This window comes from Lichenostomus cassidix, chromosome 10, assembly GCF_008360975.1.
Source record: "Lichenostomus cassidix isolate B80296 chromosome 10, HeHo_3.0, whole genome shotgun sequence".
Taxonomy (NCBI): Eukaryota; Metazoa; Chordata; class Aves; order Passeriformes; family Meliphagidae; genus Lichenostomus; species Lichenostomus cassidix.
In genome coordinates, this window is record NC_139491.1 from 2,737,835 (window position 1) to 2,940,564 (window position 202,730).

Consider the following 202,730-nt stretch of genomic DNA (forward strand, 5'->3'; position numbering starts at 1 on the left):
AAGATTAATGTGAATAAAAATTATAATCACACCTGTATCTGCAAGGAACTGCTGTCCTTGCACAATCTGAGTGCAGGTGTGAAATGCCAGCACTAACAAATCTCATCTGCTGTGTTTCATGCAGTTCTGTACTATTCTGACTCAAAACTCCAGGAGCTGGGCTGTTCTGATTGGTTTTGGTTTTCTTTTTTTGGGTTTTGTGTCTTATTCCCATCGCTAGGAGGTGACTTTGCATTCCAGAGCTCTGTGAAGGTGGATGGCATCCAGCCTGACAGTCTCCTGTACGTTTTACCAGCAGCCCTGTTGTTACTGGCTGCATTTAAACGCTTTTAATGCTGCTCTTTCTGCCCCCTGCTCAAGCAGGCAGCTCCCTCCTTGGCCAGTTGTGTCCTTGCAAGCCTGGCTGCACATCAGCACACATCTCTGCATCAGATCCACCTTCTGGATGAATTTTGCCACCTTTTCAGGGATCAGTTTAGCCACGAGTCAGGCTCGGCGTATTTCTGTCCACGCTATAGCTGAACAGTGAAACTATGCAATTCCAGCTGTAAAAAAAACTGGTCTAGACTTGGATGGGCTGAAGCCTTGGGTGTTTCTTTTTTTTTTTTTTTTTCTCCCTCCTTTGTGGAATGAAAGCTTGGCTTTTGGAACAGCTCTGCAACCACAAAGGAAAAGCACACGGCTGCTGGCTGGGTGGTGTCCTGGCCCAGCTGCACCATTGTAGCTGATTTTGTGAGAGCTTCCAAGCCAGCTGTTCCATGCCTGACACACACCCTGCCCACATTCCCAGCTCCAGAGCCAGCGACTTCAAAAACTTCTGTTGTTTTTTTTATGAAAAACCGATGTCTTCAATGGAATAGGTCCCCTCAGCTCAGCTTTGGTGGGGAAATATACATTTTTTTGCTGCAGGTTTCTGTTGCAAGGTGCTGGTAGGGAGGCAGCTGCTGTTCTCTTGTATTTATTGCTGTGACTGTATTTTGGAGTGTACACCTGCTAAAAAGCACTTTCAGCATAGAGAAAGATCTCCACTGGTAAATTTATAATTTCACTCCTCCCTCTGTGTGTACCACAGATTCTTTCTGTGTGCTGCTTACTGAGCTGAGCTTCTGAGCTGGTTCTGTGGGTAACAGTCTTGGAGGGAGGCAGGGAGAAGAACTTAGAAAATTTTATTTAAAGAGAATGGAAGAGAGATGGATACCCTGAAATACCTGGTATTTAAGTCTAATTCTAGTACTCTGCATGAAAATGGGGAGTTGGGGTTAGGTTGGTCTAAAAGATGCACTTATGAAAAAATAACTGACCGGGTTGTAAAGATTTACTTTGTCACTGGAGGGGGCAACACTCCCTGTGAATTCCATTTCTTAGGTAATATAATTACCACTTTTTTTAGCTGTTCTGCTTTTCAGGTTATGACATCTTGACGCTTGCTTTTCAAATACAAATTCTGGGTTTTCCAGCGCTTTGTCTGCACCGCGTTAAAAACGCATCAATCCCCTCCAGGGTGCAAAGCTCGAGTGCCTTGTTACATCCCGCAGCGCTGCTCCTGTCACCCGGCTGATGAGACCTGGAGGCTGAGCAGCTCCTGAGAGGCTGGTGGGGAGCAGGAGGGTTTTCCATGGCTTTTCCACATCCTGAATGTGGCTCAGGGAAGGCGAGGCTGCTGCACTGCGGGGCCGAGCCGGGCGATGGCAATGTCGGGCTGGCTTTCGGAGCGAGCCAGCCGGGACAGTTCTTCAGTCCCTCCAACGGGCACTTCTGAGTCATTCCGCTGAGAAATGGTTGGGATTGGGCCGTGGCAGGACCAGAATAGGATGGGGAGGGGAAAAAAAAGTGGGTGCTGGAACTGAGAAAGGAGTTTCCGCATCATTCGGGAAAATGCAATGGTGCTGGAAATACTGTGACAGAGACAAATGCTACTGGTTGCCCAGTGAGATTTTTTCCACCATGAGTCTGTTGCATTGAATATATGAAGTATGCTCATTTTCCAGTGCCTGGGCAGTTTTTGAAGTGTAAGTTGGAGTGCTGGAACATTTGTAATTAAAGTTTCTGGAGCAGTCGGGGAGTAGTTTTCTGCTGTGACGATTATTTTAAAGAATATATATTGTGGGAGATATATCCTGCAAGTATTGGGGTGGGCTCACTGGACATCAAAACCAGTGGGAAAAAGAAGTGGTTATAATGCAAGATAGTCCCTCTTTCCTTTACAGGGCAAAGTCTCCTGTGTGGAAGAAACTTTTGTCATTTGGTGTTAAGGTTCTTTATTCCAAACGGATGACATTTATTCTGTATGCACACACATACACACACACCGGCTAGCTCAAGGACTTGGCTTTTTCATTGTTTAAAAATAGGATTACTGTTTTGTTAATCTGATTACGAATCTAAACCATGTGGGTCTGTCAAGTGGGCTCTGCCGGCTGGTCCCAGTGCTAATCTCACTGGAGGGAGTGGGATGGGAGTGTGGAGATGAGCACACACCATGTACATCCTCTGCACAGGAATACTTCCTCCAGCCATCCCACGAGGAATTGAAAACATGCTGCATAAAAATGTGTTTGTGCTTGTATGCTGTGCTATAAAATAAAAATATCATTGTAGCCATGATATATAGTGACAACTGTTGAGACCAAGCGCTGTATTAACAGGGAATGGTACTTAAATGTGATTATGCAGTATGACCTTTCCCTGCCATCCAGATTAAAAATACACTCTAGGCAGGTAACAGCATTATAATTCCAGTGGAAGAACTAAGCTATGCTTTTAAATTTTTCCCTAAATCTGCTTTTTTCCCTTTTTTTCCAGCAGTTGCTCTATGCAAGAACAGGGGAGTGGGCAGGAGCAGTAAAAGGGGCATGTGCCTGCCTAGCACTTCGGATAAATGATCTAAAGGGAGGCACTTGGATGTGCTGTGGGAGGTAGGGTGAGCCTTGCAGCATTCCCTGCAAGGTGCAGGTGGCACCCCCTCTTTGCAGCTGGACATCTCAGCCTTACAGCTGGGGGTGTGACCTCGTGTGGTGGCAGCAATGTGAAGTCTGACTGTGTCTCCTCTCCAGGTCAGATCCTGGAAAGCTTCCCTTCCTTCTCCTGCCCCTTCCCCATGTGCCCTCTGCTCAGCCCCTGCCTGCAGCGAGCTCCAGGCCAAAATTGCTCTGGAGGTGCAGTATGGTGGGAACATGCCACAGGAGAGCTCTGGGCTGAGGAGATCTAAAGGGAGTGTGCTGCACTGCTTCATCATTTCCATGTGTGCTGAAGTCGCACGGAGTTCTCAGTTCTGATGACTAACTTCTTTTCTTTGTGGGAAGAAGCCAACTGACAGCTCCTCAGCCCCAGCCCCAACCTTTCTCTTTTTTATTGCCTTTTAACCACGCTAGCTCTGCCTTTTCCAGTAATTCATAGGCCACAGTGGCTTTCCCTTGAATCAGGAGATTTTTACAGCTGATTTGGAGCAGGCGGAGAGTAATCCCATTCCTGCTCATGGACTTGCCACATGTGCCTCTCTTGGAAAGGAGTGGTGTTGGATTTTTTTTTATTTTTTTGTAGCTTGAATGTCCCTTGGTGTCCTGTATTTCAGGACCTGATGATCAGGCTTGTGGGGAGAGGAGAGAAGCAGAGTTTGATGAAGAAGCTTTTGAAAGTGCAGTAAAAGATTCACGTGTGCAGAGTGGCACAGGCTGAGGACAACCCCAGACTTCATGGAAAGGGATCAGTGCACCATTAGTTAGAAATAATTGAGAAGCATTGTAAATCCTGGGAAATGGAAAGGAATTACAGTGGTGGCAGGGGAGGGGATGGAAAGGACTTTACCTGGCTTTACCTGCCTTATGTGTATTCCAGTTCAGACTGTTCTTCCTTTCCCTCTCTTTCACAATCTAAGTCTTATCTTCCTCTTCAGACAAACACACATCTCATTCAATTCATCTTGTGTTCTGCCCATGGGTGACAGAAAGGAGACCTCCTGCTCTTCTTTCCTGTTCACTGTTTGTATTTCTTATCTAGTGTCTATTTATATTCAATTTTATTGTTGTTTAATACCATAAATCACTGTGGTACTTTCCTTGTATTATTTGTGCTCCTGACATCACAAGTTCCTCAGTGCTGACCTCGGTATGATGATTGCACCATCACAAGAGCAATAAACCCCAAACAAAAGCATTTTTTTCAAGACATATCATTGGGCTCAGTAGACAGGCAGATTGTGTCACTACCTGCTCAATCCCATAGGCACGACTGTTACTTGTGATCAATCATAAAAACTCTGTCATGAATGTCTCTCTTTGGCTTATTAATGTAGAAAATTAATGTGGTGCGACATCCTCTTTTGCAATGGTTCTTGCTCAAGAGGTTGCTGCTGTTACACCGAGACTTTCTTCTTCCCATCTCATTGTGGATGACATCATGATATAAATAAAATTCAAAATGGAACAGACTGGCAATTGGAAAAGCCAAAGTGGGCAGGAAATGGAAAAAACCACAATGATAAGCAGGAGGTCAGTGGGTTGTACTTGATAAATTTCTTCTGTTAAGACTGGAGTGTTTTTTTCTGTGAAGGGTTTGGGGCTGCAGCATTTGAAACTGAAACTGTAGATGAAATGCATATGGAGAGTCAGTGTGGACAAAGGAAAAAGAAATCTTCACCCAAAACAGAAAAAGTCTTCACTGTGTTGAGCAGTCACTATAGCCTGCGGTTGGAAACAGATGGACCTATTTCTGGTCAGTTTAATTAGCAAGGGGGGGAAAAAACACAGAGTGCCAGTGCCTTTGCTCCCTAGCACCAGAGTATGTGCTGCACAAGTGCACCAGTGCCAGGCAAATGGGGCTGGAAGGCTGCTCCTCCCTGCCTGGATCCCCTTGGTTTCTGAGTGTGCTGAAGGGCAGAGCTGGGGCTTGGGCAGCAGGGAGCTGACCTGTCTGTGTCCCAGTGCCTTCCCATCCTGGTCTGAAGAGCTGAGGTCCAAGTCCTGCCACCTCAGACAGGCTTCTGTCCTGGGGTCTTGGCACAGGTACTGGGATGCCTGTCCTGGGGTGATGTCCAGGGTCTCAGTCCCTGTCCTGTGGAGCTGAGTGTCCACATCCTTTTGGCCTCCTGTCCCTCTCGATTTGAGCAGCTGGGCTGAGGTTCTGGTGTCCCAGCTCGGGAGTCCCAGTGAGCTTCTGGGCCAGGTTACCTGTCCCCTGTGTGGGATGCTTGGTTAAGGTGTCACAGAACCACGGACCGGTTTGGGCAGGAAGGGCCTTTACAGTTCACCTCATGCCAACCCCCTGCCACGGGCAGGACACCTTCCCACGGAGCAGGCTGGTCCAACCCCGTCCAACCTGGCCTGGAGCACGGCCAGGGCTGGGGCGGGACGTCCTGCGGTGCCGCTCCGGGGTGTCGCTGCGGGAGCTGGCTCCCGTACCGGGGTCACATCCCGGCTCTCGGTGCCCTGTGCCCAGGGCCGTGTGGCGGAGCTCCGGCGGGGCGCGGGCCGCACCGGGGGCTGCACGGCGGCGGCTCGGCGGCGGCCGGGCGGGGCCAGGGGCAGCGCGGCGGGGCCGCACACGGCGCCTGTGCCGAGGGGCAGGGCCGGGGAGGCGGGCGGCCCCCCGCTCCCCTCCCTCCGCTTCCCGTCCCTGCCCCTTCCCCCATGGCGGCGCTGGGCGCCTCGGCGCGGCTGGCGGCGGCGGCGGCGCTGTGAGCAGCGGGCCGGGCGGGCATGGCGGGCCGCGGCCGCCGCGCCTGGCTCAGCGTCCTGCTGGGGCTGGTGCTGGGCTTCGTGCTCGCATCGCGCCTCGTCCTGCCCCGCGCCTCCGAGCTGGCGGCGGCGGCGCGGCCCCACCGAGCCCGCCCGCAGGGCTGCCGCCCGCCGCCCGCCGCCGCCGCCGCCGCCCCGCCGCGCCGCCCCGGCCCGCCGGCACAGAGCTTCCTCTTCGTGGGGGTCATGACGGCGCAGAAGTACCTGCGGAGCCGCGCCGTGGCCGCGCACCGGTGAGCGGGCGGGGGCGGCGGGATGGGTCGGTGGGCTGCGCTGGCGGGGCGCGGCTCCGCTGGGCTGCGTTGGGCTGCGGTCTGGCACGGGCTGGGGTCGGTTCGGGTGGGCTCGACTCGGCTCGGCTCGGTTCGGCCACGTTCGGCTGAGCTGGGCTTGGCTCGATTCGGTTCCATTCAGCTGAGCTGGGCTTGGCTCGATTCGGTCCCATTCAGTTGAGCGTGGCTTGGCTCGGTTCGGTCCCATTCAGCCGAACCGGGCTCGGCTCGGTCCGGTTGCGCTCAGCAGGACTCGGCCCTGTCGGCCGGTGCCCCCGGGGTGAGAACGGCCGGCCCGGGATGCCCTTGCAGCCGGGCTGCCCCGCCAGCCCCGGGCAGCGCTCGCCCTTGCCCGGGCAGGTGTGATGGAGCCTCGGGGCACGCTCAGCCCGGCGCTGCTCGCTCCTCGCCGGGCGCACTGCGAGCCCCGGGGCGCTGCGGGAGGAGCGATGCCCCGAGCGCGTCTCTGCTGCCTGGGCAGCTCGGCGGGGACGCGAGGGGTCGGGTGGGTCGCGCTGCCGCTCCCGCACGGTCTGGCTCAGCCAGGAACCACCTGGCAGGTGTCCCCAGCGGCTTTGCCTGGAGGCCAGGCAGCCACCCCGATGTGAGGGGACACTGACTGCCGGTCTCCGGCGGGGACACGGGCATCAAAGTGTGTCCCTCAGTGCCTCTGCCTTGGGCGCAGCTGCGCCACGCTGGTGCGGTCCTTGGCTGCTGCCTGTGGAGAGGGCTGACAGCCTGATGGTAACAGAAATAAAGTTTGGAGACCGCTGTAATGCCCTAGATAGGGAAGGAAAGACCGCTGCGCCAAGCCGAAAGCATGTGCTTGGGAATGAGACCCAGAAAAGGCGTCTGGGAACAAAGAGTAAAACCCATCTTTGCTCCCCGCAGCCGCTGAGGCTGGACCAGGTAGCGAGACAGCTCAGATGGGGACAGTCAGCCTGGGTGAAGCTCTGTACTTCAGGCTAGTTGAGCTAATGCAGGAGCCAGGGTCTCAGAGCAGTGTGTTTGTTACCTGAGCACACCTAATTTTGGAGCAGGGACAGCCTGCTGCTTTGCACCGTGTGCCGCTCGCCACGGTCCCCAGGTGTAGCTGGGTATGGCAGTGAGTGCCACAGGCTAGCGGGAATTGTGTCCAAAGCCTCGGCAGCATCGGGATAATCCTCTCTTCTGTGAGAGACGTGTCTGTGGCTCTGGTGGAACTCTCTGCTCTGCTGGAATATGCTCATTGCTGTGGCGTGTGCGCCTGCAGGCAGTGCTGGGAGGCTGCGCGGGAAGGCTGCTCGGGAAATCTGAAAGAGTTAAGAGCTAAAATGTCAGCTCGGGTGTACCCCGGCTCCGGCTGAGCCAGCACCCTCGGAGGAGCAGTCAGGAGCTCTGGGGCAGATCTTTAATAAAACATCCCCTTTAGGCTTGTGCTGGATAAAAACCTTCTCCATGTTCTGCCTGCTCTGGCTGAAAAGTGCTTGGCTCTATTGGCCAGTAAGAGTAGGATGGCGAAACTATGTGTTATGGACCATCATACCATCGTTCCCAGCTCAGCTCTGGCTTCAGGAAATCTCTTGATATCAACATCAAATGCAGTAAAATTGCTTAATTTGGGTAATCTGAGGCATATTGTCCATCAGCGATGGTTTTAATGGAAACTTAATTCCTTCTTCCAGCAGCAGACCTGTAATTAAGTTGCAGAGAACAGATGACTGATGCTTTGAAATGGGTTAAAGAATCTGTTTCTTCAGGGTTATGTTCTTCACCATGTGGGATGGAGCACTTTGGATTGCAAATCTCACAGGCTGTGTAATTTAGATTTACATGCAGAGAGGCTGCAGTCGTGTTGGGACATCACGTAACAGGTTTTATGGCAGAATAGTTTGTCTGCCATCCATCAGATTTTATGTCAAGAAGTCAGAAAAGGGAAATTTATCACTGTGTTGTTCAGAGTGTTATTTGGGGAGGAATTCACTTTACTGGTGTGGGAAGGATTTTCATCCCTTGTTTTGCCTGTGCATGCTGAACAGTTGTGCTGTGGCAGAGCTGGGTTTAGAGAACAAGATCTGCAACATCTGCTCCCGCAAAACAATGGCTAAAGATGCAACTTAACAAATCCAGCTAATGGAATCGGGTTCCTTCAGCCCTTAGATGGAGATCTGAGTATCGCTTTTTACTGCACTGCTATTTTGGTTTAACCTCTAGAGATGATGTCTGGTCTTGGAAGAGAGGGATAAAAAGATTCTTAGTAGGGCTAAATGCGTTTTTCTCACCTCTATTGGTGAAAGAAATGAGCTAATGTCCTGGTGACAGGAAAACGTCTTCGGGGGAAGATGGGGAGGGGGGAAGAGGAAGACAAACCTGAAATCTTAAATGGCTTTTGATTGCCATGAAGTACTCAAGCAGACAATTGCTGGGATTACTACATTGACAAAGCATCCTGGTGAGCTGAATCGCTGGCACAGCCAGTGAAATGGGAAGCTGCTAGCAAGGCATTCCCGGGGTGGCAGCGTGTGCAGAGCCTTGATACCACGCTGAAAGGAATTAGGGATTCAGAGGCTGAATACCTCCAAATTGCTGTGGCTCAAAGGCCATTTACAGACACAGCTAAAAGGGACCCGAGCGGAAAGCATTTGCTGATCCCGGCTGCTGTGAATCCAGATAGGGTCTAACAAGAGGGGAAGCAATCCACTTCCTGAGCATCAATCATGAGCAAAATGACCACTGCAAGGCAAAACAGGCCTGCTGGATTTTCGGGAGCCGCCGGCTCTTTGTAACAGTCGTGCTTTTGTAGGCTGCGAGGCAGAGGACAAACTTCATATCCGCAGGTTTTGGGAGGGCAGGTTTGCAGCCTGAGCAGTTATTGCATCTGACAGCCAGGTTAGCAGAGCTTCCTTTTCAGGAGCGAAGTGCAGCAGCAGGAGCCACGGTGTCACTTCAAAGGACAAGGAACAGCCAGGAAAAGAGCTGGGCAGGAAGGAGTTAAAGGGATGGCTGGGGTTCAGGGAAAGTGCAACAATACGTGCTAATGGTTTTGCAGTTGAGGGGAGTTGTCCTAAAAGAGCTGCAGGAAGGAGAGGATGGGAATAAGCAGTCTCCCAGAAGATTTAAGTCTGCTGTCTCAGGAACAGAAATATCAGGCAGTTAACCCATTTTTTTTTTCCCCCGTTTGCGTAGCAACTAGATTTCCTGGGAAACGTGGCAGGAGAGTGGTGTGAATGCAGTTAATGGCGAGATGTCAGCGGCTGGCCTTTGGCAGCAGCTCTGCAGGAGCACAGCCACACATTTGTGGGTTTGGGACAATCCCCACGGCAGAGTCAAGTGCCACATGAGTGATGCCTGGGGCTGGTGCTGAGCCATCCCTGTGCTGGGACAGAAGGATGTCCTTCGGAGGCTCCTTTTCTGCCTCTCTGTTGGTGGTGGCTTACAGGAGCTGTGTGCACTGGAATCCAAATACCTGAGTGCTCGGAAGAGCTTAAGTGAAAGGCAGCCGGAAGGATTTGGGCTGGGAGGGAGTTGGTCTTATCTGTCTAAGCCTGCACTTACACACTGCTGTGCTGCTCTTAAATTCGGAGCACAGCTGGAGGCTGTGGGGTGGTTTGGTCCATTCTGGGTGCTGGTGAGGTGATGTGATGGATTGTGGAGCTCCTGCCTCTTGTGAAGTGACTTGGAATGTTGTGCCAACACAATACATGTTTAATTCGTGTATGAATCGTAGCCCAGTATTGCAATAGTGACAACTCGATGTCCTGCTCTGGTACCTTCCACCAGAAACATAATGTACTTGGGCTTTCCAACCTAAAATTTGGGAGAATGTTCAAGGAAGGGTATGAAAGAAATGCAGTGAGAGCAGCTGTCATTGATACAGGGGGGATAAGTAAAACAAAGTCACCTACACCCCCCAAAATAGCCATATGGCCCAAACCTCTGAGACACTTGGGCTTCAATTTCAGCCTGATCCACTGACTGTCAGTGTCCCTGTGGGTGATGGATCCATTTCTGTCCCTGTGTCCACAAGGAAGAGGGTGGATATGCATGGACAGAAAACTGGCATCCCTTAAAATTGGAGGAGTTTAGCTCAAAGGACTCAAAGAGCTGTGGAAGCAGCTTGGGTTCTCCATTAAAGCTATCCTGCAAAACCTTGGAAGGAACTCTTCCTCAAAATCCGAATTCTGTAATGTAGTTTTTAATGACAGAAATGAGGAAATGTAAAACCCCAGGATTTTTTGGTGACCTCTTGTGCTGGTTGACTGCAGTACCTTGTGCAGGAGCAGTGTGCTGAAATCCACACTCAGTTCTCCTAAACTGTGGTTCATTGCTTCCCCTGTAGCAAGTGTTGGAAGAATGGGACCTTGAAGAACAGTTATGCAAAACCAGCTTTAATTCAACATGGAATTTAGCTGCATTCAAGACATCAGTCTTTTATGTCTGTTGCCTTGCTGAGTTCTTCACAAATTATGATTTTCTTCAGCATAATTATACAAGATGAGTGTTTCTCAAAACTTTAAATGATTTCTCTGATCTCTTCTGGGGGAACTTCCTGAGCTGCAGACAAAAATCAAATACATTTTTTTGTCATAGTCTTCAGCTTGGGTCTCTACAAAGGGAGCACTGTCTGCATAACACCACTGGCTGTGCTTCTGCCGAGTCTGCAGAGCTGATAACAAAGCAAGATAATACAAATAAATAATAAATACTGGAAACTGAAGATAAAACTGTCCAGTTCTGTGCTGCTCCTGCTGCAAGCTGTGCTTTTTAAGCTTCTTTTTAAATGGGGAAATAACTTCTGGGAACATTTCATGAATGCAGTTGTGGTCACTTTTTAGAAAATACAGGGTTTTTTTAGCCCAGTCAGTGTGCACAAGGTTTTATGTATTTTATGAGTAGCTGGGGGCCAGCTGGGATGAGATCTTTTCACCCAGTTTGCTTGTGACTTGCTCAGCCTAGGGTCCATGTGGGATATCCAGTGTGCAAAACTGGCTGAGGGAGGGAGGGATGGCAAAATTGATTTGGTAGCCACCAATACTGGAGCATTACTGGACTCATGTCCTCTGCTAGGAGCTTTCTTCTGAGGAAGCATTACTCATTTTGTTTGTGTTTGTTTGATTTTCACTTTGATTTCCTTGTCAGCCTTCTAGTTTGGTGGAGTTCTGTGTGCTGAGGAAAACCAGGTCACCCAGCATCAGGCAGGTTTTTTACCTCCTGGGGAGGGTAACAGAGAGCCTTGCTGTCCTGGTTCGTGCACATCCTCCTGCTGAAGCAGCAGATTCAGATTACACGGAGGAGATAAGGTTGGGATCTGTCAGGGTTTTTAAATGACCAGTTCAGTACAGTATCGGTTGTATTCACAAGCTGATATTTCTCTCTGGACAGAGTTGAAATGGCTTAGAGTGAGGCCATCAGTGATTGATCACTGCAGCCCAGGTGGTCCCTGCAGGTCCAGATACAGGAGACTGGTGGCAGAAATATTGTGTCAACGTGTCCTTTAGACAGCTGAGGGTGACAGGGCAGTGGAGAGGAAGGAGGGTGTCAAGTGTCAATAAAAATATTTTTCTATTTTTTTTTTTATTATCAAATTCTTTTGCAGGTACAGCCTGCAGGTCTTACATTGGAGAAACCTTGACCAGGAAGGTGATGTCAGCTGGTGGGAGAGGGTGTTGGTGGGACCACTCAGGTGGGGAGGTGTTGAGACAAGAGCTCTGTGCTCAGGAGATGAAGGGTCAGATTGCTGCCCATAAGAACAGACAGGCTAACCTACAGTGGAGGTGGGAGGACTGGCAAGAAATGTTGGTTTTCCATACTATACTACAGAGTTGCTGGTGATTGAGCCAGGTCTGATTATTTGCAGCATTGGATAAAAAAAGTTAAAGGCAGCTTTGATCAGAATTCATCCCTGCATTTATCAGTCCTCACTTTTGCTGCTAACCAGGGTTAGAAAAAGGTTCTTGCAGTTCATCTCCCCCTCTGTGGTTTGGTTTCTTCGGCCGAGTGCAACGATGTGTTTCCTGAGCAAACTGTTCTCTCCGCATTCTGTCCCCAAAAAGGGACCACAGCGAGCTGTGCCTTCGACGTGAGGAGCAGCCCGTGGTGACTGCATTGTCCCAGCCTCTGCCCCAGCCGTGCTGGTGGTGACACAGACACTCAGGCTGTTTGTCCCTGTGGTGTTTGGTCCCTTTGGGTTCAAACAATCGCTCAAAGCCGCGGTCACAAATGACACGTCGAGTTGTCTCATCTTAGGGATCGTGTTGTTGCAGGAGGTGAACAAAGGCTCAGTCAGGCTGTGCTGGTGCATGGTTGATGTGGTTGACATGAGATCTCAAGGCTGGAGGAGTGTTGTGGTGCTGGCCCAGGTCACACACGGGTCGTGGGGATGTGGGTGTTGTTAGGGCATGGTCCCTGATGTGCTCCTCATATATGCAGCAATATATCTCTGTTTTACCCTTGTTTTAATGTGAAACCTAAATATGGCCCATCTGGAAAGATGGGCTCAAACTGGCTTTGAGATGAGGGGTTTTGTGCAATAAGAATCAAGCATGCCAGGGTTTATGGATGTATATGCTTTTTTTTTTGTTCTCTTTCTGTTGAATGGGAGCTCTTCTCTGGACAATACTGAGTGGGTCCTGAGGTGAGGGTACTTAGCTGGAGAGCAGGGAATAAATTTAAACTGGGAATCAACAGAAGATTTCCTTCCTCCTTTCAGATGCCTTCCAGAAAGGAGCTAAAGCTTGGTGTGATAGAAGACATCCTGTGCTGTCCATAGTCTGTAGTCATTGCAAAGGCAGGTCTTTCACGATATAAAGAGCAAGTCTGAAAATTAATTGTTTGCTTTTGAATAAAAAAGTAAATAAACGGAATTTTCCATAAGACTTTAGCTTATTACTTCAGCTGGTGGTTGTCTGCAAAGTGTCCTGGGTCCACCCAAAGCTGTGTCTCAGTGGATGAAATGAGCTGCATTTCTCAGTAACTCCTTCTGTCCTTTCTTGCTGTGACACTCAAATTTAAATGCATCTTTAATGAAGAAAGGTCTTTTAAACTTAGACTGGGAGTTGATATGGGAAGAGCTGTGGATGATTTGTATGTGGAGTGTGGGTGTCAGAAAATAAACAGCAGAACTTCCTTAATAGTCAGTGAAAGTTCAAGATATGACCATGTCTTCTTTTAAAACGGGCAGTTCTCAGTGCTTTAACAGGATATGATTTATAACCTGTAGTACTGTGTTAATTGTGTCACTGATGATTAAAGACATCGTCACCTTTGTTGTGAAGTCAATGGGAATGTTTCCATTTGCTTTACTCAGTGCTCTTCTGGGAAGCTGGGATCGAAACTTTTGCTCTGAAACTCTACCCATGGCAGTAAGAAATCCAGAAGACAAAGCTTTTAAAGTAATTGGGTGATATTCATTACACACAGTGGAATTAGTGAGAAACTGTTAAGGTGTCAAAGTTGATGTTTAGGTAGTCTCATTAAATACCTCTGCATTTTCTGATGGAATTCAAGGAATAATTCTCCTGAAATATTTTTACGTTTTAGGCTTTACATGATAGCTAATTCTGGAGATTTCAAATTTCAGATGGTCTGTGCTGCCCAAAATCAGCTCAGGTTTTGGCATGAAGCCTGCACTGAGAGGCATCTGGTCAGAGTGACAGTGATGCATTGAGGGAATACTGTGTCCTTCACCTTGAGAGTGTTTTCACATCAGCTTTAGGTTATATGCTGAGTATAGCCGACAAATAAAACTATAAAATATTCTCCCCCCTATACAAAAAGCAACAAAACCTGTTGGTTTACCAACTAAAATAGTTTCCTGTGAGTTTCTGTGAGGGATGTGCAATCTCTGCTCCTTTCTCAGATAGAATCTCAGAAAATGGTGCTGCAAGCTTAAAATTAATAATTTTTAGGGCAAGGCTGTAGCAGTTACGTGACTGAAAATCCTCCCTGGAGGAGGCTGTGTTCTGCCTTGAGGAATCATCCTACAGCTCTTCCTGCACTGTCAGTGACCCAGTTTGCCCACGCAGATGGGTTGGATTTGTCAGAGAGAAGCACGGAAGGTGTGGAGCAGATGTCGTCGCTGTGCTGCTCTGCACAGGAAAGGCTCCTCTTCTGTGCTGTTCCTCTCCATTAAAACCTGGAATGAAGTGTCTGGAAAGCTGCTGGAGGTGCAGGTGTTGGTAGCACCACGTTGTTGTGGGAATTACAAGTTTTACAGGCATCTCTTAGAGCGTTGGTGGTATGGACAAAGCTGCTTGAGGTTACTTCTGCTCCATGCTCTGTGCTTTGCTTCTCCACACACCATCTGGAGAAGTTGCTGTTTGGTTCGTTTCCCATGGGATGCCGTTTCCTTAAAAGTTCATGTGAATTTACTCTCTGGAAGTCTGTATTTCTGAGTGCACATTTGAGCTTTTGGGAGAGCTTAGAGGGAACAGAAGGTGGATATGATGCTGAAAAACTTGCAGGGAAGCTTTGGAAATAGTAAATTCAGTTGTATGTGAATTGTTGGCCCATATTGGCTCCCCTCTCTATTTTGTGACCAAAATAGAGTGTGCTTAAGAAATCCTGCTTGCCACTAGTGAACTGCTACTACTGAATTATTTTTCTATCATGTGGAGGTGCAGAAATTATACTCAGATGTTTGTCATATCAGAATTTTGTGTGTGTTGTACCAGTTGCTGTGTGCGCCACGTGAATGTTCTCATTTGTCTGGTAAAAAGTGACCTTTCAAGGTGTTCAAATAGGAGAATTTGTAAAGCAGATGAGCCATAGTCTGTGGTAGCACTCTCTGCCTGCCCTGGTTTGCATATTTAATTATTCCTTCTTGTCTTTTTCAATCTAGAACATGGTCCAAAACCATTCCTGGCAAGGTTGAGTTCTTCTCCAGCGAGGGCTCAGACACCTCCATCCCCATCCCCATCGTGCCGCTCCCAGGTGTCGATGACTCCTACCCCCCCCAGAAGAAATCCTTCATGATGCTCAAATACATGCATGACCACTACTTGGACAAATACGAATGGTTTATGAGAGCCGACGACGACGTTTACATCAAAGGGGACAAACTGGAGAACTTCCTGAGGAGCCTGAACAGCAGCGAGCCTCTCTTCCTGGGGCAGACCGGCTTGGGCACCACGGAGGAGATGGGGAAGCTGGCGCTAGAGCCTGGTGAGAACTTCTGCATGGGGGGGCCAGGAGTGATCATGAGCCGCGAGGTGCTGCGCAGGATGGTGCCGCACATCGGCGAGTGCCTGCGGGAGATGTACACCACCCACGAGGACGTGGAGGTGGGCAGGTGCGTCAGGAGGTTCGCCGGCGTGCAGTGCGTCTGGTCCTACGAGGTAAGGGTGAGGGGCTTGGGGAACGGGGAGGTGTTTTTTGGGGGAGGTGTAGAAGGGAGGGTTGCTGTTGTACTCAGCGGTTTGTCCAGGCTTCGCCTCTGTCAGCAGCTTGAGCATCCAGCTGTGGTTTCTGGGCTTTTTGTTTCCTGCGAGTGTCACCCATGGGAAGACCCTCAGAAGTATGGAAATGCAGCAGGAAGGAGGGAAATGGAGGAACATTCATCATTTGTAACAGATATGTTTATTTAGACAGAAAGGGAATAAGCTTGAATCAAAATGGCCCCGAGTGCCTGCAGTCCTGACTGTCCAAGCCTCTTTTATCTTCTTTAGCCCAGTACGTCATGGTGTCAGCATGGAAAATGGATGACACAATTACCGTGTTTCTCACTGCAGCTGAAATGTGTGAGGCTGACAGATGTTTGCCCTGACAGTGACAGTTTTTCCCCAAACTGGAGATGTCTCCTGGTGGCTGGCACTGTCACCCTCCCAGCAGCCCAAACCCACTGCTGCTCGGGGCACTCGCTGGCAGCTCCATCCTGCAGGCGCCTGCTCAGCAGGTCCTTGACGTCAGCAGAGACAAGCCACCACTCTCACACTGAAACTCGTGGTCTGCCCACACTGATGTGCCTGCAAATTTGGCATTTTGGGGGGAAAAAAACTGGAGAGCCTGGTTGTGGCAGAGTTTCCTGCTGCTGTTTGCTGGGAGGGTGACAGGGGCTTCTCCTGCCCGGGTTTGCTGGGCTCCTTGAAACGAGTCCTGGGTGTTTACAGACTGTCTGGTTGAAAACACCTGCTGGGCTGGAGCTGCAGTTTTACCAGGGCAAATGCTGGTGGGTCTGCCTTAGAAATCCAGCTGAAATTGAAAGCAGAACAGAGGTTGAACAATTTGTCTCTGTACAAACATTTACGACCTGACGCAACTACGGCTTTGTCCTTTTATGAGATGTGGTGAATGGAGGTTCTTCTGCCTGTGACAGGAGCTGTGCTCGCAGACAGTGACAGATACTGCTGCTGAGCCTCTCTTTCACTGGCAGAGACTTGTGTTTAACTTCTGATACTGAATTTCTGCCCCCAGAAGCTGTTGCTTTGTTTCAGTTCACAGTTCAGCGCCAGGAAAACCTCTGAGGAAGGGGAAAGAGGTTTCCAGCTGCAGTAATTAATTAATATCTTTTGTGCCTAGAGAATTTTTTGGACTAACAGTGTCTCTCCATGTTCCCTGCTTTCAGACCTGGAACTACTTTGTCTTGCCAGCACTGTGGTTTATCCATTTGTAAAGAGTCAGTAACTTTTTCCACAGTTTTTAGCAGGATAAAATTTTTACTCTAGACATTCAGAGTTGAAATAACTTCTGCTGTGAATGGCTGTACTACCTGGCATTTAAAAAGTTACTGAAGGTCAGCATTTTGGTCCTACTGAAACTGGCAAAGAGCTTCTAAATTCAATATGACCAAATGCTGGATTGAAATAGCCAACGATAGCACACAACTGCACTGGGAATGCTGTCTGGCAGAAATAGATGGGGCTTTCTCATAATCAGTTTTGTTTGATCAGCTTGTGTTGCTGTCACTAATGCTGGATTCTCCTAAGTGCAATGAATTACTTAAAATTGGTTTGTGTGAAGTATACAAACTGTAGGATGTGCAGAAGTAACATGTGAGTGTGAGATGTTGAAACTCAGCTGTTTGGGAGAGAGGGAAGAGTTTCTGTGATGAAAGCACACAGCTTCTGAAGAAGTAGCTCCACTCTCATTTAGTTGTGGCTTTTCAATTTAAATACCTGTCACCTTTTTTATCTGGTCCTCTCATTGCCCAGATGAAATGTGCCTGGTAGTTTATTCCAGATAAAGCAATAGCTGTGTGGAATAACACAGCTGTGGGAGCAGCTGTGTTGGGAAAGCTTGGTGTAAAAGCAACATTTTCCATGTCTTGTACATTCATGAACATCAAGTAACAGGTCACTGTACGTGAATTGCAAAGTGTTGTGTTTCACTGAGCTTCTGATGGAGCAGAAGCTCTATCTGTGCCTGCTCTGCTGGGCACAGCCACTGCATCCTTCACAGCTCCTGTTGCAAGGAAAGCCACGACAGCACAAGGCTCAGCAAACAGAGCAGCGTTGGCCTTGGAAATCTCAAACCTCAGACTTCTCCTTTGCAGCCTGCACTTGCTATTCTGGAGAGGCTCAAGTGGCAGCACAAATGAGGAGCTCAGGTCTGTGCAGTCACCCCCAGCTCGCTGGTTTTCCTTCTCAGCATCTTGGCTGTGGAGTGCCCTGCTGGTCCTCCCTGTGGGTGGCTTTTTCCCTGCTCTGTTCTTGTGGTGGGCTCCCTGCCCAGAACCGTTTTACTCATCTCTGTGACTGTCACTGCCCCCTTTCTCTGATTTTAGGATCCCACAATGTCTTTACTGTGCTGCTCATCTTCCCTGGCCCTGGCTCTGGTGCTGTGCCCAAATGCATCCCCAGGCCTGGCTCTGTGTGGTTTTTCTGCTCACAGCAGTCTGTCTCAAAACCCCTTTTTTCCCCCCTTCCTGTGTCTCTGTCACTCACTCTGCTGCTCTCTGCAGTGCCTCTCAGACCACTTCATTAGAGTGGCACCGGTTATTGCCCATTTCAAGACTTGCATGGATTTGTTCACACTCTTCCTGCCATCAGGAGCTTTTCAGCAGGCACAGTAGAGGAATTGACACCACCATTCTTTGGACTTCCTGCGTCATCTCATCCCAGAAAAGCAGCAGCAGCAGCCTGGGCAAGGTTGAGGGCAACTGTAGCTCTCTGGCCCACCATCTGACCCACCCAGTGAGCTTCATCTGACCCACCCAGGCTGCTGCTTTGGGAGCAGTTTGCAGCCCACGATGGATTTTAAGCTCCTGTGACCATAGGCTCATAGCTGTTGCCTTGTTTGACACAGGTCGAGTGAGTCACAGATGAGACGTGGCTGTTAAATCTAAGTTCTTTAGGGCAAGGATTATCATCATTGTAAAAACAAAACCCAGACTGTCGCTGCTGTTTGACAAATAGCTGTAAAACTCAGCACTCTACAGGGTGGAGCAGCCAAAGCCAGCGAATTTGTGCAGGAAATGATACAAAAGCAGTCATGAAAAGAATGGGGCTGTGAAATCTCTGAAGCCTACAGAAGGGAGCTTGAAGGTTTATGAAGAAATATAGAGTGTAGTGCTTCTTCTTGAAGAGAGCTAAAGGGTTGGAGTGAACTTGCTCAGAAGTGGTTCTGCATTTCCAGTGAATATTGATACTTTAGACTTCTGGCACATTGCTGGATGTTTTCCTCAGAGAAAGGCTACATACTTTTCCTTCATTCTCCTCTTTCCTCCCACCAGTAGTTCTCCCAGTCCATCTTGCATGGATCACAGGAACATGGAAGTTCTGTTTTTTCCTGCAATGCCATGTGGTGCCATGTGTGGCCTTGGGTTTCAGTCTGAGAACACATTCTGGTTTTGATGACAAGCTTTTTCGTTTGTGATTTAAACCATCCCAAAGCGTTGCTGATCTCAGTTTTGTGTCTAGTACTTCCTTTAAATGTACCTGAATTACAAAGTCACTGCTGTGTAGTGTGGTGTCCTGGCTTCAAAGTTTGGACATTTTTTGAAGTCAGAGCATGGGAACTTGGCAAACCGTGACAGCACAGACACCTTATCTCACTGTGTGTGCAGCCCACTGCATCTTTTCATTCAAGAAACCTATGATATGAATTGTGTGAGAGGGAGGATACAAGCATGCCCAGAGTTTTAGGGTGGATGTTTATAAATAATTTTTCCTCCAGCACTAAATTTTATCTTTGAAATGCCTCAGAGATGTCTTTTTGAGTTCAGGTTAAGATGTGAGTAGGTGGCCATGCATTCTGGGGATGGATGGAGATTGAGCTTCCTGAAGGTAATGAGGAATGGCATTTTGTCAAAGGACAGACAGGTAAGACTACAGAAGAGCATTATCTGGGGCTCAGGGTGAGACTGAAATACATGACTGATGTGACAGGGAGTCTGTGACAACCGTGGGGGAGGATCTGTGGTGTGACCACTGTGGTCTAATTTTAGTGTTTGCTGAGGAGGAGGGCAGAGAGGTCAAAGGAGAGAGGAAAGGCTGCACACTGTGAAACCAAGGTTTAGGGGTTTGGAGAGTTAGGAGGGTTTGGAATAGGAGACAGATCTCAGGTCTGCACCCAGGTCCTGACCTGGCTCTTTCACTTCAGAAAATAACTGAATATTTGAGAACCAGATAGTTCAAGGAGGGAGAACTTGACATTACCGAGTAATTTCTTCCTGACTTCTGAATGCAGGTTGGTCAAGGTTTATTCTCTGTTTCAAAAATGAAGAGCAAGTGCTGTAATGAAACTTGAGTTTGGATCCCACTCACTTTCTGCAGAACATCCTTTTCAGAGGGGAGGGCTGGGGGTTTGTGACACAGAGAGACATTTCCAGGCTGTAGAGACTGTTTGGGACTGACCTAGTTTTTGTGAGCACATGGTTAATCTGTCCTTAGTTAGCTGGATGACTTGACCTAATGCCTAAGCTGAGGGTTGCTGAAATGAGGACTTTGGTGTCATGCAGATTCTTCAGAAGCTTCAGCCCTGAATCCAGCAAACAGAAGTATTACTTTCCCCCCATTATTGTTTTCTTGGAGTGCAGTGGTTATGTTATAAATTAGGATCTGTGCAGCCTGTTGAGTTGAGGGAGCCATCAGGATTAGTTGTTATCTTGAGGACAAGTCAGGAAAGGCTAATCCTTCATAGCATGACAGGACAAAGGACTCTAACAAAATAGCTCATCATGCCAGTTTCTTAATTAAGGCACTCAGAAGATAGTTGAGGATTTGAGTCTGTTCTGTTGAACAGCAGTGGGGATGGGGAGAGGGAGGTGAGTCTGAGACTAGAAGCTTTCTATTATATATTTTTCTTTTGAACTGATGGGAAAGCCATGCTGCTTCTGCAGGGTAAAATCTTATTTTACATCTTGCTGGAGCTGTGAGATTCTGGTACTTGTGCTGTGATCAGCAGCCTCCTGTAAGGGAATCCCACCTGACTGGAGACCTTGGAAGGGCACTGTTAAATTCCAAATCTAATCAATGTCAAACCCAGTAATACCTTTGTAGTCAGTTATCTCCTGTGGGTCAATGATATCTGACCAAACTTTGAGCTGGCAAGTTTCCTTTTCCATTTTCTTTAGTGCTTATTTCTGTGTGTAAAAGATGGTGAGGGAATAAACCATTTCATGGATACCTCTGTATGAAAACAGAATCCCTGTAAGTGTCCTATGTGACTAGACAGTGATAAAAATAGATTAAAAATTGTCTTTGACTGAAGGGGGCATAAAACAGTGTCAGCTGGGGCTCTCAGTATGGAAGTTTTTAACTGGTCTGTATGTAGAGGAATGCCTAGGGGAGGGAGGGTTAATTGTGTTAATTTGGAGAGAATATTTGCATTTCTCCCCTCAGTTTATTAAAGCCAACTTCTGTAAGCAGCTCAAAGCAGCAGCAGAATGGATGTGTCAGAGCCTGTAAGCATGGGAGAGAAAAGCCAGGCTTGTTTGGTGGTGGGAAATAGAAATGGAGTGCTGATGTGGGGAAGGGGCTTAATGTAAACTTGGCTGAGGTCACCAACAGGAGCATGGGAACACACAGCTCAAATGCTTTAGTGCTGCCTGTCTTGTACTTGGAGTATGGTGTTTTGAGAAATACTCATTTTTTTCAATAAAAAATTGAATTATTACAAAGGAGAAACAAAAGTTGGATTTTTTAAAATGGATGGATATGATGGGTCTTGGTGTAATACCTATTTGTTACTTAAAAAACAAACCAAACCCAACTCCTCTGTGATCTCTACAGTCACATTTTCCCAGTTCACACTGTTTGCAGTCACTGGTCTGCTGCCTGTGCTGGGAGAGTTCCTGAAAGGAGCTGTTCACACGAGCTGACTCCTGACCCCAACCAGGAACTGCCAGTTCATCTTCTGCTTCTCCCAAATTCAGTGTCCTTGATGAACTTTATGGTTCCCTGCTGCTGACAAGGCAGAAAATGGCATTTGGTGTTGCTCTGTTCCTTTTTTCATAGTTTGCATCTGCAATTACCAATGAGAATTGCACATCTTGAGTCACCCTGTGCTGTCTCTGAGTGTACCTCACAGGTCAGGAGGGAAATTGGCTTTTTAGGCTGTGGGGGAGAGCCACTGGTCCATGGAGAGGCAGGGAAGATGCAAGATGACAACCTGCAGCAGTTTAACCCTGCTCTGGCTGTGCCTGCTGGCCCTGGGCATGGGGAGAGTCTGTCATCTGACTACACAAAGGATTAATTGCCCTGCATTTGTCTAACCTCATTTCCTGCAGACACCTCCCAGCTCCAGAGCTGCTGTTTTGTATTCTAAACCCATCTGATTTGAAGCAGAGAACTCGATTCTGCTTTGCTGGACTGTTATACCATCTTAATTGATCTGTAGAATGCTTAAAACATTTTCGCACTAATTTCCTGTGTTAAAAGCTTATCTGGACTCCTGGTGGTGTGAACTTTTCATGGTTATCAGCTGGAGACCTCTGAAAATCTTGCCAGAAATCCCAGTTGCCTGAAGGGTGGGGATTATCTTCCTGCATGCCTAGGCCAAAATGACCTTTATGTGTCACAAAGAAGTTGGGAACTTAATTGGAAAACTTTGGGGGAACTAACTGGTTTTGTTGTCTTAAATTTTAAAGTTTCAGCTGAAAGTGTATTTGGGAGTCCTTGCAAACTGTAAGTTGAATTCTGGTTATTTCTGGTTAGTTTTTTTACATGAAAGTAAACTTCTGCTGGTACCCTCAGTGAGAACAAGTTAGTGGTTTTTTCAGTTGTGTCTTGAGGAAGTCAAAAGTGCTGCTACAATAATGAAACAAAAGTAAAAGTTGTGACAGATTTTTATGGGGGGACTCTGAGAACCTGTTGAACTTCATGCCAGTTACTTGCAACTTGTGTGGTAACGGTGACCTCAGGAAAAGAACCAATGCCTGCATATAATTTATATTGCTATTATGGACCATTTTTAAAAGGCTCTTTGAGTAAGTAATGTCTCTTTATCCATTTATTTCTTGTCCACACTTCAGTGTTGTGCCCTGGTGTGAAGTACTGTGGTAAGAGGAGGGCTGCTACAGCAAGCTCCCTTTTTCAGGTGAGCATGGAAACAGGTTTTCCTTTTCACAGAGAGCTTTTCAGCCTGTGTGATGCCATTTTTACCTGAGCTGCTGGCAGGGACTCGTTCAGTGATCAGCTTCAGTGCTTAGTGAGCTGATGTCCTGGGAACATTGCTACCAACAGCTTCATTTGTGTCTGTGCTGGTTTTCAGCTGAGAGCACACAGATGGGAGCCCTGAGTGTTTGCACAGAGCTGTGAGATGAGGCTCCTGCAGCCACTGCTTTGGATTCATTAGCTTAGAAAGAGGTTTAGGAAAAGGAAAGGCATGACATGCTCTTGTGTAATGAAGAGAGCACAGGTAGGGTCATGCCCACTGGATCTAAGTTCCATCCAAGTCTCTGGGTTTAATCCTTCCTACTGAATGGCTTTAGGGAGCTCCAGCTGAGTGCTGTATTTTAGTTCTTGGAAGCAGTCTTCAGAAGCATCCGGTGCTCTTTGTGGATTAAGCACAGGTTCTTACACAGAGGCTGGGATTAGCAATGAAATAAATGGGAACCCATAGTTTGGACTCAGCTAGCAGTTCATTAGAAAGCAGAACTGGGTAGTAGAAAGCTGCCTGCAGTTCCTGAAGTGCCTCTGTCACCTTCTTTCAGCTGCAAAGAAAAGCATGTTATCAGAAAAATAAAGGAGGACATTACCAGAATGCTCCTGCACCTCTGAGGAGGCAGCCAGCCCTTGGATGCTGTGTCCTCGCCTGCTGTCCTCGTGGCTGTGCTCAGCCATGTGTCAGAGTGTCCCCTGAAAGGCAGGCACAAGTCTGCTCATGCAAACTTGGTGCCTCTCTTGTTCATGGTTGCCACTTCAGATTGGTGCAGCTGGTTGGAAAAGAGCTCCGAGAGCAGCAGCAGGGTGTTAATGAAGGTTCCTCTGCTCATGAGCCTTCAATGGGTGTAATTACTTGGCAGTAACTTCTTTAAACCTTATTTGAATTAAAGCTACATGTTTTGGCTGGTTATGTCACCACTGTATTAGTGAGGAATGCAGGAGAGAGTGGTAGTTTGCATTAACTGAGCTGCCTTAATCCTTTGTAACCATACTTTTTATTGTGGGTTACTGTCTTACAGAGAGAGAAAACACTTGCCCAGGGGACAGCAGAGTTCAGTCCTCAGCATCTCTGCATAAGGGCAATGCTCTTTGTCCTCAAAAGGACAAAGTTTTACCAGATGGGTTGTTGAGAATTAACATTATGTGTAATTCTGCATAGATATTCAATGGGGAACTGTCTGTATCTAAGGTCTGAGTTTTTTATAAAACTTTTTTCTATACTTCCCCTCAGTGTAGGGGTGCAGAGTGAGTTAAATGCCTGACCCAATTTTTTTTAATGGTTTCCTACAGTCTTCAGACCAGATGCTTGAAAAAAAGTCTTGTCTAACATGAGTGACTCAGAACATACACCTCTCACATTCATTGTCCAGGTCAGCAAAAATATTGTGCCCTTGCATGTGTATCTTTCCTGTCCTGACAAAAGAAAAATTTGCTTAACCTTATCACAGATGATTTGTCAAGAAACCTTACCCTCACCTTACCTTACCTTGTTTGTTTAACCTTATCAAAGATTTGTTAACTGGCATACTTGTTTTTATATCCTTTTCTTCTTGAAGACACTTCCTAATGTCTTTGGCCAAGGGGAACTTTATATAAAAAAATGCAAACAGCCAACAACTGTGAGACAATAGCAGTTTTAATCTTCATAAAGCAGCAGGGCTTTTGTTTCCCTGGGAATGTTTGCTAACTGAGCCTTTTCCAGGTTTTGGACAGAGAAATTTTTCTTTGACTTTTTCAAATACTGCTTTTTTTCCCCCCCCTTCTCTGCCTCCCTGGAGTGGAACCATGCACTACAGTCACTGTGAGAGCCTCTTGCAGTTGCACTTTTGCTTGCTGTGTTTTACTGAGCCCAACTGGAAGTCGCTTCTGATCCTGTGGAATAATGTGTTTGGCTGAATCCTGAAGTTTGCTGCTGCTGTGTTGTGCTTGTACTGAGGAAAAACCATCCACATGGTTCCTTATCTTCCCTAGGCCAAAAATAACACCCTGGCCTTGAAGAATTAGCCTAATTTCAGAGCTGGAAACTAGGGTGAAGATGAAAAGTGTGTTTCGAAATATATAAAATAGCAGCTGGGTGCTTAAGCATGAGGATGGATAGCCTTTGTCTGGGGCTCTGGATGCTGGATCACGAGCAGTTGTGATGATCTTTGCATGGACTGTTCCAAATCTCTGCTTTAAACCAGGTTTTACCACTGGAGCTGCAAGAGGAGGATGGAAGGTGAGGGCAAAGTCATCTTCCCTGTGGCTGCAGAGTGATCCCTGGCGTGGGTCACTGCTCCATCCCACGGCTCTGCCTTGTGCCATCTGCCCTGGGCTGCTGGGGAGGTGTGAAATGTGTAACCCCGTTTATCCTGCGAGGTGGCCAGCCTGTCTCCTGGACAGAAAATGCCTTGTTTCTGTTCAGCCAGCACAAAGGCTCTTTTATAGCTGCTTGGCCATACATCTGTCGAGGTGCCTCAGACTGTTAGCACTGGTTGTTGTTTGAGGTATGCAGCTCCCAGGCTGTGATGTACAGTGATATGTTGTTTATATGTTGCCTCCCTTTCCTTTTGAGGACAGGGAGCTGGGCTGTGTCCTGCCCTGAACAAAGCTGGTGTTAGTTATGGCATGGAGAGCTAGCCTGGAGATTTTCTCTTTAAAAGCAGACTGGAATCCTTCTGTTTCACACTTCGGATTAAACATTTGAATTTGGCAGCGGCTGTAGGACAATAGAACTTTCTCTGGGGAGAAGTGTGTTGAATTTCTGCTCTGGAGACAGACCTGGCTTGAAAGACATTGTGTGCACCATAACAGAGGCACCCCAGTCCTTCACCAGGCACTTAACTGGAAAAAATCCCTGACTTAGTCAAATTTTTGAACTTTATTGCAGCCTTTGGATTAATTTCCCTAACTTTTCCCCTCCTCCACTGATATTTTTTTCTCCTGCACGTGTCCTCATGCTTGTTCCACAGACACTTTGCTGAAACCAGTCCTTCCCAGAAATGCACACTCATCTTCTGAAATGTAGGGGAGGGAGTGTGAGGAGCTCTGTAAACTGACAAAGTCCTGGTCATTTGGGAATCTCTGAGTTTGTCTCCAGACATCTTGAGGTTTGCCATCTCCTGTCTCCTGTATTTGGTTTCCTAAGTTGGTTTTTTTAACCCCACAAAGCTATCTGACAGCTCTTCAGTTCCATTCCCAAATAGCTTTCTGATGCTGTCACCGCTGGCTTCTTGACTCAAAGTAGAGCTTGGGTGGAAAAAACAACTTTCCATCAAATTACCATGAGATATCCTCATGGGACAGAGGAAGAGCACGAGAGGGATGTGCTGTTTCACGTTAAGCTCTTTCACTCTGACGTTAATCTTCCCTTCTGCTCCATTAGAGTGGATAAATAGATCTGGGAGCTGAGTGTGGCAAAAGGTGACTGGGGTGGGTCCATGGCACCTTCCACCCCTCAGTCCCTGTCCCTTGAGAGCAGCAGCTCTGCCCTGCCCAGCCTTGGTGTTGACACCAGCTCTGCCCTGGAACATGCTGCCTGTGCTTGCTCCCTTCTCTGGGGACTGTTTCTTCTTCAAGATCTGTTTTGGCTTTGAAGATGCATTTAGGCTTTTTGTGGCCTCTTTCACAAGAGGGTGAGAAGTTACTTTTCAGCTTAATTTTAGACTGGCTGTCATTCTCAAGCCAGCCTGAAGTGTGGTTTTGACCTTGCTCGTGGGGAAACTTGGAGGAACCTGATTTCCCAGCACATTGAGGGAACTGTTACCCCGGGTCTAGAATTTTGTGCTTTACCATCAAAGGGCTTTTCAAACCTTTCCCATGCTCCTTCCACCCTGTGGAACAACAGCTCTCCCTGCATGGCACGGGGTTATCCCCAGGGCACAGGAGGAGGTACAGTCAGGGCAAGGTGTAGAGTGTAAGAGGTCCTGACTCTGTGTCCTGCAGCCAAACCACACCTTCCCTCCCCTCTTTCACCAGTCACTGCAATTAAAATTCCACCGTCAGGGCTGAAGTGAGGTGAGGCAGGAGCAGACTTGTTTCCAGGAGGGAGAGGGAGAGCTGAATTTTCTGCTGGAATTGGCCTTTTCCTAGAGAGGGCTTAGGAAATATCCCATCCCCACCTGTTTAGGGGCAGAAAAGTCACAGGCAGGAATTGCAAACATAATCAGCATGGTGTGCTCCAGTTCCCAGAGGGCATTGAAGAAGGAATGAATTGAGCTGGGAGTGAAGAGCCCTGCAGACAAACCTGCAGTTCTCCATCAGCCCTTCTGAGCTGTGCCCCAGGGCAATCACTGCAGATGATTTATTAATAAAACTGAGAGAACCCAGCTTGCAGAGGGTGCAGATGAGACTCTTCACTTGCACCAGGGAGCAAAGTGGAGCAATGGGAAAAAACCTCTTGGAGGTGAAAGGTGGTGAAGGCAAGAGAGCCAGAGTTAAACCTAGGGGGGTCTTATTAATGTGCTGGAGTCCCAGTAATTTCAAATATTCTAAACAGAGGTCCCGTGAGCAGAGATACGAGGGAACCAGATTCCTTAGGCATTTGCAATACCAGGCAGGCTAAAGTAAGTGTTCTTGTGCAACCTCTGCTGAGTGCTTACGGAGCACATGTTGCTCTGTTTGCAGCTGCTGCTCTAAGTGAAGCAGTTTCATGTCTGGGTAAATCAGGGAGCTGTTTTATATGTGCTCACCTTTGCAGAGGACCTACTGAGGGACAGAATTTGATGTGGGAAGTGCTGAGGGTGGAGGAAAAGCAGTCACCTGCAGCTGCTGAAGGAACTGGTTCCTTAAGGAGTGTCAGGATGATGTGAACCTTAAATGTGTTTAACCTTCGCTGCAGTTTCTCTGAGAGTAGGGAGGCTGGGTGTGTGGGAGGGGTGGGCAGAGAAGGACTGAGACAGGCCTTCAGAAAGGAAATTAGTCTAAAATAAATGCAGGTAAACACTAAAAGGTTACAAGGTGCAAACTAAAGAACAACCTGCTGTTTTCCCTGGCTCTCGCTGGGACACAGCTCTAATCCTTAAAGCCGGAAATCATATCTGATGGGCTACAATAATCTTATTTTTCCTAGATGTACATCTCCCCTATGCCTGTCTCCCCTAGGCAAGGTGGAATACCTGCCAAGACAGCAACATGCTCTGAGCCTCAGCTGCTTTCACATGCCAGCAAAACCATCCTGGGTGGAAGTGACAAGCGTGCTGCTGATGGGATGTGTTCTGGTGTGGCATCCGAGTTAAATCTGAGTGGGAGCACTCCTGCACCTGACTGATGGCCAACACAGGAAAAACACTGAGCTGCCTGCATTGTAGCTGCTGTGATTTCATGCCTAGTTGCCATGCAAAACAGTCAACTCTTTACCCAAAAACGAGGTCTGAAAGTGACTTCTTAGAGTATGTTTTCTTCCTGTCCAAGCAGAGAGCGTGCAGTGAAGAACAGTGGCTTGGATTTTGTTTTCTTTGGTGGCCAATATAACGTCACTGGTTGTCTTTGTGTCTGCCTCTCTTTGTGTGGTGGGACAAAAAAGCCGTGTCCAGTTTGGGAATGCTGCCAGTTTTATCAATATGATGATTATATTCAGAAGAAAGGAGCTGCAGTGGTTCTTGTGGTGCCTCGATGGTAAATAATAGTAAAATATGGCTGTCTCTTAATATTCTGGTTAGACTCCCCCGGTTGCCACACACTGAAAAGCACCCCTTTTCATGTAGCTGCATGCTCATGCACTCTGTGGTCAGCTAAAGTAAATGTGTGTGCTGGAATGGAGCAGAATCACTGTAAAATATTCCAGACCCTGTTCCTGAGCATTGTCACTTGGATGATGCTATTGCAGGGCTGTTTCGGTTTTTTTTTTGTAAATTTATTTTTAAATCTTCAAGTGTTTGGTAGAGCTGCTGCAGTCCTTTCTAGAGGCTTTGGGGATAAAACCATAGCTATAACTTTGCAGCTTGGAAATATCTGCCCAGACTCAGTCCTGCACCTCACATCAGACAATAATGAGCCCTGAAAGCTAAACGGAGCCCATTGATATGGTGATGATCAGTACTTTTTTCTTTCTGATTAATATTCAACCTGTGTCTTCTATAACGTTTCAAACAAGCCTTGGGATTGTCCATTCTCCCCAGATCCAGTTGCCCGGTGGATTTGAGCGTGTCCTGCCAGGGAGGCTGCTGGCACTGTGTCCTGCTGGGGCACTATCCCTGCTGGCCTGTGCTGCTGTGGTTATGTGGATGATCCAATTTGGGCTGTTTTTCATTCCCTGAGAGTGGTCCTGGGCTGAAGGTGACGGGCTGAAGCGTGGAGAGAGTTCCTTGCACGTTTGATCCTCTGCAGCGTGGAGTCTGTAATCCCATAAGGGCTGCTGTGTCCCTGCTGGGAGTCTGGGAGCTGTGCAGGGAGTGTGGAGGACTCTGTGCTCCAGCCCTGGCCAAGGAACACTCATGTGCCAAGATTTGAGATTTAAAAGAGGAGCAGTGAGTGGCAGGACAACGTGGGGAGCACTAAGTGAGCAAGAGCAGAACCACATATTCTGAGTGGTGTTTTAACCTGAAGCAAATTCAATTTGCACTAACAGCTTGGGAAAGGGAGAATTTATTGTCTGTGCTTTGGGAGAGCTTCCTGGCTGCTTTGCCAGCTTCCATCTGCCCTGTTTTCCTTGTCACCTGCAACGTGGAGTGGCCACATTGGTTCTCCCATGGCATCAAGAGCTCACTGGCCACCAAAGGGGGCAAGCCAAGGGGCCAGCAGTCTCTCAGAGGCTGGGGATGAGCTGTCCTGTGGCTCTTGGACATGAGATGATGTTTGAACCAGGCATGTGGCATTGGGAAGGCCAGCAGCTTCCATCTCATGGCAGCTTTAGGCAGGTGTCCTCTGGACTTTGGGAGTGGGGGCTCAGATGTGCAGGTTAACCAGGCTGGGGTGGAAAATCTCCTGGGTGTAGCTGCTGGAAATGTAGCTCCAGCCTCCTGAAAGGGCAGCAGCAAGGATCCAAATCAGGTGGCCAAACACACCTTCCCTCCTGCCCCAGCACTTCTGCTGAAGTCAAGGCTGAGAGCTCTGCTTTCCATGCCAGGGTAGCCAGGGAAGCTCATAGCCATGTAGTGTCAGTGGAAATAGGAAATTCATAGGATCTGAAGGGGAATTAAACCACAAGGGCATTCAGAGAGTGCTGGGGCACTCTCAGCTCTGGATTGTACACTTCAAACCAGAGCTGCTGCTGGGTAAATCCCTCCTTGCCCAAACCACAGCAAATTTAACAGGATAATAGTTTGGAGAGATGATAGATCATTCTGTTGGTTTCTCTGTCTCCTGTTTGTGGGGAAATGCTGGAACAAACAGGGATTTGCACATGTAAATATATCTAAATATATCTGTATATGTGCACCTCTGCTCACAGTCAGTGATGGGGAGATGCTCTCCCAGCAGTTCCACATCTCCCCATGAGCTTTCAGGAGCTGGAGCTGTTGGAAGGAGCAGGGAAATGAGGAGGGAGAGGAGTGAAACACCATGTGAGGCTCATGCAGGCTTTATTTCTCACTCTGCAATGAAGATGACCTTGCTGGCTTGATTGCTTTAGGTTTGCTGCAAATCTCATCCACTCAGCGAGCTGCTGGCAATGTCTCCAGGTAACAGTGATAAAACCCCAAGTGATTATGATATTATTTCATTTCAAACTGAATGAAATGCATCAGGGATCTGCAACAGAGCAGTTATTTGACAGGGTGTGCAGGCAGAGGCGAGGGCTGGGGAGTGGCTCAGGCTTCCCAGCATTCTTCATAGGCACAGCTCAGGATGTGAGCTTTTTTCTTCTGGAAAAAAAAAAAAAGATTTCTAGGAAATGCAAGATGAAGTGGTCTTTGTTTGGACTGGCCACACAATCCCCTCACGAGCAAACACTTTATCATGCCAGTTAGGCTGTGATGAGTGATGTATTACAGTAGCAGGCTTGTTGCTCAGTGGAACTGCTGCTGCCTTTATGGCCACAGAAAACCAGGCAGAGAGCTTGCTTGGAGCAGTTCACTGCTAAAATTGCTGTTAAAGCCCTTTCAGGGGAAATCCTCCTGGCAGAAGGCTTTCACATTTGTTAATGAGTCTCATTTCTCTACCTCATGAAAGACAAATCATTCAAAAAACAAAGAATCAAGTCCAGGTAAGTTTATATTTAATGAGATAATGTTATAATGAAAGAGAATATTATACAGAAATGTCTTAGTAGTGCCTTTTGTAGTTGTAAAATACAGTGAGGATATTTTTTTTCTTGTATTCCCTCTCCTCCCCAGCAAAATTTAACTGAGCATGTCTGGACAATGAATGATCTTTTGTAGGGATGAACACACAATCTCAGAGGTTAAATTTGCCCTGAAAGATGTTTGCACTCACATAAAGCTCTTTTATGTGTGACATTTCCTGCAATATACCAATCCAGCTTTAAAAAATGGATGTTTGACAAAGACTTAACTTCACATAAGCGAGGCTGGAGTTCCCTTTTAAAAATGTCAATGTCACTCAACAAAGCCCTTAACACCTTCCTGAGATTGCTGCCAGTCCCCTCCCTGACCTGCTGTGGGGTATCCAGGGCTTCAGTGGGTTCAGCTGGGCAGTTCTTGCTGCTGTGAGTTTGGGAACTGCCTGTGATAAAGGTGATGCATCTTTCTGTGCTCCCCAGAGGTGCATCCAACACCTTTGGGTACCACAGAGGTACCATTTGTAACTCACTGCAGAAGCCTCTCAGTTGGGCAGAACTTCCCCTGGGCAGACACTCAACACAAGCCTCTTCTCAGGACATCTCTCCAGGAGAGATGCATTTTGTTTTTTTAAAAAAAATTATTTTATCTGTTCAAGACCATCACCCTTAGGACTTCATGTGCATGGAGCAGACCCTTTGCTTCCTGTGAGCAGCTGTGTGTCCACTTGCTGCCACAAGTCACTGCTCTCCATGTATTTAATTACCTTTTTTCTCTGTTTTTCACAGTTTTGCCTTTAGAGATAGGCTTTGGCCACTGCTTTTAAAATTAGGCAAATTTCCATCTTGATCAGAAGAGGCTGACCACTGAAGCTGCCTTGCTTTTAATGCTATTCAGGATGTGTCTTTTTTTTATCTCTTTTTTTCCCCTTTCCCTTCTTCAGTCGAGTCTACAAAGAATACTCTGTTTTATGTGCTTTATATGTATGATTTCTCCTTAAAGGACAACTCATTTCCTCTACTTTAGAGGTATTTTCTTAAATCTGTCACTTCCTGTCTCTTTCTTTGCTGTCTAATTTGCCAGTTTTTACATTTTTTCCTAACTATTCTGCTCATTAAATTCTCAAATCCTTTGGGAATTGCGTTTTGCCCAGGCGAGTGAAACTTCTTTTTTATTCTCTGGCAAGAAATATTTGACGATTAATTTAATTGCTAAATTGGCTTCTAAGCAGAAGCAGGCTTGGAAAACTGAAGGGGAATTAATCACTCCTGGTTAACAGAAGGGACTTGGAAAGGTGAAGGCTTCACCAAAGACGTCAGAGAAAACTGAGGTGCATGGGAGCTAACAAGCTTTCAGTATTTTATCTTACTTTTTAATTTTTTTTTTAATTTCTTGCTGGCTTTCACTGCTTTTTGCCTGCTTGAAGAACAGACTGTTCCCTTCCCAAGGAGGCAGGAAAAGCTCAGATCCATGTGCTCATGGGATGTACCAAGGACTTCATCCTTCACCTGTCCTGCAGCAAAAGAGGTCTCTAACAGCCTCATGCTGACAAATGTTTCTCTTGAACTTCCCACAGACACTCCCAGTCGGTTTGGATTGAACTGTTTTTAATGTATAAACAATTGGAAATTAATCCTGCTCCAGTAAAATGCTCAGTTCAAAACAGCAAACGTTGTACCCAATGACATTTGAGATTATTTTGTGAAAAATACATTTATACTGAAAGGGAAACACACGTGAGTTGCAGGAGGTGCTGCTGAATAAGACCTGGCATAAGGTTGAATTTTCCTCTGATGTCAAAGGGTGTAACTTGATCAGCAAGGTTATGCTGATGTACATCAGCTGAAGATTAGAAATCTTGTATGTGGTTACATACAAGTACTGCAATAAAATGCTGAGGTCTTAAGGATAGGGGTTTTTTTCAGTGTTTTATTAAAACAAATTGAATCCCTGTTGAAAAAGTTTCTGCCTGCAAGAGTACAGGTCTTGAGTGAGCTTGACTTCATGGGACGCCAAAGGCATTATTACAACTTCTGTAATTACCCAAAATAGCTGTTCTGTGCATAAGATTGGCATGACATGAAAGCTTAGTGTCTTGGACTTTTGCAGGACTAGGCTCCAGTAATGACTCTTCCATTATTGAGATGGGAATCTCCCTTTGAAATGCACAAAATCCTTTATAAATACTGGGGGTGGGGTGTCAAGCTGTAAAATGTCTGATTTTTGTTAACCATGTCAGATCTCCTGTTGGTAGGAAATAACAACAGGGCCTTGCACATACTGTGTCTTGGTGAAAAAAATGAGAATTTAGGGAGAAAATTTGTGTTTGGAGAGGTAGGAGAAGCAGTTTCATTAAGGGTTGTTATCTGTTTTGCCTGCTGTCTTTATTGGCAGAGGGAGGGATTAGCACTGTTGTGGCAGTATTAGGATATTAGATTTGATGTTTGAAAATTAAATTACGTGGAGGAAAGAAATGAGAAATTACAGATGTGAAAAATCTTCCTACATAGATAAAACCACTGAAGTTATTCCATCATTTAAAAGTGACATTTCTTGTAAAATGCACATAAAATACTAAGTTCTCCAAGATGCCTGTATCTTGAATAAACACTTTCTGACAACCCCTAGATAAAGACATTGAGGTTTTCTGCATTGCTTGCCATGCGTTGATTCAGACATGCAAATGATGACTCAAGAATTTGATTTCCATAGTGCAGGAAGTATTTTCTGAAAAACAAGCAACCCCAAATGGTATCAGCATTGGACCTACGCTTCGAAAATCCTTTTTCACTGGTTAAACTGGTGCCAGTCAAAAACCTTCTACTGAATGTTAATTATTTTTGCTTTTGTTTTTGAGTAAATGTTAACAGTCTGAGAACTGCAGTCTGTTGATCATTTTCCCATGATTTATGTAGTAGTTGAGCTGAGCAAATATAAATCTGATTAGTTTTGAGCATTTCTGTTTGGTTAGGTTTATCAGAGGTTATAAGGTAGATGAAAGCACAGCTGTGGTTTAGGCAGTTGTTCTGCACAACTGGATGATTTGGTACTTAGGTGAAAAAATGAACAGTGTGTCATGCACATTGGCACAGAAATTGAGATCTAAAATGCCAGAGTTGTAAATATGCATTAATGATGCACAGATTTCTGACATACCCTCGTGCTGAAGGGCTGGTGAAGTGTTGGGCAGCTGGTAAAGGCTTCAACCTACACATGGGAAAAGGAGCAGGAAAATAGGCAGTAAACCTGAAATCTCCTAAGTGGAATGGGGAAGGGTGTTTGTATAATAGAAAAGAGTGATTGTACTTGAGATGACATCTCTAAACTTTACTTTTCCCCTCCCTTGAAATCCCTAGGGAGAATCCAGGACTTCCTCCTTGCTCATCCTGTGGTTGTGTTCTAGACATTTCTCAGCCATTTTTCAGTGACATTTCATTAATCCCTTGGGAGTTCTGGTTTTTCCCTTTAAGGTGTAGCCAAACAGTGCCTCGCCTTGGAGTCAGAGAAGAATACCTTAGTTACACTGTTAACTGGTCCCTTCACATTCAGGTTATTTTACAAATCTTTGTAATATTTTCTTGGATTGTACCTTGGCTCCTTTCAAACCAATGGCATTACTCTTTCCTGTGCACAGTCTGATGTGTATTTAGTTAGTTTATTTGGGTCATCTTCTCCACAGACTTAATTTCTGGTGCTTTTCAGTCTTTCCCTGCAACCAGATGCCTTGTGGACCATTTTATTTTTTGCTGTAGTGGATTTGCACTGCTTCACCACTGTGCTTTGCTCTGAGAAGCAGCATTCAGTTTACTTCAACCTGTTTTCCTCCTCTTATTGCCACCCAGAGGGTCTTGTGAGCTCGTTTAACAGCCTTCAGCCTCTCCTCTCTACCTGTTAATATTTTTCTTTGGATTCCTACCATCCTCTGGAGCATTGCCTCTTACTAATTGAGAGCTAATGCTAAGTAGGACAAACATTGTAAAGAGCAGCTTTTCCATGAAGAGCCTCTTTAATTGCTGGCAGGAGAGGGTAATATCTGTAGTGTTTCCTCTCCCTTTCCTAATGCAGGTTCAAGTATTGCCCTTCCTGCTGTATGTGAAAGCACTTTAATAAAGGTTGTTGCTTTGTACTTGATGGTAATGATTAATGAAGCTTCATGACACAGGATTATTTCTGGTATCAGGAAAAGAAATGGGCATCTGACTGTGTGTATTTCAGTAATGTCAACCTTAAGCTTATGCAGGAGTTTCTGAGATGCTGGTGATTTTCTGTTTGGTTTGAGAGAAAACATTACTTGGAGACAACTGACCAAAGGGACCCTCCTGTCTTAGGAAATCCTCAGAAATGGCATCTCAGTGGCTTCAGTTCTTACCTGGCCACCAGGCTTTGGCAGGTTTCTCAAGCAGTGTTGGGATGATTGCCCAAAGCCAGTGCTCAGTCCTGTGAGCAGGTGCTGTCTCCTGGTTTTCACCAATGGATCTTGTGCCTTCCTCCTCCTCCTCCTCCTCCTCCATGTCCTGGAAACGTGAACTGTTCAGTGGAAAACTTCCCAGGCCAGAGTGAGATGTTAAATATTTTTGTCAGCTGAACTTTCAATTTATACATGGGGCTGGGTTGCTTTTAATGAGAATGCCTCGTCTTGTTTCTCTCCTCTTCCCTCTCTTTAATTCTGCTTTGTCCTTTACAGCACTCCAAAGGGCACTGCAGCAGAAAGGGAACACCTAACAATGAAGCCAAGAGCTTTTTATATTTGAGTTAATATCCTTTCTTAAAGAGGTTTGGCCTGGGGCTAGGCGTGTGCAGGTGGGAAAGGTGGAAAGACACATCTGCTTTTTCTACTGATGTCTAAAGGTTTAAGAACAGTTGTGGAGTTGATTGTTCTTCTGGTGATCAATAATAGTGACAGATCAGGGTTTCTGGCTCTCAGAATTTTTGTCAGATTTGTGTTTCTCCTCCCTCCCGAAGGAGAACTTTCCATGCTTTGAATAGAGAGTCACATGGCTGGTTAATTTGTGCCTAACTGCATTGATGGGTTTTGGACTGGTTAATGACTGCATGGATGGGTTTGACAGGTTAATCTGTGCCTAACTACAGGGATAGGTTTTGGACTGGTTAATCTGTGCCTAACTGCATTGATGGGTTTTGGATGGTTAATTTGTGCCTAACTATGTTGATGGGCTTTGGACTGGTTAATTTGTGCCTAACTACATTCCTGGGTTTTGACCCATGTGTTTGCCTGGAAAATCCCAGCTGGCCTCAGCACTGAGGCTTGGGTTGCTCCTGAACCTGAGCAGCCTTTCTACTCATCCCACAGTGGGGATGGACCTGACCTGCTGAGCCAATCCAACCTCAAATGGTGGCTCATTAAAGTCTAGATACCCCTGCAGCCCTGGCCTGGCCAGGGGAGTAGGGCATTTCCAGCCTGGCACTTTCACCCAGGCTCCCTGAACTCCTCATTTGTTCAAAAAGGGATTTCATGAGCATGAGTCTGTATCAGTATTTAGTTTTCAACCAGCAGCTTTAATTAGGCTTTTGACAGAGACAAAGGCACTCTTGTAGTAGTTTATTAACTTCCCATGAGTTTTGTAGGCACTTGGATGTCACTTATCTCAGGAGGTGAGGAGTGTGGCTTGGTGGAGTCCTTTTTACCTCTGATATTCAAATCATCTCATCTTGCCTTTGAAGCTGGAGGTAGAAGTTAGGTTGGTGTTCATTCCAGCACTGCACTGCTCATTCTGTTTGTGTTGTGGGTTTTTCTTCTGTTTCTCCTGTGTGAAAAGGGGAGGATTTCGTAGCTCATCATAGCTGTTAAACTAAGGTTGTGGAAGTGAATATGAAAATGAAAGGATTTTTTAGGTGAGAAACAATTTTGAAAAGTGAACAGCTTAGGACTTGTCTCCTAAAAACTTGTTGTTAATAATGATTTTTTTTAGTTGGAGCATGGTATTTTTATAGTATTACCTTGAATATATTCTCCTTTTTCCTTTGCCTGCAGCTTTTAAAATTAGTCTTATTACGTTAATTATGGAAACTTAAATAGCAAAAAACCCACTTAAATTTTACTAATATTTGCAATTCCGTACACTTCTCAAAATGCTGGAGTTTTTAAGGGCAGAATGGAGTTACTCCTTGTCCTTAATCCTTTTTTCTACTCGGGATTATGGCTCCCACAACAGAATCAGACATGAAAAAAGGGATTTTTGCAGCAGGGCTTTGCCTTTGCTGTATCTTGAGCACAAAGATAAGCATGTTTATGCTTGAACATGACGACACTATGAAAAATAATTGTTGATCTGATTAACTCCATTGAGAGGGAGTTTGCCTTCCTGTGCTTCCTGGGTGTTCATCTGCCTGGGGCAGAAGGCTGTGCCACAAGAGCTGCTGCTTCATTTCCACTCTGCAGCCACTCAGAGCACCCAACAAGTTTGGACAGCAGACAAAAGACAGGCCTGCAAGAGTCCCTCCTGCATGTCAGACTTGGACAAGTTTGTGTGTTTAAAGAAGCTGGAAGTAATAAAGGCTGAGCAGAAGAGGCTTCTCAGTACCTTTAGGAAGAGCCATGTGTGGTTTTTTTGCTGCTGCTTGATTATTTTGTTGGTTTTGTTATTGTTGTCTGTCTTGGCTGATTTTTTTTTTTCCTTTTCCCCCCATGAAAAACTGGATTTTTATTTTCACCTCTTTTTCTTTCAATCCAGGCATTCAGGAAACCTGAAATTGAAATTGGCTTGTATTGATGGCTAGATAGAGCTGAGAAGCAGACAACTGGAATTTCTCTCTCAGAAAGCAAGTATTCAGTTAAATAAGTAAATCCCCCTATGACAGTTTAATCCTAAACTGAGCACAGAGCCTCATGCAATGAAACAAATGTCCACAATATTAGGGAGGACTCTCAGAAGCCTCGTTTAACTGCTGGAAATAAAGACATGTTAACGTGCTGCTCGTTCCATAAACATTTCCCAGTTGTAAGCCATAATGGGCAAACACATTACCTTCCACCACAGTGGTGATTAAAAATGGCAGGATTGCCAAAGCATCAGCATACAGAACTCTCTCAGAATGTTCACCCATGTCAGCTGCTGTCTTTCCTCTGTCCTTAGCTTTTGGCACAGCTGAAATGCAGAGCTTGGGGCAGCAAAGCCTGGTGCTGTGTCTCTGTAGGGTCAAGCTCAGGGAAATCACTTATTCCCTACCTGGACTCTGAATTTTGAAAGGGTCTGTGCTTAACAGATTCAGTCTGCAAGCCCACCACATTAAAGGATAGGTGTGATGGAAGGATCTGTATGTCCTTGATTTGATTTCATCTGGTTTTTGGCAGTCTGTAGCCCAATTTCCTCTGCGTGTTCCTTCCAGGTGGATGTGTTTGTACCTCACCTCTTGCCTTGTGCTCTCTGCTCTGCCTGTGCTTGCCTGTTGTGTCACCTCAGTTTTGGCTTGTTAAACCTGGAGGTCACAGAGAGGTTGCTTTTCTCGTTGGATTTGTTGTTGTTGTTTGTATTTTCTTGGCTGCTTTTGTCTTTTCATATTGTTAGCAAGCCTCATGGCTTCTCCTTTGGGGTAAGATGATGCCTTTGGCCATCCCAGGACTATAAATTATAAACAGAACTGTCTTTAACTTGCAGATTCTGAGCAAATCTTCCTTGGAGTAGCACTGGAGGTGGTGATTAGAGCCGAGGTTGGTTGTCTGTTGAGTGTGAAGTTCTCACAGCTGTCTGGCAGAGCTGTTTGCTTGCTGCAAAGCCTCCTTGTACAGTTGGCTCAGCTTCCATGGTAATAAAGTATCTTTTGACAAGTTATTTTTCTTTTTTTCCTTTCCTTTTAATTTTTTTAAAATTATTTTTATTTCACCCTTTCCTGACTCTGTCATATGGTTCAGGTTCTGCCTCCCTGACAATAAAATAAGTTTTTTCCCTCTGGCATTTCTGACTGTTCTCCAAACCTCTTGCTCTCCCATGGGCAGGGACACTGTTCTTGGTTAGACACAGCTCTGCCCAATCTGTAATACCACTTAAACAGGCTGTCATCTGGCTTATTAAATGCATGGGAAAGCAGTTTCTTATACCTGTCCAGTTTCCATTTCCAAGTTCCATTCCATGGAATGGACATTTCCCATAAGTCACACAGGAATTTTATGACAAAACCTTACTTACCTAGAGCCTATTTTGGACAATGAATCTTGTCTTTTAGTTTCCCTCTTTGTAAGGGATTGTTCATAAAATGCTGAAATTGCTCATTTAAATTCATCGCAGAAGTTCTGCATGCTGGAGAAATTTCAGTTTATTCCAGACACTTATCAGGAGGAGACTCTGGAAACAGAAATGTGAGTAATTGGATACGTGCACAGAGATCCCTGCAGGGTGTGTGTTTCAAACTCTCTTGTCTCTGCTGTTAATAACAGCCCAAAAGGCCTCAGGCATCTATTTAAGGCTTTTTTTACTAAGGGGTGCAGCGAAAAATATATATAATTTAATACAGTATTAAAATGCAAGTCACATGCAAAATTGACCTTTCTTATTTAAGGTACAGCCTGTAAGTCCTCCTATTTGGTCTTGGTTTTTGTTCATATTTTTTAAGGGAGGGATGGAGGCAGCTGATGATTAAAATACCTCAATCTCTTTAATTCAAGCTTGTCTTCCAACCATTTGGCAGTGTTGAGTCTCCCTGCAGGTTGTCTTTACCTGGCACAGGATCCCAGAGCTGCTGGAAGGGCTCTCCCAGCAGAGAGGAGCCTCAGAGGTGTTCTCAGAGCTCCATGTGCTGCAGCTCTTGCAGGGCTGGGCTGAGCTCAGGCTGGGTGTTGTGGCACAGGCTGAATGCCCAGCACTGCCTAACTCCAGCCAGCCTCTCCAGGTCCCAGCTTGGAATCCCAGCTGGCAGCTTGGCAGGGACATCAAACCCTTCTGAGAAGTGCAGGGTGTGGGGCGAGACAGGGATGGGCACAGCTCTGGGTTTCCTTCCCTGTCCCTCTCTGGTCTCTGCTCCTTCAGCAGGGAAATCAGAGCCAGCTGTCACACTGCTGCTGCTTTCCTGCTGCTCGAGCTGTCCAGCCATGCCTCACTCTTGGAGAAGATCCCTGGGTAGCATCATTGCTTTTTTTGGGTAGGGTGCCCAAATTCTGGGAGTATCTGTATTCCTGCCTGTCGAGCACGTCCTCAGTGTCTGCAATGTGAAACCCTCCTGGCATAAATCAAACCATGAAGATCCACATTGGTGGCACCTTTTAGAGACCTTCCAGTACCTAAAGAAAGTACTTTTCAGTGCCTGCAAGAAGGCTGGAGAGGGGCTTGTGACAAGGGCATGCAGTGATGGGACAAGGGGACTTTAAGCTGAAGGAGGGCAGAGCTGGTTAGATTTTCAAAATAAATTTTTTACTGTGAGGATGGGGAGGCCCTGGTAGAGGTTGTCCAGAGAAGCAATATTTTTAGTCTTTTTAGTATCTTTTTTGGTCTGGTATGGATATTCTAACACATATACTGAGTCTTTGTTATTATCTTCTTTATCTTCTGGTTTCTGTAAAATGTCCTCTCCCAGGCTTTGTTAATTGAAGCATATCAGAGTTAGTTTATCAAAACTTAAAAGTTTCAGTAATTTTCCCAAGCTGTATTCCCCCAATAGCAGTTTATGACATAATGACACAATTTGCTAAATGCTGGCTAAAAGTGATTTAAGACTTTTAACACGCTGCTTATCATTAATTAAAACGATTAATTAAAAAGTGTAATAAAACCATTAAAAAATGAGAAATCTTTTATTTTACCCAAGAAAGCCTTCAAAATCTGGTGGAATAGACATCCTCCTGGTGTTCCCTGAGTGGTGCTGGGCAGACCAGCACGTTCACAGCTTGGGTTTTGGATTTTAGACATCTCATGCAGGATGTGCTGGTCAAGGACATCAGGCTGCCATTACATCGTGGGGTGGAGAAGAAAAGGTTGGCAAAGGATGACACTGTACACTTTCCATACATGGATTTAGGTTTTCTCATTGTTTAAAGGAAGGATTTGCAAACCTTTTGCTGTGTTCAGACACGCTGTCCAAAGGTACATTCATCATTTAACGATTTAGTGGTGAAGCCTTGACATTTTAAGTGTACAAGTGAAGGGAATTTAGAGAAGGACCAAGTTTTCTAATTTTTTTTAATATTATTTAGTCTGAACAGGAAGGTTTTCAGGCCAACAGCCCATCTTCAGGCTGGAAAAGAAGACTTAGATGTTGAAAGCTTGTCAGTCTCTTTGCTTTCCCAACCCCTCGGGCTCCTTGTTTGTATCTGTTGCTCTAATAAAAGGTATTACATCTCCTGAAAAATGTTTCCTCGCTAAACATTTAAACACACTGGTTTGGATTTGTCAAAACTGTCTGGATGAATTAGGCAGGTTTCCATAACACTCCTGAACGGCCTTTAAATCATGAAGATGGATTTTGGGAATGCTATCCAACTTTTTTTTAAGTGGGTGGTAAAGTAGTATGGACAGTGCAGAGGCCTTTAATGTTTCAGTTGTTGAAAAGTCGGTTTGAAGTCTAGGTAGTGTCTATTTAAACATTAGTCCTGCAGCTTTTCTTTTTCTTTCTTTGCTTTTCTCCCTGCTAATCCAGACAGGCTCTTTGGTTCCTGGAGCCTCTGCAGCATCATCATCTCATTTACCTGCAGCTCTCATCATGCATTTCTGCAGGAATCTTTGTTTTATTTAGTGCTGTTGTCGAGTGAACTCATCAAACTCTTTATTTTTCACAAGAAACTGCACATCCCTGTCTTTGGGAAGCACTGAAATGTGTCCTTAGCCAGCAGCTCCTGATGTGACACAGCCACAGTTACTCTCCTGCTTTAGGAGGTGATGTGCCCTGATGAGCATTTGCTGGCAGCAGGTTTGGTAATCACTCCAGAACAGACACATCAGTAAAACAGCTCCCAGAATACTGTGAGGGATGGGAGTCCAGCTTGCACCCAGGCTGGGGCTGCTCTGGCTTTGTTCTTCGTGGGGTGAAGGGCTGTGCTGTGCAGGGCAGAGCATTCCCTCCTCCAAAATGTGAAATGTTCAGGTTCTGGGCTTTTGGGTTTTTTGTGTTACCTGGGGAAACTTATTTTTTCTCAAATACTTACTGCAGGTGAACCTAGAAGTGCTGCTTTAAGGATCATGAAGCCTCTAACATTCTTGTTTCAAATTCTGACCTTTAAAACAAAAAGCAGTTGCTCACACTCACAACACTCAGGGAAGGAGGAATATGGCAAGGTTGGTGCAGCCCTGGGTTTGTTCCCTTCCATAACTGTGCTGCAGGAGGATTAAAGGCACTGTGAGGAGCTGCTTCTTGCTCCTGCTGCACTGCTTTTTTTGTATTAACAAGCAATCTTTGTCAAAATGACAGTGTACCAGAATCCATGGTGCATGAGACAGCTCAGCTGATCTTTTTTTTTTTTTTTTTAAAATTACATTTTTTTAACCTCCTGAATAATGAAGAGCTGTATTAGCTGGGGTCAAGCTACCTGGTGTTTGTGAAAATCTGACTTTTCAAGCACTCAGTGCTCTGCTTTTCAGTGGCATTGCTGACATTACTACCTTTTAAAATTATTCCGGGTCTTTGGCAGCCCATTGACAGATCTCACTTTTTTCCTTGAGTTCCAGGCTCACAGATAATGGTTCCTGTGGGTGTCTGCAGTGCAGGGTGGTGTGAAAGCAGGGCCTGAGTGGGAAGGTGTGAGAAACACTTGCTGGAAGCTTTCTTCCCAAAGCAAAGCTGTACCTGGGACCTGAGCCGAGGCATTTCAAGTCAGTCTGGGTGTTGCTATCCCACCAGAAGGCAAAAACACCCCATGACTGCAGCAAGTTGCAGTATTTGAAGAAGCTGGAGGCATCTGATTTTCCTCATGCTGCTCATACACGCCTCTGTAGAAGTTCCCAGCACTAGGTTTGTCCTTGAAAAGGCATTGGCAAGTGTTGGGTTTAGTTGTAATTCTTCAGTGCTCAGCTGATGTGTTGAGTCCCCAAACCCTAAAGGAGCACCATTTAAACTGTCAGGAGCATTTCTGTTGCTCAGTGTCTCTGTCCCATTGACTTCCCATTCCACACAGGCTTGCAAGGTAAATATGTGGGGTTTATAAACTTAGCCAGTGTATGTGAGGAGAACAGAAAGTTAGTAGACTGAATTCAGTGGTGCTGAATATCTGTCTGAAGGTAGAAAATAGCAGCTCTCCAAAAAGGTGCTCCTTCCTCTGAGACAGAGCAGGGAGATTTTTCATGGGAATGTCAGAACAGAGTCCTTTGGTCTGTGCAGTCTTTCCTCTGAAATCATCTTGTGTTCTTTGGGGGAGAACAGAGAACTTAATCTTCACTTTCTGAACCTCTTGACCCAGAGGAATTTGTCCTCTCCCCTGCCTGCAGGGACCACTGGTGATGCCCTCAGGCTGGGGACTCTCCCCCGGAGCTTGGTGGCAGTTCCCTGCTGCAGAGGCAGTTTCTCTTTCTGCTTGGATGGCTTTTTTATTTTTTGAGTCCCTGAACTTCACAGGGAGGAGTGACTGTAGGAGTTCAGTGGAAATGGCAAATTTAATGGTTTCTAAAACTAGCAAGCATCTTATTTCTTCACATCCTACCCTCTGTGGAGGTTTCCTGCTGGTGCTGCTGATGACATTTATAGCTGTTGCTAACAGGGAAAGGGCAAAAAAAAAGAGGCTTGTTATTTTTGCTGTCATAGATGTACTCAGGACATCAGCTTTAGGAAATTGGAACTGGAGAACTCTCTTATTGGCTATTACTCTTCCTGTCCTTCCCATGCATGCTCCCCCAAACCTCTTTGCAGTATTCTGCAACACGGGGCTTTGAAGAATTTGATTATTCACTTTAACCACAGCAACTGATTTGCATGCACTTACCTCCATAAGAGCTAAAAATCTGATTTTTTTCCTTGAGCGAGCTGCTTTCACATCTCAAAGCCACCATACAGCTCCAGAATTCAGATTGTTTCAAACATGCCAGGAAAAATGAAACATTCACCTTCTGCTGTAAATTGGAGGGAGTAAGGTCTTCTGCTCCCTGGCCTGGTCTTTCACATCCAAATGGCTGCTAAATGGATTTTTCCACTTCTGAACTGTCTGTGCAGGGAGCTCTGTGCTCTTTCCCCACTTGGGAGATTTTCCAAATGTTTAAAATGGTTTGAGAATGAATCTAGAAGAAGCCTTGTAGCAGACCGGTAGAGCAGGGAATAAATGTGTAATGTTTAGAAATGCAGCATTTGGTGCACAGTGTTTTTTTAACAAAAACAACACAAAAGACTGAGGAAAATTGGCAGGGAAAAGGAGACTGAAGATCACAGTTCCTGCATGGAGTGGTGTTGAAATCCGCAAGCTCTCTTGAAATAATGAGTTTTTAAGGGAGACTTGCTCTAGACCTTGATTTTTCTGGTTTCTGTGCATCTTATGCATTTTTATTACATTTGCCGTGTCGCAGCACTTAGGTAGGGTTTTGTTCTGTTGAAAGCAGTCATAGAATTGTGGGTTGGGTTGGAAGAGGCTTTAAAGATCCTCTCACTCCAGCCCTCTGCCATGGCAGGGACACCTCCCACTGTCCCAGGCTGCTCCAAGCCTTTCCAGCCTGTCCTGGGACACTCCAGGGATCTAGGGACAGCCACAGCTTCTCTGGACACCCTGTGCCAGGGCAGATCTCCACCCTCCCAGGGAACAATTCCTTCCCAATATCCCCTCTTCTTCTGGGGCTGCTTGAGGTTTGCCCAGCTTTTGCTTCAGAAGGGGCTGCTCAGGCTTGCTGGGAAGTGATGATCTGGAGGGGATATTTGATATTTTTTAATCTTTTTAAGATAACAGTTTAACGTTTGGTCTGACACCTTCCTCCTTTCTTACGTCTTGGTATGGTGCCAAACTTTGTCTTTACTAAGAACAACGCTGCAGAATTTGGAAAGAACTCTTCTTCTCATCCTGTTGCTTCATAATTTGCATGGTTTGGTTAAGAAAACCATGTTTTGTTGTGTTGCTGGTGTGTGTTTCCAAGAAACTGTATGGAAACATCCAGAAACACTGGTAAAATCTAGGTAGGCTTGGCTACTTACTTGAGAAGATGTTGTGGGGAAGAAAGTGATTCTGGTTTTGAGCTCACCCTGTCACCCTTAGGTGATTTCCTTAGGGGTCTCAAGCTTGCTTTTTTTTTTTTTTTTTCTTCTCCTCAAGTTAGAATTAGAGCATTGCATGGGCAAACTGCTACTTTCCCTCCATCATGTCTTCCAGAGTCCTTGCTTTGTTCATGCTTTAAATATTAATATAAGGATTAATTCCTATGGTAACACCATGAAAGTCCTCCTTGGTAATTACTAAAGGTAACACTTCTGGTTTTCTCACTGAGCTGCTCCTGAACCTTTCCCTAATCCCCTTCGCCTCAGACTGAAGGTTGCTACTGAGACCCTACCAGGATGAAAAGGGAGGGGGGGAAGTAGTGACCCAGCTTTAAAATTTGCCAGTTTTCAGCCCAAATAATTCCATCACAACAAAGGAGGAATGATCTCTTTTGCTGTGCGGTTGCAGAAGAGTAAAATTCTGACTTTGAGCTTTAAATGGATCTGCTGGCATGCACTTACAAGATGTAAAGGCTTTGACAGAGGCAGCTTTTATTGAAAGGAAAAGAAGAAATGTGGTAGTTTGCTTGGCTTCCCTTCCCAATTAGGTTTTGGTAAAATTAACTTGATTTCCCCCCTTCCCTTTTAATTTTGTTACACAGAGCAAGAAATTAAATAACAGGCGTGTGCAATTCAGTTCCACCTTTGGGAGAGCAGCTTTTGCCTTTGCTGTATTGGTCATCTGATGCTCTGCACTCTGGGTGAAGGAGCTGAGCATCCCTTAAGTCGTGGCAGCTTATGATTTTAACTCTTCTGTGTTCAGAAGCTGAGATGTCTCAGGAGAGAAATGCTGCTGTGCTGTTCTGCATCTCTGGCACCTTTGTCACAGGGGCCAGCACGGTGCTGTGCCCTGTGTGTGTCCTACTTGCTGGTGCAGCAGAAGGACTTGAATTTTTAATCATGATAATATAATTTGTCTTGCTTGCAGTGATCAAAAGGTTGTAATCATCTTCTCCGGGAGAGAGAATGCAAATTTGAAGTGAGACAATTTTAAGGTTGTTTGAGGGTTTTTTTTAATGTGCTGTCTCAAGCTTTGATTTGACTGGTCTGTTCTTTGTTACCTTCCAGTTGCCTTTTAAGCCTGCAAACAGTAATTGCTGTGCTACCACTGTCATTACATGTTTTTTTACAGTGTTATTTCCTCGTGTGCTCTTCCCTCAGTGGTTCAAAGTGCATTTAATTACGCCAATTACAATGTTAGGCTGATTTTTTGATTCATATCTGAGCTGAACTTTGTACCCACCCCAAGAAAAGGACCTTTCAGGTGTCACTCTGGTGGCATTTTCTGACAGCTCAATGGGCTGGGTGAGGCTCTGGGCAGACCTGGGGGTTTGCATGGGTTTGGTGAGTCAGCTGTTTGCATGGGGATTTTCTGGCTGTGGGAGTGCAGATACAGAGTGGGGTGGGGGGAATTGATGTAAAAGGAGTTTTTTACCTTCACAGAGGTTGTACAGGTTTTAGGGGACATTGCAGCATTGCATTCAGGGACATGGTGTCCTTGTGGGAAGAGAATTCCATGTGGGATGTCACTATATCCTCAGCAAAGATGGGAAGCAGCATCCTGGGGTGCTTTGGGCAGAGCATTGCCAGCAGGTCTGATGGAGGTGACCTTTCTCTCTGCTCAGCCCTGGTGAGGCACATCTGGAGTGCTGGGTACAAGTGACACACCTTGAGAAAGGTGTGAGAGGCTTGGAGCCTCTGGTGTTTGGGGAGAGGTGGAGAGAGGTGAGGCTGCTCAGCCCAGAGTAAGGAGGTTCAGGGGAATCTCAAATACCTGTCAGAGTGGTAAAGAAGATGGATCCAGCCTCTTTCAGTGGTCCTCAGGGATTAGGGGAGAGGCAGTGGGTCCAAACTGGGATTCAGGAATAAACATAGGATAGAACTTTGTTGCTGCCAGGATGGTCAGCCATGGCAACCAGGTATCCAGAGAGGCTGTGCAGTCTCCATCCCTGGGGACAGTCAGCCCCAGCTGGCAGGGTCTTGAGTGACCAACCTGCACCAACTGCCCTCCTTTGGGCAGAGAGGTGGGACCTGATCATTTCTAGAGGTCTCTTCCAGCCTGACTCATTCTGTTACACTTACTGAAGCTTCTTAAACGGCTTTTGGCTTTTGGATGGAGTTTGCTGTTGGGTAAACCAGTGCAAAACGCAACCCTTTTGCAATCCTTGTGCAACTGGCAGTTGCCTGGTGGATGTGCCAACCCAACTCCAGCTGCAATTGCTCACATGTATCCAAGAGAAGGAGTCCAAGCTGCTTGCTCATAAAACATTTGAGTCTTGGGGCTGTTGGCTGCAAATTGGGCAAGGCATTCAAGTTGGGGTTGTGTGTGGTAAACCTCTATCTGTGTAATACAAGGGTAGGGAACCTTTTCATTGCTACTGGCCCAGTAAATGTTTTCAGCACATTTAACAGGCCACATCTTGACACGCACTTGTTACTGTCTGTATTGTGCTATGCATAATAAACTAGAACAAATAATATGGCTGAGAGCCATATGTTCCTTGCCATTGGCTTACTTAGGGCAGTGATTTTCAGAAGAGATTGAAACCTTTGCCTTCCTTGTATGTGTTGTCTTGCTCAGTCATCCCTGCTCGTGCCAAGTAGAACTCCTCTTGTTCTTGGGGCTTGTGATCTTCAGGTATAGGCTGAGGTGTTAAAAGTTACAGGTCTGTCACTTTTTTAGCCCCATAACACACAGTTTTTCCCCACCAGGCTGAGCATTTGCATGTCCTGCACTGACACACCTCATCCATGTCAGCAGAAGGACACTGAATGTTTGCAGGGGAGAGACCCAAAACCTGCCATCATTAATTTTAGCCATTGCCTCAAATGCATTCATATGCAACTAGAGCAGTATCTAGGAGGTCATCCTGCCATCCAGGCAAAATTACAGCCTGCAGTAAATAGGGCTGATTGTGGGAACTGCCTTTCTTCTAAGGAGACATCAGGATAGCAAACAGCTTGATGGGTGACTTTCCTTTTTGGCCTCCTGCAGTGCTTTGAAAGCCTGGGTGGCCACTTGCACTGTCAGCATCTTCCTTTTCTTTTTTAGTAAAAAAGGAGTAAAAAGAACTTTAAACAGCTGTTGGTCCAAGGAGCCATAAATGAGAACAAAGCACTTGCATGGAGATGTGGTGGTGCCTGGCCCTGGTGCATGGGAGCCTTCAGAGTGACCTCCTGAGGACCCTGGGGTGAGCATGGAGTGAAAACACATCCCTTTGGGGCACACATGCAGCACACTATGGAGCAGCATGCTCACTGCCCCTGTGGGGAGCTGCACCTCTGCTGGGCTGACACTGGCATTTTGCCTTCAGTGCTCGAGCATTCCCAGCAGTGTCCCCTCCCTGGAAGGCAGGATGGGTGCCAGGATGCCAGGGATACAGAGCTGCAGCTCCCAGCACTGCCTGCTCTGAGCTGAGCTGCTCTGAGCGCGTAGGAGAAGCTGCAGGGAAGAGCAGACAGGCATCTCCGCTTGCTGGAGGAGGGAGAGAGGTGTTCTCCCCACCTCCATCCCTTCTCCAATCCTTCCTCCCCAGCTGTTTTGGGAGGGCTGATCCATGCCTACCTCTGGGCTTGCAGGATGTCAGCTGGCAGGGTTGAGCTGGGATGTGGTGCAGGATGAAGCTGAACCATCCTGGTAAGGGATGCAGTAACTTTGGCTCTGCTTTCTCCCCCTGCAGCTTCGCTTGACACATGAATTATTAACCATTTAAAAGGAAAATCCAACCCTCCCCACCTTCCCTGTTTTGGTTTAGTTTAGTTTCACCTTTCTCAGCAGGTGAAGTAGCTGTGAGAGCAAAGAGGCTGAGGTGGTGCTGGTCCTGGCTGTGCTCCTCAGTCTAAAGGCTTTCAGCAACCATAGAAAGAAGATATGAGATAGATCAGCAGCTCTTTACATCCCCTTAAGGTGAACAGCTGTTCTGAAAGAAGTCCAGTTCTTTCTTTTCTTAAATTAATGCAGAAAATAAGGAAGACCAGGGCTTTGCTTGCCAAATCTGATCATTGCAGTGGTTTTCCAGGATGCCATGCTTTGTCTTCTGTTGATTAAATGTCTATTTATAGGGGAAAAAACCCATTATGAATTAAACTGCCCTGCTTTTTCTCTGATTACATAAATGCCAATACGTATCTAGTCTAAAAGTAAAAATGTTCCAAACTGAATTGTTTATAACCCTTAGGCTTTAAATATATTTAATACCCTTACAGTTAGTTTTAACCAAGAAACAGCAGTGGTTCAGGGCAAGACATTTGCTGGTATTGTCATGTTACTTTTGCATCTTTAGTGGCTGCCCACCAATAAACTTAACATCACCTACACTTTCAAGGCAGGAAAGTGCTGTTACCCAGATTTTCATGCATGTATCTGTGTGCATATCTATCACTTTTTAAATAAGGAAAGCAGATGACAGGAGAAATGCTTCAATCTGGTGTCACAGATATCATTATGGATTTAATGGGTGTGTGGATGAGGGAAATTCATACCACCTCTGCTTGATAATGGTGAGATACATCTAAAATAGTATCCCCTTAGATCAGAAAGGTCATGGAGAAACTGCAGAGGGTTCAGCAGAAGATGGCCAGAGACCCAAGAGTCACAGATGCTCTCCTAGGAGGAGGTGAGGGAGCTGTGGAGTCATCTGAGAGCCACCTCCAGCTCTTTGAGGGGCAAATGTGGATGTGATGGCATCCAGCTCTTTGGCAGTACCTGACAGACAAAGAGCAGAGGCCACATTATGAAGCTCATGGGGCTCAAAGCTGTGCCAGTAGCCCCACTTCCACCAGGAGCCTTCAGAGGTCCTTTGTGATCAGAGCTTCATGAACCTTGTGAAGAGCTCACTCAGACCTCTGGGTAAAATGTGCAACAGCTGTCTACCACTGTGGTCTTGAAGCAAACAAAACCTGACCTGGTGAGCGTGAATGTGGCTTTGTTCTGATGTCTTCAGAGTGACTAATGCCGTGAGGAGGTGGGAGGGAGGGACAGGGAACATCTGGGTTGTCACTGCATGGCCAAATCGCCTACAACTCCAGCGTTTGGTTTGGCCACTTGCACCTCTTTAGTGTGACTCTGGTTGTGGTGGATCTGATGGTGCATTTTGTTAAAGACTGAATTGTGGTGAGCCTTCCGGGGGTAGGTAGGGTGGAGTTTTCCATCCTGATCTGGAATAATGTCATGCAGGAGCCATTGTGTAAGGGACTGAAGCAATATGTTCTCTGGGCTTGTCTACAGTGGGGACAGCTTTGGGATGTTGTTGTCTGGACTGAATTTTTAGGCAGGAGGTGGTGAGGAAGTGAAACAGATCTTGTTGTCATGCAGCATGGACACTCCTCTGCAGTCCTGGCAAGAATTCCTGCCTTGTGAGTGATGTTCAGTTTGACCCTCTGTACTGCTGCTGGGCAAAGACTCCTTTGTCAGTCAGGTTAACACCTGGCAGGATTTTAGGGTGACAGCCATGCACATTTCTCAGCACACAGCAATGCATGTGGTCAAGAAAGTGTCTGCTGAGGATGTGGTTTTGCCCTGTCACAGTACTGCTTGAGGCAAGATAGTTTCATTTAGGGTTTATCAGCTGATGGCAGGATATCTGGGGTCCAGCTTCTGTCCTGGATCAGCTGCACCTCATCAAGACAGACTGACAGCTCCTTCTCCCCTTTTGGCTCGTGGGGTAAACTCTTCCCTCACAGGATATGACAAATTTACATTGACTCAGTGTGATTTTGTCATACTCTGTGGGAAGCAGTGGGCCCAGAACAGATAGTGCTTCTCTTGAGATTTCCCAGCAGAATGTGTAAATCTCTTTGGAAGCATTTCCACTGCTCACTGTGGCCCTGGCCATGTAATCTCAGACTCCTGGCCGTGTCTTGGGTTTTCAATATGAAACTGATAAGCTGACTTTAAGCTGAGTATTTTTGGGGAGGCAAGAGGATGCAGAGGTAGTATACATCTTGCATTAATCAAAGGTGAAGTTGTGCTTGAAAATTCACTATTCAGAGGCTCTTTGGCTGTAGGAAGGCAGAGCTTGGAAGCTCAGCACACTGCCTCACTGAGCAGTGGTGGTGAATGTCCACATGCTGTCCACTTTGGTGCTGATGGCTTAATTTAAGGCTCTGCAAATGCTTGTTAGACCTTCCTGAATGTGAAATGACACAGTGGAGCAGCGCTGGCAGTGCTGCTCTGCTTTGGCTTATTTTCGACTGGTTGGCTTCAACTGTCCTATCCACTGTCGTGGCTTTTTATGATTCATTTTTAGAAAGTGCAAGCATGGAAAGCTGTCTGCCTGGCTCACTTTGCTGATTATGTCCAAGATTTTCAGTAGCTTAGATATGACCATGGTTGTTCCTTCCTTCTGTCTGAAGGATGGCAGCCAGATTGAGGAGCAGCATCATCCCGCTGACGCACATCCAGGGAAATCCGGGAGCTGTCTGCTGGAACAGCTGCTGGCTTTTTTTTTTTTTTTTTTTTCTTGAAGGAAACCAGAAAAAAAATTAAAAAAAAAAATCCCAGGACAAAATTGAGCAACAGTGTGAGATACTTGAGCCACTGGTGCACAGACTGGTTGTCTCCACAGCCACCGGAATCAGACATTTGATAAGCAAGTTGGAGCAGCGCTTGGGAATTTTGAATAGGGTTGAGATGTCCTAGTTTGTGAGGAGTCTTCTCAGGGTTGTGCCTGTGGGCAAATTATTCAGAATAATGATTATTCAGAATTTGAAACTTGCAAATCAGGGAGGAAAGGAAGGATAAGTACTCAGGAGCTGAATTTTTTATTATTTTTAAGTGGAAAAATTCAAGTCAGCATGCTTTTTAATTGCACATGATGCATTTTAATGTGTTTCCATCAGCTCGTGTTGCTGGAGAGAGTTATGTCCAAGCAGAGAATCCTCTTTATCTCACCACTTGGTCCAGAAGAAAGGGCTGAGTGGCTGATGTAGTTCCTGTGAAAATCCCTTTGCTGTGGGTCTGGGGAGCAGCCAGGCAGCAGAAAGCCCAGAACGATGTGAGAGCAGCAGTGAGAGCCTTTGCAGTGCTGGGGTGAGGGATGTCAGTGCTGCAGGAAGGAGGGTTTGTGAAGCGAGTGATGAAATCAGCCACTAGGCACTGGACTTGCTAAAAGGGGGGGAAAAAGTCACTCCCTTCTGCTTAACCTCTTATTTCTGTCTTCTGCATCAGCCCTGCTTAATTATTGCTAATGAGTATCAGGGAATTTGAAGGAGAGAATTTCAGAGTCTGTAATGAAATCAGCAGTTGGACAATAGAGGAATAAAATCCCTAATTACCCAGGCTGGGAGTTCAGCTGTGGTGCTATGGCTGTGTATTCAGCAGTGTTACATTTAAGATTACGTGTCCTTCTGGACAGATCTTTAGCTTAACTGGCTCTGTGGGAGGTGACAGGAATCAAGCCAGAATCCTATAGTATGCAGAATAAGTCATGCTAGGAATTGCACATACAGCTTCTGTTTTTAAAGGGGCATTTTGTGAAGCTTTTTGTGGATGGAAATGTTTTAATTGGTGGTCAGTGAGGAAATAACACAGGAGGGAATGTCACTAGGGTGACGCTGGAGACACGTATATAAAATATTGCAAGTGTGTAAAATATTGTATGTGTGTTCTAGCATGTGTGGTTTGAAAGGTTTATGGTCCTGGAAGCTGCATCTCTGCACTTCTTCCAGTAAAAACTCACTCAGGTGAGTAGTCTAGACAGAGGTGACGGAGGATTTCCCTCTGAACAGGAACCCAGGAGAAGCTGGAGTGAGTCTAATGGGAGAGGACAGGGCTTGGGACTCTTTTTGCTTATTTCTTTTTTTGTTTTTTATACTGTAGCTAGCCAGCAGTCCATCCAAAACCTGTTGGCTGTATTAATTCTCTCTAAGTGAAAGCTTTTCATGGGTGTAACTCTTTCTTTTCTTTGGCAGCCAAAACATTTTTATTTCCAAAACCAGAAAAGTCTGGGTTTTTTTTTTTTTCTTTTGGTGCCACTTCTAGGTAATGGAGCTTCAGCTAACCCAGCACTTACCAACATTTTAAATTAAATTAGAAAGAAAAATTGGGGCAAAAGGGACACAAATGCATACTGGGAAAGTAGGACAAGGGCAGTGCTGCAGCTGGCTGCTCAGATGGACAGCATGGAAAGGGCATGACGTGGTGGGGGATGTCGTCATAAAATTTGAGAAAAAACATGTTTTAAAGCTTCCCAGGGCAAGCTTTTAATGGAGCACCTATTAACCCCTAAACCTTGGTGCTGCAGCATGCTGATCTCCCAGAGCCCTGCATGGGGTTAGGAAGGATTATGGCCAGATATCAGTATTAGCCTTGGCAGCAATGCTACAACAGAAAATGTGCTTCAGTTGTGAGCTTTCCTGGGCCAGGCAGTGAGTCTAGTGGGCTTAGGAGTGACCAGTCCAGCACAGGGATGGTGCAGAGTGCAAGTGACCATTCTTGGGAATCCTGGACCAAGCAGATCTGGACCTGCCTGCTGCTTGAGACTGCAGGTGGGACTGTGCTGCTGATCCCAGTGTCTTGTCAAGAGATGGAAAACAAGTTTAGTGCACAGAATCATAGGATGGGTTGGGCTGGGGGACACCATAATGACCATCTAGTTCTGACCCTGCTACCATGGGCAGGGACACCTTCCCCTGGACCAGATTGCTCAAATAAAGGAGCATCACTGGAGGTGCTGGGTCAGTGTGAGCTCGTGTTGAACACAGAAACCCCACATAAAGCAGAGCTGAGCTGTTGAATGAGCAGGGAACTGTCCTGTCACTGCTGGCATGGCAGCAGCACCGGGGGAAATCCTCATCAGCTCCTCCTCATTCTTCCCCCCTAATTTGTGTCTGAGAGCTCTCCTGGGTCAGAAGACACTTTGATACTAAATCAGCTCTTCAGATCATGTCTTTTCTCCTTGCCAGGTGTGGTTTAACTCCACACAGCCCTTTGCTCACTCCCCCCTGGTGGCAGTGAGAGAGAATCAGAAGGGTAAAAGTGAGAAAACTTGAGGGTTGAAATGAAGACATTTTAATAAGTAAAGCAAAGCCAGGTATGCAAACAAAACCAAATAAAGAATTCATTCCCCATTTCCCATTGCAGGCAGGTGTTTAGCCATCCCAGGAAAGCTGGGCTCCATCATGCCTAACAGTGACTTGGGAAGCAAATGCCATTGCTCAGAACATCCCCTCCTTCTCTCCCCAGCTCTGTGGGCTCAGCTTGATTCCATATGGTCTGGAATATCCCTTGGGTCAGTTGAGATCAGCTGTCACAGCTGTGTCCCCTCCCAGCTCTTTATGCCCCCACCAGCCCCTTTGCTGGTGGGATGAGGAGCAGAACAGTCCTTGACTCTTGTTAAAAGCACTTCTCAATATCTGAAACATCCCTGTGTTATCAACACTGATCCAAAACACAGCCTATACCAGCTATTAGGAAGAAAAAGAACTCTCTCCCAGCCCAAACCAGCACACCAGGATGTCTGTCAAGGGATTTTGTCCCCTTTCAGTCATTCTGCTGAGGCTCCTGCAGCAAATCTTTCCTGGCACCTTCCTTGCAGTGTAGCTGGAGACATTTTGCAGGTTTGTGGATCCCTACCCAGATTTCCAGATTCTGGCAGTCTTCTCCTCAGCTGTGAGGTAAGAAAGCCTGGAGTTGAGAGGCAGAGCCAAACCAGCAGATCTCTTCTGAGCAGCTGTCTGCACCCCAGGGGGGACAGGTTGGTTTAGTCTGTTAAAAATAATTTTGTGCCAGCTCTGTAGGGAGTGAAACGTCTGGGTGTGCAAGCTCTCACATGGAACAGCTCACACAAAATGTGCTTTTTAAACTGCAGTGTCCTGCATTTCTCCTGTCCCCCAGTCCAAAAACATCCTCTGGGCTCAGCAGGATGCTTCCTTGTAAAAGGACTGAGCGTTTGAATGTGACTCCACAGCTACAGGGAGGGAGGTGATGTGGGCTTTGTGTGTTCAGCATGGAGCTCCTGTGATGTTTTTAGTATTTTTTATAGTACCTAGAGATTTTTTTTTTTTTAATGCAGGGATCATTTCCCCATCCTTGATGTCCCTGGGAGCTGCAGGGTTCCCTGCAGGGGCTCGAGGGGTGTTGTGTGTGGTCAGCAGGTCTGAGATCTGGGAGCTGAAGGCAGCAAAGGCTGTGTCTGGGAGTTGAAATACTTGAGGAGAAGTAATTGACCATAATCTGAGAGCAGATCTAGCTCTGCAGAGGACAGCTCATCACCATGTTCACAGCAACGGGCTTGTGAACGGAAATGGAGCTGATGGATGTTTTCTAATTATTCCCTTGTGTTGCAAATGTTAGGGAGCCAGCTTGAAATCCCTGCCCAGAATTCAGAGCCTTAATTTGTTTGACCTTTCCACTGCTGCAGACACAAGGCTCTATGAATTGCAGTCATCTTCATTAATTTCTCTATTGTTCTGGGGTTGCAAATGAGCTTGTTCTCCTGCAGATACCGTGTGGAAGATGGAGATGCAGCTCGGTGTTGGGCAGCACTTCTGTGTGTTTGAGGGGAATGCTGAGCCATGCCTTAGTGGAGGATGATCTTCCAGACAGGTTGAAGGACATCCTGGCTGCCTGGAGCTGGAGTTCTGTTTAAATCCACTGATAAAGGGATTCTCACCCTTTCCATGCCTTTCTTAGAAATAACCACTTAGAGCCTTTGTAGACACCCATTTTGACAAAGAATGGTACATTTCAGATAGCATATCTCAAGGATGTATAATGCTCCAGTATCATCCTCTTGGCTTGAAAATATTATTCCAAATAATCAGCCTAAAACCCCTTTGAAAGCACATGTGTGTTTTCCACTACTTTATCAGGGAGACTTTCTAGGCTGGTTTGCTTTCATGTTTTAATGACCAGAATATAGAACTGCCAGGCATCTGCTGGTTCAGATGGATGTGCTGGTACCAAATGTGTGTGTCTGTGAATCACCAGTGGGTGCAGCAGTAATTTTTGGTAAGTAGGAGGCAGACAAAATTGCTGGTTATGATTTGAAGTCTTGCCCACAGCAGAGCAAGCAAAAGGGATGAATTAGAGACAGGAATAGTAGCACAGCCTTTTTTTCTTTTTGTGTGCAGGAAACCTCAGAGCATATAATAAACTATTGCCATTTTGATCACCCAAAAAGAAAAAAAAAGCCCACCCCAAAAAAAACTGAAAGCGAAGATAAAATAAGAAAAACCTCAAGCTTAATGGGTTTGCCAGTAATAAAAATACATCCCAGAACAAAAGGCTGCAGAGTGGTGTTTTTTGTCTTGTATTCAGTACGCTGGATTGAAGAGAAATTGGCAAAAGTGTATTTTTAAAGTCCCCACCTCACTTGTAGTTTCTCCCAGGAGGAGGAGTTGCCTTCGTGGCAGCCAGCAGGAACAGTGGCGAGTATGGGAAAAGACATAATTAGGATAGCATTAATTGCTCTTATCAGAGGATTTATTTTACAGCAGCCCTTTAATGCAGGCTGCCCCACCAGAGTTCAGAGCTCTCTGCAGCAATGTCTGTTTTTGTCCTGGGAGCTGTGCAGGGTCTGGCCAGAGACTCTCCCAAATCCAGCATTGCTTTTTGACTTCAGTGAACAAAGAGCCATTAAATTACACAAACGCAAAGCTCCTTCAGGCTGTTCTGCCCGGTGGGACTTGTTTGAATCCTTATAAATACATTGAACTGACGCTGGCACTTTAAGCAAAGCCTTTCATGTCCTTTCTATATAATGAGTACAGCCTTGGCCACAGTAATCTGCTTCCTTCTCTCATCCTTCCCTCCCCTTCCCCCCGGTTCTGCTGCTTCTTATTTAGGGAGACTCATCCTGCTGTCTGCTGAGCTCCCCACATCTCAGGCATCCTGTGCTCCTGGCAGGTCTTCTGAAAAATTGGTACAGAATGCTGGTTTTCTCTGGACACAAATCAGGCTGCATTTTAGTGACTGTTTGCTGAGTTTTCTCTCTGAGTGTCTCAGGGAGCCCAAAAAATTACTTGTTCCTTATCCTCTTGCTGTGGGTGTGGGAACATAGCACCTTTCTAGCACTGCTGGGATGTGGTGGGTCGTGGGGAAAAAGCAAAAATCCTGAGTCAGCATTCCCTCTCCGCTGCTCTTTTAGACTCAAACCAGGAGTTTATTGGTCTCCAGCCCCGACAGAACTCAGAGGATCCAGCTGCACTGCACAGCAAAGTCCTTTCAGGGATATCTGGCCCAGCTGCTGTGCTCCACCCAGGGTAATAGTCTAAGCAAAGCACAACGCTGCTTAATCCCAAGTCACTTTTTGTGCCCACAGCTTAACTGGCACTTCCTGCTCTCCACTAGTTATCCTTCAGGGCTGAGGCTCGGATTGCTCCAAACCACTGTCATTACCCAAGCAGCATAAAATGTGCCACCGGAGCTGCGGTGTCTGGAGGAGTGCTGTGTCCCTGCAGGTCCATGGGCGTCCCCTGTCCACGTTGATGGGAGGGAAGCTCTGGGCTGGTTCCTGGCAGCGTTTGGGGCTGGCTTAGCACAGGCTTGCCGATGGATTTTCCACGAGGTGCAGCACACGAGGTGCAGTGCCCGGAGCCGGCTGCCGTCCGGCCGCTCCTCGCTAGGAAATTGGATGCTGTGCTGGCAGAGGAGCAGCACTGTGGCTGCTGAGGATCCACTGCAGCTCCAGGTCTGCTTTTCCTGCCCAAAAATGCGATTGGAGCACAAGCGATGGGAAAAGCAGGCGATGTTTGCGTTTGGAGCTGTAGCTCGTGGAGCACTCGCCTGTGTCCCCCCTGGACTTTGCTCCTTTGATCTCATGGGCATCACAGGCTGTTGAGTGTCACCCAGGTGTGTCTGTATTAACTCAGGAATTGCAGCCTAATCCAATTTTGCTCCGGAGGGACGAGAGAGAGGTTAATTCCTCGTCTCCACAGCAGATGATTGATTAGGGGAGAGATGCTTAAGTGGTCCTGAGAGAGAGGCATATCCCACATTGCAGTAGGAGAGGCTCTGGGGAAGGATTTACTCTCCCATCTGTCCTGGGATAGGAACTGTTCCTGACACCAGCTCTGGTGACCTACAGTGACCTTCAGCATGGATAACTAGCCAGATCTCTTAGAAAAAAGATCTGTTTTTTATTTGGGACTTGGTCTGGTGGGAGATGCTCAGCAACTTCTCAGAGCAAAGCCCCTGTGTCCCCTGATCTTCTCCACCCACGTCTTTTGCTACCACAAATACATTTAACACCAAACCTTCCCTGATCCTGGTGGAATCTTCTGAAGCTCTGAAATAAAATTTCATTGACACAGGAGTATGAGTGGTAGGGACAGTGGAGAAAGATAAAAACAGTTGTGTAAGGTAATGAGCTATATGGAGAATTTAGGGGTTCTGGCCAGACAGGATGGTCACATGTAAATGTGACAAGCAGAATGTTCTGTGCAACAGCTTCCAGAAACTTTATTTAAAGAATATGAAAAAAGTAAGAGTTAATCTGATTTTTAGGTCAGAGCACTTGGGCAGTAGTGTATAATCTTGCCCACTTCTTTCATCTTGGAGAAGCTGTTCAAAAGTTCAGCCTCTTTGGCAGTGTGGTGTCCCTGTTTCCAGCTCTTGGATCTTCTTACACCTTTAAATCAATAATGGAAGCCTATTTCCATATTGTCAGATAGTAACTACCCACACCCAGTGTTCAAATTGGGACTTTCTTTTGCAAGTGCCTTTCCCACCCTGTTTCTCCTGCTTTACCATAAACTCTCCTATGGCCAGTGCACGTGGTGACAATTCTTTGTGTGCCAGGCACTGAAGTAAATGTTGGTCTATCAAAATGTGCTTTTTGAATGTGCTTTGCCCGAGAGAAGTAGGTGTCAACAGCTCCAGTTTCAGTTCTTGTTAGAGTTTTTGTATTGACTAGTTTGCCATCTGCCACTGCAGTCCCTCACGTAGCAGAGGCTGATTTTGCTCTCCAGGCCTGTTCTGAGGTAGAAAAAGAAGCAAATTTCTGCTGCTGAGTCAATGGAACAGTGACACACAGCAGCACTGCTCTGCCATGTGGTCCAGGGAGCATTGCAAATGGAATAAATCCCGCAATCCTGTTAAAACCATGCCAAAACGCTTTTCAGACTGGGTAAGTATTAATAGCAGGCTGACATGAGTTTCTTGCAGACTGTCATCTCTAGCTTTAGCCACCTTGGGCAGGAGGATCTGTGAGGGTTTTCTAGCCAAAATTTGTGAGGCTCTTTCTCTCTTTACTGGGGAAAGGAATGGATGTTGAGATCTCCGAGGTGATGTTTAATATGGTCCCTGTTTAAACCATTGATCCAGGAGCAGAAAGTCTCTGTTCCCAGATCTTTTAGAAGAGTCACTCTTAGAGGATAAGGTTGCCAAGTCTTCTAGGACTTTAATTATCACTCTGTAATTCCATCTGTGACCTTATTAAGGCGATGTCGTGAGCGGTGATCTGCTTTCGTCCTCCTTTTGCATACCGTGGGCTGATACACAAATGTTTGCATTTTTGGCATTCTTGATTTTTAGGTTTTTCTCTTAAAATGAGAAGAGAGGCTGCATGAAAGTCAAAAGAAGTACAGTCAGTCATCAATGCAGTCGGGGTAGAATTTGCACAGCTGCCAGAATGAGGTTCAGATATTTTACTGGGTGACACAAAATAAATGTTTAATTCATAGTGCGTAACACTTAAAGTAAATATCACTTGGCCACCCTCTAATGAGGATATGCTTGACCATTGACACCTCGTATTCTGGTTGCAGTTTCTCTCACTAGTTTTTATGGCAGACTGTACACGTTTTAGAAAAACATCATTCAAAATACAATTCATTCAATCTCGTCTAAAACGAGTCTTCAGTTTTGTAGCATCACCTTTGAAACCCTGCATTTAAATTGCTGCTTGCAGACAGCCTTCAGGATTCAAACTGAGCTTAAAACTGAGTTTTATGGAGCAATAAACTGCAATGTCATATACTAGGTGATGGCAACACACAGCTACTGTCTACATAAAGAACCTTAAAATTTCTCCTCCATTTTGCCTTCTTGAGATACATTTGCTTATTCCCTGCATCCCATGCCTTGTTGGACCCACCTGTATGCTGGTTCTGTAGAGGTTTTGCCTGTGCTTGAGGATGGGAGAAGTTAGTTTTTGAGTCTGGCTCCACAAAGGAAGCAGAAGTTTCGTTAGGGATTATTCTTTCTCACTGCTTTTTGTTGCAGAAGTAGAGCTGTTTCTTGGACAAACCGGCCAGAGAGTGAAAAGGAAGGGAAAATCTCTGGGAATAAGGGAGTGGCTGCAGGAAAGCTCCCCCTGCTCCTGGTTGTAACAGGTGGGAAGGCAAAGGGAGCAGAAGGAAAACTTAACCACAGCCGCTGTAAATACGGATTTCCTAGGTAAACAGGGATTTGTGGAGCACAAATCTCATCCTCTGCAGGGAGTTATTTGTTGCAGGTGGAGGCAGTCCCTTCTGCTCTCCACAGCTGCTCTCTCTCCCCAGGCTTTTGCCCTTTGAGTATCTCTGATTTGGGGCAGCCTTAGTTCTTAAGGTATTATTATATTAGCACTATGCTGTTCTTTCTGGGAAGGTAGGAAATTGGGGTTAAATGAAGGTAGGAAGTTATGGTTAAATGAAAGTAGGAAGTTAGGGTTAAGTGAAGGTAGGAAGTTGTGGTTAAATGAAGGTAGGAATTGAAGATTAAATGAAGGCAGCTGAGAGGGAGGCAGCTCTTGACCACCGCCGAGTGCTCGGTGAGCTCCAGCAGCTTCTCAAATCAGCTCCCCTCAGTTTATGTCAGCAGTGAGACCCAGATGGTGCTGATAAACCTTTGGCTATTTCAGTTTTGCTGAGGGCTTGGCAGGAGATCACACACCTCTCCCAACATCTTCCCAGACTGCCTCAGCAAAGGGGCTGCAGCTCTTCCACGTCGTTCCTGGATGGAAAGCTGCTCCAGAAGCTCACTAGCACCACTCCCCCGTCCTCAGGCACAGCTCTTCCTGCTGCTTGTGTTGCTGCCAGCACTCAAACATCAGGGAAACCAGAATGTTTGCACTGTGAGCTAATCTACTCTTTAAAGATGTTAGATAATGTAATAAAATAGCTCGGCGGTGCCTTGCAATTACCTTTCACATTTCGTCATGCTTCGAAAATTTTTGTCTTCTGAAACTGGGGCTGTATTTTTAGTACAGTGCAATCAAAAATGTCTGGCCAAGAACCTGATATAGTACCTAGGAAAATGGAAATATTCCTTTAAATGTCTTCCAGAGCTGTGGTTTCCTCTGAGTATTAAACTCCATTTGTTATGTCCTGATTACATACTTTGGTCTGGGTGATATACTGCTTGGTTTTATAATTCCATCTATATGGACAGTTTGATCTCTTCCTTGTATTTTTAATAACAGAAAGCACAACGCAGACTTTTATTTTAGCATGATGTAAGCATAATTATTTAGCAGGCAAGAGAATCAAGATTACATTCTTTTGCTTGCCACTGAGGCTTACAGATTTATTATTGTTTTGTTTTTTCTTCATGGTTATGGCCAAAAGATTCATGCTATTAAAACCCAAACCATTATGTCAGGGTAACGGTTTCTGTAACTTGGAAGTGAAGAAAGAAACTGAACTGAGAGTTGGCTAAGTCACCACTGGATCTGGAGTGGATTTGACATTTGGATTTGATGTTATTCAGTAGTGGCATGAATTAGTGCATCTCTTACAAACCTGCATCACGGTTCACACAGTTCACTCCTCCTGGCATTTTGCAGCACTCAGGACACAAATTACTAGCAGTGGTCTCGACTGCTCTCATAAACTACTACCTCTTGCTGTCATCTGCTCTTTTCCAGTCTTCAGTGTATCTCTTTTCCTGTAAGGAAATTTCCAGGCTGGCATTTATCACACCCCTTCCTATCTAACGCGGTGTCTGTGCAGAAGTGTTCAGCTCCTGCTGCCACCTGGAGTGAGCCAGCAGCTCTTGTCACCACACACTTCTCATGGCCATGAGCCACCTGATCCCTGTCGAGTTGCTCTCCTGTGAACACAGAGCAAACCCAGAGCAGAGCAGCATTGCCAGCTCAGGTAAATGTCCTTTCAAGCCAGTTCCAGTCCCAGTACCAGTGTGAGTTGTCTGAGGGATGTAGATGAGAAGGATGTTGTGGGAAGGGTTGGGTTTTGATGTGGGTTTTTTGATGTTGTGGGGTTGTTTTACTTTCCCTCTACTTTAACCCTTTGACAAAATGGAGAGGCTGACATTTCATGGGTTGGGTGGTTTCTCTCCCATTTGGAGTGGACAGGAGGGCAACACCACAGGAGAAATCCAACATGCAAGGGGCCCAGAGAGCTGGACTTCAGGGAGAGGAAGGTTTTCTTCAACCTGATTCTTGACTAGTTGCAAATAACATTCTACATCTGCTGACCTGGACACTCATCCCTGCTGCCAGGGGACAGTGCCTGGTGTGGTGGGAAGGCATTGTCAGGCTCTGCCAGCTCCTTAGGTTCTGGCCACGTCACTTCAGTCCCAGCCAGAAAACCTCTTTCTTAGAAATCCTCCAAGTGTGAAATCCCAGTCCTCAAGAACAGGCAGTTCTTTGGTTGGGAGTCAGCATAAAGCAGTGAGCAATAAACATGTTGTGTAAATCACGTATGTTTGTGTCCTCACCCCTTCCGAGTGAGGCAAAGGAGTGTCCTTGGGAGTTGATGGATTTAGTGGGGTTTGTATGTGATTCCTTTTAATGTGCTTCAGATTAGTCACAGTGCTTTATTTCCTAGGCTTCATTAAGGTTGTGGTCTGACCATATTGTGATAGTCACTCCTCGCAGTTTACTCAATACTAGTTTTAATATCCGGATATAGATTTCTTCAATATCCTGCAATGCATTTTTGGGTGCTTTTCTGGATAATGCTAATACTGAACAGTCTGTGATGCACCAGGCCCCTGAGCTACATTTTAAGGTCAGCATAATGCTTTCCATCTCTCATCTTTGCGCAACACAGACTCCTGTTACGTGTTGAGGTTTTTCTAGGACATAAAGTACCCGAAAGGAGGTTCTTGCTTAAGAAGTACTGTGAAACAACACAACAGTGCTGCAAACTCACCTCTTCTATCTGATCTGTCCTCGTGCCTTCTCCCTTCCACTCTCCCTCTGTCTTTGCTCCTCTCCTTTTTTTATCTGTGGGAAATATCCAACGATGCGCTGTTTCCATGGAGAACAAAATGCTCAGGAGATCATCTCTGTGTTCTTCTGGCTTAAAGATCTGTAGAAACAAATGTCATTCCAGAGAGGGAAATAAAAGTTCTCTCTTGACAGTTTGCTGAATAAAAACGTGGCACACTGAACAGATTGGGCTCGATTTGTCGCCTCTGTTCCTGTGGCATTACTGAATTAGCTGTTAAAATTTCTGTGGAGGGAGGAAACAACTGTTTTGAAAGTCAAGAGGTCAAACTTCTTTCAGAGATTTGTTAGTTGCTGGTGTGTATTGAAGCACTTCTGGACCAGGTGTAGATTTGCTCTCTCTGAACAGAAGAAAGAGCCTTTGAACATATTATCATTGCCTTAAAAATAAAAAAGAAAACTCTCCCCTCGGGCGTTTGACAGGAGGCCAGACCTCAGAGGACAGCTGAAGAGAGACAGACAGGTTTCTAACATCTGGTTTGGGTGGGTGGATTATATTTGACTTTGGCATTCACATCAAGAGGAGGCAAGGGCAGGGCTTGATGAAGAGCATGGTTCTGCAGCCTGCTCGACATTGCCTGGCTCTTGGATGGGAAAACCCCAAACAGGGATGGGCAAAACAGCCATGAAATGAGGGTGAGAATCCTGGGGTACATGCAAACCTCTTTCTGTAGGCTTTAGATAGAAGCACTGCTGGCTTGAGCATCCCAAATTGGGTTGTGGCTATCGGGGACATCCTTGACAGATGTCCTTGAGCAGAGGGAGAGCTCTGGGGTGCCTCTGTGCCCTGCCAGATGAGCTGTGTTCAGTGCTGCTATTTTAAGACTCAGATAATGTGTCGGTGCCCAGTTTGCTTTCTGACACAAGGTGCAGCCCCCAGGGCTGAGACAGCAGGGGATCCCTCTGCCACCAGCTGAGCCTGTTCCCAAAAGCTTGCTCTCAGTAGAGGTTTCCAAGCCTGCTGTTGGCTGGGAGCTGGGAGCACCTATTTGCTCGTCGGGTGCACGTCAGAGCCCGGATTAGCTCAGCTCAAAACCGCACTGAACTCGGGAACAACCTGCAGTTCAGATGATACAAGGATATCTCAGAAGAGCACTGAGGAAAGGGCAGCAGAAAGTAGTGCAGTGTGTCCCTCTGAAAGCCCCATTGAAGGGCTCTGGCTCCCTCGTGGCCGTGCCTTTGTGGGACAGCAGAAGAACACAGTCCCCATCCATGCACCCTGCCTGCCTCTGAACCACGGCGATTTATGACCCCCGAGGACACCAGGGCCCGTTTCAGGGCAGCTTTGAGCTGTCAGGCTGTAAATTGTCTTGGTTCACGAGCTACTTCAAAGCAGCCCAGGCTTCCTGCAGCAAGGAGAAGGCTTTTTGACAAGCCCAGCACAAGTTATTTGCTATTCATGAGTCAAATCCCTGAAATGTCATCGATCAGCAACTAAAAATGGGTCATAAGAAGACAAGGCATTGCTGTTTGGTGAAGGAAGCTGCAAACTCCACTGGCCTTCTCCATCTGTTGGCTAAAGTTCCTTCTGCTTTCTCAGCAATGGCTTTTCCTCCCTCCCTGCCTTTCTCTGTTGAGGTTTCCTGAAGCAGCAGGACCTTGACCCACAAGATCCCCATTGCCCCTGTCTCCCAGATGAGTGAAAAATGTCAATGGAGTATGGGAAAGTCACTAATGAACATTATAAATTCCTCCAAGCTGCCCGGTTTCCAAATCTGGAAAGGCTGCAGTGGCCAAGGGAGAGGGGAAGGAAACACCAGCTGGGTGCAAGCTGAGGCTTGTAGGCTGCAGGCTGGCAGCTGGAGGGATGGAGGGACCAAGCCATGGTGGCTGCAGGCAGTGGGCACAAGTTTTGGAGCCAGGTCTGCTCTCCCAAAACTGCACCTGTGGCAGCTTGGTTGCAGCAGTTGGAAGCAAAGAAAACCCTAGAAAGGGACCCAAAAACTCTTTGTGTGTGTGGCTGATATTCAAAAGAGAGTTCAGTTGTGTTGTGTGAGTAGCAAATCCTTCCCCAAGCTGGGGAATATTTGAGACAGTGTTTTTTTTCCCTTTCCATTTCTAATGGCTAATGCATTTACATTCAGCATAATTGCATTTATCGGCATCCACATCTCCTGTTTTAATTTAGAGCATTACAAAAGGAGCAGTTGAATATTCTTTTTGTCAGAGCTGGATGATGGATGGTGAACATCAGCAAGGCTTAAACACCCACGTGGAGGTGAACCCCTGGCTCTGACAGACTGTGTGTAATGCAAGAGGCACTTGGTTACAGAGAGCTGCAGAGTAATGCTGCTTGTTCCTTGTCCAAGCTGTGCCAGACAGCAAACTTCCAGAAAACCTCAGACCATATACAGTTAGCCAGCAGCACTGTGTGAAATCTTTAACCATATTTGAACGAACAGGCTCACTTGGACACGGCGAGGAGGGAAATGCCAGTCTGCCTGACAGCTCGTTTTAATAATGAGAAAGTTGTTCCACTGACAGGAGGACAATAAAAACTGTGGCTGCCTAGAAAGATGTTGCTTTCCTTCAAGTTCTGAGCATATATGAAACTGCAGAGGAATGGGTTGGTCCCAGACCTGTGCATGTGCAGCAGTGCTTTTCCCTTCTTTCGGCCCTTTTCCCTTCTTTCACCATTTTTCTTTCCAGGGTGTTGAATCTGCATCTACCCTGCCAGCCCTATCCAAATGAGTAATTAGTAAATCACTGCTTTCTTCAAAAAAGTGACTTATTTTAAATATATTATCCCTTGTGCTTCAGGAAAGCAAGCAATAAAAATAGGTGACCTTTGTAGTTAGACCTATTAATGCACAATTTATGGCACTTTTGGGTTACAGGGCATGAAAGGCAAATTCTTGAGAGATTTATCAGCCCTTTGAATGGGCAAACTCGTTTGCTGATTCCCTGTTGATCAAGGAGCTGTATCTTTTCTAACCAAAGTACTGTGTGTTGCACTTATTTTAGATGGCAGGATTGTTTGAGGCAGAGCCCTCGTCACGGAATGGTTTTGGCAGTGACACGTCTGCACTGGATCATGTACATATGTTTTCCAGTGATGAGACAAAGGGCAGATTTGGCTTTTAAACTCAGCACAGAAGAGCAGGAAGGCTTTCAGTCGTGCGTGGTAATGGTACAAGCACTAGAGAAACCCTTGTGCAATCACCATCTCGCTGTGGAAATTCTGTCTGCAGCAGCAGTGTTGCATGATGCTCGTTGCCATCATAGCTTTGTAAAGCTCAGCTGTGGATCCTCGTGGGCTGGCTGAAACATGTGGCTTCTCCACATAAAACAAGGGTTTGTGACTTTATTTCCCTCCCCTCCTCTGAGCAATTGCTAAACAATTCTTTGGGCAGAAAAAAAAAAAGTGCATGCGTTTCATATAGACACTTGAGAACAATGCTGTGCAGCTTTGGTGAGCCCTGGAAGCTGTCACCCTGTGCTGCTCCCCGTGTGAAACAAGCTGGTGATTGACTCCAGGCCCTTGTAGGCAGTCTTCAAACCAGCTCCAGAAATGGTGGCTCTGGCTGAGAAACCAGACTGGAGATGAAGAACTGCTCTGAGCTTGCAGGCAGTGAAAGAGAGGAGTGAAACCATCTGCCTGTGTCCCAAACATTGTGCCTGTACTGGGGGTTTGTAAGGAACTCCAGAGCTTGTCATGATTTTCTACCAACAGGAGTAAAAGGAGATGTTCTTTTAAATCCAGATTAATTTGAGTGAGTTCCTGCTTTGTTGCTGGGTGCCATGGAGGGATGTACTGAGATGAGCTCAGTTGGCTGAGCATGGTGCTAGTAACACCAAGGTCTGGATTTCATCCCCTTTTGGGCCATTCACTCAGGACTTGGACTCAGTGATCCTTCTGGGTCCCTTCCAGCTCAGAATATTCTGTGATTTCTGTGGCTGTGATTAGTGCTGACAGCAGACCTGAGCAGGAGCCCCAGCACTGCCCTGTGCTGCAGCTCCCCCCGTGCTTGGAGCACACCAGCCTTCAGCAGCAGCCAACAGCAGATATCTCAGCATGACCCTGGAAAAAACAGCTCGAGAGCACCAGGATGGAGCACTCATTAAAACCCAAGCCTGGAAGAGAGATGGCTGTGCTCTGCAGTCAACACAGTGATTCACCATCATCTTGTCCCTGGAGCTGCTGCAAACCAGGCAGTACTGGTGAGATGTGAGCAGAGCTGCATTGACCCAGCAGGACCAAGGGGAGGGAATGAGCAACTCTCAGAGTGTTGCTTAAATGCTGGCTGGTTCTGTGCTTCAGATAACCCCACCAGCATGAAGTGGTGTGCAGCTGCCAGCTCCTAGGGACAGGCCATCAGCAATTTGGAAGGGGCTAAGGTTTCAAGAGTGCCTCCTGAGCAACATCCCTTCTTCCAGCTGCTCTCCTGGCAGAGGCACAACGCAGCAGCACCCATGGAGTGGCTGTTGTGGCAGCTGGGAGGATAGTTCAGCAGCAGAGGAATTAGAAATGTTATATATTCCCAGTTTTCTGTCAGTTTTCATCAGCTGATACTGATGTGGCTGGCAGAGAAGTGCTTTTACCATCAGTTGTTAGGAAAGCATAATGCAGATGGATTTATAAATGAAGTTATGGAAGATGCTCTCTCCCTTGGAGGTTGTTCAGGCACTGCAGGTCTGAGGGGCTGCAGCTTTGACACAGGCAGTTGAGCAGTTGGCCTTGTCTTGGGGATTTAATTCAGCATTCCCAGCTCCCTTCTTGCCCATTTCCAAAGGGTGTATTCCTGACACAAGTCTTCTCAAGGGATCAGAAACAGCAAGCGTGGCCTGTTGCCATGAAAAAGGGGCTGTGTCCCTCCTCATCCAAAATGGTTCTGCTTAAGCTGGAAGTGATGAATGTCTCGCAAATGAATCTGTTTTTTAAAATACACCCCCACCTTTTTACATGCTGGGAAGAACTGCAGCTATTGTGAGGCTGAATCTTTGCCTAATTAAATTCACAGTAATCTCCTGTGAAGGCTCAAGAGAGATTCAGAGCTTTGTGCTGATGTGACTGCTTCAGCCCTGTCCTTCAGTGCTGCTCTGTGACATTGTCTCTGTGTGCCTGCTCAGGGGTGGAGGTTCCTGGAGCATCCTGCAGCAGCAGAAAGCTGTGCTGGTGAGCACATGTGGGCAGGGCTGACAGGGAGGGATCCTGCAGACAGACCCACTGGAGCCAACTTCCCCCAGGCTTCCTGCAGAATGTGGTGTTGGCAGAGATCTGGAGACTCAGGGTGTGTGTGATGCAGGATCACTGCTGTCCTCATCCAGTGTGGCAGAGAGGCTGCACTGCTCCAGCCTGGATTTCTGATGTTGGACTGATGCTGAGGTGGTGGGTGGCTGCCTGGGCTGCAGCTGAAGTTTCTCCAAGCTGAGGGTTTCTTCTGCACCCCCCTGTAAGCAGCAGCTTTTGGTAGCCTTGCCAAGTGGACCAAAAAGGCTCATCGTCCATCATGGCTCACAACTCCTACAAAACCACTGGATGTGGAGAGTAGCTCCCAAACAGGAATCTTTGAATTCCATGAACAAAAGTATTTCTAAATGATTACATTAGTGCTGCTTGAAAACACATGGTGGAAAATCACACAGCAGTCCAGAAGAGGTCTTCTCTTCTGTAGTCTGTGTTCAGAGGAGGCTGCATCCCTCCAGCTCTGTTTTTAGCATCCAAAAAGTATTGGATAGGGTGTCAGAAGCTTTCTGCTCATCATCTCCAAGAAACTCCCCTCCAAAGGTCATGTGCTGCTCCTCTGGAATCTTAACACTTTGCCTGAGAAAGAGCAGATACAGACTTCCAAGGCTGCCGCTCTGTCTTTCATGGGCCTGTTGAAATTCATAATGAAAAACAAGTTTTCTTGTGCTCTGCCTGTACTGTGGAGTAAAAGTGTGGAGTTGACAACAAGGAAAAGAAATCCTGAGACACAGTAGATCCAGTGGGCAAGTAATTTGGCATCATCCCTGAGTCTGGCCTTGGAATGAGCAATCAGCAGCGAGTCACTGTATCCCTGGTTTTGTTTGGGTCTGGGACAGAGGCTGGAGAGGCAGAGCTGAATCATTTGCCCCATGGGTCAAAGCCTTAACTTGAGCAAGGGCGAGCCTTGTGAAGAGCAGCAAGTTTGCACCAGGACTTGTAATTTGGAAGTCATGCTAGAAGCAACTTTTGATTACACTTTCTCAGGCAATCCCAGTGACAATTAGTCATTTGCACCTGTGATGTTCTGCATCTTTAATAGCTGTAGCGTATAACATTTGTTAATATTTAGTGGTATTTTATTTGTTTTCGTTTCTGTCAAATCAGAACATTTTGGATGAAAACCTCGCAATCACATCCAGCTCTCCTGAGGTTTGCACAGTTAAATCTAAATATCTTAACTGGCATGTTCTGTTTTATCTGGTTTCTGTATCCTCATTTAGACCAGGAGGATGAAGCTCAGCCTAATGCAGGGCCAGGAGGAGGGAAGTTCTCTGCTTCATAGCTGGAGGATCTCAGTTCCCAAGTGCCTTGGACTGCTCCCACGTGTAGGTTTTGGGTAATGAGATCGTCAAGCTCAGGGTCAGAGGTGAGGTACACAATGCCAGTTTTGAAGACCCATTCATTTTTGCAGGTTTTCTTCTTTCCTTTGCCAAGCTGGAAATACTTTAAAGGCTACTTGGTTTGAGAAACTGTAAATGAATAAGTAATTTTTAAGCTCTTCTACTTGCTTAAACAAGAAAGGATTGGGAGAAGAACAGTTGTTTAATTAAACAGCTACTTGGTATGGTTCACAAAAGCTTGAACTCCAGCAGTAACTCTCCTAATTCACAGATTCCTTGGGAATTCAATGACCTTGAGTTTGCTGTGCTTGAAACTTGCCTTAGTACTTGGCTTCCTTTCTGGAATACTTTGGAGAGGAGAGTGGTGCAGAAGGCACTGCAAGGCTCTTGAGTGGGATCAGCACTATTTCACTTAGCATCATATAAGAAGAGGCATTTTGTGTTGTACAAAATAAACTTCTTGCTTCAGAGCATGCCTGGACTTACTGCACCCAGAGGTCACAGCTGGATCTGCCTCTGCTTCCCCAGCAGTCTGCCATGGAAATTTTGAGTGCTGACTGCTTGGGATGATTTTCTTACCTCTCTTTATGAAACAAAGCAAATGTGAACCAACAGCACATGATGAAATTTGTGTGAGAAGTAACTTGTTTGAAGAGTCACATCATTTAATTGTGCTCCAGAGCTCAGGGCTTCACTTGCCAGCTGAGAGGGAAGTCTGATCTGTCAGTGCCCAGTGGTGTTTCCTGCATCCTTTCCTGTAGTGGCAACTGGGGAGGTTAAAGCCATGAACAAGTGGCCAAGTTCACTGGAAATCAGTGTTTATCCATTACTTCCCTGTGTTTGTCTCCACCATAATAACTGTCTGAAGGAGTGGCTTCAGTCATGTCAGTGTTTAGCTGTGGGATGTAAAGCATCAGAATTTAAACAGAAAGAGTCCTGAGTACAGAGTTGTATTCAGGCGGTCACTTCAAGCTTTCCCTTCAGCAGAGGGAAGTCAGCAGGAAACAAAGCCCCACTGCTCCTTTCTCTTGGCAAAACTTTTCATATATTGGTGATGTAAAAACCAAAAAACTGGGGATCTGTTGTGGTTCATCAGTGCAGAGTGGCAAAATGGTGTTGGTGCAGCTGCAATTATTTCATGCAGTTCCTTGGAATGTGGGAGAAGAAAGTCTTCCATTTCACTTCAGGCAGCCAGCAGGAGGTTCCCCCTTGCAGCAGCTCTGGCACATCTCTGGAAGGAGTGAGGAGGAGATGGACATGAGCATCTTGCCTGGATGTGCTGCAGAGCTGAGGGGCAGGGGAAGGGCTGTCCCACCACCTGCATCTCCTGTAGGAGGACAGCTCCACACTGGGACCAACATCCTCATCTCCTCCTGACAGAGCTGCTCTGGGCTGGGTGATATTAACCATCTTTAGAGCTTTTAATTAGCTGGTCTTTGTACTTAAAGCCCATCTTGGGCATTTTGAAACCTGCCATACGACGTGTCTTACCCATGATTGCTTTTTGGAGACTTGTGGGGCTGCGTTTTCTGGGCTCTGGTAGCACAATCTGGAGCTGTGAGAGAAAGCCCTCGGGGGCTAATTCATGGCTGTAGGCCAGTTTCTGCATAAACTGGTCTTATTTTTAAAGTCCATTTTCTCCAGTACACTTTTTTTTGGCCTGCAAAAGACTTCTTCATTTAAAACGAAGAACGTAACACTCTCTCCTTTCAGTTGGTCTTTTGGACAGGAGCCAGCAGTGCCCACAACAGCTGTACCACAGTTTAAACATTCAGTCTCTAATGGTTTGGGGAACATTAGGGTTTTTAAGGCTTCAACAGGTCTAGAGTAAATAGTGGTCAATAAAGAGTAGCTCTTCTTTGTATCCCTATGCTCTCAGTGCTCTGCACTAGAATAAAGCATGCTTAGAATATAATCATTGCAAAATTAAGATCCATGAAAGGTTCCTTTTTTAAAAAAAGAATCGTAGAGAAACCTGTTTCACTAAAAGAAGAGTTTGCAAGAGTTCAGCCCTCAAGACTCTGGTAATGGGCATGGGGAAGTTTGCATGTAATGTCTGTGGGAGGCATGCATGTCCTGGGCTTGTGTCACTCCCCACGTGTGTTTAATGACTGGGAGGAGCAGATAAATCACAGATATTCCTTTCTCTGTGGCCTTTTTCCAGCCATCTATTGATGATGTACAGAAAAGGTAATTACGATTTTTTGTCTTCCTTTTGGCTTTCCAATGTTGCGTGGAGTCGAAAGCCAGCATGTGCTAATTGGTAATATTTACCATAGTGTTTTGGACCCAAATGTGGTAAGAAATTACGTTAGCAGTGATTTGTGATAGTTGGACATTGCCTTTGTTAGTGATTGAACCCCATGCTGGGGATCCTTAATGATTTGAGCAAATTAGTGTTGGTGGAGCTGTCAAACGGTGTGGAGGGAGTTGGTTATTTCCTTCAAGTCTGTAGATGTGGGTGAGCAAACACAATCCATGTGGGGCTGATTTCTGGGGGAAAACCCTTGGGCCTCCAGCCCTTCTGTGGCACTGGGTCAGTGCCCACCACCACCTCGGTCCAGAAAGGGTTAAATTGCTCCGCTGGCCACTGGCCACTTGGACTTTGTGTACAGCACTTGGTGTCACTGTGAAAAAGTAGTTTGTAACTCCTTGTTCTCTCCGTAGGGAATGGATTAACCCCTTCCAGCACCCTTGCTGTGTTTCCTGCCAGTGTCCCTTGGCTCCCAGAGCGGGATGGAGCTGCTGGCACATCCCGAGTGCTGCAGCCTGCTGAATGCCAGGGGACAAGGGGGACCCTGGAGGAGGAGAGGGGGAGACTTCACAGGAAAAACACTGAACGTGCCAGCCTTGCAAGGCATTCTTCTGAAAAATAGGATTATGTAAAAGCCTGGCTGCTGCGGTGCTTCTCATTAGCTGCACCGCAGGGTTGGCCGGAGCACAGGGCTTGGGCAGTTGTCACCTTTTTGGCTGGAGCAAGGTGGCTGTTAGTCGATGTTTGAGTTGTAAATTGCTTTGTGTTGAAGCACCAGTCAAGTCTTGCTGAGATACGTTTTATTTTCCATTCAGTTTTTCAAGTAAGCTAGTTTTGGGAAGGGACAAGGAGTATTAGAAGTTAACCAGTCTACCTAGGAGGTTACTCCTGAGTGGCAAGTCAGAGCTTTAAAATATGCTTCTTAATTTTAATTCGTGCCATTCACTAGGCGTTCCTATCTGTACTTCCATTGGGAAGTTTCATAACATTTTCCTACCCATCGGTATTCTATTAAAACTTTGTTGTGTAATCTGAAAGTCTTTCTGCTTCATGGTTTCCTCTTCAGAATGCCCTAGGTAGCAATTTTGGAGTAAATGCATTCAGGCTGCATGTTCTTGATTTTGTTGTCTTATAAATTCAAAACAAGGCTTGAAATTAAATCCTATTTAATTCCAATTTTCCTTTAAATAATGGTGACCTAGTGATGTGACTTACAAATTTTTATCTAATGTCACAATACTCCTGGAAAAGCCTCTGCCTATAGTTGTAGTTAAAATGTCAGTGATATTGGTTACCATATGCATTTAATACTTTCAGTTCTACATAGACATAGTGTTTGAGGATAGATCAGTGTTGTCAATAAAATAAGTGGGTCCTGCAGTGTTGGACTGATCCTGTTCTTTCCATGAGAGCTCTCCACTGTAACAAATCATGCTCACAGGACTGACCCTAAGTGGGTGTGATTTGAGGTCTCCTGGAGCCCTTCACAGCAACACCGAGGCTCAAAGTGACCAAACAATAAAGTATTATTAGTAGAGGAAACAATATAGCGATACAAATGAAGAACAGTCTTTCGGGAGAGTGGAAAAAACATGTTTCTTGGGAAAGCATGAGCTTCATTCAGTTTGGATAACTCTGCTGGACGTGGGATTAGACCAGCTAACCTCTGCCCGTAGCGCTCTTTTAAATCTTGCATGACTTCTAAAGGGATATTATACATCTCGACAGGCAGCTCATCTGGGGCCTGCCAAGGGGCCATGGCCAAGATGTTCTCCTTTGGCTGCATTGCTGCACGGATCCATCCATCCTCTGCCCTGGATTGCTCCCAGACAGCCTGCACACAGCAGGGATCACTTGGGGAGAGAGGGAAGAAGGTGAACTTGAAGCAGAGGGGGTGGGGGACTGGTGGTGACCCACGAAATAAATGTCCTTTCTTTCTCAGCCTGGCTGAAATGCCTCCCTCCCTCCCTTCCTCCCTCCTTTGGGATGATTTACATTTGCTCAGATTAAAATCCGTGCTCCCAGTAGGCTCAGCTCGCTCCGTGCTGTCGGCGGCGATACGCCCAATGTCAGGTTTCAGCATGCACACCGCCAGCTTGTTAAGATAGCAGCAATTAAATCCAGGTGTAAGTTTGTCCCTGAGATTCAGAGTCTGTCCATAATAACGGGAAAAATGCAACCACAGGCCTTAATAAAACAGGACTAGTGCTGGCTCTGAGCAGCTGGTGAAGGGAAGATTCCTGTGCTAGTGATTTTTCTTTTAGTGCTGTTTAATTGCCATAATATTTGAGCTGTTCTCCGTGGTTCTTTCTTGAGTTTGGCTCTTTGCTGATCTGTACAGCCCTTTTACACAAGTTTTATTGACTGTGTTACCTGTGGCAGATTCCACTGCTAGTAACAGACTGGATCCCATATTGAATGAAGATGCTGTGTCAGGTTGATGACATTTGTGCTGTGACACAGAATCTGCCCGTGGTCTTTTTAAATTTCCATTGTCTAAGCTGGTATATACCTTTGGCCTCAAGGTTTTTTTATCAGTTTTTTTTTCCACCTTATCATCCTGGTTTGTCTTTCACGGTATCAGCTACTGCCTGAGCTATTGAGAACTGTCAAGCTGGTTTGCCTGCTTTCCTGAGACTTGTGAATCTAATCTCAGCTCACTATCTTCTTGCTTTGAAATAGCAAATGCCACATTAAGGATGTTTTTATTCTGGTGTACATAGGCATCCCGTATTACTTGACTTCTGGAATGCTAGGAACTCAGGTGCACTTCACTGTCCACTGACACTGTAAAATGACAGCTGTAGCTTTGCATTGCAGCACTTGAGGTAATATACTGACTAAAACATTCAGCAACCTGCATTTTTAATGCCTAAAAGGCATTGGGGTTTAACAGGAAAGGTGTTGTCAGACTTGCTTGGTATGTACATGGCATCCCTTTTTATTGTTCTTTATAATTAACATTAAAACAATGGGAAACAGATGAATAATAAGAGTTTTGTAGTGAACACTTCACAGTGGTTTTTCTCCCCTGGTGATGGTGTGTTGTTGTGAAGAAATGAGCTTACAATCGACTTACTGCTGAATTGTTTGGCCGCCGGTGATATCTCTAGAATGGGCTGTAGTAATCCCAAATCCATGATAGATGTTTCTTTCACCAGTTTACAATGAATAATCCTCTTAATTTCCCTGAATAGCAGCTGGTATTGCTACAACCTGTGCCTAAACCCAAGAACAGCTTATTCAGAAAGCCTTCTGGCCCTGAGAGCGAGGAGGAATTCTCTCCCAGCAGGGTTGCATGGGCAAACTTTCACAGGGACAGCACTGCCCTGACTGAAGTCAGAAAGCTCTGACTTCTCCTCTCTCTCTCTCTCTTCTAGATGCAGCAGCTGTTCTACGAGAACTACGAGAAGAACAAAAAAGGCTACATCCGAGACCTGAGGAACAGCAAAATCCACCGAGCTATAACGCTGCACCCCAACAAGAACCCCCCGTACCAGTACAGGCTGCACAGCTACATGCTGAGCCGCAAGATCGCGGAGCTGCGGCACCGCACCGTGCAGCTGCACCGCGAGATCGTCCTCATGAGCAAGTACAGCAACACCGAGATCCACAAGGAGGACCTGCAGCTGGGCATGCCGCCCTCCTTCATGCGGTTCCAGCCCCGCCACCGGGAAGAGATTCTGGAGTGGGAGTTTCTGACGGGGAAATATTTGTATTCGGGCGCCGACGGGCAGCCGCCTCGGAGGGGAATGGACTCGTCCCAGCGCGAAGCGTTGGATGACATCGTGATGCAGGTCATGGAAATGATCAACGCCAACGCCAAGACCCGGGGGAGGATCATCGATTTCAAGGAAATACAGTATGGATACCGCAGGGTGAACCCCATGTATGGAGCAGAGTACGTGCTGGACCTGCTGCTCCTCTACAAGAAGCACAAGGGCAAGAAGATGACGGTGCCCGTGCGGAGGCATGCGTACCTGCAGCAGACCTTCAGCAAGATCCAGTTCATGGAGCACGAAGAGATGGATGCCAAAGAGCTGGCCAGCAAAATCAACCAGGATTCTGGCTCCTTGTCTTTCCTCTCCAACTCGCTGAAGATGTTTGTCCCCTTCCAGCTCAGCAGGTCCAAAGCAGAAAGGAAGGAGCTCAAAGACAAGAAGATCAACATCCTGATCCCTCTCTCCGGCCGTTTCGACATGTTTGCGAGGTTCATGGGGAATTTTGAAAAGACGTGCCTCATTCCAAACCAGAACGTCAAGCTGGTTGTCCTGCTTTTCAATTCCAACTCCAACCCTGACAAGGCGAAGCAGATCGAGCTGATGAGAGATTACCGCTCCAAATACCCCAAGGCTGACATGCAGGTTCTCCCAGTGTCAGGGGAGTTCTCGAGGGCGCTGGCTCTGGAAGTCGGATCTTCTCAGTTCCAGAACGAATCTTTACTTTTCTTCTGTGATGTTGACTTAGTGTTTACCACAGAATTCCTCCAGCGGTGTAGAGCCAATACAGTTTTGGGTCAGCAAGTCTATTTTCCCATCATTTTTAGCCAGTATGATCCAAAGATTGTTTATAGTGGAAAGGTTCCTAGTGACAATCATTTTGCCTTCACTCAGAAAACAGGTTTCTGGAGGAACTATGGCTTTGGTATCACTTGTATTTACAAAGGTGATCTTCTTCGAGCAGGTGGCTTTGATGTCTCCATCCAAGGTTGGGGCCTTGAAGACGTAGATCTATTTAACAAAGTCATTCAAGCTGGCTTAAAAACTTTCCGAAGCCAAGAAATTGGAGTAGTCCATGTGCATCACCCTGTTTTTTGTGACCCTAATCTTGATCCAAAACAATATAAAATGTGCTTGGGGTCCAAAGCTTCAACTTATGGGTCCACACAACAGCTGGCTGAAATATGGTTTGAAAAAAACGACCCAAATTTTGGGAAAAGCAGCAATACTAATGGCTCAGTGAGGACAGCCTAATGTCCAGCTATGCTGGAAAAGACTTTTTTTTTAATTATCTAATTTATTTTTGGGAAAATGTTTTTTGATAATTCACTTTTAAAAGACCACACAGGATATATTTTAGAAATCATCGTTGTTTTCTTACAAAGCGCTCGTTTTAAGAAGAACAAGGCCCTTGGGTTTTTTTGTTGTTGTGTTTTTGGTTTTGAACAAAACTGTGATCAATATTTGCCTTCAAACAAACAAAAAAAAAAAGAAAAAAAATTGTTTTAAGAGTTATCTGACCAATCAGCGGAAATCTGACTTGAATTAGAATTTCCTTATGAACAAAAGATTGTTTCCTACCATTTCTGTTGCTGTCTTCATGGCTGGGATTCTGTAAATTGGGACCTGAGCGTGCAAAGCCAAGTGACAAACCGCTGTGTCTAAGTGTTTTTGGTGTGACTGCTGCCATGCAAAGATTCTGCTCCTTTGGGTCAGGATTAGCCATTAATTTCCAAATTTTATTACAAAAACCGAGTCGCTGTGGCGATGAGAAGGGTGGTAATCACAGGAGGGTTTGTTTTTTTTTTTCCCTGATTATTTCAGTTTAAAAATACACTTCCACTTATTATGGGCTGGCGAGGGAAGGAAGTAAGCACAACCCGCGATTAGTCCTTGTAGAAATTGTTGTGTTTGGGATTTGGTCCATTTATGGACGGAGTGTTTGGGGAATCCATGTGGGTTCTGTGTTTTGTCCTCAGCCTCACCCAGGGCTGAGCGATGCGACCAGGAAATGCCGAAGCCTGATGAGGGAGGGGAAGAAGATGCTGGGAAATGGGAATCTCTCACAGCCAAATGACAGCACATGATGAACAATCCAAGATCCCTGAGGAGAACTTGGAAAACTCCTCCACACCGAGTGTCCTGCACCCGATTGCATCGATTTTGTTCAGTTGGTTACGTGATGTTAATGGGAACAATTATTACATTTGATTACTAGTTTTGTTTTGGGATTATTTTTTTTTTCTGTATCTGCTAGACCGTTAATTTATTTAATATCCATTGTTTTAGGTTCTTGACCTTTCCTTGAATATCTGTTAGTCATTTTAATATTTTATATATATATATTTGTGTGTGTAAATATATATATATATATTAGGAATGTATTGCATCTTCTCACTGATAAGGTAGTGTACATCATACTTACAGTAAATGATCTCCAAAGATTACTTTCTAAAATATTTTTTCATGAATCCTTTTTTTTCCCCTCCAAATTTCTTTAACATTTTTGGAATGACTTCGGTGAGTTTAGGAATTTTTTTGGTATTCTAAAAGGAACTGGGGATGAGGAGGCCGAATACAAGGAAAGTGTGATCCCTATGAGTTAACACCTAGCAAGGTAAGAGAAAATACACAAATTAAAGTGCCTTAAAGCCAGAAAGGGAACCCTGTACACTGAGACTTAGACAGTGAATGGGCATTGTCATTGAAGCAAATGATCTCGGGACCTACAAACCTGTAAATATCCTGCTCAGCAGAAACAAAAAATAAAAACCAGCGAACAATATATTTTTCTATCGTATCCTCCAGCCCCATTTCATCTCATTGCCCTCAGTTCCACTTCAGCTACTCTTTGGGAAATGGAGACGAATGAAGGAATGGAGAAAACCTGAAGCTTAGGTGGTTGTTGTCATGTTTGAAGGGATCTTACGGAGCAATTGCTATTCCAGTAGAAGAAATAATCATTGTTTACACGTGTATGGAGTATGAACTGCAACTAGCATAGAGTTGGTGTCTTACAGTGTTCATCATTTTCTGGTGACAAGTCCCATGGATGTAGGTACTTGAATGGAATCAGTGCATGGAAAATTTTTCTTTTCCTTTTTTTTTTTTTTTTCTCTTTTTTTTTTTTTAAGACTTGCTTCTAAGATGCAATAAAGATTTTTTATTTGCAATCGGAGCTGCTCATGTCGTCAGTCCGTAATTGTTCCACCCAGTGCAGGCACAGGGGTAACACACTTGGGGAAGTAATTCCAGGTAAAAGGAACTCCCTCTTCCAAGGGGTTTTCACCTCTGTGTTGTGTTTTGGAAAGGGGAACAGACCCATTCATCAGGCTGTGGTGCTGATGAGCTGTGCCATTCCCTGGCTTTGGCTTTTTCCTCGTGGAAATGTTAGAAGTACTTCTGCTGCCTGAAAACACCCATAAGTATACATTTCAAATGCATCCAGTGACAAGGCTGAATGGTGCCCTAATGTTTTGGGTATTCAAAATACAGTAAAATAATTATTAAGTGGGTTGAGCATTTATTTTTTAATAGGTCTAGGAGTTGTTTAGTATTGGTGTGAGGCTTTCTTAGGCAAAAATTAAGTCCCAAAGCAAGACTCTTAGGGATTGCAGAGGTGTTTCCTCACACGAGGGAAATGGGGGGAAAAAAAAAACCAACTTGTATTTGTGGCTGTTGAAAAGAGCTTGAAGAATATGATCCCCAAAGAATGGCACCAAAATAGGGGGAAAAATGCCCGTGTACTTGTACTGTATTTATTAATATTTATGATTATGTAGGACTTTTTTTAGCCCATAACAGCTGGTAAAAGCAGAATGTATGTAACTGGAAAAAGCCATTTAGTGAACAGCACCCATCTGGTATTGGGGTTTTTTCTCACTTGCTGCAGTTCTAATTCTGTTACTAAATCTCTATTAAAAGTGAGTTTTGCACCAAGCTTGCAGGCAGCTCTTGAGGCCCCCACGTTGCAATTGATCACATATTTTATGGACTCGCTGCTTAAAAGTAATCCATTTTAGAGTCAAATTTTAATTATAACCCTTTATGACAAAGTCTAACTGTATAAACCCCATTTTATACTAAAATAAGTGGCATTTGCTGCCCCAGTTGTAAGGAGCTGGACCGAGGTGGGAACCATCAGTTGGTAGGTGCTAACCCAGCCTTGACAAAAATCCCTTCTGGGGCTGGAACATTTCATCTGCAATTTACTCTGGTTTGGACAGAAGTTTCCTTGGTGCTGAGGAGCCTGGAATACTCCAGAGGGTTTGCCTCTGGGCCACAGAGGTGTGAGAAAATGAGATGGTGTCATCCTGAAAATGCAGAATGTGGTCCCCAGTCACGTGCTATCTACTGAGATGCTTCTCCTCTTCATTAAAACAATTAAAAATGTGAGACACTTCTTTCCCTTGTTATTCCAGTGCAGGTAACCCAGGTTGGATGCTGTGTTGGCTGTGGGCATCCTCACAGCAGTAAAACCCACCCAAGCAGGGCTTTGCAGCCCCTCAGCACATGGGGTTAAACCCTTCACCTCCTCTGGTCACCCCTGGGTGGGGAGCTGGATTTATTAATGCTGTTTTTAAAAGCTTTTCCCTCCTGCTCAAGGATCAACAGTGGCAAAAAGAGGCAAAGGAGACTGGGAAAATGTGAGTCCAGAAAGTGCCTGCCGTGCTGGATGTGACTGTTTTCATGTGAAACATTTATCTGTAACTTTGCAGAGTCACAGTCCATGGAAGGATTTCAAGTTTTGGTCCTTTAGGCACAGCGGGGATTTATTACCCGGAAACTCAGTGACCAGCTCCAGCCCCGTGCAGCTCCCCTGGACCTGGCTGGATGGTTCCTTTCAGCAAAATCAGCACTAAGTCCTGCTGACCCAAATCTGCTTACTCTGAGTTTTTGTGGAAGCCTCTAACTTTACATTGCAAATTATTATCCTGAGCCGTTTCGCATGAATACTTGCTAAAAATACTCGGCGGCGCAGCCAGCCGCAATCGGGAGCTTTTTGGAAAGAAAATCTTCCTGAGGCATTAAAAATGGGGAGAAGGTCCAGGCTCCACTGGGCTCCTCCTTTGCTCTGGCCATGGTAATCCCTGGGCTGGTGGGACCTGTTTAATTAATGTTTTTGTGCCCAGTAGACTCTGCCAATGTGAGTTGTGCTGGCAGAGCAAATTCAGGGGTTTTGATCCCAATTGGAGCTCAAAAGCCACCTCCTCCCTGGGCTTAGGCAGCCTTGGAGACAACCTGGGCTCCCCAGCCAAGGCAGTGCATCCCATGAGGAATCCTTTCCAACATTTTCCTGGATTTTACCTGGCTGCTGCTGCCAGGAGCACTTTTATTCCTCACGTCCGAACTGCTGCCGACACTTTCCCGGGTGTAAGAAACGTGTCCATGTCCTTTCCAAGCTCCAGAAACCATCTCCCAGCTCTCCAACAGCCCAGGAATCTTTACCACCTTCTAAATCACTTTTACGAGTGGGGTGAAAAAACTTAAATTAACATCAAAAAATAACAGCCCAAATACTGGGCTGGCTGTGTTTACTTTCACACTTTAATTCAATAAAAGCCTCAACTTTAATTGACCTGAATCAGCTCCAACATTTCCAGCAGGCTGGGCTGGAGTGTCCTGGAAATTGGGGGTCCCTCCTCTAGGCTGGGGGTGCTGGGAGGACTTTGCTGGGGTCCTGCTCTGTCTCTTGATGGCTGTTTTAGAAAAGACAAAAGAACACCACCACCTTTGTGTTGTACTGATTTTTCACCTAGAAGGCCCTCAAAAGGAGCACAGTTTGAAGTAATTCCATGATAAAACAAACTTCCAGTGCAAACAGGCTGTGATATGGGGCAGATAAAGGCTGTTTGCTGTGCCAGCTCTGGCTCTGCCAGGATGTTTCTGTGTGCTGGGGCAGGACCATAATGGCTCTGGGAAACCTGAATCACTGGGGATGTTCCACTCATGGAACATCCATAGCTTCTGCAGCTTACCCCAGCCACAGCCCTGGCACCATCCTATCCCCAGCCCCATTCCTGCTCCCATCCTTCTCCTCATTTTCATCCCCATCCCCAGCTCCATCCTGTGCCCCATTCTCATCCTAATCTTCATCACAACCTCATCCTCATTCCCATCTCCATCCCCAACTCCATCCCCAAGCCCATCCTTACCCTCCTCCACCTGGGTTAAGCCATGGAGCTCCCATCCCACTGCCTCTGGCTGGGGTAAGCTGAGGACAGGCCGACAGCCTGAAATAGCCACAATATTTCCTGTCCTTTTAAAGTTTGCTTGAAGAAAACTAATTTCCTCTGTCCTTTCGGTAGCAGAATACAAAGCAGACAGCGCTGCCCCTTTCCCCACCTCCCTTAGAAATCACCTTATTTTTCCTTATGCTGAAGCCTCAGTGCTCTGTGGGGTGGGGAGCATCCAGCTGGTGTGAATGTTCACCTGTGCCCTCACCCTGTCAGGGGGCAAAAGGGATGGGGTTTTGCTCTAATATATTAAATTATGGCACTCCTGCCGCCCTGTCCAGGGCACTGTGAGCAATGAGGCAGAGCCAGCCCTTCTTTCCTAACAGAATTAGCTGTAATATTCCCTGTTTTCCTGCACACGGGAGTTGGCTGGGTTTGCACAGCACCAGGCTAGTGGGGTCTGTGCACCCACAGTGCTGGGGCCCAAAAACGTCCTGAGTGAGCACCAGGATATGGGATCTTGGATGTGGGATGCAACCAGTGGCTTGCATCCACGTCATACCTCCCCCCCAAAAATATGGGGGGTTAATCCCACCTGGGAGCATCTGCTTCCCTTCAGTGCTGAGCCCCTTCCATGTGGAAAGGAGCACTAAAATTTCAAACTGTTTGACCTCGTGAGAGTTTTTTTAATGTTATTTTTAATGTCTGTTTATTTCTGCCCCCAGGGGAATCACTCCTGCAGCACATGCAGTACTCACCTAATGGAGCCTTGTGCTAACGAGGTTTCAGCTTTGCTGAAGTGGGGGGATCTTGTTCTTATTCCAGGATGGCAACACTCAGGCTCTCAGCTGCTTTCAGGAGCCAACCTCCTGCTCCCAGGAGGTTTTGGGAACACATACCCACCCCTGCAGCATGTCTCACAGGTCCCATGGAACCTGGTGCCATCCTCCTCCCCCCACAGATGACCACCCTGACCCACCTGGCAAAGAAGGGCAATTCTGGTGCTGCCACATCTCCTTCAGGAGCTGGTGGGGAGGCACAGGGTGACAGAGACAGGCAAGGCTAGGTATGGTACACACTGTACTCACAGCCCTGACTGCAGCTCTGCTCTGCAGGACAAGCACTTGAGTCACACTGCAAGCCCCAAACACCCAATGCCAGTTGGGTTTCCAATAAAAACCACCAATCCAATGTCATCCTGGGGAGGAACATCATTTATTTTAAGATACATTCTGTTTCTGAAGAAGGATATTTTAGCAGCCTGCAACAGAAATGTGAACCAGAGGGTTAACCTGCCCATTCGGCCTTGGCCAGCCTTGCCGATGCTCACACAAGATTCTTGGGATTTAAAAAAAAAAAAAGGTCCAAAATTCAAACTGTACACCTTTATACAGGGTGTGTAGCTGGGGGCACTTTTTACACTGCTGTACATGCTTGGGATAACTAAGTGCAATTGGATTCAGAGCCAATACAGCATCCCAGGCCACTAATGAAGATAAAATAGAAGCTGTGGTGGGCGGAAGCTGCACAGATACACAGGCAAATTGAGCTTATTGTGTTCCTGCTGCTCCAGAGTGCATTTCCCAAGAGAAAGACGAGTGGAGCAGAGACAGCTTATAAACCTTCCTGGTCACAGGGCTCCCTTCTCTTCCACCAGGAATATCCATCACACCCCATGGCTTTGCTTTCCATCAGCTCCATCCACAAGGCAGCAGTGCCATGAGCCAGCTCACTCTCTCCTGGTGCAGCATTCCTGGCAGGTTGTTTTGGGCTCCCTTACAGGAACACTGCACCACTACAGCTTTCAGGAACCAGAAATGCAGTGGCCAGCCACAGCTTCTTGCTGGTTCCTACATGGAGGTGTTTCTACATGGGGACTACACCTGAAGAAGCCTCTCTCTAATGGAGTTGCAGGGAGGTGGGAAGCAGCCCCACAGTGCAGGGCTTGCAGCAGATGCATTCCTCCTGGGAACAACGTGAATCAGCCCACAGTGCCCTGCACTGCTGGCCAGCAGGCAGCTGGGATTGCAACATGCTCAGACTCCCAGGGAAGAGCCCACGGAGCTACCGAGCTCTCCTGGCTGACACACACACACAACAAAAGCAGCAGCAGCAGCAGCCAGGGCATGCTGAAGGTGAGGAGGGAATTTAAAACAGGGAAGAACAAACTGGAAATGGAGGGATGAGCAGAACTGCAGACACCTCCACCTCTGCTCTCGAGGAGTGCAGGGAGTGTGTGACGGAGCAGGAGAGCCGAGAGCTGGCCCAGCTCCCAGGCTTGTCCCAGCCCTGCTCACAGCGGTTTCTTCATTCCCCAAAAACCCTGATGGGGCTCTGGGAACCCCACAGGGCTCACTAGCAGCAAACCAGACACACAGTCCCCCACCACCCCTGCTCTGGGCCGTGTCTCCGAGTCCAGGGTGCTCCCATCTCCCGTTGAGTCTCAGATCCCAGTGCCACCAGCACTACCTTCTCTTGCGCATGCAGGTCTCCAGCCTGCCCAGCTCCTCGTAGGCCTGGTAGAAAATGTCAAAGTCTCTGGCACTCCAGCCCCTCCAGACAGCCAGGCACCGCTCCGTGTTTTCGTTCTCAAAGCAGCACACAACTGTGTCCTTTGCTACCAGAGCTGCATCCACCAGCGTCCTGGGGAAGGGAGAAGAGCAGGGAATGGCATCACTGGGAATGGCATTACTAGGAAGGACATTACAGGGAAGAACATTACAGGGAAAGGCATTACTAGGAAGGACATTACAGGGAAGGGCAGCTCTGCAAGCGCAGCACAGGCTCATGAGCTTCCCTTCTGGCTACATAAGCTTTTTATAAGCTGCAAATCCTTGAGCAAGGAGAATGTAACAAAGAGAGGGATCAGAAACTGTGTCACATCAAAACCAAGCAGCTCAGTGACATGGGAGAAGGTTTTTAAAGGGATTCAGGTGCCTAAACATGCAGGTGAGGGCTTAAGTTTGCCGTGGCATTTGAAGTTGCTGCTAATCTCCTGATTTGCTAAATCCACAGATCCTTGTTCCTGCTGCCAGCTGGGCATTTTCAGAACAGCTCCATCATAACACAGCTACCAGGCTGCTGAGAGCTTCCACAGCCTAGAATACAGCGTGGGAGTGGGATGGAGCCTGGCTCTGCCAGCTGAGGGTCTGAGCCCCAAGCCCAGAGCAGCAGGCACAGCTGTGGCAGCACTCAGGGGATCCATGGGGTGTGTGTTGTATGTGCTTCCCTTCATGGTCTCCACTGAAGCTGGCCCTGCAGATACCCCAGAGGGAGGTGGCCAGGCAGACAATGAGATTTTTGCCCTTGCAGGGTCCAAGGGACACCAGCCCAGCCCAGCCCTCACTGGGCTCCTTCTACCACTCCACAGCAGGTGGGGAAGGCCAGCTCCAAACTGATTCCCCAGAAATATCCCAGCTGGGAGCACTGGCCACAGGTCTGTCCTTGGCAGCTCTTTTTTTTATCCCAAACTGCCCCTATAGAACCCCCTCCCTCCCCTGTTCTGCCCTTGGAGCAGGCAGACACTATCCTGCTCTTTTTCCTGCTGTTAGAACAGGGAGGGTCCGTGGTGCCTGCACCAGTCAGGCAGCAGGGCAAGACAAGTGTGAGAGGTTGTGTGACTTTGCCTGAACTCCACACTCAATTTGGGTTAAGCAAAACCAACCTAAGAGTACCTGTGACCAATAAAGAGAATTCTCTCCTCCCAACTAACTGATAAAGACACTCAGTTCAGAGTACAGGGAATGGCAAGAGCCTTTGATCTCCTGTTGCATTTGCCTGGTGGTAATAAACGATCATTTATAATCCTTAGCACTGCTTAACCTGCATTTGTTTGGACATAAATAGTACAATCCCAGACCGGTATTTAAGTGATCAGCAGGAACACCCCCACCTCTCCAGCAGCTATTTATTTACTTGGACTCTCTTTCGCTGTATGAAACATTTTAAATTAACGTATATAACTGCTCTCCCCTGTGCTCCAGGAGCCTTCCCCCGGTCTGTCACTGCCCACAGCACAAAGGTGCTCATTTAGAGCCAGAACATCAACCTGCCCCTCGTGAATGCAGCCACAGACAAGCGCCGTGCTCTGCATAAATACACCTCTTGTTCTGAGCACAGGGCCTGAGTCTGCTGAGCTCCTCCAACCTTCTGCCAGGTGCCCTGGGAGCACCAGGAGCCAGCACCAGGCAGGATCAGGCCGACTTGATCACACTGTGCACGGTCCTGTCTGTGTCATTATGGGGCTGCTGGGTCTCTGTGGATTTTGGAGAGCAGGCTGTAGTCCCAGTGCCTTCCCCTTGCTGTGTGCCCTGCTCTCAGAGTGTGCACACGCCTTGATGTGCAACCAGCAGCTCTGTCTGCTCCCACTGGGAACTCCTCAGGGGCTGCTGGAAGCCAAGAGGAAGCTCCTGAGAGTCCTCAGAGCCTGCAGAGCTCCCCTGTGCCCCCAGCCCCCGTGTGCCCCTGCAGACTGGTGTGGCCAGTCAGCCTCACCCGTAGGGAGCCAACTCCCCTGCCTTCAGCACCGCGATCACTCTGCCCCGCTGCGTGCCCGACTCCTTCTCCAGCCCGATCACAATGATGTCCCCTCCTCTCCTGCAAGAGAAACAAGGCAGATGTCACACACCCAGCACTGGAGATGCTCAGGAACATCCACTCTCTGCTCCACGCCCACCTGCAGCCACATGGTGTCTTGCTGGGCAGGGAGGCCACAGAGGCATCCTGAATCCACTGCACTGAGAGATCCCATGACAAGAAATCAGCTTCCCAGAGCTTTCCATCACCTCCACAGGAGGCAGCAGGACTTGCCAGGGCTCTGTCCCAGCAAGGAGGCTGCCTGCTGCTTTGTTTCCTCAGTAGCTGGGGAAACAGAGCTTGGAGGCTGACCACCCCTTCTCATCCTGCTGAAATCAACCCAGCAAGGCCTTCCACGTGGTCATTCTGCTCAACACTACATACTTTCAAAGGGTGTAGAAAATCCATGTTCCATTGTACTGGGAACAGAATTGCTTAATGGTGACTTAACTTTCTGGCCAGGTGAATCAAACTGGGAAAGCAAAAGCTGCTGTATTAGCCTGAGTTAATCTCACGTTCAGCCAGGAGGGATTTTGACTAAGTTGTTTTGATAAGTGACCCACTTACCTGGGGATCCAGATGAGGTCCTTTACAGAAAGGATCTTGACTGCTTGGAGATGCTCCGTGCTGTCACCTGCAGGCAAAGCATCGTGATCCAGGGAAGCCTTCAGCTCGTGGAATTTTTCAGACTCGTCAAAATCCGTGGAGAAGGGTGCACTGGAAGAGCTCATGGGCGAGCTGGGCAGGCTGGAGGGGCAGCGAGTTAGCCTGTTGGGAGGCGAGGAGGAGTAGGAAGACACAGAGCAGTAATCTGTGAGCGAGTCCTGGTGGTTGAGGATCTGGGTGCCCACATCTGGGCTGTACATGATGCTCATGTCCCCTGAGGGGCTCTCCATGGCCCCGTGGCCGATGGGGGCTGTGGCTGGGATGGCTGCCGAGGGCTGCTGGATGGTGAACATGTCCCTGAGGGGGCTGCAGTCCCCGCAGAAGTAGCGAGCACACAGCTGGTAGCTGCTGGCATGGTACATCACCAGGAAGTTGCTTTTATCGTCCAGACACCACACCACCTCCTCGCCGTGGCACTCGGAGTTGCAGGCGATGGATGTGATGGTGGAGGGGGGGCTGAAGGGCTCCAGCCTCCTGCTGATGTCCATGCAGGAGCAGTCAATGATGAGGATTCCAGGGCCATTGCTGTACCACACCTCAGCCCCGCTGTTGGTGACCTCCATGGCCCTCACTGGGTAAGGGTTCTGCCGCGCGTCGTCGTCGGAGATGTTGAATTTGGACCTGTTTGCTGTGTGGGAGCACAGGTAGGAGCAGTTGTCCCCTGGCAGGCCCTGGGACACTGAAAACACGGCTACAAGTCCATCTGACAAGCCAGCCAGCACCACATATGAGTTCTGCAAGAAAGAGAGAATTTCATAGAATTATAGAATGGTTGGGTTGGAAGGAACGTAAGAGCTCATCTCATTCCATCCCCCTGCCACGGGCAGGGACACCTTTCATTAGACCAGGCTGCTCCAAGCCCCATCCAACCTGGCATTGAACACTTCCAGGGATGGGGAGTCCACAACCTCTCTCTAACACAGCCTCACCACTCTTATAGTAAAGAATTTTTTCCTATTTCTTCATTTCTCTGCAACACAAGAGCTTTCAATCCCAGAGGCTCTGTCTGCCTCTCACATTCTGCAAGAACACCAGTAACTTACCCCAGAACAGTGGAAACACCAACATAAAAAAAAGTCATTCCCTAGAAGCTGCTGCAGACTCCTCTCACCCAGTATTACCTCTCTCTTTACTGGCAAGGGCGGACAGACAGACCTGGCAGCCTGCCCTGGAGGTTAACAAATTCAAGCTGGAGTATGTTCAGAAACAGCCATCCTGATCCCAGCAATCCAGCTGGAGAAACCCAAATCACTTCCAAAAAGGAGGAAAGCTATTGCTATCAGTGCAGGTAGGAGAGGAATGGAAGAAATGCAGTAAAAATGGAAAGAGGGAGCCAATGCTCCTGCCAATGAGCATCCAGTGACTACTCCACATCCAGTCTGCTGCTGTGAGAGCACTGCTCCTCCCAGGGATGTGCTCTGGGTCTGGGATCCCTGGCAGCTCAGAGATCCCAGTGGCACAGAAGCAGCAGCAGTTCAGCCAAGCACCTGCCAAGTGCCATGAACAATTCTGCAGGTTGGTAAAAACCTGCCCCTAAAGGTACAGATGTGCTGGACATATCTCCAGCTCCATGGCCATGGATCCCTCACGTCCCACAGGCAGGAGCTGCTGAGAAGGCCACAACTTCAGTGACTCCTCCAGCTCATCCCAGCGGGCAAAATGCTGTTCAACAGACAGGGAAATGGATCCCTTGGGAACAGAACTCCCCGTGACCTTGGGTCTGTACCAGGAACTCCCCCATCTGTGAAGCAGATAAAACAATACTTACCTCAAAGGCCTTTCTATTTCCTCCCTGTGGAGCAATAAATCCTAAAAAAAGACCATTTTACCCAGGACTTTTTGCTGTTGTTGCAGTCTGCCTGGACTAAGCACAGCAAACCAAACAGAGCCAGACAGAACACCATGAGCTGACACAACCTCACCCCTCCTCAGCCTCTCCACAGTGGAAAGCCTTGCCTTTGGCATGCCCAGGATGCCAGTGAGATGGGCTGAGGGCTTAGAGTCACCCTTTGCTGCTCAGAAATTGATCCCTGTGCCGTTGCAGGGATCTTGGCTCTGCCAGGCCTGGATGAGAGTTCCCAGGCTGTTTAAACCCACAGAAAAATCAGAATCTTGACTTGCCCCAGCTATTGAGGGGAGGGTAGAGCAGGGTAAGTGTTTTTTAATTGACAGCTCTGCTTGCAAGGCTCACTGAGAGCCCTGGACAAAGAGATGCTCTCTGCACACCAAGTATGAGTAAAACCACGAGAGTGCCGAGCCTGTATGACTAATCCAAATCACAGCAGAATTTTACTGTAATGGGAAAAACTAGGAAAGCAAGTGGAAAGTTGTGAAACGGGGCTTGGACTAACTCAGTCCAGTCCCAATTCTCTAACCACTAATTAAACAAAAACCCCAACGACCTGCAGTGCTCAGTGCCATGTCCCTGCTGCCATGTGGATCTGGTGCAAAGGCTCCTGGAAGTGGCTTTGCCAAGGAGTTGCATCAGTAGGTTGGATCATGGCACAATGCTTTGCACAAGCTGGGTTTTGGGTTACCTTTTCTTTGGAAGGGAATTCAGTTATTTAAAACTGAATAAAACAAAGCAGAATAGCCCACATTTCTCTGGTGAAAAATGGTCCAACATTTTCAGTCCAAAGGACCCTGCACAAGAGGCATTTCTTACTAAAAATGGAAAATTTAAATTGGAACAGGAACATCAGATATTAACTGTAATGTGGGTATGTCAATCTGAACTGCTCCCAGCGTGACACAGCACACAATTAAATCTTCAGAGATTATAATTTTGTCTCATTTAATTTGAAAACGCTGAATTACCCAAGCATAGTCTTCATAAAAATTACTTTGAATTCCTTGATTAGTGTCAGCTACTACAAAACAGAATGCCTATTCCCTTTTGGGTTCCACAGGCCAAATTTCCCTGGCACTGAACAGTGGGCACTGTAACCAGGCAGAGGTGGGTCAGTGAACCCTCCTGGTGTAGCCAGCAATACCAGTGCCAAATCCTGGCCTGTCTGGGATGGCACAATGGTGGAAGCAAATTGGGAAGGTATTTTTTCCATTGGGGCATTTATTATTCCCTGCCTTGGCTACCAGGACCTGTTTCTATCCAGCCATTGTTGTTATCTCTCAGAGAGATAAGAAACAAGGAGCAGGAATTCAAATGCTGAGAAATGCCCTCATCCTGCCACCCCTCACAGGACTGAGCTGAGGGAGAGACCAATTCCACAGGAGACCATGTCAAAAATCACCTCCCCACAGGTGCCACCAACTTGCCAGATTTTATTCAGTGCCGTTGAGGCAAAACTCTCCCAGTCAGGCTATTCCAGCAGTGACCAAAGGCAGGCAGGGCTGCAGCCTCCAGAAACCTTAAGTAACTTTCTCAGAATTCATTTTCAACATTTGGGCTCCACGAAGAGCCAACAAAAACACACAGCAACAAAAGTGCATTTGAAGGCTGAGTGCTGCCAGCAGCCCCACGGTGCCAGGAGGAAGGCCCTGCAGTGGGGCCGTGCCGGGGTGGGATGTGCAGGGATGAGCAGCTCCAGACGTCCTGTCCTGCTGCACAGCCCAGGAGAAATGGCAAAAAATGCTACAGCAGGGCCTGGTCACCTCCTCCTCTCGTCCCTGCAGGGTCTGGCACTGCTGCCTGCAGCCTTTAAATGCAGCTTTTGTTTCCAAGAGTTCCAGGTTTCTGCGAGAAGCTGAAGATTTGCACCCATTCAGGTTTCTCTCTCCCTCCACGTGTCTGTGTAAGAATGCTACAAACCATGGCAGAATGTGTCTTGGTTTGCCCTTTTTAACCTGCTCACTTGCTATGTTTTTTTTTTCTTCTGGAAATTGTATTGTTTACCAAAAAGAATGATACTGGTGACAAAAAGCATGCAACAAAAATCTTAAATTGTACAAGACTTTTCCTTGGCGAGTGAGTTTCAGATTCTGGGCCCCTCTCGGCTGCTTTCAAATTTCCATGATGCTTCCTTTGGATGAGAAACCAAGTTTTGGAAACTATTTCTTTTGGATCAGCCTTCCCAAGGCAGTCGTAAAGAATTCCCCTTCCCAGCAACATCCCTCGGCAATTCTCTGACTAAAAGTTACCTCACATCTCACCAGCTAAAGGCTTTCTTCCCAGGGAAATGCAATTCCCTTCTCCACTGGACAACAATGATTGTGATAACTCTGACAGAGCTTACTGGCCATGCAGTGAGTGTGACAAGTGTAAGCTTTCCATTTAGTTTTTTTGGAAAAACTGGCTGGTTTAGTTCTTTGCCAGCCTGGTCTGCACATCCCCAGGGCTGCTGCTCTGGCCATTTCACTGCCAAACTCATTCATAGAAAGGAGAGAGGAAAAAGTAAGTCCAATAAACTAAGAAGGAGTGAGCTGAAGGGATGTGGATTTCTGGAAGGCTGGGTAGGGTTGGGGGAGGAAGGGAGGTGTCTAGACTCAATATTGCTATTGTAGGGCCTGGCATTATTTATGACATTTTCTAGGCAAGCCACAAACTGGAAATAGAAACCAGGAGACATAAAGCCACTCGTAACCCCTGAGGAATGGCTTTGCAAGCTGTGTGACAGTGGAAAAGCTGAAAGCAAAAGACTCCTTCGACTGTCCTGGACAGAACCTCAGGCAGCATGAAAAAGAAATTTGCCCTACACATCAGAAATGTAACTCCACGGAGGAGAAACGCTGCAGGTCTGGGAGCCAAAGAAAGCCAAGAGATGCAAAGAAATCCAGCCCTGTGCCAACTTTACATCGATGCCCTACTTTAGTCCTACCATGTTTGGAAGTGCAGCAGCACACCTTACACAAACCATCTGCCTCGGGTGCAGTCCATGCAGCAATCCCAGCAAATGAGCCAGAAATGGACAATGGCTCAGGACTGGCCTGTGGTATAAAGCAGCAGCTCTGAGAGCTGCTCTGTGCTGAGCTCTCAGACACATCCCAGTCTGCTGGCATTTGCAAAGACTACACAGCTACCAGTAATGTTGGAACATAATTACATGTTTTCACTTGAGGTGGCTGTAAGCAAACCGGAGGTAATTTAGCTCGAAAACAGTTTTTATACATCTCCCAAGACTTGCCCGCAATAGGCACTCAGGTCAGATTTCTCCTGCCAGAAACGGGATGTTGGCAATTCCAGGACTAGGCAGATAACATATAACTTGTTTTAATGCCCATAAGAGTAATTATCCATGTTACCCATACGAGCATTACCCAAAACAGCTGTATTATCTAAGTGTTCTCATTCAAAACCAAAACAGGAGTGTGGCTGAGCCCAGATAACATTTAAGGATGACTGTGCACACAAATGACAGCACACATCCCAGGAAAACAGTGGGCACAAGAGGCAGGATGTATCCACATCCTCCATTAGCACTTAACAAATCTCTATTCTAATTATTGTTTCATGTCTTCTCTACTTTGCTTGATCAGCCTAAGCCTTGTGTTCCAGTGATGTGGAAACACAGCTGGAAAACCTCCTTGCCCAGCAATTTGATCTGTTTTGACTATTTTCCCAGCAGGCTTGGAAGTGCCAGCTTTGGTCCCCTGACTGGTTCTTGCCCACACCTCTGTCCTCTGGCAGAGGCACAAAGCCCTGGAAACCTTCTCCCCACAGTGCCAAAATGTTCCTGGGCATTGCAGAGTCCTTCAGCACCAGCTGAGTGCGGCAGCCTGGCCCAGCAGCAGTCTCCCTAGTGTCCCTTTCCCTTTGGGCTGTTCCTTACCCTTTTGACAATAGGCATCACCAGGAAGCAGCTCACAGTGGCAGGAGTGTCCAAACCCTTCAGTGGAGTCTTTAAGGGACACATGCCCTGCAATCCATACACAGAAATCTTCTGGTCCTGTGAAAGAGCACATAAAATTCTATAAATGCTGATCACCTTCCTACTTTTCATATTATGATACCTGAGCAAGATCTAATTAGTTCCAAAAGTAGTTTTTATTTGCATTTTTTTGATACCCAAAGTCTGAATTTCGGTTTTCCTCGGAGAGCCTTTGGCATGTGGGTAGAAAGCAAGTGCTGCCTTCCCCAGAATGAGCTGTGGGCAAGACATGCATTATCCAAAATGCACCAAAAATCACCACTACAGGTGAATCACCACCACATCCAAAGGCAGCATTTGACAACTTTGAATGCAAAAATCCCAAACAATAATTGAAGCATGCTGTATGTTATTTTACATTAATCTGCCAATTCAAAGAAAGCTGGTATTACTTTTTATGTGGAATTACACCTCCTAAATCTACTAGATTGACCAAGGGCACCCAGTTTGGGAACAGGTAACACATTTCATTCTGATACAAAAGGTGGAAATACAATGCTTTAAGATTTTTGGATTTCAATTTTTTAAAATACTTACTGTTATTTAAAAAAAAGAAAAAAAGGAATATTTGAGCTTGGCCTCTTTTTGAAAACAGAAAAAGTATCTTATTTTCCTATGGGGGAAAAAAAAAATCTACATTCACAACATTCACAGCATCCATGCCAGGGCAAAGTGAAATAGCCAACACAAATTATTTATTCAGCAAGTGTGGCCTTTCTTTCCCCACCCCAAAATACTGAACTTCAGGTACATTTAATTTTTTTGGCTGTTTTTTCTCTGTTTTGTGTGAAATGATGGTGTCAGAACTGGCTGACACTTAACACAGCCCTTTTTGATGGGTGGACAGGGGCCCTGGGGAATAAATCAGCCATGCTCCCTCACTCTTATCTTTTTAGCTGCAATTTTCCATGGTGAACACAAACCTTGGGTACCTATTTCCCACCAACCCTCAAATCCCTCAGGCCTCTTTCAAAGCCCCACCCTTAAATGCATGTTTTCTGTCACTGCCTCCCTCTATCGCTCACAGATAAGGACATTTCCCAGACCAACCCTGGGTACAGATTGCTCCAATCCTGAGAATTTCCCCTCAGGAGGCTGAGGTTCCCACGATGGCTCTGAGCTCCAGGAGGCACAGTCTGGATCCATGTGTCAGGTAGAAACAAAACACCTGGAGACAGCAGATGCTGCTCACCTGAGCCCATTGTCTCACAGGCTCTTGGCTTTACTAATTTATCAGGCTCTTTCTAATTGTGTCTCCCCTAACGAGGCTCCTCTCGAGGGGACACTGAGGCACAGGCAATGCTCACCTCTGTGGCTGCCCACAGGGCATTCTGGAATTTGAGTTGGCAGCACAGCTTCATTCCTGGGCAGCTCATCCTCTGCACTTCCAGGACTCCCTTCTCCAGGTTCACCACCGTGTAGTTCCTGAAAGGAGCAAATCATGATTTCCTGCAGCCAACATTCCACCTGCACAGGGCTGAGGGCCTTGTGGCACTTGTGGCCAAGCTGTAACACAGCTGTCCAGATGTGGATGATGCTGCAAGGATCTAAACCCCTCCAAACTGTCAATTCCCCATTGCAGAGGAAGAGAAGGACAGATGTGACACAGCTCTTCCTCAGGGGCAGATGTGCAATTGCTTCTGTGAAGATTTACGCTTAGCTCTCTGACTTTGCACAGGGTTGGGAGGATGAATGTGGTCTGTTTCTGTGGCTGAGCTGTGAGACAAACAGCTCCAGCTGAACAGCAGTAATTAATAGCTGGGAAGTTTCAGCCCATCTTGCCCATTAGGTTCTCAAGAGAATATCTGCTCTCCAAGTTCACTGCCTCACCATTATCTGGCTTCTTTATTATTCCAGAACATAAACAGAAGAGCATGGTTCTACAGAGCAAAGATCTGTAACCTAATAAAATTATTTATAAATATGACTAATTAATAGTTTTTTGCAGCTAAAAGGATTTTGTTTGTTCTGGCAAATTTATTAGGTTTGGATGTTTGAACAATAACTGGATGTTCACAACCACATCTGCAAGTCCCAGATGTTTTACCAACTGTGGGACAAGCAATTACACATCCTGGAATCTGTCACACGTAAGTAACTTGTCATTCAGCACTCTCCAGCAAGTGGATTGTCCAGTCAGGAAGCAGATTCACTGAGATATATTGCTGTGAATATTTGGACAACATCCATGTATTCAAAATACATCTGTGAGCAGCCTGTGCTTCACCAGTTCAGCAGGAATAGTTACACTGCCTGCTCTGAACAACTGACCAGGCACCACAAATGGAAAAACAAATAGCTCAGGAACAAATCACGTGCCTCTCCCATTAGCTTAATGGTTGCAAAATAATGAACACATTAATATAAAATTCAGATCAGTTTGTAAGCGTTTCCAAATAACACTGAGGCTATAAAAATCAATAGCATCCATAAAAATGAACCTAACTAGCCACAGGTCACATGTGGCTGAGCAAAATGCCATCACCTCAGTCACAATCTAATAACATTTTAAGCACATGCCTTCAGTGCAGAGCACATTTTACTGGCAGTGCACACTTGGATGCACACACAGCTCCAGGCATGTGGTTAACTCCCGATGATTGCAATAGGATTTAAGCATGTGCTTAATTGCTTTTCAGAACAGAGATGGAACTGCAGCCTCAATTAGGAAAGGTTTAGTGTTAAATGGCCTCATTAGGAAAGGCAGAACACGTCTGTTCTCATGTGCAAATGCTTCATCCTGTGTGTGTGAATCATTACACTGCCCTAATCTTCTCCTCATATTAACTGAAGCAGAGTTAAGCTCATTAAATATCCTTTATAAAGCAACCACTGTTCCCAATTAAAAGAGTTTGGGAAAACAGTGTTCACCGTATTGCTGGCATTCATCCAAGTTCACTTTCACCTTCTTTACCTCCCTGTCAGAGGCAGAAGCGAAGATGCTGAGGGATTTGTTACTTAAAAGGAAAAAGATAAAAAACTCAAATTGCTAATAAGAGCCATCTCACCTGGTGTCCTCCTTCCCATCCCAGAACACCACCGTGTACTCCTGCCCGGGGGAGCAGAAGAAGGAAGACTGCTTCCCACAGGACAGCAGGTACATAAACGTGGCAAAGGTAGGATCTTTCATCTGCCCCACCACAGAAATGGCCAGGGGACGCTGAGAGGGAAGGAAAAGAGAAAGACATGTCACACAGGATGAAACAGGAGAACCACAATAAATATGAGGTTCAACAAGGCCAAATCCAAGGTCCTGCCCCTGGATCAGAGCAATCCCAAGCACAAGCACAGGCTGGGGGTCCCTGCCCGTGGAACTGGGTGATATTTAAGGTTCCTTCCAACCCAAACCATTCTCTGGTTCTATGATTATTTATTAAAGCTTGGTCTGTCATTCCCTTACACGTTTTACTCATTAATTTCTTCAGGCTTACGAATTTTGGAAGCTGACCCATTGCATGACAGTGTGTAGCTGTTTGAGAGTCAGACTGACCTTTGTTTGAAGGACAGCAGCTCTAAAACACCAATTGAAATTAATGAAAAACATAATGCAGCATAATACTTTTCTTGTACTTTGAAGCTTTTTCTTCCTCATACCTCCTTTCATAATCTCAGGGATTTTGAAGTCTTTGTAGTTGCACTCACAGCATGACACTGGAGCTGTTTCTAGAAATTATGGGTAATGTCTTGCCCTGGTGAAATCAGCAGCCTAAGTGCCATCGACATCCAGGGACCTTCAAGTCACCACAGATGTGTAAGGCCACAAATCTGTCATCATTTCATTCATAAAACTCTCATTTAAGTCAACAGAAATTCCGGGCCAAATCAGCAGGAGGGGTAAATGGGCAATGGAGCTGTTGTGCTGTACCAGGAGCAAGCTCAGCCCTCCAGCAGGAGGAGGGCAGCCAGATCAGAGAACAGAGGTCAGGAGGGTGGGTTTGTACCTTTTCTGGTTTTGTGTCCCAACACTCCATCATGAGTGCCTGCATCCTGTAGAGCTGCACCTCCTCGGGCTGCCCAAGCACAGGACGGATCCCCTTGGACAGTTTCTTTGCAATCTGGAGCTGGTGGTGCCCCAGCACAGGCCTCTGGCCAGACAGCAGCTCATACAGGACCATACCATAGGAGAACATATCCACCTGGAGCCACAAACAGAGGGAAAAATCAGGGCAAGGCTCTGTGGGTGGGCGGAGAGGAGAGCAGGAAGGCCCCAGCGAGGAAGGTAGCACTACCCCAGGCATGGCTAAGGGAATGGAGCCATGGAATGGCTCACTGCTGTCCCCAGGGACACTCCCCAGTCACCTTCTCATCGTAGACAATGCGGGGTCGGATCTCAGGGGCTTGATAGCCCGGGGTGCCCTCCACGCCCAGCGCGCCCTCGTGGAACGACTGCCGCGAGATGCCGTAGTCAGACAGCTTGATGTTGATGTGCTCCCTGACGTCCAGGGACCACACCAGGATATTGTCAGACTTGAGGTCACAGAAGATGATGTTCTTCTTGTGCAGGTAGGCCAGTCCAGTGGCGATCTGGTAGGCTATTTTGTGTGTCAGCATGTGTCCCAGCGGCACGAAGGAGGACCCTGGCACAAAGGAACAGCCCTTCTCCAGCTCTTGTAATTGCCATAGTTGCTTCTTCTTCCCCCTCTCTCCTTCTCTTTTTAACTCCAGAGCAATAACTGACAACCTTTTAAAACATCACTCAACGCCATCATTTGAAATGACACTGTTTATGTTACTATATGTGTCTGACAGTCCTGTTAGATTCTTTTTTTAAACCCTTTCACTTCTAGGCCGCTAAATCTTCTGGTGAAAATTAGTGTTTGATTTAAAGTTGACATAAAGCCAAGGTGCCAAGAGGGTCAGATGGCCTCAACTTATCTTGGAATTAGTGTCATTCATTTGACAATGACAGCAATACAGATAATTATGAGATAATTTAGAGTACCAGACACCCATCTGCAGAGCCAAAACCACAGCACCATCCATGCAGCACTGAAGAGAGATGCACTCTGATGATATTAATTTGCAGAGAAATTGAAAATCCAGATCTCCAAAGCAGTTTTGAGAATCCCGAGCATCAATTTTTACTAGCTTCCCAAAAGCACAGTTTAAGAACAATTCCATCCCTCCCACTTCCCTTAGTCTGGAAAAAAAATCCTCTCCAGTAAATCAAACAGTAATTTTAACATTACTGACCATTTGTCTGGAGGAGAGGAGAGGAGAGGAGAGGAGAGGAGAGGAGAGGAGAGGAGAGGAGAGGAGAGGAGAGGAGAGGAGAGGAGAGGAGAGCCTGGCTTTACCTTTGGAGTTCTCAGACAGGACGGTGGTGAGGCTGCCCAGCGGGGCGAGCTCGAGGGCGAAGCAGAGTGGGTGGATGCTGATGCCAATGAGGGACACAATGCAGGGGTGCTGCAGGGAGTGCAGCATGCTGGCTTCCTGACGGAACTCTGAGAAGTTCTTCATGGCATCCATGGCTCGCAGGTGCTTCAGCATGGTGTCTGCAAAGACACACAATGCCCTTCTCAGAAAATGAGGCACAAACTCTCTGGGAGGTGATCCCTGAGCTGCAGGAGGAAGGCAGCTGGGGGGATCATGCCAACAGCAAGGCTTTGAGTTGAATCCTTCTGTTGATGCATGAGCCACTAACAGCCACTGGCTATAAGCAGGATATTTCTGGTGCCTCAGGAAGCAAGAGCTCCCTTGGTCCTTAAACACCAGGCTCGGGTGTCTGGCACATGCTGTTCTCACATAGCCCCTGGATGACTTTGGAAAACTCGTGCTGTGCTTCTCCAGCAGGGACTCTGTTGATGGCACACTGCAGACCCTTTACTGGAAGGGATCTTCCCTACAGTTTTCCAGCTCCCCTGCCAGAAGAGAGACCCATCACGATAATGGTTCTGCTGCCACAGCACACCACAGGCTGCTCAGGCAGAGCAGCTCTTCGCAAAGGTTATTTGTCACTGAGACAGCAGCTGGCCTCCTCCACAGCTCAGGGGCTCACTGCATCCTTCCCTGACAAAAATGAGGAATGTGAGGCACTTTTCCCTTTCCTTTGTCCATGGACTGAGGCTCTGTTGGAAACCTGGACTCCACAGGAGAGCCTGTCCCTGCCTGGCTCAGGCCAGAAGGGTTCCCAGTTTGCTTTGTCTAGCTGCTGGCACAGATGGGGTAAAACACTAATTCAGAGGGGGAGACCCACAAGTCCTTAGGGCAAAGCCAAGCAAATCCACACTTCTCATGGCCAAATAGCTTGGGAACAGGAGTGGAAATCTTGCCTCTGTTCCCAATCAAGGGCTCTGCTTTGGCCCCCTATGAATCCACCCACTGATCTGCAGGAGAGAAGCTTCCTGCAGTGCCAGTGACCTTCATCACTACAAGTGCTCGTGAAGGACTCTCAGACACATCCTCCTCCTCCCCTAAAACCCGTCAGTTCTGCTATCTATTTCCATGCTGTATTTAAACAGGTGCTGCCAGCACTTTGCAGAGCAAAGGCTCTTTGGTCTTAGCTTGGGATCCCAGATTGCAGGAGCCAATTCCTGACACCAAATCTGTGCACTGTACCTGCAGCTGAAGTGGGAGAACCCTTGCATTTTTTAATCTGAAATCTCTTCACAGCCACTGGTTTTCCTTGGTATCGTGCCCGATATATAACAGTTCCACTTCCACCCTGGCCAAGAACGTTGTTTTCATTTTCACTGCATTCCAGTTTGCTATTTTCCAGGAACAGCCTGCCAAATAGAAATTGAGGGGTTTTAATTAAAGTTTCAAAGACGTTGTAAATTCATGTTTTTAATGCGATTTCCATTTTCACAAATGCTTAATGGGTTCTTGTCTTATCTACCAAGAGGACTGGATCCCCTGAACTACCTTGGTCATCTCAGTGCACTCTATGCTGGCTCATGTTGTGCAACAGATTTCTCACAGAAAAAAGTAATTTGAGCAGAGAAGCTAAAAATGCTCTTTACTAATTTATCCCACAAGAATCAAACAGATCTGGAAAGCACATAAGCTCCTTTTCCAAGCAGATGACACAGGTACTGATACTGGTATCATTTATCTGTATTAATGATTTTTTTTGCTTTACCTCCTGTTCCTCTTTTTTCCACTGAGACAGGACAGGATGTTTATGAACAGCCCCACACTCTGAAACCTGATTATTCAAATCAGCTTAGTGTTTCCAGGCTGCAATTCATCATTTCCCCACTCTCCCAGAGACTACTTTTACAGCTGTTCACACTTCAAACATCTCCACTCGCCTTGCACCCATCAAATAAATCTGCAGGAGATAACAGAGTGAGGAGGGCTGGTGGTGGAGCTGATGGGGTGTTTGCCCAGAAAAATGACCCCAACAAAGCAACAGGGGTCAGTGGGAGCACAGAGAGCTCTGACAGCAGCCACCAATTTGGCCTGGAGGTCTCATGATCCTGCATTGGGCACTCAAAGGTCTGAGAGAGAATGAGCCAAGGGGGACATTGCTCTCCTGTCCTGCTTGCTCTCAGATCTCTTGCTCTGCACACCAAGTAATAAGGGGTGTAAGACTGAGCCCATCTGGGAATGCAGTTAAGCAGCTTAAAGATTTGGCAGTGCTGCTATGGGTAAGGAAGAGCTCCTGCAGCTGTCCAGGGCTGCCACATACCCAACACATCCAGCAGCTCTCAGCAGAGAAGGAGCCCCAGCTCAGTGTGAATCCTCCTGTGGTGTCCATAAACTCACTCACCTACAGGCTCTTGCAAAACTAAGGCCATTTCAGTGCCAATCCTGTGACGCAGCAGCATTTCCTTTTGGTTTTGTCACATTAAAATCTCCTTTTGTGGGATCTCAGAAAGACTCCAGCTACAGAAAGTTCTGGCCAGAGTTCTGGGCAATGCAGGACAGCTGTGGCTTTAAAAAGGGACTTTCACGTTGCACCACAGTGATCTCAAAGGACCCCTGGTGTGATGACTCGGTCAGCACACAGCTATTGTCTTAGCAAGTTGCTGAACACCAGGAGTGCAGCTCAGGTTGAATTGCCAGGACTGAGAGCAGATGGATTTGTTTCCTGTGGTCAGTATGTCCTGCTAGCAGAGGCAACTTATGAAAAGAGCCCAACCAAACCTCACAGATACAATGAAACTCAATCAAAGGCTACCACACATTACCTGGCAGGGAAATCAGTCATGAAAAGCTCTGGGACCAGCTCCTGGAGAGACACAGGGATGTCAGGGTGGTTAGGACAGGTGATGTAGTCCAGTTCAATGGCAGTCAGGACACAATCCTCCATGTTGAAGTACTGCACATCCTCTGCCCTCTCACCACCCTCGCCCTGCTCTGGCCTGGCAGCTGCACAGATGTGGCAGGGCACATACTGCTCCATCAGCAACGTGCCATCACTCTCCGTGGCTGTGAGGGCTTCAAAGAGAGCAAACAAACAGGAAAATATGTCATTCACACCAGCTGAGAAGGAAAAACAGCTCTGAGTGCATTCCAACGTCTGCAGGCACGAGTGAGATCCACTGGCTGGAAATGGTCACTCTAACGACAGCAGCAGTTTGCTGCAGGGCACTGACTGGAAGAGAAAATAGCTTTTTGCAAAGTGCACAGGGACAGCACTGGGGAGACAGGGCTGTGGATATAACCCACCCAACACCTACCCTGCTTTGGTCACAGGTAATGCACAGGCTTGAGAGGAAAATGGACTCAGGACTAGCAAAAATCAGAAGTGTGTCAATAAAGCATTGGAGAGACCCTTCTACTTGCTGGGTGTCTCTATCTGTTTCCAGACTGCAAGTTGCCAGGGGGTTCAGGTGGAAATGGGAGAAGCTGGAAGGCACAGCAGCCTGAGCTCAGGCTGAGCATTCACCTGTAGCACCCAAGCTGGGAACACAGCTCCTGTGGGTTCCCTCATGGGCAACATTTTCAGCCTCTCCAGGGGAAATGTGGATTCTACCACGACTGAGCCTTTGGGAGGTTCACACCTCTCCCATAACTACAGAGGGATTTTGTGGTGACAGACTCTGTTAAATGCCCACAATTAGTCAGGGTGAACACAGGCTACAGCCTTTGAAGTTGTGACTCTTCTCAAGCTTCACTGATTAACTTCAGCATTATTTTAATCCAAAGGCAAATAAAACGTTCTTTTATCTTCAGAACATGTAGAACGTGAGTATGTGAGAGTGCACCACAGCTTCCCTCACAGAGCCTCCAATTAAGAGACTTTGGCACTGTTTTCCAGACCAGGGTAGGACGACAAAGAACACTTCAGATTTTGTTTTGGTTTCAAACGAAGTGTATTGGGGTTGCAAAGAGCCTGCTGGGTAACAGCAGGATCTGTGCTGAGCACAGGAAAAACAGCTGCAGGAGTCAAGGAAGTTACCTTGGCACAGAGTCCTTGGTACCATATTCACTCATGCCTCTCACATCAGAATTTTATAACTCATAGACTATTAGAAATGATGGGTAAATTCTCATCCCAGCTGATGCCAAAATGAGTTCAAGGGGCAGCAGCAAGCAGTTTGGGCCAAATCCTGCCCCTGCTACGAGCATTGGAAGAGTCTCTTGAACTCCTACAGGTCCTGTTTGAACTGTAATGTTTCACCTGTGCTGCTGTGACAGACAGACTGCAAGACACAATGTCTAGACCAAAGGGCGTTGGCATCTAATCTTGATCTGTCTGCAGGTTTGTTAGCTTTTATCAAATGTTATTGGCTTGAGACTGTCAGAGCCTGAGGGGTCTTCAATTAACACACAATATTGTGCACCTGGAGAGCTCTGTCAAAGAACCCTCTGTTTAAAAGACAACACTGCAGAGAAAATTACAGTCGTTCTCTTACCAGGGAACCACTGGTCTATCAAAGAGTTGACATGATCCGTGATGAATGCCATGGCTGAAAAGTCTCTCACTTCTGACTGGGAAATTATTTTAATTCCACCACTTTTTTTCTTTTTCCAGTTCACATCAGAAGACTCGACACTGTGTAAGAAAGCCAAAAGACAGACCTGTGAAGCTTTTCTGAAGTATCAGTGTCAACAAACTTTCTTTCTGGCAGGAAACCTGAGTTATGTAATAACACATAGTTCATGAGTCATCAAAATAGAAAGCAAATCTAGCTTCGAGGGTGATTTTCAACTCAGCCTGTTCTGCAAATGCCTTTCAGAAGAGAATTCTTGCACAGAAATGCCAGTTACTCACAATGGGTAAATGCTGTAGAAGGTCAGACCTATGGAAAACTGTGGCCTAAGTGAGCTGAGTATGATGGAGAGTTTTGACAGAAATGCCTGATACAGAATGATGGGAGTTGTAAAATCGGTGATAAAATTCCAGTGGAATAATAACACTTCCAAAACTGTTAGGAAAAGTTTATGGAAATAATTTTTGCACAATTCCCATGAAAGCCTAACTCTCTGAAATACACAGGAGGTAACAGTATGACCACTACCACGGTCCAGAATTTAGGATTCCAGCCTGTGGTTTGCAGTGTCTGGGTTCAAGTCTCTACTGAGCTTGGAAACTCAGGAAAGTCACTGTTTCCTTCTGGTCTCCAACCATGCAGCAGCACCAGTGGTTCCTCCCTGTCTTGCCAGGGATTGAAGGAGCAAAAGTCTTAAGTGTCTGCATTTGTGAAAGTACATGGGCAGGAGGTTTTCCCCAGGCTTGCAGCCAGCAGACGCTCTGCCTTGGCCAGGTTAAGGCACTTGTCCACAGTCCCTGCTGCAGAGAAGCACCTCCATTGACCTGGATTACTGCCATGCAGTGCTGAAGTTTTAGGATTCAGTGGAAAACTCACTGAGGTAAGGAAATCTTTGCATGCAAAAATGCACGATTTTAAGCTGGCAGAGCCCTGCCTCGAATTTTACTTTCTGTTCTCAGGCCTCTTTCAATTAGTGGCTGCACTAACAGATAAGGTTGATACATTCAGACCTGCCAAATAATCAGTTATTCATCATCTTTGTCACCAGCTGTTACCAGATGAGTTATGTCCATTAGAAGAGCCTCCTCTTGTCCTGATGAGTGAGCACACAGCCTGAGCCAGGCCCATCCATCTCCATTCAGCTGATGTGTTTCATACACTCTATTAGTCCCCTGTCACACATGCTGCATTATGAACACAAATTACCTAAGATAGCCTCCATCAAAGGTAACGAACAGACCTTCCTGCCAGTAAACAGTGTGAGTCCTTTTGACTCGGAATGTGCTGCAGCGGTTCCTTTGGGTGCCTGTGAAGCTGTAGATGGTCACCTTTTTGTTTCTTGTCTTAGTGTTCTTCTTGTTTTCAAAAAGCTGAAACAAGCAGAAAAGCATGAGAATCATTAAACTGCTGAGTTTCCTCAAAAGGATGTTTTAATCAAGCAAGAAGGTGATTTCTTTTTTTGGCTTTCACAGGTGCTGTCATACCTTTTCCAGTAAAAGTGACTTGTGCTCGTAAAAAATTTTGCGATGGAATGGAAATACAAGTGGTAAAACTGATTGTTCCACAGTGGAAATCTTTTTTATGCCACTCAAAAAAGAACAATTTCATATCAGTGCACAAAGCTAATTCTATAACTGTGACATTTGCCATATTTATTCTGCATTTGCAAAAGTCTTATAAACCTAAAGTACTAAATGTTCTAGTGAATGATGAAGTCTACCCTCAATGCAGAGAGTTAACTTTTCCACCTGTTTTAGTGGGAGGAAGATGGCTCTTTTCCAAGACACTTCAAACCAGCACTCAGAGCAAAAGGTATTTCTGTTTTAAAACCAAAAAGTTAATCTGCAGGACTGCGCTGTACTCATTGCTCCAACATTTATTTGCCTGCAGACAGGTCTGACGCCTGGCATCCTTTCCACTCCCTTCACAAGGACTGGAGGAAGCCCCTAGGAAAGGTGCTCTAGGATTATGTAGTGCCCAGGAGGATGTAAGCAAGGGGCTGCCAAGACAGCCCATTAAAAGAGGTAAAGTTATTACATGGTTTGAGAAGCCTGGAACACAGAGGAGCTTCCAAAAACAGGTATCATGTTTTCTGTGCTCTGTTCATCACTGACAGTTCAATGGAGAACTGCTAAGAAGATACCAGAGCAGTACTATAAATATTTTGCAGGCATTTATTATGGTTTGAGATAGAAACTGCTGCAAACGTGTCTGCAACATCAAAATTCACTCAGCTCTCAGAACCTTGCAAACACTAATGGCAGTCGTAGCACTTGGACTAACAGGGTGCCTCATTAAGGCAACAGTCCTGTAATTTTCTTCCCATTTAAATCCACAGAGATTCAGATAGCTGGCTTTGGTGGAGCTATTCCAGATCTCCTCTGGCAAAGCTGTGAGGGAGTCTGGCCTGGTGGAGTGGTCATGGACAAGAGCCGCAGGCAGAACTCCAATTACTTGTAATTGGAAGATGCTGGAGGAACTGAGACCTTCCAGGGGATCATGTTATAAAGAGACTGTGAAGAACTCAGGTTTTCTCCCCCAGTGCCAATTTGTTGTTCTCAATGACACCTACCGTAAAAACAGAACCAGATTCTCAGTGCAGAGCCTCGTCTCTCCCTATTTACTCAAACAATGTTACCGAACTCTGTGACTGAGACGAGCAGGATGTGAAGAGACATCCCACTTACACAGAACCACTTGAGCTGTCTGCTTGTGTTTGCAGGCAGACACAGGAACCTACCTGGAGGTCCATCTCTGCCAGGCTAATTAGCATCCGGGCTATGAACCTTTGCCAAAAGCCAACGGGGACAAAACTCATCTTGAAGACCCTCTGGACCGTGTTTGTGGTCTGGTGGCAGAGCCCGTGGATATCTAACGCCGGCTTGGTAGGAAGCAGATGAGGGAGGAGGTAGCTGAAACATGTCAAGTTCAACAGCTCAGATTTTAGCTACAGCTTTTAACAGTGAGTACATTGTTACCAGATAATAGGGCGATTCAGTCTCCAAAGAGATTTTTAATGGCACAGCCTACTGCATATAAAAAAGCTTTTAGACTAAAGCGCTGCAGCAATACATGGAGAAATTAATTTACACTATGGAAGCAAGCAGAGGCAAAACAGACATTACATAATTCAGCCAGGGTTATTGGAAAGGGCTAAAATTGATGTAATGAGCATTTGTGTACTCACAAATTAAATGCATTAAAATATAAGAGTCATTAGAACAGCTGTGATGTCGGGACTCTTTTTTTTTGGTACTACTCTGCCCTGGTAGTAAGCAGGGAATTACAGCTGTGGAACAGGAGGTAAATGCAAAACAACCTCCAGCAGCTCAGGCTCAGTAAGCCCAGAAGGGGGGAGAGGAGGGGGTCGTGGGAGGGAGCAGTGAGGCAGCTCCAGGCTGCAGGGACTGGGCAGCTCTGGCTCAGCCCAGCCCCAGAACAAGAGCACCTCATGGGTCACCAAGACAGGGATTCCTCATTCCTCCTGCTCCATCCTGCAGCTGATGGATCCCTGCCACATCCCTGACAAAACCCTGAAGCAAGAGCTCCCTTTGCCAGGCTGATGCCAGCAGAGAAATCACTTGTCTAGCTCCGATTCCTCTGCAGATTATTAGGTACTTTGCCCAAGTGTGAAGGAGACTTGATGCTATCTGTGCCTGACCAGGCAGCAGCAACAGAGTTATGCTGGTGTAGGGGACCACAATGTCTTCAAATCATTCTCAGATCTCCCAGTAAATCTAGAATATTCATTTGTCCTGATCTTTAGTATTTGGGAAGTTAAACCTCCTGGAACACTAGACCTGTTTTGAAAACCATGAGCTTATGGCTTTCAATACTTGCCAGTAAATCTCTTGTCAGTGATTCTCTTCCATACCAAACACATCCCAGGACGCCTGTACAATCTAAAATGTTATTTGCCTATAAGCAGACACACTGCTGTTTTATCAGTGTTGAGCCTGAGAAAATGTGTTGGCATCTGGGGCTCATTGTTGATGGGCACAACAACAGCAATGAGGCTCGTGGCCAAGAGACCTGACCAAAATAACACTGGCAGGGATGAGACACAACCAGAACTAATGCTGGGTCAGAATCCAGTGCTTTAAAGCCTCTCACGTTTTCTCTCTAGCAGCTGCAGTATTGTGTAAAATCTGAAATATCAGCTCAGAAAAACCAGCCGTCATTAGGCAACAGCTCTCTCCATATGTCACACGTGATGACATATTACATGATCAAATTATCCGTTCCATGAAACATGGTTGGAATGTAGAACTGGCAAAAATTTCAATTATAAATTGCAATAAGAATGGTCACGCTTTTAACAGCGTTTTAAGAAGCAGAACACAGACAAGTTACATGTACCTTGGGCAGAAAAGTAGAGTGCAACAAACTAAAACTTCTTGCTCTATCAAAGTAGTGGATGCATCGTAAGACAGCCAATAAATTTCCCTCAGAACATCCAAGAAAAGGTCTAGGAGTGTAAGAAGGGCCAGTGAGGCCCTTCTGGGCCACAACTATCTAGTGGATTATAACACAGATGGTGATTCGATGCTCTTGAACATCAGCCAATGCAAATTTTGAAAATATGTGAAACATGCCCCCATCCACCCTTTCAGAACAGAATCTGGCAGCTGCTTTCTCTACTGACTGCACAGAAACCCTATCTGGCAATCTAGACAATAATTGCAGCAGCACAGTAACAAATAACTGCTCTGTGTCTGGCTAGTACATTAAATTAATCCAACCTGCTATAGCTACAGCCCGTCAGTGGGAAGAATATTCTGCTAATGTGGCTTGGATCGCTCAGAAAAACATTGGGCAGGCCATGAAAAAGCAGTTTCCTTGTTCCCGAGGCACAGACAATATAATTGCCTCGGAGAAAAATGGCAGATAGTGACAAGGAGTCCAAAAGGCATTTTGGACTAAGCAGAAACATTGCTGCTTTATCTGTGTTAAGCCTGAGAAAATTTGCTGGCATCCGGGACTGGATAAGTGACAGGCATAATGACAGCACAGAGAATGCTGCACTTGTGCTGGCATTCAGAGCTCCCGAGAGGCTCAGGGCGATGCAGCCGCGCTGTCCTGCAAGGGCAAGGAAGTGAAATGCAAATGCCACATCAAAAGTGCAATACAGCTCTGGTCCCACCGCTAGCCCAACAACAGGCTGTCGCCAAGCAGATGGGAGAGAGAAAAATCGCAGGGAACGCTGCCCAGAGGAAAAGGGATCGGGGGGCTGAGGGGAGGAGGACTCATTAACATTTAAAGAGAATGAGGTTTCTTAGAGCATTTCTAGGAAAACTATTGATCAACACCTATTGAGGTTAAAAAAATCAAGTGAATCACGTTGCTGCTAAAGCTACGCTTTCCTGATTTCACCAGGAATAAAATGCCGCTACTTTCAGGGCTGACACAGTTATTGATTGCCTGAAGTTTTCTGCCACACTGAAGTGAGGATCTTTCACTGGAAACAGATGACTCCAGCCCATCTATATTTCAGGCCTGGCAGCCGTGGCCTCACATCCTCCGGCGGCTGCAGCTGCGCCGGCTGGGCCCTTACAGCTTCCACCTGCTCGTGGCCACATCCCCGGCGGTGTCACTGCCCCTCCGGGCTGGTGGCTGAGCCTGTCACCAGCCTCAATGCACCCAGGGGACAAAGACTGCTCTGGGAAAGCTTTCACACGGGCTGGTTTGGGCCAGAGGATGCTCACGCCAGGAAATACAGCCCAAATGGATGGGTGCCTTCCATTGCACTGCTGAACACACTCAGATATTTTCTCAGGGCAAGATCTTTGTCAAGACAACCACTTACAGTGGCAAAGCCTATTAACATCCACTGACTAAATGGCCATTTTTCTCCAGCCTGATTAAGCCTCTCTAATTATCAACATACCTGTTATTGGCCACAGGCAGGGCGATTTCAAACTTGGCCAAGAACTGGAAGTACTGCTCCTCAGTCTGCTCGGTGAATCCTGTCCCAACCAGCAGCATCCTGAGGTCCTCTGCTCTGATCACTCCATTCTTAGCTACAGACTTGGAGCTCTTGATGTTGAAAATCCTCTGCAGACACTCAGAGAGCCAGACAGGGTCAAGGAAGTAGAGGTTCCTCAGGCCGTGGCTCGTGTCTGGGAAGTGCAGTAGTGTCCCTGTTTCTATCAGAAAATTAATTGCTGCAAAAAAATAAAGAATTGGGGATTAGCAGTAGAACAGTATTAGGAAACTACAGTGCAGAAGAGTAAGGCTATGAGGCAGTTTGTGCAGTTTTATGCATTCCAGAGACAGTCAGCATGAAGCCAAGTCAAGAGAGTAACATTTATCTGAGGAGTGCTGCTATCTGACACTCCACTTGTAAAACCCACATCTCACTTCTTCACAGCCAGTATCTCTGTGCCCATGACACCTCCCCTTCACCCTCCTCCTGCCATCCTCACAGGGAAGGGCTCTCTCTGCCTCCTGTGGAGCAAGGCCTCCATAAAGATCACAAGACTGGGGCCCTACAGAGAAGCCAGCCTTGAAACTATGGCAACCCTCACTCTACACAGTGTAGAAACAAGACACAGCCTGTTAAAAAAAATCAGTAGCTTCAGACCATCCTAGAAACTTCCCAGTCCTCTCCCCAAAGTCCCATTACTAATTTCATATATTACCAATTTCCAAAGTGACCTCTACACTGGTGTACTTTGTATTTACTATTCATGGAATATTTCAGTAGGACATACATATTAATTTCCAAGAAATTACTGGTCTGCTCTGACCTACCAGTTTGTAAGTCTTCATAGTCTTTGATGTCATTCCCAGGTGTTTGCTCGATCATCAGCTCTATTTGTCTGTCTGTTAAATACTGCACATCATCATTTTGACTTCTTCTATGCTGTTCTGCAAGGACAGCTTCTTGAAGACTAAGGTAGCTCCTTGGTATCTGCAAGCCACATGAAAAAACCAGCAGGATCAGTATCAGACAGCAAGGGATGAACTGGCTGCCATCTCTCCTTCACAAGGATCTTATAGTGCTGTCTTTTCCCAAAGCCAGATTGCCATCTTATATATCCACATGCCTCCTGCAGCAGCCATAACTCCTAAAGCTCACCTCACAGTCCAAAACCAGGTCCCCCAAAAGCCCTGCTTTGGTAAAGGTCACCAAGAAAGCCCAGTTCTCACCAATCTCCCAGCAAGTTTCTGGGAGCAGATCGAGCTGCCAACATCCTTCATGTTGCAAGTGACGTGAAAAATCAGCTGCCGCAGTCCCTCGAGGCCTTCCAGAGTCTTACACGAGAGCTCACTGCAAAAGTCATGCAAGGGTGAAGGTTATCAAACCTTATCAGCACACTGGCTTCCTTTCCAGGCTCACTTTCTCTTATCACTGACTTTAAATTTCCTGTGGCAGCTGAATGGGAGGAAGGCTGTCAGTGAGTATTTTTAGCTTTGGAGAAAACACGGAGTCGCCTGGAAAAGATGCATTAGGCCACATCTGTATTAGTCCAACCCCTGCTCTGCCTGCTTCACTCCCTGCCCTGCTGTCCCCTGAGCATTCTGAGCTCTGGGACGTCCCTGGCAGCCTGACCAAAGTCATCTCCCTCTGTCCCTCCAGAGCCACACACATCCTGGAAGGGGCTGCGGGCAGGAGGAAAACCCTGTGCCTCAGCAGCCTCTGGAGACAAGTCCAGCTCTCCCTGGCCCAGATCAAAGAGGCAGCATGATGACTACCAGACACCTTTTCCCACCCTCATTCCGGTCCTTGCTCAGCTGGATCCTGCAATCTGGGAATTGATGCTTAGATCCTAAAAGCTGGCTTTCATTATCTCTTTAACAGCTAAAAACCTGCTCTCTTCAACTCCTACTACTTTTAGTCTTTTTGTGGGCTGGATAAGAACAGTTCTATTCCACTTTCCCCAACAAAGGGTCTTTCTAACTGATCCTACACATGTTCCCATGGCAGACAGAAAATCGTTCCCTAATGAAATATGTTTTATCTTAAACCTCAGCCCTCAGTGGCACTGGGAAGTGTGCAACTCACTGGGATGCTGAGGACCCTGACCACTGATAGAAGCACCCTGGGTCATCACACAAGGATTTCACATTCCTCCAGCCCCAGTGCTAATACCACATACATTCCAGGTGTATGATGGGGTGTGGAGAGGCACAGGAGGGAGGAGGTATGAAATCAAGCTGAGAAGAAATGGAAGGGGAAAGAAAGGTGAAGAAGAATGTGCAGGATGCCTGTCGGGGTGAAAGAAAGCCTGACACGTGCTGGGATCCTGACAGTCAGGGATCCTGACATACACTGGGATCCTGACACAGTGCCTGTGCCTGCAGAGCAGTGTGTGGGAGGTCGGCTGGTGCCTTTGCCAGGCAGCAGATGGGAAGTGCTGGGGACATCACAGTGTCCTTCCTCACTTGCCAGCTGCCACCTGCTCTTGCCCCAGGCAGAGGCATTTTCACGTTGCCTGGTGCCAGCCTGCTGCAGCCACATTCACCCCTTGGCTTGCAGACACGCTTTGTTCTCAGCTGGAGAAGCCTCCTGTCCCCAAGGGCATTCTCTTGGAGAATTCAAGCACTTGGAGCAGTGTCAAACTGCATAGCCTGAGTGACATCCATCTCCCAGGCAGCACCAGCCCTCTGCTGTGACACCTGGGGATGGTGGCACAGGTTTGGACTGCCAGGGGCTCAGGGGACAGACCCTCTCCTTGCCCACATGAGCTGTGTTCCCACAGCAGGTACCACCCACAGCCTCCCCTCAACAAAGTCCCTGGCACCCCCCTGTGACAGTCACGCTCTGCAGCATTAATTAATCAATCTGCACCTTCTCCCCGTGTGACTAATGTGCCACCATCAAACAGTGAGAAACCTGAGTGAAGGGGGAGCAGTAAACAGGCTGGTCAAGGTCATGACTTTGGAGCTTCCAGCTCTCAGACTCATCATCAGCCTCCTGAGCAACACTGACCTTCTCTCTCATTATAATACATTATCTCAGTCAAAAATAGATGAAATGCAATGCTGACGAGTCTCTAAATTGGTTCCGTTGCCAAGGAGATCAAGTATCTCAAAATTGTTAAAAGTGTCATAAAATAAGAGTGAGTGCCTGAACTTGACAAAGGCACAAGTACTCACTGCAGGTGCTTGAAGGTGATATCTGGGAAGCCAGTGGCTCTGGATCCAGAGGGAGAGCGACACAGAGCCAGGACATAAGCCCTCAGAGTTGCTATCCTCTCCACACGGAATTTCGTTTCGATCAAATCAAGGTGTGTTCCTACCACCAACACCACTGAATTAGGAGCCTTGGCCTGCAAGAGGAAGCACTGGCAATGATCTCATACAGATTACATCAGTGAGGACATGTGAAAAGCATAATATTTAAGAGGAGGGAGTCATGTACATTAATAAAATGGAATATATATGTGTATTTATAAAATAGAGGCAGCTTGACAACAGCAACAAGTGATCTGGGTATTACAGAAGCTCTGCAGAGCATGGCTTAATCATCTGCTGCTACTGCAGAGCAGGAAATTGTCACCTTGGGTTTATTGTATCAGGGTTTAACATAAAGGGACCATTAATATTTTGATAATGACAAGATATTTGTTTTTTGAGAGGAACCAGTTTTTGCACATTTCATGTTAAGACAATTATCAAATAATAAAGAGTTACAAACAAATGTCAACATGGTATTACAAAAATCAATCCACAGCAATGGATTCACTGCAGCTCTGATTCTAAATGAGAGCTGCTTTGGAAATACTCTCTAGCTTACCTGAATCTAAAGTGTTAAAAATATAACCTCGAGACTCATGTGTGTCTAACCCACACAAGAAAGAAAATGCTTCAAACCCCCCCTGGAGCACAGTGTGGTCAAACACTAATTCCAAAATAAGTATGTTCAGCCTTACTTAGCAAGGGTTTATAAATCAGCTTTTGTTTCGTTCTCTGCTGTGTGTGAGGGAGAACAAAGCAAATGATAAATTTAAACCATTAAATATAGCGATACGCCTACAGCGTAATGGAAAATGAATTCCAAATGCTGTGCAAAATTCATAGCTTGGGGAGCTTTTAAAAGCAGAGCAAAAAGAATCTGCAATATCACATATCTGCTTGCTGAGCTACTACTTGATAAATAGATATCCCAGAGCCCACCAGTGACTTCTTACCTCAATGTTCAGCAACCAGAACTGTAAGTTTGCCACAGCTTCTTCCCCCAGTGCCAAGTTCCAGACCACTATGTACAATGCTTTGTCTGTGAAGAAACACTGATTGACTGTAGACATGCTCGCTGGGCCTCCGATATCCCAGACATTGAACTCCACTGAATCAACCTACTTAGACAAAGAGAAGTGTTCAAATCAAACTGTGGCAGTAAATCACTGGGAGATAATAGCTGAAGTATAAACCTACGCCTGCATAATGTATGACACAAGAAGGGGTTCAATGTCCTAATTGTGCCTCCAGGAAAGATAAATCAACAAGCAATTGTTAAGCATGGCTACCACTTCCCCACAGGAAATCAAGACTAATTACTTGCTGCTAAAACGATAGAGGTGCCCTTGATGCTGGTAAAACTCCAGTTTATGCTGTGGATTCTCCAGTACAAACAAGGGTCTCATTCTGAGCCCTGTGCTTCACTGCATCTGGAATAGAAACTGTTTCATCCTTGTCTGTGCCACCCTCGACAGGACCATGGAAACTGCTTATCTGCCACTGCTGTGGGGAACAGGAAACCCCTGCTGAAATCACTTCCACCGAGCTCAGGCAGAGCTGAACCAGGCAGAATAGAGATGCTCAGGAGATGGGAAGCTTCTCAGGCCTTTCACAAACACCTCCTACACATTGCTCTGAGGCTTCTGACGTCTGTGCCACGCCAGAGATGGGCCAGAATTGCAGTTGCTGTGAATCAGATTCACTGATTTCTGGGGGAATGTTTAAATGGAGGTCTCTCCAGCTCTGGCTCTCTTCCTGGTCTCCCTATATCCATTGCTCTGTGCAACCTCATGACAGCAGTAAGAGGAGCCTGGCTCTCTGCTTAAATGGCATTCGGGCTCCCAGGTGCAGCACCTGTGTACCTGGGAAGATCTGTCCCTAACTCATGTGGCCCTGGAGAGGCAAGAAGGCTGTGACTGAGGACAAAACCTGACCCTGCTCCAGCCACCATCCTCAAAGCATCACAAAACACCCACTGGGCTCTGTTTAGGGGCTGGGGCTAGCTACTGACTGATCCCACATGACAAGTTACCCTACGAGAGCTCAGCCAGGAGCTCAGCATCTCAGCAGGGCTCTGATCCTGTGCAATCCATGGGAAGCCTCACAGAAACAGCTGGAAGAACTTCCATATTGTTTAAACCAAGCCCTAAGCAGCACAAGGAGTGCTTTGTTCATCCAAAAGACCAGCTGTGTGTGTGTGTGTGTGTGTGTGGACACAGACTCAGAGATAGGGATAAAAGTCCATTCAGCATCTTGACCCCACTCCAGGTCTCTGGTGCTGTCTACACTTTTATTTTACTCAATTGCTCTTCAACACAAAATGCACAAATCCCAAAGTCTTTCCTTCAAGGACTCAGCTTGTGTTGCTCTTTTCTGTCCATCTCTGGCCTGGCACTCTTTGCTGTAGAACAGCTGAACTCAGCAGGCTCCTTCCCCCTTTCCAAAACAGTGTGGTGGGCACGGCTCTCATCTGGCAAGGAGGAGCCATGAGTTTGCACCCTGAATTGGTTCTGACAAGACCTCAGGACCAGCTCTGCACCCTCTAATCCCTGGGTTATTCTGCAGGCAGTGGACAGGGCCACCTCCAAATGCTTGGATTAAATCAGTGCTCTCCAAATGAGTTCAGTGCGACACACTCCCTGAATGAGCCATCTGAGATTTGGGTGTTTAAGAGATCTTTGGACATCCCTGGATCACACCAGAGGTCAGGCATCCCACCTTCTACCCACTTTCCCCATCTAGGACAGTTCTGATATCAAGGAAGTCCAGCTTTAGGTACTGATGTCCCAAATTAAAGGACAATCTGCTGCAGAGAAGCTGATTTAAAGCATTCTCTCAAAATTATTGTCTACTCGAGGTGGAAGAGCCAGAATTTCAGCAGCCAACACACCGCTTTCTTTAGAATACAAATTTACTCAGAAAAACAGAACTGCCCTCCAGTACCAACTGGAAATGAAACAGAGGAATTGCAATGGGTTTAAAACCACGTCACTTGCAAGGTAATGGAAACTGCTCTTTGCAAAAGGACAATTTCAGCCCAAATGGACCCAGCAGGGCTCCAACACCCCCCTGGGGCTGAGGATCTCCGACTGCTTTTCACCTTTGCCTTGTGTCCCACGGGCTTGGGGAGCTCCCACTTCGTTGTCCGGATGGTGGCATCGCTGTGCATCATCTGGGGCACCTTCCCTGTCTGCAGGATCTCCACCAGGGTGGACTTGCCCTGCCGGGGAGGGCCGATGACAATCATCTTCATCAGCTTGCACTTCTCCGCCCGCCGCAGCTGCGCTCGCAGATACGCCAGCACCGTCTTGGGACCTGCAGGGGACAGACTGGGCTGGAGCTGGGGTTTGCTGTCACCAACACCCACAGGGACAGCACCAAACCCATGGCTGCACACGCAGCAGCTGAATTAATGTTCCCCCTGCAGTTTGGCTGTGGGCTGAGACAGCCTGGAGAATAAACAAAGAAACCTCCAGCGGACAAACCTGAGACAGAGACCCCAGGAAAAGGTCACTGCTCTGAGGCTCCACAATGGAGCACTGTAAGGAGAAACAAATGCTGGGGCTCCTATGCTTCAGAAGCTGAAAGGAAACATAAAATACTAATTTAGTATTGGAAAATACTCAGTTTTTCCCTCTACTTTTATGTTTCCAGTTAAAGTTAGATTGAGGTTTCAGCAATATACTGCTGGAGAAGGAATAATTCCTAATAACTTGGTTCCCACTGGATTTTCTGATTAAAGAAGACAGTGAACAAAGAAGACAGTGTTGTAATAAATCCAAAAACCTAGCAGCTCACAATAAAGACACTTCAAAGGGACTGTTGCTGCTGATCCTAAACACTTCAGTCTTTAGAAAGACCATCTACATGTCCTCAAATGTACACATTCAGGAAGCAAGCCAGGGGATTTATGCATACTGCAAATGAAATACTGAATTTATAAGTCATCATTTTAAACTGTGATCCGTCTTAAACTGATCATTGCAGCCAGGGCTTAGCACTGATTATCAAATTTGTAAATATGAGTAGGAGGTTTCCCTGTGCAATTCCAGTTAACCCCAATGAGGGCTTGGGCACACACTGTCTGCTCCTGCTCTTGACCATTAAAAGGAAGAGATTTTATTGTATGTTCAGTCAATTTAATAAAGAATACACAGCATCAGCCTTACCCTCTTTTCTGATCTCTGCAGGAACGTTGCTGATATTTAGTTCCTCGATATCCAGCTGCCAGAGATTAGCCAGCTGTCCAAGTTCTGGAGGAAGCTCTCGGATACCAGGGTTACTGTACAAAAACAAATAAATCTACCAACAACCAGGCTTTGTGTGTAAGTAGCTGCTCTCACAGACTCTCAGATTACACTATTCTATCCTTGCAGAAATCTTCCATTAACATTTTAATAAGACTACTCAGCACTTTAATAGCAATTTCCATCCTAAAAGTGATGTATAACCACAATTTATCCTCTGAGGCAGACAAATGTAATCATCTTTGCTGGATAGTTGAGGAAATAAAGGCAAAAATGATGAGTTATTGAATGTAACACTACAGAAACTGACAGCAAAATGCCAGAATGAACTACAGGCACATCAGGTTCCCAGGCCTGTGTTCAAAGCATTAGATCATCTTCCCTAATTCAAAAGAGCAGCCTCCTCCTTATCTAAAGCAAACGATGGGCACAGCTCTAACAAGGGGCTGACTATTCCCAGCTTTCTGACTTCAAAAGCACTGGACATCTGGGGTGGGGCTCCACAGAAGACTGGTCACTAAAACAACATGGAAATAACACTGCAAAGCTTTTCCAGGACAAGGACTTACTTTCCTAAATAAAGCTCTGTTAAACCTTTCAGGAGGCAAACGGACTGCGGGACAGAGTCCAGCTGATTGTCGTTCAGATAGAGAACCTCCAGAGAATCGCTCAGAAATGCTGGGAACTCCAAAAAAGGACCTGGAATGAGACAGGAAACAAATTGCACCTTTAAAATAAAGAAAAAAAAAAAACCAAAACAGGCTCAGAAGCAAGAGCTTCAGCTGAACTTTGCAGGCAGGACATGAGGTCATGCCCCTTGGCAGGGACCACCATGAAGCAAGAGCAGAAAAGCAAATGACCTTCAATGACAATCAAATATCAATGTTCATATCTCAGTGTCCTAAAATCATAGTGTTTGAAGGTGTCCAGCACTTCTGGGGTGCTGAGGGAGGAACTCCAAGCCTTCCAAAACAACTAAACACCAGGAGATGAGTGGCAACTCATCTCCTGAATGCATAATAGTATCTTGTGAACTGCCCCCATTGCAGCCTAACAGGTGGCACTGAAAAGGCACACCCAGGGCACAACTGGTTCTCAACACATTTTTTCCATACTGCCCGAGAAAAGCCAGAAGCCAGTCAGAATTTATGTTCAGGTCCCCATGTTGCATCCTGCAGTAATTTATGGTGGATCAAAGTCAGTAACAACAGAGAAGAAAACCCAAATTGCAGCTGACAGACTGATCTATGCTGTCTCTAAAACATGCTGGTGTTTGCTCCTCTGTTCTGGTTTGGACAGAAGGACTTAGGGCACTTCCTCCATGCCTGAGGAGCATCTTGCCTATTTTGGGTGCAACCCAAGCAATAACAGCATCATCTGCATGGCTGAGTTGGTGCTGCTGGAGAGGATCAAACAAAGGGAAGCTCAGCTGGGTCCAAAGAGCATCATTTCACTCCACAGATGACTCCTGGGATAGTGGCACAAAAAGCTGCCACGGATTGTGTTGCTGTATTAAGAGTGTCACATTTATCTACCAAGGAGAATCCTGAAATGAAGGAAAACCAGGGAGATTTTGAGTCTGATTAGGAAAGTACAACCAGCACTGTCTGCTGCCTCCATGGACAATCAGAGCAACTCCCTGAGGTGCAAGACCCTCCCTTGCTCAAGGATGGGACAGTTCCACTTGCACCAAGATCTTCTCTTACAGAGAAGACGTGAGGAACTGTAACTAGATTAAGCCAAAAAGAGAAGAAAAAAAAAAAGAAAATGGAAGAGGTTTCCTCAGGAGAAAACTCCCCAGTTCTAATATTAACAGCACTTCCAGCCTGAGCTGTGATCAGAAAAGGAGTAAGATAGAGTCCCACTGTCTGCTGGGGTGTTTCATATACGTGACAGGACTGTCTGGTGTGGGCAGTGTCACAGTCTGCCTTTGAGTTTTCAAATAAAAAATCATCTTGGGGATTATTTTAAGAGAACAGCAGGCTTATTCATGGATGCAATTCACTTCCTTTCTGGCTCATCGCTGGACTCAAACTTTGCATTGTTGCTCTCCAGCAGGTACTTAGGCACAGACAGATTTAGTCCCTCTTGGACACGTAGGAGCAAACACCTAAAATAGCAGCAATACTCTGAATTCACCAAAGAGTCCCAGGTGGAAAGGAGTGTACTATATTGGAAGCAAGCTCGAGGTGTTTATGAATTGTAATTATTTATTCATGAGTTATTTATGATTTCTCTGGCTTCAGCTCAAATTTTCTTTTAAAGAACTGTAGAAAAATTAAAACAAATCCCATCTTGAAAATATATTTTTGGATGAATAAGCGTTACCAACACCACATGCATGTGCAAGAAGTTATTCTAAGACTTATCAATCAAGTATAGTGAGCACCCATAAATTATTCTCTTTAAATAATCTAGACTTAAGTAAACAGCTTTGTTGGTAAATCATATGAAAACCTGCCCACCCCCACCTCACCAGGAGACTTCTATGAGCAGCTGATGTACTCCAGCTTCTGTTTTCTCTTGATGTTTAAATTCTTGGCCACATCCTCTCATCTCACCAAGCTATACTTGGCAGAGGAACAGAGAGAAGAGGATGAGCTGGCTTTGCTGTGTCTCTGCTCAGCCGTGGCACCAGGTGGGCTGCTCTGTGCCCTCCTGCTACCTGAGGCAGCTCAGGGTGGCACCAGGGTGTAACGTGCCACGGCTGTTCAAATGTTCCTGATGCAGAGCCCATCCCCTCCTGCTTTCTGCACGGGGTTATGCTGGGTTTGCAGCATGTAGAGATTTCCATTAGGACAGCATTTCCCTTTTAGAGCTGGTTTTAGCTGCCTTTGCCTGCTGCTCCTGCCCTTCTCTCCCCTTTGGGAAATGCTGCTGTGGCATTTCACTGAGGATGTGTCAGACTCCACAGATTCACAAGGTTCAGACTCCTTTTCCAGTTGTTCCATATTCCAGCGATGTCACAGCATTTCTATTTCCATTTCCTGCTTGTGAAGCAGTGCAGAACAACCTCTTCTCCCCCTCGAGGGACACACACACCTTGCTCAGCACTGCAGCCTCCACTTCCACCGACAGAAAAACGAGGCAGGATCAACTTTGCCTGGAGGTTCAGATAGAACCTCTGCCTCTCAGAGCTGCTGACTGAAGGTGTGGATCTCCAGCCCTAAGCTACAGCTGCACATGGTGCATTTACCAATTTCACCTGAGATCAGACACAATTTGCAGGGGGGCTGAGTGAAGGATTTGCTGCAGGAGGGTTTCTTCCTCCCACGAGCAGTTGAGGGCTGCTTGATGTGCGTCAGGACGACGCTGGCTCTATCCCACTCTGTGACTGGCAAGGAATGTTTAGAGCCAGGCATTCTGCAGGCAGCCAGAATGAGAAAACTCCCCAAGTGCTTTAAAATAAAACAACAAACAAAAGAAATGCAGATGAATCCCACAGAGAGCAGGAAGTGGCGCAATATCTTCAGATATCCCTTTGTTCTCGCTGGGATTTCACGTGCATCTCATCAGCTCTGCCCCAAACTGAGGGTGCAAATCACAGAAAGGGGGAAATGTGCCATTTGCAAAGTCAGAAAAAACCCTAAGAGTCATAGGGATAATTATGGGTTCATTTCCCTTCAACACACCACTTAGCACTCTGCCTAAAAGGCATAACCTTCATGAAAAGAGCAAAAGAAACAGGTTTCAATCCTTTTCCATCTTTCTATATTGGTGGTACCAACCAGCTGCATCATTTCTTTAGAAACGTTTTATCTAAACATATTCCCTCTTAACGAAATGCTGTTGCACTTTAAATTGCAGAGGAATTTTCACTGCTTTTCCTCCATCCAAACTGCAGATTCCTGCTGCTTCCCAGCTCACCTGGCATTCCCAGCACTTGCTGTGTGCCTTACCTGCCTCTGGGCCACCACGCACCCTGTTCTTCGTGGTGAAAAAGGGAATTCGCTTCGTCTTAAATCCCTCATCGCTCCTGTGGGCCAAACAAAACAGGGACACGTGGGGAGAAGAGCTTGGAAAGGTGCTGAGCTCCATGGGGCAGAGCCTGACCCTGCTCATGGCTGTGGATCCCCAGCACAGCTCTCACAGGATCCCACCTGCCTTTGGGAGATGGGATAGAAACCTACAGCGCAATTAGACTGCACCGACACTTGTCCAGCCCAGTGGTTTTCTCCTGGCAAATCAACAGAGCTGCTCAAGGCAGCACTCCCAGCTCCCAGGGCAGGAGCACTTGACCCCCAGCTTTATGGGTGTCGGGGTTAAGTGGTTGTCAAACAGCACTTTGAAGGAGCTCCACCAGAAGCGCTGGAGAAAGGACCTGCTGCCACTGCCCGCCCTCCCCAGAGAGTCTCAGATGAGATGACCCACCAGCATGACTCTGGAAATGCACTGGGACATTCAAAAAGAGCTAATTTGTCTTTTGCAACTGACACAGAAATGCCTAAGGACTCCAAAAACTGAGCTGGACAGGCACCCAGATGAGAAGATATCAGCATGATACAATTCACTGCAGTTTTGGAGAAGATAAAGGACCTTTAACTCTCTATGTTAAACATCCCTATTGGAATTTCTAAACAGAAGAACATCACTCTTTCATTGGATGACATTATTAACGTCAGTCTTAGAATCACAGAATCCTTTAAGCTGGAAATCTTCTGTATGAACTTGCAGCTGGTTACACTTCCATTTAAAAAACAAAGACTTTTCATTTTTTCCAAAACAATACTCCCACACCAACTAATAACTGCAGTCCAGCCAGATGGTTTATGGTTAAGATATACTCCCCACAAAATTGTATTTGTAGTGATGAACCACACACTGGGCTGAAGAAATTCCTACATGCTCTGAAATTAAACTGCCATTATCAATAATCTATCCACTTAATAAATGATACAGTGTGCTAAATGCCCAAAGAATCAGCAGAGGATAATTCATCACTGTCACAGACACACAATATACTCAGGGACATGGTATGTGGGTATCAATGCCTTCTATGCAGGTGATTAATTCTCTCCTGACACCCTTTGTGTTACACGAGGGATTGGGTTTGCTATTATTTCTTCATCTTTTGTTTTCTCAGCCAAAACTTGAAAGAAACACTTACTTCCCAAGCTGGTTTTTTGAAAGATCCAGCGACTTAAGTTGTTTGCAATTCCACTTATCCTGCGGAGGCAACGTAACTAACTGATTTCCCAGCAGCTTCAGGGACACCAAAGCCTAGGAGAGGAATAGCCTGGAGTTAGAGAGCACCAAACATACAGAAAGAGCTTTTCTAGCGTGGCTATTAAATAACAGAAACACGAAGAAAGTACATCTTATTCATCAGAACATCCTGTCCGTGCTGCCCAGCATGCAAACATTTCCTCCCTGTCCCCAGCAAGTTCTGCACGGAGCAGCACCACTCACTCCAGGAGATTATTGCTCCACTTGCTGACAGATGCAGTTGGAAGCAGCCCATGCAAGAGGACATTTTACTTTTTAGTGAGGAAACCTTTCCAAATGGAAAAGAACAGTCTGATTTACCAACACAGGATGCCACGTATGGATTACATATATATATATGTGAGTAAGTGTAAACTGGTGTCAGAGTGGGCTTACACCTGTTGTACTTGCACAAAACCAATGTGAAAACACGAATTATTTCACACATGGAAAAGTTTTAATTTATTTTTTAAAGACATCTCTATTAAAATAGAAAGGAGTTATATTCACTTTCCAAGATTTATACAAGTTATGCATTTATTTATTTTTGCCTCCCAGCAGAGATGGGAATTTTAAAAACAAGTGAAGCTGATTGATACCATGCAGTTAACACCATACAGCTAGGACTCAGCTGGAAACACCACATTAAACATAAGATCTCCTTTAAATTTAACTGAAATATAAAAGAAAAAATGCAGTCCCCATTCAGATTTGTAAAGTTTATGCTCTTCCATCTGTGCTTAATAATGTTGAGGCTCAACTGATCATTTTCATTTGGCTGAAAATCCAATTTTCCACTGAAAAACAGTGCTCTCTGTAGACTTTCCAACCAGGTTTATTCAGCTACTCCCTCCCCATGAAAAACTGAGATAACCACAACGTCAGCTGAATTATCTTCTGCCACAAGTACAGCAATATTAATGAATTATATCCCATGGAAATCGTGTTTTACGAGCAGAGACTTCAGCTTCAAGTGTGTTAAATGTTTTATGTGCTCCACATAATATAAAAGGTTTATGCCCCTTCTCACCAAGCAGGATTAGCAGTGTCTCACAGAGCCAGTTTGTTGGCCTTCCTCCCCTTTTTTCAGATTGGAAAAATATGAGGTATCCATGTGACATAAGCGATGGACAACCAGCAGCTGCTGGAATGGGAATTATCGTGCAAAACGCTCCCTCTAGTGATGGAGAGGGGCAGCCCTGGGCTTTGCTGGGATTTGGGAAAGGTGAAGGGAATACAGAACTGCAGACAGACAGTGAGCCACTGGAGGAAATGGCTGGAAAGCTGAATCCTGACAGCCTTTTATCATCATTCCTGTTCCACTGGCTCAGCATCCCATGGGAAGGAGGGCCAAACGCTCTAAAATACTTGATATTTATTTATTTTATGAATATAATGCTGAAGAGATATGGATAAGAACTGACACTATTTAGGGCAGCCAAGGCTCACTAACTTTGAAAACATCAACAAAGATTGCACTGAGTCTCCCCTGCACAGGTGGCTTTGCATTCCTCAGCAACCTCTGAGCAGCAGCACCCAAGAATTGTGCCCTGGAAGCACCATCTAGTGTTTAGTATCTGCCAATCCACCCCTGGCAGGATTCTCAATGCTTGCAGAAAAAACAAGTTTTGGAGACAACAGTCCATAGTATTCATTCTGATTCAGGAGAAATGCCGACTGAGAACAAATGGCCACCAGAGAGCAAAGCCAGATCTGCAGAGATCACTGGGAAGAGCTGAGAGAGTTCAACACTCTAATTCCAGCAGGAGTAAAAGGCACCTTTGCAGCAGATCCTGAGATCAGGACTGGACATGGATATGAACCACCACTTCTGCATCCTTCCCACAGAGGCCAGCAGGGAATAGCATGGAACTTCTGCACAAAGATTTACCTCTGTTATTCTCTCCATGAGTTTCACAATCTGGCAGGGAAGCCTGGAGGAAACCAACTTCTGCTTGGTTTCATGTCAACACCATGTGAAACCAGAAATTCTAAAGAATTTTGACATAAAACCATGGATCTGTGGTGTCCACAGGAAAGAATGATTTAATCTACAACCTTTAAGATTACGGAGGTTCCAAGTAGCACTGTTCAGGGCATTCAAACATGCTGTTTTCAGCACAGAAAGACTAACTCCTAGTTACACAACACTGCTGTGTGTTTTTTTTAAGGAAAAGCACAACTATTTGTGAGTGTACTTGAGTACATCAGTATTTCAATGGCTGGAGCTTGGAGCTACAATGCAGAGCTTGTCCTCCAAATTCTGCACTCCCAAATCCTGCAAACCACAGACATCCAGATAGTTCTCAGAAGATCTGTGTCAGAAATTAGATATCATATCTCACTGGATGAGGGCCTGAATGTGGTGATTCAGGGGTGGCAGCCTGCTCAGGGGCTCTGGGCAATTGCACCAATTCAAACCAGCATGGAGGCTCCCACCTGAACCAGTTTGAACTGTGAGTCAGTATTAGGAGAAATAATGTGAAATGTATGAAGAAATAACACTTACTTCAAGCTGGAAGAGTCCTGCTGGAACTTCTTTAAGTGAATTCTCAGAAAAATCTACTTCTCTCAGGTGATTTTTCCAGAAAACAGTCAATGCATCAGGTAGGAATTCCAGTGCATTTCTAGATGCCTTACAACATTTCTGGAAAACATAAAATCCCCCACACTTATAGAGTAGTAATCATCTCTGTAAATAACGTGGTAGATCAGCTGTCACATGTCAAAAGCTTTAATAAATTAATTCTAGGTGGTCTCTTTAGAGATCTTGACCTAGATAAATTACTGGGCATGCAGACACATAGGGTTTGCTAAGGAGATGCACTTAATTGATGGGAAAATTCCTTGGTGGGCAAAGCTATTTCAAAAATTATTTTGAAAATCACTCCCATTTGCTTTTCAACCATAAACAAATACTTCCCTAAAAGATACTGTTCCCCTGCTGTTCCTGTAAAAATGAGAAATAAAGTCACAGCAATGGGTGGATACAGATGTCCTAATTAGCCATGGGTTTGGGCAAAGTTAACTTTGGTGAATGTTGTGTGTTTCTAAAACGATCTTAACAGTACTTCTGCTCAGAGGAACTATAAAGAAAATTAATACATCCATGTAAGACACATTTCTAAAAGTTTTCCACCAATGCCATCAGCATGGTGAGAACTGGGTGGAACCTCAGATAGACTGGATGTGAGACCAGAAAGCAAATTAGGCAGGGGCAGTCCTACAAAAACAGAACACCCTTTTAAGCATCTGACAGCTTTTTAAGCACCACAGTTAATTTTTTTTTTTTGCATTGTTTCAACAGTTTTTTCAGCTTCTGACTCCATCAGTGCAGTTCAACTTACCAAGGGGCAGGCCCAGGGATCTGGAAACACTTTCAGCTGATTTCTGGAAACATTCAGTATGTTTAGGGACTTGAAGCAGTACAGAAAAACCGTTGGAAGTTCCACCAACCTGTTGTCAGAGACGTCAAACTCCTGCAGCTTCCTTAAACCAATCCAATTAGTTGCTAGAAAACATGAAACATTGTGGACTTGGTATAAGCAGGAGAGCTTTTAAGCCATCTAAGACATTATTTTAACATTTTTGGGTTCTTCCCTCCAGCTCAGCCTTGAAATGTAAGCCAAACACTGGACTGTACGTACTGTTTTCCTCGTCAAATAACTTCTCCATATAGTTTTTGGAAGCGATGAGTTTTTTAAGGTTTTTAAGATGTAGGAATCCAGTAGGGAGAGTAGAGAGCCTGTTGCTGGATACATCGACCTCAAGTAACCTGGGAGTACAGAACAATCTCAGTCAGGCATCAGTAAAACACCACCAAAGTCTCTGTTTCTGTTTCACAGAGATTTGAGAATCTGTTTCACCAGGGCAGCTTTAGTTCTGAATGGAAGCAGCTGAAATGTGCCTCACAAGGCAATGCATAAAACCCTAACTAGAAAATTAACCCTTCCAGGGAGTGGAGAGAGGTGGTCTGGATAGAGGGTGGATCAAATCATTGGTATCAGCCAGTGGCTGTCACTCTTAGCCAGCTTAGAGGAATGGGGCCCACCAGAACTGCAGAAAAGCAGAGGCAACATGACACAATACAGGAATAAAAGTCCCCACAATTGTCCTGACAACAAACTTGGAAACACTCAGGATGCAGAGGGGCAAATCCCAAATTAAACCTCGCAGCAGACAGAAAACAGACCAAGAAGCTCCTCTAATGTCACACAGCCTCCCTCAAGCCCAGTGCCTGGTGTGAAGCTGCTCTCCCTGCAGGCTCAGCTCTGTGCTGCACACACCTTGTACAGATGATCTCATCAGAGGATTGCACACTGGGCAGCTCTGTCAGCTGATTGTCAGCCAGGCTGAGCTTCCGCAGGTTGATCAGCCCCCAGGGGATCACGGAGGGAAGGGACACCAGGCAGTTGGCAGAGAGATCAAGCTCGGTGATCTGACAGGAGATATCGATCAGCCAGTCTAGATCCACCCAGGGCAGTTTGAGGTTTGACCAGTTCACACACAGAGCCTGCACATGTCAGAGAGAAGAGAAAACCACATTAGTGCAATCCCAGTCGCTCTCAGCCTGTGCTGCACCACTGGGAATCTGGCAGAGCAGAGCACAGGCCATAAACATTTTGCTCGCTTTCCAATCTGCTTCTAGGAATTAAACTGACTCAGAGATGAAATCACGCCTGGATATCAGCAGCCCCTGCTGTATCTGCTCCATGATCTCACTCCAAAGACCATGAGCAAGCTCAAGCAGGGACTTGCACTTCTTCAGCAGTCCATACTTATTCAGGCTCCAGCTTGGACAGCAGAAAAGGTGAACACACAGTGGCATCGATGCAAGGGAACAACCCAAAGCTTCATTTTCAAGATCACCTCACTGCATTCCAATCCTCATCCCAAAATGCACATTTAGAAAATGATGTTCCCAAAACGTTTTGATAAACTTCTTGGTTTTGACATAACTCTCTCCAAAAACAGCCTCAATGGAATGATTGTTAATTCTCCACCAGGAGGCAGCAAGAACCCGACAGCAAATTTAATTTGCTTTCCAGTGCCCAGTATGTAGCTCTTAGGACTTTTAACCCCGAATTTAAAATTAAAAGAAACGTATTTTGGGGCAGAAGAGAAAGAAAAGGGAAACAAAGGCCTATCTCAAATGCTAATTTGCAACTCAGAACTCCAGGTCATGTAGATCAGACAGTTCAAATGTTTAGGAGAATGAAACAAAGGGCAAGTACAAACAAATGCAGTTTTTAGATATTTACAGTAGCTGCACTTAGTGTAGACACTGTGCTTTTCAAACCTTCACTTGTGATGCCCCAGGACAGCCCTGCAAATATGAATGGAAATGTTATGCCCATTGTGTCAAGGCCAAGGCAGAGAGCACAGAATGTTTGTATAAAGCTCCATCCACTGCCATCCACAAGGCACCCTGTGAAACACAGCAAGCCAGCAGCAAGAAATCAAATTGGGCAGAGTCTCCACTGCAAAATGCACAGCACCCAATGGGAGCTGCATGGCAAAGCTCTCACTCACCCCAAACATACCCTGTTTTACTGCTGGATTTCCCAAGTCTGCATATTTAACAGCTTCCTGCTTACAAACTCTTGTTTTAAATTCAGTATGCAGTTTTCTGTACTTTTCTCTCACCTTTACCATGTACCACAAATCCCTGGGCTTAGGAAAAAAGTACTTGTCCTTGAGTACACCAACAAATGCAGTAATAATACAACCTTACAGGCTTCTTTTAGGGGGTACAAGAAGGACTTTGTGTTTCTGCTGCTTTTCTTTGCAGAGTGATAACACATCTCTATTTTGCATTTAGATTGCTGTGTACCATTTCCCTCAAAAATGCAGAGGCATGGCCTCAGGGTGTTTAATGTGATAAGGAGATACCTGTAGAATGCAGATAATGACTTCTCAAACCACAGGCAAATTTGTGAAATGCAGCACCTGCTCTCAGCACCGCGGGGTTGGTATTTGCCCTGTATCCAGGGCAGCTTTTGGAACCCCAGCAGTCAGTGCCCTCCTTCCCACTCAGTTCTCCCTCCCATCCAGAGACAAGGATTGATGGTGTCTCTGCAAACTGGGGGACAGCCAAGCCCTTTGTCTGACTTAGGGACAGCAGACCAAATTCATCTGTTATCAGCAACTTGATGTCAGTGGAGTTACCTTAGGGGTTTATTTGGCTCAGGACTCTGCAGTGAAAATGTTACTTAAGTGAAAGAAATCCTGACAGCAGTGCCACAAAGAGAGGGGATTTCCTCCCCAACTCATGCTTAATCATCTCCACTATCTTCCCAGAAAAGCTGTTTCTTTGATGGATGAACACCAAATGATGCCAAACTCGCAGAGCTCAGTGCTCAGCCCAACCTTTCTCCATGTGGTGAGCTCTGTGCTAAACCAGGGACAGAACTGAGAGGATGTTAGCTCAGGGTAAGGTCTGACTGCAATCAGCTCACTGCTCTTCAGAAGGGCAATGAAAATCTCTGTAGACTTCCCTCTCCTGCCAAGGCAAGAATTTCTCAATACCAGCCCTGAAGACTACATTGAAATCTACTGCAGCAATGTCAGGGGATGCACTGAGGCATAGGACTGGAAATTGTGCAGGAGCAAGAAACCCCACTGCTCTTGGGCAAAGGATCAGCTATAAATATGAAAAATATTTACTTAAATCTGAGACTGTCTGGTAAGGTGATTAAAAAAGGCTGTTGTGCATTTCTCCTAAATGACGTGACGTGCTCCAACAGAACCTCACTCCTGCTGCAGATGGGATAATCTGAGGACAGGGATCTGCTCCCTCCATCAGTAACCCTGCTCTGAATCTTGTGTGGGACTGCTGCAGATCTGTGTGCTGATGGTGATGTAAGTGAGATTAACAGGATAGAGAAATGAGAGGAGGATCCCACACACATGTATACATTTGTATGCCTGAATATAAAATTCTTGGTAAAATATTTCCTAGGGAAAATGCAGCAGACAAAGCTCTTTTCTGGCCAGTAATGTTAAAATTAAATATATCTCAGACTGCACATACTGGAAAGTTACATTTATCTCCATGCTGACTACATCTTTTGAAGTCTGGAATCTGTGCCCAGTCACTTCACTGCAGAGGCTCCCTTTGGTATTTGTTACCTGTTCCTGCAAAAATGGGCCACTTCCTCTCTTTAGCAAAACTGTGGTTTGCTGTGGGTATAAATTTATGCCAGGAAAAAACAAGAAAAGGAGAAACAGATATTAGAAAAATGAGATGTAATTCCTCTTGTCTGAGAAAGGGCAGCTCTGCTCCGTGCAAAGGCTCTCTGGAAGGTGTGGCAGCCAAAAGCAGCTCTCGAGCACATTTTATGCATAGCTCTACATTCACTACTGTGAAATCGATTGGAGCTCAGCTGTGCTCAAGTTTCCACTCAGAGATAGCACAGAAGGGACAAAGCCTTTTGAAGTTCTGGGCTCACTCTGAAATGATCAGTGCAGCCTCTGCCCTGTCCAAGAGGCAGAACGTTCTGACATCCAGCTGGCTGCCACTCACATCCCAATCTCCACTCAATCCAGTTTTGCTTCCCCTCAGTTCAAAATCCATCTCAGGATGAACCCTCTGAGACAAGAAGAAAGCACTGAGGCAGTTTGTTTGCAGCTGCCACGAAGTTGTGTTTTAAAAAGTTATCAGGGTGTGTTAAGTGTCACTTCCCAAAGATCAGAGCTCTGCAAACTAGGACAGATCCTCCCGAATCTGTCCCAGTCTGCCAAAATGAATTCAAAGAGAAAGCATTAAATAAGCAAACATATTAAAAATAAACAGCTACTAGGAGAATCAAGGTCAAGTTTCTGTGGTTTTTCTCTGCTTTTTTCCTTTTTCTTTCTTTCTAAACCAGGCCTTTCTGGCAATTAGCTGATGTTTTAAGACTGCTCTCTTCTTCTTTGCTCAGGGTGTGACAACAGCAAAGCTGAGTCACTTTTACAGCAGCTAAGTTAAATATTGCCAGCAAATTCACATGGAAAACAGACCTTTTCCCTGTGATTCAAACAGTTATTCCAAGTTTATTCAAGCTGAATTATCCAGTTGGGTTTTTTTTTCTTCTAAAAGACATTTTATCAACTCTAATCTAATCTAGGATTCAGCTTCCTTTTGTTTATCTGTCAACAAAATTAAGAGTAGCACGAGGAGAACTCTAAATCTAACATAAAGAAGTCAAGCTCACTTATGTGGTCTAACACTCAGAGTATAACCAGGAACCCAGTGAGAGGGTTCTGGCAGAAAAACAGAGAATGGAGAAGTTTGTAAAACTATTAAAACCTCTCTCCTTATTTTTACTTCACACCAAAGCAGCATCAACAGCCTGCAATAGTACAAGCTGAGCAGACAGATACTCAACTGGATTGATTAGGGACATCTTTTCACTGCAAAATTTTTTGTGACCTGATGAGAACTGTAATTATTGAAAGCTCAGAGATCTGATGCTCCTATTCAGTGTGGGTTAAACTATGAACTGAGGGGGAAAAAAAAATGCACCATAATAAATTGCTGGAGAACAGAACACATAATACCAAATACTGTGTGCTTCCCTATAAAGCAGTAACAGTGTGAGACACTTTCTTTTACTGCTGAGGATCTGAGCATGATCTGCTCATGCTCCTTGTTAACAAAAAGCTACTCAAGCCATTTTTACCTGCTGTACCTGAACTGTCTGGCACAGAATGGTTCCCATGCTCAGCTCTGTGCCACACCAACACTTGGAGACACCACAGAGCTTGTGGCACCACCCTGCAACCAGAGGCACAGCAGAAACCTGAAGGAAGTGATGACCCTGGGGGCACAGAGGAAACCTGTGCTGGAGCAGCCCAGCTTCTTCTCTGGAACACTTTGAGCCCAGAGCTGGTGTTTCCCCTGCCAGCACACCCTGGTTCACATGATGGTGTTTGAATTGCCCCACAGAAGCTTTGCACAGTGATGCCACTCAAAGCCCTGATGTTTTGCACCTTGTAATTCAGCATCAAAGCCATTTTCACAGCTTGTTCTCTAAAAGGGCAGCAAACCACAAGGCTCTTGCTGAGAAGAAGAATCAGCAGCCACATGGCATGCAAAGACAATTAATTATTAACATGATGCCCCTTTAAAACAACATCTCTTCAGACAGATAAATGGTTACTTACTGTTTTTGCTGGAGCACTACCTGGTAGTGGGGTTGTCTCAATGAAATACTTCCTCAGCAGGTGTTTGCTGGATTCAGGACTGTCCATCAGGATGTAGGAACAAAAGAAAGCTCCATTCCGTAATAAAAACACAGCCACATCTTCATTCCCTTTGGAGAAAAGCAGATTGTTTGCTCTCTTTGCCTCATGTGAATGAACCAACAAGGAGCTGAACAGAAATCCTGGGAAATAACCACTTCTGAAAAAAACTGTGGGGGTGTGCAAAAAGGAAACTGAACTGTGTAAAGGCTGTTTCCTCCAGTGGTAGCACTCAGTTTGGTCAAACTGAGACAGCAAAGACACTGTCTAAAAGTGCTGGCCCAGGCTCTTTCATTTTTCTTTTCTTCCCTGTCTTATTAAACTACACACACAGCTGTGCTTTGAAGTGTAAATTATTCAGCATAAATCAAGCATGTGTGCCAGAGTGTCCATAACAATAATGCTTTTACTTGCAAGGATTCTACTTTTTAAGGGTCTTTTCCTGAGGAGTTTACAGAGGAAAGTTCAGCCTCTCATTATTTACAGCAATCTAACTTCACGAGGCCCTGACTTCAATTTGGCTGAGTTGAAAGATTCAGAGCCAATTTTATTTTAATTTATCCTGCTGGAAATCTAATTCCAGACAAGCCAGCTCACATGGACACCATCCTGTGTGTGAACATCTCAGCCCATTCTTTGAAGACCTTGCAGAAAAGGGGCAAAATGTGGAAGCATGCAATACACACCTGCCTTGATAGCAGCGTAGAGGGGCAGGCGGATGAGGACTGGGAATTCGTTCTTCCTGACTGCACAGCTCTCTGGGTCAGCACTGTATGCACGGATCAGGAGCTTGACAATGTCCAAATGGCCTTGCTGGCAGGCTATGGCCAGCATCCAGTTCAGGAGCTGCTGGCAAGTATTGGGACCTACCCAAAACACATGAAATGTGATTTAGTTGGTGCCACCAGGCTGTGAGGTGCAGGAAATACCCACAGATAATGGCTGGGCAAAGGGGTTTGGTACAGGGGGAAGCCCCTGAGGACAAACAAACAGATTACACTGCAAAAGTGGGTCAGAGAAGGGTCCTAAGCTGGTCAGGCACAAAGTTTTCAGCTTTACTTAACTGTTCTTCTTTACCTACCCAGCTAATGGGTGAATTTTTTTGACTGTCTTTGACCTAAGCATTCATGGAAGGTCCTGAGGATGCTGCTGGAACACCAGCAGATAAACATCTGATCCCAAACAGGGATGATCAGGACTGTCTTTGCATCCAGACCCAACAGACATTAAACCCAAACACCCAAGACTGGCCACTTCTTCCAAGTTCATGAGAGGGAATACAAAAAATGGGGGAAAACAGATGACTTTCCATGCTATTGGATGAATAAATAGTAAATGCTTCAGTCAACAAAAAGCTTGTTTTCACTGCAACCTGAAGTCTCCTACAAAAACTTTCATTTCCCCTTCAAATATTTCATTTTGGGTCAACTCTTTACTATCAGTTCATAGTAAAGTCAGACAAATGTCATTTAAAAACTAAAATACCATGTTCTGATTTCTGCATGAATTTGCTGATGTGTAGTCATTATCAAAATACTTTTTTTTTTTCTTTCTGAAATAATGTTTTCCTGTAGAACAACACTTTCCTCTAGGTGTGCCTAATTCTGGGCATGTAACTAAATGCATAGAACAGAATTATTTCTGCTAACAATAAGCAGTCCTCAAATCTCCCCTGGTTCCCTGTACCATCTCCATTTATTTTACAAATCCACATCCTCTCTGAAACACATCCAGGAACATCTACAAGCCCAAGTTTTACATGTCAAGGCTTTTTTGCAGCTTATCCATGTGGAAATTACATGGCTCTTTGCATTCTTAACAACTCCACGAAATCCCTCACCCTCCTGCTACAAAAAATGGGCTCCACTTAGTTCTCACAGTTCTCTTAATTCTTGTCTACTCCACAAGTAGTTCTCACTGTTCCAGGGAGAATCACTGCAGTGCATCAGCCAAATTGCAAATTTATGCAATTTATACCTAAGCCCTGTGATTGGTTTCTGTGTAACTTCCCAAGAAAACAGTTGGAAGGTCCAGCATAAAAATTTCTGAAAGCTGCTGTTTGTACAGAGCTCCTCCCCTGGCCCCCCCGAAGTAAGAGTTGGAGGGAATTTGGTCACTTCTAAACTGAGCTAAGTTTCCAGAAACTACTTAAGTCACTTTTCATTACTCAGTGTATTATATGAATATAATTTAATTTTTGCTACTAGGTTACTCAGCTTCCTTTCTGGCTGAAGGAAATATTACATTTAATTGCATCCCCCAAACTGGAACATTTATTTTGCTTACCAGTGCTCCACCAGAACACCAAATAATCAGGTTTCCCAACAGGTTATTCCCGTTCTCAGTGAGGCCACTGGCAAGTATTTAGTGAGGAGCCAGAGCTATATTCAGGTTAAATATTGCAGAAGCCAGCTTAGCTCTTGTGTTACTGCAGTGTCTGAGGTTAAAGATTTTCCCCAGATGTTCTGCAGGACCTCTGGACACCAAATTCATGGAAGGTCCCAGGGAGAAGCAGCTGCCAAGCTCACAGAACACTGAGAGAGCAACAGGGACCTCAACATAGCTCCTGGTCCTGAATCAGGGTTATGCTCTGCACCCTGCCCCCACTGCTGCCCTAGGAGCTGTGTCTGAGTCCAAAAATGGCTCTGCTCTGCTAGAAAATAATTGCCGTAATAAAATTTAAGTAAAATATTCTTAAGAAGGAATTCCCCTGAAGGTCAAAACAAAATGCTAAGTAGAGAGGAGAGTGGGTGCCAGCTGTGCACCCAAACTGTCTCTGAGAAGTCAGGCCACTCCCTCCCAGCACCACTGGGACTGTTGGATCAGCACTGGGATGATGCTGTATCCTGAAAATCCCCTAATTTCTCTGTAGGGTCTGGGATGTTACCCAGCTGTGAGGCCTGATGGGAATGAACTGTCTCAATGGCATCTTCCTCCACTTCCAATTTGCAAACATGGGATATTTTTATGCATGTGTTTCTTCCCCCCACGGGGGAAATTTTCTTCAAGCACAGCAGAGATCTGCTCCCTCCACGCACTTTCCCATGACTAAATCCCTCCCCTTTCAAGGACTGTGAAAAAAAATCATCAAGTGCCTGCTTGAAGCTGCAGCACAGAGCTCCTGAAAAGCTTGGGGAAAAGCAGGGTCAGGCCAGGGCTTACCACGCAGGGAATCCAGCAGCTCTTTCACGATGTCCTTGTGCCCAAAGTACGCAGCCACCACGGCAGCATTGTCATCGTTGGGCTCCGTGGGTAACACCACCAACGCTTCCTTCAGCAGGTACCTCACTGCCTGCAGATCTCCATATGCTGCTGCAATGCCTAAGAGCTGACACTGGTGAAGGGAACACAGAGAAAGGAACTCAGGGAGCAGGCAGAGAAAGAGCATTTCTAGAGCTGTAGGGATTTATTTGTGCTCACACCAAGGCATGGCCACTGTCGTCATGGTTAACTGAGAATGTCATAAACACTAGTAGCCATTGTAATCATTGGTGATAAATTTATTGTATTAATTTGTTGGGGTTTGAATTCTAGTTCTTTGTATGGTTTTATCACATAAGGGCCTGAGGCAGAGAATGGTGAGTATGAATCCATTTTTCATGGACCAACAGAAAAAGCATTTGCATGGCTCAGCTGCAAAATGCAGTATTACCTGTTTTGGAGATGGCCAATATGACTGGACTTGACATGCAGGGACCCTCCCAAAACACTAAGATCAGCTCTGTGCAAAGAGCAGGCTCAAAAGGAGGGCTCTAAAGGCAGAGCAGTGCAGAAGCTGTCCCAGAGTTTGTCATAAAATTCCACACACAAGCAGCAAAACCTTCCCAGGGGACCATTAACCATCTTTGCACTGATGGGGGAATACATTTTTTGCTAAGTCTATAAACTGCTTCCTTTTTACAGGGAAAAATGCATTTCCCTGTTTTGGTGACCACAGCAGCAGCACCCTCCTCACACAGCCTCCTGTTCCTACATACACTGCTCCCCGTGGTCTGTCTCATCTCCCTGATCAGTGTTTTCAAGGGCAAACAGTGTCCCTGAGCATGTTTCCCTCACAACCAGCCACAGAACTAAATGGACTTTCTCCATGAAAAAATGACACAAAAGAGCAGCAGCTTGGCGTTTTGGTATCTTTGCCAATAAAATCTGAGAGAGAGAGAGCAATAACCTAACCCAACCTTTTCCACTTGCAGTGCAGTCTCCTCACAGGACAACCTAATCAACTCTTGGGCCTTGCTGGTGTCCCCAGCTTTGTAAGCATCCTGGATGCTTTCTGTCACAGGGGTCTGGATGACGGAGACGTCGCCAGTTGTGGACTGTTTGCCACCCATGTCCACAGTTCCTGCAGGAAAAACAGAAAAGACAAGTCAGGGAGAAGTACCTGCTCATCACTCATGCACAGCTGCAATGTCAGTGAATAAAAGAAGTTGGTGAATTATTTTCAGTGGAATATTTAGTGCACACAATTTTTAAAAAGAGCCTGATAAAAGAAAGAGATGAAATGTTGAAGTACTTCCCAAGAGGGACATGAAACTAAAACCAGTGAGTTCCCCAATGGCTCCCAGAGGTGGTTTCCAAAGGAAGGTGGAAGCTCACACACATATGGACACACAAACCCTGCATCTGCCTGGCACACTCCTCCTCCTGCTGAGGAGCCAGGGAAGAGAAGGGATTACATGGGACTGGCACCGGCAGGAATTCTCACAAAGCCAGGAATCTGAAAGGCAGATCTGGGATTAATGGCCTTGCTTTAATCACGCTTCACATCAGACAGCAGCCTGATAAAATCCCACTGTCCTCCAGCATTTTCAACCAGAGCTTTAGACACCTCAATGAGTGGGAGAGAAAAGAAATTTTCTCTGAAAATATTTACTCTGGAAAAAAAAAAAAGTAAAAAGAGATTATGCAAGACGCCCAGTGTCACCTTAATCAATTCTGGACAATCTCCTAGACCAGACTTTCTTTTCCTAAATGCTCTTGGGAGCCAGAAGAGCTTTTACATGTCAGAGATTAAAAGCTGCAGCCATTAGAGAAGATGCTTTGGTGGGTGGCTAATGAGGCAGCCAGGAAGTCTCACACCCAATCATTCCCCAACTGCCAGGACAGGGAAAGCTGCAGGAAAGTCACTGAAATACAAGATGTTTTCAGGTCTACCCCTGAACAACATGCAAGACAGAGGGAAAAATCATTTTTCACTTGAAAAGAGACCATTTCATACTCACTTTTTCCTGCTAAAACATTATGAATTATTACTGCTTATTTGTAACTGGTTAAATAAAGCACTTCAGCCCACAGATTTTCACATATGTTAACAAGGATTTTTTTTTTTTTTAAATACACATGTGTCACACAAGGCCTAGTTTAATGCAGCCCAGAAAGAGAAGTAAATTTGGAGCAATCTATAACTGTCAGTAAATACCTTTGAATAATGCAGTCTGAATCGCCAGTAGGTTCTGACTAACACTTCTCATCAATTATTTAAACGAAGCTCAAATCACTCAGACATCGGAGATGGCTCCAGAGGTCGGTGCCATTAAAAATGTGCCCTCACCAATAACCTCTCCCAGATGATGCAGAATGTGTGAAGGACAAGGAGCAGAAATCCAGGCCTATCAAAGTGGGATTAAATTACAGCAGAACAAACAGCATCTCAGAATTCATGTTAATAGGTGTAGTGCTTCCATAACTCTGTAATTTTAGGGAGTACATGGGAAAAGAAATTCACCCTGCATTTGATTCAATCTTTTAAAGGAGACCACACACCCATAAGGGATCACTAAGAGTATCACATATGATTTAATTCTTGTTTTCATGGACACCCAAAGCAGGAAATGCAAATAATTCTTAGGCAAGTTTGCTTGAAGGATGACAGGAGGGAGATCTTGAAAGCAAAATAGTTCTCCAGTAAAAACAACTGAGAACTGGACTAAATAAATCAAGAAGTACAGATCCAAGCAAACTGCAGTTCCTGGCACCCTGTGATGAAATCCTGAACCTAGAGAGAAGCTCTGGAATTCCCCTTGGAGGAAAAAATGCCTCACATTGGAGATACAAAACAGCTGGAAAGCTGCTCAGCTTCCTGCTCAAGGAGCCCTGCAAGCTGCAAACCAGAGCTGAACAACTTCAGTTTGCTTCCTAAAAGTTGCAGAAAGGAGGGAAATTTTTTTTCTCAACTCCAGCCTCCAGGAATGGGAAGGTCACAAACAGCTGGCTCCATGGAGTTTACTCTCAGAAGAGTCATTCATTTTAGCCCTTGACATCAATTTCAGTCTTGTCTTAGGCAAATTTTTATTGATCTAATCAAAGCTGCTCAGTTTTGAACATCTGAACATCTATCAAGCAGAATTCAATAAAAGCTTCATTGAGTGTAAGAAGCCTTGGCAAATCTAGTGTTAGAAACCAGTATTTTTGTATTAAATGTTCTTGTCAGCAAGATAATGCTACTCATCTCTCAAATTTCCTACATCAAAACTTCCTTCTCTGATTTCATGCTGCAGAGTAAATTGACCTCCTGCCTAAGGCTGGAGGGAAGAAGCTGCCAAAGGTCTCCAGCAAAAAATAGTCCTTGTGATTATCAATTAAAAGCCTGAAAAGAGCAAAACTAGTGAGATACGGAGGGATAAAAAAGTTTTCCCTCAACCAACAGCTGTACTCACATGGTGCTGTCAAATTTTACTAAAACTTTCAGAGGGTAAATGAGAGAAGGTTGGCCACCAGGTCCCAAATTCCCAAAAAACACAGGAGCTGTGCAAGGCAAAGCTAAGCATCTCACCAACAAAATTACCCAGTTCACAGAAGACTTCCTGGTGACGTAGTGAATGATATATTGGCTTCTGAAATGCAAGTGCAAATTAAGAAGCAGCGTGTTCTTTAAGTTGAATTTATACTCACCAGTGGGGGGAAAATAAATGAGGAAAACTACATTTTACTGACTAAAGACTGTTTTATTTCTACAAGATGCATGACTGACCTATCATCAGCAGTGGCATTCGTGTAGGCTGGGAACAAAGTTTTGCCAATATATGCACCAGTCATTTTTAGCAGAAATCTGGGCTGAAATCCAGATAAATTCTGCTCTGCTTTTAACCTTACATGTTCTCCTGTTCTTTGCCTGAGCTCCTCACAGCTTTTCTGTCAGAGTCACCTCATTCACACCCAGCCTTGAGCAATGTGATAGGAGAGCAATAATAATGACAGGAACTGAATAATATTGAACCTCTGCTTTTGGACTCGGTTGTGCAACACCTTGAGCACCTGAGCCTGTATGTAGCAAAGTGCTTTTAATTCTTAGGTTTTATGGATTTAGGAGCTGCACTTTGCCCAGCAGGGTTTGTGTCACTGCACCACAATGCACATTGCTGTAAGCAAACCAGGACAGCAAGGGCTGATATTCCAGCAGAACTTCTTGGATATTCCTGGGCTATCCAAGAAATTCCAGGAACTCTTACCCACCCACTGTCATCCTTTTTAGATTTTGATTTATTGCACACAGATCTGGGGACAGTTCCTGTGCTGGCACAGGTTCCTGTGAGAGCACAGCCCCACAGCAGCACCAAAAAGCAGATAAATGAATGTTTGAATTGAGGTGGGTTCTTTTCTCTAACACCTTTGAACGTCTATGAAAATAAAGCCATTGAGTTTACTCCCTTTCCTTCAGCCTCTGCATCTCTGCATCATATTTGTTTAACCTCTCCATACATCCACAGCTTCTTTTCTTATTTTCTACCAAAAAAGCTGTGAGCAAACCCCGGCTGTTTGTTAGGGGAAAAGGGGAGGCATTTGCTGACACTAAAAACACATCCATCATCTGTTCCTCACACCACTTAACAGCTTGTACAAAAGCAACTAACTTTGGAATTATTTCTCTCTTGATTTCAATGTTTTATACTTCAGAAACACCTTTTAAGTTCAGCTTTGCAGTAACAGGCTTTTATAAAAGCTAAGGGAAGACTAAATTTCTTTTAAAAAACATCCCAACGAAACCAGACTTTATCAACAAAAAAGCAGTGTTATTTTATTGCCATTAAAAGGGCACAAGGTATCACTTTTAAAGTGCAACAGACTGCTCACCCAGCTCAGAGAAACAAAATAAAAACAAGCCTTATTAATAATAAAGAGTACCATGAGAATTTTAGGGTCATATTCAGTTACACCCTGTCACAGGCCTTATTATTACAGCAGGTGAAAAAAAAAACCCTCTAAAAATTTCAAAATTGACAGTATGCCATCAGTAAAAGGGGAGGGTTTGCAGGTCAGTGCTGTGAATCAGCAAACAGCTGCATAACAAAGCAGCACAATGCACAGATGATTATTATCTTTGTAGCCCAAATCACAGCATCTCTGACACACAGACTCACAAGAGTTTGTAAATGCTACATCAGGCCCTTTGATAAACCAGCAGTTCTTTGGCAACTAAGTAGGATATTTTTATTTAGCAGATAAAGATATAAATGAGATGCTTTACACAGGATAAATCAGGGCAGGAAGGTAACCTGCCCCTAAAACAGAATTACAACAATAATAAAACTTGAAAACTGCTACTGACCTTGTCATAATGTGTGCAGGTATTTCCAGAGCCGGGAGCAAACCAAGGTGATGCTTTAACACAGCATCCCACTCAGCGATGCCCAATTAAGCTGTGAATTCCTGGGGTTGATAACCACCCACCTCTGCTCCAGCACGAGCAGCTCCTGCAGTGGCCACTGGATGGAATGGCTCTCGGCTGGCTGCCTGCTCCTTTGTCTGAATTAACTACTCCAGTTGAGCCCTGACAGATATTTTCATCTCCTGTCCCATTACAGCGAAATCCAAGCCTCTGGTTCAGAGGATGTGGGGATGGGGGTGGGCAGGGAGGCTGCATCTCCAGGCTCAGCTCAGACATTAATTCCTCAACAGCACCAGATGGCTACAGCTAACCTTTACCAGCTTAATCTTTTGCCATTTTGACTCCTGAGGGCTGCCAGAGCACAAATAATAAATGGGACAGAGATGAGGTTGAAGAGGGGCTGAATATTTACTGCCAGTGCCTCCAAACATTTGAAAACTCGCCGGTAGGGCTGAATGTTTTTCAGTACTATTCCACACAAGCTTTACCCAGCTATTTTGCAAAATTAATGGAAAGCCGTGTTATTTCTGAGTTTGTGCAACAGCCTCATGCATCTTCTGCTGTTTTGAAAAACTTGAGGCTAACAAACTGAGCAGCAGCCAACGGGAAGCCTCCAGTGGTTTCAAAGGATGATGGATCTGCCCTACATTGTGCTTCCCATTTAGATGGGTAAGAAAAATTTTTCAGTCCTCCGGATATGTCTGAGATACTGAAAAATCCCATCCCAAGCCAGGAAGAAAAATCCAAAACTCTGGGTTCTTTAATAAAAAATAAAGAAATTAATTTTTCAGTCAGCCCAAGTCAGTAAAAATGTTTTATGAAACAAAGGTATCTTTTGTGTTCTTTCTCTAATTAGCTGACACTTCAAGGTTTCATTTAAAAAAATAATAAAAGATTCTGTTCATTCATTTCATTCATTCATTTCTTAGAAGATGAAGCCGCAGACCAAGATCTCTTGTGTCCCCCACCTGCCCACATAGCCAGAACCTGCCTCAAAACCACCCTGCAGCAAGAAGCCTGTGCTGTACTTCATCTTTTCTCAGATTTAGGTGAAATGCTTGTTCTCAACCAACTCTGCTTTAAAATGTTCCTGTCAGGATTCAAAAATGGCCAGAACTACTGATAAATCCCCCTGAGAGAAGACATTGGGAACAAGATGGTTTATCTGGGAAGTTCCAAATCCCCACTGGAGAGTCTGTGCCAGAACTGGGCCATGGCCCCTCTGACCCTAATTAATATTTCCCACAACAAGAGGGACATGTCAGCTTCTCAGGACAGTGGGAACTCCACACACACTTTTTCTGCCTATTTCCTGTGGTTCCATTTCCCCCAAACATCCATTATTTCAGCTAATTAAAGGAGTGGGTCTGCACTGAGGTCTGCCTGCCAAAGGCACTGGAAAAGATGATGTATTGAGCACGAAAGCCACCCGCATCTACAACAAAGCTCACAATCAATGCTCACTGCCCCAAAAGGAGACTTACAACCCTAAAAGAAACCAGATATGAAACACAGAAGAATGCTTCAAAGGCAAAAATCCAGCTCTGAAGGGATCTTTTGCATTATTATTGCAGATTCTGGAAGTATTTTGAAATTGTTTACATGCCAGCACCACACATGCATCGTGTTGATCTGCACTAAACATTTTCCAGCAAGCATCCAGGGCATGCTGACAGTTTTAGGTACAGTTGTGTAAAGTGACCAATTATCACCAGAATCACTGGAAATTTCCTATTTATAACACCCTTAACCTGCAAGGAAAAAAAGCATTTGCTAACGCAAACCTGAAAGGAAAATATTAAGTCCCGGGTGGAAAAATGCTCTGGATTTCTGCCTTTTCACTGGGCTCCAGAATGGAATTATGAGAAACAGACCCCTCCAAAGGCTTTACTCCACACTTACACAATCCTTTCTTCATCATCCAGGATAATGAGGGAAGAAGGAACAGAAAAGCCTCAAATCCTGGTAACACTGGGACTCAACACTATCAGTGGGCAGTGCCAGCACTGCCAGATCTCAGCAGTAGATTTGTGTGTGCATCTCCCACATTCCTGGGACTCTGGGAATTATTTGTATTGTCCAAGAAGTTAAAATGAAGCTGAGCTGATTATTCTTTGCTGAAGTACAAAAGGGGCTACACAAAGGCACTGCAAGGCAATGAGGTCAGAGAAAGCACAAAAAATGACACTGGAATATGATTGTCAGAACAAACCCATCATGGCAGAGTGCAAATCATGTTGGAAAGTGCCAAACAGATCCAAGGTCACTACTGATGCCTGCAGCTCTCCATGGAAAAGGAACAAGGGATTGGGACATGCCTCTCCTCCTGTGCTCTGCAGCACCACTTGCACTGCTCCAGGCTGTACCTGGTGGAAGAGGAGCAGGACTGTGATTCCTTCTGAGCAAGGAAGGAATGGGACAGGGATGACCTCCAGTAAGCACAGGACAAATGCTGGCTCTCACAGAGATGAGGGAATACCCCACATCCATCCAGCAGTGCCCTCCTTGGGGTGCAAAGGATCAGCAAAGACCACAGAGAACAGTGATGGTGTTAACTTCCACCCCCAAAGGAAAGCTATTGGGAGCTCCAAATGGCCAGAGAGCTGGATGGTGTATTGAAAATAAGAATGACTCAGCTCTGGAGTGAAAGTTTCTATTTTTGTCTTTTGGCCTCAGTGATTTGGTTCCCATCCAACGGCTTGAATCATTCAGAAATGTGCTTTGCAGGCAAGGCCAGCTATGCCACTCTTGCTTTCCAAATTTTAAATTGGAGATATACATTAAGCATTCAGAAGTACGATTACACTTCTGGATTTTCTTTGTGTTCATTTCCAAGCATAGCTGGAAAGAGAGGATGATTACATGATGAAAGGTGACTCAAGTGAGACCCTTCCTGTCCAACTGAATCAAAAATTATTACCCATGAAACCAAACCAAGGTTGGATTTCCTTTGAAACTTTGCAAAATAAAATTTCATGGCTAACTTTGGTTTCTTCTGAACCTTGTTAGCCTTTCAGGAGATTTGAGGATCCCACGCAGCAAAATCCAAGCTTAGTACACGTTAGACACAGTTCAGTGAGCTTCTTTACTGTGCCTGCTTGACTAATAAAATACTCCTTGCTACCCTCACGTCTCATTTATCACTAAGACAACCATTCTGGATGAGTTTAAGTAAAATGTTGCATGCAGAGGAAAAGAAAATGGGACCAAGATATTGGATATGGTTGGCATCAAGAGATTTGAAGGGACAATTTGGCAACAGCAGAGTCAAGGGAAGAGTTGGCTAGGTTAGTCTGGAAAAGAAAACAAAAAACCACACAAAACAGCAGAGGAAGTGAGGCTTCACTCCAGCTTCTACTGAACTCAGAGTGAGCATTTCCATCAGCTTCCATGGGAGCTGGAGAAGATACTCTGAGATGCTTCCAGGACAGACTGTCCCAGAGGGAGGATAACCTTGACAGCTGTGTGAAAGGTCCAAGGTGCAGAACATGGGAGAATTATGACCAAGATTACAACCTCGCTTAAGGAGCCAGGCTTTTTGTTTTTCAAGCTGTGTATGAGAGCTGAAAAGGGATCCTGTCCATTAGTGTTAATAAAAAAAAAAAAAAGATGTTCCTGTTTGATGCAAAAATAAAAGCATTTTCAAAGGCTCTTTGATGTGAAAGACAGAAAGACGTGCAGGCAGATTCTGGAGGAGGTCTTGTCTTCAGCAATTACCAGCACTCTTTTTGAATCCTACTCCCCAGACAGAACTCTTATGTGAAGTAGATAATCATGCTGCAGAGTGTATCAGCTCAAAACCTTGTGGCTTTTCAATTAAGCAGCAATAACCTCCAGTCCAAAAACTCCTTAACCAAGATGGGAATAAAACAAACAACCCCCACAACCAATTAACTGCAGGTGAAGCAAAGACATACTTGCTTTTAAAAGATTTCATTTTGAGCTCTTCTCGGGTAGCCATGCCAGTTTTCCAAGCAATATTTTGATCATTAAAACAAGAAGTGATGCAATTTCCACAGTGACCACAAACATACCAAGAATATTTGAGCTAAATTTATCCAGACTTCTAGTTTGAGTCACTGCTTTGGTTCGTTATTTTTCCATGATTTTCAGCTATGCACAGAGAGGAGCTGGGGACAGCCTGGGATTGAGTTTTCCCCAGCAGTATCTGAAATGCCAATCTTTATGCCTGGGAGCCACATATTGACTATTAGAGAGGAAATGGAGCTGCTCCTCCAGCTCCCAACCCAGCTCCCTGCTCCTTCCACCACCTCCTTCCTCCCACTCTGCCTGTGGCAGACTGACCCTTTCCCTCACCCCTGGGTGACACTAACAGGGCTTGTCTTTGCAGATGAGAAGTTCCTGAAGCTCACCAGGGATCTGCTGTGCTCTCCAGCTGGAGAGGGAGAGCCAAAACAGAGGATCTGCCCCAAATTTCCCACTGTGCATCTCCATGGCAGAGCCCAAGTCCTGCCAGCAACACCAACTGCTGACTCTCAGAGCAGAAAGGCTTTTGGAAGGGTGAGAGCCTTTCCTAAAACTTAAAGACTTTTTAGATAATCCCTCTAAGTGAGGGCAGGGCACAAATTAAAAACATGGAGACACTTCTGTTGTGAAAATATCAGCAGTGTACATAAAAGAGCTGCTGCTGTGGTGATACATAATCATGCAAATAAGCAATTGCTGACCCACTAATGAGCACACAGGCTTGGATTAACAGAAGGAATTAAATATCAGCCTGACTTGATGCAAAATCTGAAATAGAACCTATTAAGAGACAGACTTCATGGTTGAGTCACCATCCCTGGGGGGGTTTAAAAGCTGTGTGGATGTGGCACTTGGGGACACAGTTTAATGGTGGGCTTGGCAATGCTGGGGGAACATTGCACTCAGTGACCTTAAAGGTCTTTTCCAACCTTAAAAATTCTATGATTCTGTGATTTTATATAGCAGGTTGGGAGTTGAATGGTATAAAATCCATCCCCCCCACCCTCATCTGCAATGTAAAGAGTTCCTCCCAGCTCACTGCATCCTGCAAGCACAGCCCTGGCAGCTCCTTCATCGATCAGAGCAGCAAAAAAACAAACAAACCACAGACTTAATGCTGTAAGGATCCCTGAAGATCCCATTATGTCAATGCAAAGACTTTAATGGGTTTTGGATAAGGCCCCCATAGGCTCTGGGGAGGATAAAACCCCATAATTCATAGCATTTTCCCAATGCAAGTATAAAATCACCTGCAACATCTCTGTCAAAACAATAAATCAATTACAGGCCTGGTAAAGGCTGGGTTGGTGTGAACACTATCAATTGCTTTTTTCCCACTGAAACAGAGGACAGCAGTTCCATGACCCCAGAATCAACCCTCACCTGAAATTTCCCTCATAAATCACACCTCAGGAACATTGCAAAGAACTCCCTGTGTACAAGTTCTAAGGGCAAAGGATTTTCTTTACTGCCTTATCACCTTATCTTTATTTTTTTTCAGGCTTCTTGATAGAGTTGTCAGACGTTACATTTCAGTGTAATACACCACAAATATATTTTAATGAAAAGGTGGGAAAATAAAGCCATATAGCAGCAGATAATTCCAGATACAGCTCAGTTAAAGATCAATGTTTTACTGCTGCCTGTAAATCAAACTGGCTCTCAGGTCAGACTCTCTGCTCAATTAACTTCCCAAGGTCTTTACTGCACCACTGGCTCTCCCAGCAGCTCTGCCCTCCTTGATGCAGCCCTCAAGTTCAAGAGCAGGCTGGCTTTGATGGTTTTTATCAGGAAAATTGTAAATGCCTCAGCATTCCTTGCCCTTTTTGAACAGGCAGGTTGGGTTTGGAGAGATGTTGTAACACCCAGCTCTGCACAGGAGAGCAGGTTTAACCACAGGCATGCTCAGCTGCAGACCAGCCTTCTGCAGCAGCTTGGCCCCTGGTGAGATTGCACCACTTCTGTATGAAGAGTTTATTTAAATATTTAAAAATACAAGCCTATTACTGCCTTACTAGTGTACTTCCTATTCCTGCTGAGTATTTCCTACTTCTCCTTCTGCAGGGCACTCTGCAGTAAGACTGACTCACATACAAACCTGTTCTATTTTCTGCTTTTTCAGCTCATAGGAACCCTTTCAGTTTGCTGTTTGGACTCAAGTTTACTCACAGCTTACCAAGCAGGAAGAAAACCAGAAAACCTTCAGGACTGATTTATCTGATTATGGAGAACTCCACACGACTGACACACTTTGCAGCTCTGCAGTGTGCTCAGTTCACCTCCCAGATCCTCTCCTCATCCTTCTCACCCCACACTGTCATAAAAAACTCGGGGTAATGTTACTACAGGGTGATGTGTGCATGGAAAAAGCAGGACAAGAGGCTGTGAGCACTTTTTCCCTGTTATATAGCACAACATGCCTCAAGGCCCAGCTGCTGGTCCTGTCCACACACACAGCTGATGGAAAGATTTTAAGGTTTACATGGTGATTTCATGAGGAACAAAGTGATATCAGTGGTGCTGATTTTCCCCTCCTCCCCTATTCAGCAGAAAAGATTCCTCAACAAAGCTATTCACACTGCAAGCTCCTGCTCTTCACATTTTAAGGCAACAGTGGTGCTTAACTGTAAGGAAATCATAGAATCAGAGAATAGGCTGAGTTGGAAGGGACCCATCAGGATCACTGAGGCCACATCTGCACATATCCTGCCCTGATGCCAACCAGGAGCAAGGCTGGAGGCACACAGTGTGTCCCAGGAGGATAAACTGCTCCACTTGCTATTGGCCAACCTTGAGCTGTCACCTCTCAAACTGCTGTGAAACTTTCCCTATAAACTGCACTTGCTCCTGAGCAGTCCCTCTCAATAAATGATTCCTTGACTTTTCCAGTTCAGCTCTTACTCACACTGCAGCCTTTTCCAGGATTCAGGAAGTGGCAGGGCAGGCAGCAGCTTCCCCTCTGAGTCAGACCTGAGCTGAGCCATGGCCCAGGCAGGGTTGCAAAGGTCACTGCCATTGTGGGCAGCTTCTTTCTGATAAAATAGAAAGCCCTGTGAGCCACAGGGTCACCAAAGCACTTGCAAAGCACAGCTTTAGGGGCCTCTGGTCCACTCCAAATGACAACTCGAGTAATTTATTCTGGTCACTTGTTTGCTCCCTCACGTAATATGCCCTTTTCCAGGCACACTGTCCATGTCCATCTGTGCTTGCCTGGACAGTGGAAAGTCACCAAGTTACATCTGATCTGCCTCAAGAGAAGCTGCGAAGTTAGTTAATAACTGCAAAGCTCCTATAAAGTTTCAAGCACTTCTCCTCAGCATTGTTGTTCCTAATTATGTAATGTCAGATACATTTCAACATAACACCTCTTCTCAATGCTCATTTCTAGATTTAGCAGGAGAGAAGAGACACCCTCTGGCATGTTTGAAGGATAATCCAATCCCACCTCTGAGACACACAGCACTGGCATATGAATGCTCTGTGACTTCGAATAAAATTCACAGTAAGAGAGAGATAAGCTCTTTAACAGAAGTACCCTTATGTTTCAGAAGACAATGATTGCTCTCCTCTACCTTTGAGGAATTGTCTCCTAGAAAATCATACCAGAACTAAATCCTAGCTGTGAAATTTCATAAGATTCAAAGAAACCAATCAGCCCATAGAAAGGAGTTGAATCTTTATGATTTTCTACACATTCATAAAGTGATGCCTTTGGGCTTCCATTGTATTTCCTACAAAATTCATATTATGTCACCTCCTCTACATTATGCAGAGCTCGTTAACCAAGTTTAAAAAAACCAAACTCTGTGCTTCATGAGAGACTGCAGCCGCCCCCATATCCCTGCTCAGTTTCTTTTAATTAGGACAAGATAAGCAAAGCCAGGAGAGGGGAAGCAGGGTTTGAGGAGGGAAGAGAGATGCTGAGTGCAGCCACAACGGAGCCTCATCCTGAGCTCCAGTGACATTTCCCCTCCGAGCGCTCGGTCAGCACCATTAAATCAAACCCAGCACCATCCCCAGAGGGCAGACAGCAACCAGTTCTGACAGAGAATTCCTCAATCCCAGGGAAAGCTGGCATCCTGCTGGGATACAGGGAAAGTTGGCATCCTGCTGGGATACAGGGAAAGCTGGCATCCTGCTGGGATACAGGACAATCACTGGCAACCGGGAGGAACAACAGAGGAGACACCTGAGCAAGGTGAGCCCCTGCGTTCTCTGTTACATTTTCTAACTAACAAAGATGCAGTGAACCTTTTCCCCACATACTACTGGCCAGGGTTTCACAGCTGTCAGGGGAAAAAAACTCCTAAAAGGTCCTAAGGTTTCAGATAATGACAGTGCACAGGGACCCTCTGGAAGGTGCCTCCAGCCCCCCTGATCTAACCAAACCCATCAGGAGCCCCTGCTCAAACTCCACACAGCCACATGCCGGTCCCTCCTGCCTGAAAGAAAAAAGTAGACTCCAAGCTCTGAGCACTAATGAGGTCGTCGGCATTAAAGAAATGATCCGGGATCTCACTCCCCTTCGCAGCAGCTCCCTCTGAATGGGAGCAGGAGGCTGCAGCCACATTGTTCCTAAAGGAGTGTAAACAATGGGTTCCCATGTGGAGGCTGAATGAGTCACCGTGCTCTGCCTCAGTCCCTGAAATGGGATCCGAGCTCAGAACAAGGACCAGCTAACTCCGGGAGTGGACCAGTTAGCTAATGACAATTATTCTTGGCAGGACCCAAACAATCCTGAAATAACAATGAGTTTAAGCATGCTCAATACCCTTATAAAGAGCAAATCCACCAAGGCAGTACTGGTGCCTTGTACAGGGATCTTAAGCTTTGCAAGGATCCCTTTGCCAGTTTTCCAACACTGTAGGCTGTTGTAATATAACCCAGATATATCCATATAGATGAGTCTACCACTGAGATTTGCATGCTTCCAACTAACCAGTTTAACTGAATATAATTACATAACAGCAACATGGAATAAAGTTCTCAGAAAAAATACTGAACTCAAAATGCAGACAATATAACTATTCCACTTTTCACTTCATTATTCACTCCTACAATCATTTATTTACTGTGTCTTTAAACAGTGAGAAAACTTGTCAGATCACTACTGCAGAACAAAAATTTAGCAATTCGAAACAGTTGCAAACTGTAAGCGCAGATTAAAATTCTTCTCATGGTTTATAGCTTAGTATTCAAGTGGAGATAATTTCTTCCAGAGAGAAACTCAGAAGATAGAATTTAAGAATTTTAAGAATATTCAATAACCAAGTGTTACAGAAAGGTACAATGCTAATTACCAAAAGCAAAGGCAAACAGAAAAATCAGTATCACAGAACAAGCAGAATACATACGGAGAAAGGAAAGAGTTCCCAGAGCTCCCTGTGACGCTGGTGAGAAACGTCTTCAAACAAGACAAGGAGGCCTCTGAATAAACTATCAGGTTTTGCTTCATAGTTGCTGATAAAATCCAAAATAAGGCTGCAAAAACATTAGCTTCTGCTGAAGCCTGCTTACTCACTACAAAGCGTCAAACACACCTTCTTCCCACACTTCAAACGCAGATGCTGCCTCCTAATGAAGCACTTGCTGCAAGGGGGGAACACCGTTACACAAGAGCAGGAGGCTATTTCTTGCTGCAGAAACATAACTGGGGTTTGACTCAGAGAAACGCAGCAGTGCCTGGGAGCTGAGGGTTGCAGCGAGAGAAACCATCCAAAAATAATTTGGCTGCTCAGGAAAAAAAGAAAAATTTCACAGGAAGCAACCTGAAGCATATGTCCCTTCCGAAAAGGGAATTTCTTTATTACATAAACACAAACCTTCTAATCTAGCCCAACATTAAATCACTGCGAGCCACTGAATCGGAGCTGACAGTAGAACTGGAGCAGGTTAATATCTGTTCAGGCTGAGAAGCGATGCTCTGATTTTAGCAGCTTTCATACCCTGAATACCCATTGCATCAGTGACTGGGAACATATTTGCATTCACACGCTGAAAAAGCACAGATCTTGTAAAACATATTTAGGAACTGGTGAGACGTGATACATATATTGACTAATTCCGTAGGCCTTTGGAGAACATCCATCTTCAGGGGAATGCTATTCTTACCTCCTCAGTAGTTCAACATCACCCTCCCTGAAAGTAAAATTCCTTGTTCTAGACTGTAAATTTTCAAAGATTAGGGCTTAAAAAACTTTCACACCTTTAAATTTCATCAAAGCCCAGTGGCAGCTGGGTACTGTTAGAATGTTTTGCTCCTGATCTGGACAGGAAAGAAAAGAAAAGAAATCCTCCTGTTTACCATTTTGTGGATCCATGTTGCTCTCCCTGCAAACAGCGGATTCCTCAGTTCCCACACACCAGTACATTCTGGGTTGCAGTTGTGAAGGTCCCACAGACAAACTTTCCACAGCACTTCAGACTGAACAGTGGTGTCAAAGCTGGGCCATTCCCACCATGTGAATGCAGGAGCAGAGGCTGCTAGTGAGCACCATCCTGAAGAAACATCATTTACTCTGTTTAAAAATAAACAACAGAACAAATTAATCATTCTTCTACAGAAATTGTGAAATGTTAACTCCTCTCCACTCTTAGCACAGTTGTTTAAATGTTATGTTGCAGAAATGCACTTATCATCCTGTAAATACAATTATTTTCATAATAGCTTTGATAAGAGCATAATGTGAATTAACAGAGGGGACTAACAATTTCTGCACTACAGAAAGATAATGTTCCTAATTTTTCACCACCAAAGCTGCTCAGTCTTTGGACAGAGGACACTGGGGTGGGCAGGGGTCACAGCTGCAGTTTCAGATTCTCCACAAGTTGGTGTAAAAGCAGAGCATTGAAACCCTGCAGTGCAGCTGGAAAAATCCTAAATGCAACCTCAAAACCTTTCCCATCCACAAAGACAACCACAGCCCTTGTAAGACTGTGAGAAACTGAAAAATACTGAGATAATCCTCTGTAGAAAAGAGAAGAGGGCAAAGAGAAACACACCAGCTCCTGTCCCCTCTGACCATTCCTTTTAGAGAACTCTCCGACCCTGGAAGCATCAGGCTTCTTCAAACACATTCAGGGAAGCATATCAGGCCTTTAGGAGCTATTAAAGTTTAGCTTCTTGTGAACTGCCTGGCAAAACAGGCAGCAGAAAACTGCACAGCTCAGTCTCCAAGGCATTTCCAACTCCTTCCCTTTCCACAGCTGCACACCCACCCTTCAGCCTCTTCGTACAGAGGTTAAAACTACTGGAGGATTTGCAGTGTGTGTCCAACCAGCACCAGAGCTCCTTCATTTTCTGCTTTCAGTTTCAGTCAGTAACCGCCTCTCAGATGTAACATGATGCCCCTCAACTGACTCTTACTGGCTCTTCTCATGTCTGGTGTGTGATGCTGAAGTTTTGATTTGAGGCTCTAGCCCAGCAAAGCTCATAACTCACCTCCCACTCCAGCCAGCAGGGCCTGAGTTCATCCCTAACTCTCCCTGAGCAGAGCTGACTTCCTGAGCAGGGATCAAAAGCCAAGGGGAATATGAAAATATGCTGATCCATCACCACTATCCAGGAAGCTTTCCACTCCTCCCTCCTTGCACTGGGTTTTAACCACCAGCCAACAACATTAAAAATCACTGCATCCTACTTCAGTTGTTTCTAGGCAAATATATGAATTTTAGGTGCACTCAGCTTCTGCTGAACCTGACGTTGTGGTGCCTGGCAGCAGCAACAAAGACTCACACCCCTGTGCCTCACTCTGGGCACTAAATGCTGCAGGAAGCTGAGATGGAGGTGATCCCTAATCCCAGATCCAAGCCCACACACTGGTGAACTGGGCTGCGTTGGTGGAGGACTGAATTCTGCCCTGCAATGTGCCATGTTCCCACCAGAGTCAGCTTCTCTCCTGGTCTGAGCTTCCCTTGACCACACTGGCAGGAGGAGCTGCAGTGCTGGGACCACACATCCCTCCACGCCATGGGTGTGACACCCCAGCAGAGGTGTCAGGGTGGCTTTCACACCTCCCCAGAGCTGTCCAGGCTGTTAACTCTGACAATGGAGGGGATGTGATTCTTCCAGCAGCTGCCTCCCCTGTGCCCTGGATGCACTGAGCAGCTCCAGTGAGAGCAAACACTTCTCCACACACACTCTATCCCCCAGCTCTCTGCAGCAGGTGATGCTTTCTGAGACATTTCCTTGCTCAGACACGGACAAACCATGTGCATCCACAGCTGTACAAGAAACACTGAGCAGGGGTCAGTGTGGACCACTGGGGCTTGAAAACTATCCCACTGCTGATTTTCAGCTCTCTACTCAGCTTATTCCTCAGGCCGAAACTTTCCTCGTATAAAGTGAAAGGAAAAACAACTTTTAGGAAAAACAGTGGTGTGGTTTTGATAATCAGTTCCCTTTAGCTGCAAGTAACTGAATGCTGTACCATGTGTATTACTGCCACACAGCACCCATGGAAGCAGACTTTACGTATTTCAGGACCTTTGTGTATATAATTTTCAAAAAAGAAGCAACCTATAAAGCTTTACCTCAAGCTTTACCTCAAGCAAGGTGCACACAACTGTAACACGCGCAAACACCACACATGGATTTGATTTAGAGAGCCTGTGTGCTCTGCAGAATCTCGTTCAGAAGGAGCTGAATCATGCAGAATACACCTGAACACGTGAAAATGGGATTTACATCCCGTTTCACACATTCCTGACACCTGTACTGCCCCAGCACATCTGCCCATAGCTGAACCATCACCCCTGCACTCCACCAGCCCTGCCGTGAGCATCGTGCCTCAGAGCAGCCAGGCCACAGAAACATCCTGGTTTGCCCGAAATCGCTTCCCGAGTCACAAAAAAACTTGCCCTAACTTCAGTTCTTTGCTGAAACCACCTGTTGTATCGGACAATCCCACCTGGGCTGGGCATCCCCACGGATCAGAGATCCTCTCCCGCCTGCGGTCACAGCGGGCGGGGTGACGGCCAGCCTGGGGCTGCAGTGCCAGCCCAGGACAGTCCCCCTGCCCGCCCCGACACCATCCTCTCTCCCTGGGCGAGCAGCGAGCACCCAGCCAGCCCATTCTGCCACAGCAGGAAGGCGGCAGGGGGACACCAGGCGCTGTCCCCCGATTTGGGAGCTCACAAACTCCCCAGCCGCCGCGGCGGGCCTTCCTTCCCCTCACGGCGAGTGCCGCTCTCCCCGAGCCCGCCGGGCGGGGCGGCCGCGCAAAGTTCCCTCCGAGCTTTCATTTTCCTTTAGAAAAACCGCGTTTTCCCCCTCCTTTTCCACCTGATAGGCCCCGGCGAGTCCCCCGTGCCGACTGCCCTGGCGGCGGGGCAGGTGCCCGAGAAGCGGCAGCAAAGCCACGGTACCTCCCGTGTCCCGGGCCGGCGCTCCCTGCGCTGCCGCCACCGCCGCCTCCTCCTCCTCCTCCTCCTCGCCCGGCGCCGCCCGCACGCCTCGCTCCGCGGCCCGGGAGAGGAGGGAGGCGGCAGGAAAGGCAGCGGGACAGCGGCTCCTCCTCCGGCCCCCGGCCCGGCGCCGCGGCCAAGGGCGAGTCCCCCGGCACGGCCCCTCGCCTGCTCCGAGGGCAGGGCTGGCCCGCAGGAGGAGAGGATGGAGCTCCTTCCCCAGCCCCGGGCAGCCCTCAGGCTCCGCGGTTTGGGTTTTTTAGGAAAAGCCAGCCCGGCAGTGGCGGCGGCTGGAGCAGAGCCCTCCCGAAGCGCTGCCCGTGGTCCCGGCAGGGCCTTACCGCGGCAGCAGGCACAGCGATGACTTTCAAAGTTGCTCCTTCCCCGGAGCGCGGCGAGTTTGGTCCTCGTTGGAAGAGCAGAGCGAGGTTGCCCCCTCTCTTCGGAAGGAGTCAGATGTTGGTGTGCAGTCCTTCCCCTGCGCTGACCCATTCCTCTCCAGGAGCTCTGACAAGCCAGGCATCGCTCCACTTCCCTAGGAAGAGACCATTTCTGCACGCCTTTTGCTTTGCTATTCATAGCGAGTCTGTAAATTAAACACAGAGGATGTTTTTTTTCCCTGGTCTGTACCTAGCAATGGGTCAGGGATGGTCACTTGAGGATGGAAAAAGTCATGTGCATTTGCAGAACGGCTGCTGCAGCCTGAGTGCTTCTTGGGATGATTATGGAGACATAAAGGGGTCTACATCAGTGCATTTACCTGTGTTCAGGTCCCAATAAATCTGCATCCAGCTGCAGCCATAGATAGAAAGCAAGGACGTACCAATACCATTGTCTTTCGATACGACAACAGCTAAAAACAGTGTTACTTGCTTTTAGCACCCTTTCCTCCTCTTACCCAGCTTGCTGCCTTTCATGCCTCACAGCCCAGCTCTTAGCCAGACCTTTCTTACACCTTTTTTATCACAATTGTTTGAAAACACACTAAAATAACTCTTTTTCCTCTATTATGATAGAGCCTCTAATTTCCCCTGGTAATAATTTACCCACATATTCAAGCTAATTTCCCCCCTTTTTTTCCCTGCCCAAATCTCATCCCACTCTTCCTTATGTCTCCATTGATTATGTCACTCACAGTAATGCCTTTGTATCTCCAGCCTTACCTTTTCTGGAGTCTGAAAGCTTCTGAGTGATGCTGTCAGCAAGTGGAAAATTGAAGGAGTTTGGCTTGGCCTGTGTAGGGAGCCAATAGGAATTTCTCACACATCAGATGGGAAGGGAGTTAAAAGACAATGGAATGTTCTTGCTCTGTATCTACACTGCAGATGAGAGAAATAAAACAGGACTGGGAACACATTCAGCAGAGCCATTCTAGTGGATGTGTCTCAAGGGGTTTAGGAAGCAGCCAGACCAAGGCAGGAAGCCCTATCTGGCTGCATGAGCCACGGTGTCTTGAAACACTTCATTTTTAGGCTCACCTCACAAGGAAAAGAGGATCCATCCAAAAAAATCCAATGCCAGCTGTAGCTCTGCTCTCCTCCCTCTGCTTATGGTAAATGGCACAACTCAAGCTTTTCTTTTTAGAGCACTGACCACACTCTTTTAAAATCGGCTAATTCTTCCCAAATTGCAGAAATTAATCTCAGTGCAGATTCCCTCACAATCCCCCAGTGAGATACTGAATCCTCAGACACACCTGTTTCACAAAGTTATAAATTTATTAGGAACAAGAACTATTACAAAAAAGATATCCATAGTCTAAATATATACATGAGGTTTAAACATAGCATTTTCATGTACCTTTAGCTATAAAAATACATTAGATTAACTGCATCCTAATTTATAAATATAGTTCTTTTCTTTAAAAAAACCCAACTAGTATTTAATATGAAAGCCTTACTGTGCAATGGAAGAATATATATACCCTCTAAGGGGTTATTTTAAAGTTAGTGTCTAGTGTTATATAACTTAGAAAATTCAGTGTGTAGAGTCAAACCCTGATTTATACAATAAGAGATATATTGACTTTTTAAAAACTTGATAAGGGGGGAAAAAAGTGAAATATATATCATACATATAAAGCCAGAAGAGTAGGACTTAAGAATTTCAGATTATTTCAGTTTCCACCACTGTTTATCAAAAATACAGAGATACATCAAGATAACCAGCCTTTTACTGTTTGCCTCACCTCCCTACTGTCTGACAGGTAGAAAACCCTCAGGTAGGCAAGAGTAAAATGTTTGTCTGAGAAGATGTTTGCACTCTTAAGTGTCTTACAAAAATAGAAACTTATTTACAATGATCCCATTTGGCCTTTCATGGGGAAGGGAGGACATTTTCATCACTGGATGGGGAGATTTACCTGTCACAGCCCATGGGAGGACAGGCACCTAGTTACACTGTTGGAGGTATGTCATGTCAGAAGTGAAGTGGTGTTGAAGTGCAATTTCAACATTCACCAACTAATAAGGAAGTTTAGGCTCATGCAAACTTTTTCCTTACTTATCGCCACCCACCTTCCTTCCTCCTCCAAAAAAAGCTCCACTCATGCAACAGAATTTGTTGCTGTCTGAGCCTATCTGTGAGCAAAGGAAGGTACTGGGTAAATCCTGGCTTGCAGCAGAGAAGAGAGGTTAGACCTGCATTTCTGCTTCAAGCTCTGACATCTGGAGCAGCAATCCTTATCAGTGCTCCCTGGAGATGTGCTGATAAGCCATAAGGAACCTCGGTGGGTTTGTTCTCAGAGGACAATCCCAGAGGGATCAGCTGAACTTCCTAACAAGCTGTCACCACTAACTCCTGCACACTCACAGCTCCTGTAGATGTGGGACTGGCTGTGCCTCTGCCAGGGCTCTCCAGCAGAGTCAGGAGGAGAGGAGGAGGGAAAGCAGTGAACCCAGGAACTGAAGTCAGCATGTGGTTTGTCATTAATCTTATGATAATTAATCCCATAATAATGTCTGGGCATGCAAAAAAGTTACTGCAGGAGGTACCAAGGCATGAACTTGGTGTGGCAGCCACTCCATGGACAGCTGTGAGCAAGGGACAATCCAAGGTAGCTGTTTTCTCAGTGAAGGATCAGCTGCTCTGTGCTGGCCACGAGATGACAGCACTCACAGGGACAGTGACTGTGAAGCTGCTGCCACACTCAAGTCCAGCCATAGCTTATTCCATGGTAAGTGGCCTGTACACCCTCCTCTTTAGCACTCAGGGTGTGCTTGGGAGCACCTGCCTTTCCATACTGCACTTCCAGAAATGTATTTTAAGCTACATTCATATAGGATAAAGAAACATGAGAAGAGCTTATAAGTTTTACTCTCTAATAATAGCCCTGGCTCAAAAACCAAAGAGATGGTCACAAAGCCTGAAAGTTGCAAAGAGAGAGCAGGACAGTTTCTTGCAGCTCTTCTGCTCCCTCCCCCAGCTCAGAAGGACTGGTGTGGGGTGTTTTCTGTGGGGTATCTACCATGCTACATGCTCAGCATCCAACTTGGTGTCACCACGGTAAGTGCAGTGCAAAATCCTCTTGAGAAAAGTGCTATAGTGAAGGTTTGAGATACAGCTGTGACTCACTGGGAGCCAGGAGGTTTAGCAAGTCAGGAACTTGCATTTGCAGCATGTGTAGTGTGTGCACACCCAAACATCAGGTTCCAAGGGCACTTGAAAGTCTGTCTCTGTTGGGTGAAATACTGGCCCCAAAGGAGTCCTCTAGGAAACTCCCACACATCTCATTCAGGGCTAGAATATCACCAGTATGGAGAATGCACATATCTTTAGAGAGACCAAGACAGCTCTTTCAAAGAGAATTTCCTTACAGATCCTTCCAAGAAAGCTTGCACTCCCATTCCAAACTCCAGCTGCAATCTTCACACTAACTCCACCAGCTCCAGGCAAGTTGTTCTAACCCTACCACTCGAGTCCATCTATGCCAAGGGAAACCCAGGTGCCTCTGAAGGTACTAGCCAATACCAGTGATGGTACCAGCAGTCTCTCTAACATGCCAGCGATGTCCACGTCCTTCAGGGGTGCAGTTTGGAAGCAGATTTCCTGCCAACACTGTGACTAACCAGCATTTCAGTCACAGGGAGCAGGCAGATGTACAGCCAGGGACTTGTACAGTACAAGTGTGTACTGCCAGTAGGGTCAGGTAAATCAGTTTTTGAAGAGCCAGTTGGCAAAATGGAGTCCAGTAGATTCAGTGTTTCTAGAGGAATAAAGACAGGTGTTTCCATTTTCCTTCCTCCCCCTCCCCTCCCCCTTGCTCTGAACACGTCCCCCAGGTGTCACATTCAGAGTGTCAGCATTTTAGGCCTCCTGTTTTCATGGACTCTTCTGGGAGAGTTTAATGGTGACTGTTTTCACTTCGGTATATTCTGCCAAAGCATATTCACCACTGCAAAAGAAGAGGGAGGAGGAAAAGGACAAACAATTGTAGCATGTTAATGTGAGAGAGAAGAGACTTCTACACATGTGCATTTGAACAGCTGCTGTAGGTGACATCAGGTCATTAAAAACAGATCTGAACCAGCTCACACCAGCTATTGATTTGTCCCAGCACTTCTAATAACCACCAAGCACATGCACATAAGTGCATACAATGACACCCTGCTGTGAAAGAAACGTGCTTTGGCCACTGTAACCCACAAGATGACACCTGTGACTCTGCCTAATGAAAACTGAGTGCTGCTGTGAGAAGCCATACAAGAGACAGCCACGCACACACAGTTATTGGTGCTTAGACAACAATTAAAAGTTTTCTTTCACCAAAAAAAAGCTTTTATCTACAAGATACTGTGTCATCAGGAGGGCACAGTTGCTCCAGAAATGCATACTAGTGAGAGAGCCCGCCACTGTATTATGTTTTGGTTGATGGTAACTGGCTCTATTCCCATGCCTTGCCCATGGGATAAACCTCTGATATCCTTTAATTAGTCAGGCAGTCAGGCAAAGCAAACCATAAGGTCTCAATATATATCTGTGTCCCATTTGAGGATTCATTTATTTGCTGTGCTTAGCAAGCAAGTGAGGCATCTGAATGTCTTGGAGCAGCAGATGCACCAGAACATTTACTAGAAATGGTTTCTGGAATTAAAACTGGCTTGTGATAGAAAAGGTATGTTAGGTTCCTCTGAGGAGTATGCTGAATGGCCTAAGAAAGTCTCCGTCCTATACAAGAGGAAAATTAAGATTTAAAACAATGTCTTATCTCTGCATCTAAGTCATGGGGTGACCTTGGTTTAAAAATTTCAGCTTTAGTAACTATTTAGAGCCAAAATGTCTGGTAGCCCCATGGCAACAGGCCATGCAAGGAAGAGGGTTCTTCTGTAATTTAGCAGCAAGCTGGGAAGGTGAAATGTACAATGATTTGGGAGATCATTCCTTCCCACGAGAAGAGGCCCAACAAGGAGCAAGGATACAGCAGCCAAGGCAGGCACAGACACCACCATGGAAAGATGGGGCAGGTTTGGGGTTGATACCATTGTCCCCAGCCATGGTGCCATACTTCTCCCTTCATCTAAAAATCTAACTAGTATGGAAAAATGCTTCCAAGTGGACTTGGCTGAACTGGAGCTATTAAAAGCTTATAAAGCAGATGAAGGTGCTCCTAAAGGAGTGCTTTACATCCACGCTCTACTGGCTTAGCACCTCCCTGTGCAGCATGCTGCAAGCCTGATTAAACTTTAAAAGCAAATTCAACAGTGTTTTCACAGTCACAAATGTTATTGCATTTACCACCCACACAGAAACAAAATATTGAGCAAAACTTACAGCTCTCTGCCATTGCCTGACATTTTAAAGCCACCAAAAGGAGCCTGTGCATAGAGCGCATTGTAACAGTTGATCCTGCAATAAAAACATCAATTTTAAAAAGACAATTCAATACCAAGGGGAGGCAAGATGATGACAACAGCAACAATACAATAAAAGGCTGAAACCTCTCCGTTTTCTCTTTTATACAATTCAGTCGCTTGAGAAATCAGATTTTAGCAATAAAATCTTGTTTTGCTGCAGAAACAGAAAACATCTGAATGGTTCTCAGTCTGACCTACATCTCACTTCATATCCTCTAATGGCAAAGCCATTCATGCTTGAGCTGGAATTTATGCCATGTTCAGAGCTGTGATTAAAATAAATAATCCAAGCTATTCCCTAATTTATTAAGCACATTCTGAAAAGAACATATTTACTCAGAAAGCTGTCTAAACACTCCAAACCAGACCCCAGCATCTGCTTCCAGGTATAGAAAACATTTGGACTGCATCAGACAACTGTGTCACAGTAAAATAAAAGCACTAGGCTCATTTCTAAGGTCACTTGGTAGAAAAGGCTGATGCAGACATTTCTTCAGTATCCCAGTAAGACCAAAAGACTGAAAGTCATGGAGCACAGGTATGGCTTGTGCTGTAGGTTTGCACCTCCATGTGTGTTCAGCACATGTATCCTTCAAAGCCTAACATCCAATTTCTATGTAAATATTTGAGGCAGATTCTTCTGGTGCCAACCCTTGAAATTAATCCTCTGTATGCATCTAAATCAGACACCAGATCAACTTCCTGTCTTGAGTAGGAAACAAAAACAGGATTCCATCTTTAAAACAATTCTAATATAAAATAAGAAATTTTGTAAGCAAATATAGCTGCTTTTCTTTGTGACAGTGGAGTGTTGCCATCTACTGTCCATACTGGTTTGTGCAGCAAAGTCCCATCTGGTGCTGTCTAAAGATCATGACAATTGCTTGTTGCTACATACAGGATTTTGGAAGGCAGCACATCTGGTGGAACTTACTACAACCCTGATGAAGAAATATCAACTGAAGGAAAAACCAGTCCATTTCTCGACACACTGTCTAGGCCTCACCACGTTATTTTGAGGAATGGATGTTGCTGCTGAGGAGAATATCAAGAACTATGGAGCATTTAGAGAATCACAGATATTCTGAGCTGGGAGGGACCCACAAGGATGGTGAAGTCCAACTCTTAAAAGCACAGTGCATACAGGGATGGAGCCCACAACCTTATTAGCACCATGCTCTTACCAACATGGTTGCAAGTCCTAAATCTCTCTCCCCTCCCAGGAAACAAAGCCCCAGCCCACCCTCTGCTCCCAGCCTGCTCACCAGACTGTTCCTGACTGCAGAGCTGATGCCAGGGTTAAAGCTCTGTCCAGGTTCTTGGTGAACACTGCGGCTGTGAGTCCATACTCGGTGCTGTTGGCTCTTCTTATCACCTCTTCTATACTCTTGAACTTCATAATTGGCTGAACTGGCCCAAAAATCTGCACATATCAATTAAACTTTAGTACAGCAAAGCATCTGCTAATCATGGTAATTTTGAAGTAATTGGAATCAGATGCTCTGTTTGGATAATATACTAAAAAAGTTATATCTTAGCCTTCTAGGGGTCACTGATAGAGTGTCTTAAAAACTACTAATTAAACTTCAAAGTAAGCACAGTGATGTGTTTAGTAGTTAATATATTTTAAGATCCAACAACTAATGGATCATCTATAACAATCAAAATAAGCAGAGTTAGATCTGGACAAGTTACAAATGATTCATCCTTACTCCATTTATAACTCTCCTTTTGAACTCTGAAGCTGAGTGTACTCAAGTAACAATTAATTTATTTCAAGGACTGCAAGTTTTTTCCTTGGTTTTAACCCTAATTTTGTCACTGTATGCATTTTATTTGCATGCAGTGCAATTACCACATCTGTGTTTGACCACAAATTTGGCTTCCCAGGTTGCCAGTGTAAAGGCAACAGGCATACAGGAGGCTTCCCAAATTTTGGGATGGAGTCACTCACTGGGTACAGTATCAACGGTGGAGCCCTTTCTTAGTCTGCAGGGTCTCACAGCACAATAAAGCCCATTGAAATTGAAATACAGACTCATTTGGGGCACTTTTAGGCTCATAAAAGGGTTTCTAAATATCTTTGTTTTGGGGTATCCAGGTGCCTAACTGGAGTCTCAATCCTAGGGAAAGGATGAACGTGCATTTGCAACAAAACTGCCAATGAATGAAACTGGATAAGCTCCATGAATCATGGCTTGGGATTTGGAGTCAGTTCATTAAGAAAAGGTCTGTCATGGGATTTTCAGCCCTTTTTCTCTCTATTTTTAGCGTGTAACTCATGCCCTGACTGACTGATATCTTTCCCAGGTTCCTTAGAGATTCTGTGGCAGATCTGAGACATTTAAACATCTTGCCAGGAGTGAACAGCAAACAGCCCCATAAAAAGCACTGGGCTAAACTATAAACTACAAATGCCAGTTAGACTTTGGCAACTACTTATTTTCCATTAGGGAACACGATGAAAAGTAGATTAACTTCTATTTCAAAGGAATATCACAGGATCTAATCACATGCAGCTTGTTCAACATTTCTGCGTATGAATAATGAAAGCCAGAGTATTAGATCTGCACTTTGCTGGCTTTGACCATGTTTTCATATAGGAAAGAAATAGTCTCAGGGGATTTTGCCATGAGAATGGAATCTGGGATTGTTTCAGATGCTAAGGCTGCTTCAGAGACCTTCACTGGCCATTCCTTTGCTCCTCAACAGCTTCAGATCCCAGAGTTCTTTTCCCACCTTTCTGCAATAAAGCAACTCCTTCTTTACAAAGCAATGGAGCAAGAACACACATTACACTGTCACAGGCAATTACAGGGCAAATAATTACTCCAGCGTGCCACTGTGTCAGTTATTTTTACTCATTTATATTAAAAATTAAGGATTCAGACAGAATCCCCCCCATCACCATTAGTTTTTATTCTGAAGCAGCATTTATCCAAGTGATTTGTACTGTACCTCTTCTTTGGCAATTCTCATGTTGTCAGTGACCTCTGAAAACACCGTGGGTTTTATAAACAGGCCTCTGTCTTCAATGGCAAGACCCCCACACTCCAGCTTAGCCCCTTCTTTCTTCCCACTTTCTATCAGCTCCAGGATTTTATCAAACTGTTTTTGGTCAATCTGTCAGACACAAAAGGAACAGAAACAGACAGCAGCACATTTATTATTGTGGTTCCAGAGAGGAGTCATGGAATGTGGCCCAGGGGCACATTTGCAGGGCACTGTCAAACTAGGTCAGTTTACAGCTCAGTTTAGGTTGTGGCAGTCAGGCAGTGAGCAGGGAGAAAGACAGGACATGGGCAGAGCCCTGAGCCACAGAAAACAGAAGGTGAAGTGACATGTGACAGTTTAATCTGATCTAATAGTTTGCTGCCACATGGAGGGATGTGGCAAAACCAGCAAACTTTCCTCCATGACCTGGATATGAGCTCCAGCTCACCTCACTGGAGCTCTGGGATTTGCTGACCTTCTCCAAGCACTGATTTATCTCAGTAGCAGTATGAGAACAACCTGAGATGGGTTTTGCTGGAGTAGCAACCTCAGTCAGCTCAGCTAGGGATCTGACCAGCAACAGAATCAGAACAAGAGAGGGAGGACCAGAGTATAAGAACTATAAATTCAACTTTGCTGCAATGTGCAGCCTCACCCACAGCTCTCTGTCTCAGCTGGAAGAAACCAGCAAGTTCTGCTTCCATCTCCTTCCACACTGCACACCACATGAACAGCCTCAAAGATAAGCCCTGTTGGTAGGGTGACTTCACAACAACTGCTGCACCAAAACCTTGCTTTTAAAATCAGAACCACTTTTTACAGTTCTTAAAGACTGGTATAATCCTGCATTTTTGGTTCTCTGCACTTGGAGCCACATTCTCACTTTTAATTCCTAACCTTGTCTAACTCCTCCTCACCCTCACCTAAACGTGGAGTAATCTCAAATAGTGAGTGCTGCTGTTACTAGCTTTTAAATAGGGATGGCTGTAGGGGTGGGGAAAGTCCAGTCCACTGACAGGACCCTGAAGCTGGACAGCTGCACCAGGTCTTGGAGGAGACATCATGTACTCCACAAGCACAGTATTTCCTGTGCTGGGAAGAGATGTAGAAGCCCACAGCACTTCCAGTCACTGCTGATCCTTCTTCTGTGCTTCATGTGCAGCAGTGAGCTGCAGAACTGCAGGTTACAGACATAGAGACCTGGCTCTTGGTATAATGAGTAATTAAGTGATGAAACTCCTCATCACAGCATGCTGGAGATGGTAAAAGTTTTACTTTTTAAAAACCATCACCATCAGTCTAACAAAAACCTCAACAAATTTATTGATGCGATTAAATAACCCACTGGTACAAGGTGTTCTGGAAGCTGAGGAGTTATTCTGATTGCCAGGTATCTCCAGATGCTTGTACTGGCTCAATCCCCCTCCCTAGGCATCTGGTTTTATTTCAGCAGGGCCAGTTGCCAGTTGGGACTGTTTACACGGAGTGTTCCACACTTGACTCCTCCAGATTACAGACTATATCCTGTCCCTAGTTAATCCTGGCCACACACAATCCAACTTTTCATGCTTTTAGACAAATATCAAAGCTGCAGGAGGGTGTCCTTGGGGTACTTCTGGTACACAGTGGAAACAGAGCCCAGCACATCTCCAGGCAAACAGATGTGTGTGTATCACATGTGGACAACTTGTTCTAAGTGCTTGGGTTCTCTCATGTGTTAAGGTGCCACCCAAGGACACACTTAATTCATGCTACTGCCCGAGGAAATGTGTGCCCTCCTGTGGGATACAGTGTCACACTGAGTTTGGCAGGTGTCATACACATTGTCTATTTGGTTGCTTAGTTGCCAAGTGTAAATAATTTGAAAATATCTGCAAGTGCTTTCCATCCTGGCATGTCTGTGATCCAGACCAATCCAGTCCATCCACTTCACATCACAGAAAACAAAACAAGGATATTTATACAGCTGTAACTTGTTGCAAGGCAAACTACAGTTAGATGAAAAGACACTGGGGAAAGAAAACATTTGTAAAAATGACATGCAAGGGTGGAACTGTTTGTCATTGTAACTAGAGCTTGCAAGGCTTGTTTAAATTCTGTCCCCTACTCCACTATTATTTATGGTTCAAGCATTGAATTCCATTAAAAACACATGATCTGGTAAAGCAAATTCTACTATTTGTTCTTCTAATTCAATAGAGGAGGCAGCTTCTAAGGATCACTGCAATGCTGAAAATTTGGGAACCCCCAAATCTTCATCTCTTGCTTCATTTCAGTCAAGACCACAAGGAGAATTTTTTCCATGTCCAAACTTAGTGCTCGTGATACTACAAAATAGTCCACAGCTGGGTCCAACAGGATGCTGGACACAATCCTTTCTACTTATGTGTTTCATTTTCACACTTCAATCCTAAAGTGCATGTCTGCAGTGTAAGGAAAATATTCACTGTTTTACAGATCAAATTACGTGTTTTGGGCTGAATAACTACTAGCTAACAAGTGCCACAATCAGTGCTTATTTTATTTCTGTAGACTAGGTCTTACAGTCCACAAATCCCAGTATTTGGGGCTCTAAAATAACAAAACTAGCCTAGTCTTGTTCTAATCTAATCTAATCCCTGTTCTGGTGGCCCAGAATGTCAGTCTCATCTAATGCAGTTTGCTGTTCACAGTTGTATAATGCACTGGTTAACCAGTTTGCCATCTGTGCAGATTTACTTTATTGCTTCCTGTGATACAGCTCCCTGGAATCCAAAGTTAAACTGCCCTTGGTCTGCATTTGAAGTTGGCACTCTGCTCAAACAGTCCTGATCACCCCTCAGGTTTCTTGTGGTGTCCTTTGAATTCCAGCCAGTCAGCACTGCCAGACACATGTGAGTTTTGGAGAAGTCTCATCAGAAGCATGCCTCAGTTCTGTCTACATTTAATACTGCTTCAAGTTGACCTAATTTTAATCAGAGCAGTACAGTTTATATCAGCATAACTCAATACTGCAGCTGTCACAGTCTTTTCCCCACTGCCATGCCACGAGCATCCATGCCAGTGAACAGTAATCCACATCAGGGGACTGACCTGAGTAAAACCTTTCTTCCTCATTTCCAAAAAGGCTGGATTAGACCTGAATCAGCCAGCTCCCCAACCTTGTGCAGTGCAATGTACGAATAAACAGCTGCACATGGGACCTCTTTTGCAGGACTAGCTTATGTCATCTTCAAGTTCTTGTGGAACAGGATTGTCATCACCTACTGGTGCAGAACCAAAGAGAACATGGGCTACAACCACTGTCAGCCTAAAGGCTGCCTTCAACCCCTTCCCCTGTTGGTTTCTAAGCCAGTGACCATCCCACAATGGGATCTACACAGCAGTGCTGTAATGCTGTTGTATGTGTTCACCCTGACCCATACAAAAGGAGAATGAAAGCAACAGGCTGGATCTGGAGCATCTGATGGGGAGAGATGAAGAAGACAAATTTTTCCTCTATCCATCAGTTCAAGATAAAAAAACCTCACAGCCAAGCAGGTTACTTCAGGAACAGGGTAAAAAAATAAAATTATCTGGAAGCTTCACATTTGAAGAGTAACTTGTGGGCAGGTGTGAATCTTTGCTACTTTCAGAGGTATTTTTAAGTCCTTGTGACACTGCATCATTTCTCTCCTCTGCTGAAGTTTCTGAATGTGCCCACAACATAGGCTCCAGAGAGGGAGGAACCATAGCTGCAGAGGAAGTGGTTGTTCCTTTGAACTGGCAACCACATAAAAGCTTTGGGATTTACAGTTTCCTCCTACTCCCTCAGCACCTTCCCATCCTGGCCTTGACAGTTGCATACACAGAAGTTCAGGTGTGTGTGGGTGTGCTCTCTCTCCAACTGCAACAGGTAAGCCAGAGCAGGGAAAGAGTACAGATGGGCCATTATTAAAATCTGACCAGACACTGCTATTATAGCTCTGTATGGAAAGGGACTCCCTTAAGCCACAGCAGTGATCCCAGAGGATGGGACTGTGCCATAGTGCACCTTGGGAAGTGCTCTGACAGCCTGGCAAGAGCTGGGAACACGGATGAACTGAAACAAGCAGCCCAGTTCTACATGTTCCAATCACTGCAGAAAGTTTCACTCTTTAAAACCCACAACTCCCTATGGACTCAGGAGCTGTTCCTATGAAACCAGTGTTTGAGAATCAGCTCATTTCTGCTGCCTCAGCATGCAATTAGTTTCCTGAGTGCTGAGCAGTTTGAAATCTCTTTCTAGGCAAGTTCCAGGGCTAGATGTAGCCTCAGCATGAGCAGGGGATGTACATCATCTTACTCCCCATGCATGAGGACAAGCAATGAGGTTTTGCCATGCATGAATCATGTTCAGATTCAGATCCAGATAAGTAGAGAAAGATGTCCTCAGAGCCAGCCCTTCTCTGAGGGATCCCACACAGCATCAAGGAAGAAAAACTCACAGCGCAGTGCAGAGCAGAGCAAAGGAGCCCTTGACTATAGATTTCTGGGAATCTTACTTTATTTTTGGTACCAAACAGTGGGCCTGTTAGAAGATCTGACCTAAGGATCCTCTTCCCCCAAAGCTCTCCAGCACAGCTCAGATTGCCTCAAAAGGAAAAACTAAGAGGAAGGCTCTGGAAGTATTGAGGAGGCTGGTCCTGACAGAAGTTTGGCATGTTTCTTCCTCCTAATTCAGCTGAAACTTCTCCAAAGGATCAGAAAGGGAGCAGAGGAGGAGAGGGAAAGTGAGGACTCAGGAGTCTCTGGGCTCTAACTACTTGTCATCACCCACACAGCCAAGGAGCTGAATAGCCATTTAGCTGCACTCTTCTGCGCAGAGCCACGGCTCACTGCGACATGCTTTGTGTTACTGAACCAGAGAGACAGCCCCTTCCATAAAGCTGGATAAGAGCAGAATTAAATACATTTGTGTTTTTAAAAATATTACAACATAACATTTCAACAGTTGTGATTAATTGATATTTAAAATAGAGAGGAAAAATAAAGTGACGATACATTACTCACCCCTCGGCACTTCTGCTGGGACCGTATCCGTAAGGATAATATTTACACAAGGAAAATTAAACAAAACCACAACCAAAAACCAAACAACAACTGCTCTCAGATGCACAGTTACCTGGGGCCCTTGCTCAGTTCTGGCATCAAAGGGGTCTCCAACCAGTCTCTTCTTGGCAAACTCCACGCTGCGCTTGACGAACTCGGGGTAGATCTGCTCCTCCACAAACACGCGGGAGGCGGCCGTGCAGCACTGCCCCTGGTTGAAGAACACGCCTTGGTGGGCACATTCCACTGCCAAGTCCACTGCGAGATGGCCCAGGAGGGAAAAGTGTTACCACATGCACAGCTCTAGCATTCCAGTGTTTCCAGACTTGGTTTTTTTTCCCTTTCTCTTTGGAAAATCTCCTTAAAAAATGCTGACAATGGTCCACACCCATTGAAGGCACTCGCAGGGCCTCACACTGCCCCCAAACCAGTTCTTTTATTGTATCCACCCCCCTTCCTGCCTTTTATTTTGAGGTCTAGCTTGCCACAGCTTCTGATACTTTCTTCCACAAGGACTCACTGAAGGCAGTGACCAGTTTTTCTGGCTATGGGAATTCAAATGTAGATTCCTTGATACCAGGCATTGGTTCTTAAAGACAAGTTCAGCCATGATAGTTCAGAAGGCAGCATGCAGGCTTTGGCCAGGTCCTTGCAGTGCTCACTATTAATAGCTGGCACTTTCAGCTGGTGCTGTGCAGGAGTGGAGAGGATTTTCCTGAAGCCAAATAGGATTTTCCAGCCATTTTGGTGATCAGAGGTTACACGTATCTCCCAGTACTACTCACACATGTAACACGTAACTCACAATGAAACATGTAAAATGAGCCCTGCAGACCACCAGGATAGAGGTGAAGGCTGGATTAGATCAGGTCCTACACAATTCCCTTGTCACATGAATGCCTGCAGGAGGGCTGCTTTCCAGAAAACTGCTTTCCCCAGTGCTTGGCTCAGGCTCTGCAGCACTGCCAACCAAAGAGAAAGCCCACAAACAGCACAAACACACAAGTGCTACATTTCTCTGCAACTGCAGCCTTCCCCAGAGAAGGCAACATGGGCCATGGGAATGATCCCTGTGCTGGAAAAGAGCTCCAGCAACACAGAACTTTGTCCTGCTCTTGGACAAAGGTTTCCTCCAGCCTTTGGGGTGGATGTGGTGGCAAACACCAGCCCTATGAGCTGCCAGAGACACACAAACCCCACCACCCTCAAGCCTCCTGCAGCAAATACACCCAGCATACTCACAGTCTGCATCTGCACACACAATGCAGGGGTTTTTCCCTCCCAGCTCTAACGTCACCCTTTTGAGGTTGCTTTTAGAAGCAGCTTCTTTGATCAGTTTCCCAACCTGTATCAGAAAGACACAAAGAGGACATGAGTTGTTTCCTCTAAAAATCTCAAGTGTGGTTCCAACAAGGGTGGAAGAGCCTGGTGGGCAGCTGAAGCAGGTAAAGGTCAGGGAGAACACCCTGAGTTTCCTGTTGCTGCAATGTGTTGGGTCAAACCAGCCCCAGAATTAAGGATTGGTTTAGGCAGGTCTGAAAGGACAGGCTGTGTGGGAGAGCTACAGGATCTGTATCCTGAAGGGAAGGATTTACTCTGCTTTCAGAATTTAGTAATCTAATTTTGTTAGAAAAAGTATGAATTAAAACTATTTGGGACCTTTAGCTCTCAGGGCAGGTTAATTTCTTCAGAGTGATGTAATATTTGAATTTGATCATATTATAACTGTTTTCTTGTATTTACCTTTGCACATGGACACCTTACCTTTATTTCTGCCTAAAAATACTGTTGCCCTGGAGTGGAACTATGAGAAAGGAAAGCATGGGGAGCTGGCTGGCAATTACAGGTCTGCATTTCTCATGGTTTACCTTTGTAACTCAAGCATGACTCCTCAATTTAGGAGTACAGATCATCTCTAGTCACTCAGAGCTTATGCCTAGAGACAGCAGAAAGAAGTGATGCATCCTAGCTTTGCAAGAGGCATTAATACAGACTGGCTGGCCAAAGAGGAGTAAGTCAAAAACCTAGGAGAAGAGATCTATATGGGAAAATTCTCATGGAGTTTAAGATCACTATTTCCAAGCTGGCACTGAGCCCAAGCTGGGGCTTAAAAACTAAGTCAAAATATATTTTGAATTAGCTTCACTTCCTGGCTCAGAAACAGTAGCATTGTGCTGCAAATACTGCAGAGATGCAGCTGAACTCACAGATGGGTGGAGGGGGAAGAAAACACTTCTAAATTACACATGCATTAGCAAAGATCTGTCTCCCTTGGTGTTTCCTGCACACCCATGGATTAGGAGACAACACAGTGTCTACAGGAGATTTTGCCTACAGGCTTCAGCAGCTGAGATTTTCCTTCAGCCACTAATCCACTGGATACTCCTTTTTCATTAAAAACCCAAACAGATCTATGTGGGCTGAAGGAGTCTATAAGCTCTATTGTTTTCACACAGCTAATGTCTCATCTGGGCTAAAAGTTTCTGATCTAGGATTTGGAGAGAAGCATGTAACTGAGTAAACTCTGAGATTAGACCAACTATCAAGAGAGTAAAAGCTCACAGTGAACTTTTACTTTATTGTGTTCTGTTTGTTCCCATGATCCCTGTACAGAAACAGGCTTAGCATACCTTTTCCTATGGGACAAGCATAGCCGTTAGGATGTACACAAAGCCACTAGATGGTAGTGTTGGTAAATGCTGCAGCTTTTGAGTGTTTGGAGTTACCTTTACCGACCAAGAACACCTCTCAAGGTAATTTGTCATCATTATACATTCACATCACACTCTGCAATTACGAGGGCAGACATAAGAATGGATGAATTCTGCAAATGCTCAACAAGAATAGGGTTCCTTAAAGAAGTAAGAGGCTGTATTTGCCTCAGCTGCCCCCACTGGTGTGAGCATTTCCATTCTTTGGATGCTGTCTCTATTCTGGGGGTGCAGATCTACTGCAGATCTACTGCAGATCTACTGCAGATCTACTGCAGATCTAAAGCAGTCAGTGGAAAAATGTTCACTTTCCTAAGCAAGCTTTTGTTTGAGAATTTTCAGCAGTGATTACTGCAGTCAGATTTGTTTGCATGTCTCAGCTGTGCTCAATTCCATGGTCTTGGCCCAGCCATACACACTTTTCCCACGTAGGTATGGAAGAGGATGGCTGTAGGTGATTGATAGTGCAGAGGTCTCACTGTCACCCCTCTCATAAACAAGCCAGACACATCTATTTACAGGAAAAAAAGCTAAATAGAAGGTGCTTTACAGTGCAAGTCTCAGAATGAAGATCAAATGTTAATCCCCTCCACGTCAGCAGAGAAGGCCTTGGGCACAAGGCCATGTTTTTATTTAAGTCCTAGTTCCTCAGAGGTAACTAAAGCCAAGGAAGAATTGTTCAGGGCTCTGACTGACATGTTTTCCAGTTGCAGGGCAGGACTGGCAGGCAAACATGCCCAGAAGCTCCATCAGGTCACTGACACGATGTTAAGTCACTGCCAGCCTGCCCTGTTGACTGTGTTACTTTATGTCAGAGCACCTTTTACTTACAGTTCTTACAGAAATGTGGTGGTTTGGCAAAACTCAGCTTTCAGAGATGTGGGATCATCACAAGCACAAGGACCTTGAATGAAATACCACATACTCCTAAAAAATCCTGTCACATGGAATGTGACAGAAAAGTGTTGCTTATACAGAAATTACTGATATTTCATTAGTCCAGTCTTGTATGGATGACAGTTTACAAGAGAATGCAAAGAGGAACAGCAGGTGTCTATGAGAAATCCATCACCTACCTTGGTTGATCCAGTAAAAGCAATTTTATCAATGTTGTCATGGGTAGAAATTGCAGCTCCAGCTGTGGGGCCATAGCCTGGCACAATGTTCACCACACCTGGAGGGAAGCCCACCTGAAACAGAGGTTAAAAACAGCTCTGTAGAGAATTTGCAAGCACAGCTCATTTCTCAGGAAGCCTGAATTAGTTGTACTATGCTCCTGTGAGCTCTTACCAGATACATCCCTGTTTTCCAGACTTTCCAGTAACATGGCTACGTGCTACCAGCTGGAGTAGACGTGGGTGAAACTAACAGCCATGCTTAGGAAATGCCAAGTTTCAGTAAGAATTCTTGGAGAAGTCCCAGTTTCAAGTCAGAAGAGAGTGAGTCTTTCGGCCAAACTTGGCCCCCAGCTACTGCAGTGCAGCTGCAGCCAAGGGGTAAATGAATGAAAGTTTGTTTTGAACAAAGGTTGACATTTGTGGTTCTTCAGGGACCAGAGGGATTAAGAAGTCAGTAAAACCTCACTAGATGATGGGTCTAATAAAACAGGAGTACAAAAGCAGATGGTAACAGACTTATGCAAGTTTCCACCACATTTACAACCTACATTAGCCAACTAGTAATTTTGCCAAAACAGACAAATGGCAAAACTTCAGGTGAAATTCTAGTGCAAGGAGAACTGAGGGACTTACTGGTTTGGTTTTACTTCCTGAAACAAGAGTTTCAAGGATTGTGCTCTTCCAGGTTAGCCTTTTCTTACTACTGATAGCACAAGGTTGTTTTCTCTGCAATTTCTAATGATGGAATTGCAGAATGTAACACATTTGTTTCATTTCCCATGACTTTTTAACACAAAATCTCCATAAATGCCATTTCTTTTTAATACAGAAAAAAAGGAAGCAATTGCTCATGTACTACCTTGCAAAAAAATTATCCTCATAAGACTTCTCCCTCCCATTTCTTCCTTTCATGAATTGGAAGGGCAGTCTCATTTCCTCTATGGATGTGACAATGACAAAAGTGCATTTAATGGAGTTTGCAACTTGGCTAATGAGTTTTCAAGCAAATACTGGATGTCAAACTGTGCAAGTAATGGTGTTTGGAGTGAGCAGCAAAGCCACAAGGAAGCAAAAAATTGATTCAGAGCATCCTGAGCCAAAAAGTTTTTTCTGTTTTTCAGCAAAAATGAAAGCCAAAATATTTTGCTTGGCCAAAAATTATTTCATAGAATGTAACACATAGCTTTGTGTGTGTGGTAACATCTTCTGCATCCTTTTAAAGATGAAAACAAAAAAAGTTTGACATTTTTCTGAAAAACTGCAAAGAATTTAGCTAATTTTGGGTGGAGAAAGGAGCATCTTCAAATAAAATTATTCTGCTCTAATTACACTTCTGCCTTGAAGGACAACTGTGAGAAACAGCAAGCTTAGAATTTCAGCTGAAAAAAATTAATTTTACCAGAATTGAATGGTTTTTTGGGGGAAATGCTATGCCTGTGTTTGGGGAGCTGCATGTCAGAGTCAAAAAAAAGCAGTTGAGTGGCAGGGCTCACTAGAAGTCATGACAACTGCACCCTGTGCTCACTCATCTTGTGTAATCTTATTAAGCCAAGTAACTGTAGAAGATACTTAACTGGTATTATTTTTCCACTTCCTTTCCTGATGGAAGATCCCTAAGTGTCAATTATCAACACATCCTATTTTCTCCCAGGCTAAGCCATGAAAGGACAAAATCATCATTTGATTGAGCCTAATAAACAGACTTCCAGCTGAGGGGCAAAAGCCCATCTACAACTCTTTTAGTTTTCCTCAGTCAGTCACATCTCTAGCTATAGGGAGCTGAGCAGTGCTGACAGGTTCTGTGCACCTCCCACCCCTTCTGTACAATTAACAGGGCTGAGGGCACATGAGATGTACCTGACAAGCTCTAAACTAGCATTTTAAAATGCCAGACTAGGCCAGACATAGCTAAATTGTTCTATGAACCACAGAAACGACAAGGAATTGTTTCCCAAGACACTGTGTCTTGGTTGAATTATCCCACTTAAAAACAGCAAACACAACACTGCTGTCTAATCACACTCTTTTTTTGTCCCATTGTCTAATAAAACTGAGCTGCTGTCTTTCCCTCATTTGGGAGAGGGGAAGAAAAGGCAGTGGAATAAAAGCATCATTTTTTCTCTCTGCAACTTCCTGAGAAAGGAGAAAAATGCACAGGTTTTGTGATGTTTGCCACTTCCCAGCCAGTCACAAACGCCTTTGTAAAAAAAGACTGAAGACAGAGGTTGTTCCCACTTTCCTTTGTGAGGCTTTAATATCTTTAAAACTTAAGAATCTGGACAGCCAATTCAAAATACAGTCTTGCTTATGACCTTAAGAGAACAAAACCTGGACAGGCTGTTCAGATTTCCTCACCTCCTTGATCAGAGAGCCAATGTAGAGCGACGTGAGCGGAGTTTGTTCAGCTGGCTTAATGACCAGAGTGTTTCCACAGCACAGTGCTGGTGCCATCTTCCAAACCAGCATCAGCAGGGGGAAGTTCCACTGCAAGAACACAAGTCACTGGTCAGATCAGCCTGGCACAGCCACCTACTCACTTCCAGGCAGCCTTTTCCCAGCTCAGGGAGGAAAGGAACTGGGAGGAAAGCCACAAAGAGAAGTGTCTGTTTATAATACTGTGTTTGCTTGGACTAACGGATATAACTTCCTTGATTTCCCCCTGAGATCCCTAATATTGCTGGCAGTCCTCACGCTTATCCTGTAAGTTGGACAACCTTCTGCATGATGTGACCTCATTCTTTACAGGCGTTTGATCACATTTTGTGTAGGATTTTGGCTGCTCACACAAACTGTGTTGGAGGCAGTTGCCTGATGCATCACTTCTGTACAGCATCTGTATGTGGAGAATTACAGGGTGCAACTACTCATTGAAAAAAAAAAAATCTAATTTTTCTGTTAGGCATTGGCTGAGTAGTTAGGAGTTATATAATATCATTCAATTCCAGGTTTATAACTAGGAAACTGCAGTGGGTTTTCAGTCATGGAAATCTAGGGGAGGTTTTGTACTCCCTTCAAATTGTAAATTGTTCATTTCCAATTAGTTTTCTAATTTGGAATTAGGGACAAGTCCACATCAGCTTTCTCTGTGCTAATCTCTTTCATGGTCATGTGTATTTGTGGATCTTGGAGCCTAAGCAAGAAGTGGAAAATCTAGCTCACATTGAATCTCAGAAAGGTCATTTGGCAGCAGAAAGGATTTCTTCATTAAAAATAATTAATGCTGCTTCAGGGATGATGGAAGCAGGCCAACAGCAAGGGGACTTCTTGTCAAGATTCAAGCCAAAGGCCTTCAGCTATCAACAAAGAAGCCAAGTATGTCAGGAATCCACAAATTCACACTTATAAATAAATTAGCAGTGTAGCTTTTGAGCCATGAGTTCTATTCTATCCCTGAGACAAAGCAGAATTTAGTCTCAAGTGCTATTCTTCAACTTACTTCACCCTTTTTCCCAGACCTGTTCCATTTCAGTGATCTTCTCCAATGGCCACATCCCATAATTTGCCCATTTGTCTTTTTCTCCTAAGTTTTCTTAGAGGCCTGACTTCGCAGCTTGAGCCATTTGCACCTACACTACTTTTCTACACTTTCAGAGCATGAAATAGCTCCATTAGGAGCTTTCTGCTGCAGAATGGCTGCTGAAAGTAACAGTAAAGGACTCTAGGGCTGTCTCATGATATCATTGGGATAAAAATCAGCCATATGCTTCACTTCCTAAGAACTTTGCTTTAAATATAGTCAAGCCATAGGAAAATGGAGGACTGTTAATTGCTCTAGGGAAACATACCCAGAACAGTGACAGAATCTTTTTCAATCAAGTAAGAATATACAAACCCACAGGCTGTTGGTGTTATCAAGATAGAACTGGGAAAAAAATTGGAGAAGATTTGTTCTGAGTAAACTGAAGACAGATGTGGCTTTGTTGACGTCAATCATCCAAACACAGTCCTGAACTTGAGTCAAATTCGGTTCTGTACTTTCTGTTGTATTTATTGCTAGTCTGGGGTCAACCTGAGATCTTAGAAGTCCCACTATGTCCCCTTAAAGTCACCTTCCAAAGCATCCTACATGTAGGCTTTTAAAGGGATAATTTCCAGAGCACTGCTGAGTGCCACAGGTGGCTAAGCATGACAGGAAAACACCTTTTAATTGGTGATCAGTGTGAGGAACCTGAAATTTTGATCTTAAGTCATAAATTCTGCTCACCAGCGGTCACACTGCTTGCTCAGACAGAAAGCCACCAAGTGTGAAGCCACCAAGACAAATGTTTGATAACCTCTGACTTTGCCTCACCCTAACACCCAAATAGACCATGTCATCTTATCATTGGGGCTATAAATTCAGTTCTGCTGAAGGAAAAAGCAGATTTTCCCCAGACATCTTTGGAATCTGGTCCAGACCTGGTATTCCCAGGATCCAGCAAATCCAATGCTCCACATGTATTTCTTTCAGTCTTTCCTTTAACCTTATGTCAAAAGCCAAAATCCTCAACAGGCTCTTACTGATCCAAGTACCATTTAATCATATAACATCCTGAATTGGATGGGGTCCACTGGATCATCAAATTCCAACTCCTGGATCTGCACAGGACAGCCCCAAGGCTCCCACTGCAGGTCTGAGAGCATTGTCCAAACATTTCCTGAGCTCTGGCAGGCTTGGTGTTGTATCCAAACAGAGAATCTTGACACAGCACCATTTGCCTCACAAATTGTAGGATACCAAATTCAAAGCATTTTACAACCAGACGGGAACAAACTCTGTCTCCCATGAGCTGTAAAGTCTTCCTGGCTGTCTGTTGAAACAGAGCAAGTAACACATGCTAACACTGGAGGCATTCCAACAGCTAGCCACACTGCCCCCTCAGCAGAGAATAAGACCTCAAGGAAAACTGTTCAGTGAGATTTAATCCCAGAAAGCTCAGAGAACAGCCAGAAGTAATTAATTGATAATGGATATGATTTAAAACTCAAAACTATGCATCAGCACGAGGCAGCAAAAAGCCAGCACTCATAATGACGAGATGGTTGTCCCAGCAGTGTGAGAGTCAGAGCTCTGGCTGGTCTCTGGTGAGTGGTGTCAGCCTTAGAGAGCAACAGAGCATCTGATTAGGAGACCCACCCTTCCACTGCAGACCATTTCTGTTGCCAAGAGCAATTGGCATGGGGGTAAAACACGAAAACACATCAGGCCACTGAGATGGGAGTTCCCTGCAGAACAGCTGTGCTTAACCAGGGAGCAAATGGCTGCAGGGTAGGATGGAGTGCACATGGAATTTCCAGTTCTGTGGGAGATGCAGGGCACCAGCACTGTCACTTACTGGGGTTATGGCTCCACAGACACCCATCGGCTCGTGTCGGGTGAAACAGACAAAATTTTCATCTGCAAGACAAGAGAGTAAAAGGTGACAACACAGTCAAAATCCTCACTTTTACAGAAAGCAAGTAATACAACTGCACATTAACAGGTTGGGGACAGAGCTAAACCCATGTCAGACAAAGAACCCTGTGTCTGTCATAACTCATGTCTTTGGGATGAATGAAAATCTCTTTGTGTACAGGTCTTGTGCCAGCTCAAAAGCCAAACTCCACTCATGGTCGCAGTGGAACCTTTTAAAACCAGAGGTTCAGTTCCCTCCAAAAACTCCCTGTGTTGAGGCTGAGGGGAGGAAAACTCCTGACCATGCGGAAGAGAAAGCACAGATTTCATTCAGATTGTGTCTTACTGAAAGAAAGAAAGCACTTTCCTCCCTGAGGGGGAGAGTTTTTAAACCCATTTTGTACTGGAATCCTGTTCACTGTAACAGGAATTGCACTCTTGGTAAGAAATCACGAAAAGATGAAACTCTGGGACTAAAGTAATATATTCATCTTAAAATACTGCTGTTACTCTTTCAAAGAGAAAGCAGGAAGGACATTTGCCTTTCAAATTCATCCTTGCTGAACACCTAGTTTCATTGGGAAGATCTGACAGAGAAGAACATTTCTAATGATGCTTTTTGGAAGTGATCACAAATCAGGACAAGCAAGCAGTGTCCAGGCAAACAAAGCTTTACAGCACTCTGAATGAGGGTGACAAATCTCAGTTTATAAGACTGACATGGCTCTTTTTGCTGTCTGCACAGACTGAACTAGCTCAGCCCTCCAGAGCCCTTCCTCTGGTGACTAATTTTTGTCTGCAGTGCCTGTCCTTTGCACAGCCTCAGTGATCACCCACATGCAGGGACAAAAGAGGCTGAATTTGAAAACACTCCATTATTGCCCATCATGCTACAAGGACATCCATTCTCTTCACTTGTTCTCTCTAAAACCATATTTGAACTTATATACCTGGACCAAAATGTTCTCTCTGTGTGACTGCTCTGACCAAAGGTTTCTCTGTTAAAAAAAAAAACCAAAAAAACCCAGAAGAGCCCACCCATTATGTTTCAGAGATCTATCCAGACATTGACAAAGTTCTCCCATTAGTTTTAATATTGAAACACATCTGCTTAAAAAGCATCCTGAGATAGAAAGGAAGTGCAGGCTATTTTTGCAGGTTTTTAGAAGCCAGCCTTTCCAGGGATGTCCTTCCCCCTCAAGCCTGATCCCATCCCAGCTCTGAAATTGTGTCTGAAGGAACTCACCCACTGGAATAGTTCTGCCCTGAATTTTATCAGCCCATCCAGCGTAATATCGGAGTGTTTTTATGCAGCCTTCTAGGTCAATAAAATAAGCTTGCAGAAAAGGTTTTCCTGTGTCCATTGTTTCCAGAGTCTGAAAAGACAAGTTGCATGCACTGTGAGACAAGTCACTCTTTGGGGGTTTTTATTCTTAAAGAAAAAACTTTCAGACAAATCCCTTCTCAGCTTTATATTGCCTTGTTCTGAAGGCACAGAATGTTCTTCCCTCCTCTTGTATTTAGAGAATGCACTTAGTATAAATAAGGCAGAAGGAGAACTAGGCACAATAACTCCAGTGCATGCAGGAGTGGCTTTGTTCAGGGGCTGTGATGAAAGAGCACCTTCCAGAAGCCTCCAGAAGGTGAGTGTGGGTGGGATAAAGGGCTGGAGTCTGGGGCACTGGTCAGAAACAACATGAGTGTCATGACTTCACCCTATGTGACCTTCCAACACAGATGTTCTGGAGTCCAGATGGTGTCACTGAAATCAGTCAGGGCTACTTTGCTTCTCTTAGAAAAAAAACCCAACAAAATAAACCCCCTGAAAAACACCAACTATTTTTTCTACTTCCCAACTCTAAACTCAACCTCTGAAAAGCCTCTTTTGTCCAATAATAAAAACCATATTTTTTACAGAGTTCTGATAAAGCAACCTTTGGGCTCAGATCTGTGCTGAGCCCAGGGCAAGGCAGAAGTTGCTCCACTGAAGCTGCACTGGTGCTGATCAGCTCTAAACAAAGTCCAGGCTGAGGCTGTGCCCTTCACACTGTTCTGGACATTAGCTCAGGGAATGCTTTGTTCTCCACTCAGGTCATTAAATGGGATATTGGTGCAAATGGCCAGCACATCCATAAAGGAAGTACTATCCCTTGGTAGATTGAAACATCTTTGTTTACACATGAAGTCATACCCTGTCATCCTCCACAGACATTAGGGTCCAAACAGCACTCAAACAGACATTCCCCTTGGAATGGCTAGGATTGTTATCCACTGAATGTCTGCTGAAACAACTGATTTTTATAAGTCATTGCTTAGCACACAGCCAAAGCAGCTAGGACTGGTTTTCTGCAGTGCAAACAGAAATGCCAAACAAGCCCTCCCAGACTAGAAGGACAGCAGAAAGCTTGAAGTGAGTGTTCTGGTTAGGGGAAAAAGGTGGGTGCTCCAAAGTCACATCAAAAAGTGAGCAACAAATAAACTGGGTTTATTCATACACATTTATATTTTTTCTTCCCTCTTATTTGCTGGCCAAAACTGTCTTCAGAACTGGATATTTTGCTTTTGCCCTACTGAAACTGAAAGCTGTTATGTGGTTGAGAGACACTGTGTTGGGGAAAGAGACCCAGCTCAAAACAGTCACTCAGGCACAGGCTCCTGAGCACATCCCATGGATCTTAATTCCTACTGACCTCAGCAGGACACTGGCTCAGGAACCTGCACATCTAACAGCATGGAATATCATAAATGCCCTTCTCTGAAAATAAAAGTGCAGCACTGAACTGGAGAGTGCTCAGATCCAAGAGCTTAGGTATGGATGGACAGCAGCACTAAGCTGAGGATCTGAGGCTGCCATTTGGAAAGATGTACAAGGCCTGTAGAGTCCAAAGGCTTCTACCAGCTGAGCACACTTTAGCTCAGGTTTTTATCCCTTTGTTCTGCACCAGCAGGACTCTTCCAGGACAGGATCATGGGATCCTTAGCAATAGTTCTTCAGTGCAGAAGTCCAGGTTAACACAGCTTCATGGCTATAGAGAGATTTTCCTGAGCACATTCAGTAGGGAAGAGTTCCCACTTACACATTTTAAACTTTGGATGATATCCAGCAAGAAAAGGATTCTCTTTTCAGCCCCTCATTTTAAGGGAAGGGATTTGCACAGAAGTCAAACCTGCCTGTATTTTTGTAATAAAGAATGAGTCAGCTGTGCTGGTGTGGTATATTTTCATTGTTTTGGTCTGGATTTGTTTTTGTTTTTTTTTAAGAGCTAGGAGACAACTATGAACATCAATGATTGATAAAAATACAAAAAAATTAAAAAATATTGCTTTGAAAATTTAAGTATTAATATCTTAAATCACTTCAATAACTAGCTAAAGTTGTGGAAAAGTCAACTATATAGAAGAACTGACAGTCTTCTAAGACACCTAAAATCCCGCAGAAAGAGGAACAAAGTCATGACTCCTGTATGGACTCTTCTGCCCTTCATGAAGAGAGAGAAAAAGAAAAATATTAGATATAGATATACCAGAGGGATGGAGCAGAGTTATCAGCCAAGGGTTACTGACTTGCCACTGCTCCCAGTACTTACTGCCAGGATGACTCTGTCCCGCTCGAGGAGATCAGCAAGTTTGTGCAGGAGTCTCCCTCTGCTTGGGGCATCCATCTGTCTCCAGGGAGAGCCTCTCTGAAATGCTGCCTTTGCTGCCTCCACTGCATTATCCACATCAGGCTACAGAACACACACAAAAAAACCCCTCAGGTTACAAGGAAGGAGCAGGACAATGGCACAGAAAACCCCCCAGGCTGCTTCCTAGTTGATGCTGCAGTGGCCAAAACCAAGCTGTCCAACAAAACCACTTTCATTTTACTCCTGGATTTGAATCCAAGCCTGGAATATGTTTTAGGTTTGGCCTGGGCTCATAAACAACCTTGAGGTCTGAATACCAATAGGGTCTTTCAAGGGCAATTTAACGTAACTGACTTGTTTATAAAATAATCCAGAATCGTGTTCTTGCCAATACAGGATGTGACACTGGGGGAGGATGAAGAAGCATGACAGGCCACTGGCCTACATGAATTAGCCTCCTCTAAACAAGTGTGGGCAGGAAAATCCCCCATGAGATCAAGGTTTTACCCAGGGAAGCAATTACAGCTCAGATCCCACCATTCAGTCCCCCTGGAGCCCAGGCCAAGGCAGTTAACACACTAAAAATCTCCCTTAGATCCTAGAACACATTTCCAGAACATTTCTACCAGATAGGAAAAATTTTGCTGTTCAGTGCTATGACAAAGACATTTCACCTACACACAATTAGTGCCATTCTCCCTTCATCTCCCAACAGCTTTACCATGCTCTGGACCAAATATAACACTGTTTAACCAAGTTACTACCCAGATGGGGAGAAAATTCCCTCTCTTTCCATACCATCATTCCTAGAGCTTCATGCATTTGCTCTGACCACAGTGTGCCCTGAACTCCTGCCTTTACCTCACATACATTGATTAAAAAGTGAAGCCAAGGGCACATTCCTGATGCAAAGGAATCAATGGGAACACTGCCACCAACACCCACAGCCCAAGGCTGCACCCCAAGCACAGATAAAGCTTTAGACAGACTCCTGCTGTATGTAATGTCTGGCCCAGCCCAAGCCTCACTTCAGCTGATGGAGAACTTGCACCTCATTGCAATGTATGGCTCAAAAGGGTGGGGAAGGAGGGAGGGTGTCAAACCTTGATGAATCCTCACAGCACTTCACCAGTGCCCTCTTCTGTACCTTATCTCAAGTCTTGTCTGGATACAATTAGGAAATAAGCCTCTGCACTGATCCAACAAGGTTTGGCCACTCTTTCCCTACAAAGGGAGGTGTGTCAAGAAAAATGAAGAAAAATGTCATAGGGATACATGTTGACTTCTTAAAAAGTTCATGGTCAAAACTGCAAGTAATCACCAAAGGCAATGGCACCTTATATTAAATTTGGCTCCTCTTCTTCACAAAGAGATCACACAGCTTTGAAACAGTCTGACCTACACTGTCAGGAATAGAAATCCACCCCTTTGGAAGAGCACTGATGGGAAGCCACTGGAGGAAATTTGTGCTGTCACAGAATGGCTCTGGTCCAGCAAGTGATGCCGCTGAGGCAGAGGTGTCCAGAGCCAGTGAGCACAGACAGGCAGGTCCTGCCTGGGGCTCATCACCCACAGGCACTACAAGCCTCTGCATGGCTCACTGCTGGAGCTGATCTGGATTCAGACTGGCACATCACAAAAGCCAGAAGGCACCACCAGCCACTGCACACTTATGTAATCCCCATCCTGCCTGTTGGAATGAAGGCTTGAGCTGAAAGAAGGCAATATTTTATGTGACAGAGCAGGCAAAGGAACATAAGTGTGTCAGGTTTAAACAAGTCTTCCCTTTGCAGCAATTAATTAGTTCTGCAGCCGGGCTGGGAGCACTGATGTGCAGGGAACTGGGTTTGCAGTGATACAGTGCCTTTGGTACTGAGGGTCTTCCCACCACCCTGGCACTCAGAACAGGGGTGAGATGACTGTGTGGGCAGAGGACTCCAGTACATGCTCAGATCTTCCCCATCCTCTAATAATGGAAGCCCAAGAGCCCTGCTGCAGCTCCTGTAGGGACAAGAATGAAGACAACCACCTTTCTCAGACATTCTGGGTGCAAATAGTGTCTCAGAGGCTGCAGTCACTGTCACACAAGCAAACAGCCTTTCCCTAAACACCCTCGGGGTAGCACCACCAAGTGATATCATGAGAGCCTGCCTGCACAGCCTCAATAGGCCTGAGAGACTAGCAAAAACAAGGAAATTCTTCAGAAAGGCTGAAATGCCATTCTTAATCCATCCTGTTATGACTAGGCATTAGGGGAGTCTGAATGGCATGTTCATTGCAGGCATGTTGCAATAGGTAGGCACAAGGCGTGACAAAGTGACTCCTAACTGTCAAGGTGCCAGGAACACCCTGTGGTGCACAAAACCACAGGAGGAGGAGATCCATGCACCCTGGTGCTCTGCTTGGATCTATAACAGATTTACTGGGCATTACATAAAAAGCTCCTCTAAGACAATATTAAGATTGCAAAGTCTGTACAGCATTGGGAAATGCCTGTAAAACTCCATACCCACCTGGGATATTTGAGTTATGATACAACCCCCAGTTACACAATCACATACCTTCCCCCCTGAACAAACTGAGCACTGTTCTTTGTTCTGTCTCGTCCATCTTCCTTCTCTACCTCAAGTCCTACTCATTGCTGCTCCTTTTTTCTCTTCTGCCTTCTTTTTCTCTCTCCTGCCCCAGCTGCAGAGCACAGCGAAGACCATCACCCCACTGGCTCTGTGACTGGGGAAAACACCTGCAAAAAAGCCCTGCTCTGCTTCAATCTCAGGGTGCCCTAGAATGCTCCAGTGAAAAGATGTCCCAGGAATGGGGCACACCCACTGGAGACATTTTCTTCAATTCAACTACTGACTTCTTCAAAAAGCCTCCCCCGTGCACGTCCCTGGAAAGGCACTTTTCTGACATACGGCATAAGCATGTCACAGTTTCTCAGTTAGAAGATCTTCCTGACCAGCTCCCCTGCAAACAGTCCACATATTGCATTGCTTTAACTTCCAAACTCGAGTTCAAAACAGCTACAAACAGCATCATAACAGCCTGAAGTGTCCAAAATCATTATAGAGGGCATTGCAAGTCTGCTGTGGTCTTACCTCAGCCTGCCACTACAATCTGAGGGGAATAGGCTGAGTGTGAACAAATCCTTCTCATAACCCTTCAAAGATCCACATGAGAGTGAACTGTTTAGAAATGATCATGACAGACTCAACAGTCACAGCTATTGCTGCCCATGCTCTGTGGCAATTGAGCTGGGCACTCCTTTGAGGAAGGAGCACTTTTCCCCTGCCCTTGATGGATGTCAGCAAACTGCTAGAAGGAAAAAGCCTGTCTCCAAGTGCTAGGGACAGCACCAGAGTTATTCCTTTTCCATTACCAACCTAGCAAACAGTTGGACACTAAGCTTTTAATTGTGAGCTAAAAGGCCTCCCAGCATCCAGTGGAAACATCCACCATTTTATTTTCAGGGCTTCTTTTTCCAGACAGACTTTTCTTTATTCCTCAACTGTTGCATCAAGGACAATTCTGTAACTAAAGAACAGACAACAAAACCTTTGCTTCTAGGTTTATAAAGCATTGGCCAAGTTTCAGCACCAGACTAAACTGTCATCACTGAGATATTGGCTGCCAAATTTCCACCCCTCACGTGCAGCCTAAGCAAAACACTCTGCTTGGCCAGGGAGGGGCAGGTTTCTGCTCAGGGCTTGGGAAGGGGAGTTCTGCTCCCAGCTTGCTGTGAAGGCAGAGCCAAACCTGGCAGAGCAGAGCTGAAACCAGAGCCAAGTACCAGGAACTGCCACCCCTGCAGTGACACTGGCCAGCACGGGAAGTATAGTGGCACATGGGGACAAGACACTGGAAAGCACCACCAAACACAACTCACCACTTCCTGTGGTGACTCCAGCAGACTGAAGTTACAGCCCCAGGAGGGGATGGACCAGAGCAAGGGAAGCCTCAGGGAACTTAATTTGCCAGGAAAGAGTGAGACATGGTCAAGTGCCACCAGAAGGCAAACAGCTAGTTGGGGATCATTGTCACCCATGACTCTTTTAATTAATCCAGGTCCAGGTCTAATCCCAACTCAGTTTCTTGGAGAAACCTACTTAGAGAAAAAAATTGTTTTAAAAGGTGTGATGTATAGAAGTAGAAGAGGTTTTCAGCACCCAAAGCACAGCTAGCTTACATTCTTGGCTGCAATTTCCACTAAGAAGTCAGTCACCTATACTGAATATCCACGGGGAGAGAGCATTGCTGACTGGAAAGGTTTACAGTGACTCTCCTGCAAGTTAGAAGCTGAATTCAGACAGGGACAAATCTCAAGGATGTAAATTGCAAAAGTGGCCTTTTAGTTAAGTATAACAATTTTCTTTAGCCAGCATTAAGAAGCAGGCACAAAATGCTCATGTAATACTCTGTAGCTGCTTGAGGAGATACTTAGCTCAGGGAATAATAACAACGTCATGGTTTCTGCCTATCAAAATACAGTTGCATCAGAGTCAGCTTCAATTCCACTGTTTACATGCCACTGCAATTAAACACAGTTGTGTCCTCCCCAGCCAGGATAAAGAAATTACACATAATGTTTGGTTCTGCCTCAATGTGTAATTGCCCCACGGATGCACAGATCCCCAGTGGCAGTAAGTGTTGGAGGCTGCCTCACAAGCACTGAACAATAATTCTTAATAGTTCTTACATACGAAGAGAAGATCTCAGTGCAGGCAGAAATGGCCACATTGCCCATCACTTACTGCCCACAGCAATGAGCTGCCAAAGCCCTGGCACAGCACAGCAGCTGTGAATCACCTTCCCATGACTTCCTGCACAAAGCCAGATCTTGGCCCAGCTCTTTTCCATAGGTCAGACCAGTTGGCCCATACATGATGAGCTGCTCTGGACAAAAAAAGTATCACATGTGATTACCAAACCCAAGCAGTTACATCTCAGGTTACTCTACAGCACACCAGGGCTAGCCAGGGACTACAAAACTCTTGAGATACTGGTTTGTTTTTGGTGAGAGCTGCCACGTTTGTGCAGGCAGCCAGAACCCACGATACCATCTGGAAAAGCAGCACCACATCTCCAGCAGCAAGTGGTCAATGTTTGCATGACTGAGCTTAAATTCCCCCAAGCACTCAGGTTATTTGTTGACTGTGTTTAAAAAGGGGCAGTTTCAGTTCAGTACCTCCAACAGGCTGTCCTGCAGCTGGTGTATAAACCACCCCCAACACAGGGCCCAAGTCCTGTCAGGGATGTGCACACACCGTCATTGTTATTTCCTCAGGCTGGCTGCTTCCCTCCAGTCTATGCCACAAGAATGATGCTCAGTCTCATTCCTCTGACAGTGTTCAGCAGCCAGTTCCTGCCAGGGAAAGTGCCTCTGACAAGCTGGACAGGATTGATCCCACCCAGCCCATGTAATATTTGAGCAGCACATCCAGTGTCCCAGACCTCCAGCTCTATCTGGCCAGATGGATGTTGTTGTTAAAAGCCAGCTTTTCCTCTGTGTGCTTCCCTACAAAAAGAGCTCCCCTGGAAAAATGTCTTTTGCACTGCTTGTCCAACAACACTTACCTTATCTCCTTCCTCAATGTCACAAATTTTCTCCAGCGTTGAAGGGTTGTAAGTGGGGAACTTCTTTCCACTTGTAGACTCGTGCCATTCATTGTTAATAAATATCTGAAGAGAGAACAAGGGGAGTGGGATGGGCACGAGAAAGAAAAACAACTGAAATAGACCAAAAAAAAAATAAACCCATACAAGTGCTCCTCAAAGGTCCAGAGGCTCTTCAACTTCTGTCCACAGCAGAGTCAAGTGTGCTCAGTCTCTCTCCCAGGGAGACTACTGGCAATACAGAAGCATTTCTCCAAAATTCATGCACCCAGTTAGTTTTGAGCCAGAGGATGGGTCCCGCACAGTACAACACTGGGATTTGGCATTGAGAAAGGGGCAGTTTTTGAAGTACATCTCTATGGGAACAGCAAGCAGACACCAACTCATATGGTTCAGGCAAAAGGAGCCCCTGGTTACATATCACTGTACAACGATTACTTGGCTGTTTGTGCCCTGCCCTGGGCTACCTCCACAGCTTGCTCCCTGCTCTGACAGTGGCCAGAGGAGGCGAGTTCTGGCTCGGTTCTGCCCCACCATGCCTTGTCACAGGCCAGATCAAGCCTCCCACATCACTTGGAGTCATCTGTGACAAGATTTAAGTGTTTCAAAATATTGCATTTCCAGAGCAAGAACAAACAGTCCCAGCATTGCGTAACTGAAAATGCATTAAATACTGGAGTGTTGTTACTCACTGTAAACAGAACATGAATACCTATATACAATTAATTGATTCAACATGCATCTTATCCATGCAGTGATCTGACTTGGCAGTGTTATATTTTATAAATATACTTTAAATAAGATTAGATGAAGTAATCTTTATTAGTAGCCTGCTAGTGGCTGTAAGCTAGTACTTTTATTTGGAAGCCATCCACATTTGCAATCTTGTTTATGAGTCTCTACACACCGCCAGGAGATTAATGTTGCATCTCTTATGTTCGGAATTCCCACTGCTTTGGGTCATAGTTTTCTTTCCTTGGGCAGCTTTTTTTCCTGAAAGGACATTTTCTTACTATTTCTGCATAAAGCATCCAAAGTGTAATTGGTGTAGAAGCTGCACTGCTGGACCCACCTGTTTCACACAGGCTGAGAAAAAGAAAATTTTACCCAAAATGTTGCCAAGGGAAGTCACAAGGAAAGATACAACGTTAGAAATATTAATGCCTGTTTAAGACACCTATGCTCCCCAACTACCTCTGTTATCCAAGAGCTACATTTTAACATTTACACATTTTAACTTCAGTTTTCCTTTGTTTCACTAATGAAAAAGGTCACAACATAAATGTGGGAAATATGACTGGAACTGTAAAATTACAGTATCAGGTATATAGTCACAAAGTAAGTATTGGGGAAGGATGCTGATTTTTCCTTTTCATTCAACATTAATTCTATGGGAAAGTGATGTTCCTACCAAGTAGTAAAACAAGAGGGACAGGATGAGGCTGTTTCAAATGTAACATATACACTGGCATCATTCTGGGAATCCACTGCATATCCCGAGTCCTTGGTGCCAGGAGTTGAAATCAAATCGAATAATATATCAGCAGTTCATGCTTCACAGCCAGAATTTGAGACAAGGAATTGTGGACAGATCACTTCCATCACACACCCATGACAAGCACTAAGCTGCACTATAAGTAAGATCTTTGTTGAAAAATTCTGCCTCTCCCCCAGCCCCGTAACTGGTAGAACGAAAAATAAAAATCTCCACTAAGCAGAGGGAAGCATTCTGTCAGCTGTAAACATCTGGTGAAACTCAGAGCTTGCACAAAACCCCTCTCAGTTTTATGAAAATTGACTGCTGCTCATTATTTTCTCAGATGCACCAGGAGCATCAGATCAAACATCAAACTCACACTTTTAATTTACGTTGGTTTTAAAGATACTACCTTGACTCTTTTAGCACTCACAGTCTCTGGCAAAACCGTGGAGCATAAACTGCATGTTTTAAAACATACACGGCTGCAGGATAAGATCCCCAAGGAGTGTTTAAAAGTGTTCACAACAATAAAAATAACAAAAACCAGAACATTTGGATGTTTAAGAAGAACTCAAATGGCCGTGTCCATTTTGGACGCAGGAAAGAGCTGTTTGTGCAGCATTACGCCATTCTGCAATCAGCAGCTGCAGATCCAATTTGCTGCTAAATGACAAGTTTATCTGACAAATAAAGAGTAGATAAATTTGGGATGTTAAAAATTAATCTACTACAGAGGTTACTCCTAATTGCTGATCTGTTTCAGTACTTTGGATGCATAATTCAAATCAACACCTCACCGGATAAGCTCTGTTCACTCCTCACTGCAAGGGAAGGAGCTTCAAATTCTGTTTTTTCTTAACACAAAAATGCAACAGTAACATACTCATTGATACCCTCCAGCTCTTTTAGTAGCGCCACAAAGTTGAAGTTATGGAAGTTGAGGCTTTTCAGCAGCATAACCAGCCAGGACATTTTCGCCACTGCGCAAGGCAGCGGGTCAGGCTGTTGTGGAACAAAAAGCGACTCAGCGATCACAGAGCTACAGCTGCGTTGGGAGCAGGGATTTCTGCAGCCGTGCTCAGCTCCATGCCAGCCACACCTCTGAGGGATGGAGATATCAAGCCCAGGGGCATTTGGTTTATACCTAAAGGTTTATACCAAAAAGGTCAGGAGCAGCTGTTTGAAGGGAAGCTCAATGGAGAGCTGAGAGGTGAGGGTTTGCGTGGGCTCAGTGCCTGACTCCTCATCTCGCGGGGAGGCTGTGGAGTTGGGAGAAGAGTCACCAACCCTTGTGGAGCTGCAGGATGGCTCCAGCCCCATGGCAGAGCCATTCCCAAGGCCCAGTCCCGCTGGACAATGGCTCTTCCCCACGCTCGCCACCACCCAAACCCACCGCTGGCACCAAGCCACCTCCCCGCAGGGGAGCTGTGGGTCAAGGACGGCTGAACACAACTGCAGCTAGCAGCTTCCTCAGGGATAAAGCCCTGCTCGGGTTGCCTGCCCAGGCTCACCGCATCCAAATCGGATTGTGCTGAGCGCCACGGGGAGCCGGAGGCGACGGGAGGGGAAGAGGCGTCAGGCATCAAGGCCAGGGAGAAGAGCCCAGGGCACCTGGGGCAGTGCGACAGCTTTGGTGGAGTTATTTCATTAAAAAGAAGAAGTTAGGGTTTGGGCATTAGGGCAACTGGTGGTCCATTAGAAATGGCACTGTCATCTGCTCGCTCAGCCTCAAGCCTCCATAAACCTACTGTCTCGAACAGCAGAAGGAATAAAAGAAGCTAAGAAAAGCAACACTGAGGGTGAAAATTTTGTATTAGAAACATAACACCTCACCGCCGCCCTGACTCCAGCGAGCATCAGCAACACCACGGCGAAGCCCGCCCGCCGCCCAGCGCCCCATGCCTGGCGGGCTCACCTTGGTGTACTTCACCTCCAGGCTGCGCAGGGGCCGCGGCAGCGGCGGCACCTTCTTGTCGGGCTGCCCGTTCTCCACGGCGCCGTTGAGGGCAGCCATGGCCCCGCCGTCGAGCCCGCGCGCCTTCTGCCCGCTGACAGCGCCCGCGCCGCCTTAAGAGCGCCGCGCGCGCCGCCCGCCCGCCCCCATTGGCCGCCCGCCCCGCCCCGCGCGCCCGCCCTGCCCCGCCCCTCCGCGCCCCGCCCCGGCCCCTCGCGCGGCCGCAGGTGACGGGCGGCGCCACCCCGCCGAGGCTCCGCGCGCGCCGCAGGGTGGGGGGGCGCCCTCGCGCCGCCGCGGGGCCCTCAGAGCGCTGCGCGCCGCTGAGCCCTCAGGGCTCACAGGGAGCTCCTCAGGGGCTACAAAGGCTCCCCAAGGGCTCCCGAAGGATTCCCCCAAGGCTCCCAAAGGCTGCCAAAGGGCTGCCGAAGGAGCTCCCCTCAGGCTCGCAAAGGGCTCCCAAAGGGCTCTCCACAGGGTTCCAAGGGATTCCCCTCAGGCCATAAATGGTTTCCCGCAGGGCTCTCCACAGAGTCCCAAAGGGTTTCCACAGAGTCCCTCAGGGCTCCCCCAAAGGGCTCTGACATTGCTCCCTCAGGGCTCCGCACGGTGTTCCCCGCAGTGCTCCCCTCAGGGCTCCCTCAGAGCTGCACACACAGCGCAGACATTGCTCCCCATGGGTTTCCCTCAGGGCTCCCTGCAGCCGAGGGCAGTGAAGGAGGGGACCTGGATGTGCCCAGCCGGGCTTGGGGAGCAGAGCAGCCACCCTGGCTTCTCCCAAAGGGTGACACTGGGGTGGGCTTGGGAGGACATGCCCTCTGCTGCCTTCTGCCTCCCCGTCCCACCCAAACCCACCCAGAAGGCAGACACAGGAGGACCCTTGCAGAGTTCTCCATGGGAATAACACCACTGTCTCCAGGCAATAAGGGTCTTTTTCTGCTATTCCTGGTAACCCGACATCCTTACCCCAACCTGCTACACCCCATCCTTCACTCAGTGCCTCTGGAGAGCTTTCCAGGACTGATCGTAAGAGAAGAACATTACATCAAATGTCTGATGTGCATCTGACAGCAGCTCCTCCACATCCTGTGTGCATACAGGATTCTGGGACCAGTTTGGCCACCCCAGTCTGACTATCCCAGTCAAAGGACTCTAGCCAGCTGGGGCAGGACCAGCCCTTTCCACTGAAATGTCCTACACTGATAACCAGCATATTTATGTCCCACACAGCCATCCTCCAGGATGGTGTTCATAGTAGCATACTTGGAACATCGAGAAAGATGCTGTCTTTTGAGAAGTCCTAAAGGATATGGAACATGTCTAAAGTGACAGATCTAGGCTCTGCGCCTGAACAAGTTCATTATGTATTGCTTAACTTCATTCTGCATAAAATATGGGTAAGTCTTTGCAGGCTGGGGGCCAGGACACTCGGAGCACCCTTACACCCCCACACACATGAAAGATAATACAACATATTTTCCATATAGCAAGTGGCAAGGTGCCAGAAGTTATCTTCCAAAATGTTCCAAAGAGTCTGTAATCCCCAGCAATAGTCAGCACTTTGCAGTTAGAATGCTTAAAAATACTCAGGACTTGCAAAGGCATATAGCCCATGATATCACAATGGTGTGGAGTTAGTGCTGATTCAGAAGGGAAAGTACCTTCATGAATCAACCTCCACTCCCTGAAGCTTGCAGGATATTTTTGGTGGTCCTCTGCCCAGGTGAAAGCTTATCTGATGGTGATTGGTGCAGAAATGTCTATTTCTAAGCTGTCCATTTTTAACTGTCCAGTTGCTATTTCCCACAAAAGCTATAAATACATCCAAGCTAGAATAAATCTCTTAGCTAAATCCCAATGTATTCCTAGCCCCAACGAAGAGGAGTTTATCAATTTCCGTCTGTATCTTTTCCACAGAAACACTCAGTGGATGTGGAAAGTACTTTTGCAATTAGGACAAAATATCAGGATGAGGAGAATGATGAATAAGAAGTCCCAGAACAAGTAGTGTCTAAAGAGTCATTCCAGTGGGTTGTCTCATGTGGAATGACCTTGTCTCTTATCTCTGATGAGAAAGATTTTATACAGGACACTCCTGGGAAAATTATTGCCTCTTTGAGTTAATGTTGGTGCGGTGTGAGATACATCCAAGGTAGAAATTCCACGTACAGGGTTTGGGGATGTGTAAGACTTTTAAAAGGTTGTACAGAGTGAATGAATGGTGAGTCAGTGACATATGAATGAGCTGAAATAATAGACTTTAATGCATGTGCATAGCTGTGTGCAATGTTTCCTCTGGTAACATCACAGGAAGAGTAACAGAATGTTCTGCTGTCAGCGAGTTTTGTGGACACTGACTGGTCCTTTGTTGAGCAAACCCAATCCTGCCACAAGTGGGAACTCCACCAGTCCCAGAAGAGGTATGTCTTTTGTCTTGTGTGGTTATATCAGATCCACAGAGGTGGAAACACTCGTGTCTCCAGACTGCTGAATGGGAGAAGCCCCAAAAGCAGCAGCAAAGCCCTGATGAGAAAAAATATGAGATGTTTTACATTAATTTTTGTGCTTCAGGAGAGCCATGGCACCACTCAGAGAGAAGCACTGAAAATATGGGTTTTACCTAAGTTTGCAACACTTAATCAACATGTCAGAAACATAAGCAAGAGGAAAAGCATCCACTGATGAGAAGTTAGATCGCTACTGAGTCACCCTGCTGTGTTCTCCTGTTGCAGAGATCTCTGCTATATGTGTCCTTAACCTGCTGCAGTGAATTCCTTGGAGCTGCTCTGCAGAGCCATATCTCACAGAGAGCTTCTAGACTGTCAGTACACCTGCTCTTCTCTCCCAAGCAGAACAAAGTTCACCTTCCCACTGTTGGATTGGATGTGTGCACTCTTAAATCTGCTGCATCTCTGCTGCATCTTATGCCCTTGTCCATCTCAGGAGTGCAGGGAGTTGTATACAGAGGGTTGGTGAAGACATCTCCAGACTACCTGGAAATATTTTTCTAGACCCCTATGGCATCCTGCTCCATGAATGAAGACAGATTTGGCAGTGGGGCATGTATTAGAGGGCTGTATTTGCCCAGCCAGTGGTGCTGTAGCCCTTGAAAGATACTCTACAAACTGATCCGTTGATACTTCAAAGATTTTTTCTCATCTATACCTAAGCCTGTGCTTCCAGCTGACCAGCAGTCCCATAGCTGTGTAGAGCAGTCAACCTGGCACAAGGCCAAAGCTTATCCCACTTATTTTCCATATACCCCGAAGCCCATTCACACACAAACATAAATACGTGTGTGAAACAATATACTCTGAAAGGCTACTGAGGCTGTGTGCTCCAGCATTCAACAGCCCATAGTGTCCAGAATTTGCCTGGTTTTCCTCATCCAGATGAACTGTAATTGAGTTATCCACACCCTTTTCCTACAGGCATCCCCCTCACTCTGCATTGGCAATGCTTGCTGCTCCTGAGGGAGCAGCTCCCCTCATGATTTATTCTCCTCTTGTTTAATGTGCAGCAAAGGGGCTTTTTACTGCCTGTTATTCAAACTGTGCTTTGGGCACAAAATTATTCATTTCCGTATGGTTTTTCCATGGTGCTCATGACAGCAGTGTCTGAGAGTTTCGCATGCACTGTTTCCTTTTCAGTAATTTTGAGAGGATGCTGACCCTATATTATCAGTGAGGAAAGAAGGCGGGCAGTGATGAATTAAAAAAAGGGTCTGCATGATTCCCAGTGTGAGTCACCTACAGCCTGAGTGCTTTAATGACAGACATTCAGAGCTCAGCTCCAGCAGTCATTGCACAAAGCTGATCTAAAGATCTCTCACCTAAACACCCAGGTAAGGCTGGTGAGTGGGCATTGCTCCTCAGTGACTTTAATGTGGGAATTTTCTGGGTTTTTATAAGTTTACCATTCCTGTAACTTTTTCCCTGCAGGTAGTTCTCTAGAGTGTGAGTTAATTTTCCTAAGCAAACTTAAAATCCATACATTTCATCAGTCTTGACCAAATTTACTGTGATACAGGTTAGCAGCAGGATGGACTGTTTTGAACTGTGATGTGATTGGCATTTTTTGGGCTCTCTGGTAGCAGAAGTGACTGTTTGATTGATAGGGACTGGCCATGTGAAGGCAGCGAGACAGTGCTCTGCCAGCACATTTTGATTTCCTTTGTTTTTCCAAATATTTTCTGGCTGCAAAATAGTGATAACTGAACTGCTGCCTTCAGTTGTGAAAGATACTACAAATATCCCCAAATTAATGGAAAACTCTGCCCTGTTTTACCAAAACTAGTTCTACTCAGTTTAGCAAAGTATTCACATAAAATTTCAAAAGGATTTGAATCCAGAGAGGTGCCTTAAAAAAAAAAATTTAGAAAGATCAGACTGTCCTGAAGATACCATGGAAATGGTATGTCTTACATGAAGGTTTTCTTGAATCAATCCAACTTTACTTGGGCTGTGCTGATGCCTACAACCCTTCTCCAGCAATAGTAGTGGCGAATTGTTGTAAACATTGGATATAACTTGGAGTCTGAGCAGCCCCATGAACTCAGCACCCTGCCATATTTTTATTGCCCTTCTCGTGCCCTGTGGGTTAAAGCTTCAATTTTATCACATCTGGGACTGAAAAAGAGTTCACTTTCCTGTTCCTTTCCATCTCCAAAAATCCTGTCAGTAAAGGTGGAGAGAGGCGATGTGAGATACTGTAAGATGCTATTTGTGCAAACATTTGTAATCCTAAATATGACCTCATGATGCAAACCAGGACTTTGGCTGCTCAAGACAAAACACAGCCTTTTTATGCTTTGTGCTGTAATTACTTCATGAAGCAAAATCCTCAGTCAAATTAATTTTCTTCATGCATATCATAGGTATTAAACTGCGACTGTGCACAAGGATTGGCCTTTCCTTTAGTTAGCCTGGCTCCAAAAGAAAATTGGAAAAGTAAGTGGCAAGGAAATAACAAACAGCTGAACATTAAAAATTTTTTTCTATTGAAACAAGGTCTATTTCCTCTAGTCTTCACTTTTCTCTGCCAGGCCAAGCATTGCAAGATGAGGAGAGTGGGAGCAGGAACAGAAGCAAGTGCGAGATAACCTACTAAGATAGTGTCTGTGCTGTGAAGAAGTTCAAGGACCTGTTTCCTTACAAACCACTCAGTGTGTCTGGCACCGCTGGCGATGGGAACCACTCCCTGCATTGATCTGGCGATACAGACCTGAGGATTATTTGCCTGCAAACAGCTATTGTTTGCAGGATCGGCAAATGAAAAAAACAAATATGTTTGTTTTCTCCACAGATCATGTTGCTTCCTACTTTCTCTTGATAAGAGGCATTTGGGGACGGTGCCCAGGTTTGAAGCAGTGGTTGTCCAGGCAGGAATTGAGAAGCCTAAAATGTGCTTTCTTCTTCTGCGCCTTCCTCCCTGCCTCTTTGCTCTCACTCATCATCACATCTGTTCTGGGCCCAATGCCCAACAGTTCTGCATTAACGCCTCAGTACACACAGGCTCACTCAGCTGAACAGTTCGCAATGCAACGTACCCGGTGCCGTCATGGCTTCCCGAATCGAGCTCCTGCAAACCATTTTTGTTTACGGGAACGATCGCTTGGCTTCAGAATGCTACTTGTGAGCTGTGCCCAGCTGACTCGAGACACTCCAGGTCTTCCCAGAGAAATGGTTTTGCAGGGCGCCGTCGTGAATCTAGAAAATACAGAACAGAGCAGGTGAACAAACATCCTTAAAGATGATCCCATCTCAGACCTTGATCCTGCAAACCCACACGGGCTTAATGTTAAGCACATGAACAGTCCCAGATGACTTCAGCAGAGCTACTCACATGCTCACAGCGCAGAGCAGTTGCCAGATCAGAGTCTTTATGTCTAATTGCAAAATAAAAGGCAAGTCTCCCAGTTCTATCAACTGTAATGAATTGTTATTAGCAGCACAATTTAAAATAGCCGCGGGGCAGATCCCTGGCAGACCACTGGGGATAAAGTGATGTGGACTTGTTGCAACAGAACCTGGAAATACTTTTCCTTGGAAAAGTATTTGCCATGCCAGTCATATGAAACTCTTAACACTGTGATGAGGTTGTTTTTGTAGGTTTCGAACCATGCAAGGGGTTTTTTTTTGGTGGCTATTCTTTGCACAATTTCTCTCTTTTCCACCTTTTGGACTGAATTCTTCTGCTTGAACCAGGAGTCGGGAATCTGCTCTGCTCCTAACCTTGGGGGTGCTTTCTGTGAGCATTTGATGATGTTCCAGTGTCCACAGTAGGAAAAAACCAAACCGCGGTCCCTGTCCAGCAGGCTCTTTGGCACCAGGTCAGCATCCACGACCCTGGGCTGCTCGCGGGGTCCCATCCGTGTCCCCTCGGGTGAGGGGCTGCGCAGTACAATAGGCGACATTGTGTCCCGTCGCTTCCACTAACGGCGAGGCGGAGGACAGGCAAATCTGGGGGCACAGAGAGCGAAACCCACCCATGTTTGTTAATGAAGGGCCAGCCCCGGGCCCTCATTAGGAGCCCGCCGGGCCGTGCCCCTGCCCCACCGCCCGCCAGTGCCGGGCCGAGCGCGGAGCGGCCGCCGCGCTCAGCGGGCGCGGAAGGTGGCGCGGCCTCTCCGGGCTGGCGTTTGCACCTGGGGCTGCCGCGCTTTAATGGACTTTAACACATGCAAACAAGAGCTTTTGTGTGCGGGCACAAAGGCTGCCCCGGCGCGGGGCTCTCCCCAACACTGCCGCATTGTTTCCCCTCCGCTGCTTCTTGTCACCCTCCTTGTCAGAGTTTAATGAGGACAACGAGGTTTCGCAGGCTCATTTCGCACTTCAGCAACTTTCTAACACTTCCCTAACGAGGGAGAAGGGGCCGGAGCGATCGGGGGCGCAGGGGAGGAGCCGCCCCGGCAGAGACCCGCAGCCTCGGGGCCGGGGCAGGTGCGCCCGGGGCCGAGCGGGACCGAGTCGGGCTGCAGCCCCTTCCAGCCCACCTCCGGCACCTCGACGTGGCTCCATTAAAAAAAATAAAACCCCAACCTAATAACTTCGCGGGATTTAAGCTCGGCAGGGAGGACGGGAGTATCGTCGTGGTGCCCGAGGAGCAGCGAGGCTGCGGGGACGCGGTGGCCGCTGGGACCGTGGTGGGCAGCGGCACGGACCGGCCCCGTGGCTCGCTGCGAGGCATTTGCCCGGAGCACGTAGTTTTCCCGGGGCAAGTAGCTTTCCCGGGAGCAGGTAGCATTCCCGGGCTCTCCGGGACGGAGATCCGCATTTTTCTCACCTCCCGCCGTCGCCGCCGAAGCGAGCCATCCCTCCCGAAGGCGAGGAGGGAGCGGGGCGGATGCTCGGCTCCTCTCCCCTCACCCCAGGGCAGTTTCTCCCCATGCCGATCGTGCGTTCGCCCAGCACCGCTCGGCGCATTCCGCTGCTCCGGGATAGAGCGGCATTTCGCGGCGGCGGGGACCGGCGGGCTAGGGATGCCGAGCGGGGTCGGTAAAACTGCCCGAACTCCCAGTTTGCACCGTTCAAAGCCCTCGAGGTGTTTTAATTGCTTTGGGGAAGGGGCCTCCCCTCCCAAACGCAGCCATTCCCCGCGGGCTGGCTTTATTTCCCCCTCTCTAACTAGCCAGCGGTCCCAGGCAGACCGTAGCTGCGGTTTTCGGTGTTTTAGATAGAGATTTTGGGGAGGATTTGCCTTTAGCCTTTGCAAATCCTCGTTTCTGCCTCCTGTTCCCACGACCGAAATCTCCCCTCTGCTTTTTTTCTTACTTCCCTCTTCTCTGCGTGTGAGAAATTTGGAAAACTCGAGAAGTCGTTTAATGCAAAGGGATTTTAAAACACAAAAGTATGCTGTGAAAGAAAAAAACCCAACACCCCAACCACTTAATTAGATACTTACCGAAGGAGCCATTAGAGCCTGCTGGGTATAACACGGTTTATAAGTTCTCTGGCCACAAAGAAATTCAGTAATTACTATTTTTTTCCTCCCTTACAATAGGATGGGTTAAGGATGGAGTGTGATAAACTTAACTCTGTTCCTGGGCTTTTTGCAGATTAGCCTTTGGCACTCGCTGGTAAATACCAAGTGAATAGAGGCTGTGTGACCACAGTCCCTTGAATTAGGGACAAACATTTCCTCTGTGCATTTTAAATAATGCTACTGCCAAATATTTTGTTACCAGAGATCATTATCCTTTTGAATGAAAACTCGAGGAGTAAAGGCATTGGTTTTGTCTTTGCTGGTGTGGAACAGACTATATGATATCTAGAACAGCAACAAGCTTTCACAAATTGCTATATGATTTCTACTGCCAGGTTCTGTGATATTGGATACGACATAAAAATAAAAAAGCCGGGCAGATAGACACAGAAACTCACAGAAACCACCTGTATATTTTGTTTCAAAGGAAAATCTCAGCTATTGTCTTACTGGCTCTGGTTCTGTTAGGCCTTGGATCTGCTTAATCTTTAAAGCTATTCAAACAAATTGAATGATACAGGGCAAGTCTTCTATAATTAATCCGGATTCTTGAATTTTGATACAAACTTTTATGTAACCGAGAAGTTTCCCTCTTTTCCTTGCAAAGACTTTAAATAGGCACTAAGTCTTTCTGTCAAGAGTGCTACCATGAACAAAGTTGAAAGGAACAAACCTGGAAATTTTCCCTTCACGAGGAAGAAAGAGATGCAAACATAAAGTCATGGGAGAGCTGGTACTGGTGCCTGGACAGAGACCAAGGTTTAAAGTGGTCCCTGTGCTAAAAACCACCAGAACACGAATGGAGGAATGGTGGTTTGTCCCAGGCACAGCTTCTGCAGGATGGTATTTTGTCAGTTTATCTGAACCTCACAGGAACTCAGCACTGGCACTTAAAGGTCTCATTTGAACCTTTTGAAATGTTTATTCTTTCACTACTACAGTCCAAAGAAAATGGAAACGATGCCATCGGGTATGGAAGAACTCGTGACGTCCATGCTCAACTGCCACTGTGGATGATGAAGCTTCAGCTGTGGTTTGCTCCTTCTCATGTTATGCAATTTTCTCTTGGTATTTGGCAGAGCTGCTTCAGAATGAATACTTTGCAGAGCTGTGCATCTTGTGATGAGGCATTGTTGAAATCCCCCAGTGTATGACTCCCTTGTAGGAGTCAAAATTTTATCTGGATTATCAGGAAAGTAAGAATTATGTTGGGGGGATTTTGGGTTTTTTTTTGTGATTTTGATTGTCTTGCCTGTGACTTCAGTGGAAAATCAATACACTGAGAAAGGCCTGTAGGTCTGGACCTGGTAAATAACTTGTAGGTTGCAGATACAATTCTCACTGAGGCCATTGGTAAAAACCCTCACAGACCCAGTGTGGATTCAGCTGGTGTCAGCAGCTCCCCAGGTTACCCCATGGCAGATCCACTGACAACCTCTGCTTTCTGACTCTCCGTCTTTCCTCACATGCTTTTCTTCAGATCCTGTAAAATCCAGTGAAAGAATGAAAACCTTTAGATTCTGAAGCTTGTGTCTCTGGCAGTGATGGTTTATATAATGCAGTTCTACAATCAGGTATATGGGAAAGGACCCTCTGCTTTCAGGGAATTACCTGATGGGCCAAATGGGTTTCCTTGAGGTTTCCTTGAGTTTCTGAGCAGTTGTGGGTCTGTCTTTTATGGACACAGAGAGAAGTGGTGCTCACTGTATGGACAGAGCAGAAAGCTGTGCCCAGGGTCACATCAGCTGCTGTGCAATCTTGTCCTTGGTCACATCAGGCAACTCCCTCTCTGCTGAATGTCCTACCCCTCAAGCCAGGCAACAATTCCACCTTTTACTCATCAAAGTGTAGTTTCAAACCACATGCCCAGGATGCTGGCGCTCTGTGCCAACCTTTCACTGCTCACATTACCAGTGTCTCCAGAAAGGTAATGCCAAGCCTTATTCTCCTTTCCCTACAGAGGTGTCACATCCTTCAGGTTGTCTAAAGACCCTTTGGAGTGAGACTGTTCATTTTAGGATGGGAATAGAAAGAAAATACAGACCCTGGTCCCCATGGAAGAGAGGAACCACCCAAAGTTGCCCATGCAATGGGCCAGACAGGACGTTTTTTGGGTGCCAGCAGCTCCCAGGTGCTGCTGCCTCTCCCGACGCCAAAGCCACTGGGTCCTGTCACAGCTGCTCTGCGCGCCAGCCCAGAGAGGCCACTGCTGATAACACTCTCCAGGTGTTCAGCCCCGAGAACAAAGGCCCTTTTCAGTGGCTGCCGAGAAGGAAGAAGCCTCCTTGCTGGATGGAAAATGGCTTTCCTGGATGGCAATATTTGGTTACAGTATGATCTGTTACTTCAGAAGAAGCCCCGCAGAAGGGAGGGTAATTTGACTCAGGCATGTGAAAAACCATTGTGGGGACTCTTGTCTGCCTCCTTCTTCTGCCCAAAGTACTGAAACAACGTTGAGTTTTGATGTTTCATATGAACAAAGTAAAACTGGCATCTGGGATCAAAATGTACCTCATCTTGCCATGCCCATTGTCATGAGGATGAACTGGTTCATCATCCTGGAGAAAGTGGGCTCTCTGCAGAGCCCCAGTCACTCACCTGGCTGGATAGCACACAAAACAATGTCTTCAGAGCACAAAACTGAGCTGAGAAAAGCTGTGTGCTGGCAGGAGCACAGTCCAGGGGAAGTTTTCCCTCAAACCATGGACCTGAATTTCAATGCCTGTGTGGGAACATCTTAATCAAACATTTTCTCAGCAAAACTTGTACTGTTTGCACAGGAACAGCTGGAAGATAATTTGGTCCTGTGGATGAGGAGGTGGGTTTGGGTATATTTGGATATATTTTCCAAGTAGCAGTGCATTCTGTGTTTTGGCACTGGAGGGATTTTCAAAGGGAAAGGTCTGATGACCACCAACTGCAGCCGTCTAGAGGTGGCGCATTCCCCCTTTCCCACAGAGCCAGCTGCCAAGGGAAGGAGCACCCCTTGCACAAGCACTGCTGTCATGCTGTCCATATATTTTCAAAACCTGGGCTTCTACCACCAGCTGAACGCTCTCTGTGCTCTCCTACAGCCCTCACCATGGTTATAATCTCCATGGGGTACTACCAGTGTGTTTCTTCACCATGGCTGCTCAGTCTACCTCTACTTCACCCCTACACCCCATAAGCTGTTCTTCACACCCTGGGGAGTTGGTTTCCTCGGATATGTAGGAGGTGGCTTATCTAAAATTATTTTCTCCACGTCCTTCAGGTAGAAGTGAGAAGGACAATCCAAGGAACATTCCCACACTGATGAGGCATTTCCCATCTCTGTAAGAAACACAGGGGAATGCTATCCTTACCCAAAATGTGTGTGCTTAATGGAAGAGCAAGGACATGAAACCTCTTTTAAATCATCTGCTGTTCATGCACAAATATATCTCTATATAAAGCTGAACTTCTCATTTTAAGTAAGCAGAACACTAGCACAGATATTTTCAATCTAGCAGTACTATTTCCTATAAAAGACAAGGCTTCCCTAATTCTTCAAATGCACCAGCTAACATCTATACAAATAATGGGATTTGGCTGAGTACAGTTAAATATATTTGATTACTTCCCTTTTATCTAGTTCTAGGTTTACTGTACTTTTCCTTGGATGGCAAATAAGAAGCCCTTTTCTTCTAAGTGACAGCAGGGAAAAGAATCAGGTTGCTAATTTACCTGAGACCCAGGAGCGTGTAATGATAGATGTGTGCTGGAAACTACAGAGTGGGCTTTCTAATTTTGGGGGGAGGAGAGAGGGAAAGCGTGAGATTCGTTAATCTTTCAGATTGATGGTGCTTTTGCTGATGGACTTTCATGGTTGTAATTACACACACATCAGGAAACAAATGCAGTGAGGAGAAGAGCTGACAGGAGGCTGGGACCTAACAAAATGTTTCATACAGGAAGCAATTAAAATGGAAAATCACCATTCTCCAGACAAACGAGGATACAAGGTGCTCGTGACTAATCACAGAATCTCTCTCGAAGCAAAGGTTATAGACTTACCTGCAGTGGTGTAGGAAGTGAGCACACACATGGTCCAGGAGCAGTTTGGTTGAAGAAGCAGAAATCCTTGTGTGGATGTCCAGGCCTGCAGGTCACCAGTGCTTCCAAGGGCATGTGCCACCTGGGTCTTTGCAGAGAGGAACTCCACAAAGTTAAATGCAGTTTCTTTCTGCATTTAACACCTCGCTGCTCGGCACACCTCTGGTGTTGGGTTAGCCCAAGACACTCTGGTCTGAGGGGATCCTTCTCAAAGCCTGCTGAGAACACATGGCTTTCAATGTCAGCAGCTTCACTGCTCATTTATTTGAATTTAGTGGGAAAATGTCATAGATCTATTTTCTTATGAGCCATATGAAACATGCAGTATATTTATTCTTTCCAATGGGACTCTAAAATCTCTTACCTGGAAAGCTTTCCCTGATGGGTCATTAGCATGTTGTCTCTTCCTCCTCCTGCTACTCACTCATCCCAAAACAGAACTGGGCTGTAACTGGTGCCTCTTTTCTGCATTTGTCACACCAACGGCCTGGAGGAGGTGTGCAATGCCCAGTGCAGAAGGCAACAAAAAAACACCCTGCAGGTGACCTGTGAAGAGGGAAAAGCTCAGCTTTTCATCACCCACAGAAATGGGAGCAAGGTAAAAAAAAAATGGTAATTTCCATCATCTACCTACTTTTGTCAGGCTTTGATCAAAGCAGATCCTCATTTCTTTTGCTTAGAAAATTATAGAATGCAACAACCCCCCCCCCAAATATTATTCTGTTACACCCGTAGAGTTTTGGGGTTTTTTACATATATTGCAATGAAAAAAAAATCAGATGAAAAAAACTCGGGGGTAGAAAAGTCGGGTAGGGGGGCTCAGGTAGAAAAGTCACTCTCTAGGTAGGAAAAGGAATTGGAGTCCAAGCTGAGTTTGCAGTGCAGATGTGCTCTTAGTCTGATTTAGGAAATGCTTATCTCCTCCTCTCCTGGAACTCCTTTGCCTTCTTCTGGAGTCTGGGCAGGTCAAGTTCAAGCCAGGCTTTTACCTGGAGAGGTACATTCACATCAGCCAAGAGAGGAGCAGTGCTGCAGGGAGAGGATGTGTCACACACGGGGCAGTGGTACAGACAGTCCAGGTGATCTGAAACAAAGTCATCTAATTTTAAAAAATATTTTAATATTCTAGTGAATGATACCTTCCTTTTGTTCCTTAGAAGATTCAACCTACTAGTTCTTCCCTGGCTATTTTAGCTGCATATCTGTTTACTTCAGAAATAAAGTTGGTTATCCAGAAAAGCAGAAAGATGCCATAATTTCCTGTATGCATGTTTGTGTGTATTCTACACTTCCAGCAGACCCTAAAACATCTACAGAATCACCAAGCAAGCAGCTTTTGTCTCTTTGTTGTTTCATAAAAAAAAAAATTGTATTATGGCTTTCAAGTAGAAAAAAATTAGAGAAATAATAACATGACCCAACGGCGAAAATATTTTTTTTCATGAACTATACCAATGAATTGGAAATGCAAGTAGTAAAATGAATTGCCAAAAGTATCAAATATATGTTTTCAATAACTTTTTTTTTTTGTTACCTAGTAAAATATTTTCCTGGAGAAGGGTTGTTAAACCCCTTGGTGCAATATAAAGGTGCAGTGATGTATTGTCTCAGAAGGGGTTTAATGGAGTTTTGAGGTTCCATTTTTTGTACATATTTTCAACACACACAGTGCGTGATCAATTTGGATTTATAAAATGCTCTATATTTCTTTCTAAGCAATGATCTTAACTTTTAAAGAATGTTGCTTAGTTAGGAGAGCATGTGTGTGTGTTTGCATTTTGGCAAGGCAGCAAATCACATACAGTATTTATGTCATTTGAGAAAAGTATTTGTGCATTTGCCAAAACCAGTCCTTTCTTAGAACCTAAAGGTATTTGATCTTCTCTAAACCATAGTTTTAGGGGGGATTAGGTGTGTGGGAGCAGTGGGCAGAGACAAGCTCTGTCCGGTCCTTGCGGTGTGAAAGGGCAGGATTTTAGACAAACAAGCCAGATCTTGTTTCAGCTCAACTCTGACTCTGTTTTTGTGAAAATCTGTTTCTCAGACCTACCTGTGGCTTTGCTGCCAATGAGCTGGACTTTTGCAGAGAAGTTACTGACGCAGGCTGGGCAGCACTGGGTAGAGCCTGACCCTGCTCTCCTGCCACAGCTCCTGTGACATCCTGGGGAGGTCAAGAATTATTAAATGTACAGAGCAAAGATGGCAGTAGGATGATCTGTGTTAGACCAGCGATTCCCCCTGGTAAGTGACCCACTGCAGTCATTTTACTGGGAAAAGACAACAAACAGCTGAGTGTACAGGGATGGGGAACATGTCGGGGCTGCATGGTCATGATTTATCCTGATCTGTTATTCCTCCTTCTTTTATCATAGAATCATACAATATCGTGAGTTAGAAGGGACTCACAAAGACCCTCAAAGTTCAACTCCTTATCCACAAAGATCAGGATCCATTCTTAGCTGCCTGGTATGAGCTGCTGCTGATTTGTCTCAGAGGGTGAAAACCCAGTGCTCTGC

General features: G+C 45.8%; 3 protein-coding genes and 3 long non-coding RNA genes across 14 annotated transcripts; 3 read left to right on the forward strand and 3 right to left on the reverse strand.

Moving 5' to 3' along the window:
- Window positions 1–5,507: 5,507 nt before the first annotated feature.
- On the forward strand, window positions 5,508–78,581 carry CHSY1 (chondroitin sulfate synthase 1). The gene is made up of 3 exons (XM_085070341.1): window positions 5,508–5,965; window positions 14,823–15,318; window positions 75,065–78,581. The coding sequence occupies exons 1-3, from the start codon at window positions 5,694–5,696 to the stop codon at window positions 76,655–76,657; spliced, it is 2,361 nt and encodes a 786-aa protein (XP_084926467.1). The 5' UTR covers window positions 5,508–5,693; the 3' UTR covers window positions 76,658–78,581.
- Window positions 35,904–38,470, forward strand: LOC146432576 (uncharacterized). The gene is made up of 2 exons (XR_014854234.1): window positions 35,904–36,368; window positions 37,373–38,470. It is a non-coding gene; the product is annotated as an uncharacterized LOC146432576 (long non-coding RNA).
- Window positions 78,582–82,775: 4,194 nt separating the features above from the next.
- Window positions 82,776–152,874, reverse strand: LRRK1 (leucine rich repeat kinase 1). Of its 3 annotated transcripts, none has more exons than XM_085070344.1 (34): window positions 152,728–152,874; window positions 149,286–149,499; window positions 134,568–134,731; window positions 133,552–133,723; window positions 131,076–131,255; window positions 130,312–130,460; window positions 125,451–125,677; window positions 124,812–124,939; window positions 124,512–124,675; window positions 123,674–123,811; window positions 121,067–121,179; window positions 119,859–119,935; window positions 116,529–116,658; window positions 115,882–115,994; window positions 114,813–115,027; window positions 112,666–112,830; window positions 111,632–111,804; window positions 109,682–109,802; window positions 109,283–109,442; window positions 108,417–108,693; window positions 105,270–105,441; window positions 103,736–103,899; window positions 102,452–102,591; window positions 100,781–101,030; window positions 99,204–99,370; window positions 97,943–98,140; window positions 96,945–97,222; window positions 96,587–96,781; window positions 95,654–95,805; window positions 93,953–94,070; window positions 92,547–92,663; window positions 86,722–87,554; window positions 86,074–86,175; window positions 82,776–84,222 (listed from the first exon to the last, which is right to left on the reverse strand). In XM_085070344.1, the coding sequence occupies exons 2-34, from the start codon at window positions 149,350–149,352 to the stop codon at window positions 84,045–84,047; spliced, it is 5,997 nt and encodes a 1,998-aa protein (XP_084926470.1). In that variant the 5' UTR covers window positions 149,353–149,499; window positions 152,728–152,874; the 3' UTR covers window positions 82,776–84,044. The 3 variants fall into 3 exon arrangements, with proteins under 3 accessions (XP_084926470.1, XP_084926469.1, XP_084926471.1); XM_085070343.1 differs by lacking the exon at window positions 152,728–152,874 and adding an exon at window positions 152,265–152,521; XM_085070345.1 differs by lacking the exons at window positions 149,286–149,499; window positions 152,728–152,874 and adding an exon at window positions 148,336–148,580.
- Window positions 152,875–154,085: 1,211 nt separating this feature from the next.
- Window positions 154,086–188,248, reverse strand: ALDH1A3 (aldehyde dehydrogenase 1 family member A3). Of its 2 annotated transcripts, none has more exons than XM_085070347.1 (13): window positions 188,119–188,248; window positions 184,685–184,789; window positions 179,072–179,212; window positions 176,731–176,860; window positions 175,426–175,487; window positions 172,466–172,594; window positions 170,069–170,182; window positions 167,524–167,626; window positions 166,355–166,539; window positions 161,197–161,361; window positions 159,504–159,661; window positions 158,156–158,230; window positions 154,086–156,779 (listed from the first exon to the last, which is right to left on the reverse strand). In XM_085070347.1, exons 1-13 carry the CDS (start codon window positions 188,215–188,217, stop codon window positions 156,707–156,709), a joined length of 1,539 nt encoding a protein of 512 aa, XP_084926473.1. In that variant the 5' UTR covers window positions 188,218–188,248; the 3' UTR covers window positions 154,086–156,706. The 2 variants fall into 2 exon arrangements, with proteins under 2 accessions (XP_084926473.1, XP_084926472.1); XM_085070346.1 differs by having other exon boundaries at window positions 184,685–184,837.
- Window positions 188,249–188,499: 251 nt separating this feature from the next.
- Window positions 188,500–194,023, forward strand: LOC146432579 (uncharacterized). 6 transcript variants are annotated; one of them, XR_014854240.1, is made up of 6 exons: window positions 188,500–190,378; window positions 190,468–190,577; window positions 190,729–190,845; window positions 191,808–192,001; window positions 193,034–193,106; window positions 193,202–193,544. It is a non-coding gene; the product is annotated as an uncharacterized LOC146432579 (long non-coding RNA). The 6 variants fall into 6 exon arrangements; XR_014854236.1 differs by having other exon boundaries at window positions 188,500–190,577; window positions 193,202–194,023; XR_014854239.1 differs by having other exon boundaries at window positions 190,468–190,845.
- Window positions 193,621–200,315, reverse strand: LOC146432580 (uncharacterized). Its single transcript, XR_014854241.1, has 3 exons — window positions 200,176–200,315; window positions 194,391–194,618; window positions 193,621–193,865 (listed from the first exon to the last, which is right to left on the reverse strand). It is a non-coding gene; the product is annotated as an uncharacterized LOC146432580 (long non-coding RNA).
- Window positions 200,316–202,730: the final 2,415 nt, after the last annotated feature.

Excerpts from the sequence above, each read along its gene's own strand:
- LRRK1 (XM_085070344.1), bottom strand. The coding sequence starts at position 149,352 with ATGTACTGGTGTGTGGGAACTGAGGAATCCGCTGTTTGCAGGGAGAGC. Across the intron at positions 112,831-114,812 it reads CCGTGGGACACAAGGCAAAG|GTTGATTCAGTGGAGTTCAA; the intron begins GTGAAAAGCAGT and ends TTGTCTAAGTAG. Across the intron at positions 95,806-96,586 it reads GGGACACAAAACCAGAAAAG|CGTCCCCTGGCCATTTCTGT; the intron begins GTACAAACCCAC and ends CTTCCCTCTCAG.
- CHSY1 (XM_085070341.1), top strand. The coding sequence starts at position 5,694 with ATGGCGGGCCGCGGCCGCCGCGCCTGGCTCAGCGTCCTGCTGGGGCTG. Across the intron at positions 5,966-14,822 it reads CGCGCCGTGGCCGCGCACCG|AACATGGTCCAAAACCATTC; the intron begins GTGAGCGGGCGG and ends TTTTCAATCTAG. Across the intron at positions 15,319-75,064 it reads AGTGCGTCTGGTCCTACGAG|ATGCAGCAGCTGTTCTACGA; the intron begins GTAAGGGTGAGG and ends TCTCTCTTCTAG.
- ALDH1A3 (XM_085070346.1), bottom strand. The coding sequence starts at position 188,217 with ATGGCTGCCCTCAACGGCGCCGTGGAGAACGGGCAGCCCGACAAGAAG. Across the intron at positions 176,861-179,071 it reads GGGACAGAGTCATCCTGGCA|ACTCTGGAAACAATGGACAC; the intron begins GTAAGTACTGGG and ends TTGTCTTTTCAG. Across the intron at positions 158,231-159,503 it reads CTGCAGTCAGGAACAGTCTG|GATCAACTGTTACAATGCGC; the intron begins GTGAGCAGGCTG and ends TTTTTATTGCAG.